General features: G+C 40.7%; 4 protein-coding genes and 1 pseudogene across 13 annotated transcripts; 3 read left to right on the forward strand and 2 right to left on the reverse strand.

Moving 5' to 3' along the window:
• Nucleotides 1–6071: 6071 nt before the first annotated feature.
• SOWAHB (sosondowah ankyrin repeat domain family member B) lies at nt 6072–9847 on the reverse strand. The gene has a single exon (XM_037529416.2). It carries the CDS (start codon nt 9725–9727, stop codon nt 7355–7357), a length of 2373 nt encoding a protein of 790 aa, XP_037385313.1. The 5' UTR covers nt 9728–9847; the 3' UTR covers nt 6072–7354.
• A 624-nt stretch (nt 9848–10471) lies between these two features.
• On the forward strand, nt 10472–147277 carry SEPTIN11 (septin 11). Of its 5 annotated transcripts, XM_037529188.2 has the most exons (12): nt 10472–10647; nt 38196–38327; nt 41391–41461; nt 100144–100258; nt 109503–109698; nt 117929–118115; nt 121392–121553; nt 125384–125480; nt 126530–126698; nt 136113–136245; nt 138174–138361; nt 142175–142571. In XM_037529188.2, the coding sequence occupies exons 3-12, from the start codon at nt 41438–41440 to the stop codon at nt 142188–142190; spliced, it is 1287 nt and encodes a 428-aa protein (XP_037385085.1). In that variant the 5' UTR covers nt 10472–10647; nt 38196–38327; nt 41391–41437; the 3' UTR covers nt 142191–142571. The 5 variants fall into 5 exon arrangements, with proteins under 5 accessions (XP_037385085.1, XP_037385083.1, XP_037385086.1 ...); XM_037529186.1 differs by lacking the exons at nt 10472–10647; nt 38196–38327; nt 41391–41461 and adding an exon at nt 52263–52461; XM_037529189.2 differs by lacking the exons at nt 10472–10647; nt 38196–38327; nt 41391–41461; nt 142175–142571 and adding exons at nt 52384–52461; nt 147145–147277.
• Nucleotides 41424–49028, forward strand: LOC119260244 (RNA polymerase I-specific transcription initiation factor RRN3-like; annotated as a pseudogene).
• A 5198-nt stretch (nt 147278–152475) lies between the features above and the next one.
• CCNI (cyclin I) lies at nt 152476–175685 on the reverse strand. 4 transcript variants are annotated; one of them, XM_037529191.2, is made up of 7 exons: nt 175135–175684; nt 168127–168284; nt 163306–163434; nt 160769–160843; nt 160479–160619; nt 159969–160199; nt 152477–154176 (listed from the first exon to the last, which is right to left on the reverse strand). In XM_037529191.2, the coding sequence occupies exons 2-7, from the start codon at nt 168238–168240 to the stop codon at nt 153733–153735; spliced, it is 1134 nt and encodes a 377-aa protein (XP_037385088.1). In that variant the 5' UTR covers nt 168241–168284; nt 175135–175684; the 3' UTR covers nt 152477–153732. The 4 variants fall into 4 exon arrangements, with proteins under 4 accessions (XP_037385090.1, XP_037385088.1, XP_054544071.1 ...); XM_054688096.1 differs by lacking the exon at nt 175135–175684 and adding an exon at nt 173873–174571; XM_037529193.2 differs by lacking the exon at nt 168127–168284 and having other exon boundaries at nt 152476–154176; nt 175135–175685.
• A 61616-nt stretch (nt 175686–237301) lies between these two features.
• Nucleotides 237302–247262, forward strand: CCNG2 (cyclin G2). Of its 3 annotated transcripts, none has more exons than XM_054688105.1 (8): nt 237302–237322; nt 238652–238789; nt 239386–239523; nt 240573–240823; nt 241016–241094; nt 241179–241277; nt 243588–243793; nt 245279–247262. In XM_054688105.1, exons 2-8 carry the CDS (start codon nt 238652–238654, stop codon nt 245397–245399), a joined length of 1032 nt encoding a protein of 343 aa, XP_054544080.1. In that variant the 5' UTR covers nt 237302–237322; the 3' UTR covers nt 245400–247262. The 3 variants fall into 3 exon arrangements, with proteins under 3 accessions (XP_054544080.1, XP_037385929.1, XP_037385928.1); XM_037530032.2 differs by lacking the exon at nt 237302–237322 and adding an exon at nt 237704–237737; XM_037530031.2 differs by lacking the exon at nt 237302–237322 and adding an exon at nt 238446–238556.
• The last annotated feature ends 41096 nt before the right edge of the window (nt 247263–288358 follow it).

The following is a 288358-nucleotide window of genomic DNA, read 5'->3' on the forward strand; positions in this document are numbered from 1 at the left end:
GGGTGAGAGAATTCACCAGAGCCAGAGTGGAGAGTAGAACAGGCAGAGTGACGAAGTACACTGCTGAGGGGAGCAGCGGGCGGCAGGAGAGGTCTGCGCGCCATGTGGGACCCTCCTCCGGTGGCCGGGGAGCAGCCGGGGATCGAACTGGCGCCGCAGAGGCCGCGGGCAGCTTCGCAACCCAGCGCTCAACCGCTGCGCCACCGGGGAGGCCCTGAAGCTATAACTATAATAACAAAAACTTCAGTTCCTGTAAGATTAAAAAGTGTGATTTCAGAAAGAATGATTGCTCAAAAATATCTGTTAATAAGTGCCACATTTGGGAGTGTTTCCACACTTGTTAAAAAAAAGGAAGCAGAAATTATGGTGTGGGCTCCAACAGGTAATTTGAAAACTATCTTTTGTTTGTCTTATTTTCTTATTAATTGAGGCATCATTTTTGTACAGTAATGCCCTATTTTTTAACCCAATCTTACAAATAGAAGTCAAATTTGAGAACTAGGAATCAAAAATATTCTTTTCATACCAAAGAGAAATTGATCAATAAATCAATAAATTTTAGTTAATTTCAGTTGAGGATTTGCAAGAGTGCTATATCCTCCAAAGGACAGTGCCAAGGTAGAGCACAGGTTACTGTCTGTGGGCTCTTCAACTGCATGCACAGTTGTAAGACCACTCAGACTTAGGGAACAACAACTATGGGGTTTATTAAACCAACAGGGGAAACAAAGAGTTTCTAAGGCCACAGGTGCCTGGCTATCTCACCCCACATAGTATCTACAGTGTCCGAAAGTCCTAAACAAAAAGCTGCCTGTCCAAGATGGTGCTGTCCTATTTATGTGGGCCTAGAACTTGGGGCAGCTGGCAAGCACAGGACAGGGTCTAACTTACCACAACTGGAGGTTCTCACAGGTGGGGCTGCTGAAATGAAACCGCAGCAGCCCACATCCGCAGTCTGAAGGACAGGGTGGACATCACCGGATGCTGGACCAGGCAGCAATGGAGGCAGCAGTACTGGGAGGTGGTGCCGGACAATCAACAGCTCTCAAAAGGTGACCCAAACACAGAGTGCTGGCCACTGGTCAACAGTGCTGGGTAGCACTGGCCAGTAGTACCTGTCAGTGCCAGTCACTAGCGTTTTCACCCTGTAGGGTCAGGAAGGACCGCTGAGCAGGTTTTCTATGATCCAGCAGACCGGGTAAAGGAGGAATCAGAGTCCTCAGTGGTTTTGCAGGTTTTTATTGGGATTACCAGGTACATGGCAAGCAGGGGCGCTGGGGGGGCTGGTAGGCTGGCTGGCCTCCCAAACCCCAGCAGTTCTTCACTCTGGGCTCTCCAGCCTTCTGTTTCTCTGCTCTTGCTTCTCTCTCGGCTTCTCCTGGCGTCCCTGTGACGCTGCCCTTAAAAGCCCAGTCGAATCCCATCTACCTAGGCCCACACCCTACTCCAGGTGCCCGCCATCAGCCATGCATTCAGGACCGCAGGGTTCCGTCATCTATCCTAATGCAGGAGGGCAGAAAAGCTTCACACTTTTTACCTTACCCTAGATACCCCTTTGTAAGTTATTGGTCCAAATCAATGACAAACAGCCCTTTGAGACACCAGGCCCAGGACCTAGTGCTCACTCCTCTCAGGCGGTGTCAGGGGCAGGCCAGGAGAAGGCAGCGGCCCCCGGTCTAGGCAAAGCTCTCTGGTTCCTCTTCTTTCTTCAGAGATCAGCTGCTGGATGTTTCTTCTTTCTTTGGAGGCCAGGAACAAAATCCGTCTCGGGAAGAGTGTGTCAGTCTGACTCAGAGAGTCCAGTGAACCCCATGCTGGCTCCTGCTCTGCCTTATCTTTTTCAGGGTCTCCCACTACCAGGTCTGACTGGATTGTTTTCAATCCTATAAGCTGTTTGGACTGTAACACCGACCAGCAAATGTCTTATACCTGATGGGTCCATTCTACGATCCAGGTGCCAAATTCACGGGCCTCTCTACTGCCTACAGCTGAAGAAGGCACAGGGCTGAAGCTGAGCCTGTAGGGCCTCATGCTCCTCCTTCCAGCCCTGACCTAGGGCCTGCAGGCCCTGGGCTTCTGTGTTAGGGAAACCACTGCTGTCAACAATCACTGCTGCCTCTGCCAGTATCCAGAGCCCCAGTGAGGTGACTGATGGCAGGCAGTAAAATGACCCACCTGCTGCCACTAGAACTGCCCACAACAGTGCTCTGGGGCCTGGAGCCTGAACCCCCGAGATGGGGGAGTCTCTGACTTCAGATCCATTCTAACCAAGTTAACCTCTCTCTCTCTCTAAATGTATATATATAAACTTTTCTCCTCACCCCTTCAGAGCTCTCCCTGGGTTTCAGTTCCAGGCCACACCAGAGTCCCTAATTTGACTGATACTAGTTTATGTGACTTCAATTAGACCTAATTCCATTTAATCACAAATCATAATAGCTAATGATTACTAGGCATAAGAAATTATCAGGTTTTGTTTTGCTTTTCTTTGAAATGAGGAACATAAGTATCTTTTTATGTGGAAGCAAGAGGAAAATGTTTGACTTTATCAGTAAATCTTGCTCTTGCAACACCTTTTTAATGAACTGGAGGATTTCTTTATCTTGTGCATAGATAGAAATTTAAAGTAAATTGTAATATTTTGAATGGTGTTAAAAATAATAAGAGTTAACATCTATTGAGGATTTGCTATGTGCAGACATTTGCTAAAGACTTTGTGTTAATTCATTTAATCTTTTCAAAAAATTATCTTCAACAAGAGAAAACTGAGAAGTTGAAGGTTTGGTTCAAGCCATGACAGAGACCCAGACATCCCAGCTTCATTGCCTTGAGCTTAAATATTATGCTCTCCTGCCGTTTCAGATACATTTCAAGCATTTCTTTGTCGTCAGTAGTCATGGGTGCATACGCTAACACTGGTGCTAAACAGCCTATACAGAGATGGAATTTATACTCTTAAGACCAGTGCCATCTTGAAACTAGAACATCATCACAGAAATGAAATCATCTTTAATCACTGAACCAAGGCATTTTAGATTTGGAGAGAGAGAGAGAGAGAGAGAGAGAGAGAGAGAAAGGAAATGGAAATGTCCTTTTGGATCTTTCCTAATGCTTATTGACCAAATCAGCCCTCTAACTAAAATGTTCTTTCCTCATCTGGACATCCAGTCTTATCCAACTTACCCAGCTGATTGAGTTAACATTCCTAATACTTCCAATATGGAACTAGGACACTGTAGTGTGTGTGTGTTTGTGTGTGTGTATAAAATTCTGCCCTAGTTTGCAAGAGGGATCTTTATTTCACCTGAACCTGTACACAGCACTCTCTGTATTAAGCTGTCAATAGCTCTCCACTGCCTGAACCATTGGTCAGGGTTTTCCAGTGTACACAGGACTTTATTGTTGTAATATTTGCCTGTGAATATACTGAAAACCATTAAACAGAGCACTTTGAAGAGGTGAATTGTATATGTGAACTGTAGCTCAGTGACGTTGTCATTTAAAAAATGTACAGAGAAATGAAGGCATCTGAATGTCATGGCATTCTGTGCATAACATCCTGTCTGAAATGTTCAGCCATAAGCAATTTTACTAGAAGAAAGTAAGTTTATGGTATATACTTAGAAGATAATAATTCACTACTTCACAACTACAGATACCAAAAAAAGTGGTTGAGTTAAAAGTATCAAGTTTCTAATGTTTGCCTTTCTTATTAAATTACCATTTATTAAATTATTTTATTGTCTACTGATATTTGCTAGCAAGTAAGCATTAGCTACATCAAAGACAAAGAAAAACATTAAAAGGAAGCACATCCTATCTAATATTTTGATATTTCTGGTCTTCAAATTGAGACTTCAGGAAAACAACTATATTTGAAATAACACAAAGATGTTCTAGAGGAGCTTTGACAATTCCTAACTTTCTGGAAAATGCCTGTGTCTCTTGACATATTATAAAAGACTTTTTCCAATCTGGTCTTAAGCTATCTTTCATCTTCATCTCTTCCTACACCACCTGATTGCTACCACACAGAGGTAGTTGTCTTTTCCCTAAGCACACCCTATAGCTTTGTTCAGCCTTCCTTCTGGAATATTCTTTTCTGTTTTCACCATTTGACTCTTCAAAGACCATCTAACTTCTATTTTACCTTCCTGACTTCTCCAATCCAGTAAAGTCCCATGAGAACAGGAACATGTATATCTTACTAAACATTGTATTTCCCTCATAAACATAAAGCCTTATAGGAAATGCCCCATAAATATCCTCTTCTCTATCCTCTCAAAATCTCAATGCAGGGCCTCCCTGGTGGCTCAGCAGTTGAGCTCTGGGTTGGAAGCTGCCCGCAGCCTCTGCTGCTCCCTGGCCACCAGAGGAGGGTCCCACATGGCGCACAGACCTCTCCTGCTGCCCGCTGCTCCCCTCAGCAGTGTACTTCGGTCTTTCTGCCTGCTCTGCTCCCTGCTCTGACTCTAGTGAATTCTCTCACCCTCCCGGGCTTCTGACTGTACCCACTGCTTGTATGTATAAATAAATAAATAAATCTTTAAAAAAAAAGTCTCAATGCACATGTCTATCTACTTACCTTACTGTGCTGGAATTATTTTTCAGTAACCCACCTTCACACTCTCCTTCCCTTGTAGAGTAGTTCTTGAAGGCAAGATTATGACTTTATCACATAGTGGATGTTCCAGGAATCGCTGTACAATTTAGAAGAATTGAAAACACATTCTCTAAACTTCTGACATTCAAAATCTTAAGGAAAAATGAAACAATTTACTAAAATACTGTGTGACAAAAGCTAAAAGTGGGGTGTGTATACAGTATTATGAGAATTCTGATGAAGGTGTTTACCCTGGAACATTTGAGCTGGCTCTTGAAAAATAAAATTAAGTTCACCATGAAAAGAACAAGAGGGATTCAAGGTTGAAGGAAATCAGCAACAAGACAAACAGAGGAGCGGGGGTGACTATTAGCTCCCACAGTGGGTAGGTGTGGCTTCCATGTAGTGTCCATGGGAGCAAGTGGTTGTGAGAAAACTGGAAAAATGTTCCAGGCCTGGCACACCTCTTCATCTGGACTTTCCAACATGAGCAAGAGGTTGACTGTGTCTTACTTGCAACATCCTCTTCTCCCCTGCATCCTCCCAACATACATGTTGACCATGTAAGAGAGTTGTTCAGAGTTGTACGTATGACATGTGAAGAAAGGTCCTCATGAGAACCAACTTGAGACTCTGATCTGTGTTCTTAGGTCAACACTAGTACTATGCAAATTACATACTGAAGCCGAAGTCAAGAATGTGGTAGAACCAACAAAGCTGGTTTCTTTGGAAAGTCAGCATCATTGACTTAAAGATTCCTGGCTTTCATAAAGTTCTCTCTGGTTGTCCCGGTCCAAAGAAATGTCTCCTCTGAAATCCTCTGTAACATTAGGGTTGTTTTGTCCTCATTCCTTGTATCACCCTTTTTTTCTTTCCCTCTCTTTCAAAGCCTATATCTAATATAATGCAGCTTTAAAAGACAGCTGTGGAGCGAGGTAGGGTATAAATCAATCACCAAAAAACTTGTTGGATTTTAAGTTTTAAGAGGGGAGGATGCAATAGTAAATTCCCAGTCACCTCTATAAATCCCACAGCACTCAGCAAAACACATGTGTTGAATAAATTTATGTACTGATGGTAATATGGTAAAGTAAGAATACTCTTTTGGCTTTCAAAAGAAGTTGAAATAATGATGTAAAAAATAAATTAAAAAAAGAAGTTGATATTTTATGATTTTTTTTCTTGAAAATCACCTCTTCAGGAGAGCATTCACATAGATGTTTATCTTTTATTCTTTTAAATTTTCATCTCTTCTAAACATGCCCCCACTAAGTGTGGTTGCTGCTCATTATCTTAACTTGATTTGCCAAAGTTTTATCCCTTCTATAGGTCTTTTTGGAAAAACAATCCTTAGATCTATTTATTATGCCTACTTTTTTTGTTTTCTAATAGAACAATGATATATTTATTTCAGCAAAATGATAAAGTGAAACTACAAATAAACAAAAATATTAGACACTCATGGTGACACAATTTTGTATTAAAAATAATAGCACAATAAATTATAAAGATGTGTTGGTATTTTAATGGAAAGGGAATAACAAAAATACTTTTAAAATACAACATCATTGCCACAGCACATGGAAACATTTCCATAGAAAAATGAACAAATCTTCACATGGACATTGAATCTTTTAGGCTACTTTCAATTTATATTCTGAAATCTTGATGTTCTATAGATATTTATAGACTAGCCATTCTTTTTTTTCCATGGACCCACAAAGATTAGTCCCACCACAAGCAATTATAAGGAACACTTCCTGTAGATAAACAGCACTTTAAGACTAATATTTAATCTTAATTGGCAACAAGTTTAGTGCAAATAAAATTATATTTAGCAGCTTAGAAAATTCCTGGTGGGGAGGCATTGACCTCTTAACCCTTATTACTTCCCCAGAGTCAAATCACTTCTCTATTTTTAAGAGTATGAATCTTGGTCATACACTTATTGAAAACTGCTGTTTAATACGCAGGGTGTTTCCATGAAAGATGGACTCAGACATCGTACAAATGAGCCACACAGTTTTTACATTTGGAAGATTCCCCTTAGGTTGACTTAAAAAATAAGCAGGACCTGAATTTTAGTCATCTTACCCAACTGTTTTTCTGAGAGTAGAAGGGACTAAAATAGGGTACTGATCATTTTACGAATTAGCCACCATTGGTTTGCATTCAAAGAAGCCCTGAGGACAGGGCTGGGGAATCTCTTAAATCAAATTCTACTCTCCAGTTATAATCTGATTTCACTGATTTGAATGCCAAAGGGGGAAAAAAAAAAGAAAGAACAGCAGCCATCTGACTTTAAACCTGGTGCTTTCCACTCTTAGCCAAGATTCACTCTCCAAATGAATAGAAGCCAAAGAGCTACCAGCCAGCAAGGATTTTGTCTGAGCTTCATCAATTCCTAGAATTGCCTCTCTTTTTATTAGACATCTGTTCCCTCTTCTAGCCAAGACTGCTTCAAGAAACAATGTGGTTTACTGTGCCCAGACCCATGGTGGCAAGGAAAAAGGAAGAACACCTCCTGGGTTTTAAGCACCCAATTTTACCCTTGTCTTGAGCCATCAGCAAGCTTAGATGACTCCGGAGGTCCAGGATGCACTGATATAAAATCCAGGGAGGTAAATACCCAGTAGACCATCTCACTTGAGCTTTAACAACTGCTTGACGATTTTTCTGTTCCCCATGAATTCCCTCACCAAAGAGTTCAAAGATACAGTGGTGGCTGCATGTTGGACAGAGAAACCCAACTCAGTCACTATACTCTTCTCTTTCCCGTGGAATGGGGTATTTGTCATACTGGTTGGCCAATTTCCATTTGTTCTGCTGATTTTTGAGGAGCGCAGCCAAAGAAGTCTTTCGAGTCACATTTCTAGGTATATCCCGGCTCTTTGCCTTCCTGGTGGGGGAAGAACTTTGGACTAAGGGATAAACCGGGAAAATGGGCTTACCCAGAGGGGCTCCCAGTAGCTGCCATATTTCCCCAGAGGTTTTACTGGTCAGGTACTGCCATGGCTTCTTCCCACTGTGGTCCCGGACATTCACCCGAGAAGCCAACCTTTGTACTAGCAATTTCATGACCCCCTGGTGGCCGTGAATGGCTGCAAGATGCAGAGGGGTATATCCACAACTGGACTTCACATTTACATCAAGAGCAATCCCTGCTTTCTGTGCCCCTGAGACAAATTTCTGAAGGGCCTTGAGGTCACCATGTTTGGCTATCCAGTGCAAAGCAGTAAACCCAGTCAAGAAGTCTTTGTGCAAAGCCAGCTGAGGGTCCTGCCAGAACAAAGCCAAGGCCTGAATCCAAGAGCCACTGGCAAGCTTCACAATCCACTCATGCTCCCTGACATCTAAGGGAACCAGGGATGACTTGTGCTCAGAAACCCTGTGGGGGACCAAGGCTGACGATTCCTCCCCAACCCGAGGCCATGAGTTGTGTGGGTGACCCCCACCAGCAACAGCAGACTTCATGTCCGAAGTTTTTGGTGTCAAAGGAGCATCCACCCTAGGGCTGGACACTGCTGCTGCCTTGGAGAGCTTCCTGAACCGTAGTGGGCGCCGACTCCTTTTCAAGTCCTCCTCAAGGTGCTCCTCATCGGAGGAGGACAATTTGGCTCTCCCTGCCTGAAAGCTCCTCCTGAGAGATCTCCTTAACTTGGGGCCTGGCGAGGGCAGAGGCTCCTGGGGATGGTCTGCAAGGCCATTACCTCCTGTTAGGACCTGCTGAGAGGTGTGGCCTTCACGTCTGTTGCTGACGTTCTGCTGTGGGCTCTTGCAGGAACTGCCCTCCTTTGGAGCAAGGCCCCCATCTGGATTCCTCAGCTTTCTCCAATCTGGGGTTCCCAGGGCAACCTGCAGCCCTTCTTCAGAAGCCCCCGGGGACTCGTCAGGCCCACTGCTGCTCTCCTCGCTGCTGTGGCTCTCCTGGTCCACAAAGTCATCCAAATCTTGGAGGGCCAGCTGAGAGCGAATGCTACGAAAGACTGTCACTGGAGAGTTCCCGGGCAAGGAGTCAGGAGTAAGGGGAAAGAGGGAGTGCGAAGGAAGCGTGGAGTCCTGCAGCGCTGGGTTCGGTTCGGAGATGCAAAAGCCCAACTCAGAGGGCAGCCGGGGAAAGTCATTTGGCAGCACTGACCATACTCGGCTGGGACCCCGTTCTCGGGCTTCGGATATCTGGGGGTGTCTGGCCACCCATTCTCGTGTGCGCTGCTGCTGCTGCTGCAGGGTCGAGTAAGGCTGAGAGCCCGGAGTCAGCATTTCCAACAGTTCTCCTGGGGAAGCGGGGCAGGACGCGAGAGCAGGAGGGGAAGCTCGACTCCCAGCAGCTTCGACCGTTGTAGGGGGCGAGCGGGACTCTGAGGGCACCCGCGCGGGCTCAGCGGGTGCCTGTTCCCGCTGCTGCCTGGGGGTCCCTCGTTTCTCCTGGGCCGGCGGACCCCGCGCTCGCTTCTTCCCGGCAGTGGCGGGGTCAGGGACTGCGCGGAGCAGCGGCGCGCCCGGAGGTGCCCCCTGGCCGTTCTGGAGGCATTCCCAGCAGGGGCGGCCCTGCGTCTCCTCCGCCGCGCACCTCGCTCCGGTCTGGGCAACCGCTCGCGCAGCCTCGGGCTCCGGCGCCCTGTAGCCAGCGCTGCCCCGGCGCTCGCCGCCTCTCCGGGCCGCCTCCCGGGCGCCGCCGGCCGGGAGTCCATTGCAACCTGCGCCGGCGACTGCAGCTGCGGCACCTGCTGGCTCCTCCTCTGGCTCCTTTTCGCGTCGCCGCCGCCGGTGCTGCGGCGGCCGCTCCCCACTGCGCGCGCCTCGCGGGGAACCCGGCGCAGCTCCCCCTGCAGGGGCGGCGGCCGCGGGCGGGTCGCGGGGTCGTTGCAGCCCCTCCTCCCCCAAAAGGTCCCTGAACCTCCTCTTCAGCACCACGTACCTGGTGCCGTCGGGGTCCTGGCGCACTGCGGCGACTGAGTTGACGAAGCCCTTGAAAAGCTCGCGGCGGCGCTGGTGCTCGCCGGGGGACGTGTTGGGGTCTCGGAGAAAGCTCTTGAAGTGGCTCAGCAAGGCGGCGTTGGCCACTCGGCCCCCGGCCTGGCACAGAAAGTCCAGCAGTGCCTCCTGGCTCAACTCCCGGGCCATCGCTGCCTCGTCGTCTCCTGGCTCGCTGGGGTTTGCGCTTCGTCCTCCCGACCCTGTCCGCCGCCAGCAGAAACCCTGGCCCGGCCGGTGGCACCTGCGCCCGGGGCGGTGTCACTCGCCTCCATCAGCCGCGGAGGCCGGAGCTCCTCGGCGCCTCCCAGCGCGCCAAGAGGGCCGCGGGTCCCCGGGGTGAAGGTCCCCGGGAAAAGCCCCCGCGCGCAGCTTGGGTGGGAGAGGGCGGCTCCCGGGCCGCCCCTGTGCGACGCTAGCCTCTCGCTGCGAGTCCTGGCGGCGAAAGTTCCCGGGATAGGTCGGAGTCGGTTTCACCTGCGCCCTGGCGACGCCTCCTCCCCGGCTCGGGGGGAAGGGCCCGACCCGCCTTCTCCTGTCCCTCCGCCCTCTGATGGCTTCCCCCACCCCTGCCACCCATCCCAGATGAGTCAGGCTGGCCCCAGCCAGAGAGCGGCCCTAGGGGAGGTCGGAAGCTGGCCGCCGCCGGGAGCAGGCGGAGCCCGCGGCGAGCCGCCCTGCAGGACGCACGGCCGCTCCGGCCCGGGAAAAGCAGGCAGGTAGGCGCGGGCTGCTGCTTTGGGGCTCCGCCACACGGGAAACGAAAGTAGTGGGTCTGTTCCTGCCCTCTCCTCGCGCTGCCGAACTTATGACTAAAATCAATGGCTGGGGAAGAAGGTGCAAATTAACCGGCACTCTGCGGTCTCTCCAAAGGTGCCTTTATTGCCGCTGTGGGGTAATAATTTCAGATTCCCGGAGGCAGTATCGGGGACGGGGAAACTCACTTTCCATCCAAAACAAGCTTCGCCTGATCTGGAGATGCTGTGCTGCAGCTCCTCGGGGCCCCTGGGCGAAGGGTCCAAATACACCTATGTCTGTGCTGAAAAGCGCAATCATCCCGATGGCTACAGGTTAGTTCTTTTTCCTTCATAACTGGCTCATGTTAAGATGCAGGGGAAATCACTGTTTGATCATTGATTGCCTCAGCGGCTCCAATGAAGAAGAATTATGTCCTGCCATTTGATGCCTAGTGTTGCTTTGATGTAATTTAATCTAAAATTTGTGAGAAGATTTGTACAGTTCTGGGGTGTGTGTGTGTGTGTGTGTGTGTGTGTGTGTTGGCGTCCGAGGTGAAATCGTCTTTTTTCTCCGAATATGAAATTTCCTCAACACCTTCAAAGCGTTAAGCTTATTACAGGCTCACCTGGTTTGATGGCACTGCTCCTAACACTGGGGTGGCCCCTCGACTCTATATCTCCCTTGAGGGAACGAACTTCTAATTCCCGGTCCCTTTGTAGACCTGAACTGCCTTTTTCATTGGTCTCTTCAAGACATGGAATTACAGCACTTTTCCAAACAGCTGCTTTCCGTCTCATTTTATCTGTCTACATGTTGACACTGCCTTATTATAATAATCCCTGTGTTTGAGATTCCATTTCTCTTTTTTCTTTGTAAAGCATATTTCTTTGTAAAAAAAAAAATACACGTCATGCTTTTTTACATCAATATGACCATAATGAAATAGTAACAAAATAAAAAATTAACTCTTCTAGTCACTGTCTTATTAATTTTTGTAAAATACTCACATAAGCAAGTCTTCTACTTTAAAAGTTTTCCCACAATATCTTTTTTAAAATAAATACACTTGACATATAACAGCATGACATCCTGTTTCTTTATGGGTCCAGTTTACATGCTTAAGATCACGTCATTGTTTTATCTATTTACTTATCAGACTCAATACCCAACCCATTCTTTTCCTTTGCTTTGTCTTCCCATTTCTTTCAGTTATGACGTCCTTGTTTACCCTCAGCCCCAATTGTGATAGCAAATAGGGAATCCTCTGTCTTCTGTTTCTATTACCAAGTCTCCATTTTTCTCCTACTTTGTCATTTGACACTCTTTTTCTCTAAACTCTCCTCATCTTTCCATATTTTCTTCTTTTGCTCTACTACTTTTGATGGTTTCATGAGTCCCTGACCTTTTTGGCAAGGCCAGGCATTAAAAGTATGTTGCCCCCACAATTGACAACGTGTTTTAGCCTGAACCAATCACAGTGCCTGCCACATTGGCCACACTAGCTGAGCTTTGAGTCCCCTGATAGCTCCCGGGTACTTTTCCAGGAGTGAATTGGACACCTTGGCTTTATTATCTAGGTCAGAAAGAACTGGAAACACTTCTGTCCATTTTGGGCATTTATAAAATCCAAACCTGTAGTAGGTTATGGGGGAGGGGAAATAATGGTTTTTCACTAAGGTGAAGCATTAACTCCAAACTTTAGGATAGTTATTAAAATAAAGGTTTTGTGTTACACTTCGGCTTATTTTTAGGTTTTTTCCTAGTGTTACGTATTGGTGGAACTTAGAAGAGTGTCCATACCTGGGACAGGTGGGAGCCCAAATGGAAAACACAGGTGGGCATTTTAGAGTGGCAAGGGGGGAGGTGGAACACTTCATGGTACTTTTCAAATTTTCTGGCATAAAATAGAGGGCAGTGTCAAGCAGGGTGACCATATAGACAGAGATTTGAACTTCATGTACTAAAAGGACAAGGCTGAAAGGAAGTGTTCTCTAGGGCACGCTGTTGAAATCAGATTATCTCTAGGTGAAGGTGGAATCAATAGGTCTGAAGAGTAGAAAACCAGGCAAGAAAAGAAAAATCCAAATCCTTTTGAGTTTGGGGGACCCAGGTAGTTGAGCTTCTAGATTGTCTCCTTTTTGTCTCTCTTGTCTCAGGTTAAGGGGATGGTTAGTTAGAATGTTCCTCATCTTATCTCAGAGAGCATTTTAAAAAATACTTACTTACTTTTTTAAATGAAGTACCATTGTCTTACGTCCCTGTTAATATTTTGATGGTATAGGATTTCTCCCCTCAGGCATAGCTCTCCCACCTCCAAAGCACCCACAGTCTCCACCATAATCCATTGTGCTCACCCCTTCCTGCCCCTCCCCCTCTCAGGGAGCATTTTTATGTCTTCCGAATGTACAGATGAGTATTTCCAAAGCACGTTTATGGAGTACCTATGCAACTTGTACTACCTTAAATGGGAGTAAAGAAAAAACAGGCTCAAGAATTTATGGGGAAGAACAAACAAGAGAAATTGTAGGAACCTGTGTGTGAAGAGATTTGACAAGGACTTGTACCAGCTGCTGGAGAAGCTGAAGACTGAAAAAAGAAGAACCCAGGTTTAGCTTGGGGGGGTCAGGGCAATTTTCCAATGAGAGGCAATTTTGAATAGCAGAGGTAAGGAAGAACCTCCAAGGTAGCAGAAACATTGGTGCAAAAGCACAAATATCTGGCTCAGAGTAGTGCATTTGGGGAACTGACTGTAAAAGTCTACTTGGCTTTAAGGAAGAGTATGTGTAAAGATATGTATGGATGTGCCAGAAATGAGACTGTGAGAGTCAGAGGAGGTCAGAAGATGAAGTACCTGGGGGAGGAAACAGGGAGAGGATCCTTTGAAGAAATTTGTGAGGGTAGTGATCTGACCAGGTTGGTCTTTAGAAAGATTATCCTGGAGTTAAGTGCTGGTTTGGAAGTATGAACCATATTAATGAGTAAAAATCACACATTTCAGAACAAGAGTGTATTTAACCAAATCTAACACATCATTGATTGTATGATACAGTTGGTTTCAGAGATGTTAAATTGTGTGTGTGGGGGGAGGAGTACTTGTTAAAGAAAAAGAAATACAGTATGTTTAATAAGATCCTGTTTTCAGGGAAAAAAAGGTGAGTTTGTAGTCCAGAGTAAGATTTAAAGTCAGAGTGACTTTAAATTTTTCTTTATAGCATTGTAGTGGCAGGAAGGCCACTGGACAGGTTCTGTATGATCCGAGCAGACAGGGTAAGGAGAGTCCTGGAGCCCTCAGTGGCTTTTCAAGCTTTTATTGGGGTTTACCAGGTACATGGCAGGCGGGGCGGGGGGGGGGGGGGCTGGGAGGCTGGGAAGCCTCCCGGTGCTCTCTTGTGGCATCTGCTTCTCGGCTCCTTTCTACTGTTCCCTTCTTTTCACTCTACTTTGTTCTGCTTCTCTGCTGGCATCCCCGTGATGCTGCCCTTATAAGCTCAGTCTCAGCCCAGGTGTACCCACCTACACATGCCCACTCCCTACTCCAGGTGCCTGTCATCAGGCATGCATTCAGGACCGCAGGGATCAATCATCAATCCTAATGGCAGGAGGGCAGAAAAGCCTGATACCTTTTATTTACTCTACAAGCATTATAAATTATTTGGCTATTTTATAAAGAGGATTTACTACATTTTAGTTTGAAAAAGATACTAAAGGGGGAAAGCATGAATAACTAACAATGGCAAAGAAAAAAAATACCAAGTTTGAGGCTGGAGTTGGAAGTGAAAATGCCAGCAGGGAGAACAGTCCAGGAGTTATCGAGATGATGCAGAAAAGGGACACAAAAGATTTGAGTTCAGCAGTATCACAGAAAAAGAGATGAACAGATGGATTGAAGAGATGTATGTGAGCAATTTCAACAGGATTTTAAGCCAGAGGAATCTAGGGGATGACAAACAATCTTGTCTTATTCACATGTGTAGAGTGAGTTCCTGGGTGGATGGTGTTACCATCTACATGGATAGAAAATATAGAAGAAAAAGTCAGTTTTGGAAAAGGGAAAGATGATAAATTCAGTCTGGGGCATATTAAGTTTGAGGTGCCTATATCTCATAAAAACAGGGTTATCTCAAAGGCAGTTTGCAATATAGGTTTGAGACTCCAAGAATGTATGGCATTAGCATATATAAATGTTTATTGAAACCACAGGTAAAGATAAAATTGCTTAGATAGAGATAGAGACAGTGGAAAGGAAAATGGAGGGTGAATGCATGTCTATCAAAGAGAAAGAGGAAAAAAACTGGTTTGGGAGTCAGAAACACCAGGTAGATTGGGGGAGGGGTACAGGAGTGGGGGAAGAGGAATCCCACACTGTTGGTATGGTAGCATCAAAGCAGAAGAACAGCTTTCTAGAGGGAATGCCAAGTTAGATAAGAAGTGAAATATAACCATAGCCTGTTAGGTCACTGGGGCCTGGTCTGGAGCAGTTTCAAAAGAATGGTGAGGACAGAAGTCAGATTACAGAGGGGTGAGTTGGTTTAGAGGGAGTGAGAAAAACTTTGGCTATGAAAAGGAGACAAGAGAACTCTAGGTAAAGAGAAGATCGGATCATGTAACCTAAAGATATTGAGGGGGCAGTTGTGAGAAGAGATGAAGTCATGTCTATCACTAAGGGAAAGAAGTCAGGAAAGAATAAGCTGAAGACTTAGAGGAGAGAGTAAATAATTGATGAAACAGGACTTGGGGGTGGAGCTAGAGTCCAGAGTTCAGGCGGAGAGATCCCCTGGGACAGGACAGAGTAGAACTTTTGTGGTGATTGCATTAACTAGAAGATTCAAGAAATTGAGAGAAAAATATTTGAGGAAATCTTGGTGGGATTGAAAAGCAGGTATAATTGAAATAAATGAATTTGAGTGCTAGATTAGGATGTTGTGAGCAAAACAACAAATATTCTTAAATCTGGAGCTTAAGGATTTCAAAGTAAATTAGTTTGGAGGGCATGACAAGATTTATAGAGTGTGAATGACTATGTGCATGAAATCTAGTAGAAGTGAGATGTTTGGGGGTGATGACATGGAGCTGTGAGAAGGGATGTTGAAAGAGTCTTACACAGGATACTGAAGTCATTTAGGATGGAGAAGATACCAAGAGTCATCTACAGAAGTCCTGAGCATTATAACATGAATAACACAGGTGGTATTTTGCCAGAAGTATTTGCTTTGTCCCTTGTCAACAGATACACCCAGCAAACATTGTAATAGAGTGACTTACACATGGGTGTCACATTTCAGACCACTCTCCTTTATCTGATCTTCAGGACAAATGTGGGAAGTGTGTAGAACAGGGATGATTACCTTGTAGAAAATAGCTCTCTTTGCTATTAACACGTGTGTATTTCCTATAGGATATATCCTGATGTGCTTTTTCCTTGCCCCTGGTGCAGATTTCTGTGCATATAGATTGGCATCTCTAGCCAAAAAAGTGGAACTGCTCAATGTCAATCATCTAGGTAGGTAGATGGATTCTCAAGTGAAACCACTGCTAAGATGCTAAGAAAGGCAGGTGAGAAAACAGGGAACTTGCCCACCCCCCCATAACCCCCCACATCCCTTCATGTTTGGATTTTCAAAAGTCTGGGTACTGCCCAGGGCACTCTGGCATCTTAGCAGGGAGGTGTTTTCATGCTGGACTGCAAGCTGACCTTGAGGGCTCTAGTTTACAAGTCATATAATCTAATGATAGAGGGCTCTCTGTTTTCATTTCCCTCCTCCTGTCCTGAGCCTTTGTTCTTTATTTATTTGTCAGTATTTATTGAGGGCCTACCATCTGGATGCTGATAAATGAAACAGACAAAATCTTTGCTTTCAAAAAACTTACATTCCAATGGGGAAGAGACAGACAGTAAACGTGAAAATAAACAAGGAGGTATCACTGGTGATAAGTGATCAAAAGCAAAAGCAGACCATTATGATAGAGACTGACTAGAGAGCTGCTCAGCAAGAATGGACAGAGAAGGCCCCCCCAGAAGACCGTAGGAAGCAGAAATCTCAGGGATAAGGAGGAGCCAGCCTTGCGAAAATGGAAGAGAGGGAAGCAGGATGGGAAAAGCATTCCAGAGAGAGTGACTAGTTCATATTACCTGGGTTTGGTGTGTCTGAGGAACAGAAAGAATATCAAGGGCTAAGCTGGAGTATAGTAAGAGGTGGAAATGTGTAGTGAGAGGACATCAAACAGTGAACAGGAGCTAAATTTTTAAGGTTTAATGGGACTGGATTTTAGCCAAATTGATGAGAAGCCATTGGAGGGCTATACTCAACAGAGTAGCATGTGATTTATGCATTAAACAGCTGCTGTGTAAAGAATAAATTATAAAGGATGCTGACAGAGAAGCAGAATATCCAATTGGGAGATTACTGTAGAGGGCCAGGCAAGAGATGGTGGTCACTTGGAATGGCAAGCGATTAGATGTAGAGAAGGATTGAGATTTGGGAAGCATTCTGGAGCCAGAGCCTAGAGAGTTGCTGGTGGACTGGATATAAATTTGTCATTGAGAAAATTACCGTAAGACCTGGTATGTAAATGGGAAATATAGCACTCCCTTTTGGAGAGGTGAAGTTTGAGATGATCATCAGATATCCACGTACTGATCTAGAGGAAGTGATTGGAGATACCAGTCTAGAGCTCAGAGATGATCATCAGATATCCATGTACTGATCTAGAGGAAGCGATTGGAGATACCAGTCTGGAGCACAGAACTGGAGATAAAAATTTGAGAATCTTGGGCATTAAGATGTTATTTTAAAGCTATGGTATTAGATGAGTTCATCTATGAAAGGAATCTCAAAAAAGAAGAAAAGAGGGGCCTCCCTAGTGGTGCAAGGGGTTAAGACGCAACCTATGAAGCTAACCACAGTCACCATAGCACGAGTTCGATCCCCAGCCATCCAGGGAGCAACCCACATGGCATAGCAGACCTCTCCTGACTTGCCCACTGCTCCCCTCAGCAGTGTATTTCAGTCAACCTGCCTGTTCTGTTCCCCACTCTGTCTCTGGTGGATCCTCTCACTGCCTGCACCTCTGGCCTGTATCCCTGTTCTTGTATGCATAAATAAATAAATCTTTAAAAAAAGAAGAAGAAAAGGATTCCATGACCAATTGGTCCAACCATAGGTAGCATTTTGCTTAAATTTTATAACCTGTCTCAGCCATTCCATGGCAGTGAGGGGAACTACAAAATCCATATTTTGCCTCCCAAAGGCCAGTATCTGGATATAGCCACAGCAATTAGTATGAGAGACAGCTCGAGAATAATGTTAATTTCAGGGTTAATGTCCAACTACTCCACCTTAAGTGGAAAGTCTCCCTCCATCATCAACTTCAAGAAGCCCTGGGGTTACATCTGTTAAAGCAGTCAGCAGATTTACCATGTATATCCAGGAGTTTACAGCTGGGAAAACCAAGTTTCAGAGTATAGTGTCTTGTAGAACTTATGCTTGAATCAATTTGACCTCATACATAGCATTTTGTGCCAGAGTCTTAGCTTTTCCTCACCTCTTTGGAGTATTTCACCCAGGTGACCCTTTCTCTGTTTGAAATTTCTCTCTTGGCTTCTACAATCATTACTCTTCTCTGGTTCTTCTTCAAGTCTCCCTTTCTAGCTCTTCTTTCTATTTCTTTTTTTCCACATTCTCTACTCATTTTCTGGGTTCTGCCTGAGCAACTTAATTTTCCTAGATTCAATTACCACTTGTATTCTTTTTTTTCCCAAAGATTTTATTTTATTTATACAAGAGCTGGGGGTACAGGGCAGAGGTGCAGGAGGGTGAGAGGATTCACCAGAGACAGAGTGGGGAGCAGAACAGGCAGACAAACTGAAAGCACTGCTGAGGGGAGCAGTGGGCAAGACAGGTCTGTCGCGCCATGTGGATATCTCCCTGGCCTACCGGGACTCAACTGGTGCTGCAGAGGCTGTGGACAGCCCACAGCGCTGTGCTCAACCCTCTGTGCCACCGGGGAGGCCCCACTTGTATTCTTGACTCCCAACTCTACATGTGCAATCCACCTCGTAAAAGCAGACTTTCAAGCAATTAGTCTAGTGTACACTCTGCCACCATCTCCATAAATTTGGCCAATTTACAAACTCTCTGGCCCTTCATTTGTACAATGAAGGAATTAGACTACATGATTCTGATGTCCCTTCAAGTTAACATCCTGATTTTAAACTTTATCCTACTTCTAACAATCAATTTATTAACAATAATGACATTATTGCACACTATGTGCCAGACACCGAGCCAAGTAATTTATTTTAATTCCCCTAACAAATTCCCATGAGGTAGGAGTTATTATCTGTATCTTATAGTTAAGAAAATCAAGATCTAGTAATGTAATTTCCTATTATTTTACAACCAGTAAGTGGCAGAGCTAGGATTCGAACCCAGACAGTTTTTAGTCTGGAGTCAGCATCTTTAATCCCTGCCCTGTACTTCAAATACCTTCCTTGTCTGTTCTGCTTTGAAACCTTATCCCCTTTTCAGTTCTTCTACCTCTGTGCCTTAACTCTTCTGTTACCCCTTTTCCTTATATCTTTATCCTTTATCTTTTTCCTCTCTTCATTCCTATGGCTATTTTCTTTCCTAAAACCAAACATAATGAGGGCCTCCCCAGTGGCACAGCGGTTGAGCGTTGGGTGGCAAAGCTGCCCTCAGCACCGGTTCGATCCTGGCCCCTGGACGAGGGTCCCACATGGCGCGCAGACCTCTCCTGCCACCCGCTGCTCCCCTCAGCAGTGTACTTAATCAGTCTGCCTGCTCTGCTCCCCGCTCTGGCTCTGGTGAATTCTCTCACCCTCCCACGCTTCTTACTGTACCCAGTGCTTGTATAAATAAATAAATAAATCTTTAAAAAAAAAAAAAAACACATAATGAAAACAAAACCAAAAAAAGGGCCTCCCCGGAGGCGCAGCAGTTGAGCGCTGGGTGGCGAAGCTGCCCACAGCCTCTGCAGTGCTGATTCGATCCCCGGCTGCTCCCCGGCCACTGCAGGAGGGTCCCGCATAGCACGTAGACCTCTCCTGCCGCCCGCTGCTCCCCTCAGCAGTGTACTTTGGTCCTTCTGCCTGCTCTGCTCCCCGCTCTGGCTCTGGTGAATTCTCTCCCACGCTTCTGACTGTACCCAGTGCTTGCATAAATAAATAAACAATAAATCTGTTTAAAAAATTTTAAAAAAAAGCACCTGGCTTTGAACTCCTTTATCTCTGCCTTCGCTCATCCTCATCATTCCTGATATGTCATCTCCTGACCATCTTGGCTAAATCAACTTCTCACCTCCAGCTACCTCCAAGCACTTCTATTTGGGACAAGTTAAGTATGAGATGCCTATCAGGTATTTAAGTATAGAAGGCAAGTGGACAATGGGATATATAATGCTGAAGCTTAACTTTCACAGCCTCTAATAATAAATTATTAAAAATAACTGTTTTATGTGTGTGTCCCCCACAACCAGAACACAGGCTCCAGCAGGGCCAGTACAGCATCCTCGTCACCACTAATGAAATGTTAGTTATGGGGAGGACTCAGAAAAACAAGGCATATTAGTTTCCTGAGGTTGCTACAATGCATTTTCATAAACAGGGTGGGTTTCAAATAACAGAAATCAGAAACTTACTCTCTCAGTTCTGGAGACTAGACACTGGACATTAAGGAGTTGGCAGAGCCGTGTTCCCTCTGGAGACTCTAGGAGAGATTCTTCTTTTCCTCCTCCAGCTCCTGTTCTCTGCATTCTTGTGCACCTCTCTTCTCTTACAAGGACATTTGTTATTAAATTTCGTCCACTTGGATAATTCAGTATGAAACTGATCCTAAGATGTTTGATTTAATTATACCTGCAAATATTTGCCTTTTTACAAATAAGGTAACATGCAGAGATTCCAGGAATTTGGACATGGACATGTCTTTTGGGGTCCCACTCTTCAACCCATAACACAAGGGAACAGGAACAAGTTCAGAAATACCTTTCTCCTACCTTACCTTTCTCTCTTTATTCTGGCTAACTTCAGTTTTCTGTAATAGCCAGCTTGTTGTTGCCCAATCAAGAGAGCCACACCCCCACTCCCAGGATCCCCTAATAAAACCTATCTTATATTTAGCACTGTTTGAAGGTCTTTATATGTATGAATTCACTTAATCCTTGCTACAAACATATGAGGTTGTATCTATTACTATCCTTATTTTAAAGAATCCTAGGAGTCTGTTTTGCTGTCTTTCTTCCCCAGTAGACCACATTCAGGACAGTGACCAAGACTTATTCATCTCTCTGTCCCCAACACGCATGATGGCACATCCAGGCTCTCTGTAAAGACTGGTGGGTTGAATCAATGACTGAGCAAGAGATAGGTTGGTCATAGATTGGAGAGGGTTTTAAGTATCAAATCAAGACCTTTGGATTTTATCTTTTATTTATTTATTTTTATTTTATTTTTTTTATTTTCTTTTAGATCAAGGTGGGCAACAGAGTTTTAAAGCTGAGAAGTAAAAAGATAAACTCCCCTTTTAAATATATCCTCTTGTTTTCTTGAGAGAAGTCTCATCAAATGTTATTTTAATTATCACCTACACATGTGTAGCTCCACCTAGACCTTCCTCCTGAACTCTTGTCCTACATTGCCAACTTCTTGTTCTCTAAACCCAAACTCAGCCTGTCCAGATGAGCCTTCATTATCCCTCCCTTCACCCCAAATCCCTGTCCATGTATAATTGAGTTCACAGGCATCCAAAATAGGCAACTTGAATTAATCCCAAACACTCCCTTTACCTTCACTGCCAATTCGTCATCAAGTCCTGTCAATTTCATGTCCTCCTGAACGTTATCGCAAATCCATTCCCTTGACTATAGGCCTTTGCATCTTCCACCTGGACTGTTAGCTGGCTTCCTTCCCAGTCTCCTGTCTCTAGTCTTTCCTCTTCAACTTCAGTCCATCCTCCATCCTGCTGCTCACTGTATAAGACTGAAAACCAGATATGATCATGTCATGCTCATGTTAAAACAACAAAGCTTCAAAAACAAGTTTGCAGTGGCTCTTCATATTACAAGATCAAAAGATTATCCAAATCTAGCTAGAGAAATCTCTCTCTCTTCCCCCTTCATTTACTTAGCACATGTTTATTGAATGTCTATATGTCTGGTGCCACACTCATATTTCATACACTAGAAAGGGAGGTTCCTCGCATACACACATGTCCGGAGCTGTCCGGAGCATGCGCCGTGTTGCGTATGCGTGCCATGAGTTAAGTTTTGCTTTACCGTTTTGCTTTACCGATTCGCTTTCGGAGAACCACAGGTTTTTCCTGTAAATCACATGAGACTGGGAGGTATGGGAGGAGTAGCTACCAGGATATAAGAGGAGAACGCGGGAGAGAGAGGAGAGAAGAAAAGAGATTTAAGAGGAGAACCACGAGAGAGGAGAGTGCTGCGAGAGGAGCAGAGAGAAGGCCAGGGAAGTAAGAAAGACAGGGAAAAGAAAGACATGGAAAAGTAAGAGAAGGAAAAGGAAAAATAAAGAAGCATGCGCTAGTGTCAAGTTGTCTCAAGCCCCTCATTTCATCCCCAGCCCTTCTCTTTTCGTGCCTACGAATCCCACGGGTCGGGACACATACAGATGGACATGAGTGTTCTCACTTGGACCAGCACATTACAGGCAATAAGGGAAGTGCCCTCAGCGAGGATGCTACAACTGGAAGTGTCTTTAGTGGCATCCTTACCAGTTTGCTTTCAGTATATACTAAACCTTTAGTGCTATTTGTATGCCTATGGAGTAGATTTATGGATTATATTTATGTATTTCAAATTCATCTTCATCCAGAAGGCAAATGATTAAAAATCATTCTCACAAAGAAACTGAATTTAAATTAATGCTAAACTTTAAGCCAAGGTAAGAATACTGTAAGCCCAAGAGGAAAGGACAACACCTAGAATGAAAATTCAGCAATATCAGCCTTAAAACAGCATCATCCTACTGCTTCTGACAAGTACTGGCCTTCATATTTGAAGTAATGGAAGACATTTGAAATAGAGATTTTCATTCTCTCTCTGTAGTGATCAAGATGAGCTTCTTCTAAAGTATATATTGGGATTTTTGGTATTAGTTGATTGTAGTGTAAAAAACCATCATGAGGGGCCTCCCCTGCTGGCGCAGCGATTGAGTGCTGGGCTGGGAAGATGCCCGCAGCCTCTGCAGTGCCAGTTCGATCCCCGGCCACCTGCGAGGGTCCCATATGACGTGACAGACCTCTCCTGCTGCGCCTGCTGCTCCCCTCAGCAGTGTGCTTCGGTCCTTCTGCCTGTTCTGCTCCCCGCTCTGGCTCTGGTGAATTCTCTCACCCTCCCGCGCTTCTGACTGTACCCAGTGCTTGTATAAATAAATAAATAAATCTTTAAAAAAAAAAAGCCATCATGATTAATAATACCTTTTGGGTGTGTGTGTGCTACATACAAGTGTGACTATAATTTTTATATTTATAGATGGCTAGTTCAAAAATATTCCCAAGTAGGATATCATGATTTATCCGCCCTCATTTTTCGTATTATCTCTCTCCTGGAAAAAGTAAAGAACCCAGACAAGCCTAAGTAAATTGTTCCGTTTTGTTTTGTTAGACATTAGAAAGCTAGGAAACTGGTCAGCTTTAGTTCTTAACTGTTCTTAACCTATTTAATGTTTCCCAAACTTATTATTAATAGTACCTTTACAATTTCTTTTTTCCCACATAATTTCTATGTGTTTTTTATAGTGTCCATTAGTTTAGCAGTATATGCACATAATTTCAAATAATTATATTGCTCTGGGAAAACTATTGCTCCCTAAGCCTGCATCATTTCCCCCACAGCTTTGTGTTTTTGTTATTCTTCCTCAGTCTGGTTATTTCTCTCGTCTCCTTTTGGTAGAATCCTAAAGATTATTCAAGATTCCTTCAATATCCAGAGGTACAAATAATCACTTTTCTCTCCCTTTCCTTAGAAAAAGAAATCTGCCATCTACCGCCACTGTGCACGCCTCACCTGTGTTTTTCTTTTTTTTTTTAAATAAATTTTATTTTTATATTCCCCATACAATTGCAACCCCCTTATTTTGACCCCAACCCCTCCCCTCCCCGCTCCCCACCCCCCATAGAGTGTCTCTGGTTCATAGTTTTTTGTTGATTTTGATTTTCACTTTCTTATAGTTATTCATTTTCCTGGCCCCTTATTTAAGTTTTCTAGATTCCTGCTATGAGTGAGACCATCTGGTATTTTTCCTTTTCTTTCTGACTTATTTTGCTGAGCGTGATCCCTTCCAGCGCCATCCATGTTGCTGCAGATTGCATGTGTTTATCTTTTTTGAATGCTGAGTAATATTCCATGGTGTATATGTACCACATCTTCTTGATCCAGTCATCTATTTTTGGGCATTTGGGTTGTTTCCAAAGCTTAGCTATTATAAACAGGGCTGCTATAAACATAGGGGTGCAGGTGCTCTTTGGAATTGATGTTTCTGTGTCCTTTGGGTAAATACCTAGGAGTGGAATTGCTGGATCATATGGAAGCTCTATGTTTAGTAGGTCCCGAAATCTCCACACAGCTCTCCATAGTGGTTGGACCAGTTTGCACTCCCACCAACAGTGCAGGAGAGTTCCTTTTTCTCCACAAACTCGCCAACATTTGTTGTTGCTAGTTTTTTTAATATGTGCCATTCTCACTGGTGTGAGATGGTATCTCATGGTAGTTTTGATTTGCATTTCAGAGGGCTATTGATTTAAAGCAACAGCCTTTTTTAATTTTACATAGTTCTTCACAAGAATGATTGTCATGGTATCGTCTGTTCTCATGTTATCAACTGTAGGTTCTCATGACTATAAATTTAACAAATGAAGATCCTTGCTTGTTACGTCTGAAGGCTGTGTAATATCACATATTGTAATTTATACCTGAAGCTAAAGTCTACTTAGTAGCCCTTATTAAAATCTAATATCAGTGAACTGTAATTGGTACGTATCTACAGAATATTAAGGAATCTAATTTAGCACTCTACTAAAAGTCTGGCAGTCACAAGAATTCTTGGCAAATACATATATGCAGAGAGTTGGATTTCCCTCAAATTTCAGCAGGCTACTTTCCTATGCATCATCACTATAATACTGAGGTAGCTAAGGTTGTGATTGTAGTTCTTGCTTATTAATTACATATTATTGTAAGTTTGGTTTAACATTATTATTTTATTCTGAGTTCATTAATTAGCTGATGTCTCTGCAGGCCAGTTTTATGTATGGGTTCTGGAGGCAGAGTGTCCTGTGTGTAATTTGTGTGAACTTGCCAAGCTGGTTAATTTTTCTGAGCTACTGTTTTCCATCTCAAAATGGGGGAAGGAGAATTAGCATGAATCTCATTGATTTGATGTTGGGAGACATTGATTTAATGCATATAGAACATTTTCACAGGATGGTGTCTGTCACATAGTACAGCTATTCTCTCCTTATCCATGGTTCTAGATGCCTGTGGCCAGCCATGGTCCAAACATATTATGTACAAATATATTTTGAACAGAGAAAAAGACTATATTTATATAACTGTTATTACAGCATATTATTATAATTGTTATATTCTACTCTTAGTTATTATTGTTCATCTTTTATTGTGCCTATTTAAATATTATCATAGGTATGTATAGGAAAAAACAGTGTGTATGTATGTGTATGAGTGTGTGTGTGTGTGTGTGTGTCTGTGCGTGTGTGCAGGGTTCAGTATAATCCAAGATTTCAGGTATCAACCTAGGGTCTTAGAATCCATCTCCCTCAGATAAAGGGGACTACACACTTATAGTAGGTAGGATTTGGCTCAGCTAGGACAGCCCAAAAGCCAAATAACAATGACTTATTGAGATAGAAGGTTATTTCTTCACACACGTCCATAGGTGCTCTAGAGTATGTTTACAGTCACTATATTCCTGGGTTCCCATCTTATTGTGGCCATTGTTTTGCAAAATGGGATTTCCATTCCATAGTCTAGATGACTGTCCCAGCACCAATCATATCTGCATTCTGGCTGTCAGGAAGGGAGACAGACACAACCTGTTTGCCAAAGACACCTCTGAGGAGTTATACACAACACTTCTGCTTACATTCCACTGGCTAGAATATGGTAACATGGCCACACCAAGCTGCAAAAAAAGCTGACAATAAAATCTTTATTTTTAATAGGCTTGTCCCCAACTAACACAGGGAAGCTTATTATGACAGAACTGGGTTTATCAACTGGAGCACTGGCTGGTCTTTGGGTGAGCCAAATCTTTATTGAATGGAACTGTCTTGTACATTTCAGGACATTACACCTCCAGATCCCAGACCCTACAAAATGCCAGCAGCACCCTCCCAGCTCCTACACATTTACAGTTGCCCATAGAGATGAACACTATCCTTACATTTTAGATTTCCGTGGCAGCATTTTATCTGCTCAGTGTATGCCTTTCTAGGAAACACTGTTCCCCATAGTCATGTGTTGGGTAGCCGTCTTCATGTGTGGCCCTTCTTCTTCTTCTTCTTCTTCTTCTTCTTCTTTTTTTTTTTTGTGGGACCCTTGCCAGTGGCCGGGGATCGAACCAGCACTGCAGAGGCTGTGGGCAGCCTTACAACCCAGCGCTCAACCGCTGCGCCACCAGGGGAGGCCCCATGTGTGGCCCTTCTTCTAACAGCAAAGATGAGAAAACAGGTCAGCAGCTGACCCAGCCCAGGCTAAAAACAAAAAGTCTTTTCTAAGTTTTAAAAAATTGGACCAAGGAAAAGATTTTTATTTCTTCATCTATGGAGATATACATCTCAATGTTCTTCATACACTTCTGGTGGGAATGAAAAATAGTGCTTCTGCTTTGTAAAACAGTCTGGCAACTCTTCAGAAGGTTAAATATAGAGATACCATATGAGAGAGCAACTTTACTCCTACTCAGATATCCAAGAGAAATGAAAACATGTTCACATAAAAACTTGCACATGAGGGTTTGTAGCAGCATATTCATAAAAGCCAAAAAAGCAGAAGTAATCCAGTATCCAACAACTGATAAACAGATGAAGAAAATGTGGTCTATCCTACAATGAAATGTCATTGGACAATGAAAAGAAATGAAGTACTGACACACACTAAAACACAGATGAACCTTAAAAATATGTGAGGTTGAAAGAAACCAATCACAGACTACCACTGATTTCATGAGTCCAGTTGCATGAAATGTGTGGGAAAGGCAGATCCACAGAGATGGAAAATAGATTGTTGGTGACTGGGGCAGGAATGGAAGGAGGTGGGAATGGGGAGTGATTACTAATAATATGGGGAGATTGAGTCCAGCCACATGGTCGGTGACTTAATAATCCTGTTTATGTAAGGAAACCCTAATAAAAACTATAACCAAGATGAAAATGCATACAGTGTGCAAAAATGAAAAATTATGTAAAAAATATATAAAATTTAAAAAAAAAACAAACTTTAGGGAGGTTCAGAGACCTTCCTGGTTGGTGACTCTATCAATGTACAGGGAGGGTGGCCCACGCCCCACTTCAGATCTCACCGTATATGTTCTCTTGCATTTGGCTGAGTGCTATCCTGTATAATAAAAGAGTAGTTATTAGCAATCAAAAAACATAAACTCATGCAATTTGCAGCAACATGGATGGAGCTGGAAGGGATCATGCTTGGCAAAATAAGCCAGAAAGAAAAAGAGAAATACTGGATGGTCTCACTCTAGCAGGAATTTAGAAAACCTAAATAAGGGACCAGGAAAAAGACTAATTATAATAAAGTAAAAATCAAAATCAACAAGCAACTATAAACCAGAGACGCACTATGTGGGGTGGGGAGAAGGGAGGAGGATCAAAACAAAGGGGGTGGGAATTGTATGGGGACTACAACCAAGATGAAAATGCATACATTGTGCAAAAATGAAAAATGATGTAAAAAATATATAAAATAAAATAAAAGAGTCCTGTGAATTATTTTAGCAAATTATCAAACCTGAAGAGGAGAGTCATAGGAGCCTCTAAATTTGTAGTCAAACTGATGCATTAGAATTGCTGATGGCTCCCTAGACTTGTGGCTGACATCTGTAGTGGGGCCAGTCTTGAAGGATTGAGCCATTAGCTCGTGAGGTCTGCATAGTTAGCGTCAGATTTGGATGGAACTGTTGGACGCCCATTTAGTGCAGAAGAATTGTTGCTGGAGAAGGAGCATTTACTAAATGAGCTGCTGTCTAAAAAGTTTGAGAATATTATAGGAAAGTACTAGTACAAAAGTACCAAACTTTGAATATAGCTAGAAGATAGTGTTGGGGGGGAAAGGATGTCCTGAACAAACTCCCCAAACACAAATTTTATGGACCCCACCCTCACCCCATACCAAAGAGATCCAAGGCACCAAGAACCACAAATCCCATAATGCCATCACCACCGAAGGGAGGCTTGCTGGGAACTAAGTTTAATTTCAACTGTACCACTTTTATGTATGAAAGTTTGCAGTCAGTTAAGCAGTCAGGCTTGGTATATAACCAGAGACATGTGGGCCTTGGGGGGTAGTTGGTTTTTCACTGGCCTTCAACATGCTTTTGGGGGGTCCCAGCTCAGTGGAACTGGTAGGACCCGTTCACCAATTTATCTCTCTCTCTTTTCCCCGGGTTATTCATTTCTTCATTTCCCCTTTTTGTAAATAAACCCTTTATTAACCTTTTTATGTGTGCCTACAGTTGAGTCTCAATTTAAGTCCCTTTAAGTATGCAGGTGAGGACCCACAGTCAGGCAACCCATTTCACATTGAGGTTGCCCTGTAACAATAGCAATTATGCTACTTTGTGGTATTTCTTAATGCGAGAGATAAAAGTATTGACATTTTCAGAGTTCAATTGTTCTTCACATATGAATGTTTACTAGGTATACTTGTGAAAAGGCACTGCTATTCTTATCAACATTTTCAAGGATAATGAGGCCTGTTTACATGAAATGTGTGGGAAAGGCAGATCCATGGAGATGGAAAATAGATTACCCCAAAATTATTTAGGGGTAGGTATGTCTGAAGGATTTAAAAAAAAAATAAAAAAAAAAACAAAAACAAACAAACAAACAAAAAAAAATTACATAAAAGAAAAAAAATGGAGCTAAGTAGATGGCTGCTTCTTCTGTGCAGCCTGTTTTAACTTTCCAGGGATAAACCTGTAACCTCTTACTCTTAACATTTTCTCCAAGCTCTTTTCTGGAATAAATAATGTTAACTTATAAAAAAAAAAAATAAAAAAAAGAGGCTCTCATTCAGCTATCACATTATGTATAAAAATTTTCTTCAAGAGAAAATCTCCATGGATCTTGACACAAAACAGCTACTGCTATCCAAATAAGTATGAGTGGTGATACAAATGTAATACTTTCTATTTCTTTCATTTTGATATTTGTATTACATTGATGCTTTTAGAAAAGTTTATTTCCATCTTGCTCTCCATTCTCCTCTCATCTTTTGTCTCTTCCTTTTATGCTTTCCACACCCAGGTAGGAAGGGGGACATTCTTGGAAATTCACAAAGACATTGACAGAAATATTTTAGACTTTAAAGGGATTGAAAAATAGTAGATTATGAAAAAAAATTACATCACCTCAAGAAGATGGGAATAAAAAGTGATGGATCCTTACCCTTATGACAGTGAGTGCAGAAAAGAAGAATTGTACTTTCAGATTTGGACAAGAACAAAACTTTAAGTAATTTATGGGGCACAAGATAAACTAAATATTTGTAAAATGAATACACATAATGAGAAAATTGTTTAAAAAGCAACTGCAAAAAATAATACATAAAATAACTCACCAATGTGGTCAATATAGGGTCTGCCTGCTGAGAAACATATCATGTGTGTGATTTTGATCTTACTAAATCAGATCTCAACATATGGCATTAATTTACAAGTTAAAAATTTAATAAAAGATTTGTTGCTCCCTTGACAGAAGCAAGAGTCTCAAATGAGAACATTTTCTGGGATTTATTAAATTAGCTCATGAAATGATGATAAAAATGATATAAAGACAGTTTTTCTCATTTTAAAAGTTTGCAGTTACAATCTTATAATGGATCATAATATATTGCCTTTTGCACTAGAGAAAACATCTTATTATTTTCCTAGTATTTTAAAAATGACAGGAATCTCTGTTCATAGCCCCTTGAGGAAATGGTAAACATGAATAAAATTCAATTTTTAGTGTGCTAATTGAATTGCACTTTAGTTAATCCAAAGAGTTTCTTAGAGACCATAGCAAGAAGTTCATTTATTCTTAATTGCTAGTTTAATTTCAACTGTACCACTTTTATGTATGAAATGACTTCATGGAAAATATTAGCCAATAAGAACAGAAATAATCAAATATCTAATAATTTTTAAGATTCCATCAGACATAGGACCCATGATACTATTCAGAAGAAATGAGGCCATTCTGTAATTTTAACTTTCAAATGGAAAGTATATTACATTTGTAATAAAAATTAATATGTATCTTTTTATTTTCTTAGTAAGTAAATAGATAAACACACAGAGCTGGTCATGACAGGAGAAAGAGCACTGTATGACAGTCTGCAGTATTGTTTAAATGCCCTGCTCTGAAACCATCCAGCCCTGTGATTTCAGATTTACAAGCAGTATTTCTTCCTTATGCTAGGGAAAGATTCAAGAATCCCCACTGGACTTCCTAACTCTAGATTTCTGAGATTAACTCTACTCTTGAGGCTGTGCCTATATTAACATGTTTTAGTAGCAAATAAGGAGTACAAGATTATAGTCACACTAAATGGATCCCCTATTTCTGTCACTTGCTTGAATGCAAGCTTGGGCAGGTAAACTTTAAGAATTTCAGTTTTCTCAATTTAATATTTTTTAATTATTTATTTTTTACATCATTGTTCATTTTTAAACAATATTTGCTCCCCTCCCTCTGCCCCAGTGTAGTCCCCATAGAATTTTCTTCACCACTGCACCCGTGCACCATCACCACAGTGCCCTGTGCTCCTCCCTCCTTTCCTCTGATCCCTCTCCCTCCTCCTCCCCTGCAGGATGTCTGGTTTATGATTGAGTTTTCTCAACTTTAAAACCAGGTTCATAATGGAGACTGTTGAAGCCTTGTCCTACAGCCCCTTAGCACAGTATAGCTGCAGAGGATAGTTTTCATGTCCTGTTAGCTGCCCACCTTGAGCCTGCCTCTGTCTCCTTCACTGCTCCTGGGCTTTCCTTTGGTGTATAGAGACTTGAACAGCCTGAAAGTACCAGGGATTTAATGTCCCCAAGTACAGCCCTCCAACAAAGAAAAGCCAATCTTTTGGACTCAGTGGAACAATTCAGAAGCACATTAGCATAGTTCCTAAGTGGGTTCCCAGCTAGATTGGACCCCTGTTCTATATAGAGGTACCCTGTTCATTAATAACACTGTATAGGCTTTTGTCTCCTGTCTCACTTTGTCCACTATTTCATTTGTGTTTCCTGGGATCACCTTTCAAAGAAATACTTGCACAGAATGTCTTACTTCAGGTTTTGCTTTTGGGAAAACCCCCATAACACAAATGCTGTGACAATTACCACCTAACAGATCCTATAATAGGACCCCACCAAACGTAACTATTATATCTGACAAAACAGATGTTCATGGTTCTAGCCAATGTTTAGATGTTTATACCCTGCAAAGCTTATTTAAATAATTTTATGAGGCATCTAAAATATATAGAAAATTTTGTCAGTGGGAAATCTTTAGGTAATACTAAAATTTCATATAGAAAAATAATATTTGCTAAGGAAGTTTTGCTTTTTTTCTTACTTTCTTATATCTCCTTTTTATAGTTTCTATACTGAAGACACATTTCTATTTCCATGTGAATTGAGTACTCATAAATTGAGTACCATTTTCTTGAAGAAATAAGCAGAAGAGCCTATATGTAACTTGTGTATAAATATAAAAATTTTGACGATCATTCAATGATTTCATAATTGTTTAATCATGAGAAGTTCATCTATTTAACTTTATCTAACATGAAAATCCTACAGAAGAATGCTAGATATTTTGTATCCTTTAGTGCTTGGATTGAATTCCTTTAAGCATTTCTGAGTGTGTCTTTTCTAAGTAAGTATATCTGACAAGAATGTTGTTGTTTGTTGTTAATATGTCCCTATTTAATTTAAAATGTATTATTAGTTTGTAAGGTATTGCATGAACAAGCACAGTTTACATAGAAGTTCTAAAAAATAATGAAATAGAATAGAATGAATATTGGAGAAAGTTGTAGGTATGACAATAACCAATTCTTTTTTTTTTAAAAGATTTATTTATTTATTTATTTATACAAGCACTGGGTACAGTCAGAGGTAGGGGAGGGTGAGAGAATTCACCAGAGCCAGAGCGGAGAGCAGAGCAGGCAGACTGACGAAGTACACTGCTGAGCAGGCAGACTGACGAAGTACACCTGCAGGAGAGGTCTGCGAGCCATGTGGGACCCTTGCCCTGCAGCCGGGGATCAAATTGGCGCTGCAGAGGCTGCCGGCAGCTTCACAACCCAGCGTTCAACTGCTGCGCCACCAGGAGGCCCAAAAACCAATTCTTAATTGCACATGATAACAGAGAAAAACCACACTAGATCTTTTGTACATATATGCACAGATTTAAGCCCTTGGTCCTTGCCCCAGGACCAGAAAGACATTTGCTGGACAATGCCAGGTACATGCAAAGGGAATCATTTTTCTTTTCTTTAAAAACAATATTTTGTTGAAATATAATTGACATATAACATTGTATAAGGTTAAGGTGTACAACTTGTTGATTTTATACATTTATATGTTGCAATATGATTACAACAATCACAGCATTAGCTAACACCTCTACAGGTCACATAATCTTTTTTTTTGTGGTGGGAACAATTAAGATCCCATCTCGTAGCAACTTTGATGTTTATGATACAGTATTGTTGCCTGTAATCACTATGTTGTGCTTTCGCTTTCCAGGAATTATTTATCTACTGATTGTAAGTTTGTATCATTAAACAACATTGCCCCTTTTTCCCTACTCCCTACTTCTGGTAACCACCATCCTTTCTTTTTTTATTTGTTTGACTTTTTAAGATTCTGCATGTGTAAGTTATAATCATATATTACTTGTTTTCTCTGATTTATGACACTTAACCAAATGTCCTAAGTTCCATTCATGTTGTAAATGGCAGGATTTCCTTCTCTCTCATGGCTGAATAATATTCCATTGTATATAAACATACTACATCTTCCTTATCCATTCATCTGTTGAGGGACACTTAGGTGGTTTCCAAATCTTCCTATTGTGAATAATGTTGCAGTGAACATGGGAGTGCAGATATCTCTTTGAGATCCTGCCTTCATTTCCTTTGGATATATGCCCAGGAGTGGAATTGGTGGATCATATGGTTCTATTTTTAGAGAATCATCTTTCTTTTTTTTTTTTTTTAATTTTTTTTTTCTTTTTTATAGAGACATGTTTTATTTATTTATTTATTTGTTTGTTCGTTTGTTTTGTTTGTACATGCACTGGGTACAGTCAGAAGCGCGGGAGGGTGAGAGAATTCACCAGAGCCAGAGCGGGGAGCAGAGCAGGCAGAAGGACCGACGTACACTGCTGAGGGGAGCAGCGGGCGGCAGGAGAGGTCTGCACGCCATGTGGGACCCTCCTCCGGTGGCCAGGGAGCAGCCGGGGATCGAACCGGCGCCGCAGAGGCAGCGGGCAGCCTCGCAACCCAGCGCTCAACCGCTGCGCCACCGGGGAGGCCCAAGAGAATCATCTTTCTTGACCCAAGGACACAAATATATTGGTAGTGGCAATATAAATTAGATAATTCTTTATGAAAAATAGCTCTGTGTATCAAGAGTTAAAAAATATTCATAACCTAGACCAGTAATTTCACTTTTAGGAACATTTCTTAAAGGAAATAACTAGAAATTTAGACACATGCAAAGATGATTTTGTGTTTTTTGTAATAGTGGCATGGATGAATGGAAGAAAAGGAGGAAAGAAGAAAAAGAAAGAAAACAAGGGAGGAAGGAAAGAGAGAAAATAAAAAAAAATTTAAAACAACCTAATAATATTCTATTATCAGGGGAATGGTTATGTACAATTTTAATTTGATGTGTTTTGCAGATAGAAAGCTAATTTTATTTATCTCTAACCACACTTGATATTTTTCATGCATGAAAACCTTTATAGGTTAAGAAAGTTAAACATTCCTTATGGAAATAATAAGCAAATAATTTAAACAGGGAATTTACAATGAACATATGACTAATAAACATATTTTTAAAAATTGAAACACTAATTGTCATATAAATTTAAATTAAAAAAACTGGAAGCTCTCATTCTTTGCTGCAAAGAATGGCAATGATTTTTAAATTAGTTTTTGATGCTGCCAAGAAAGCAGAGGGTCTTTCTGTATAAAAAGCTTCTAAATATGCCAAAATATTCAGAGCCTAATTAAGATTTCTTAAAATTTTCTTTGTAGGAACTTGCTTCTCCCCCAAATTAGTTAGATACTGAATGAAAGGTAAAAAAGAACTATGATGATTATTGCTATCTGGAAGAAGCTACTCTAAAAAGGCTACATAGTGTGTAATTCTATTTTTATGACATTCTAGAAAAGGCAAAGCTACAGAACCTGTAAACAAGTCGGTGGTTGCCAGGAATTCAGGAAAGGCTGAATATGTGTAATACAGAGGGAGATTTAGGGTGGTGAAACTGTAATGGATCACATGTATAGTGGACACATACCACTATACATTTGTCAAAATCCATAGAATTTTACAGCACAAAGAGTATAAACTTTAACATATGTAAATTAGGGAGATAGATGGGATATTGGCATGGGTGTTTGGTGGAGGGAGAGTAGAACATGTATGTGCACATTTGGAAATGCAAAAATGTAGCCCCAAACATTAAACAGTTTTTTATTTGATTTTTGTTTAATTTTTTAAAATTTTTATTAATTTTTAAATTTTTTTTTTTTTTAAAGATTTATTTATTTATACAAGCACTGGGTACAGTCAGAAGTGCGGGAGGGTGAGAGAATTCACCAGAGCCAGAGCAAGGAGCAGAGCAGGCAGAAGGACCAAAGTACACTGGGGGAGCAGCGGGCGGCAGGAGAGGTCCGCGCGCCATGTGGGACCCTCCTCCAGTGGCCGGGGAGCAGCCGGGGATTGAACCGGCGCTGCAGAGCCTGCGGGCAGCTTCGCAACCCAGCGCCCAACCGCTGCGCCACCAGGGAGGCCCAATTTTTAAATTTTTTACATCATTGTTCATTTTTATTTTTTTGAAGATATTTATTTTATTTTATTTTTTTATAATAAATTTTATTTTTATATTCCCCATACAATTGCAACCCCCCCATTCTGACCCTCCCCTGGTGGCGCAGGTGGTTGAGCGCAGTGCTGTGAAGCTGTCCATTGTTCATTTTTAAACAATATTTGCTTCCCCCATGCCCTCAGGTGTAGTCCCCATAGAGTTTCCTTCACCAGTGCACCTGTGCACCATCACCTCAGTCCCCTATGCTCCTCCCTCCCCCCCCTGATCCCTCTCCCTCCTCCTCCCCTGCAGGATGTCTCTGGTTTATGTTTGTGTTTTTGCTTTGTTGTGTTTTGTACTGTTATTATTTTTTTTACACTGATGTCTTATTTGGTTCCCCTATATTCTTGCTATAAGTGAAACCATCCAATATTTTTCTTTTTCCTTCTGGCTTTTTCACTGAGCATAATTCCTTCTAGTTACATCCACATTGCTGTGCGAATGTCATGAGTTTATCTTTTTTGATTGCTGAATAATATTCCAGTGTGTCTATATGCCACATCTTCTTGATCCAGTCATCTATTTTTGGGCATTTGGGTTGTTTCCAGGTTTTACCTATTGTAAATAGTGCTGCAATAAACATAGGGGTACAGGTATTCTTTTGAATCAATGTTTTTGTGTCCTTTGGTAGATCCCTAGTGGTGGAATTGCCGGGTCATATGGTAGCTCCATTTAGTAAGTAGACTGAGGAACCTCCAGACAGCTTTCCATAGTGGTTGGACCAGTTTGCACCCCCACCAGCAATGTAGGAGAGTTCCTTTTTCACCACATCCTCACCAACATTTGTTGTTGCTTGTTTTTTTGATATGTGCCATTCTTACTGGTGTAAGGTGGTATCTCAATGTGGTTAAACAGTTTTTTAGATTAAAAAAATGCAAATTTTAAAAAAATCAGGAGAATGGAATACAAAGTGTGACAAAGGCATGTAACTATGTACTAACTGTATGAAATCAAATCACTGAAAGGCAGGAAAGGAAGGAAGTGCTGACCTAAGTAACTCTGGAAATGAGAAGAGTCTGTAGATCAAAGACAAAAGAAAAGTGTAAATAATGTAGAACACATAAACACTGTGCTCTAGTTTCTCATGGGCAACGTTAAAAATTCTGAAGCTACTATACATGTGCACTGAAATGGAACAATTAAGTAAATGGTTGGCAGATGGTGAGAGCCACATTTCCACTGTTAGAGTGGGAGGCTACAAACAAGGAAGGCTAGAATGATGAAATTGATAATGGATTTGAGTTGCTGGACATCAGTATGAATCTACCTTCATGTTTATCTTAGTACAGATACAAATGGCTACATTTAGCACCATTTATACACATGTGCATATACTCAGGTTACTGTACACACTTTTTTTTTTTTTAACAGTTGAACAGCATCACTCCAGTTAGTAGTGAGCCCACCTAGTGCCCAGATCTTGGTCTTAAATACCATTCATCAGTAAAAGGAACAGTTAGAAAAATGGCAGATTCTAGGACTGGGACAGGGAATACAAAAGATGAGCCTGGAGCATTTTGCAGTGCCAGAGAGCAAGGAAGTGCTCAAAGACAAATAACCCACAGTGATAGGAGCATATTAAGGGACACAGCACCTGAAGGAGCATCCAATGCCACTCCCATCCCATCAGATGCAGGATATGGTACTATTGACATGACTCATCATTGCTGATACTAACCTTAATCATCTGGCTGAGGCAGAATTTGTCAAGGTTTGCCACTGTGATATAATAAGAATGGCACTTTATCTCTGTGATCTTCCTACCACAGGAGCATAACCTCAATCTATTCATAAGGAAAACATCAGGCATATCCAAATTGAAAGGCATTCTATGAAATAGCTGATCAATCCACCTCCAAATGGTCAAGGTCATTAAAACAAGGAAAATGTGAGAAACTGTCATAGGTAAGAGGCGTCCAGGGAGACATGTTAACAAAACGTAGTGGTGTCCTGCATGCAATCCTGGAAGAGGAAAGGGCATTAGGTAAACAAACTAGAAAATATTTATAGAGATTTTAGTTAATAATAATGGATCAATATATTGAGTCATTAATTGTGACAAAGGTACCATACTAATAGATGATGTTAAAAACCAGGATAGACTGGGTATAAGTTATAGGAGGACTGTCTTTACAACTTTCCTGTAAATGTGAAAAACATTTAAAAATAGAAAATTCACCTTAAAATGACAGCCAAGGGCCTCCCTGATGGCGTAAAGGGTTAAGCACCGCCCTATGAAGCAACCCGCAGCCTCTGCAGCACGAGTTTGATCCCCCGCCTGCCAGGGAGCAACCCACATGGCACAGCAGACCTCTCCTGACTTGCCCCTGCTCCCCTCAGCAGTGTAGTTCAGTCAATCTGCCTGTTCTGTTCCCCGCTCTCGTGAATCCTCTTACCTCCTGCATCTCTGGCCTGTACCCCAGCTCTTGTATGCATAAATAAATCTTTAAAAAAATAAAATGGGGCCTCCCCTGGTGGCACAGCAGTTGAGCGCTGGGTTGTGAGGCTGCCCGCAGGCTCTGCAGCGCCGGTTCGATCCCCAGCCACTGGCGAGGGTCCCACAAAATAAATAAATAAATAATAAATAAATAAATAAATAAATAAAATAAAATAAAAAATAAAAACAGCTTCTTGAGCATCTGCTTTCTGTACTGAAATGCCCCTCAGAAGGTCACAGTCTCCAGAAGCAGCCCAGCCAGTGACTGAGCAAGCTGGGCTCAAAGGCTCAGCCATCTTTGCCAGTAGAGGGACAACTCAGATGAGAAATAGTTTCTCCAGAACTCCCCATGGGGTGAGCAGAGAACTCCCTCAGTCCAGTCCTGCTTCATTCCACTTCTCACTCTCTACTCAACATTTTGCACCCCAAGCTCCACTTTAACATCTGCTCCCAGTAATCCTAGAAAAGCCTCCTTAGGGAGCTCTCTCCAGCTATCCCTTTTGGAGCCTAAGAAGGAAAAGATAGAGGGAGAAATGGAAGGGGAGAATACTGGCCCCTGGGTGGTGGTGAGAGGAGGAATCCTTATGATGGCAAGAAGGTTCTGGCAGATGGTGGGGGGTGGGGTGGGGTGGAGAGGTAGGTGAATGGGAAAGGGACACTGTGCTAGAATAGCGAAGTGTTTCCCTGAGCTCCACCTCAGACTGGTATGCTGAAGATTTTGGCTCACTTGTTTGAGAAAAGCTTGATGTAGGACTCCAGCAGCTATAAAGTTACACTCTGGTCTTCTATGGCACCTGGTCGTCTATGTAGGTGGGGGTTTTGTCCTCCCCCATCTGCTCCATGCAGCCATACTATCTGTGGATTCTGGGCCTCTTGTCTTAACAGAAGCATTTTGCTTAGTATTAAAGATAACTCCCCTGGACTCCCAACTTCTGTTTAAATATAAAAACACATTTACTTAATGCCTTCTTTGTTATCATCTAGAGTTTATAATCATAAATTTATATCCTTATTTCAGACATATTCTAATACAAACAGCATCCTCATCATACTGTGACTTTTGCTTGCCCCGCAGCCCTTATCTCTTCTTTTGGAAAGAGTAGTTCCAAATATACCTGTGGCTCGGAATTTTGGTAGGCTCTACCAACAGGTATATCCATACTCATTGGCCAAGGAGAGAAGACTGACAGAAATTTGGAGAATGAAGGTGAGTCCTATCATTTTTTTTTAAGATTTATTTATAGGGCCTCCCCCGTGGCACAGCGGTTGAGTGCTGGGTTGTGAAGCTGCCCACAGCCTCTGCAGTGCCGGTTGGATCCCTGGCGGCTGGCGAGAGGGTCCCGCATGGCGCGCAGACCTCTCCTGCCGCCCGCTGCTCCCCTCAGCAGTGTACTTCGGTCCTTCTGCCTGCTCTGCTCCCCGCTCTGGCTCTGGTGAATTCTCTCACCCTCCCGCGCTTCTGACTATACCCAGTGCTTGTATAAATAAATAAATAAATCTTTTTTTTAAAAGATTTATTTATATATGCGTACAAGAGCTGGGGTACAGGCCAGAGGTGCGGGGGCTGAGAGGATTCACCAGAGACAGGGTGGGGAACAGAACAGGCAGATCTACTGAAATATACTGCCGAAGGGAGCATTGGGCGAAACAAGAGAGGTCTGCTGCGCCATGTGGATCAGCTCCGTGGCTGGCTGGGAATAGAACTTGGCTGGGTATCAGACTCCTGCTGCAGTGGCAGGCGATAGCTTGATAGCATTGTTTTTAACCCCTGCACCACCAGGGAGGCTTTAAGTCCTACCATTTTAGTGCTCAACGGGCAACTCCATGGATGTGCTGGTGAATGTTGATGGTATGGTCTCTGGTGACTACCTCATTGATGGAGGAATGGACCTTTTTCTTCTCACTGCCCTTCTTTGTGGGAGTCATTCTGCTGAGCCCAAACGTGAACAGATGTCCTTAACTATTTTATTTCTTTATATATTATAGAATTTTACATTTAGTTATTTCATTATAATGACATGATCTCATAGATAATATAAAATTTTCATTTATGAGGTAAATGTGAACTTCACGTTATAGGTAAAGATAGTGTGACTCAGATCAAATGATTGACTTGATATTATATGATTGGCTAATTCCAGTTCTAGAAATGTATTTTAAAGATGTATCCTTCACGTGTTCAAAATGACAAGCACAAGATTACTATTGCAGCTTCATTTGTAATAGCCAAAGATTAGAAACAATTCTGAATTTATCAAAGGGACTATTAAATAAGTGAAGATGATACATCTTTAAAAATATGAGGCAGCTGTATAAAAGAATGCAAAATACATTGTTAAATTTTAAAAACGTATAAAATGATATACATATTATGTTTTTCTTCTATAAAACATGGGATGGGAAGGAAATAAGAATATATATTTTTATTTGCATAAAATTGCTTAAGAAAACTCTGGAAAGATACACAAGAGACTAATGAAGTATTTACCACTGGGGGAGAGGAGTAGGGATTAGACAGATGGTAGAGAGTAGGAGACTTCATTCTATAACATCTTATGTTACTATTTTAAACATGTAAATCTATTACCTCTGAGACTGGTGATTTTGCCCCCAGTTTCCATTTATTATTTCTTCTTTTTTACAAATAGGGCCCCCCACTTAGTTTTAGGCAGACATATTGATGCTATATAACAGATTACATATCCTAACTTCTACGCGGCTGAGTATGTTTATTTAAGTGAGTTTTTGCAGTTGATTATGAGCACTGGTGATGTGTCCTATGCCTGTGCCACTTTATTTAAAGGAAATTGCTTTTCTTCCACCTCTTCTTTTCCTGCCCTGTGGCTCATTTGCAATATGGTTTGAGTAGAAGAGATAACATCACAAATTAGTGAAGCAACAAGATAGCAACAGGGAACATGGACTCTTGAATGACCTCTGAACTGCTCAACACCTCCTCAACTAGTTCACGAGAAAGAAATAAACACCAGTCTTTTTTTGGCTGAGTTTTGGGGTATCTCTATTACAGCAACATAGCCTACAACCAAACTAATGTGTCAATTTTAAAAATTGCCTACCTTATTATTTTTATTATTATATTTAGCAGTGCAGGGATATGAGCCCAATTGTTCTGACTTCCAAGTCTATGTGCTCCACTGCTGATGAATAGAAGCAGCCTTGCAGGGCTCTATTCTGTTCTCTTCTGAAGAAAGTATAGAACAATGAGGCATGAAGCATAATCTGCCAAAACTTTATAAACCAACAGATATTCACTTCTGTTGATCCAGGAGGGGCTAACTAAAGTAGATAAAAGAAACTTGAAATATAGTGCTGGTGGGCCTCCCCTGGTGGTGCAGCGATTGAGCACTGGGCTGTGAAGCTGCCTGCAGCCTCTACAGAACTGGTTCGATTCCCAGCCACCGGCGAGGGTTCCACATGGTGTGACAGACCTCTCCTGCCTTGCCCCCTGCTCCCCTCAGCAGTGTATTTTGTCAGTCTGCCTGTTCTGTTCCCCCGCTCTGGCTCTGGTGGATTCTCTCACCCTCCCGCGCTTCTGACTGTACCCAGTGCTTGTATAAATAAATAAATAAATCTTTAAAAAAATAATATATTAAAATATATATAGTGCTGGTGACTTTTGAAATCTAAGGTTGGAAAGGGAGAATTGGTGGCAAAGCAAATTGAACTTGGAGAAATTAACAAAAACAGATAAACACAATCTACTAGATGTTGGTAGATGAGGTATTAAGGAACTTATGACTGAAATAAGTAAAGGAAGTTTTACCTCATTTAAAAGGAACAAATTTACAAGAAGAGAGTTGAGGATGTAGAGTAAGTCGGTGTAGTAGAGAATATTAAGCTGGTGGAAATTGACGAAGATGGAATGGTAGGTTGCAATAGGTTGTGACAAAAGGTGAGGGATTAGACAGATGGTAGAGAGTATAGTATAGTAAAGTGTTGCTCTCAGAATAGACAGATATGTGTAATTCTCTTCTAAGTCAGTGGCTATATCTACTAGTAAGTGGCACTGGGGAAAAATGAGTGATACCAGGGCTAAAGGACCTGACCTGATTGCCAAAGAGAGTGGTCAGGAGGCCAAGTTAGCACACTCCTGGGAGCACCTTACTTCACAGCATACTCAATGTCACCAGATTTTAAAAGGGCATGTATTAAAGATAGTACAAGTCCATAAGGGTTAATACTTCCTTTGTGCACATAAATAAATTTTAAAATGAATACTAATAATTTTTACTAATTTTTTGTTTTTTAGCAAGAGGGTGAACAAGAGGAAAGACACTGCTTAGTGCTGATAATATAATGCGGTCAGATGATAAAGACAAGGTAAATCTCTTTAACTTTTGTCTTCTTTCTCAAAGAGAAAAATTCTATTTATGAAAAAAGCAGAATAAAGATAATGGAAAGTATAGTGAAATCCAATGTGGTAGATGAGCATCCAGTTGTTTTAAATTAAACTCTCTAAGTTTAAATGTTTTACCCATGAAAGACTACATAAGTGATTACAGACTCAGTATTAGTCCGTTCTGGGGAAGCCAGAGAAAAGAGAAATGCCTAAAGATTGAATGGGGCAAATATAGTGCTGATTTTCAAGGAGAATAAAAAGCAGCAGGGGTAGGAGAAATTTTGAGAATTATTCATAAATCTAACAATGTCTGGAATGAATTTTTGAACAAATATTTAACAGGGAAAGAAAGAGACTGAATTTCTGAAGGATTCAGTTTTTAAAATTTCCATCAGCATCTATCAATGTCTTTATGAAAAAAATTTTTTTTCTGCAGACATTCCAAATGAAGAAACTTAAATAAAGGGATCACAGTGGAACTATAAGCCCTTGCTAGTCTCATATGATCACTAAACCAATATTATCAACAACATGGGGCGTATGATGGAAATAGAGACTCTCAGACCCTACCCCAGACCTATTGAATCAGAACTTGCATTTTTAACCAGTGATTTCCCAAGTGATTCATATGTACAAAAATTTGAGGAACCCAGAGGCAGAGTTATAGAACAGTAAGGTAATAGCAAAGCACCCAAAGGAGAGTAACATTAAGAGGCCATTATCACTCCTAGTGTTGAAGGAACAAAGGAGAAAATTGTGAGACTGGGACTAGTGACAACATTAAAAACTACTGGATTGTATACTTTACATGGATGAATTGTGTGATATGTGAATTATATCTCAATAAAGCCACCAAAAAAAGATGAAAACAAATGCAAAACTTGCATGATGAAATCTCCAAAATAGTGAAAAAAGCAGTGGAAGTAAATGGGGCAATATATTCTGTTCATGAATTCAAAGATGTTAATCTTCTCTGATTATTCTATATATTTAATGCAGTCTAATTTAAACCACACTGTGATATTTTGTGGAAATTTATAAACTTGTTATAAAATTTAAGTAGAAAGTCAAAGTAACTAGTTTAGCTAAAATGATACCAAAAGAACAAAGTTGGAAAATTCATTTTTTCCTTATTTTTAAAGACTTATTATAGAGTTATAGTACCCAAGGCAGTGTGATATTGGCAAAAGGATGTACACACTGACCAATATACAGAGGAGAGAGTCTAGAAATAGGTAAAACTCATATATGCTCATTTGATTTTTGATTAAGTTACAAAGGCAATTCAGTGGAGAAAGGATAGTCTTTATAATGTGATACTGGAAAAAGTGTATAGAGGAAAAATGAAGTCTGATGCTTACCTCATACCATATACAAAATTAACTCAAAATATATTGTAGACTTAAATGTAAAAACTAAAGCCATAAATATCTAGAAGAAAAACAAAGGGCTGGCGTAAGTTTATTTGGTAGACACCAAAAGTACAACCTATTAAAAAAAATCAATAAATGACAGCCTATCAAATAAAAATCTCTCTTCTTTTTAAAAGATTCTTTAAGAAAATGAAATGACTAGACTAGCGATAAAATACTTATAAAGTACTATATCCAGCTTCTCTAAGAATATGGAAACAACCAATTGAAAAACAGGCAAAGACAGATAATCAAATGAGAAGGTGATAAGCAAAGGAGAAGATGATCAACATTATTAATCTTTGGAGAAATACCTTAAAACCACATTGAGATATCCCCGGCCACCGGAGGAGGGTCCCGCGCACAGACCTCTCCTGCAGCCCGCTGCTCCCCTCAGCAGTGTACTTCAGTCCTTCTACCTGCTCTGCTGCCCCCTCTGGCTCTGGTGAATTCTCTCACCCTCCCGCACTTCTGACTGTACCCAGTGCTTGTATAAATAAATAAATAAATAATATATATATATTAAAAAAAAAACACATTGAGATACCACTGCTACTAGAACCACTGGAACCCCCTACACCACCACAATAAATGTTCCATTTTATCATCTCAAAAAGAAATGCCATACCTCTTACGTCTCTAGTCTCTATTACCTCATCCCCCTTAGAACTGAGAAACTGCTAATCTACTTTGTCTCTATAGATTTGCCTAACCTAGACATTTATAAATGGAATGATATAAGAATTAGTCTTTCATGATTGACTTATTTCACATAGAATAATACTTAAAAGATTCATGTATGTTGTATCAGTTATCACTACTTAGTTCATTGTTGTGGTCAATTAGTGCTCCATTGAATGGATGTACCATTTTCTTACTCATCAGTTGGTTAACATTGGGATTGTTTTGACCTTTTAATTATTATGAATACTGCTGTAAACATTCCTGTTTAAGTTTTTGGAGGGCATATTTTTAAATTTAATTAATTTCTATGTATTTTACATCACTGTTCAATGTACAATTTTTGTACAATGTTTGCTTTCTCCTCTCAGGTGAGTCCCCATAAAATTCCCACCATCAATTCACTCATGAACCATCACCATAATCCCTCCCCTATTTTTCTCCCTCCCCCTCCCCCTGTGGAATGCTAGAGAATATACATTTAAATTTCTTTGGTGTACATACCTAAGAGTGGTATTTTGAAGTCATATGGTAACTCTATGTTTTACCATTTGAGGAACTGCCAAACTGGTTTCCAAAGTGGAGGTACCATTTGACATCGCCACCAAAAATGTATGATCTGCCTTCTCTACATTCTTAATAACACTTGTTAGGTGATTTTTTTCTGTAGCCATCCTACTTAATATGAAGTGGAATCTCCTTCTAAAGATGTCAAGAATCTTTTTGTGTTCTTATTGGGGAATGAGATGGTAAATGCCTATTGGATAATTTGAGTAGAGTTTAGTAAAAAGCCTATTTACAAAGTATAAAGAGATCACAAGGGTTGCTTGAGGGGAGTAACTGTGACTTTTGGTTAAAGAATGCAGCTACCCTGCACTGTGCTTGTGCCAAGGCAAGGGAGCCTGGGGAAATAGAGAGTGACCCTCCTCTCATTGTTAAATTGCTCTTGCTCAGCACTGCCTGACTCAACTGGAAACTAAGGGAAAGAAACCCTTTTTAGTTCAGGCTCTTGAAGATAGAAAGAAGGATGGAGAGTGGCTCTGACAAACAGATGTCCTTCTTCACATTCATTGTTTTTTTTTTTTTAATAGAGGTATGTTTTATTTATTTGTTTGTTTGTTTGTTTATACAAGCACTGGGTACAGTCAGAAGCGCGGGAGGGTGAGAGAATTCACCAGAGCCAGAGTGGGGAGCAGAGCAGGCAGAAGGACCGAAGTACACTGCTGAGGGGAGCAGCGGGTGGCAGGAGAGGTCTGCGGCCATGTGGGACCCTCCTCCGGTGGCCGGGGAGCAGCCAGGGATTGAACGGGCACTGCAGAGGCTGCGGGCAGCTTCGCAACCCAGCGCTCAACCACTGCGCCACCAGGGAGGCCCTTCACATTCATTGTTACTACTCTATTTTACAATAAGAAAAAATGAGATGAAGAAAGGCTAATTTGCTTGATGTCACAAAGCTACTAAGTGATAATGTAGAGTTGAAGTGTTGTGTTCTCCCCATTCTACCACGCTCCCTTTAGGGCACTGACACTGAGCAATGCCTGAGTACCTACCCTTCCCATAGTATCCTTATCTTTGCAAGTCTTTTTTTCATTTTGTTCCCTTGGAATCTCCTCCTTGCTTCTTCCCTGTTCCACCTCCAGCATGCTCCTTCTACAGTGCTTTAAAATCCCACAATTCATATATTTTCTAGCATTTGGCTCATTTTCAGAGTTATTCAAATATATTTCTCTTGCACCTGGTTAAGAGTTGGAAAGACTAGTCGTCCCCGGTGGTGCAGCAGGTTGAGCCCTGCTCTTTGAAGCTGTCTGGCAGCCTCTGCTGCGCGGGTTCAATCCCAGCCAGCTGGAAAGATATCACATGGCGCGGTAGACCTCTCCTGTCTCGCCCACTGCTCCCCTCAGCAGTGTCTTTGGTCTGTCTGCTTGTTCTGCTCCCCGCTCTGTCTCTGGTGAATTCTCTCACTCTCCTGCATCTCTGGCCTGTACCCCAGTTATTGTATAAATAAATAAATCTTAAAAAAAAGGAGAGTTGGAAAGACAGCAATGGTGCAGTGGTAGTGCCTGCTGGTCCTGCCCACTGGGCTTCCTGCTGCTTCTTACTCAGTTGACTGATATACAGTTGCTTCAGCTTCCAGTCAAAATGCTGGGCACTTGGAAGGCTCCAGTTTCAGATATGCTTACATTAGAGAATGATTTGTTTAATTCTCCCCCCAAAAAAACTGTTCAGTTTGGTGGAACTGTGGTAGAAGCCTTACTGAAGAACAAAAAGGATAAAACAAATGACTTCTAGATGTGGAAGAAGCAGCTGTCAGATACAGACATAAATGATGAGCAGATCATTGACTGGCTACTAGAATTCCATTCTTCCTTCATGGCCTTTACCAAAGATTGAACAACTTACCAATAGTCCATTGATACTGCAGTGGTTGAACAGAAATCCTACAGTGGTGGGGGGCTATTGGGCTTTTCTTGGTGGTTTTGGAACAGCACATATTGCCTTCTTTAGACCATGTCTCAGCATGATTCTCATTTTGTTCCTTCCCAAGTGGTCTTTATGTAAGGTGATACAAATGTTTTGGATTCTGATGACAAAGATAATCATCTTCCTGTAAAACTTGACCCACCATGGAGCTTTGCATATATTAGCAAGAGATATCCATTAACACCATGGTTTCTTTGGGCTTTTATACATACAAGATTTGGGTTTTTATACATACAAGAGCTGGGGTACAGGCCAGAGATGCGGGGGATGAGAGGATTCACCAGAGACAGAGTGGGGAGCAGAACAGACGAGACAGGAGAGGTCTGCTGTGCCATGTGGGTCACTTCCCTGGCAGGGGATTGAACTCGTGCTGCAGTGGCTGCCAATAGGTTCATAGTGCTGCAACTTAACCCCTTGCGCCACCAGGGAGGGCCCTAACACCATGGTTTCTTATATCAATACTGGTTGAAAAATTTCCATTTATTCAAAAATCAGCAAGAACCCTGGCATGTTATGTTCATAAGTTACTAAGGATTAGTGTGTATTTTCCAAACTTAAGGCAACAAATTTTGGAGCTTATTATTGAAAAGCTACTTGAGTTGGATGTGAATGCATCCCAGCAAGATATTGAAGATGAAGAAATAACACTTCACACTGCCGGTGGGATGGATGTCACAGAAAGACTGTATAATGTGGATAAAGGTGAAGAAACTGAGTGTGAAATAAGGTGGATCCTGAAAAACTTGGTCAGATGCACATCCTGTAACTGAATGCCTAGATATCCTGCTGTCTTTACTTTGCCCCTACATTAAGGACGTCCACTATGCAGATGGTAAGAGTAATAACAACAGAAAAAGAGTTTATATCAAGATCTCATAACCATCTTTCACAAGCTATTGTTGCCCACCCACACCTCCCGTCACATACAGTTTTTCATGTTTTACCTCTGTAGTTTTAAATTGGGACTGGAAGCATTTTTGGAACATCTCCAAAGAAAATTGCAGGATCAGAATAATTCTGCCATCATTAGGCAAGCTGCTGGAAATTATAAAGGGAACTTTTTGGCAAGAGGTCCTTTTATTATTGTAACACCAGGCCTAGATCTTTTAGTTAACTGGCTGCACACATACCATATAACCAGGATTTAGGAACAAAGGCAATTTATGATGTTGTTCTCCATGGACCATTTTATTCAGGCTGCCAACCACTTTTTTTTTTTTTTTTTTTGCACCTTTGTTTTTAGACATAAGCAACTTTTAAGTTGAAAGCTGAAGGAAGGTTCAAAGTCTAAATGTTGAATGTATAGTGACAAGTCAGCTAAATCCTCTGAAAATCTGCCTACCCTCTGTAGTTAAAACTTTCTTGCCACTATCACAAATAAGCACCAGTTTGTCTTCGACTACACTGCCGTTGAGAAGAGCAATTGCCAGGTGCTACCAGTTACTAGAAATACAGCTGGTGGGGAGGCGTGCAAACCTGCACAAAACTATTTGATAACTTCTTCCCCCCCAATCCTTCTATTAAAGAAATTCATTAATTCTGTCTACCAGGTATGGGAAGACATGAATGCAGATGGGTTTTAGGAGTTTAAGAATCCCATTACAAAGGAGATGGAAGATGAAGGTTATTTATGATTTTTGAAAAGTGTCGTGGGGATGATACAAAGCTCTTTTCACATGCATTTCTGAAGTTTTTCAAGTAGTGTGGGCTCCCCATCCATGTTAAATTTGCCACAAAATACTGTCTAATTACAAGGCTTTGTGATTGAGATGCAACATTGCTCTCCCTTGCATCCTGTGTCCCTCAGTTACAGGGCACATAAGGAGCATCACATTGCACTAGATTTCATGCCCCAGACATCTGATTTTCAAGTTAGACTTACTCTAGTGTTTGAACAGACATGTTCTTTGCTTCCAGACAGATAAGAGACTGAATATCATGTGCAATGTTTTATAGTGGGTTGATGATAAATGCTGAGGACTTGGCTAGTTAAATGTATACCTTTTTTGGTTATACCTTTTTGATATTACTGTGAGAGAGATGTCTAAGATTGGCCACAGACTATTTTTAACAGATAACATTTTTAACAGGTTTCTGTTGGACCCACAATCACAGAGCTTTGTTGATCTGATTTCTTTTCAGAGAAAATCCTCTAGGATAGTATTTAAAGTGTTTAGAAGAATTTATGTTGTATACATTATTTACACACTGCTATAATTTTCTTTGTGTGTTAGGATATTAGTGGGGTGCAGAGAAGATAGAAGAGTGGGGAGATGGCCCGAGATGGTCCTGGGTGCTAGAAGGTGGAGGTAGAACTGAAGGAGCTTTCCAGGATGTGCAGAGAAATAAAAGACCGAAGGAAAGAGATAGCAGATTTGGGGAAACTGAATCAGACAAATCATATACTTGGGAGTGCAAATACATATTTAAAAGAAAAATGGAGTCAATGTAATTCACATTGACAGAAAGTGGGGTTTGATGTTTATAAAACACAGTAGATGATATTTTACATTTAGGTTCCCAAGAGTGCTGTCAGAACTGGAACTGCCCCCAAGTTTGTAGCAGAATGCTACCTTGAGGGATTATAGTTTGGTTGATTTGCCTTTTATAGAATCTTTGATTTTAGAGAACTTTTTGTCCAAATGGTAAAATTTTAGGTTATTTGGTGGACTATTTTTGCTAGCAACAATGATTTGAAGTTACAGCTACAGCCTGGTCTTCTGGCTGTTCTTATCTTGGATTCAGTTCAGTGAAACTCTCATTTGGTCAGGTTTTTGTTGTATTTTTATAACTAGACACCGAGAGAGGGGAGCTTAAATAACCGTGCTTTAAATCAAATTTATGCAAGCTCTTTTAGTCATTTTGATACTGATATGCATTTTAGCTCCATTTCTTATATGTGTACTTTTCTAGTACAAATGGGCATCTTAAACAATTATTTTTCTGTGACTTTTCCTAGTCTTTCTTTAAAGGTGAGCAGTATTTTCTTGATTACAAATATTTTGTAATGAAATACACTATTTCCTAGGGCTTTGTATGCTCTTGTATAATTATATTGCTAGAGTTTGAATTTCAGTATATAAATACATTTCTGGAAAACAGAAAGTGGATATTGGTGATTGTGTTTTGGTGACTTGGTAGAAAGTCATATGAGGATCTTAAGGTTTTCTGCTAACTGCTGACAAAAAGGTAGGGTTTTAGTACACTGGATAGCAATGAGTAAATGTGTCTAAGAAGTTAAAGGTAAGTAGGATCTTTGTCAGTTGGGGAGTATTTTCAATGTAGGTGATATTTACAAATAAGTGTTTAATTTTAAAGGAGAATGAAAAAAATAACCATTGTGAAAATAAAACAATGTTATGGTTAATCTGTAGTTATTATTCTTAAGTCACCCAATAGTAGAGACTTTACACACAGACACACAGAGTAATCATCATTTAAAAAAATTTGGTTCCTAGCACAGTGCTAGGCTACAAAACCTGAAGAGGTTACAAAAACCTTTATCAACTCTATTACAGAGATCACCATTAAACAGATTTTAAAGATGAGGAAATTGAGTCACTACAAGGTGAAGTAATGTATTCAAGGTTACTCAGTTATGTAGTGCTATAGCGAGGATTCTGAACCTATATAGTCTAGATAGAGAATATTTATATAGCTTCATAATGAGAACTAACATTCTACAATAGTCTTCCTGACCAAAAGCCACCAAATTGTATTTTTATTAAAAATATATGTGCCCATCTGTCAAAAAATAATCAGGAAGGGCTTGTCATTACTCCTAATCAGTGAAAAAACCCAGGCAGAAGATGGCATACTGTGATTTTGCCCTAAAGGGGCTTCCTCAAACAGATGAAATATTAGAATAAGTGACTTTAAGTTATTGTTATTAGAATAAAGTAAGCTATCTACAAAGGTGGGGAGTTTGCATTTTTATAGTCTAATCAGTTCTTTACATCAAAAAGCACTTAAAAATAAATAAAATGATAATTAAATTCTACAGCCCAGTCTGTTTAACATTAAATTAAATTGATACTTTGTTTGCAGTTGCATTCAGTGGCAGTTGTGGATCTGTCTTTTCATCAGATTTACCTGAAACCTCTTCTCCAAGGGCAGTGCTGCTGTCTAAATTTCCCTATGGCAGAGGAACAAAAAGTCCATACAAAGAGCTGCAGTTGAAAGTATTTCTCTATTCCCCATCTCTTAGCATAGCATCTATCCACGTGGTAATCTTAATTCAACAGTTATGGAGCACCAACTATATACTTCACATAAAATGGTGGCCCTTGTCTTTTAAAGATTTGATTTCTGTAGATTTGAGGCTTCCAAGCAGAAGGGGAAGTGGGAGGACAGAGAACAGTGTGGAGGGGGCCCAATGGACTATGGGTGCCTTGGTGGTGGGTGTGCTGTGGCAACATACATCTGAAGAGGTGTGGTTCTTTAGCTCTGAATCATACACAGTGTTGCAAATCAATGTTACCTCAATAAAAGTACAAGAAGAAAAATAAAAGATTTGACTCCTAGAAGGGAGAAATTGGCCCAAACTGAAGAGTTCAGCGCTCTGCAAATCTGGGCCCGCCCATAGACTGAATGAGGTTCTGATTCGGAGTCCCTTGTCTTTTTGCCTACTCTGAGCTGGACGCCGCTGGTGTCCTGCAGGTTTAATTTAGCCTGGGTGGCCTCGAGCCTCTGGATCCCACCCAGACGTACCCAATTTGTGCCCTGGTAGCTGTCGGACCTGCGCCAGCCTGGAGGTCACCCTCCCTCAGCCAAAGTTGGCACAGGGCGTTCTAACCCCGCAGCCCACCTGAGACAGAGACAGCGGAATGGACAGACACAGGCCCCGGGAAACCGCAGTGTTTGAAGTCTCAGGTCAGACTGGGGAGGCGCCCCAGTCTAAAGAGGCGGTTTGTGTTTCACCTATTTCAGTAACTCGAGTTTTCCCCGAGGAAATTCCCCCAAGCGCAATTCAGTGGGCCGACCACAGCCCCTCATTGTGCCTGCATACACTTCCCACGCGCTTCAACCCAACTGGTAACCCCGCCTCCCGACCTGGTCGCTATTTTCAATCACGAATTCGTGAGGCCCTCCCTCCTGTCCCTTCAAGGCCCAGGGGAATCTGCAGTAGCTCTGACCTCTGACACCCCTCGCCGCCCGGCCTCTGCCCCCGCCCCGCGCCGCACCACCCAGCATTCACCAAGCTCTGCCTTTCTGCCCACCACGCGCACACCCAGCAACGCCCCAACATCTGCTGGAGGCGGGCAGGAGATCCTTCCCCACAGGGGAGGAGTTTCCCAGCCAGCCCCACGACGTGAAGTCGCACCGACTCTACAGACACCACCTGGCGCGACGGTGGCACCCCCTCAGCTGCAACCCCACGTGCGCGCCTCGGGGTCGTCCGGCCACTTTCCAGGCCACTTGCCAGCGATCCAATAAAGTCTGCGCCCCCACGAGAGACCAGTGAGTTTTCCTTTTGCCAGGGAGAGGCTTCGGCCCCCGCGCCCTGGGGCCGGGCACAGCTGCAGCGGGGGCGTGCTGCTTCTCTTCCTCTCGAGCAGGCGGTGGTAGGTTGTCCGCTGCAGCTGCTACGGCCTCTCCTCTCCAACGTGGTCGCCCACTCGGCCGCACGCCACAGAGACAGCTTCCAAGCGCCGGCCTGTCAGGCTCCCCTCAGCAGAGAAGACCCGTAGCCCGCACGCTTCCCTTGCGGAGGTCTGCCCAGCCCCACCTCGGTCGCCACCACTCTCCGGGTGGCCCTCACCCTTCCCAGCCGGTTCCTGCAGGCGGGGCGTGCTCGCTGGGGTTACCTTCCCTCGAGATGCTGTCACAGCCGACCGGCTCGCCCCAGGTGCTCCTTTTCCTCTCTGCAGCCGCCCCGGCCGCCGGCTCCGCAAAGCGCGTGGCGCGACCCGGGGCAGGGACCTCAGCGCCGGAGCTTTCGCTCGGACACCAGCACCTAGAGGCGCGGGGGGCGGCGGCCAGCGCGCAGGGCCGGGGAATCTCGGGGGCACCCGAGGGGGCCATTTCGCAGCCCACCGCTACCTTCGCCGGGGCGTGCCCCGCGGCCGAGGTCTGCTGACCCCGGCGGAAGGCCCGCCCGGCCGGCGCCCCCCCGCCCCCTCGGCCCCGCGGCGCCGCTCACACCCCTTCCCGGGGAAGCAAATGGTCCCTTCCAGGCGGGTGGCCATGTTGCTCTAATAAAGCAGGAGGGGCGGCGGCGTGGGGGGAGCAGATGCTGCTGGCTGCGCGCGGGAGCCGGGCGCGAGCAGAGCGCAGCCGCTAGGGAGGCGCGGGGGAGGCGAGCGGGAGCCGCGGCCCCAGCTGCAGCCGGCGTCGGCGGAGAGCACCCGGGCGCGTTCCGAGCCGCAGCCGCTGCCGCGATGGCCGTGGCCGTGGGGAGACCGTCTGTGAGTGCCGGGGCCTCGCTTCCCTTGCGCGCTGCTCCTCCGGGGCTGGGTGGTCCCTGCATTCGCGGGGTGCCGGCGGGGAATATCGGGGACTCGGGCGGGGGCTCCCGACCGTGGCGGCTGTGGGTGTGTGCGGAGATCTGGGCGCGCGCCTGGGGCGGGGTGGGCGAGGAACTGGGGGCTCGGTTACTACGTGGTGCAACAGTGTATCGCCGCTTCGCGCCCCGATGCCGGGTGGGGGGAGAGAAAGAACCCCCTTCCCATTCTCTCTTAAAAGGGATTCTTAGAGCCACGGCGATTCTCCGCTGCCCCCCTCTCTCCGCGCACACTGAGCCCCTCGTGACAGTCGGGAGAGGCTCGGGGTGGGGGGCTTTCCTCCCTGCTCCCTCGCGCCCCGGGGCGCCCGGGGATGGGAATGGTTAGCCGGCGCGCTCAGGGTGTCACACGGCGGTAGAAGCGGGTCAAAAACGAAGGGGTGGGATTTCCGTGGTGGCTTCCCCAGTGCATTGTGAAACCCCGGACACCCTCAGGCACCCACCCGGGTGACCGGGCCCTGCCCAGGATGTGGACAAAAGCCCCAGGCGCACACAAAGTTTTCAAAAGGCCGCCTCGTCGGGGTGGGTGGAAGTATTAAAATACTCAGAGACTGAAAGGCCGGGGGCGGCGGGCAGAGGAGGCGGGAAAGCGGGGAACAGAAAGGGAGGGCGGATGCATGGAGAATCGGGGACCCCACGGCTCGGAGCCAGGGGAGGGGGGGTGAGAGACGGGGGATGCCCCAGCCCCGAGTCTGCCCGCCGGCCAGGGGCCGCCCCTTCTCGGCTACCAGTCCGGGATTCCAGATCTGGCCGGAGACGAGTAGGGCTTTGAGGCGTGGGTTTCAGTCCGCGCTTCGCATCCCCGCGCTCAAGGCCTCTGGGAGGGGCGGCGGCAGCTGCCTTTCCTTTCTACTGAAAAGCGCGGAGCCGGGTGAGAAAGGCGGTGTCCTCTTTCTCTCTCCTTCCTTATTTCTTTGTGGCGTTCAAAGTCCACTTTCGCTCCACTGGCTTTGGGGGCGCCTGGAGCGAGGCTCTTCTCGCACAATACCATTTCCTTTTCATTTTCCTTTCTTCCTCTTCCCACGACCCTGTAGCTGCAGGTGGTGGCTTGAGAAATTTTGTAGTTACAGACACAAGTCTCACGGAGGAAGCTCTAGAAATACCAGACGGTGGCTCTCGGGCTCGCGGCTCTTCCTCCAGCTCCTCCCTAGACACACATGCCTTTTGCCCTCGCGCCCCCAGCGCCCCACCCGGCCCCAACCGGCGAAGTTCTCCACGGTCCCTTCTGCCCTTCCTGACTGCGCGTAGTTGTTCGGCTGCCAGTGTTTTCCAAAGCCTTGTCCACAGAAAATGTGCAGTGGTTATATTGAAGGGTAACCTATGGGTCTTTTAGGCATTTAAAACGCTAATAAATAATGACATACTTTTAAGAATATGGGTTGACTCTTGCATACAAATTATGCTCTTCGTAATTAGTGGTCAGAGATTGTTGTTACTAAGAAAATCTGGCATAGTCTCTGGACTCCCCTTTAGTTTTCTGGGGAGGAAATTGAGGTCCAAAGAGGTCAGGTTTATCTGGCTCAATTACTCCCGCCCTTCCCATTCCTCACCCCCCTATATTTATTTCAAGGGCACAAATTCAGGTAACTAAAAACAAAAATATCTGCTTTAGATCATTGGAGAGCGTCCTAGAAGTGCAAATGTTCTGTGGGGGTTGTGTTTTTCACCCTATTGCTGGTGCATTCTTAAGGCATGGGGGTGGAAGATATAATTTGCTGCACATTTTCTATAAATTAGTTAGTTCATATATGTCAGATAAATAGGAACAACATGTGGATTTAAGGTTTAGTTGTGTGGCCATAATCAAATCCAACACCAGGTCTGTTAACCAGATGTGTACATAATCCCACAGAATCCTTCTGTAAGAGCTCTCTCATTCAAATAATAGAAAATTTGAAAAGTGTATGTGTACAGAGGCGGTAACTGCTTTCTCTGCATATTCCCTGTTGTCGCTGGAATTAAGGTTAAATTATGGTTTAAAAATAAGACTTTTTGGACTGACTTGTGGTCTGAGTGATCAGGAGTTTACTACAAAGTTGAAAAGGCTCTTCATACAGTTCCAAGGAAATGTTGAACTGTTTCATTTTGTTCATTTCTTTACAGTCTTAAGTGTTCTCTCTGCAATGTCTTCAAAACAGCTCCAGTGCAAGGGGGAAGATTCTCAAAACGCAGCAATAATATATTGCAACTCTCACTTGAGAATTCTCTGCCTCTCCTGTCTCTTAATCTCCTATAATTTGAACAAAACAAAGGAAGGGTGTGTTGGGGGAAAACAAATCCTTCCAAAGTTCATTCATGTGTGAATGATGTTTCCCTAGTTACTCCTTGAGAATTAGATTGTTTTAAAACTTCTTTAGGAAAATAGACATATATCTCCTTTCCCTGAAAACTGTCTCTCCCATTCAGGTTGAAGAAAAGTTCATGAACAACTTACCTTCAATTTTAGATATTCTTGAATTTGACATCCTAGATAAATATGATTTCTTAATGGTCAAGAATCCTTATATATCAAATCCTTTATATATCAAATGCAAGATTATCTACTTTAGCGTGTTTTTATATTCAGTTAACCTCCAGGCTAAATTCAGATGTTTCTTAAGTGGATTTGTTGACTGGAAGACAAAAGCTTCAGTTTAGTGTGATACTGTTGACTCATTTCTATTTTAATCTTGACCCCCTAGCTTCTCCGTTTTCCCTACTGATGGTTTTGGGACTTGGCTCCCAGAAGATCCTGAAGCACATGTGCTGTTTTCCAGCTTTTAACTGATTTCTCTCCTAGGAAAGCATCCACATCTTGGATGAGTTAGTATTTTTGTATCCACGTCCCAGGGCAGCTATTATCTTTATTTTAAACATTGTGGTAACTTCTCTACCTCTGAAACAGGTTTTGTGTTGCCAATCCAAAGATTTTATGTAGTTGATACACTTTCTCTTATGGTGTAGTGTCTGAGTTGAAAGGAACTAAAGAGGTCATTTGGTTCAGTCTCTCCCCAATGCAGAAATACTTTTTTATTCTTAATAGAAGGCATGTGTTTAAACTTTTCCAGGGATGGAGATTCCCCTGATCAAGAAACACATTGAATTGTCTTAATGTGTTGTGCCAAAATGCATAAAAAAAACCAAATTCATCTATTTTCACTTAAAATTATTTATCAGGCATCTCCTATTTGCCAAGTACTGTTCTAAGTGCTGGGAATACAGCAGTAGGCCAGAGAGAGAATCCTTTCTTACCTAGAGATTTTATTTTTTGACAGATTTAGTATATGTATATTAAAGTGACAAATTTTAATGGAGTTGTCAGCTTCTTAGGGAGAAAGGGAATTATCTGCCTATTGCTGTGTCAGTAGTTAGGATACAGGTAAAGGATCTTATCTGAGGATCCCTATAGACAGTTCCTGAAGATATGTTCTGTCTTCAGCAAGAGCAAGTTGCCACTGACAATGAAATGTTATTTTCCTTTGTTATAAAATTGCTATGGGGCCTCCCTTGTGGAGCAAGGGGTTAAGTCTCAGCACTATTTGAAGCTATCCGAAGCCACTGCAGCATGAGTTCGATCCTGGCCAGGGAGCTACCCACATGGCACAGCAGACCTCTCCTGTCTCACCCGCTGCTCCCCTCAGCAGTGTATTTCAGTAGATCTGCCTGTTCTGCTCCCCTCTGTCTCTGGTGAATTCTCTCACCCCCTGCACTACTGGCCTATACTCCAGTTCTTCTACATAAATATAAATAAAATCTTTTTTAAAAATTGCCATTTCCATTACTCGAGGATGTGGTAATCAGATGGAAGACTCTGGCTGTTGTACCTGGAGAAAGATTAATGGAAATCTAAATGACATAGAGGGGCTGTCATGGGGAAAGAATAGTTAAAATTTAAAACTCTTCAAAGTCAGTGATATAAATTATATACAATGAGGCTCTATAAGCAGTTGTTAAGGTATGCAAGAAATATTTGAGTTGTAGCAATCCTTTTTAAATCTTTCTTTTAAAGTGTCTTTTAAAAAAATCGTATTTATCTATATCACAATGGAAAATAGATGTGATGAATTGATTAAAAAACAAAACTACCCATAACCCATTATCCTGACTATCCTTAGATTGTTAGTGTATTTTCATCAACTTTTTGAGATTTATACCAGCAGTCATAGCCTATCTTATATAAATTGCCTCTTAGAAGCCAGGCTGTATGTCTGAATAGCCTGTCTGACTATTTTGGACACTCATATAATGGAGGAAACAGATGCTTGGTACTTTTGAAGAAGCCACCCTGTATCTGGAACCAGACAAAGGAATGCATGATTTGGATGGCCTACTTTGATTGATTGCCAAAATACTCTTTGTTTGTACCCACTGATGATGCCATAGCTGATAATGACCTTTGAGTTTAGGCTCCCTGTGGAACAGGCTACTATCAATTTTCTGTGCCTGTTTCTCTTCAGGGGACATTAACTTTGTTGGGAGGTAGGGGCTGCTCTTGAATCTTATCATTTGTTGGAAACTGTCTTTCACAGTCTTAGCTGGACTTGGCTAAACTGGGGTCAGTAAAGCTGAGCCATTTTTTAAACAAATAACCAGCAGATGTAAAGCTTCTGTCTTTATTCCTGAGGTCCACTTTATAATATAATTGATAGCCCCTCAAATCCAGGTTGACAATAAATTCCTTTCCAACTAAACAGTATCTCTTCTGACCCTTTCAGACTTGTAGCACATCAGTGTTGCCTATGTTGAGCATTAAAACAATGCTTGGGCTAAGGTAATATAGCCAGGCTTCTAAAAAGAATTTGCCGAGTGATCTACCTCAAATTTGCATTGTGTCAGACCTGGCCTGAGGTAGAATTCAGGAGTGTTTTTCCATGATAAGACTATTCTTTTTTAGGGTCTATTTTGATGAGTGTGAGTACATTGCTTGAATCAAAGGACAGAGGAAATTCAGTTGTGTGAACACATTCTGTCCACCTGCTGAATTGTGACTATGTGGGACATGGGGAAGGGGCAGGCTACATGTCCCAAATATGTCTTTGGTACCCAACAAGTGGGGGCTTCCCCCCCACATTTTCAAAACTGTGGCGCGTGCTCTCTCTCTCTATATATGTATATATATAAAACATAACATAATTGTGGCTTTCTCTCTATATGTACAAAACATAAAATGTACCTGCTTGTTTTAGATAATTAAGTAACATTCCTTTGGGAAGAATTTATGATATTCTACTTCCTAATTTTCTTAATAGTAGACTCCTAATAAATAGATAGGCAAGAAATCGAAAAACAAAGCATCTTTAACACCCTAACATGTTGATAATCATTCTTGGCTTCCTAATTCATCTGTTTTATCAAATATTTCATTCTTACTTTCTATGTGCAGGACTGAAGTCATGATGTTGAGTATTTGAGATTCCACCCCTGCTATTCTCATCACATTTACTCATCTGATGGATGAGTAAGCAATAGGACTTAGTAAGAAAAGCAAGGTGGGAAAGTGTAATTCAAGGGGACAACATATCCACAGCTCTGGAAGTGAAACAGTCTCTTAAGGAAGTCCGGCATTCTTGATCAATAGAGAGTGGACAGATTGAGAAGATGGGACAAGACCAGGACAGGTACTACATTCTTCAAGACAAAAGCATATTTACTATATAGCTCTTTAAATGTCTTATATCTTGTCTGCTCCGCTCTCCTAGTTCAAGATATCTCAGATTCTTGGAATTGGTTGATGGAAAATCCTAAAAATCTGCAGAGTGCTGATTCTTCATGAGTCAGTAGAGTAGAGAAGAGATGATGAGGGATCAGGGGATTTGATCACTTTCATGACCAAATTGGTTCCTTAAGTAACAGAGGAAGTGAAAACTGAGGAAGGACACAAAGAGAAAGAGCAAGGGTCCATCTAGTGACAAACCCCAGCATAGGTCTTCCCCCGCTAGAGCCCTTTCTCAAGATTTAGAACTAGAACTTCTTCTTTTCTTTTCTTTTTTCTTTCTTTCTTTTTTTTTTTTTTTAAGATTTATCCATTCATTTATGCATACAAGAGCTGGGGCACAGGCCAAGATATGGGGGGGAGGGGGGGGACAGGATTCACCAGAGACAGAGCTGAGAACAGAACAGGCAGACTGACAGAAATACACTGCTGAGGGGAGCAGCAGGTGAGACAGGAGAGGTCTGCCTTGCCATGTGGGTTTCTCCCTGGCCGGCCGGGGATCGAACTTGTGCTGCAGAGGCTGCGGATTGCTCCATAGTACTGTGCTTAACCCCTTGCGCCACCAGGGAGGTCCCCTAGAACTTCTTATTTTCTAAAGCAGCTGAGTCTTGGAGGGTGAGGATGGAATGGACTGTAAGTGGTTATCAGTGTTGTCCATAAAGAAAATTAAAAACGCATTGGATCCTAGAAAATGGGAGAAATCTGTTCAAAGCCAGAGTTCTTTTAAGACTTAAAGCCTTTTTGATTCATCTCATCCCTTTGCTGTTTTCATGCCAATATAGAGTTTGTGAATCTCATTTAAGGGTGCCCGTTAAACTTGCTCAGACCTGCTGGTGGAAGGGAAATACTTGCCTAAAACCTCTTTGCATAGGAAGCTTATTCAGCATCTTGGTTTTTAATTTTTCTGTTTAAATTACTGTCAAGACCGTTATTTTACTTTATCATCACAAAATTCCAGAGAAGTAATGTAGCCAAGGAAATGGAGGCACAAAGAAGTTGTCATTTACAGCCAGTTGAGGGGAGTGCTGGGCTTTAGAACCAATGGCTCATAGATCAACATACATACAATCTTAGTGCTGTACCTGTCAGGTAGGCTACATTAGGTTGATTTAACAAATCAGCCCCAAGTGTTGGTGGTTTACATTGCACAGGTTTATTTCTCAGTGGGGTCTTTGTTTCTGTCATCCTCTGAGAGTGATTCTGCAGGCCCCAAATTGAGGGAGTGTTCTCTATCTGGACAATGCCAGTCTGGTGGTAGAAGGAAAAGAGAGCTGCTGAACCCTGAGCTCATAGATGGGTCACTTCATTGATCAGAGTAATTGGTCATTCCTAAATTCAACAGGGTGGAGATGGACCACCTTTTCTGCCACATGGCCAAGCTGGAGGGCCATGGGATGTTAAGAGGTAAAGCCCCCTGGTGGGGCAGGGAAAATTTTGAATAGTAAGCATTCACGTTATCTTCACAGTCAGGGAATCTATTATAGAGCCAGGGGTCTTTATTTCTTTTTTAAAATGGTCGTACTGTCTGTACTGTCGTAATGTAATACGTCTGTACTGTCGTAATGTAATACGTCTGTACTGTTGTAATGTAATGTCGTACTGTCTCACTCTGTCCTGCTCTGATTCCAGCTGTACATGGTGGAATGATAAGGAAGAGAGTGTGTGTATTAAACAGTCAGATTGAATTGAAGACAGAGTGTGATTATTTCTATTGTTCACTCATGATGAGCTTCCAGTAGCATCATCACCAAGTCAGCAGTGGGTGGTGACCTTCTGAGAGACCTTCTGTCCTGCTCTCTAGCTGCCCCAGCCCTGGGAGTGTGCTCTCTGAGAAATAGTTTGGAGGCCGTTAGGACTTCCAGCTGCTTGACAGAATTGTTTCCCTTGGGATGCTTCCAAATCAGTCCTTTCCCAGCCTGTCTGTTCCTAAATGCAGATGCATCAGATGGCGTGCTTCCTTTTCTTGCTCTGTTTTCTCTCACTGAGAGGCAGCAGATTATGGCGTTTTGGTCAAGAATGTGAGTTCTGGAGCCACCGCTGGGGCTTTAGGGCCTCAATTTTGCTAGTTGGCCACTCTTTTGACCTTACGTTTATTTCTCACTGGACTTACTCAGTACTTCACTTTCCTCATTTATAAAACAATAGCAGGACCTTCCTCAAGGATTTTTGGATTGAATGAATTAGTACACACAAAGGTCTAGCAATGATGTGTGAAACATTTGTCCTCAATAAAGGGGGTGTGAATCCAGAAATAATAATGACTTTATATTCAAGACTGGGCTCTAACCAGAACTGCTAACCCACCTCAACCCACGCCAGCAGGCAGTGAGCATTTGCCCCTCCTAAACCCCTGAAATGGGCAGGTTCCCCTTTATTGAATCAGAGCAGACTTTTGAGGCACAGGTTGAACACATCCAGTCTTCAAAGCCTGCACTCATTAGTCCAGGTTTTGGTGACTTCCGTCCTTGAATGCCTGCAGTAGTGATGGCCTGTCACAGTTAGGTGACAGACACATAGTGTTCTGGATGCCCAGAGCCCCACCTTTCTTTAAATTCCTTTTTTTAAATAAAGAGGAATTATCAACTATAGTTATGAATGTTAAAAGAAAAAACTCATTACTATAAGCAACATGTTCTGCTAGCCTGCATTCTTAGCCTTTATTTCCAGACTTAAGGGACTATGTTCTTCACACCATCTCGTAAAGTTGACTGACTGAGTGAAAATAGATCCTTTGGATCAGTTGGATAAAACTTGTGCTGGCCCTTTTCCTCTCAGTCCCCCTTTTTATTTCAGCTGCTGCTGCATAAACTCAGACAGCTTGTAGACTTCCTATCTGCAGCTTTCTGCTCCAAGCATATCTGCTGTAGCTACTAGGATTCTGCTTTGCTTTTCTTACCTTTGTATATATGTGGTTAATGAAGGGACTTACTATCCCCATAGATCATCCCTTGATTGATGGGTGATAGATGCATAAATGGTGATGGTGCATAAATATTTGTCTTTTATCACTCCATTGGATAATAATATATGTCTCTAGAGCCCCAACCTCAGCCCGCAGGAGTTTATTAGCTCCATATGTATACCCTTAGGATTACTTTCCCTCCTTCCCCATTTTACTGTTTCCAGTCCCTACTGCCTTGCCTCTGAATGAATCACTTCCAAAAATAGCTGCAAGCATGCAAGCCCTTGTCTCAGCCCCTGCATTTTTGGGAAATAGGTAAAACCATTTTGTTTCCTGAGCTGGGACTCTTTTTTCCCTTGTGGAGATAAGGGAACGTGAAGGTCACATCTGTAACATACTAAGTGACTCTGGACATTATAAAAACGTATTTGGAGCAAACTGATCTTTTGTTAAGTTTTCACATCTATGTATTGGAAAGAAATCTTCAAACTTTTGTTAAAACAAGACTCAGAAAAGAAAAAAATTGGATATATTACTATAACTTTTCTAAATTTTCATTTCTAGAGCTCGGGATAGAAGAATTCTTATACTCTGTCGGTATGGAAGTACTTGTTTCTGACCATTTAGTCCTATAACTTACCCATTTCAAGTCAGTTACATATTTTCCATTCTAGAAACTAGGTAATGTATAGATAATGTATGGGGAAAGGGAGAGGGATATGGTTTTGATACAAGAACTGTGAACTTGGGTCAGAGCTTAAAACTGTTTTTGATAAAATCAGAAAAATTTAGGACTACAACTATCTGCATGTTGGAAAAATTTCTAATAATCTTCAAGTCTAATAATTCTTGAAACAAGTTTTAATTAAGTAATACTGAGCAATTGTAAGGGCCCAGGTTAGTAAGTATCGGCCTGAGAGTTCGGCCTGATATTCAAATCATCCCTTTACTTATGTGCACCTAACCTAGAGGCAGTTTCTGATAATGTAGAGATCCTTAGAAACTGCATGAACCAAATGGATTCATTCTCCTACTCTCTCCAAATTTTGTCACCTTTGCTCCATTCCTTGAGGTTTGGCTTTAATTTTTGTGTGGGTGGGAAATCTAAGATTACCTCCCCCTGATGGAATGATTTGATTGTTTATCTGGTACATACCTCTTTGTTTTCGAAGACTTTTCCAACTCTTAGTCAACCTCTGTTATCACTTCTCCCCTGGGGGATGTTGAATGGTTTGCAGTGGAAGCACATCTGAGCCCTCAGCACATTTATGTCCCATTGAGAAAACAAAATTCCAAGGTGTTTTATGAACTTAAAGCAGTAAATTAAATTTTTAGCTATTGAAATGACTAATAATTTGTTGCTACAAATCTAGCTTTTGGAAGAGAACCTGGAATTGGATCCCAGAGAATTGGATTTACAATGCAATCAAAGCTGAGGGTGATGAGTACTCCAGGGATTTTATGGAATAGACACTAACATAGGCATGTTGGGGAGTCAGGGGTGCTGCTAAATATCCTTTCATAAAGAATTTGTATTCTTATTCTCAAAGGCTTTCTGTTTTCCATTCATTAAATCAACAAACACTGAGCCCAGCCATGCACCATGCACAAGTGAATATATCAAAACCATATTCTCATTTTCCATGAAACCAAACCAGAAACAAAAATCTGTTTTTGGCAAATGGACCTCCCTGTCACTAATGTTCAAAATCTGAATAAGGCTTGAATTCTGGGATGAGTTACCAAGTGTTTTTTGTCATGCCTGTGGAATATCTCAATCACTAGTGCATTATCAACAAAGGAGTTATTGAGACTCTCAGAGTTGCTAGTCCTATGGTCCATGCTGTTAAAAAATACTAAGTAAAAGATCTAACTCATGTTGCGCAGTACTGTTAAGCACAGTACTGTGAAGCTATCCACAGCCTCCCTGGACAGGGAGCTACACACATGGCGCAACAGACCTCTCCTGTTTCGCCCACTGCTCCCCTCAGCAGTGTATTTCAGTCAGTCTGCCTATTCTATTCCCCACTCTGTCTCTGGTGAATCCTTACCCACTGTACCACTGGCCTATACCCCAGCTCTTATATGCATAAATAAAATAAATCTTAAAAAAAAAAAAAAAAGATCTAGCTCATGCTCTTGACAGCCTTCTCCTTCTCTTAGATAGCCAACATTGGGAACTTGGTTTGGCATTCAGAAAGAGTAGGGCCCATTTATTACTCTCCTTCCCCTTTTTATAATATACTTTGAGGAGTGCTTGAAAGAAAACCTCCAACTTTCTTCCCAACCTGTTATTAGAAATTTATTTTGGTTTCCCATTCTAAGGGGGAATTGGAAAATCATATCTGAATCTCGAGGAAATATTTTCAAAGTCTCTGCCAGATTAATATATGCACTCCACTCCCCCTTTAAAAAGACGGAGCACAGCATGCCCAATGCTTTTGACCAAGAGGACAGTGTTCTGTGCTAGGGCTCGCCAGCATTTCTGCAGAAACCAGGCCTTCTTGATCTATCAGTAAGCATCTATGCTTAATCAGTTTGTTCCCAAATCCTCTTAGGCCAGTTGTAGTGGTCATAATTGTATAACTTAATTTACTGTTATATGAAGTTCTGAATTATAAGTGCACAAATAACTATTTAATTAGATTAAGTGCACAAATAACTTCTAAATTAGATTCTTTGGAAAGGGTAAAGGTGAGAATTTTGCTAAAATAAAACTGTGAATTTAATGTGATAATTATAAAAAGTTGGAGAAAAATTGTAGACTCTAAAAAGAATCTGCACTCAGATTAAAGAATACTTTAAAATGCTTGCGCCAATTTGAAAGACACAAACTGGAACTCACAGATGATGCCTAATGGTGTGTGCTGGAAAGACAACTTTGATCGGGATAACTCACATTCACTATCATGAAAAACTCCTTGGCCCTTTGTAATAAAAAAATGGATGCATGTTTACATATGCATCAGTACATAATATGTATTTATTAAGGTGAAATAAAATGTTTAGGTTTTAACTATTGCTTTTAAAAATCCTAGTCTTTTCATGCCTTTTGAGATAACTAATCCAAACTGGGCCTGCAGATCTCTGTTCTGCAGGATGCGGTTTATTAAAGTCTTTAAGAATAAGGCTACTTCAAGAGATAGTAAGTGAAATTTAGAAGAAGATGAGAACGTAAAACTGATTATTGTGCTCAGAAATGCTTGGTAATCCAGGATAAAAATAAGTATGTGCTAACCAAATACAGGTAGACAGTTTCTGTAGCCCCAGAGATTGCTTAGGCTCATATATAAAGAGATAGATTGTCCAGCTTATGCTTTTGAACTCCCAAAGTATGTGTGAAAGTTAGTCTGACATATTCTGCAGTACCCTGTACTGGCCTGCTGCTAGCCCACTTACTTTTTTTCCCATATATTTTGCCTGGGCAAAATATATGAAGACCAAGAGGAGGTGACCATAGATGGAATACAATTTGGAAAACATTGATGGTCCACTTAGTGCCTCACCTGCTATTTTGATGTATGTTTCCCAGAACTATAACTTGAAATTAAGTTTTTGAAGCCCTGAAGGGAGGTGTGGATGGAGATTTCTGTATTCCTCACAATACCTAATGATTCCCCAGTTGTGATTCAGAAAGCAAGGAATTCAATATGCGAGTAGTTTGGAAGCACAGCATGTATCAGAATGTTGTAGATTATGTTACCAGTGGAAAGAGATGAAGAAGCAATTCTTGTATAAAAAGTTCATGCTGCTCTATAAGAGAATTCAGTCTATAAGAAGTCTAAAAAGGCGGTAAAAAGAAGAGGTGGAAATATCTCAAAATGTCACTTGCCCAAAAGAAAGGCGGAGTAGTCTAAGGCAATCTTCTTTAGAGCTCAGGTATGGGCCACCGAAAGCTAATAAACCAAATCATAATTTTCTATGAAGACTTTTTGAGATAAACACAGTAATAAACTTATTGATCAAACATTGGTGAAAAAGATAAATTATCCAGCCCCTGCACCTAGGAGCCTTGGATAAAGGGACTTGTATGTAACAGAACAACCATTTCTCCCAACTTCTCTGCTCCCTCACCTCCATTTTCAAACACATGTGCCCTCTGGTTGGGAATTACTGTGTGCAAGGCTCTATCTCCATGTGGGTAAACGAAGAAAGAAATGTTGAGAATTACTGGCTCATCGTACATTGAGATTCAGAGACTCTGGGAGGGTTAACTAATTTGTCATAATGTTGCTTCTTTTACACCCCAATATAAATGGTTGTCAGTTTTTGTGTTGTTTTTGCTAGTTTCTCTTGGTTTAGTCCAGAATAAAGGGAAATACAGCTTTGGAAACAAAATACTCATTTGGTAAGGAAGGTTATTTTAGTAATCTTTTAAATTCTCTTTGAGAGACACGTGTAGACACACAGGTTACACATATACACACATGGGTTACACACATGAAGATGTAGTCAATCTGTCTGAGAAAGAGAAACTATTTTATTATATATAGATGAAATCTCGGAGCAAAGTTGACCTTCCTGCACTTTTGCATTTACTAAAAAGTACCTTGACTTTTTAACCCAAACGGTTCATTCCACCTATCCTTGGATAATCTCCTATCATCAATTCGGTTTAATTTTTAATTCTAACCATGAGAAAATTAAGTGTTAAAAAAGCAAGTAGAACGTTGTCTTTCTATTCCAAAATAAAGGGAGTGGAAGGACAAAACTGAAAGTAGAAGCTGAAATGTGTGATTTCTCCATTTCTCAAACTAAAACTGGAATAATTTTTCAGTTTTTTTTCTAATACACTTGGAATGTTATTGCTAATTTACACATTGCCACAAACTCATTTCATACACTGCTCTAATTTCCTAATTGAGGTTGTGCAATTCACACATTTTCCGTACGATTAGACCTCAGTGGTTAAAAGATGATCGCAATAACTGCAAGATAGTTTGGTTAGATATTATTCATGACCTTACCCTTTCAGTTCCTATTGGATGGGTCAAGAATCTTTAGTTTGAATTTAAATGTAAGTAACTACATGTACTAGTGGTCACCATATTGGATAGCACAGTTTTAGGAGTATAGTCTAGAAGTATATATAATCTGATCTCTCTCTTTTTCTAATTTTTTCAGAGAACTTTCTTATGAAGGGAAATTGCAAACATACACAAGAATAGAGTGTTATAATGAGCCCTTTGCCCCTTCATCTAGGCCATTCTTATACCATCTGTTTCCCCTACTCTCTAACCTCCTTTCTCCTTTTCCTATGCCCCCTGAATTCCAGGCTTGGTCAGATCTCATTTTAAGAGCTAAATTTGTGACTTGAGGGAAAGAAGTGCATGACATCAGAGAAAGTTACTAGGGGATCTTCAAAAGCAATTGTGATTTTTTTTTTTAAAAAAGCACAGTTTGTACCTGACTTACAATGGTTCAATTTATAATTTTTCAGCTTGACAATGGCAATGCAGGTTCAGTAGAATTTTGATCATTTTCCAGGCTAGCACTATATGATACAGTTGATACTTTACAATGTGGTGTGTTGCCAACTTTTTTTTTTTTTGGATAGGTATTTTGTATTTTCACATCTAATTAGTTTTTCATTTTAAGTATGTTACTCAATAAATTACAGGAGACATGTAACACTTTACTATAAAACAGGCTTTACATTAAATGATTTTGCTTAACTGTAGTGGTTTGGTTGATTAGGTATATTTAAATGCATTTTCAGTTTAAGGATGGCTTTATTGAGATGCAATCCCATCTTAAGTTGAGTGAGATCCATAAATGAATGGTGAAAATTACAGTTTGACAAATATAGGTAGTGAGTATACAGTTGACCCTTGCACAACATGAGTTTGAATTATATGGGTCCCATTAGATATGATCTACTTTGATATCCATGAATACAGTACAATAGTCTATATGTTTCATCTTGATTATTTTGTTAATAATGTTTTCTCTTATAAGCTCAATAAAGCTTGCTTTATTGTCAAAATGTAGTATGTAATATAAAAATATGTGTTAGTCAGCTCTGTGTTATTGATGAGTTTTCTGGTTAATAGCAACCTATTAGTTAAATTTGGGGGGAGTCATAGTTATATGGGACTTTTGACTGCATGGGGATCAGTCCCTCTAGCCTCCACATTGTTCAAGGATCAGCGCATAGTTAGGTGGTAGTCTATATGCTTGAAATTTGTCATTATGAGCATCATCTTAATAAAAAACCAAACTTGAATCAGAGATGGAAGAGTCAGTGTGCATGGCATCTCCTATCTGTGTTTTATTACATTGAACTTTGGGTTTATGGATAATTTAAACAGTTAAACATTATTCATATATAATATTTATCATTGAGTTTTATTGAATGCCAACGGTGTTATAGAATCATAGGACCCTTGAAGGATGGAAAATAAGCTGAGGATCATTTTTAGCCCAATCTCTTTGGAATACTTAGTTTCAGATAGTGACTTGATTTGCACTCACATTGAGAGTCCCGGTGTTCTCTGTCATACCACACTGGCCAGGTCTACTCATTTGCTTAGTTACAACTTGTAGCATTAAGTTACTTATGAGTTTTTAAAACAGCTGATTCTTAGACCTCTTTTAGAACAGAGATGTTATTTCTAAGTTTACTGGTGGTATTGTAGCTATACTTATTGCAGAGGGATGTTTTTGTCATTAACCAGTATGAGGAAGTCATTTATGAAATTTTATCTTTTGGGCTTAGAATTTATGCCAGTTACTGCTGGAGCTTATTATAGGAAATGCCTGTTTGTTTTCTGTGCTTCTGTTTATAAAAGAAACTCTCATAGCAAGCACATTGTGGTTATGTGATCATGGAAGAATATGCTGGCATCGATGGTATTTAAAAATGCACTTTTACTTTGCAACATAAAGCAAGCATTGTTGCTCTGCTTTTATAGTTGAATTTAGGAGCCTAATAATGATTTTCTTCCTTATGATAGAGTGCAGACTCTGTGTGTTCTAAATTTGGAGTCCTTAGGATCACAGGATTTAAGGGGAATGAGTTTGTGATGGTGAAAGGATCTTGTGTCATCAGAAATGCCTTCAGGCCTTGACTCAGCTGTCCTATTGATGGAAAAAGATAATATAATTTAGAAGATGAACTATTAAAAATTTCAGCAACATTCTGAACAAATGTAAGCCCAAACTGGACACCAGTCCTTTTCTGTAGTCAAGTCTCCAGCGGAGTCTGCCCTTTGTGTTCTCTTTGTCTTTGTTAAACTACATTCCTGGAGAGAAGGAAGAGCTATGTCTCATCTTATCTACATTGCAGTTTAGTTCAATTTGATTTTATTTCTTGGTTCACGGAAATAGTGACTAGTTGCTTAATACCCTATACATAAATGTTACCACCACTCAAGATTTATGCCATTTTTTGCAGATAATACTCCTGTGAGATGAATTGCTTTATCTGTACTTGACAAAAAATATTACAGCTAAGAATAAGATTTAGGAAGATGTCTTGTCAAATCACTTGCTCTGTTCTTTTCATGCAGGGTAGAAACAAGAAACTATTAAGGCTTTTACAATGTGACCTAATTAAGGAAATACAGCAACTATTTTCAGCAAAGAGGGCACAAGATGAGTATAAGTAGCACTTTTTTTATTTTGATTTATTAAGTTTATAGATTTTGAAAAGCTTTTAAAATATACCAAATAAACTTATAAACCAAATAAACCTAGCAGTAACACATCTTGAAAAAGAAAATTAAGGGGCCTCCTTGGTGGCACAAGGGGTTAAGCATCAGACTATGAAGCTATGACTACAGCACGAGTTTGATCCTCAGCTAGGGAGGTGACCCACATGGCATAGCAGACCTCTCCTGTCTCACCAGCTGCTCCCCTCAGCAGTGTATTTCAGTAGATCTGCCTGTTCTGTTCCCCACTCTATCTCTGGTGAATCCTCTCACCCCCATACCTCTGGCCTGTACTCCAGTTCTTGTTTGCATAAATAAATGAATCCTTAAAGAAAAAGAAAGAAAAGGAAAATTAAAAATTCATGTAATGTAGATATCAATTAATGCTTATAATTTAGTATAGTCAGAAAAATGGTTAACTCACTGTAGCAGTGATAAGAAATACAAGTTTACTTTATGTTTTCTTTTTAAAATAGTTAATGATTTATGGTTGATCACACAATTTTGGTAGACATCAGTTTGGTTCTGGATTGAATTATTTGTGGTATTATAAGATAGAGAAATATACAAACCATCTTTGAATTGGGTGAGCCTCATTATTTGGCTCATTTATTTGACAGAGAAAAAGTACCAAAAGGGACAACTCTCAGATTCTTCAGTTAAACAGCTATAAATAGGCAAGAAGATGCCTCTTCTTGACTCTGACTGGTGAAATGAGGGCCTTTCTGTTGTCATAGTTCTTCATTTTTCAAGAAAATATGAACAGAGTTGGAGGTGAAATCTCCCCATCTGAAAAAGTCAGCAACTAGATCAAATATTTTTGAAATACTCTGTGGGCCAAATAAACATGGGCTGAGACTGCCAATTTGCAATCTGATTTCCATTAGAAAGAATTCATTTGTTTTTCTTGTATTTGAATAAAGAATTCATTATAGTAGTTCCTCCCCCTACCCCCCTTTTGAGGTACCTTTTACAATTTGAATGATTTTTGTGGAAAATGTGCTTCTTTTAAAGTAAAGGTGAAGCAGTTGCTTAAAATCAGATATGAAAATTTATAGATGGCGGCCCTCCCCGGTGGTGCAGTGGTTGAGCGCTGGGTTGCGAAGCTGCCCGCAGCCTCTGCAGCGCCTGTTCAATCCCCGGCCGCCAGCGAGGGTCCCATATGGCACACAGACCTGTCCTGCCGCCCGCTGCTCCCCTCAGCAGTGTATTTCTTCATCAGTCTGCCTGTTCTGTTCCCTGCTCTGGCTCTGGTGAATTCTCTCACCCTCCAGCGATTTTGACTGTACCCAGTGCTTGTATAAATAAATAAATAAATAAATAAATAAATAAATAAATAAATAAATAAATAAATAAATAAATCTTTAAAAAATTTATAGATGGCTTATTGAGGATACTATCAAATTTTTTAAATTGTTCCCTAATAGGGTATCTCCAAACAGGTTTGAAACATAGTAGGTTAAATAAGTAGAACCAAAATTGATGTTATATGGTATCACCAGGACCCCCAAAGAAGGGAGTGGGAGGAATTCTTGAGTGTGTGGTGTGCAATACAATTGTCCTGCTGCAAAAACCTGTCCTTTATGTAGTGAAGGGGTCGGATTTTTTTTTCTTTTTGGTTCAAGTCCAGTGACAGTTAATGGCTGTTTTTTTTTAATAGGCTGTGAAATTATTTATGAGTTTGGCAGTGGGATGATATAAAATGCAAGTAGAATATCGTCTATTACCAAATCCCAATAAATTATTAGTGTTAAAGCCAGGAGGAACTTTAAAGGTCATCTAATCCAGTGTCTTCCATTATGATGAGGAAACTGAGGCCTGGGGAGTTCACCTGAGGTTCATATTTCTCATTAGCCTTTCCATGTCCACATGAAACCCAGAATTCTCCCTTCTTTTTCCTCTCTTTTCCTGCCTGGAGAAAAATGTGTCTTCTAGGAAATGTTTAGGACAATTAGATTCTTAGAGGAAAAAAAGGCAGATGTTTAGTAAACAGAATCTTTAGAAAACGTCTTCCTAGGAAGTTGATTTATTAATAGCTTAATAGCTTGTCTTTCTAATCGTGAGAACATTTTTATTAGTGGCATGATTGTTTTGTGTGAGTTTCGATATCCTTTCCAAAAGCCCGCTCATTCTATAATGATTTTAGGAAGGAAAAAACCAGGTCATCAACAGGAAGATGTGGCAAAATTACCTTTAATTCTGTGGAATTTCCTAGTGGAATTTTAAATCACATGAATAGTTGCTTTCAATTGTTTTTAAACTATAAAAATTGTCGTTTTGCATGATTCAAGATAGTAGCATGAGCAAAAGCTTAATAAGGATTATTGGTGTATTTTCCTAATCTTCTAAAGACATCCATGGTCATTGACCATTCCATTCTTTGCAGTTTATTCTGCTCAAACACAGAGAAATGTGGGCTAAGAAACTCTATGTGCACATGTGGAACAGTCTTCCCTTCATGTGTTATATTTGGCTTAGAAAGTCTCCCTTGCCTTGAAGAAAAGGCTTCTCAGCTAAAGTCAGATCTGGATTGGTTTCTAATTTTTCAGGCCAACAGAAGCAAGTTGGAATGGAAGTCTTGGTCAATGGCACAATAGTTTGATGTCTGGTTAGTTATATTAATATCATACTTTGTGTTGATGATCTGATACTTTTGAAAACATTGTCCTGTTACTGTAATCTAATCATGATCCCGATTTGGCATTGGGGGGATGGGCCACAGAAAGCAAGGATAAACTTTAGACCTTTTCTTCTGCTAGCTTTCTAAGTCAAATCCATTGAATTACTAGCTTTGTCAAACCAACTTTTGTAAACCAAAGTGGCATTTTAGCATTTTGTAAATTACAAAAGTAAGTATGAAGTAAGAAATATTTGAGTTTAACTCTGATAGTTAGGGAAAAGTTTATATATATGTTTCAGATCCTTCGCCAGATAGAATAACTCTCTTGACTTTAGATATCAAGGAAATTAATAATAATTGCATGCATGCTTATTTCCCTTACAAAATTAGGGTGAAAAGAAATCCACTCAAAATCCAGTCACTAGGAGAAATTCAAACTCTACCAACTTTATGGTTCATCAAGATCAACATGCACCACAGATGAAAAAATGCAATCCAAAAGCCATCACAAACAACTTGGAAATGGGGTTTTCTGGCACTACTTTGAGCCAGGGGCTTAGTTGAAAATTTACTTCTGATTTGTCAGGCCTCTTTTGACAGCTAGTTAAAACTTTGAGTGCTTCAGGGGACTGTGGTGATGGTACATGGGTGCATTGGGGAGGAAATTCTATGGGGACTAAACCTAAGCTGGTGGGGGGAAGCAAATATTGTTTAAAAATGATCAATGAGGCCTCCCCTGGTGGGTCAGGCTGTTGAGTGCTGTGTTGTGAAGCTGTGCGCAGCCTCTGCAGCGCAGGTTCAATCCCCGCCGGTTGGTGAGGGTCCACATGGCGGGTCCCACATGGCATGGCGACCTCTCCTGTCTGACCCGTTGCTCCCCTCAGCAGTGTATTTCGTCAGTCTGCCTGCACTGTTCCCCGCTCTGTCTCTGGTGAATCTCTCACCCTCCCACGCATCTGGCCTGTACCCTGGTTCTTGTATGCATGAATAAATAAATCTTTAAAAAAAATTAAAAAATAAAAATGATCAATAATGTAAAAAGAAAATAGTATTTTAAAAAAGAAAAAAACAAAAAAAAAACTTTGAGTGCTTTATTCCAGTTCTTAAAAATCATTTCGTAATACTGTATGTGACTATAGAAGGTAAAACTGAAGGGGACTTTTAATTTGATAAAAGACTTTCCAAAGGAAAAATGTATTAGAGAGCCTCAGTGTGTTTTTCCTCCTCAATTTATTTCTGCAAAAATGCCCTTCCATTCTCTGCTCTCCTCAGGATGAAGGCTGACCTCCTAGCATGGTGGGCAGGCCCATCCACTTAGGCATCTTGCCAGGCGCTGTGCACATCACTTTCTTTCACACTCTGTCTTTATGTGTGAGGTAAATACCTTTCTCCTGGCCACTTGTTCTCACCCTCTTACCTACTCATCCTTCAAGACTCTCCAGGTCTTTTAGCTTTCCTTTCACCCAGGAAGAGGTAGAAGAGCTGCTTCTCTGAATTCTCGTCTACCTTATGCTCCTATAATAAGCAGATATCTTGTGTCATAGTACTTTCCATACCATGTTCACTGTTGCACCTTAAAGACAGCATAGGGTAATGACTGGAACAAAGGAGCCCCTTCATAAATGCTTCAAAAATAATGGCATAACCAGCTTTCTACCTATGCAGGGAGATTATGGGGGGAAAAAAGAAGTTAATGATTAGCTCAGTTTTCCCTAGGAACTCTCGCATTTATCATGATTTAATGGTTGAGTGCCTGGAAGAAGGAGCTTTGGAAAGCTGAGAAGTGAGCACAGATGCAGTGGGCTTTAAGATTTTAATTTCCATTTCCCCTATTTCTTGTCTCAACCCAATCTTTCTCCTCCCTGCATTGCTCAGGCCATACCAATTGGAGTTGAAAGAGTTTAATATAATTTACTTCTGTCTACAAGAAAATACTCAGAGTGGCTGGGTAAAGCAGCCTGAGTAAGTAGTATAGTAGTTCTCTTTGATGTTGTATTCAGGGCCTTCCCCAGGATTTGCTTTTCTTAATTATTAAAATTACATGTATAGCAATGATCCCTGAAGCTATTCTGTGTGTAAATTAGTGGGGTCCTTTAACATTTTCATTTTCATTACTTACTACCTTCCAGAGAACTGCCAATATGCTTGGCGAAAGTTCTAGAAATAATAGATGTCTCTGTCCTGTGGAAATGAGGGTATAGGATTTACAGAAAGAATAATATAGTCATTTTAAAAAGTTTACATATGACATGTTTATCTTATATAAACATACTTAAATGACTAGCAGAATAGACATTGATTTGATAAAGCACTTCAATATTGTTGACTGTGAAATTGCTTAATGTAGGCTAGACTTTACCAGGTGCTTTTCATTATCTCAACTGAAACAATAACAAACCTATGATACAGCTATTATCCTCCCTTTACAATTAAAGATAAAGGGACTTGGAAGTAACCTGCTCATAATCATGTGGACCAAAAATGGCAGAGCTGGGATTTTTGTTCCCTACTGACCTACAGCCAGTGCTTATAATACTATTCCATGCTGCTGTCTTTTTGTATTTAATTACAGAGAGATTTTTGAAGTCTATCACTTAAGATAGTGATACTTAAATATTAAATTTAAAAATGGCTCCACAGTTTCTACAGACCTGCTTGAGATGAATGTTGGTAAAAGGTAACACTAATTATTTTTAAAATTTAAATCATTTTCTGCATGGTTCTGGAACAACATATTGAAGTAGTTGTTTTAGCTAAATATTTCTTAATTATCTTTGGATCTTGTCTGGGGATAGCATACTTATGAATATGCCAAGGTATGTGAACTGCAGACGGATGTAGTAGTTGCTTGGGAAAACAAGTAAAAGAAAACCACCTTAAAATGAACATAACTATGGGATTACTCAGTCTTACGCTGTTTATCTTAAAATGAGCCAAGGGGGTTTGAGAGTATGAAATGCCAAATGGTTGTCACAGTGCCTTTTTTTCCTCCAGCTCTACATGCCCTTTAAAAATAGGCCTTTAAAAATGTTGGAACGTAAGTTACTTTCTAAAGTAATTCTGAAGTAGATGGCCAATGACTCCATGTGATACAGCCTCCAGGTGGTCATGATATCCGGCCTCTGTGATGACAGTGAGGCTAGGCATCTTTTCATGTGGTTATTTTAAGCCATTTATATTTATTTCTCTATGAACAACCTATACATAAACTTGCCCCCCTCAAAAAAAATTGAGGTCTTTTTCACTGTCTTGTTGACATTCATCCTTTTTTTGATGTGCAAGTAATTTTCTCCCATTCTGCCATGTATCTGTGCTTTTGTTTTTGGTATCTTGTTATATCAAAGCTTTAAATGTACCATCTTCTTTTTAGTTTATGTTTTGGTGTCTTGTTTTAAAATATAGTTCACTCTTCACTGAAGTTCATTATGTTTAACGACTGTTTTGTCCTTTGTGTTTGGTTTAGAGGGACAAGAATATAGCCACTGTTTTTGTTTTTTTTTTTTTTTTAAAAAGACCTCAACAGATTCCTTTTTTTTTTTTTTTTTAAGATTCATTAATTTATTTATAGAAGCACTGGGTACAGTCAGAAGCACTGGAGGGTGAGAGAATTCACCAGAGCCAGAGCGGGGAGCAGAGCAGGCAGAAGGACTGAAGTACACTGCTGAGAGGAGCCGTGGGCAGCAGGAGAGGTCTGCGCGCCATGTGGGACCCTCCTCCGGTGGCCGGGGAGCAGCCTGGGATTGAACCGGCGCTGCAGAGGCTGCGGGCAGCTTCGCAACCCAGCGCTCAACTGCTGCGCCACCAGGGGAGGCCCAAGATAGCCACTGTTAAGAAACAGAATCCTTTCATCCAGTGAGAGGTGTCTTAAGTGAATAAATTAGAAATAAGTCAAAGAAGACAGGGAAGAGCTTGAAGCCCAAGACATGAAAAGGAAGGGGAGTGCAAGAATCCAGCTCTTTTGGGGTGAGGGGGAAGTGTGGGTGTTTAATACTCTGTAATTTGAAAAACTTTTATGAGATAATTAGTACCTGACTTGTAATTAGCGGTTGAGTACATGCTGAGCTTAATGGAAGATGGGCAAGGAAGCCCTTGAGTTAATGACAGGAATCTGTTGTTTGGGGGGTAAATGTGCCATTTTAACACTCCTTCCAATTGGGTTTATAGATCAAGGGTAATGGATAATAATATTGAACACTGACTGTCTGACAGGCACTGTGCCTAAGTATTTAATATGCATAAGCTCAGTCAATAGGCAGATCTATGGGGGGGTGGGGCCATTATTATGCCATTTTACATATGAGAAAATAGGCTCTGGAAGGTTACTTCACTGCCCCAAAGTGACAAGGCTTGTAAGTAAATGATACCAGAATTTGAATTCAATTCTTTCTGATCCCAGAGCCATCCAAGTGTGATTGTTACACATTTTTCAAAATGAAAAGGATTGTGAAGATAAGGAGTAATGAGTCCTTGAAGTCAGTGATCACATCTGTTCTGCTTCAAAATCAGAGTCTATTGAGTTCCTGTCCTGCCCTGAGTTCATTGCTGTTCAGGGAAGTGAGAAGCGTTTGCGGGACCTTACAACTTAAACCCCTTTAAGAAAATTGAAGCCGGGCCTCCCCAGTGGCACAGCGGTTGAGCGCTGGGTTGCAAAGCTGCCCGCGGCCTCTGCGGCGCTGGTTCGATCCCCGGCTGCTCCCCGGCCACCAGAGGAGGGTCCCACATGGTGCGCAGACCTCTCCTGCCGCCCGCTGCTCCCCTCAGCAGTGTACTTCGGTCCTTCTGCCTGCTCTGCTCCCCGCTCTGGCTCTGGTGAATTCTCTCACCCTCCCGTGCTTCTGACTATACCCAGTGCATGTACAAACAAACAAATAAATAAATAAAACATGCCTCTATTAAAAAAAAAAAAAAAGAAAATTGAAGCCCCAGCAGGGGCCTCTGCTTTTCTACACTGGTTTTGCTGCCATCTGCCAGGGTGGCTAGTGGGTCAGTCTTGCCTTCCAAGCTCTGGCCTGGTTCTCCAAAAGCCCTTCACTCTGTGAGATGACAAGTAAATCAACAGGATGCTGTGGTACAAAGGAAGTGAAATGAGCTTGTCAGCCTGTGTATGTGAAACGTGTGTGTGAGAGGCAAGGTTCATATAAGCCCCACAAATACTGCTTTCTAGGTTTGGGTCTTTTTCACCATGTCCACCTTCTTTTGATCTGTCAGATATAGTCCTCTCATTTAAGCCTAAGGAATTGGGTTCTCTTTCCTACTATTACTATTGGTGTTATTCATAAGTTCTACCCCTGGCAGCTAAACTCTGGATGTCCTGTGTTGACTCTTCTACTTCTAGTTGCCCTCTTCCTCCTTAATAGCACCTGAGGCACGGTCCTTGTTGACTGGCGGCGCAGTAGCCCATGTTGAGCACTGACCCTTTTCTGGGCCTGTACTAGATGCTGTGGAGGCAAAGTGAATACCACTTCAGGTTTCTATTGCTTGGGGTTTCATAGAACTTTTTAAAAGAAATCACCTCATCCAGCTCTTTTATTTCTCAGAGAAGGAAGACAAGACCCAGGAGAATAAGTGACCTGCTTAAGACTGACAGACTTAGAACTGGAGCCAAATCCCCTGACTTTTGGTTATACTACAAATCCAAGGACAATAGAACTGAGGCATTCTAGACAGGTCATTTGTAGGCAAATTCTTCGGTGGTTTTGCTTTGCCCAGTGGAGAAAACCCAAACTTCCCTTCTAGTTACTTACCTCATTTTTAGGACAATGGTCACTAATTTATGGTTTTGAAAAATCAGTTTTGTGAAAAGCTTCTGCACAGCAAAAGAGACATTAGCCAAAACAGAGTGACACCCCAATGATTGGGAAAAAAATCTTTGCACTCCAGTCAGTTGATAAGGAACTGATCACAAATATGTACAAAGAACTCACACAACTCAACAAAAATCCTGTCAATAAATGGGCAGAAGAACTTAAAAGACATATCTCAAAGAGGAAATGCAAATGGCCAACAGGCATATGAAAAAATGTTCAACATTCCTTATAATCAGGGAAATGCAAATCAGAGCCACATTGAGATACCACCTTACACCAGTGAGAATGGCACATATCAAAAAAACAAGCATCAACAAATGTTGGCGAGGATGTGGTGAAAAAGGAACTCTCCTACATTGCTGGTGAGGGTGCAGACTTGTCGAGCCACTATGGAAAGCTGTCTGGAGGTGCCTCAGTCTACTAAAAATGGAGCTACCATATGACCCGACAATTCCACTACTAGGGATCAACCCAAAGGACACAAAAACATTGATTCAAAAGAACGCCTGTACACCTATGTTTACTGCAGCACTATTTACAATAGGTAAAACCTGGAAACAACCCAAATGCCCCAAAATAGATGACTGGATCAAGACGATGTGGCAGGGCCTCCCCTGGTGGCGCAGTAGTTGAGCCCTGGGCTGCGAAGCTGCCCGCAACCTCTGCAGTGCCCGTTCCATCCCCGGCCACCGGGCAAGGGTCTCACCGGGTGCGCAGACCTCTTCTGCTGCCCGCTGCTCCCCTCAGCAGTGTATTTCGTTGGTCTGCCTGTTCTGTGCCCCGCTCTGGCTCTGGTGAATTTTCTCACCCTCCCACACTTCTGACTGTACGCAGTGCTTGTAGAAATAAATAAATAAATCTTTAAAAAAAAAAAAAAGATGTGGCAATGTGGCATATATACACAATAGAATATTATTCAGCAATCAAAAAAGATAAACTCATGCCATTCGCAGCAATGTGGATGGAACTAGAAGGAATTATGCTCAGTGAAATAAGTCAGAAGGAAAAAGAAAAATATTGGATGGTTTCACTTGTAGCAGGAACATAGGGGAACCAAATAAGACATTATTGTAAAAAAAATAGTAACAGTACAAAACTCAACAAAGCAAAAACAGACAATTATAAATCAGAGACATCCTGCCGGGGAGGAGGAGGGAAAGGGATCAGAGGGAGGGAGGGAGGAGCACAGGGGACTGAGGTGATGGTGCACGGGTGCCTTGGGGAAGGAAACTCTATGGGGACTACACCTGAGGGGGTGGGAGAAGCAAATATTGTTTAAAAATGAACAATGATGTAAAAAAAAATAAAAAAATCTCTAAAAAAATCAGTTTTGGTGCTAGGCTGCAGATGGAATGAATCAAGAAGGTCTAGGTCTTCAGTGCAGTTGGATATTTATGGTGAGCCACTCTTTGTAAAAAATGTGAGCTCTTGTAAAAGACTTACGTAACGCAGCTTGGGTTACTGTTGGTACCACGGCTTGTGGCCTTCAGTCTGTGGACTGAAGAGTGACTAATGCCTCACAGGCAACACAGAACACCATTTGAAAGCTCTACCATCCCAGAGTACTTACTGTGACAGTATTAGTTTGAGACGTCTTTGGTAAGCAGGCATATTTTACACCAAAACAAAATATTTCCCATAACTATTCCCATGAGTTTTTATTACATTTTTAATCCACTTCTTTTGTTTTCAGCTTTAATGAATTAATAAGTAAATATTTTTGAAATGGCACTAATCTTATTACATTTAACATAAATAACCAATTTTGGAAATGTAACATTTTTCAAACCAAAAATTGGTAAGATTAGAGGCATCATCTTACATTTTTGCAAATCCCTTTTGATCTCTGACATTATAAAAGACAGCCAGGTCTTCAGGTCTGATGTTCATTCACTCTGATGCAATATGCTGTTTTGGTTGAAGAACACAAAGGAAAGTCAGCCTCACAGATATGTGACTAGAAAAGGAGGAACTTGTACATCCTTAAAAGGCCTTGGGGAGGCACAGGGAACCTCTGACCACACCGCACGTTGAGAACTACTCTTTTGAAGTATTTCTAGCCTCTACATCTCCACTCATTGCCCTCTAGGGAGGAGTGTTGGATTGCCTGATAGGTGGCATGGAGAAGGAAGTGGGCACTGCTATTATTTTGAAGTTAGGACTCTTAGTGCCTGTGCTGATAGTGGTATATAAGGTAACACAACCAAGAAAATGATTTACTGAAATTCAGAATAGTGTTTGAGGGAAAGGGAGGGGACGAGGCGGGGAAGGGCACAAGGGAGAGGGATCCTATCAGGAGTTTTGATTTCTAGTACTTGGGGAACAATAGATCTGTTTGTTTCCTCACTCAGTCTTTTCTGCTTTTTGAGTGGGGCATATGAGGTCTTGCATTTCCTCAATTCTGAAAACACCTGCTTGGAAACATGCGTTTTGAGTGTATCCATCACAGCCATTTTTCACTTTCTGTATCTGTATTAACATTACAACTAAGGCCTTTGATTCCTTCATTGTTGTAAGAATAAACAAGCTCAACTGGAGGTTTGAATTATGAGATTCCTGGTGTGGGATGGTCTGGTGACAGGGCTTTTCTGAGCCTTCTGTGTTTTATTGATTCTTATCCACAAGTGCTGGTTAGTTGTTTTGCTTTCTACCAGATGATAGGCTGGTTTTGTGCTCCCAAGCCTATACACTATAGTTACACTTCTCGGATGGGGTAACCCACTATTTGACTTGCATTTAATCCATCCCTGTCTGTCTGTTGTGTCTTCTTACTTGGTTTCAGCATTTCATACTTCTGTTTTGAAGACCGAATGCTTCTAGTAAGTTTTTTTTTTTTTTAAAGATTTATATATACATACAAGAACTGGGGTACAGACCAGAGGTGTAGGGGGCTGAGAGGATTCACCAGAGACAGAGTGGGGAACAGAACAGGCAGATTGACTGAAATACACTGCTGAGGGGAGCAGTGGGTGAGTCAGGAGAGGTCTGCTGTGCCATGTGGGTAGCTCCCTGGCTGGCCAGGAATCGAACCCAGGCTGCAGAGGCTGCAGATAGCTTCACAGCACTGTGCTTAATCCCTTGCGCCACCAGGGAGGCCTGTAAGTTTTTATTTGAAGCCCAATAGTCATTCTTATGTAGGCTCTGGCAGCTTTTTTTCCCTTTCCCCATTTGTAAGTGATAGAATCCCATAACTTATGAGCTAGAGATTAAGTAGCCTCCCTGGTAAACACCTCTCTCTTCAATCTGTGTTACAGATGATGAAACTGAAATGGTAGTACAGCTCATTTAAAGCAGACCTTAGCTAGAATCAGGTTGGGAACTCTGGAAAATTTTTAGCAATGGAATGTAATGGCTAAACTAGTTGTGTGTGTGTGTGTGTGTGTGTGTGTGTGTGTGTGTGTTTTAAGGAAGTTACATCCAGCTATACAATATAGTATGGAGTAAGATGGAGAGAAGAGAATATAGAAATCAAAAGAAAGCATATTTGATGGGAAAGAAATTTACACTATGGTGATCAGCTCAAGAGGCAGCTACTAATTTTTATTGAAGATGAAGAAAATGGAATTAAATAATATGTAACTTAAACTTATAAAAATTTGATTTGAGAATGCTTTTCCATTTGGTGCATTTGTAGAAATATTGCCCCTATAGGTGAGATCTGAATATTGTTACCCTGGATCTGAGTAAAATAGTTGTAATAACCTCATGGGTTGTAAGGAAATTTAAAAAAAAAACCAGGTATTTAGCGTTGATGCCACAGTGACTGGTGGTTTGAATATTTACTCAAAATTTCAGGCTGCAGAGAAGTGTATGTAAAGGAATGTGAATGCAATTAAAATGCTCTCAGAGATGGGAGTCTAAATAAATAATACAGGAAGTAAAACAACATAGGTGAAATTGCTAACAACTGCCTAGGCTCAGGGTAGGCCTTAAAATTATGAATGTTGGATTCCCTGAGGGTAAAAATGTATCTAGTTTTGAAAAGACTTATTTCTTAAGATAATCTCAGAAGAAGTGGATAATAGTATATAAATCACTAGATATTTATTTTTTTCTTTAGTCTGATTTTATTTTATTTTATTTTTTTTAGTCTGATTTTTAAATACCTGGGGATAAGCCTTTTTAGCTTCCCAGGATAGACAGGATGAGGGAATAAGTCTGGAGATGTTATCTCATCCCAAAGAGTGCATCTTTGTTTTAGGGTAATTATTTTTTTTTTAAAGATTTATTTATTTATGCATACAAGAGCTGGGGTACAGGCCAGAGGTGTGGGGGGTGAGAGGACTCACCAGAGACAGAGTGGGGAACAGAACAGGCAGATTGACCGAAGTACACTGCTGAGGGGAGCTGCAGGCGAGTCAGAAGAGGTCTGCTGCGCCATGTGGTTTGCTCCCTGGCCAGGAATCGAACTAGTGCTGCAGTGGGTATGGATTGCTTCATAGGTTGCGTCTTAACCCTTGCGCCACCAGGGAGGCTCCTAGGGTAATTATGTTAATAAAATGGCTTGCCAGTTCCTTGCACACAGTAGGTAGGGGTACAGAGAATATTTCTTCTTCTCTAACCCTTACTACCAAAATTCTTTGGACAATACATCCAGATGTGTATTTTGTTCTTCGGTAGTCTATGAGAAGCTAAGGAGGAAGTGATAGGAAATTCTTATGTGTGAATCCTGTGGTTTTAATCAGCAGCACTAACTGCATCCTGTCTTCTGTGTATGTGAGCATTTTCTCTTTGTCTTCTATGTGAGCTTTTAGTTGACTTTGTTCCCTGCAACTGATGTTTCAGCATTACTGGAGAAAAACAGGGAAGGAGGATTGGTAATATTTGCTTTTTAGATGAATTAGAGAGTAAATGATTGCTGTAGGCTGCTCTGCTTTAATCTATACTCTCTAAGTTAGACCTTTTCTTTCCTTCTGTGGAGATACTCAAAAATTCATTCCAGCAATTGGTGGTGGAAATGCATCTCCTTGCAGATTCTAACTTTTCTCACTTCTAGCTTTCCCCACCCCCTTTAGCTCCCACCTGGTGGCTCTGGGCCTGTGGGCCCTCCTCCTATTTCTTAACTTGGGGGGTGTGACTTCTCTAGTGTCATATACTCGAGTGAGGTTGTGGTGTCCTCTGATGACTGTTTTATAAAAGGCTGACCAGAGGCAGCTTTTTCTAGGTTCTCAGGCTTTACTAATGTAGTGGTCAGGGCTTTGGAGGCAGCCTGCCTGGCTTTGAACCGCCTCTTAATTGCTATATAACTTGTAGCAGTTCAACTTCTGAGCTCCAGTTGCCACAACTATAAAATGGGAGTAATGACAGCACATACCTCAAAGGTGATTATGAGAGATAAGTGAGCTCAATGTAAAATACAGGATGGTGCCTGCACAGGTATATATGTGTGCTTGTATATGTGTACATATATATATATTTATAAAGCATTTGTATAATTTATAAATACTACCTTAGTGGAATAATGATTTTCCAAGAACAAGCTCCCCTCCAACGTTTGACCTCTAACTAGGCACAGTTAATTGCCACTAAGTGTTGGGAAGGGCCCATATGGAAGCACGTGGCCAGAGCATTAATGTCTCTATGTTCTCCGTTCCCAAGAGCCCTCTTAAACCGCGCCTCCTCCATCAAACACACTGTAGACATCTTAGCCAGTGATGAATGCCCCCTCCTGTGTGGCAGTCCCTTTGGGTTGGGGAAGGCAGGAGAAGACTGGTAACTCTGTGCAGGATGTGGAGAATGGTTAAAATACAGTGAACCTTTGTAGAGAGGCATGATGTCCAATTTAAGGGGGCAGGGAAGGCTTAATGGAGAAGGTGGCATTTTGCCTGACATTATAAGGATGAGTAGGTGGAGCTGAGGATGGCGGCACTCTGCACAGAGGTGGGTGGCTTTGAAAAGAGGCAATTGTCCAGCCTGAGGTAGGGGTGGGGGTAGGTTTGGAATCTGGCAAAACTGGTTTGAATGCTGCCTCTGCTATTTTGATTAGCCTTAGTTTCCTCATCTATAAAATGGAGCCAATAATATTGACTTCACAGGGTTATAAAGATTAAATGTGAAGTTGTTTGAAAGGTTCAGATATGGTGCTCGGCATTGAAGTGCCCAGGAAACCATTATTTAGGTGATGATTATGATTAAGTATTGAGAAGTTGAAGTCCGTGGCGGTCTTGGAGTATCTAGCTAAGCATTGTGATCTTCCATAAATGTTCAGTGATTGCATTTTGGTCTACTGATGAAAGGAAATATGGACCCTCTCTTTTTAGTTCTCTGACTTACAAAGTGAGAGCCTATTACGTCTCTCCCCTTCTCTGAGTATTTCAACTTCATTATTTAGGTGTTCCAGGCAACCTTGATGCTTTTAAAAGCTATCAATCTACTTTTCCACCTTGATCTGAGGAGCTGAGGTGAAGTATGAGGTGCATTTATTAGTACTCTTCCCTCCGTGAAGGCTGAAGAAGCTTTTCTGGCTTCTCTGCCCCAAGAGATCTGGTTTTACAGTGATTGTCCTTGAATGTCCATGTGAGCCAGCCAGATGACTTGTGTCTGTCACTCTGTCTTCCAGATTATTAATATGTGGGCTAAAGAGTGGGTAGGAAGTTGAACTGAGAAGGAATCCTGGGGGATAGCCGCCAAGCCCTATTTCCTTACGTTGGTGGTTACAGCTGCCACATTGCACTAACCCCACTCCTGGTAATAACCAATCTAAGTATGTACAGTTGTTGCAATTGTGGTGAAAGGGGTTTAACTCTGTGTAGCCACGATTATAGTGAGATCCAAGGGCTGACCCTCTCTCTCTATGTGGGAGGGATTGAGGCTTGGATTTTTCTGCAATCCAATTGGCCAAAGTTGTTCTTGTTTTTGCCAGTGTAATTATCACCTATTTCTCCTTGGTTGCCTTTCATTTTCACTATGTAGATAATAATTATTCTAATAAACCATTAGCCTTTGGAAGAGTTTAATGGCAGCTGCTTGGATTCCTGGCCAACACTTTTGCTAATTCTGTTCCTTCTTTCACCTCAGGTCTCATTTAACTTTCTCAGTTTCTCCTTCCTACAGAATGTTTGAATTACAGCAAGGATCACTTGCCAAGCTATAATCTTTCAAGTTTCGATTTCAGCTTAATGCTTCCCTGTAATCACGCTATCAAAGACAGTCAGAAACATATTCCCACTCACATATCCCATAACTCTTAATCTGTTAATCTAGGAGAACGGAGATGGAACCGGACCCCATCTCTCTGCAACGTCTGAGCTGCTGACCCAACTTTTGTGCTTTGTGTGAACATGTGCAAAAATGTAACCTCTGTTGTTGCATGTATTTCGTTATCTGTTTTTGAGAGCTGCTAGGATTTTACAACAGGTTGTTGTATGTAGTAGAGGTTTCCCAGTGCCCTAGTTGGGTCCTACTTGATTATTTAGAAATAAGATGAAAATAATGATAATGAAAATGCCTCTTTAAAAAGGACAATGGAGGTGGAGGAGGGGACTGTGGGAAAATTTTTTCTGTGGCAGCATGTGAAAAGAAGGTTTGTTTTGCATTAGTTGATCAAGACAAGAGAGCCAGCCTCTAAAACATCCATCAATGGGAAACATTTGAGAGTAGAGGAAAATTGAAATATAGCCTCTTGGGTCTGCTTTCCTAATAAGCACACAAATATGTGTGAGAAAACTCCTAAATGAACTTTCTTTTACAGTTAGAGGGATGCTTCAGTGATACGTAGTTAACCTCTGTAAGGCAGAAAGTTGTCTGCTCAGCTTGTGGGAGTATTTATTTTTTCAGGGGTTAATTGGCTCTGCTGTGTTTTTTTTTTTTTTTTTTTTCTTTTTTGAGAAGGAAAAAAGACTAAGGAAGAAATAAGAAAGGTTTGGCTTGATTTGAATGGCAGAAATTGTAGCCACAACTAATAAAGTCAATCTATTAGGCTCCTTTAAAAATATGATTTGAAAATAATGCTCTGAAGGAAATTTTAATCAAATAGCTTACCGTTTGGATGGTTGCCCAGACTGGTAGTCTCTGCCTAGTAAACGGCTCTATACTCAGATTCCTTGGTCAGCTGGGAAGATGTGTTCATAAGTGCACTGGGTGGTGGAAAGTGGAAAACTCTTTCATGATGTGACTGCTCAGTGCCAGGCCCTGGGCAACTAAGTGCTTAGTTATATGTTTAGTTATTTGTGTTGATCTTCATAATCACTCACTTTAACAAATATTTCTGGTGGGCCTCCTTGGTGGTGCAGGGGTTAAAGTCTCAGCTCTATCAAGCTATCTCCAGCCACTGTAGCATGAGTTCCATCCCCTGCCAGGGTGCTAACCCACATGGGGCAGCAGACCTCTCCTGTCTCACCCTGCTGCTCCCCTCAGCAGTGTATTTCAGTAGATCCGCCTGTTCTGCTCCCCAGTCTGTCTGGTGAATCCTCTCACCCCCTGCACCTCTGGCCTACACCCCAGTTCTTATATGCATAGATAAATAAAAATTAAAAAAAATATTTCTGGTATTTGAAATGTAAACCAGTTTTCAAGTCTTATATACTCTATTCTTACTTACTCTTTGATTTATCTGGTTCATTGTTTTCTGTGTCTTTAGACTTCTTTCTTTTTCTACTTCTTCCTTTAACAGACTATTGCTTTCTCTCCTCCCATCACCATTCCTCCCTCCCTCTGCAGCTATCCAAATCTTCTTTTCTCTGATCACTGTCTAGGTCAGATCTAACCTTCTCTAGGAAAGCCTCACTTTTTTGCTCTGGTCCTTGTTCCCCTCTCACCCTATCTCACCTGTGTGCTGTATTTCCTCATCAGACATTTTGCAGTAGTCCTGTTTTCACTTAGTGACTCTTCCCCCTAAAAAGATTAAAGTTCCTAAGGAAGCTTTTGCATTTCCTAGAATTCTTGTTGAGTAGTAGGCACTTAAATATTTGTAAAGTTACTTTCGTTATTTAACGTCTTCCTCTCAAGGCAAAGTGACCGTCGCGTTGCTTAGTGGTTAGCACTGCATCACATTCGGTGGAAATTCTTTGGTAACTTGTAGAGATCTATGCTTTTACTAATTTCTGTCTTTTCTTCCCAGTGACTTAGTTGTGGTTTGAGTTAGGGAAATATTAGCAATTCATATCCTCATTATTATGTCCTATCCTAAAGTTACACAGGGGAATAAAGGAATATTATAACTCACACTATTGTAGGCAAAATCCTATGATGGCCCCTAGATTCAGCCCCCTGGTGCACACATAAGCCTCAGCTCTTGTAGATCAGATGCAGTAATTCACTCAATGGTCAGGTCATATTATGGCACAGCCGATTGTAGATATGGAGGTTATCTTCAGCAGACAGACCTGACTAAATCAGTCCTCTAAAAGTGACTAGCCCTTCCTGAAGAAGATTTGAAAGTGAGAGGTACACGAGGGATTCTGTTGCTAGCTCTGATGTTGGGGTGACCATGTGACTAGTAAATGTGGATATCATTTTGAAAATGCAGCCGCTGGCTAACAGCAAGCAAAGAGAGCAGGCCTCAGCTCCACAGCTGCAAGGAATTGAATTCTGCCAGTATCCTGAATGAACTTGAAGTGGAATTTCACTCTAGAGCTTCCAGATGAGAACTCAGCGTGACATCTTGTTTTCATCCTTGTGACATCGTACCCAGACTTCTGATCTAAAGAATCAAGAGCTAATAAATAGATGTTGTTTCAAGCCACCAGTGTGTGGTCATTTCTTCCATAGCAACAGGAAACTAATTCATGCCCCCCAATTTATGTAAACAGCCTCTGTTCCATCCTGAGTGTTTTATCCAGGACTAAGATTAAAATGCAATAGGATTCTGGCCTTCCTGGTGGTGCAAGGGGTTAAGATGCAACCTATGAGGCTATCTGCAGCCACTGCAGCATGAGTTTGAGCCCCGACCAGGGAGCTACCCACATGGCGCAGCAGACCTCTCCTGTCTTGCCCGCTGCTCCCCTCAGCAGTGTATTTCAGTCAATCTGCCTGTTCTGCTGCCCACTCTGTCTCTGATGAATGCTCTCACCCCCTCCCGCCTCTGGCCTGTGCCCCAGTTCTTGTATACATAAATAAATAAATCTTAAAAAATAATGCAATAGGATTCTTAGGAAGGCTTCGGAATTTTTATCAGCATTGTTTAGTACTGTAAAATCAGGAATGACCACAGAGCAGGTTTTCTGATCCAGCAGACCTGGTAAAGGAGGAGTCAGAGTCCTCAGTGGCTTTGCAGGTTTTTATTGGGATTACCAGGTACACAGCAGGCAGGGGCGCAGGGGGTCCGGTAGGCTGGCAGGCCTCCCAGCCCCCAGCAAGTTTTCACTCTATCTGGGCTCTCCAGCCTTCTCTCGGCTTCTGCTTCTCTTGCTTCTCTCTTGGCTTCTCTTTCGGCTTCTGCTCCTTCTTGGCTGCTTCTTTCTCAGCTTCTGCTGGCATCCCCGTGACGCCACCCTTAAAAAGCACAGTTTTAGCCCAGGTGAATCCCATCAACATAGGCCCACACCCTACTCCAGGTGCCCGCCATCAGGCATGCATTCAGGACAAGGATCCATCATCTATCCTGATGGCGGGAGGGCAGAAAAGCCTGACATTTTCTTTACCCTACAAGTACTATTTGTGAATTGATATTAAGTGTTAATTTGTATGTTTATTTCCTAAAAAATGTATTTATCATGACTTTGGTCATTTTTGGTACTCTGAATTTTCAGGGGTGTAGGGTAAATGGATTCCTCAGTCTTTTTACACCATTGGCCTCTCTGACTATCACCTGTGTCCTTGATGATGTTAATATAGGAGGCGCTTGAGAGCGTGGGTGTGGGGCATGCATGCCTGATTGTGTTTGTGTGTGCGCATGCAAGTGTGCACACCTGAGCCTAGAGGCTGGGATAAAAGCTGCGGCAGCAGCGGACCTCTCCTGACTTGCCTGCTGCTCCCTCAGCAGTGTATTTCAGCCAGTCCTCCTGTTCTGTTCCCCACTGTCTCTGGTGAATTCTCACCCCCCACAACTCTGGCCTGTACCCCAATTCTTGTATGTATAAACAAATAAATCTAAAAAAAAAAAAAAAACACCTGCGGGGCCTCCCCGGTGGCGCAGCAGTTGAGCACTGGGTTGCGAAGCTGCCCGCAGCCTCTGCAGCGCCTGTTCGATCCCCATCTGCTCCGCGGCCACCTGAGGAGGGTCCCACAGGGCACACAGACCTCTCCTGACACCTGCTGCTCCCCTCAGCAGTGTACTTCGGTCCTTCTGCCTGCTCTGCTCCCCGCTCTGGCTCTGGTGAATTCTCTCACCCTCCCGCGCTTCTGACTGTACCCAGTGCTTGTATAAACAAACAAACAAACAAATAAATAAATAAATAAATCTTTTAAAAAAAAAAGGACTTTAAAAAAAAAACAAACCTGCGGCAGCAGGAGCAGTGAGGAGGCCAAGTGGCTGACTACAGAAGAGGTGTGGGGCTGTGAGACGTCAGAGAGAGAACACCAGAGAGAGCCCAGAGAAACAGTATAGAGATTCTTGAGGGAGGCGGGGCTGGGAAGCTCCCTTGCCTTCCTGCCACCCAGCACCCCAGTTCCCTGCCTGGCTGGTGCCTGCCTCCTTGCATGTAGCCTCCCTGCCTGGTGTGCCTGTGTACCTAGTTCTCTGAAAGAGCATTAAAGCCTGAAAAAATCCACCAAGGGCTCTGGACTCCCCTTTATCCATTTGCCTGAATTGATAGTGAACCTGCCCTGTGCATGCTGGCAAGCAAAGGGTTAGAAATGTATCTGCACCCAGACATGTTCTAGATCAGTCTGACTTGGGACCTGAATGTGCACTGGGAAGAGAGTAGCCAGGTTGTGACTTTAAAAAACAGTCCTGAAGTGTTCATTTGTGACTGCTTAGAGCTGGCTTTGATTTTTTTTTCCTTTCTTGGAGACTACCATTATTACATGATTGTTCCCATAGCTGATTGTTCCCCTTCCATTTTCCAAAAGGGACAGAAATAAGTATCTTCCCAGAAGGAAGTGGCTGATTTACTTCTGGCCATAGAGATGGTGGCGCAGAGAAGGAAGTATCCCATCCGTATTTCTTTATTTGCTGATGAATGCATCCAGTGAATAGAAATACACCAACAGGGTCCCAAGTGCTTCTCAGCTAGGAAGCCCAGCGGAATTGAGGTGTGAATTACACACAGGAGTAGAACTGCATATCAAAAGTGGGGAAAGATACCTGACTGACTTGGGGCTGTTAATTAACTTTGACTTCCTGTTCATCACTGTTTGAAAAAGCTTGTCTGAAAAACATACCGCACTATAAAGGCAGCACAGGAGGCTAAAAATGAAGCAAAGGAGTAACTGAGAGATATTTGTAGGTGATGTGTTTGAAATGGAATCAGGTTATTTGGGATTGCTCTGGGAAACCGCAAGGTTTTGAAGTGATTAGTGAACCTCCCCGTTTTCTCATTAGTGTTCCTCGCTGGCTGGCTGGCTGGCTGTGGGAAGGCCTGGTCTCTGTGGTGTGGAGTGGTATAAGAGAACAGCTGGAGCATGTGTTTCTAATCTGATCATGCCTTTATAAATAATTCTTGCCTATTTGTCAAATTGCTTCCCTCCCACCCTGTCCTCTTCTGCATACTGTAAAATTTGTCAGAGTCCCTGGAATGCACATGTGGGCCTTGTCATTCCCAAACATGAGACTTTCTGCTGATCAGCACTTTGTAACCTTACACTGCTACAGGCATTAGTCACTGCGACTCAAATAGAAAGACTGGTCTTTGGCTACTTAAGAAAATGTCTTTTTTGTTGTTATATCTTGGCATACAGATAGATTCAACTTCTCAGGGTTTATGTGGACTTGTAGAAAAATATTCTGTCTGTAAGAAAATAGTGCTCCTACTTTTTACAAGTTTTGGAGTGTCACATCTGGCTGTTATTTGCTAAAACTGTTTGACTAATAACACAGCCCCATCCCCCAGCCCCACCTCACCTCAGTCTCCAGGAGCAGCTGGGGCTGTCTTCACTGCAGATAGCCATTTCTGGGCTGTGCTTTTAGACAATGTTTGCCTTAGTTGTTATGTGAGAACACTGATTCCTGATGAGAAGAAAATGAGACTCTAATCATAGACAAACCAGCCAAATTTTGGAAGAAAGTGTGGGCACTACTGATTTATGCGAAGGTAGGAAGTAGAAAAGATAGATTGTGGAGGCGCTGCTGAAAGAACTGAAGCAGCACTGCATCTTTGGGCCTTTGGTCTTAGGCTTCACTCAGTTACCTGTGGGAATTATCACCTTTGAAGCTGATCCAGGTGTGAGGAGAAAGGGGTGGGGCAGCCCCAGGACACGGAGTTCTGTCTCTCTCCCCTGTGCCCTGTGCAGAGGGAAAGCCCATTAGCCACTGTGCCTGCCTGCTGACCTGAGAGCGAGGAGTTTCGAGAATGATTTCTGTGAAACATCACTCTGGGTACAAATTTTGGTGATGTCTAATAGGGAAGGAGTAGGAGGAATACCCAAATCATAGGTTTCTAGACTCAGAAATAGTATCAGTTGGTAGACAGGATGCCAAAATGTCAGATAAGAGCATTAGGTGAAAAAGGTTCCACCAAAAAAGGTGTGAAGGATGGTTATTACATCTGGATCCAAAGGGGAAAAGCTAACTTGGTACCCATGGCTCAGAACGTCTTCACTGCCCAATTTAGAGGCGAGGGAAGGGTTTAAGGTGATTTAACTGTGGATTTTTTTCTCTGCAACAGGGTGGAAGCCTATAAATAAATGTATGTAGATTTTTTTTTATCAGGGTTAGTAATATGCATGCTCATAAATGTTATCCTGGGAGCCTCTTTGATACCTTGAAGTATGGCATCAGAAAATGGTAGGGAGATCAGATCTGAATTGAGAATGAGAGCGAGAGTGAATTCCACTTAGGGGGTGTTGACTTAGTGATAGATGCCTCAGCTGTGTATGCACAGGAGGGAGGGGGTACTGCCGAGTAGGACTAGAACATTGTTAGCCTAGGGTTGGTTCCAAAGCTGGTAGCAAGAATAAGGTCATCCAAGAAAAGCGTGTAAAATGAGTGGAGTCTAGAGAACGGTTAATTCTTGCAATAGCCTTAGTTTATCTTAAAGTTGACAGAACTGAGTCTGAGAAGTTAAATGACTTCTCTAAGTCCACAGCTAAACATGGTAGTTGCCCCGAGTCCTCTGACTTCAAGTGTAGAACTCTTCCCATTGTACTGTTAGCCCTTGACTGAGAGCTCCCCAGGTACCCCCAAAGCTTGCATGCTCTAAAAGGATGCAGCCATCCATGTGCACAAAGGCAAAGCATACTTAGTGTGAAAGAATTTTAATAGAGTTCATGTACATAGAAAGAGAAGAAAGGATATTCCTAACAAGTTTCCCAATAAAACCCCCAACTTACCCATCCTCTGTGAGTATATGCCCAGCCAAACAGGGTCATCCCAAAAGCTTGCCACAAGTCTAAGGCACTTTCTAGTGGGGAACCATGGGAAAGGAGTTCTGAAGCACAGGTACCTGAAAGCTGGGGCAAAAGGGGATACCACATCAAGATAAGGCTGCATTGGCAGCCTCCCTACGTTCCTCTCAGCCACGTACCTTTTCCAAGTGTCTGTAGATACTGTATTCCCTCCCCACATCTGCTCCCATCAGTTCTTCCCAGTAGTATCAGGGTGTCAGGCCCAGGAACAAGAACTCTTCCACATTCTTTCCCAAAGCCCACCCGCCTTCCACGTTATATAGCTTCACTGGCCACTCAGCTTTGTCCTTAGTTAAGTAGAAGTGGGAAAAATGGTGCCTCCCCTAGCAGTACTCATATGCTTACTCTTCTCAATTTCGGTGTAACTTGGTTCTGTTATTAGAAAAAGTATTCATATATTTTATCCTACTACCCACTGATTAACAGCCATAAAAATGGTCAGTATACCTTCTTTAAAAAGATTTTAATTGTTTATTGTTGTTAGTAGTATTCCTGAATTTTAAAATTTTAAAACCTTTTTTTATTATAAAAATGTGAAATGGGAACAATAATGTGATGTGGGTTTTTCATTTTTTTTTTTTTACCAAAAGGCCGAGAAGTGATGAAGTGGAGTTTTTTGGTAATAATGCAAATATTACAGAAACATTACTAGGAAGTAAAATTCCCTTATAGTTGTACCTTCCCTAAAGACAGCCTATTCCACATTATTTTTGCAAGGATGTGGAAAAACAAAATTTGTTTCTCCTCTGAGAGACTTTTGGAGAGAGTTATTTAGAGATCGTCCTTGAAACTGGGATATTCATTCAATATTAATCAACATCTTTTCTGGTTTCTTGGTGGTGTTTGCAAGGGAGGCTTCCTGAGTTTGGCAGTCAGAGCTCACCAACCTGGCTTTGTGACTCCAGGACTGCCCTCCTGGAGGCTCCTTTTCAGCCCCAGCTTCCAGCTGGGCTGCACTCAAGTTCTTTCCTCATATGGTTTCCCTCCAAACACTTCCTCTCTTCCTGGCTCTCTCTATTCTGCTGCTCAGGGGTTTTCCTGGCTCCAGCTTTGGCATTTCATGGTAGAGATGACAAGCAGAGTAGCAAATGTTGTCCAAGTCATCCTTAAAGAACGTGATCTTCATTGGTAATAAGATGCTTCAGACATTCTGAAATATGAAAGTAACCCCAGCAATGCCTAACTTTGAAAAAACCCCAGTGCAGGCTTCATAGTTGTGGTTTGCACTGGTATTTTGCATTCCAGTGTGTTCCCTTTTGCATGGGAACTAAGGGTGTTTCCATCTCCCGCCAACTCTCCTTTCTTTAAAAGAGAATATGAAACCAGTTCAATACTCTTTAGAATATAGTTAGTTAGAATATAGTTAGATGAGAGTATCAACAGATAGGATCAATTAGGCATTTAGGTAAAAGTTCTTGGAATATTTTTGAAGCTAAGATTTCTCCAAATATTGGGTATAGATCATTGGTTAGTAAAAGACTTCACTTGAGAAATATAATAGCTTGTTCTTCTCTGTGCCTTTCTTCTGCATCTATGCTATCGAAACAGGGCTTCAATAAAAGACACAACCTAAGATGAAGAGGAGCTATGTACCTCTTTTCTCCCCCAAGTGGGCATCTCTATGGAAAAAAAGAGCATACGAACATGCCCCATGGTTCCATCTCAGCCCCATTTAAAATTGGACATTCATTTTCTTAAAATTTGAGTCTTACTAATTTCTATTCCCACCCATTAGGTAATTCTGAAAGACTCTTTGTTTTCACCTGAATACATAAAGCCTGCACAAACTGCTTATAGGAGCTATCTACTAAATAACTATCTGAAAGTGCTGCAGTCTGATACTTGTTATTACATACAAATAACAAGGCTGGTGGGTTCATTGGAAGGATGACTAATCACATTTTTTATGAGGTTGCATAGCATCTGCCCTTTGGATAACTTATGATTATACATTTGTGGCTATTTGATTAGCATCTGTGTGTCCCACTAGAGACTCTGCTTCATGAGTTTGGGATACTTTGTTTTCTCGTCAAAACTTCCTTAGCATTTAGTACAGTATCTTAGACACAGGACTGAATAAATGATTGTTAAGTGAATAAAAGCATGGATAAAGATCTGCTTTTCTTCTTGAAGACAGATGGTTAACTACACAGAAGGGTTATTTCTTATATTTTGTTTTGAATCTATGAATTTGACTTTCAAAAATCTCTGGAAGACTTCAGATATAGCAGAAGGGAAAAACTGCTTTTAAGCAGGAACTAGGCTTGGAGTTTCTCAGGATAACTGATAGAAATTCTCTTTCATGGGCCATTTTATGAATTGAGCTGCCTTACTCTGGCAAGAGAAAATATACTACCAAGAATTTTCACTGTGCATTGACTTTCTTTAAGCAAAATGACAATTGGATTTATGCATATCTGATTTCTAGACTCAACAGACTGTAGATTGTTAGCATTAGAACCAAAGACTGCTTAGCAGTCATTTGGTTAAATCTTCTTACTTTACCGATGAGAAAATATAACCCCAGAGATTAAGTGATGAGCATCAATATAATTTATTATCTATAAACTGAGGCTTTGAGAAGAAGGTGATCACCATTTCTTGTGAGTGACTCTCTTACTTTCTAAATGAATGCATAGAAGAAATTCTTGTACATTAAAAAATAATCCAAACCTTAAACTGGAAAAATCTTTCTAAACTTAGAGTATCAGTTTTTTAAAGTGAAAAATTAAGTCTGATTGTTTTCAACACACATCACCTGCTAACCTCCTTTCTTGCTTCCATTGGCTAACAAGGATCAATGGTTATTTCCTAACCACATCTATTGAAACACTTCAGTTTTACTTTTTAAAAATAATTTATTTTTTAAAATTTATGTCTTTTACATCATTGTGTAGTCCCCGTAAATGTCCTACCACCAGTTCACCTGTGAACCATCACCATAGTCCCTTGTGCTCCTCTCTCCCCTGTTTTGATCACTTGCCCTCCCCCTTCTTCGCAGAATGTCTCTTATTTATGGTGCCTGCTAGTTTTGTTTTATTACTATTATTATTGTTGTTGTTTTTCCCTGTACTTTGGTTTTAAAAGCAAAGAAATGGGATATCATTTCATTTTGAGCATGGTAAATAGAATCTATCTGGGCACATCCATTTTGTTAATTTCAAGAGAGTCTGAGCTGGATTAAAATAGAAAAGTTAAGATGGAGAATTCAAAATGGTTTCCAGCCATGGAGGATGTCGATGCCTATACACTGTAATGTGATTCTGTGGCTTTCCCCCAGCTTTGAAGTTTCCTATTTAGGGTGGATTTTCTTTGTGCTAGACCCCTCACCCTCTCTTCCACTTCCTTTTGGTCACTCTGCTTTGCTCTTCGTGATGTTTCTTTCTTGGTTACTCGACTTAGCCATTTCAGTAGCTTCTCCTCGTGATAAGAGAGCTTCTAATTCATTTTAGATTTTAAAATTTAGATTTTAGATTTTAAAATTGTGCCATCTCTTCCTCTTACCTAATTTAGGGAAAGGAAACCCAGGGCTCCTGAGAGTCCAGGTACTCGCAGACATAGAATTTCCTTAACTCGTCCAAAGCACCCTGCGAAGTACTCCATTTTTACAAATGGAGGAAAAGGGACTAAAGTCAGTAGGAAACAAAGCTGGAGTCCATGGCTATCCGGTTCTGAACCTTTTGTTGGTCTGCTTCTGCTTATGTAGGATTTGGTATTGTGGAACATTTTGAAGCAGAACTCAGAATGCAGATGTTGCCACACATTCTTATAATTTGTTTTATAAATATCTCAATAATAAAGTCAGATGGACATCTAAAAAAACTTGTTGATTATAAACTTCAAAGTATATATTCATAGTAAAGTCACCCTTTGGGTGTAGATAGCATGTATTTAGAAGGCAAGCTAGATTTTCATTTCCCTGGTAGAATTGGAGGCACTTCAGCCTTCCTAAAATGATACCCTCTAAATTTCCTTTGCCAAAAGGAAATTTTTTTGTATCATTCCATAGTTAAAGTCACGGTTTTTATCACTTTTCTTTATAGTAGTAGTATCACATTTGCTTACAATCTATCTATTGCTACATTGTAAAGCCCTTAAAGGCAAGGAATGATGTTTATCAATGAGTAACAAAAATAGCCTGTTTTTGTTTCCTTAGGCTTTGAGCAATTAGTATTTTTGAATGAACCAATAAATAATTGTATCCATGTGGAGATGTTCTGAAAAGAGAAAAATGAGGTTGCCTGGTTATTTTATTTTATACCATAGAATTTAGTTATAACCCATTTTATTAGGCACAGAGATCATTAAGTCTAACCCCTTCCTAAATGGATAAGCAAGTAGAGGACTAGATCGGTTAAGGTCATATATTTACTTACTTAGTGGCTCTGTGTTGGCATTATTAGTTCAAACAAACAAACAAACAAACAAACAAACAAAAAACAAGTCAAAACTAAGCCTTATATTAATGGCTTCCTGTGCCATAGCCACAGAAATTGAGGTCTGATCTTGGCATTGCCATGGCCAGAAAAATATATTTAGAGCTACTTTGCCAGTTCTTATCTCTGACTTCTACTTCTATGGTTGTTACAGAATTATGATTTTAGAGAATAGTTTTTCTTTATGTATTAGATTTCATTGCAGTTGAAATTACTGTATTGTTTTGACCTAAGGAGCTTAGATCCTCTTGAGATAACTGTGACTAAGTGTGAGGACTCAGAATTCTGGATCCTGACTTCCTCAGTTCATGTTTCAGCTCTTCAACTTACTAGCCGAATGACCCTTGGGCAAGTTACTAAATTTCTGTGCCTCCATTTTCTTATCTGTAAGTTTTAGTTGGTTGGTAATAGTAACTGTCTGTTGAAATTAATTAACTACTTCATTCATGTTTAGGACTTCTCTAGAACATTGGAAATGGTTGACAAATGTTGGCTATTATGATAGTGATCATAGAATACTAAATAACTTAAACCATGTTGATCCAATCATTGTTTTCCTTTAACAGGTAAGGGGAAAGAAATTTTACTGCAATTCTCCCTGAGAGTATATAAATGACAAAGATGGAGATAAAATTTCATTGAGATTTGGAAGGTTTGGCTATATAAACATTGGTTGTAAGGCTCTTCCTGATAGAGGAAATCATGTGAGCAAAAGGTGATGGGGAGAAGTTTGGTGTTGTCTCAGGAATACAGTAAGTCTTCACTAATTGCCATAATAGGTTCTTGGAAACTATGACTTTAAGCGAATTGACATTTAATGAAACTAGGTCCTGGAATAATGGCCTTTTGATTGGTGTTGGCTGGGATTTCTTTTTTCTTATCAATGTCAAAAAAAAAACAATATTCAAAGACCTGCTATAATTCAGTTTAACTACAGTATAAGGTGCTTCATGGGGAGATGTGAGTCAGTGGAAATGGAGATTTGCGTTTACCCCCAAACCTGCCATGAGATAGCAGACCCAGGGGTTTGGATTAAGAATCTTTGAGTATTGAGATCCCTTTGGTATCAAGGCAGAGAGGGGAAAGGATTAGAGAGAATGGTATCAAGGCAAGGAGTTAGGAGGGTGTTGAATTAGAAATAGAGAGGAAGTGGATGTGGCACTGAGGACACTTTGGAATTAATGAAGGGGTGGGCAGCTCTCATGCATAGGCAGTACCTTTAACAAAAACAGGAAACTCTGGAGCAGAGGCAGGTTTGGAGTAGAGGGAGATGATTTTAGTTTCATGAACATCAGTTTGCGGTACAGATAGGAAAACCCAAGAAAATTGCCCCTTTAATAGAAATTCAAAGCTGGAACTCGGCAAAGAGTTTAGTATTAGAGGTAAAATTCTGAGAGTCATTTCCAGATGTGTGATAGTAGTAAAGATTTAAGAATAGGGCCTCCCTGTTGGCCTAGGGGTTAAGTGTCAGCACTGTCACCACTAAGGCCTGAGTTTGATCCCCAGCCAGGGAACTAACCACACAGGGTGCAGCAGACCCCTCCTGTCTCACCCTCTGTTCCCATCAGCAGTGTATTTCAGTAAATCTGCATGTTCTGCTCCCTACGCTGTCTCTGGTGAATCCTCTCACCCCCCTTCCCCTCACCTCTGGCCTACATCCCAGTTCTTCTATGCAAAAAACAAACAAACAAACAAATAAATAAATAAAAGAATATGTGAGAATTCAAAAGAGACCCACATTCTTTGGATTGAGACAGCTAAGGCAAGAAATAATTAATGTGGTACCACAAACTGTTGGAGTGTATAGATTCAGTTCAGTTACTGTGTGACTTAGAGCCTATACTTGCATTTCCTACAGTGCTTCCCAGTTTTTAAACGTGTTCATGAGCTTTTCCCATCACACACTGATGGGCAGGAACTCAGGATTCCCTTAATAGTATATAGAAGATTAGGCTGAAATTATGAAATTTAAAAATTACAGAATAAAATTTATCAAATTTATGCCGCAAAGTTAGAGAACAGAAACTCCGAAGACATAACTTTAAATTTAAAATATTTCATAACCCTTCATTCTCTGTGTGGTTTTCAGTGGGTATAAAAATACTCAGTGGGTGTGTGGGTGGTTTCTCATGTTTTGGAAATGGTGAGAATATGAGATGCTGAGCATTGGATTCTGGGATGAGAGCTATAATTACTAACTGATTCTACCCCAGGATTGGCTCTTGGGTGGATATCTGAATCTAAAAACCCAACAATCCAGAATCCAGAGCAATAAACCACTTGCCCTTCTCCCTCTGGGAATTAAAACAATTATTGTGGTAGAGAGGAGAGGGGCTATAGGAGGATGATTCTTCTTGCTTTGACTCCTTTCGTGCCCTGGACTCAGTCAGTGATGCAGAGAAAAGGAGCCTGGCGTAGTGGCTTCTCCTTGCCCGATATACAACAGCCACTGCACAGCTGTGATGGAAAGAGTTCTAAATATAACCCAGACTCATTTCAAATCCTCCTCTTGGCGGATGTGGTAAATACCCTAAAAATACCTGCTGTCTGAACCTTTGAGGTATCCGAAGAGCCAGGGGCAGGTACTAGAATCTGGGCTGTGTGGTGGTGGTGGGAGGCCTGGGCAGCCACCCGGACTGGTGCCCACTGGGGCGGGTCCCAAAGCTGTTTGGTGAGCTGTCTGCCATGCCATCCTGTTCAAGGATAAGTGCCTACTCTTGAGTCTCATCTTCACTGTTGGCAGGTTTGAAGGAAACTATTCATAGACTAGGCATCTGTTCTCTGTCCCATTGATCCCAAACCTGCAGCTGCCGCCATAGTATTCAGTTAGTGTAGTGGTTTTTAGTCTTATTTCACAGAATCAGATTTTACAGCTGGCAAGGACCTTAGACATTATATTGTCCATGAAACACTCCATTAAAGCCACTACACCTAGTGATTTTAATGCCTATATAGGACATTTCTTTGCCTATAGAGTGACATAGCAATTTTTAAAATAGTCTTAGTCTGATTATTAAAGGAAGTCATTCTCATCATTATATAACATAAATAGAAGGAAAATGAAAACCGGCCTTAAAGGTCTTAAGTGATCCTGTGAGAAACTCTTCAATTTTTTAAATTAAGTGGCAACTTTGAGGCTCACTTTCTCACCCCAATTTAAGTATTTTGAATATAAAGTTCATTGGCAGGCTAGCCAGACCATCAGGACTCTTGTCAAGACTTCAAGAAGGCTTTCAATATCTAGTTTCTGGAATCCCAAACAATAACAATGGTTGTAATTGAAGGACCATAGCTGGTCTTTGTTTTTCTGGGAAAGAGTTTCCAAAGATTATCTCCAGCACCCATGGAATGCATTCAAAGTCATGGAGGCAGTCAGAGCCATCTAATAAGGCAGCATAAATCACCCAAGTTTTAAAATGTGTGATAACTACCTTACCCCATTCCCTCAATAAACTTTAAGAAGGCCCAGTGGGTACAGAACCTGTGCTAGGAGCTGGGGTGGCGGTATAGAGAGCTAGGAAGTCCCAAGATGCTTGTTCCAATTAATAGTTTTAAATATGTTGCGTTGTGGTGAATTTAGAATTTCTGTGATTGTGACAAGTACATATTCTCTGCTGGGAGCTTCTTAAAGCTCTTTCAGGAATCTGGAAGTGTTACTCTGAGTTGAAAGTTAATCAAAAATTTCTCTTGAGTGTTGGAAGCTTTCAAAATGGTTGGAGTGTTTTATGTCACTTAATGCATATTTGAAATTGCCATCTGTGGGACCTCAAATATCCCTGGACCATAACACTTGTAATTGGAAATAAGATACAGTGGATGGCAGTCAACTTTGGGAATTAGTATAATTTGTGGAAAGAACTTGGTTTTGGAGTCATTCATATCTTCAGTCGTATAGAAGTCGAAGAGGGTAAGATATAGGACAAATCTTTTTCCATGCACGTCAAGAAGAGAGAAAGGTAGAGGTAATGTCTGTAATGTGTGATACTGAGTTGGCATAGTTCCTGGGTTCTCAAATATTTCCCCTCTGAAATTGCAGAATGAAGAGCTTCGAAACTTGTCACTTTCTGGCCATGTTGGATTTGACAGTCTCCCTGACCAGCTGGTCAACAAGTCTACTTCACAAGGATTCTGTTTCAACATCCTGTGTGTTGGTAAGTGACTCAGCATTTGCTAACAAGCCAGGGGTCTGGTCCATAGTGGTGGTGTGACTATCAAGAAGCATATTTTAGGGTAATAAGCATACTTTAGGGTAATAAGATGTTTTTACTCTCTTTTTCATCAGTCAAGTCTCCGTTTCATCAGAACAATAATACCCATTCTGTATATGTCACAAGATTGAGAATTGTATTTGCGTAATGCTTTGTAAGCTTTGGGGTGTTACTCAAATTATTTTTATTGATGTCATAGAGTTAAGCAAATGCTTAGTTTAATGTTGTTATCAAAACACTTTTTAGTGGGGTGGAGGGACTTAGATCCTAACTAGATTATAGGAAGTTGAAAGAAAGACCTGAGTGTGTGTGTGTGTGGTATGATTGTTCAAAAACATCTTAAGAATTTATTTTAAGGTCTCTGACTACAGTACAATAGTAATCTCCACTGAAATCTTTTTAAAGATATGCTACCTATAATAAGTAAAATATGAAACAACTGGATTATAATAAACTAATGTTTAAAATTTGTGCTTTCAGAGCAAAAGACAATTTAAATTTGTATTTTTTAGTTAAAATACATGCTCTGCCTGAATTATTAAACTAACCTTTGTCCTTAAATTTGACTCTAAAACTGACCTTAGTTTATTCCTGGTAGCTAAATCAAAAAGGTCAAAGATATCAGATGTCTTTGCATTCTCAGTATGTTTTACTCATATCCTTTAAATATTAATACACTAGTCAAGACCTCTGGCCTTCAGACTCCTTTTCTTCTCTAGCTATGTCGTTTTTAAACTAAGAGGAGGAAGGTAGAAAAAGAGGTGGAAAAGAGGGATGTAAATCTTTTGGTTTGAAGCAGAAAAACACAGGACGGTTTTTCCTTCACCTTCCTGTCACTCCTGATTAATGTCTGGGCTAGACATCAGAGAAGTGGCTGAGGTGTGCTGTTCTGTTGTCCTTGTCCTCCAGGCATGTCCTTCTGAGACAGACCAAAAGGAAAGGAATAATGTATTTCTGTTTGTAGACAAAAGGACCATCCTTCCACTAAGTCTGGACCATCCTTCCACTTACTTTTCTTGTACGAGTAAAATGAAGTCAATTTAGAAAAGGTGTGCATTTCTAAGAGCCACTCTTTTAGTTAGTTATTGGGCGGGAAGGTGGCAATTTTCCTTTTTAAAAAAATTCTGGAAGAAAATATTAATGTAGCCACTGCACTGGACGCCTGTTAGTGGGAACCACAGCTGTCCTGCACGCCACAATGGCTCCCTCTCTGTCTTAAGCACTGAATAGAGAATGACTGGAAGAAACGTGCCCTGGGCAGCCAGCTCTCATGCTTCTCCCCTTTCCCTACATGAGACCTTTTAAAATTCAGCAGGGGACCTCCTGAATGCCAGTGGGTTCCACAGAGTGGCATAAATGAGTTGTCTTTTCTCTTATGCTTATTGCAGAAAGGGGCAATTCTTCATTAGCATAGCAATTTGTTGATTTTTCTATTGAAAAGTGTGCTAAATTGTAGGCCAATTACTATTCTGGCTTCTCTTCCCAGCCTCCCCCAGCCTTGTCTCCAAAATCAGCTGCAAGAAAACACATGAGAATTGTGTCTGCAAGTAGGGTAAAGCCTTCCAGTGAGGTTGGGCTTGCTGGGAGTGCCTGGTTTGATAGGTGTGTGGTGTGCATGGAGTGGGGGAGGGGTGGTGTAGGGGTGGGGGTGGTGGGTAGGCTCACTGGCTCACTCCTCTTGTTCAATAGCAAGTGATGCTGCTAGTTGGAGTTCACAAGCTACATCCGGGTTGCTCTTTTGGATTTGTAAAGTAGCCGCTGTTCTTCTCTGTCTGGATGGTGATAATTAATGCCTGATTCTTGGCTTTTTACTCTGGTTCCATTAAACTGTTTAAAACTAGTTCCATTAAACTGTTTAAAACTAGTTTTAATAACAATACATATTTATTGTTAAAAAATATTGTGACTGCATCTTCCTCCCTCCCCATTTCCACTCCATAGAGATAACACCATGGAATTCTAGAAACCTCCTACATCTTTTTGTACTTGAATATTATTTTGTGTGGCTTAAAACAACACTGATTATCTTACAGTTCTGTAGAAGTCCCACATGTCTCACTGAGCTACAATCAAGGTATCCACAGGGCTGTATTCCTTTCTGGAACTTCTAGGGGAGAATACATTTTCTTACTTTTCCCAGCTTTTAAGTCTACCTACCTGTATGCCTTGATCCTGGGACGCTTTATCCTCCATCTTCAAAGCCTGCATCATCACATCTCTCTCTTCCCATTCTTGTATTAGAAAAATTCCTAAAAGAATTACAGGATTTTTAGTTTTAAATTCAGTGAAGACCCTTCCTAAACCCCAAAACATGTGGAAAATGTAATAGTATTGAATTTTATCATTAAGAACAGCTGGTGCTCAGAGTGAACTGTTTTCAGGACTGTCTCTGGCTCTCTAGCCTGCTTGCTTCTGTTGGCCTCATGATCGGCCTTTTCTTCAGGGAGGAAGTATGACCTCCAGCAATGTTGCCCACTTAGCAACCCCTGAGCAAAGAATGACCACTTGTGCCAGTTCTCACCGAATGGTCACAGGATGTCGCTGACGGGCCAGGCCTCAGCCACATGCCCACGCAGGGTAGGCGATGAACTAGTCCACCACAAGTCACAAGAGACTCCCTATGGGGAGGAAGCGATTATCAGAGAGGAGGTAGGGCATGAGGAGACATACACTGGCCAGGGACCAACAGCTCTCTCACAGTTACACAAGCACTGTTTTGTTTTTATACAAATGAGGTCATAATGCTCATATTCTTCTGATTTTTCCTCTTTTTCATTCACAGTATATGCTGGCTGTCCTTCCATGCCAGTATGTGTAGTTTTCCAGGTTCTTTTTCATACCTGTCTAGAGTCAGCATTAGCTCTTCAGGAGAATAAGGGCCTCAGCTTAAGCATTGAGCTTATTTATCCTCAATTCCTTTATCACAAGTATTTTACAGCAAATTTCTATATCTCACCATCAGTTATTGGGCCATCTATTTTTAAAGTAAGAATCTATGCAAAAGTGTTCTAGCCAGTCAAAATATTTTGACAGTTACTTAGAGGAGTAGGTGACATATTTTACTTAAGAGTATTCAAGGTGCTTTTTTTCTTGTCATCTTACTGTCCGTTGGTATGTTTTTCATACAGTATGTAGATGTCATGGTCTTTTTAGCATCATTACTTAATTTTCAAGTGATAAATGCAAAAAGGCATTGGAAACTTGATAAAAAAGAGCTGTGATCCTAATAAAGGAAACTGATGATGTTTATCAGGAAGGTATTAGAATCATAATTTGCTCTAGTGGCAAGAGCCTCTAAGTTGCAAATAGAGGAAATAAACCAGGACAGAAACTAATCCTGAGGTTGGTCTAGTTTTAGAGGCACTGAATTAAATGTCTGTTATTAGAACCCATATCTGTTGAGTACTAGAAAAAAATGTAATAGAGAGGAAAGAAGTGTTCACTTAACCTGAAAAAGGACTCTTGATGCTAAATTGGGCTATAGGACATCCAGAAGTTCATAGCTGCCTCACTCTCCATCTTGATTCTAACACATTAAATCATCCCCAAAGCTGCTGTTAGTTTAAATAAAACCTTTTCTTTCCATGCTGTAATTCTCCAAATAATCTGAATTATTGTTCGGTCTTTCTTTACAGTTTTTAATGTATCTATTTTTCTCCTTCATCTTCCAAAATGGCACTAGCTCCATGAGAAACTTTAACATTGATCCTGCTGTATTTTTTTGGTTCTTTGTGCACCTACAAAGATAAAAAAAGCACAGTGACATACTTGCTTTTGAAGAGGAAACAATTCAATAGTAGGATCAAAATAAAAGAAAAATACCTTTTGATAATAGAAAATTTTAAAATAGTTCAGCCATAACACTTTTTAAGGGGGTAAAAGAAGAGAAATAGAAAACAGATGAGTTTAAGATTTCTTTTTGTCAAAGCTGAAATAAGCTGTGGAATTTTATAATCCAGTCTTAAACATTTTTATCCTATCTTGTTTTTCCAGGTCATTAAGTAGTTTACAGGGTGAAATGGATGAGCAAGCAAATAAAGAGAAATTTAACCCCAGAAAACAAAGCAAAACCAAAGTGCAGGGCCTCCCCGGTGGCGCAGCGGTTGAGCGCTGGGTTGCGAAGCTGCCCGCAGCCTCTGTGGCGCCGGTTCGATCCCCGGCTGCTCCCCGGCCACTGGAGGAGGGTCCCTCATGGCGCGCAGACCTCTCCTGCCGCCCGCTGCTCCCCTCAGCAGTGTACTTCGGTCCTTCTGCCTGCTCTGCTCCCCGCTCTGGCTCTGGTGAATTCTCTCACCCTCCTGCACTTCTGACTGTACCCAGTGCTTGTATAAACAAACAAACAAACAAATAAATAAATAAATCTTTAAAAAAAAAAACAAAAAAAAAACCAAAGTGCAAAGCCTACCATCAGGTCTGCATAGAGCCATGAACTCTATCAGGGATAGAGTTGTCTCTCAGCGTGTTGAGAGGACAGAGGAATCCATTTATTCACCAGATATTTATTGAACACATATTATGTACCAAACAAAAATTAAAAGTTTAGCAATGACAGATTTAAAGTTTCTGTAGAGTTAGAGCAAAATATTCCAGATGAAACAGTTTTACCTGAAAAAATTTCTCCCGTGGATTTTCAGAAAAGAGATATGGCGGATGCCACCACATCCCTCCACCAAATCAGTGTGGTCGATCCAGGCCATGCCAAGTGTCCAGTGCTGTCCTTTCAAGTCTGTCATGCAGGCTGGGTGGAATTATGGAAAATGTTTCATCAAAAACAATTATTTGAAGAGTCAAAACAACACAGTTTAGATACACAGCTCTGGCTCTGTCCAAGAATTAAATCTAGAGTATTTAGAGAAGGCGGCAGCAATTACTTGGATAATTATCCAAGTAGCCAGTCTTGGTCAGAGTAAAAGATGCTGAATTGTAGTCAACTATTTGATCAGTCTATAGCTACCTTCTAATTAATAATATTATCCTTCTTTTCCCTCAGTGTTTATTTTAGAGCTGGTGGTTTAAATAAGCCTGAGACTAGGGGCCTCCCTGGTGGCGAAAGGGGTTAAGACGCCACCTATGAAGCTATCTGCAGCCACTCAGCACGAGTTCGATCCCCAGCCAGGGAGCTACCCACATGGAGCAGCAGACATCTCTTGTCTCGTCCTCTGCTGCTCCCCTCAGCAGGGTATTTCAGTAGATCTGCATATTCTGTTACCCACTCTGTCTCTGGTGAATCCTGTAACCCCCCACACCTCTGACCTAAACCCTAGCTCTTATATGCATAAATAAATAAAACTTAAAAAAAAAATAAGACTGAGACTAGAATGGAAGAGGTAGAACTGCTTTCTACTAGGATATGGGGTCATGTTCACCAGCATTGGCAGGAGCAGGATAAAAGAAGCCACCAATAGTACTTCAGAGTAAATCTCTAATTATCCTGACAACTGAGTATTTAGGCAGATGAATTTATAATAGAACAAACAACAAATTCTGAAAGATCTACCAAGGTGGCAAATTTCAGTATAAATGTTCACCGTGGTCATTTTTATTCTTAATTAATTTAATAAATGTATACACTGTTCCAGGTAATTTGCTAGGGAGTTTTGTAATATTTCAAAGATGGTGTTAGTAATTAATTTTCTCAAAATATTGTCAAGGCATTTGATTTGAATATATGCCTAGTAGGCTTTAAGTTACTCTATTGGAAAGTCTTTTTGCTCTTGTGGATCCTTAAAGCTATGGAAAATGTCCTGTTTTCTGAGACTAGAGAGAAACCTCCCCAACTAATGCATTGAAGAATCCCCCCAACCCCAGTTCTGTAAATCCTTTTATTCCCCAAACTGTCATTTCTTACTGAACTGCTTTTGGACAATCCACACAGCTACTAGAGTAGCTGTGTGTAATTGTGGCTTTTGAAAACACAGGCCATAGAAATCGAAAGCAGAGCACTCTGAGATTTAGAGGAATAGTGGTTTTTCCAACCCTTTGATTAACCCTGTTCTGTAAGTAGGACCTGGAATGCTAATTGTGCATAATTTCCACTTTAATGTAAATGATGATTAAAATTATGTTTGCTTTTAAAAAAAAATCAACCATGGTGTTCCTAATCACTTGTTCTTAAATAATTTCAACCTACTAAGGTAAGGTGGTGATTTCAGTCCTGTCCTAGAGTCTTTGCCATGTTAAATTGTGCTTCTTAGGGGGAAAGATGGAAGTTAGATGGGTCACTCTATTCCAAGAACTTTCAGGGCCCTTATGGAGAGGGTTGTAAACGGTAGTGCTGCTGTTGTCACTTTGTCCATATTCCCCAAATAGGTGAATCCTGAAAAGAAATTTGCTGTGGGGGCCTCCCTGGTGGCGCAAGGGGTTGAGACACAACCTATGAAGCTATCAGTAGCCACTGCAGCACAAGTTTGATCCCCAGCCAGGGAGGGGACCCACATAGTGCAGCAGACCTCTCCTGACTTGCCCGCTGCTCCTCTGAGCAGTGTATTTCAGTCAATCTGCCTGTTCTTTTCCCCACTCTGTCTCTGGTGAATCCTCTCACCGCCCCCACACCTCTGGCCTGTACCCCAGTTCCTGTGTGCATAAATAAATAAAATCTTTTTTTAAAAAAAGAAATTTGCTGTGTTTGAGAAAGTTACGCTTGTATCAGGTATTTCAAATAACTTCAGCAGTTGTCCAGCCCACCTGTGACTATGCAAGTGCCTTTCTTTTTCTCCTTTTCCTAATAAACCTATCCTTTTAAAGTGTAAAAAAAAAAAAAAAAAGAATACAAATAACTTCAGTACCTTCAGGATTGAATTATTTACCTGATTCCAAGTATCATTTTTTTTTAAAGATTTATTTTATTTATGCATACAAGAGCTGGGGTGCAGGCCAGAGGTGTGGGGGTGAAAGAATTCACCAGAGAGAGGGGGGAGCAGAACAGGCGGATCTACTGAAATACACTTAAGTTTCTTAGTGATGAATGAATCTCCAATACTAAGCTCTGCTGTATTTGTTTGCTTGCTTTCTCCTATGTTCCCAGCTAATGGCTTATCAACAACATGTCTTCTGTTTACTTAGACAGCTCCTGCTGCCTGGCTTCTGCTTATTCACAGTTTTGTTCATCTTTCCTTTTCCATGCCATCACATTGTGTGTATTGTATATCTCATTCAAACTCCCAAAGAGAGAAGTTTTGCTGGGATAGACAGATCGCTGTCTCCTATGGAGCCACTCCCTGACTCAGAGCACAATCATTGAACATGCATGGGTGCCTTTGTTCAGGGGCCTGGCCTGCTCCAGATACTTGTGGTCACTAGCATGGTCACGGCATATAAAGCATGGTCTTGCTCATAAGAGGATTGTGGTTGTGGCAGACACCTGGAATACTGGTCCCAAAATAATAAATTGAATTTGGTTGGTATTTGGTCATGTTCCAGTTGGATTCTAGCTATGGAAGACCACCCTATCAGGCTAGTGTGTTGTTCTGTTCCCAGAGGTTGGCACAGAACTTTGTACAGAGTGGCTCTAGTAAAATTACTGGTTGAATGATAAAGAAGAAAATTCTGTGATCTTAGGTGTATCATGGTGAGAAAGGTTAAAGAGTAAGGCAAATGTACTTGTATTACTTCTATCATATAAGTGAATCACTCTAGTCAGTGGCAAACCACGTAAGATTTCTAACTAGAGGAAGCTCATATACAGAGAGACTCCATCCTACTTCACTTCTACATTATGCTGGAAAGCAGTAAGTAATTTGAATTTCTAATTAGTAAGTAAATTTATTCATGAAAGTGGGAGAGTTCTCCTAAAACTGCAAATCCCAGAGCTTGTTTTCCTGTGGTATTGTCACCATCCCATTTCATTGTGACAATTGTGTAGAAGAAAGAATGTTCCTAGAAGCACCATGGAATTGGGATTTGTTGAAAGAGATGCACTATTTTCGTATGTTTAAAGTGAGCTGGAAATCCAATTTGGAATTTTTTCAGATTGAAAAACTAAGGCATCCCTGTGGATAATGGTCTTTGATCTCTACTTTCCTCTTTCCATCATCACACATCAAACCACCATCATACCACCACCATAGACAAGGGTGGGAACTTCCTAGTTGCAAACTAGTTTTCAGTCAAAATAAGAATTAGAATTAAGGGAGAATTTTTTGACCATATTTTGAAGGTCAAGCTGAACTTCTTGATGACTGCATATGTGGGTCTCACCGTTTGATCGGTGGTGTTACCAGGTCCTGCCATCTGTGCATATTAGAGCCTCAGTAAAAGCTTATTGACTTGAATTATTAATATGATTTAATAAGACTATTGTTGCAGGTTATTTAGCACTATTTGGTTTCATTGTCATAGATACTGCCCTGAAACTGGGAAAACTAGCAAATGTTTGCAACTCCAGCTAAACAGAGAATGAAAATGGAGATAATATAAAGGATTTATTCAGATTTGTGACTATACCTGGAAAATATGAGGCAGTAGTTTCTTCTGTAATAGTAGTCAGGATGCTGTGTGGTTTAGCGTAGGTGTTAAAACCACACGAACTTGAGTTAGAGCCTTGTATCTGCCACTCAGTGCAACTTTAAGCAAGTTTCTTAAACTTTATCTAAGCCTAGTGCCCCATCTGTAAAATGGAGGGAACAGTAGCTCCCGTTTCATGAGGTGGTACCAGGGTTTACCCGAGTTGATGTGTGGGAACTCTTTGCCACAGAACTTGACACAAAGTAAGCGCTCATTAACTTCAGCTGGGTTTGTTGCTGTTATTGTTGAGTGTTAAAATTTAGATGGTGTTAGATAATTTAATTCCAACGGAATCAGTCATTTTTCTTCTAGTAACAACAATTCATCAATGTAGTATTTTAAAAGTAATATAGTTTTATACACCAACATTTAGGAGAGGAATGTACAAATTGACCATGGCAAGCCTGCATGTTTTGATCTTTATCCAGAAGTGAGAAGGAACATCTTGAAGTTGTTGATCTTTTGCTAAAAATAGTTTCTGAAGTTCATGAACTCATCTTTAGGGAGGTATTTCTCAGATCACACATAGAAAGAACTAATGAATTATCTTTTTGTGGTGGGATTTTGGGTGATACTAACAAAAAAATTTTACAATATGATTATTATAATTGCTGCTGCAGTGAGCTTCATCACTTGTTTGAGAGGCATTGACACTTTCTCTGATTTTTCCTTTGTGGTCACCTAGGTGAGACGGGCATTGGTAAATCTACGTTAATGGACACTTTATTCAACACCAAATTTGAAAGTGACCCAGCTACTCACAATGAACCAGGTGTCCGGTTAAAAGCCAGAAGTTATGAGCTTCAGGAAAGTAATGTACGGCTGAAGTTAACCATCGTCGACACCGTGGGATTTGGAGACCAGATAAATAAAGATGACAGGTACATCTTGGACTTTTGTGGTGACAGAAATAGATGAGGAGACAGCAAGACCCATCCTGGGTAAATGAAGAGGCTAAATGTTGAATATTTATGGTGCTTGGTCTTCGACCACCTAAAAGATGACCTTTTTGTCCTTTGAACATTTTCTCAGAATGTTCTTCTTTGAGGTCAGAATCAGCTCATGTGATTGATTCTAGGCAGTGTAAGCAGCAAAGGGATTTGTTAGAAGGAATTAGTTAGTTTATGGCATTTTCCAGGAGACTCATGGAACCAAATTTGGGGCTTTTCCACAGGAAAAGCAATCTAGAGAAATACCCACGTACTCCACAAGACAGTAGAATCCCTTGCCACCAGCCACCTTACATAGGTTGGTATTCCTGATGTGGTGGGGGGAAGAGGGAGAAAAGATGACAGTGGAGTGGAGTCTCTAGAACCTCCACAAAATCTGTCCATAAAACCAAATGCCTTCACCATCACTTGCAAAAAGAGCTGTGTGTATGACATCTGTCTGTGTGCTTACTCCCTGCTTCAAGGTCTTCAGTGCCACTTTTCAGAAAGTTGACCACTACTAGAATACTAGCTGTAAGAGAGCCTAGGTTTCTGGTTTTTTCAACTATGCAAAATAAGAAGGCATTAAAATTTAGTGGAGTTTGTTGTGAACATCTACCATTCATTGCTTATCCAAGGCAGATTGGGATATCTGACTTAATCCCCAGGTTCTCACAGATTTGGATGAGATTTCAGCCAAAAAGCCACAGTCCAGGATTTAAGGGACCTGGGTTGTATTTTGGATTCTGCCTGTGACAAGCTAAGGAAACTTGGCAGTTTATCTCAGTTTAAAGGAAGAATGTTCTCTACCTCTCCCAGTGTGATACTGCATATAGTCCTGGTCTTAGGTGAGGCGGAGGAAAGACATTATGAATGGCGAGGCCTAGAAGAGGGAAGTGGTCATAATAGGGAGATGTGTTTTGGTGGCTTTGGAAAGTGATATTAGCTCTTAAAACACCAAAGTGAAGAAAGTATTTTTATGAAAGATCTGTTGAAAAAAATCATAGCTAATTTCATGTTGCCACAAGATGATAATATTGATGGTAGTGCTCTGGGTTGAGCTTCCTGTGAGCTTTTCAGAGCTGGGTGCAGAATGTGCAAGTTGAGTCTGAATAACAATCATGGTTTCTGTCAAGCCTAATGAGGAATTCAGGTTGATTGGATTACCTTTTAGCTGTATCCAGGGGTGTTTGTGAAGCTAATTAAATAACACATATAACAAACTTTGTGTATATGTGGAAGAAAGGACATGTTAAGCCTGCTCAAAAAATAAAGATTTTTAAGAATTTTGGTCCAATACTTTGTTTGTAGGTAGGAGCTTACATAAACTGGATTTCATAAACTTGATAATCTAATTATTAAATGATATAGTAAGATGTTACCTTTTTAAAAACACACATTCTTTCTTAGTTCATAAAGTCAAGTAGGTTTGACTCTTCCCTGTAAATTGCTGTGTGCCTTTATTTGAGGGAAGCTATTAATCTTTAAAGCTTCCTGATGTACATCCCATGTGTTACTCTAAGTCCCAAAATATTCATATTCCTTCTCAAACTACCCATCCTATTCATCAGTAGATTTCAAGTGCCTTAGAGCTATTTAAATATTACACTCATTCCCAAAAAATGTTTGAGAAAGTTAAAGTAAAACTGTCCCAGGCCAAAAGATGATTCCAGAGGGGCTTCCAGAGACATTTTTGAGCTATGACAGCTTTATTATGGGGATAAAACACCAAAATCAATAAATTATGGTATGTTTGCTTAGGGGTCAGAAATGTCGTTAGTACTGCATTTGTTTATTTTTTCATTTTCTTTTTCCTGTGTGTATTATGTGCATGTGTTTTAAAAAGAGGAACTTGAACTATTTTTGTCTAGAAATATGATTGCCTAGATACATTTTAACTATCCCTGATATATATATTTCCATGAGTGCCATAGAAATGATAAATATTTAATTCATACTCTGTTTTGTGCTGAGCTCTTATCTATAGAGCAATTTAAATGCTCTTCAATAAACATTGTCCTGTAATGACAGGAGCAATTGTTAGATATAGTGAGAGATTTTATTTTTATTTTGCATCTGGTCAAATGGACTATCTGTACATTGTATTGGTGTGGGGAACAGCCAAGCTCTGACCCTGCAGCTCAATGCCAAGGAATGATGGAGAGGTCACTGCCTGCAGGCTGCTTTAATGTCAAGTGAAATAGATGAAGAGAAAAAGCTGGCAACAAGAAAATGAGCACAGGTGCATTGTTAGAGCCTCAGAGAAAGTGAAGGCTCTGGACTTTGCTTGGTCACCGTGTAAACTCAGAGCAAGACCATCTCCATTTCTCGACCTAGGGTTTCTCCCTGGGTCCAGGCTTCTCCCTGGGATAGAGAATGTCGTGCTCGTGTACTGCCTGATTGGAAGGCAGCAATTGGATCTTTCTGGATCTCTTCCTGCATTATGAGATCCTTATTACTGCATTTTGCTGCTAAGATTGCATGTGCGCTCCAGCTCAGAGGCTTTACCTTAGCACTGCCACTACATTTTGGCCTCTCCCTTCAACAGGGGACTTTCCCTTGGGCTGGAGAGTTTTCTCTTGTCAGCCCTGAAAGTCAAGTGGCCAGTATAACACTGAGACTCATATTTGCAGCTGGAGGCCATTTTAAGAAATTATCTGACTCATTTGGGTCAAATAATAGTTTCCAAAGGAGATTTTGAAGAGAGAAGTGTGATATTAACCTAACCTAGATACCAAATATTTTTTTTTTCTTCTGAGATTTCTTGACAACTGTTGCATAACCTCTTTAAGTGGCATTTCAAACTTTATGCCCCAGAAGGCATTGTTGACACTACTGAGGATAAACCCAAATGACTGTTATTTAAAATAGTTATTCAGAGATAACCTGCTTCCATCAAAAAATTGGAAGTAGATATGCATTTTATGCATTTTTGCAACGATATGTAACCATATAGGAAGGGATGTGCTGTTTGCCTAAACCTATGATTATTTCTCCTACTTTGGGGATTAGGCAAGCTTTTCTGCAATTGATGCAAGACTTTAAGAATGTCGCAGTTTGTTTATGTAGGCTTGGGATATGTCAGCATTCCTGCATCTTTATCTGCCTGGGACCAAGTTAGTTAGAAGGAGACAGGAAGAGAGATCTGCTAAGGTTTCCTGTTATGTTTAAAAGCACGATTAACTCATGGTTTCAGGGCTTCCTTGTTTTTCTATCTGTATTCCTTGGTGAAGAACGGATCTGGAGATGAAGGGAAACCAAGTTTTGCTTTAGAACAAGAAATAGAATAATTCATTTGCCCCACCCTTGGGAGATGGGAGGTAGACATCAATGGCCTATCATGAACTAAAGTGACAATTAGTCCTGTTGAAATCTACTGAGAAGGAATCCTCAAACTCAGCAAATCTTTATCAGTTATAAAAATGGTAGTGAAGGGGACTGTTTAGTCTTTAAATTTTGTTTTTATCACATTTTTTTGGTGGAGGTTGTTGAGAGAAAACAAATACTAACAGATGGCAAGATAAAGAATAATATGTGATAAGTGTCTGGTCACATATTTAATGGAGAATCAGTCACTGAACAATGGCATTGGCTATTTTGCAAGAATGATCAGTGGGTAATGTGTATTGATTAAAAAAATTGTATAAAATGTTTTTTTCTATCACACTAACCTCTGTCATCTTATAGTATTAATGGCTGGAGGTATATTAAAAAAAAAATGAGTGGTGGGTAAAAAGAAATGCCCCATGGGGCCTCCCTGGTGGTGCCAGGGTTTAAGCACTGCACTATGAAGCAATCCATAGCCTCTGCAGCACAAGTTTGATCCCCCCGCCGGCCAGAGAGAAACCCACATGGCGCAACAGACCTCTCCTGTCTCACCCACTACTCCCCTCAGTAGTGTTGTTACAGGGCAGGGAGAGGGGCAGCCCAAACCTGGCAAACCTGCCTATTCTAAATGGGTTCTGCCATCTGCCACATCAACACAAAACATATGAGACTTTAATGGAAAGGAACTTTAATACAATTAGGAAACAATACAGGAAAGGCAAAGAATCTAGTTTCTAAATCAAGCTCCCAAAGTTACCCGTCTCCTCGTGGGTAAAACTCTATCCAAATGGGATTGGCCCAGAGCAAGGCCCCAAAGCCTGCCACAAGTCTAAAGCATCTTCGAGTGGGGACCCACAGAAAAGGGTCAGAAACAACCAGACAAGCCCGGAAGGAAAAGAGCAAAATCAAAATCAAGATAAAAGCTGTCATTGTCCCCTCCCCACGGGTCTCACCCACATCTGTGTCACCCAGTCCACAACCAAAAGACAAGCGCAGTTTCTTCACTTGTCTCTCGGCTCCATGCGCCCCCTCCAGGTCTCCTTCTGGCTCCATCCTGCTTCCTTCCTTCCTCAGTCTCCTCTGCAGCTTCTTCTCTCCCTGCTTACCTCCACCCTCCCTTGGGTGGGGCAGGGAACCTGGAACCTCCCCCTTTCCTGGGGACCACCCTGTTACAATCCCCCCTTTTAATTTTTATTCCACCATATCTATGGTGGCACAGATCTCAGGGTAGAATCTTAGGAAACAGTCTTTTTTCAGGGTTACAATGTGTGTAAGAGAAGCAACAATTAGTCAGTAGCATTGTGCATGAATGTCCAGTATGACAGTTTTCCATTACTGGAAAATAGTCCATTATCCAAACCAAAAGACAAAAAAATCTGGAGCATTAGCTAAAACAAGACAGCAAATATATCGAAACCACAGGGGAAAAAATCTTAAAATGGTTCAACTTATGTAAAACACAAATTTTCTCAACCTTGATCCCAAACTTTTTAACAGCATAGCAAAAGTTTGCAAACTAAATCTACTTTTAAATCATTTTACCTATTTTTGCATAAAATCACAGGGCAGAATAACTAAACAGCAATTTTAGATGGCTTTGTTGGAATACTCCATATAGGATCAGTGCGAACCGTTGGCATCCGGTCCATGCAGGCTTCAGGAACAAAGTTCATCTCATCAGACTCCACCTGGGCTTTCCTCTTCTTGAGGGTACCAGGACTTTTTCGTTGGCCGGGTTGTTCAGTCCTGCCAATGGAGGCAAGCTTCCTCACCTTCTTTGGAGGTCTCTGGAACCCTACGAACATACCCTGTTACAGTGTGTTTTGGTCAGTCTGCCTGTTTTGTTCCCCGCTCTGTCTCTGGTGAATCCTCTCACCCCCCCACATCTCTGACCTGTACCCCAGCTCTTGTATGATAAATAAATCTTTAAAAAAAAAAGAAAAAAGAAATGCCCCATGCCTGAATGAAAATCAGGTGAAAAATGTAAGGACTACATTTTATTTGATTTCCACCACCAGTGCCATCCCTCCTGTGATATGCACTGCCTGCCCGCCCCATCCTCTGATTGTGTTTGAATTGACCAAACAGAACATAATTGGTATCCTTTCTGTGAGAATGGAAACTACCAAAACAGGCAAAATTGAGATTTAGCTTCCTTATCTTTATGACTATGAATGTAGGTAACAAGAGGTGGAAAGGAGTAGGAGAAAAAGGCAGAGCATTTGCTTAAAGAATTGTGAAAGAATACAAGCCACTTGACTGACGCGTTATGCATCAGGAGGAAACTATTGTTTCAGTAGCATAATTAGATCTCCAACGTAAGTAATGATTTTGAGAAATCATTCTTGGTATACATGTCTTGCATTTTTTTTTAATGATACAGAAGGTAAAAATTGGTGGGACTTTGAACTTGATTGTGTGGGGAGGTAGAAGAGGCGGTTTCTCAGTTGAAACCCAGGATTCTGACTTGGGCAGTGATATAGATTCACTGTGCTAAAGAATATAGAAGTGTGGGTTTAGAAGCAAGAGACAGAATTTGATTTTGACTGTCTCTTAGAAGATTAAATAGAAATATCTGGTAAGCAGTTGGATGGTTGGGTCTGAAGCTTGGGTGAAAGATCTGCACTGTAAGTAGAGACTTATGAATCATCATCAGGTAGGTAGTGAGTAAAACATGGGAATAAATCTAATTTTTCAGAAAGAACATATAGATGGAAAAGGAGGAGATTGAAAGACTGGCTCGAACTCCTTAATGGGCAGGCTGAAGGAAGCCCAGGACAGAAGAGAGAACAAGAGATATCTTGGACACGTTGAATCCAGGGCAGAAAGCAGCCCTCAGTGGAAAAGAAGAGATATTATGCCTCCATAAGCTTTGGAGGATCAGAATCAAAACCAGAGACAGAAAGGGAAATTAATAGCAAAAACATACGCGTGCCATTAGGGAGGAGGTTGAGACACTAAAACCAGGACCTGGGGAGGCAGGAAGGAGCAACTGCTTGTGAACTGCTTTTCTTCTCCTTGGGGCTAAGAGAGTCTAGGGAAGGATCCTAACTCCTCAGGTACACACCTCAGTGCCTTGACTGGCAGGTGAGACTGGGTGCGCTTCCCTGCAGGACTTGAGCTCAGTTATCAAGGAACCAGGCAAGTGTAAAGTACCTCTCCCCCACCACCCCCCCTTGTCTTTTTTCAGTCAGGCTTGCATTTCTCTTATTTGTTCTTTCTTTCTCTTCCTTTTATGTGCCGGCTAATACAAATAAATGTATTAGCTCACTTATTTGTCACAGTAGCTCTCTGATTTTGTCCTTGATTTACAAATGAGAAAATTGAGATGCAGACAGTTTTAGTCACTTGCTTGAAGTCAAACAGCTATTAAATTCTGTAGCTAGATTTTAAAGCTCTTTCCACTTCTAACCACCATCCTATGATAATAATAATGATTATGGCTATTACTATGTAATATCTGCCAATATTTAAAAATTGGAGAACAGAAGAATATTATCACTTGTTCATCCTTCTTATTGGAGTTTTGTCATAATTTATTATTACTAGAGTACTTTCTACTTTTTCTTTAAATCTTTGGAGATTTTGTCTGCTTGAATTGAACCAATGGATTATGATAAGCCAGCAGGGAAAAATATTATCAAAGAGTTTTTTTCTGATTGCTTCAGTCTTAGTCATAAATTTATTTTTCAATTTTTTTTTTATTTGGGTTTTTTGTTTGTTTTTTTTTTTTCTCTAAGAAAGTCTGTTCTCATCTTCATTGTAAAAGATTTGTAGTTCCTGTCAAGAATTTCAGTTTAATTTATGGGCCTGGGACGTGAGTGTTGAAAGGTTTTATTTTTCTTAAAGCTTACATCATTCTTCAGCAAGGTAGTAAATTTGGGGAGAATTAACCCCTTTTTTTCCTAATAGATCATTCTCACTTCTACTGACACTGATTTCTGAACAGTGTACTTGAAGACCTGAAAGAGTCTTTGGCTTTTCCACAGTGACCTAATGTACTACTACTTAATCCCTGGAGAACATAATGTTTTTTTGAGTGTGTATTCCCAGTATGCTATTAATGATTGTGTTTATGGTTAGTTAATTGAATCATACATAATTATTCAAAGCAGATTTGATGAGAAGAGAGGGTTGCAGAGTTTACCTTAAGTCATAAAATCTTGGAGTTGGAAGGAATTTTGAAGATAATAGTCCAGGCAATTCAGTTTACCGTACTGTGCACAGGGTTCTAGGATAGAACGGAACCCCTGGTCTCTGGAGGAATGGGGCAGGGATCAGCTCCTAAAAGGAGGTGCTACTAGGTCCTGAAATCACAAACCAGCTTTCATTTTGTCCCCCACTGGTCAGTCAGTTGATGGAGGCTGTCAAAATCACTTTATTGGGACAAATTTGAGGCTCTGATCTGGCCCACTAGGAAAGAATGTCAGTCTTTTCGTGAGAGTTCCATGTGAGAGTTCCACTTTCGTGGGAAAAGTGATAGCACACTGCACCTATTTGTAATCTCTGAACGGATTAGCCAGGAGAGTTCATAGGAAGAACATTGTTCCAGGAAGAATGGCTTGAGGAGCAGCAGCATGGAGGTCGGTGGGGACTTCGTGTGTGACCTGCTGTCAGGTTGAATGTTGCTGGGACAGAAAGGGTAAGCCAGGGAGGGAGTGAAGAGAAGAGCCTGGAGAGACATTCAGGGAGTAGGTGAGGGAAGGCCTGGGATGTTGGGGCTTTAGTTATTAGCGGAGAGGGAGCCATTGAAGACTTCCTGGAGGACGGTGCCATACTGAACTGCAGAAGAGGTTTGAGACCAGAAACAGTGATTTGAACATGTGTTTTTAAAAAGCATTCTTCTATATTCTAGCTACAAGCCAATAGTGGAATATATTGATGCCCAGTTTGAGGCTTACTTGCAAGAAGAATTAAAGATCAAACGTTCTCTCTTCAACTACCACGACACCAGGATCCACGCATGCCTCTACTTCATTGCCCCAACCGGACATTCCCTGAAGTCCCTGGATCTGGTCACCATGAAAAAACTGGATAGCAAGGTACTCACTGCCATTCCGATTAACTTCCACTCTCCTTTTAGACCACCTTCATCTGAAGGCCTAACTTACTATGCTTTTAGTATAATTTTGGATTTGTTAAAAAAAACTTTTTTAGAGCAGTTCAAGGCTCATAGAAAAATTAAGAGGAAGGTACAGAGATTTACCATCTCTTCCCTGCCCTGCACAGTCATAGCTTTCCCCATTACTAAATCCCCCACCAGAGTGGTGTCTGTTAAAGTTGTTGAACCTACACTGATATGTCTTAATCACTAATGTCCATGTTTTACATAAAAATTCATTCCTGGTATTGTACATTCTATAGACTTGAACAAATTTATGACATACATCCATCATACTATCACACAACGTATCCTCATGACCTGAAAATCCTTGCTGCTCTGCCTGTTCATTCTTCCTCCATGCCCCAACCCTGGCTTACAGAACCGTAGGGTTTAGCAGCATGAAAAGAATACTTCAAAACTTTTCTGGATATTAGGCAAAAACAAAATAAAAATAATGAAAACATGTAGATTGTTACAATGTATTTTTAATTCTTGAGTTAGCACCAGTGTCTGCCCTAATGAGGCTTGGGGAATTATATAGTGGAGATGTCTATGTGGTCTTAGGAAGGGTTAAATTTAGGAAGAATGAAATATAATTTCACAATTTATTTTCTTAAAACATTTTTCTACATCTCTTTAAAATGTTTTAAACCATTTAAAATGTTTGGCCTTAATTTGAAGCTCAGAACTTAAGTTAATTTTTATCAATGATAAAAGATGTTAAATTCTTTTAGCTTCTTAGATCTTCTTCTCTATTAAAACTGAACTCCATCCATTTGTTCAAAAGAAGTACTCTTCATTTCTATTTGATCCCTGATTCTCCTTTATAACCTCTTTCTTTCACAGTGCTTGAAGGAAGGGACTGATAAGTTTGTTAACATTTGGCATTCTACTTTACGTTAATTTGATTTTTCCATTTTGAAGACACTACCCATGGTAACAAGAAGTTGCCCATGGTAACAAGAGCAACCACAAAACTAAGCTATGGTATTTTCTCTTAGATGTCACCATCCTTCTGAGCTCAATAAAAAGTCTTATCATCTTTGCTGGCTGTTATTTTTTGTCTGCTCAACATTTTAAAAGACAGTTTTTCCTCCAGAAGACATAATAGCAAGAAAAAACTGAGAAGATCAGCCTGTCCCCAGACCTCTGTCTAAACTGGCACCTGTGACTGAGGCAGAGTCTGTAGGTTCCTAGGACTTCCAGCAGACACACACCATTCATTTACAGAAAAATATCCTAACAGCTGAGAAGATTATTGCAGCCAGAGTACTTGGGGGGAATAAATCAAAGCCCTTCCTCTCATTTGGTTCAGCTGCAATTAGCCTTGGGTAGTTGATGTCCTGGTGCTGAGACGGCTCACTCCCTGCCCTGCTTCAGCCTTGAGAACTGGGCCAGGAAGCATGAGACAGAGGTGGGTTCCTGACTGAGCGGAAGTTGTGGACCAACCAGGCTGATATGCCTCAATAAGATAGTGCCTATTAGAGTTGATTCAAAGGGGAAAGAAAATAAAGTAAACACACCTAAAAAAAGACAGCAATGGGGGATTTCCCTGGTGGTACAAGGGGTTAAGCACAACACTGTGAAGCTGTCCACAGCCACTGCAGCACAAGTTCCATCCCTGGCCAGGGAACTACCCACATGACACGGCAGACCACTCCTGATTCGCCTGCTGCTCCCCTCAACAGTGTATTTCAGTCAATCCACCTGTTCTGTTCCCCACTCTGTCTCTGGTGAATCCTCTCACCCCTGGCTTGTACCCCAGTTTTTGTATGCATAAATAAATAAATCTTTAAAAAAAATAGACAGCAATGACCACAAAACAGGTTAAACTTCCTTCAAAGAATTGATAATTGTTGTAGAGTAGTTTGCTGTAGAGATTTTAAATCCAGATGGCTTGGTTTGTCTGTCTATTCTGAGCGGATCAGTGAGGAAGCTATGAACCTCTGCCCTTGTGCCTCAGTTGAATTAAATGGCTGCTCACTGTGCACAAAAATGCCCTTAAGGACAACTGGGAAGTGTTTTTGTTCCTCGCGCCCTGACCTACACGTGGATACCTAGCATCAGTGTTGTTTTTCTCCATCTGTAACTTGCTGGAGGAAGCCTATGTAAAAGATTAGGGGTTGCTCAAAGATTGTGTTAAAGAATTGGGTTTTTCTATCAGCATGTCCTCTCATTCTGATTTGTCATGGACTTTTTATTTGACTCTTGGAATGAAAAGAAAAGCAAAGGAATGCAGACATGACCTGGAAACTCCCCCTGAAGACTCTTCTCTGACTTAGGATTGCTTTCTTACCAAGTCTATTCCCTTTGCATCTGAGCTGGGTGGAGAACAGGGGCTCGGGTATTGGCTATCAGTGGCATCTTTTGGAGACCCTTGCATCTCAGGAGTGAAAGAGCTTTTATCTTAAAAAATGAATTAAAAAAATGTCCTGATATCAGTGCTGGGGGTTTTGGGAGAAGAATGTTTTAACTTGTGTCTTGGGGCTGCATTCAAGGGTATCCTTGGCTCTCCTGGGCTTTCTGCCATTATTGTCAAGCTAAGTTCTCTCTGGTCTTTGTAATTGATGCTCTGAAAGTGAGCCTGGCCTTTGGCACTGGGTCTCATTGTGGCACGAAGGAGTAATATGATAGAAGCTGAAATTCAAAAGAATTAGTTGGTGTGATTTTGAAAAATTTAAAAGTAGGTGACACCACTTTTGTTTTGGTTAATATTTGGTTCTTTGTCTCTAATGGTTTTCAGGTCATCAGAAGAAAGAAAGGATGGTTATTCTGCATGGAGCTGAGTGTTCCCCATTCTAACTAATGCAGGCTTTGTCATTACACTGTTAGCAACTTGCAAAATTCAAGTTCCTAAAGTAGCTGGGAGGGGTCTAAAAGGAGTGGTTGAGTATTCAAAGAATAGGCTTCTTTGTTATTGCTATTTGTCATAGAATAACATTTCCTTTTTCACTCTATAAAGAAGAATAAGGTAGCACAAAAGAGGAAATTACAAGTATGCTTTCAGTGCAGGGTGGGAGGAAGTATACGTTTAGAAGATGAAACTAAAAGATTATTCTATAACTTAATTCTGCATTTAGGTAGAAAGTCTGACTTTCAATATCTTCTCTATTTTTTTAAGTTAAGTTTTACAATTTGTTTGCTATGTTTTATTCATTTGTCTAATCATTTTTCTTATGTTGGAATTGTATAAAAATGGATTTTTGTGTTGCAGGTGAACATCATTCCAATAATTGCAAAAGCTGACACCATCGCTAAGAATGAATTGCACAAATTCAAGAGTAAGATCATGAGTGAACTGGTCAGCAATGGAGTCCAGATATATCAGTTCCCCACAGATGAAGAAACGGTAGCAGAGATCAATGCAACAATGAGTGTAAGTCCTTAACTGAAAGCAGACCACCCTATCATTTTCCCACAAGTGTTTCTTAGTAGCAGCATTGCAGAGGGTCTAGAACACTGACTAGAAATCTAATATCTTCACCACCACTAATTTAAGTCATTTCACTATCTCACTCCTCAGTGTCTCCATCTACCAAATGGGACCATTAGATGATAGCAAATTTCCTTCCTGCTCTAACAGTTAAGATATCTGCAGCAGATCTTGGGGGAGGCAACACTACTCCAGCACCACTACATGCAAAGCAGATGAAAGGAAATCGACCTCTGCCTGCTTCTGTCACTGTTGGCAGAAATATGTCCACCTGTCTCACTTTCGCTCCTGTAGTTACTCCTGTCTTTGCTATTTTCTTTACCTTCTCCCTTTTCTTACCTGTTTTCCCTATACTGTTCCGGATTCATTAGGTGAATTGGCCATTGAGGGTGTAATTTCCACAGACCACAGGGAGGAATTGGTCAGGCGATAAATGATTCAACTTCTAAGTGTGCCTGTGATGTAATCTTCCTGTTTAGCCTCCACCCTGCCAGCTGAACCTTTGCCTCTGATCCTGTGTGTCTTCTAACCAGAGTCAGCTCCGAGTCACATGGTTATACTTATCTTTGTCCATTTAGGGACACATAACTCTGTGAAGGTAGCGTTCTTTATCCACATAGTAGCGATCTGTGATGGTTTTTGGAATTCTTAAGTTTGTAGAATAGTTTAGTGAAATGTAATTAGAAGCTGCTGAGTAACTTGGCTTTCCCTGAACACATGCTAAAAATTGATTCAGAAGTGTACTGGTGGCCGGGAAAGTCAGTCTAGGTTTTTTAATTTGTGGTAGGATGAGGCATGTTCTACATTCCTTACATAGATCTGATTATGAAAAGTGTCTAGTCAAATCATTATTAAATGCAATAAAGCACTCTTTATTATTAATAGCTTTATTGAGATTAATTGCTATACTATGCAATGCATCCATTTAAAGTATACCGTAATGTTTCAACGTTCACAGAATTTTTAAGCCTTTGCCACCGACAATTTTAGAACATTCTCATCACCACCACCACCCTCCCCCAAAAAAACAATGCTCCTTTCAGCTATGAATCTTCCATTCCAGACATAGGCAGCCACTAAGCTTTCATATCTCTACATAGATTTGCAGGTTCTGGACATTGCATAGAAAGGAAATCATTCTGAGGCTCATCGAGAGAATTAAATGACTTGCTTAAAGCCGTCCAGTTAGTGGCAGCTCTGAGATTTCAACACAACCCACTTGGTCCCCAGTCCTGTGTTGTTTGCCATCGTCATCAAAGAGGTTCATGTTGTCCTCAAACTGCTTCTTTTCTCTTCAGTTCAGCATATGGATTTTTCTGTGGAGGGCTGTTGTCATTTAAGGAGGAGCTACTTTCTTATAAATTCCCAACATGACTAGGGCTTTGATGGTAAATGTTACATCCCCCCTCTCTGGGGCTATTACTTTATAACTTTAAAATGTAGGGATCTCATTTTAAAGAGATGATCTCGCTCCACCCTCCCCTATCTGGTCACATTCTGAGCTGTGTGACCCTCTCTGGCTGCCTCTCTTTGCCAAGGAAGCAAAGGTTCTGGAATAAAAACTGAAGAGCAGTTTCTTCCTGGGAAACAGCATGAGGGGTTGTGTAAGGAATGTTGTCAAAGGAGAGGGGAGTGACTAGATTTACACAAAAAACAGAGCCAAAGTTAGTATATACAAGAGCAGTGAGGGATTTGTGTTGGTGCCATTGCAGTATAACCAACACCTGAGGGCAGTGTGAGTTTCAACAGGGCCTGGTGGACCTGTTTCAACGCACTTAGTAGAGATGCTATTGAGGCAATTTGCATACAGCATCGAACCAGATATGTAAGATCTCTTTTGCCTGCAAAATTCTTTGGTTGTAGGAATTGTGAGCTTCAACTAATAGTGGCACCTGACATTTTTGACATGTATGGAGCATTTGCAATGCCAGGCACTGTTGGAGGCTTTGCATTTAATGTTCATGACAGTCTCATGGGAAGGTGCTAGTCCTCCTTCCTCCATTGTGAGTAAACCACAGCAGTAGAAGTGAGGCTCTTGTGCTGACACCTCACCCTTTACGCTGACTGCCACCCAACCAAAAATGCTGTGCTTGTTTATAGCTTTGTCATAGTTTCGGGCTCAGGTAGTACTTGTTTGTTCTGCTGTAGAAATCCAATTTGGGGCATCAGTGTGGGATTCAAGAAGTAACATGTATGAATGACACCTCATTTTCTCTATGTCCCTCCTCATCCTTTTAGATTATTTGCATGAAACTATATTAAACTTTTTGGAAAGAAAATACCCATGAACCTTTGCTCTCTTTATCAGATTAATAAAACTGAAGATCTTTGATATTCCCAAATTAATCATGACCTTTATCAAGAAAATTTCTTTTGCATTTTTCATTGCAGATAGTTCCTGATGATGATGGTTCCATATGATTTGGGGAAAACAGATTTGCTTTTGTCACTCAGTTTAAGTGGAGAAAATTATTTTCTTGGTCCTCACACCAAAATGTTGGTGTAAAGAGAAATTTAATTTGTTAAAGAAATTTAACAAGTTGTAGAAAGAGAATGGCCTTTCTTTCCTTCCTACAGAGTGAGATGAACTAGAAAATACAAATATCTTGATCATCAGACAAAATAATACCACTTGGGCAACTTGTGCTGAGGGTTATGCCAGTTCTCTGTGGAAGAGGATTTGTTTAAACTATTTCTACCTTTCTCAATGTGTCTATAGTACATCAGATCAAGGAATCCTAAATAATCATACTAAGAATAGCCATTCCAAATCTGATTATATTCATATAAAAAAATAGAGTGACTATTTTTTCCCCAAAATGTAGCAATAGTTACCAAATAAATTAATGTAGAGGAGTCATTTGTCTTGAACACCATCTCTGCTTGAGATAAGTCTGGGTGCAGGCCTTGGGCCAGTAATTTGAGCTAACGTGCACTTCTGACTTTAATTTTGTGAAATGATCAAAGTTTAAAGCAATGTGTTCAATAGAAATATATATGTGAACCACACAAATAATTTAAAACTGGTCACCACTTTAAAAAAAGGTAAAAAGAAACAAAATTAATTTCAAGAATTTATTTCAGTTAACCCAACATGTCCAAAGTATTAATAATTTCAACATTTAATTTATATAAAAATTTTTGAGATATTTTAATAGTTAACTTTGAAATACATATTTTATTATTACAACCCACCCCAATGTTATTTCTAATACTCTTGAACATTTTCCAATATGAAATAAACACCAAAAAGATAATTTTCCTTTAATATTTCTACCATGTTGACAAAACTACTTTTATTTTTTAGGAGATTGCTCTTTGAAGCAAAGTAAAATGTAGTCCTACCAAAACAATGATGTTATATTTAATGGAATAATATTTTACACTGGTTCCACTTTTTAAACTTAAGCATAAATTGAAAGGAAATGAAATTCACCTTCTTTATCCCTCAAGACCCATTTCAGGTGCTCCATAGCCACATAGTTAATGGCTGCCAGGTTGGCAGTACCTAACACTTCCTGTGTTGTTACAGACACTCATGCAGTTTCCCCTTGAATGTAGCTCCCATCAAATATTCATCCCTTGGTTGTGGAAGGGCCCAGATAGACCAGGCCCACCCCCATGGAACTGCAGGGCCTCCTACCTTTTCTTTTCTCTCTCCCCCTTTCTCATGCCACTAAATAAAGCCCTGCAGGGGGAGTGTAGAGACAGGTGGAAAACTGGTCTTGGAGCTGCGGAAGGTAACTCCCCTCTACCCCTTGTCTGCTTGGCAGGTTCATCTCCCATTTGCAGTGGTTGGCAGCACCGAAGAAGTAAAGATCGGCAACAAGATGGCAAAGGCCAGGCAGTACCCTTGGGGGGTGGTGCAGGGTATGTATGCTTCACAGGGCCGGGATTCTTCACTTTCAACCCTTGAGGTGATTCTTCACTTTCTTTCCTCCTCTTCATATTGGGAAGGTCCTCCACCATGGGCAGGTGGAAGGGAGTGGCAGGATTATATACCTGCCAATGGTGGAAGTAAGAGAAACGTTGATCAGGTAGGCAGACAATGGAGAGAAGTGACTGGAAAGTCCTAGTACCTCTGAGGCAGCCCCTCAGAATGTTGACTTGTAGGGAAATTCATTGTGAATCCCTGAGAGAAAAGAGTTCTTTCCTAGGAGTTTGAACCAGTTTCATAGGCAAAGGATAAGAAAGCTGCAAAAAGTTTCTGGCAAAGAAGAGGGTACTTGTTTTTCTGTTCTTTCCAGAAAAGTCATCTTCCAATTAAATGTTATCTCAGAAAATATCTGAACAGTAGGAGAATATCTGACCCGTATTTGGCACTGTGGGCCAGGCCGCACGCAGCCTCTAACCTGAAACAGTTACCCTTATAGCGTTTTGAAAGGCAAGTGCTCCATTACCTGCCCTTGCAGGTTTTGAAAGCAGGATGGCAGCAGATGCTTCCTTCATTAGTTTAAGACATATCAGTCCTCCTTTTCCTTTGTTCTGAATAAAGGCAGTAAATCTATGAGGAGTGAAAAGAAACAGTACCTTTGATGTCCCTTTGAATTTTATGAGTCTTATCATTTTCCCTTTTTAATAAGAAAACTGCTTCTGCAAAGCAAGAGTTGCAGTGTCTGCTTGGCAGAATTATTGTGACGGTCAATGACTGTATTTGTAAACACAGAGTAAAGAGCTACTTCTACCCCCCACTTCCACAGTGCCCTGCACTGAGTAGATGCTGCTGTCATCAGCATTATGGTCAATTGTCAGACATCTCATCTTCATTAGGAATGCAAGGTAAATCCACTAAAGGATCTTAAGTGGTCTTGAGACCACAGAGATTTTAGGAGCAGTGGTAGCAGCCTCCTGGAAGCAACCCTTCAAATTCAGGGACCTCACTGCTGACGGCCCCTCCTATTCTTCCCAATCTTTTATAGTTGAGAATGAAAACCATTGTGATTTTGTGAAACTTCGAGAGATGCTGATCCGTGTGAATATGGAAGATTTGCGAGAACAGACGCACACCCGCCATTATGAATTGTATCGACGCTGTAAGCTTGAGGAGATGGGGTTCAAGGACACAGACCCTGACAGCAAACCCTTCAGGTATGAAGTCACCCTGAAGTCAGGTGTTCCCCAGACAGCGGCAAGGGTGGTGTGCTGGTGCATCACAGAAGTGCTTGTTGGATTGAGATTGGAGATGAAGGAACCTGGTGGGGAAGAGTCAAAGTGTGTTGCCAGGCATCGCCTTGGCCACGTTATTTGCATTATTGTAACTAACTGATGTCACTGTTGCCAACCTCATTTTATAGATGAGGAAACTAAGGCACTAAAGTGTAAACAACTGACCCAGGGCCTAGAAGTAGGAAGTGATGGGGGTGAGTTTTTAACCCCTGCCTGCTCTTCTTACAATCATGGAGCCACAGAATTGATTCAGGCCTTTACAAAGATGAGGTCGCGCATTACAGTTGGCCTCATTCATTTTGACCAAATAGTCCCGTTTTTTTCTTTTCAGATGAAGTAATACTGCATTACAAGATTATATAAATTTCAGATGTGTATAAACAGGCTCTTACTTTTTGAAGTGCTCTAACTAGCTTTCAGTGTTTTAGCGCAGCTCTAACAACAATAGAGTAAGAAAGGGGATAACTTATAGAAAATCTCTTTTTGTCCCACATCATTGGGTAAATGGATATAAAGAGTCAAAATGTGGGCCTCCCCGGTGGCGCAGCAGTTAAGTGCTGGGTTGCGAAGCTGCCCGCAGCCTCTGCAGCGCCAGTTCGATCCCCAGCCGCCGGGCGAGGGTCCCACATGGCATGCAGTCCTCTCCTGCCGCCTGCTGCTCCCCTCAGCAGTGTATTTCGGTCCTTCTGCCTGTTCTGCTCCCTGCTCTGGCTCTGGTGAATTCTCTCACCTTCCTGCGCTTCTGACTGTGCCCGGTGCTTGTATAAATGAATTATAAAAAAAAAGTCAAAATGTGATAGGGAGACTATCGAAATTAATGTAGAATTAGTAGCCTGGCAAAGGCCCAAGCCCTGTCAGAGCTCATAAGTCGGCAGTGTTGACAGGGCCAGGGTACTGGGGGGAGGCGGGGCTGCCAGGACAGGTGCATCACTTCTGGGTCCGGGAGAGAATCGCTTTGGCCAGACTGAGGCCATGCAACTTCTGAATCAGAGTTTAGGATGTGCCATATGTCTGGACTTGTTGCGTCTACCTGTGGGGGACCACAGTTCCTTGGAAAAGATGGTCTCCTCCCCCTTTTGTGGCCAGCCCTAGAGCTCACTTGCTAGTGGGTAGGAGCCAGCTAGCTGCAGTGCTTGAGGCAACCTCTGCATGGTGGGGGTGAGTCCTTCCAGGGGATCTGAGCTGCCAGTGAGGTGGGAGGCCGCTTTGTTTTCTTGAAATTGTTTTAGAGATGTTTGGTACTTCTGGGCTGGTTTTCTGCTGCAGTACCCCTTGAGGGCACTGAGGGGAATTGGAAACGCCAGACAAAGGAACTCTAATAAAAGAAGTTAACTTCTGGCCAAGTTTGCATCATTTAGTCCTGCCCTGGGGGCTTATAAAAGTGACCCTCTTTAACCATTTACAGTGTCACTTCTGGAATGCCTTTTTGCGTGCACAAATTTAACTAATTGAACCTTGAAATGCATTGACCGAAAAATAAACCCTACAAGATCAAGCCTACTCTGGTTATTAAACCTGATGGGAGAGGTTATCTTTATTTTTTGATGGAGTAGTTTTTTGTTTTTTGGGGTTTTTTTGCATAGAAATGGAGCTAAGGATGGGCCTCCCCGGTGGCGCAGCGGTTGAGCGCTGGGTTGTGAAGCTGCCCGCAGCCTCTGCAGCGCCGGTTCAATTCCCAGCTGCTCCCCGGCCACCAGAGGAGGGTCCCACATGGCACGCAGACCTCTCCTGCCGCCCGCTGCTCTCCTCAGCAGTGTACTTCGGTCCTTCTGCCTGCTCTGCTCCCTGCTCTGGCTCTGGTGAATTCTCTCACCCTCCCTTGCTTCTGACTGTACCCAGTGCTTGTATAAATAAATAAATAAATCTTTAAAAAAAAAAAAGAAATGGAGCTAAGGAACTTGCAATAAAATCAAACCCATTTGTCCCTCACCTTCGTTCAAATTCAGACAGTGTTTAAGAGCGGTAGGTGCAGTCAGATCTTGGTTCTCCTTAACCTGTCTGGGCCTCAGTTTCCTCATTATAAAGTGAGGGAACTAGGGCTAGTTCAGGGCACAGCAGATCTAGTAAAAGGACTTTTTCTGTAATGGGCCAAATAGTAAATATTTTAAGCTCTGCAGGCCATGTGGTCTCTGTCATAAATACTTGGTTTGCCTCCTATTATGAAAGCAGCCTGAGACCTTAAATGAATGGGCGTGGCTGTGCACCAATAAAACTTACAAAAATGGGTGAGTCAGATTTAGCTCTGTGGGTGTAATTTGCCAATCTCTGGACCAGATCAGACTGCCTACAAAGTTAGAATGCAGGTGACTGTTAAAGTTTGTTAAATGTAATTTTACTCCTCAAATGTTAAAAACCATTTGACACAACTGTGTCCTTCTCAACCTGAATTTGAAGAGTGTGGTGCAGTCCCCTTCACCCTCTATCACCATCTTCACTGGTTCCCTGGGCATTGTGAGGGTGAGAGGTTTTCTGCTGCTGTAAGCATACAACCTCCTCTGCTGTCTGTTTCTGGCATTTTAATTATAGTATCTCCTGTAGCCTAGGGCAGTGACCCACCAGGAGATGTCTAAGGGTAGGTCCAGCAGCCCATGTCTCTGGCCTCCCTGAAGAAAGGGGCTTTGCAACCAGTGGCAGATGTTATTGAGTCTGCCTGCCCTGAGAATTCTTATGCTTTATCCATATGTTTACCCTCCCCAGTTGTTCTGTTTCTACTGGCCTGAGTTTTTCTTCTTGATGATAAAGAGGGAAAATACCTAACACGTAAATAACCAAGACCTTTATTCTTTTTCTTATATAAACAGAGGATAGTGAACCCTCTAAAATAAGTACCTTTGTCATCTCAGTAACTAGGAACACTGGAAACAGTTTCTCCACTCAGAAATCCACACATTCAAACTCAGGTATCCACCTCTGGATGCAGGGCAAGACCATTCGGAGTAGAAAAGTTGACTTTGACTCATGTATGTCTTAGCAAATTACAAGTTGAAATGAATTTGGTTTCCTTTTCTTGGAAATCACTATCTTACAAAGGGCTCAGCCTTCCCTTTGAGGCGTATCCGGTGTCCTCAGCACTTCCTGTGACCCTGTGCAACGAGGTGACCCAGCGTGAGGTGTACACAGTTAAAGAAAAGCAAAGCTCCACAATATGAGTGATTTCTCAGAATTTCAGCTTCAAAGTCATCATTCTTGGACACATTTAGATTTTTTCCATATGAGCTTAAAAGAGTATAAATGAAGGGCTTGATTTTTTATATTCTCAAAGTAGAAGACTCCTGCCCGCATGTAAGTGAAGTCCAGCCTTCCCTTTCCGCCCCCAGGTCTACCATTTGCCCTCTAGCACCATTTGTGTTTTCAAAGTAGAGTGACACCTCTTGCCATTGTTAGTGGCAGCCATTGCCTGAGTACATTACACAGTTTGAAGCAAAACCAGGAGGAAGGTGAGCTCAAAAACAGGCTGTATTAAAGCCTCGGAAGGTCACCATAGTTGTGAAGTGAACCGCCGTTGCTGTCCTCAAACCCCAAAACTCAGAGTTGTGTCTTTGTCCTATACCTATATCTGTGCTAAAGTCTTTGTCTGTGTTTCTATGTAGTCTCTATCTCTGTAGACACATATTTATCTCTAGGTGTCAACCTGTTTTTTCCCTGCAGTCTCAGAGTTCACACTTCAACCCATCCAGCACACCCAGTTCCCCATCCTGCCAGACCTTGGGCCCCTTCCACCTGGCATTTGGGGAGGAAGAGGAGAGGGGATGAGGCATGAGTTAGGGCTGGTTTGTCCCTGATTCCTTTCTCCTGCGACACCATCGCGCTTTTCCCAAGCACCCTTGTCCAGACTGATCCTTCCTTATCTCGGAATGCCACTTCCTTGGCTCTGCCTGACAGGTCACACAAAGGGCTCGGTTATCACCACTCTCAAAAGATCACAAAGTTTTCAGATCCACGCAGCCTATTCACTTCAGATGCATGAGGCCTCCATTCACCAGCCTTGTGGAGAGGTGTGTCGAGCTCCATCTGAACAAGGCGACCTGGGCACAGATCCCTGCTCTGTCACTTCTTTGTGTGACCTGGACAGATTATAAACACCACTGAGTGCATTCTCCATCTAATAGAAAGGGAGGTGATAATAATCTTTGTTTGTTGGGTTTTTGGAAGATTAATGAATTCACTTGTGTAAATTGCTTCATACATACTGGTGATGTCTTCTATCAGCCAAGCCCTTTACTAGGTGGTTCCAGGTGATTCTAACAGGGAGAAATTGTGCTGTGTGAATTATCAGAATGAAGGCTGAACTTGAGTGTCTGTACTCTGTTTCCCTCTCTTGACTTTGGGAAGCAAACCCTGCTTCTACCAAGGGCTGTTACGAGAACCTGAGAAGATAAAATCCTCAGTTTCAACCACCCTAAAACCTATGGAAAATTTGTTCATTTCTCACTTAGAAAAAGTTGTTAATAACTACAATTAAATATTAAGTTAGAAGAGCTAAAAATTGCAAAAGATATAATCACTTTAGTATAATATCATAATAATATAATTTAGGTAAACATAGACCCAGTTCTTTTTGGATTGGTTTCACTGACTGGAAGTATGGAGTGAAGGTTTCTGGTGTCTCATTCATACTTGGGATGCCAGAGATGCAATCCAAGAGGGAAGAGGATCTGTATTTCCTGGCATTGTTCTAGGTTATTTCTAAATAATTTACTATAGTTGTGACCTTTGGAGCAAGGTGTTATTGTCTCTTTCATACGTTGTGTATCATTTGCACTGTCAGAGTTCAAATCCTGGTTCATGCCCTGGGATACAGAGACCTAGTAAGAGGTATTTGTTGAGTCCATTTTCTTGTTCTGGCCCAGAATATCAAGGGAAGGCCATCTGGCCAGTGGCCAGGTTGCGCCTTCATCTTTCTCTAGGACCAGGCTTTCCAACTTTAACTGCACTTCACTGTAAAACTTCTTCATCATGAGCCAGTGTACACATTTCATAAAATAATACCTACTCTTACTGTTTGCACGGCACTCTGGTATTTGCCTTCCTATTCTCTTGAACTTTTAACATCCTGGTTAAGACACTTGATTGGTTTGGGCCCCATAGTTTGAAAATACATCTTCAGAAACTGGAGTATATGCGTGGTTGTGATTAGAACTGGATTAGGCAGAGTCCTCAAGAGAGCTCAGAATTCTGGGCAGCATTACCCAGTCATCCTGTCCATGAGTTACTTAGAAAAAGTTTCTGTGGTTAAGTAAATTTGGGGGAAATCTGAGTCAGTCAAGTTAAACATTCTTTTACTGAAGGATTTCTCAGAGCATTTAACAGAACTTAATTTAGGGTACTGAACACTTCTCTGTCTCCTTTCTAACAAGCAGTGGAACTAATTACATCAAATTACCTGGGAAACATTTAAAAAATGCAGATTACTTGCTTTAGCCTAATATCCTGGTCAGCATCTAGGAGTGGGGTTAGGAAACTGTATTTTGGGAAAAAACAATAAAATATGTCCAGGTCATCAGATGTGCTGCTGGTGTCGGGGCCACCGTGCTCTGTGACTCTGCTTAAGAGACATCACATCCAGTGTGTTCCTTCTTACTCTTGACTTGGAGACAGCCCCTCTGTAGAAGATCTCTTAAAACTGGTGATCTCTGGAACATGCTGTGAATAGGGTTTCTTGGTAGTGTTTCTGTAGAAAGGCGTTCCACTGTTTGTCAGAGGAAGAGGGAGATGCCATTATCCTAAAATAAAGAAAATATGTTTCCACAAAATGTCATAGCAGGGGCAAGTCATCCTCCGTCTTTGGTGATTCTGACCCAAATAATGCTGGTTAAGAGTTTATTAGAAGCTAAGAAGCAAAATCAAATTCTTTTTTTTTTTTCTTAAAAATTTATTTATTTATGCATACAAGAACTGGGGTACAGGCCAGAGATGTGGAGCGTGAGAGGATTCACCAAGACAGAGTGGGGAACAGAACAGCCAGATTGACTGAAATACACTGCTGAGGGAAGCAGCAGGTGAGTCAGGAGAGGTCTGCTGCGCCATATGGGTTGCGCCCTGGCCAGGGATCAAACTCGTGCTATAGCAGCTGCGGGTATATTCATAGGTTGCGTCTTAACCCGTTGCACCACTAGGGAGTCCCCAAAATCAGATTCTTGAATTATTTTATAGTTCTCTTATCAATGTACTTTTATGTCACCATGGTTGTATACCTTACATTTCCAGTCCAAATGTTGCTATCAATGTTAGACACCAACATTAACTTTGACCAAAACCTGTCTTTGTCTCATAAGATAAAGTAAAATCTAAATAAAATCCTGGAACTTGGGCCTCCCTGGTGGCACAAGGGGTTTAGCACCACACTATGAAGCAATCCACAGCCTCTGCAGCACAAGTTCAATCCCCGGCCGGCCAGGGAGAAACCCACATGGCGAAGCAGACCTCTCCTGTCTCACCCGCTGCTCCCCTCAGCAATGTGCTCCAGTCCATCTGCCTGTTCTGTTCCCCACTCTGTCTCTGGTGAATCCTCTCACTCCCCGCATCTCTGGCCTGTACCCCAGTTCTTGTATGCATAAATAAATCTTTTTTAAAAAAATATCCTGGAACTCAAAACACATGGTTATTCATACACAGGTAGGATTGACACCCCTGAGGGTGTTTTTAATTCACCAATAACACATTGATTATAGAAGTTTAAACAATCCAAATTAATAAGTTTTCTAATTGTTTAGTTCTGTTTTTATTTGCAACTATATATTTTTTTTTATCATTTTTACTATTTACATCTATAATTTGTTGCCTTTGTGGCTGATATTAGCAACAATAACATTTATTAAATTCTAATCATACTCTAAGAATGCTATAGAGATGATTTCATTCACTTTTTTTCATTAAATAGCTACTGTGTGATTCCCATTTTATAGATAAAGAAAATTGCATTTTATTGCTTCTAATGACTATATTGTAGTTCTAGGTCCAGTTATCTGTCAATGGACAGTCAGGCTGCTTCCTAGTCAGAGCTGTTATAAAGAGTGCTGATATAAAAATTGTGGAATATACGGGGTTTTTGTGTTGATGGTTTGCATTCTTTGGACATATGCCTAAGAATAGGGTTGGCTGGTAATAAGGTACGTCCATTTTTAGTTTTTTAAGGTAAATCCAGATTGCTTTCCATAGTGGTTACACCAGTTTACTGCCCCACTAGTAGTGTCATAGGGTTCCTCTTTGTCTCCATCTCTCCCGCACTTCTTGGAGATCTTTCTTTTTAATATGTGCTTTCTTACGGACATGAGATGTATCTTATTGTGGTTTTAACCTCTATCTCTTACTGGAAGCAATAGTGGACATTTTTTTCATATGCCATTTGGCCTTCTGGAATCCACTTGGGTGCATTGTTTATATCTGCTGCCCATTTATTTATTGGGTTGCTTGTTTTTTTTTTAATTGTTGAATTCTATGAGTTCTTTCTATCTTGGACAGTAGCCCTTTATCAGTTATATGTTGTGTGAATATTACCTACCATTCAATACAGTATCTTTTTAATCTCTTGCATTTTCTTTGGTTGTATGACAACTTTTCAAAAATAATAAACTTGAGGTAGTCCCATTTGTTTATTTTCCTTGCCATCAATGTTGAGTCACCAAAAACATCTTTATCATGGATGTCATGGAATGTGTCACCAGTGTTTTTTTTCTATATATTGCCACAGATCTTATATCTAGATCTGTATTTTATTTGGAATTTATTTTTGTGTATGGAGTTAGCGAGTGATCCAACTGCATTCTTAGAGGTGTGATTCTCCGGTTTTCCCAGCACCATTTTTTAGAGACTGTCCTTTCCCCACATCGTCATAGCTGCTTTACTGTACATTAGGTCCTTACATGTTTGTGGATTTACTTGTGGGCTTTTAATTCTGTTCCACTTGTCCAGGTACCTCTTTCTGTGCCAGTGCCATGTGGTTTTAGTACTGTTGTTTAATTGTTTAGTTCTTTACAGATGTCTGTATGCTTACAGGTATACTCCTCTACTTGAATATACTTTTTCTCCTAAATTGCTAAGTCTGTATCTGCCATAGCTCTGCATGGTGCCTGGGGTCATCTTTGTGCTGTCCAGTTTGGAGTCAGCACATTGCATGCAGTTGGTCCATGGTAAATGTGAACAATCCTGCAGACTTGTGTTATTATATCTCTTGTTCTTAGAAACTGCAAGGGAGAAATTGAAATCACACTTTATTAACAAGTGTTTCTCTGTATGGGTGTGGGTAAGTGACTTGTTAAGAAAGGTGATTTTTCTAGAAATAGGTATATTCCAAGTTAGAGATAAAGCTAAGCTGTGGTGCTGTATTTAAAATATTGGGCTCCAAGTCAGGAAGAAGACAGGGTTTAATGTAAAAGTACAACTCCCTGCTCTGTTTACTGTTAGTAATATAATACTTGAAAAGTAGCAGTTTTCAGTACTATCTTTCAATACGCAATTGCCTCTTTTGATAGGTCACTAAGTCTGTTTTCTAAACTAGGGTACAGGAGGGAGATGAGTTGAGGGGAGAGTAACATTTGTGAAGCACTGGTGGTTTGTCAATTGCTTTACTCACTTGGCCCCAACTGACTTCCCACACTCATATCTATAGACGGTACTGTCTTCCCACCTTAGACAGAGAACTGAGGCTCACAATTTGCTGTAACCAGAATCTCTTCCTCTTTCTGACTCAGGCCTATGCATACCTTTCCCAATACTAAGTCACCTCCACTTTGTAAAATGCTGTCATACGTTTGGTGTCCCCCTGGCATGCTAATCCAGAAGCTACTAGCCAGTCCAGGCTTTTCTGTATGAATGTCATTAAGATAAATCTTGGCTAGGGGTTAAGCACTGCACTATGAAGCAATCCACAGCCTCTGCAGCACGAGTTCCATCCCGGCCAGCCAGAGAGCAACCCACATGGTGCAGCAGACCTCTCCTGTCTCACCCACTGCTCCCCTCAGAATTGTGTTTCGGTCAGTTTGCCTGTTCTGTTCCCCACTCTGTTTCGGTGAATCCTCTCAACCCCCCCCCAATCTCTGCCCTATACCCCAGTTCTTGTACGCATAAATAAATAAATCTTAAAAAAAAAAAGATAAATCTTGGCTACTTAAGAGATATAATCACATTATCACTAGTGCTGCACTGTGCTTATTGACTTGTGCAGTTGTTGATGAGCATGTGTTTCTGATTGGTACACAACTAAAAAGGAGCTACACGTCCCATATTCTGGTAAGTGTCAGCCACATCAGCTTTTAGGAAAAGAATGGGTTGAGAGTCTATAAACTTCTTTTTATGCAACTTCATGACAATGTCCTTGGTTTGTAATTTTTTGACTAGTCTTCAGGAGACATATGAAGCAAAAAGGAATGAATTTCTGGGAGAACTTCAGAAAAAGGAAGAAGAAATGAGACAAATGTTTGTGATGAGAGTGAAGGAGAAAGAAGCAGAACTTAAAGAGGCAGAGAAAGAGGTAAGTCCCTCTCTTCAAAGGGAAGAAATATAAGCAAGATGTTTTATTCATACTTCACTTTTATAGGACTTCATGCTATCCTAAGCAATTCCTACATACTAACATGCAAGAAAGGTAGATCAGACATTTTTCTCCATTTTACAGATGATAACACTGAGTCATGAAAGGGTAAGCAATTTATGCAGCAACATACCTAGCAGCAATGCAGAGACCAAAACTAAATCTAAGGTCTCCAGACCTAGTCCCATATATTTGTTAACTCTATGTGTCCTTAGTGTACAAGTGATGAAATGTAAGATTTGGTATTCTGGGACTATTACTATTGTTTTGGTCCATCAGCCAACTCGGTGACCTAAACAATGGAGTGGCCTCAGACCCTCTGAGAGTGACACGTCTCCGTCTATGGTAAGGCTTCCCCTGTGTTGGCCAGGCGCTCACGCTCCAGGTGCCTCTGACCTCACCTCATTCCCCATGCCTAGGCCAAATCAACTGCTTTCTACAAGTTCACATGAATTTCTGTCATAACATTCATCGCATTGCAGGACAGATGAGAAAGAGAAATCTGTTTGCCTCTGATGGTAAAAAATAAGCATCTCAGACGCTTGACCTGCAGCTCAATATCATTTCCTAATGATATTGCCTAAATAATTTCCTTGTCTTCCCCTTATTTAATAAAGCTTACTGAAACTTAGAGCTTATTTAAATAGCTAATTAGCCACATAGTTTTGCTACAGAGAAATAAAAGTTAAGCCTTATTACTGTTGAGTTTAAATACCAAGTGGATACTGGGGTAAAAATCTGGAGTGACTTACTGAGAATTTTTCCTTCTTCCCTTCCTTCCTTCTTCCTTGTAATACTTTTCTTAATTCAACTTTTTTTTAAAAAATTGATTTATTTATGCATATAAGAACTGGGGTATAGGCCAGAGGTGAGGGGATGAGAGGAGTCACCAGAGACAAGGTGGGGCACGGAACAGGAAGAATGACTGAAATACACTGCTGAGGGGAGCAGCGGGCGAGTCAGGAGAGGTCTGCTGCACCATGTGGGTAGCTCCCTGATCGGCTGGGGATCGAACTCATGCTGCAGTGGCTGTGATAGCTTCATAGGTTGCATTTTAACCCCTAGTGTCACCAGGGAGACCCTTCTTAATTCAACTTTTTAAGAGCCAAAAACTTCTCAACATATTATTATTTAAATAACTTATTGTTTAGATAGTGAGCGAGAGATATAGTAACTGTGTATATATATATACGTCTCTAAGTAAATATGTATTGTACATTTTGAATAGGACCAGAAGTAAAGGACAACTTTTGCCACTAATAAATGACAATTTTTATCTAAAAATTTCTTTTTAGGATCATGGGTAATTGTAACATATTTTTTATGCTTTTCCCAATGAATACGTATTTTATTATCAGAGAAGGTGTACAAGATTGCTATTAGTGCCCGGTGGTCAAAATCTCAACAGTGTAGAGCCTCCCTGGTGGCACAAGGAGTTAAGATGCAGCACTATGAAGCTATCCGCAGCCTCTGCAGCACGAGTTCAATCCCCAGCCAGGGAGCTACCCACATGGTGCAGCAGACCTCTCCTGATTTGCCTGCTGCTCCCCTCAGCAGTATTTCAATCTGCTGAGTAGTCAATCTGCCTGTTCTGTTCCCCACTCTGTCTCTAGTGACTCCTCTCACCCCACCACATCTCTGGCCTGTACCCCAGTTCTTGTATGCATAAATAAATCTTTAAAAAAAAAAACTCAACAGTGTATAGGGCTGCCAGGGCCTCCTCCACCATATTCCAGATTGTGCTTCCCTCCTGTAATCAAAGTTCAGGCAGCAACATGATGCGTGTCTGCTCTTGGACGCATCCAGATAATCTTCCATCAGTAGACTTTTCCTTCCCTTCACAAGTCTGTTCGAATTTTTCTCTCCAGCTCCATGAGAAATTTGACCTCCTAAAGCGGACACACCAAGAAGAGAAGAAGAAAGTGGAAGACAAGAAGAAGGAACTGGAGGAGGAGGTGAACAATTTCCAGAAGAAGAAAGCAGCAGCACAGCTACTACAGTCCCAGGCCCAGCAGTCTGGGGCCCAGCAAACCAAGAAAGACAAGGATAAGAAAAAGTAAGCAGGTGTCACCCCCCACACTGGGGCCTCTAACAACTTATTCCTCTTGCATGTCTCTACTTGTCCAATGTGCAGACTGGAAACTGTTGATTTACCACAACGATAAAAGCAAGTATTTTCTCTACAGTGCAGGGAAGACGATAAAGGTTTTTAAGTATTTCTAAAGGGTACACAAACATTAATTTATAAACTTGACATACAATCAAGCAAACAGGACTGGAGAAACCTGTCTCCAGTAGCATCATCTGCACCAACACTAGGACTCCTGAAAGTGTATTTCTCATCACTATCCTTGGAGACAATCCTCACAGCTCCTAAGAAATAGCATTCTAAAGTTATAATTGTTAAAAATTATTTTTCTACTCTGTGTTGTAAGGCTCAATAAGCCAGTCATTGAAAGTCTTGTTCTAAAATGAAAGATTTGGAAGCGCTACTACTAGTGGCCATAGTTTTCCTCTAAATTCAACATGATGATTTTACTGTGAAATAGCTTCAAATGCCATCCGGCTAAGTTATCCCCACCAACCCTCAAGCCAAACTTATAAGCATACATAAAACATTTTAAAATATGGCCTTGTCTTAATGTGCCAAAGGGTCAGATTCTGCTCTTGAGTCAGTCACTTCCTATGATAACTCCAATAGCTGCCCAACTCCCGGAGATTCTTCTGGGATCTGAAGCTCTATGTTGAATAACATTCAAGACTAGGGTGCAGTTTTATGACAGTCGCTATTATTGACTTGACAGTGGTCAGTAGGATATCCTTTCAGGGAAGCTTTGTGGTGGCCAGTGGAGAGCCCATGGGGAGTGCCCTCCTTTGTCCATTTGGCATGCAATTCTCTCACTGCAACTGTAAGGCAGAATGTGTTGTCAGAATGTGTTGTCGGCTTTTTGCTCTTCATCCCTAGATGTTAGGTTCTAGGGGAGAAGTGGACATCTAAGTAACAACAAAAATGTTGGTAGGTGAGCTGGCAAAATTCCATTCTTAAAAAATAGGGTAGATAAGGGCCTCCCCGGTGGCACAAGGGGTTAAGCACAGTATGATGAAGCAATCAGCAACCTCTGCAGCAAGAATTCAATCCCCGGCTGGCCAGGGAGCAACCCACGTGGCGCAGCAGACCTCTCCTGACTCGCCCGCTGCTCCCCTCAGCAGTGTATTTCAGTTATTCTTCCTGTTCTGCTCCCTGCTCTGTCTCTGGTGAGTCCTCTCACCCTCCACACCTCTGGCCTGTACCCCAGTTCTTGTATGCATAAATAAATAAATCTTTTTAAAAAATAAATTTAAAAAAATAGAGTAGATAGGATTGATTCTGCACAATAGTTAAGGTCTGTCACAGGGATGTGAACACAGAGCTGATGTCGCACAGTCTCGGGGATCGGGCCGACTGCCTGAGGGCTCTTACTACACTGACCTTGGGAGAGATCAAAATGCACTGCTACGGTCATGCCTGGACAGAGTTTGAAACCATATTTTACAAACTTGGAGGTTTTCAAGCTCTGAGACTGCAGAACATGATGTGTCAAGAGAGTGTGAGAGCAGACAAGTCTCCCCAGCATGACGAAGGACGTGACGATGTAGGCAAGGTGTGATTTAAATAGAGCTGGTATAGACCCAAGTGACCAAGGGCCTCCAAGGGCCCACAGTTTAGTTCTGCTGGATTATTTCTGAGAGTAACAGTTTCCTAGATTATAATCTAGATTAAGTAAATGCCTGATAACCGTGTGTGTTGGGTGAACGCTGGTAGCTACTGGTGACATTCCCCGTGCGGAGGCGCAGAGATTGCAGTGACTTCAGTGACAACAAAATGAAAGCCATTTAGCATCATACCCTTGTTCATCCACACTACCCCAAGACAAAAATAGTGTGTGTTTCTTCATCTATCAGCATGAGTGAAACAGAAAAAATTGCTGACTCATAGCTTAGGAAACCCAAAGTCAAGTTTTTCTTACCCTGAAGCACTAACGTACATAAAGGTACATGTTTTAAAACTGAAAATGTTTTTAAAGACCAGCAATGTTCCAAGGTTATTACATGTACACTGGATGTGCCTTTAAGCAATAAGGATTCCAAGAGCTGATCATATTGTGCCTCCATTTTAAAAAGTTCATCTAATACCAATCTTCTCAGTGTAGGGAGGTTGTCCTGTCCTTTTTGTCCTTTTGAACATTTTAGATTATTTTCTTCCCAACCTTGGGCCTTAGCAATGCATAATGCTTTTCAGGTTTATAGGAAGTGTGTGTATATATATATATATATATATATATATATATATATATATGAATTTAATTTTTGCCTTATTTAAGCATTTTCATGTATTAATGGAATTGGACTTAATGTGGTGGCCAGCAATCACCAGGTTTTGTGCCTGACCCTGGCATCTGTTTCTGTAACTTCTAGGTTCTTACCCTTTTCCACATTCTCCCATTTGAACAGTGAAAGCAGCTGCCATTTGAAGTCCTGAAGTATGAAAACCAAAAAAAAAAAAAAAAAAAAAAAAAAATCACTCCTCTTGCCAGCACCAGTGGAGAGTTTTGGTTAGCGAGGACCACAGAAAGACAGTAACCAGGGTAACCGAGCAGCACTTTGAAAATAAATGGTACAATTTCCTCCTCCTGGAGCTGCAGGAGATGCTGGAGTGGCGGTACGTGCCACTTAAAGCTGGCTTTGTTCTAGAGAGAAAGTAAAAGGAGAGATGCTTATTTACTTACCAGCTATCAGTCCATCTAAGAGCTTCATTTAGTTTTTCTAATAGTTTTAAATTCTCTTTTTTCTATTCTAATGACACGCTCCCTTTTTAACATAGGTAAGGCTTTATACGTCTCCTTGACTTAATAGTAGCATGAGAGCATCTAACATTTCCTAAGATTACAGACAAAGTAGCACTAACCCTGGCACTGCCATTAGCTGAACCCCACCTCCTGCCAGCCCTGGCCACCAAGTCACTTCCCTTGTTTGCGGCTGCACCACAGTGGTGGGACTGCCCGTGGGTAAGTTGTTCAGTGTACTGTGTTCATCTTTTTTGAAAACTTCACACAGTTGCCAGCAGACATTTGCTGGTTAGGATGCATCCATTCCAAAAGAAAGTTTTAAAATCTATTATTTTAAAACTCTACCTGGCATCTGATAACTACAGTTTACACAATCATCCACTCATCTTCAAAAAAAATTATTTTTATTCTTGCTAAGGAATGATGTTGCATGTTTTGGACTTGCCTAAAATTAGCCATGTGATCTGGAAGTTGGTGTTGCTTTGTACCGAAAAGAGGGGGAAGCTCCTGGCATTGCTGTAGCTGTAACTATATAATGACTGTCTTTTTTTTTTTTCTTCCCAACTAGATTAATAGCATGTCCTCCATCCATGATATTCTAGTCCCCACATCAGTTGTACAGTGACATTTATTGTATATTTATTCTCTGACTCCAGCAGCTCAGAAATGGAAGATGAAGCTCCTATCCAGTGCTGATTTGATACCCAAATCTGCTAGCTAATGGTTTTATATTATTTGAGAAAACAAAAATTAAACAGTATCTCCTTCCGTAGAACTTGTAGTGGTTTCAAGAAGTCACTTGTGAATTCTAAATTACATGCAAATGGAAACTAACCATGTGTTCTTTAATTCAGTATTAAAATTTTGCTTTTGCTTGTCATGTAGAATAGCTTACCCAAATTTTTGGTTTTAATTTCTGTCTGTTCCATAATCATTGCATGAGCATTCACCATCACCAAATGCTGGTGCTGGCGCTCCTAATTTTCCTTTCTTTTTTATTTATTATTATTTCTAACTTTTTTGTTTTGTTTTTTAACTTGCAGTGCAAGCTTCACATAAAGCCTGGCAAGCCAAGGATGGTCCCGCATTCACCTGCTTTTGCAGTAATATGTATCTCTGCCATTTGTGTCCTTTTGTTTTATTTTATTTTTTTACCCTCCCCCAAACACCAATAACTATTAACTCATTTCGCTGGATGTCGTTGGGTTGCGGAAAATGATAGAACAAGGGAGTAACAGCAAAAGCTATGTGCAGCTGGACTCTGTTTCTGGAAAGTAAATGATTTGCCTTTTATGCCTGTTCACTGTGGCGGTGGGGAAGCATGCCTGTGACTTGTATGTTGCTTTGAACCAAGGGAAGGAGGGGAAATTGCTACATGTGTGTCTGACAGGAAACTTCTCACCACCCCAGCAGCTGAACTATAAACCTGAGTAGCCATGACAACAACTTGCTTTTCTTGATTACTCATTTCCAAGATGGCATAAGCCTTGAACTCACTCTGTCTCTGCTCCGCACCTACGCAAACCGAGGTAGCTGTGTATGTAGGTAGAACAGTGGGTAGCATCATGGGACTTTTATACTCAAGTGGATTTTTCGTTTTAGTTAGTAACACTTGGCCTAGGCTATGTGTCAGTTCAGATTGACCAGCCTCTCTTAGAGCTTTAAAAATGTGTCTGAACTCCTGTCTTTCAAGTCCTGGCCAAGTGGAACTCTCATGAAAAAACTATGATTATGTTCACTTTGGTCAGTGTAGTCTTGATCCTCACAGACAGAGATCGCGAAGTTTGGGTCACATAACGTTGTTTGGTAGAAGAATCTTCCACCAACGTTGAGAGGCTTTCTACAATCCACTTACTACTCATAAACATCAATCTTTCATTATTGCAATCATTTTGCTCACAGTGACCTGAGAGGAGGGTCTCATGACCAACTCCAGGAAATCAGTGATTCTAATCACATTTTTCCATAATAACAAGAAAATATCCAAAAATACTTAAACAGAAAATATGTATATCACCTGTCACACACATTTGAGGGGACCTTGTCAATTTCAGAGAGAAATGGAAAGGATTGTAGCATAAACCCCACGAGTCAGGAAAGTAGGACTTCAACTTCACATCCAACTTCCTTGCATCATCTCTATTTGCTATTTGGCAATAAAGGGAAGAAGAAAATAGAAGAGCTGGCCTTTCAGATGCAGTTGTCTCGCAGGATTGATCCTCACCTTTCCTCGCGCCATGACTAGCTCTACCTGTTCTTGATGTCCGAGGCCCGCTGCTCTGACAGGGAGGATCAGGACGAACCTCGGGGCCGGGACACAGTCTCCAGGCCAAGTTGGTGTGGGAAAAGGCCGAGCGAGGCTCCTTTCTGTGCTGTCCTTTCTGGTGCTTACTCTTTCATCTGCCTGACTTCCCCACCCCTACTAACAAAATCCTTCCGGCCTTCTCTATGGTCTTTTTCTTACTTGAAAGAAAACATTTCTCACGTAGCCAGTATTTCCCCTCTGCATTTTCCTCCTGGCCTTTACGAGTCATCCATGAAGTGAAAGGATAGAAGACACTGCCCACTCCTGACACACACACCCCTGTTTTCAATCAATAACCTCTAGTTTACACAAAGATTTTTTTTTGTCCCTTCTCCTCATCCTCAACCACACTCTTCGGGGAATTGTAGAAGGGAGAGTCTTTCATGAACTGATTAAGGCTTAATTAGACAAGGTAAGGAAATCAGTTTCATTGAAGCCCAAACTAAGCGGGGATAGAAACTGCAAACTAGAAGCAGCAATGGTGGCATAGAGACAGTTTAGGAGCTGCTGGTCCAATGTTTCTGTTTTTGCTTTTTTTTTTAATGATTTTAGCCTGAAGCTCACTGTGGAGCGGCCAGGTGGCGGCGGCATGCTGCGCTCAGCATGGCTGGGTTTGCTCACACCCTGTGCAGCAGGCGAGAGCTTGAGTGCTTGTGTGATGTGCTTGTTCCAACCACTGCTTACGTGAGCATTTTTTGTGCCTTATAACAGAACATACACTTTTAATTTCTAAAAATGCATTCCTAAAATTAACATTTTAGATGCATCACTAAAACCTTTTGAAAGCGAATGGAGTGGTGAAAGACATCCAACTGACTTTTTGATTCCAAGATTATTGATTGGGTTCATTTTTCCCATTCCATTTTTCATAGGAAAATACATGATACGGAGAGTCAGGGAATAAAAAGTCAAAGAAACATATGAAAGGTTTTTTTTCCTTAATGTGTGCTTCTGAACTTTTTTCTACCACTGCTCCCTAGCCCTGTTTTGTTTGTTATTGCTGCTTTTCTCTTTTCTTTCTGTATCTATGCCTTTTTTCACAGTAGTCCTTGGCTCTGCACGGAATAAGTGATATCCTCAAATCTAATTGGATGTGCTTTCGCCTTTGCATGTAAGTATGAGAGTAAAAGACCTTTGAGAACTTCCTGACTTTTTAAAATTAGAGAAACAAATGAGATAATATTTGTTTAAAAAATATATTTAAAATGGCCACATTAATACCTTTTTCTTTGTTACAAGAAACACATTCAGGTTTTCCCTGATATCAATTTAGGAAATCAGAAATTGCTAATCCTGATCTGTGTTCTACATAGCATCATGGATATATTAGGGGACCCCTTAGTTCTGATGATGTGAATAAAACTAGAATAAGACATACCTCCCAATGCAGAAATCAAGAGGAAAAAGTTTCATGGCAGTCTGTCTTTATGACTGCTTACATTTTTGGTGATCTTGGTTTTAACAGTGTTGGTCTCTCCCTCCTGCTAACTGCTGCTTGCAGTGAGCACCCTTTTTTTTTTCTTTCTTTTTTTTTTTTTTTGGTTAAATAGCCTAGCTAGCCTCTCCCCACATCTTTTATTCAACCATATAACCACCTTTTGCTTCTTCTGAAATTTAGATACATGTAACCAGTTGTATGTTTGGTAGGATGTGATGAAAAAAGCACTTACGAGAATTTATTGATAGTTCAGAGACTTTGCCCGGCTTACTCTCTTTATTTGCCAAGGTTTTGACCAGAAAGGGCATCTCAACCAGGGGGGACATTTAACAGAGCTCTGGGCACAGGTTTCTTACTTATCTTCCTTTTCTACTTTGTAATCTCACCAGCAATAACACTTATTCTTCGTATCTTGTGCAACTCAAATGAACAGAATTGGTTTCTTCACTTTCTTGATATATCCATGTATTTCGCATACAAAAATGGTTGAATCAAGTGTTTCATCTGTTACCAGCCCGTCATACTGTCTCTGTGTGGTCCCACCAAAACCATCCATTCAGATCTCTTTGCTTTGCCATTTGCCAGTGTCTGAAATTGTCAAGTCTCAGCTTCCGGAATTCTTGGTTCCATTGACAGGACACATATGTGATGACTCTTCGGTAGAAATTTTGACCTACAAAGTTTAGATTGTATGTAGGTATGAAGGAAGTTTTTGAAATAAATTGAAATTAAGCTGTGAACAGCATTAGAACTTTGTCTATTTCTTAATTTTAAAATATGCTGATATGCCTTAAACTGTAGTTATATAGTTCATTGTCATTTTGCTGTTTGAAAATAACCAATGTGTTTCTAAAACTGTTGTGTAATCTACTTTCAGTGTTAAAGCAGAATTGTCATATATGTAAGCTGCATGTTAGACACTTGTCTTTAAAAACTAAAATAATTGTATTGATGTGAAGCGTAACATTTTCTCAAGTATGAAAGTAATCATGTAGCAAACATGCTCGGATATTTGGTGTCTGTTAAGGTAGGAGAGTGGTGAACAGGTAATCTATGCATATATCACTAGTGCCAAAACATAAAGTGGGGGAAAATATATTTTTACCCAAACATTGTGTGCCCTTTTGTGAATTCTTTTTAGTCACTGCTTGATATGCCTATGTACACATGCTTAATATATTGGATAAAAGAAATAGGGATAAAAGAGCCTCGTGCTTTTCCGGCATTGTCTGGTGAACTTCGAACGCTGCCATCACCGCAGCACCAGCTTCTCCAAGATACATGCCATGTGGCACCCTGTATTTTGTATACCTTCTCTGCCACCCGTTCTTCCCCCAACTCCCCTGCCCTTTTACCTGATAAGCATTCCCTGGCACCCCCTGCTTGGACCAGCTGAGGCATCCTCTTCTTGGCTTCTGGTGCCAAAGCTGCTGCTGCTGCTGCTGCTGCTGCTGCCTCTGCTCCCCTGGGCGCCTCCGGGAAGCCATCTTTTAACTGACATGCTACTGTTCTTTCACAGTGGGTTGTAGAGGAGTCCTTGCCCCCCTTTAAGCCTTTAAGAATCAAGTTTGAATCTGAACCTTTCTTTTTTCTCTTCTGTAGCTTCTTCTTTATGTAACCATCCTGTTGACAAGCCCTACTCTCTCCTAATGGACATAGCGCATTAGAAGAGCAGGAGCTGTCTGTTCACACGTGTTGGGGAAGAGTTACCTCATTTCCACCATCGCCTCCTTTTCTTTTAAAGTCTGGGCCAAATACTGCACTGCTGTTTGTATTTGTCGATGTCTGTTTACAAACCACTGCCCACAGTGGTTACTAAAGTGACTATCACTACCCAAAAGAGTAATACTTAATATACCAAGGAAATTGAGTGAAACAGAACCTGGGCCAAGACCCAAGGTAGCCATGCGTTGGGATCTTCTTGCATAGCTGTCAGTGTTCTTGAAGCTGCTGATCCAAGTGTTCACGGACTGAAGACAGTGTGTACCCTAATCTGAGGTGGCCATCACCTCCACGGTCCACAAACTTGACCTCATGTTAACTCCAGACTTCTCTGTCCCATGAGTGACATTCTGAACAGCCCTATTGGAAACCCTCAACCATCAATCAGGTCATAAGATGTGGGCAACATCTTATCCCTTTTGTTAGTTTTTTGGGTTGCTTTGGAGTTTTTTGCATTTTTTCCCTTAGTATTTGATATTGCATGAAGAGATGGCTACAATTTTTTTTTATTTGGAGTGTTCTATTGATACAATGTTTTTATTTTTCAGCTGACCATCTGCCTCTTGAGAGAGAGAAGTGGGCATCCTTCCTTTAAATTCAGGAACCATTGTTGTTTTATTTGACGCTTTTTCTGTTACCTGCATTCCTCTATATAAGTTGTTTTGGAAAAAAAAAAATTCCAGTTAGCCAGTTGTTTATGTATTGGTTATTCAAATTTAGTTTTGGCATCAAAATTATGCCAGTTGTAAGTTCAAGAAGAAATTTAAGCAAGGCTTATGTCACAGAAATCTGTTTAAGATGCTCTCCTCATCTCAGATACAACAGAAAACCCCTTTGCTATCACTGTGGGTTGACATACAAATTTTAGTTATGTTTAAAATATGCCAGTGTTGCGTAGATGACTTTTCTGCCTTTGGAACTCAATTTATATTTAAAGGTATCTTAAAATAACTTTTGGGCCCATCCCTAATTTTTTATTCTTGTAAAACTCTGCTTCTTACCTTGTGTTCAGAGTTTTCCTGTGTCCTGGACCACAGGAAACCCCAAACAAGTATGTATCTTTTCCCAGACAACAATGTTTCTGATTCACATTGTCTTCCAAGTTATCAGATGGCTTTCTCCACTGTCCACAAAAAACCTGTCATTCATGCAAATCACTTAAAATACACCCATGTACACACACACACACACACACACACATCCCTACCTGCCAGGGAAGTCAGTGATTTCTAATGTTGACCCATTTGGGTTGGGCTAGAATCAGGGCTAAGCACCTCTGGGTGACTTGTAGAGTATGAACATGCATACTTGTAATTCCATACTTTTAAGTTAACTTATAATTTCATTACTTTTCACAAGTCTTTGATTATTTCCATCTTCATGTCCCCACAGTAAGCAGATTATAAGAATACTGTTGATGGCATGAGTCACATTTGTCAAGAGCCTTGGGAATGTTCCCCCTCCAAGAATGGTAGCTTGTGCCTCTATTGGAAGGTGAAATGATGAAGCAAAGGTCTCTGCTGGTTGATTCACCTGAGCAATTCAGTGAGCAGGCTGGCAAGCAGCTTTGTTTAGACACTACTAGTAAATTAATAAAGCCAGATTCATTTTAGCCATTAAACAATTCAAATATGCCCAAATATGCCCTTCCCCTCCATGCTACACCAATCCATGGGTAGAAAGCTGCTAGTGGCAAGTGAGTACCGACTGACGCCAGAGCGTGGCATATCAGTTCTGTAAGTTAAATGCAAACATCCTACCTGTGTGACACCACTGTAATCACTAAGTAAATAATGGGCTTAGTTTATTCTTAGACTCCTTATTTTTCATATCAACTTTAAAATATGGTCACCACCTTCACGGGGGTGGTCTATATCAACCTTAAATACCTTGTTACTCATTTTAAAAGCAAATTCTGCTTAAGGTTGTAAAGCTATTTGGGGTACAATATTTGAAAATCAAATTAGGTAGTTTTGTGGGTTTTTTTTTTTTTTTTAGAGAAATGTGTAGTCTATTATTGCTATTCCCTTATTATCCTTCTTAGTCCCCAAGTTAGAGGAAGTATTATAGTAATCATCTTAACGGGAGGGCATGGGAAGGAAGTTTGTCCCCCATCAGGTATGAGGGAAGCAGGTCATGGACACCACTGGTCAAGTGATTGGCTTTTTATTTCAGGTGGTTCTTCTCAAGTGTTGAAAAAACTGGTAGGTTCTCAAGTTCTGACTGACCAACTAAGAGATAGAAACAAGGGATAATTATCCATAATTATAATTACTTACTTGCCCAAGCTACACTGGGAAAAAAAAAAAAAGGCAAGAATTGAACCATCTCAACCTATTTCTACTCGGTAACGAGGCTTTTTATTTTTCATTATTCTTCAAAAAATTACTTGACTTCAAATACAGCTCAGCCTTATTGCTACAAGCATGTAGACATAACACATCACAGGAGGGAACTGATCTTCTTACCCAGTATGCACTGAGCGGGCCAGATAAAATTAGGTCATCTTCCAAATATACGTAGCCCAATTTTTCTACCCCTTAACCGTACCTAGCAAATGAAATTTCCTTATTTGTTTTTGCCTGTATTTGGCCCAGATTAGGGTAAACAGTTTTGGTTCTCTGAAACTAACCAGAGTTTTCATTGTATTTACACGACACATTTCTACACAGAACCTTTTGGTTTGCAGAAGACTCTCATCTTCCCGCCCTGGAGACTGACAGTAATGGCAGTGTGGTTCACTTTGAAGATCCTTGTACTGGAATTCTTAAGACCATGGTATTTAGTCCTGTGACTGATACCATCTGGTTTGCATCAGTCTCTAGTAAACAGCTGGCATCTCCTGCTGGTAAAGAGATTGACTGTTACTTTGAAAAGACTTCATTGTAAGCCAGGTATACACTCCCTCCCTTTCCCGCCTTCCGGTTTTACTCCTAACTTGTAGTTGTATATAAATGAGACCTTTTGTCAGCGGCGTAACATGTGAGGTGCAAATGAAATTTCGCATCTACTTCAGTTACCTGCCACGCCGCCAGCTGACCGGCCCTTCAATCCACTGTGGAAACTTTCAATGTTACGGCACCTAGATCAGAGGTGGCAGAGCCTCTAACAAAATTGGTCCCTTGCCCCTTTTTTCACACCCCACACACTATGATTTGCACTTGTCACTGTATAACTTATAAGCATAGCAGATTTTTGGAGTCAAAGGTAAGTCCTTCCTATGCTAAGTTGCTAAAGATTGATTGTACTCTGAGAAGCAAAGGGGTACCCCACCCTGCCTGGACCAACCTCCTTTCAGTGATTGGTGGCTTAAGGCTGCCCATCATTCTGAAGTGACCTAACAAAATTAGGTGTTTCTGAGAAATTACTGAGCCTCAGGAAAAAAAAAAAAATCTAAAAATTTTTTTATTTCCCAAATTTTCTAACAGTAACGTCAACAATTCTGGCTTTCTGTCCTTTGATCTGAACGAAGGATCAAAGGGAATAGTTCTCATTTCATTCTTAACCTAGAATTCCTAGAACTAAATTAGTTGTGAGTTTCCCTCAAATTTACCTGGTAAGACATGCTTGTTAAGACATACTTCTTAGTTTACCTTTGCAGTAATGAAGAAATGGCACAGGGAGTGACCTCTCTGCCCTAAACATGAGTTTTACATATCAGTACATCACAAAAATCACTGAGCACATCAACAGTTGAAAGCTTTCAATTTCAATTTCTTGATGCCAGCTTTTCTACATGAGCCTGCACTTCATTTTTTGTTGACTCCAACTCAAAGGAACAAGGCTTTGGGACTTAGCTATTTTCAAGTCTTACTGTGTTTATATTATTTTGCAGAACCAGACAACTCACAAAATTAGCATTTTTAATTTGTGTAACTGGTTCTAGATTCAGTTTTTGGTCTGCAACATATCCAGGCACACCTGCCTCTTACCCTGGCAGAGCCAGTGCCTTTTCCCTGTCCCGCCTGCACAGGTCTGCTGTGCCTTAAGTGATGTGAACTTGTAACTGCAAATGATGTTTAAGTGTTCAGCAACAACAGAGGAGTGTTCGACTGTTCGTTTCCGTACGGTAAGCCCAAACAATTCAGCTTCTCCCACAAACTCAAAAAAAGAGGCTTTACTCTTCCTACATGCACCATCTAGTGGCCAAAGCTCAAATCATTTAACAAAGGGCAGAAGACACATTTCTGTTAAGTTTAGAGGATAATTTGAAGGATTGGGGCAGCTTTAGAAATAGCCATTATATGTTAGACAAAACTTCATAAAGGGTAAAGGTTTGAGTCCAAGCTAAACCCTGTTAAAAATTCTTAGCTCTCGAGCACTAGGCAACTCTAATCTTCAGTTTGCTAATATAGAGATGCTTATCTCCCAGGATGGTTTTGAGAACAAATTAGTACATCTTCATTTACCAATTAAAAATGTACTTAAAGGAAATAACAAGCTCTCTACCATGCTGGCTGGGCATCAGTGGCTGAATCTCTTTCTAAAATGAAAGGCCACTGTGCTGCTTTGGGCAGTATTGCTCAAACAGAACTTTGTTTCAGTAATTTCAGGATGAGTTAAGTGACACTTGTATATAGAGTTCAGAGAGTACATGCTAAGTGATTGGTTCTAACACAGGAGACAAACACTTCATGGGGAGTAAGCGCCAATTAATGCAACAGTGCAGGAATACGGACTAATTCTCATCAGTTTCAGTGAAGAGCCATCTAGCTTCAAGAATGTCAGGAAAAGTTCTGACAAATCAGTTTTATCTTCTTATTGGCATTTGGGAGCACTTCCTTCTCACTAATATGACATCTGCAAAAAAAAAAAAAAAATCGCTTTTCAAAGTTAACCAACTTCATGCCAGTCTTGCAGTGATTTTTCCATCTTCTACTCCTAGCCTGATGGCTAAGAACTAGAGCACGCACTTTCACTTTTTCTGCTGAATGGAAGATTAGAAGGTTTTATCCCAGCTTGTTCCCTTGCCTTTGCAAAGGCACTTCACTTGGGGGCACCAGAAGAGATCCATAAACGTCAAGTATGCAAATCTTGGAAGAAAGCAGTTTGTGGTGTCAAGATTTGAGACAAGTAACAAGGCTAATGGGATAGTGTCAATAAAACAGGATCTATCTTAACAAAAATGTTAATGAAGTGTTATGCTGTTCAAGAATATTGTGCTTTTTCTTAATCCATGAGTTCAGGTCCACAGAAACAAGGTTCTCCAGGAGAGTACGGTAGCTCAGCTTGCTGGGACAGGTGCAGGGAGGTGTAAATGAACGGGTGCTCAGGAGCGTTTAGTCTCTATGGGTTAAAATAAGCTTTGAAGCATGAGAGCTAGTAGCCAAACTATCCCAATTCAGTTTCCCATGAAAATAAAACTGTTCCAAACAAACTGACCAATTTTTGCTAAAGATTACAAAATCTGAAGATCACCTAATTTTGCTGTCCTTTAACTTTGACCATGCTGTAACTACTGAACTACAAATGAAATACTCTGATCAATTTTATCACTGCTTTTTTCATAAAAATGTTCATCTGTTGGGGGGGTGGTCATTTATTTTATAGAAATCACAAATATATGTAAAAACAGAATAGATGAAGATTAGGATGTGTGTGGTTTTGTGTCTACAAAGCCAATCTCTATCGTCACCCCCAAAACAGTTCATCTTTTTTTCTTCCCTCCTACTCCCTTGTATTTGCATGTGGGTAAAAGGTTCCCCTCTGACTGGATTGTAAGGTCATAAAAAAGTGGGTAGCCAACCCCAAAAGATCCAAGCCTGCCCTCACAAACAATTCCATTAAAATAAGAAATGTTTGGAAGGTACAGAATCCACCGGTGAAAAAATAATGTAAAGGATAAATTCTACATTTCCTTAGTCACATTTAAATTCCTTTATCTTCATGTTCCTTTTCTGTAAGCATATTCTTGGTATTTTTATTGTTTCTGTAGTGAAATGGCACCTAAGCAATGAGGAACTTGAACATCTTAACAAGCAGAAAAATTAGACAAATTATCAAGGACAACTTTTTATTGCTACCAGAGGCTTTTTTATCATCAGTACATGGTTCTGACTGCAATGCCTTCCTCAGACTGTACAGGGAGCTCAGGGTCCAGAAGTCATTGAGAGAAATACAGGTAGGCTGGGGAGGCAGGGGAAGTAATTTTTACCAAGGAAATTCTAATAGCTTAACATAAAACTAGGGTACTGAATTCAGTTATTACATGTTATAGATCCAAATCATGGAGCTGCCCCACCTTCTGGACAGTTTCTCCTAATGATTATGAATGAGTGAAAACTGACCAGTCACCAAATATAAAACAGAAACTAATTTTAGTTGTTACTTATTTCTTTGGTGAGCACCTGGATATATTAACTTTATCACAAATTCTTTTATACAAATGTCATAAAATGCTTTCAACAAATCTAAGAGTGTCCTAATTACATGCCACTTTTAAGCTTTAAGATAAACAAAAACACAATTTTATTCCCAAACTCTAGAAACTGAAATGAGACAAGACATAAAAATCAACGTGGTAGTGAGTTCTTTTTCTATTTACCACCTCTGATTTATATGGGGCAATTTCAAAATACCTTTTCAAGGTAAATTTGAATTTGAATCATGGATGTCACACTGAAATAATTTGCTCACTAAATTGCTAAAAAATTTTGAGGGTTTCCTAATCAGTGGAAGTCAGGCTATTATATATATTATAGATCAACATGCATAAAAATTCATTAAGTTTTCAATGAAGCAAGCAAAAGCAAGAGGAAAATAAAATCAGGATGCTGAGGAACAGGGTTTGCTAGCTATGAATTTTGGAAACTTTTTAAAAAACATTGAATTTTTGACACGGGCAATCTACATTATGTTTTAGCAGAGAAAAGGGTGGAACTGACAAATACTACGAAGAAATTTACTTCTTAAACAATTTTTAGATCTTTTAAATTTTACACTCTTTTTGGTCTTTTAAGTGTTTAAATAATGTTGAATTATAATTAGTCACACAAATAAATGTTTTTGTTTTTTTTTTCTGGCTCACTTCACATTGGCCTGATAGGGTATATATACCTATTATACAGCCTTTGCTGGTCCTCCACATTCCCATTTCCAGAGTAGTCTACCTTTGTACGTGAAGCTAACACTTAAAGCTACATGACAGAAACAGGCTGCAAAGGTGGACAAGGGGAAGCATGTCCCTCTTGCCTTGATAAATCAGTGCCACACACAGATCCCACACTTTCTGAAGCATTATCTTCATTATAGAGCCGTTTGATTCCATCATAGAAGTCATCCACTTCCATTTCCTCTACTTTACGTTTAGCAGAGGTATGCTTGTACCCACTGGTAGCTGGGAGATGATGGTAGAAGGCTGCTGTACCTCTGACTGGCACTTCTGGCTTGCTGTTGTCCTTGGAGAAATCTGGGCCTGAGACAGAGGAGTGATGTAATCTGAACACTCCTTTGTCACAGGTCACCAGGGTGTGCTTGAGGGGACGGTAGACATAAACGGAATTTAGAGGCAGGGAAGACTGCAGAGTAGAAAGATGATGTGCCACAAGCTCCCGACAGTGGATCAACTGGGAGCTTTCCATCTGGGGGGGAGGGAAGAGGGGAGACACAAAGTTGATTAATTAACACAGGCTGCTTTACCATCTTTGCCAGTCACTTTTCTTCCCTGTGGGTCCCCCCTCCCCACCCTGCTGCCCCATCCCTCCCAGCTTCCTTTTCTCTCCTCACATATTCTACCTAAAACTCTATCCAGCCTACTCTCCTTATCTTAGGAATAACGTCCTCCACATCAGTATTTCTAATTTAAGTCTTTTTGGAACTTGAATTCTACATTTGCAATTAAATGCTGGCTATCTTCATGAAAGCAGACTCTTTGTTCACTGCTCTATATTGAGCATTTGCTTTGTTTAGTCTACTCTCCCTATTTAGAAGGCCACTTCACTCTCTGCCTCTTCTAACCTCTTAAGTGAAGACAGAAAAATTCATTAAGAATTTAAGGAATGGGCCTCCCCTGGTGGCGCAGGTGGTTGAGCACCACACTATGAGGCTGTCCACAGCCTTTGCAGTGTTAGTTTGATCCCGGCCGGCAGGCGAGAGTCCCACATGGTGCGGCAGACCTCTCCTGTCACGCCCGCTGCTCCCCTCAGCAGTGTATTTCATCAGTCTGCCTGTTCTGTTCCCCTCTCTGTCTCTGGTGAATCCTCTCACCCTCCTAAGCATCTGGCCTGTACCCTGGTTCTTGTATAAACAAACAAACAAACAAATAAATAAAAAGAATTTAAGGAAGAAGCCAAGGCAAGGAAAAATTTAAATGAGACTTAGGGAGGGCTATCTGGCTAGAAATTTTAAAAATAAAATATTTGAATTGTTGTAACAGTAAATGAGCACTTTTGACAAGTTGTTTTTATAGAAAATGCAGGTCTGACAACACTAGGAAGAAATGTTTAACTTAGAGGCTTTTCTAATTTCTTCATACTCTACAAGACATCCAGATATCAATCTTTCTGAAGTCACCCTGCCTCCTACATACCCAAATTCCAGGGTCATCTATATCCACCTTATAGTATTGTGTAAGAATAATCCATTTAACCACTTAACCTTTCCTTTACGGACTACACGATACCACTGTATTGTTCATTTTTATTCCCTATGTTTGTAGTACAATGCCTAAAGGCTTTCAAAAATCTTACCTATACTACAGGTAAGAATCTATTTAGTCCCTCTGCCCTACTCTCCTGGTAATTAGCTCTAATCAAAAATAATCTTCCTCCAGCAATATGTATTTTTCCTTTATTTAGATTCCTTTAGTTGCACCCCAGTGCCTACCAGAAATAAGCTAATCCCTTAGTTTTCTATCAATAAAGCTCGCCACAATCTACCCCAACCTTCCTTTCCAGCCTTATTTCCTAGCTTATCCCAATTTGCACTCTACCTTCCTGCTAAACAGGCCTGCTCTCTATTGTGCAAATATCTTGCCCTAACTTTGCCCTTGCTCATCCTGTTTTCACCTAATAAAATGGTAGTCTGTGCACCAGCTACCACCTCCAGGAAGTCTACCTTGACTATTTAACTATCAAGGATTATGGTAGTCTGGGTACCAGCTACCACCTCCAGAAAGTCTACCTTGACTATTTAACTATCAAGGATCACTTTCCAGCCTTGTGTATTTTATAAACCAAATCTTATTCACCCCTATATAACCTATAATATACAGCAATGACTATTTGCAATACTAGAGGGAAAAAATGGAAAATAACTGTTCCTCAAGAATATATTTGATCACAAAATTTTAGCTCTAAATATGTTACCAGTTACCCAGCAAAAGTATCAGTAAAGACAAACATGAAAAGCTGCTACTTACCATGTACTATAAACATAACAATGCCTCAAATAGAAGCAATATATGAAAATGATATTTTTTAATATCTACTATTTTGTTCACTGATTTTTTTTCTAGTTTGAAAGATACTAGATAACATTCCATGGGTAAGATACTATTAATATTAGAATTTCTTTTCCTTCCTTAAAAGAAAAAAGTCACATAATATTTAAGACAGTCCCCAACGATCAGGCTCACAGCTGTAGGTTAGGCTTTAGCATATGCCCTAGGATAAGCCAAGCTGAAAACAGTGGAACAAAGCACAGAGAGGTTGTTTAAAGCAACTGCTATCCTAGCCAATTCTTCAAGAAATCTACAAAAGAGGTAACAGAAGTCAAAGACAAATTGGGAAGTGAAAAAAGCCACAGTGTAAAAATTATTTCTGAAAAGTACCTAGTTTAAGGAACTATTCTTCAGCTAAGTAAATGATACTCAGTGGCCCAGAAAAGTAAGAGTATTGAAATATATTCTAATGCCTTCATCACTGGGAATAAACACCACAGCAGAATCTTGGGGGGAAAAGAAAACGAACAGGTTATTTCAGGTTGTTAATGTAATCTTTTCTATGTGAGCAAACCAAGTTAAAAGGAAGTTGTATTTTGGAGGTAAAAGACTGTCAAAAAATGACAGAGCTACAAAGAATACTGGAGATTATTCAGATCAATACCGTCTATTCAAACTGTATTTCCACCCAAGTCCTTTGTCCAAAATAAATTCCTTCTAATCTACTACAACATTAATTTGTTCTAAGAAAACGAAGTAACTTGACCTTTGTTGAAATTCAATGCAGGAAACAAAGCCAGTACATACATTGGAATTACCACAACTTTAGACATAAGTCCTTCAATGGAAACTCTTAAAATATAAACAAACAAACAAACAAACAAACAAATGGGCGTAATATGAATTCATTGTAACTGCAGGGTGTCAAGAGAACATTTGTTATGTTCTGTGACGATATTCCCAAATTTCAATATGGTAACCATTTCTAGGTATGTCTTACTAGAAAAACAACTATAATTAAGCTCACCAAGAAAGGTGGGGCAAATAGCATTAAGTTTGTAAGGCAGACATTCAAAAAGATTACTAGTGGGAAAGAAGGGCAGAATAATATGAAATAATATTATAAAGGTGGGTAACATTACCAGGGAAGAAGACTTGAGTACAGCTATAGAAGTAGTGATGAGAGAAGGGGGTAAGAAAAAAAAAAATGGTTTAGCCATCCCAGAACAGTGACCAACAACAGCACAAGAGCTAAGGGGGTTAGGGGAGTAAAGAGGGACTAGGCAGGTGAGACAGAAGCTTGCCTTCAAACCATGGAACACTTGTTATACTTTGTCTCAAATCCAGGGAGAACATAGGCAGATCTAGTGACAATGGCCCACTACAGCACCAGATTATGACAGACCTCTCTGGCAGTCATTTCTTGCCAGGACCCTAGGACACATGTCAGAAAGTAATTCTGGTTTGATCTCACCAATTTTATGCAAGAATTTTCTAAACTAAAACCAGAAATCCAGGCGGAATATCTGTTATTACTATAGCCTTGTCACGCTTGTAATTACAAATATATCAGACCTCATATTCCTACCTCAACACAAGTGAAGTTTGCAATGACAGAACAGTCTTGAACAATCAGGACCCACTCAGGTCTGGATCATAAGGATTGGTCACCAGTGCAAATTGATTTTTGGAAACTACTAAGACCACGTTCCAAAGTCTCTTAACATTTTGGGACCTTGTTTCCAACTCTCTTTCCCCTAACAATTCAAATAATATACACTGGGTAAAGACATATTTAAAACAAAACAAAACAAAAAAATAACCCACTATGTCCCCAGTGCCTAGCTCACAGATTTCTCAATAAATGTGGAATGCACCTATATACATAAAGAGAATGGAGTAATGCTTTTAAAACTATGTACAAACAGCTTGTGGAAGATCACTTTGAGTAGGACTCTGAACCCAACATATTACATAGTATTTTGGGAGTGTGTGTGTACAAAATTTTGTTTCAGGAGAGGAAAGGATTCCAGTTCTTTAAAAAAAAAAATAATCTGAAAACCACTGGACTAGAACCTTTATGGTCTGTGTGGTTTGGGAAAGTTACTGGCTTAGTCTTCTTTGTGGCTAAGTTGTCTTATGTGGCTCTGAGAAAGCCCCAAGTTCCCCACATCACAGCTATAAAATGTGGATTAGAGCTATAAAATAAAGGAGTTAAACAAAATGATTTCTAAGAGTTATTCAAATTCACTGAACACCGTAGCAACAGAAGACTTACGAAAAAGAATAAGCAAATTCTCCAGTATTCATAAAAAAGAGCTTCAAAGTTACAGAATACACATGCTATTTACAACACTCTGGTTATTTATGCTTCAAAATCTGTCCTTCTCTATGACAGTAACACTTTATAGGGAAAATATCCTCTGTGTCAACTTGGGAATACGCAGAGCAGGAGGAATCAAGAGATATGTCATTTGTTCTAATTAAAAAAAAAATGGTAGTAATAGCTTTCCTATTAGTGTTCCATTTCCATAGTCTAATGTTAATGAGCAATACTCAACTTCACTTTCCAATACTCTGGGTAGGCAAAATGAATTTTCTGTGCTGCACTTTTCACTTACATGATGGTTTATGACAGCTTCTAAAAATTCTCACAAAATATCTCCTAGGATTTATTTTCATTATAGTATGTATTACAATGGAAAGAAATACTTCTCTATTACTTCAATCTAAGATATACTATTAAAAGAAAATACCTCCCTCGTAAAGGAGAAATAGTCTGTGCTATACTAACATATTATGTTCCAGGGATATAGAACACACTGAGTCACACCAAAAAGAGGAAGAAAGAGCAAAGACAGATGGTTAATATACTGCTAATATACTGCTCTGCTCATCACTGTTTTAATGAAGACTCAGCCCTTCTTTACTCACAAACTAGGGCCTGAAATTCTCAAAAGCTGAGAAGCAGTACTGAGATACTTCTTATATGTCCGCTTACTTTAACAACTCACATAGATAGATAAGATCATCAGTTAAAATTATCGTAACAAAACACCAAATTCAAGTTTTATTCTTGTTTTCTTTTACAGTATTTTATATGTTTTATTCAATAATAGTAGCTATTAAAATTATTTCATTTTATGTTTTTAAGCTCAGAATTTAAGTCTTCTCTAAATAAAATACATTGAAACAAGTCAGAATAACTAGTGCTAAATAATAATAGGGATTTATAAAGGGTAAGTAGGTCCTTAAGTCTTTCATCAACTCAATTGGCAGAGTAATAGTTTACAGCAGATCTAAACCTTTAAGATGTCTGATGACATGAATAGAACCAATAAGGATACTCCCAGTGACTGCTGACATACAGTACCATTATTACTTTTCCATTTGAATGGGAATTTTCTCCATAAAACCCTCACACTTTATATAGTTGGTTGATAAAACTTAATATATTTTATAGGAATTTGCAGTTGTGAGTTACAGACTAATCTTAGGCAATAACAGGAATTAGCAGGACAAAACCTCTTTCGAAAAGATAGCTTCTATTTGCTGAAGTTTGGCACAAATACTTCACTTTCCAGCCAACAATAAATTATATGCTTTTCTCAAAAGCAATTTTTCCATCTAAATGTCATAGCCATCTGGTAACTGTATGTATCCCAATAAAAGACAAAACTTAAAATGAATACTATTGGGGCCTCCTTGGTGGCAAAGGGGTTAAAGTCTCAGCAACATCAAGCTATCACCAGCTACTGCAACACCAGTTCAATCCCCAGCCAGGGAGCTAACCCACATGGCACAGCAGACCTCTCCTGTCTTGCCCGCTGCTCCTCACAGCAATGTATTTCGATGGATCCACCTGTTCTGCTCCCCATTCTGTCTCTGGTGAATCATCTCACCACCACCACCCTACCCTGGGACCTCTGGCCTCTATGCATAGATAAATAAAAATAAATAAAATGAACACTATTTAATTAGACTGACACTTACCTGTGCTTTCTGAAGCAATTCAATTGTAAGAGGAAGCCAATCAGGAATAAGTTTCTCCATTTCCAAACTAACCATGGCCAGAGCGAGCATGGATCCTTTGAACTGCAGAAGTTGGTTACAGGCCATACAGTGAAGGAGTTGCTTGGTAAGGACTGCCAAATGCTGAGATGGGCTCAGTTTGGGCAAACTAAAAAGTAACTGAGGTCTAGTTGAAACTGCAATGGCATGGAACTGAAAAATAACAAGAATATTACTCTAGTTTTCTTAAATGTTAAAGTAAATTATGTACAGAAACTGATATAATCTTAGGTATTACTCAATTTCTAAGTCTGAAAGTTTAGCTTTAGTGATTTTTACATATATTCTAATTTCTGATCTTTGGCTAAATTTCAACAATTTTACATTTCCTAAAAATCATAACGAAACTAATGAATGGGCAATCTACTTTTCAAGTTACTGAAAAAGAACTACATATTCAAGTGAGAAACTAGAAGACTTAGATATATTTACAATGTGGAGAAAATCCAATGGTGTGGCTGTATGAAGATCCCAATTCAATTTATCCAGGATAATTCTCTCCATCCTCAGAATTTCAGATGAAGAACATCCACAGAAACTGTCTCTTGCCAACACCTTCAGTACTGGAATTCTCTATTCAAAGTGAAGGGGAACAGGGCAGGGAGGAAAAGACAGAAAAAAATTAACTCATTTTCAATTTTTGGGAAACAGAAAGCAAGTTAATAAATGGAGAGAAAATTTCAAAAAAGAGATATAACTAGTCTTTAAAGGAAAATATTTACCTCATCCTCCTCAACAGTCTTGGCAGCTAAGAAAAAACAGCTGATTGCAATACAACTCAAGTATTTTGGGTGGGCCTAAAATTTTGAAGAGGGAAAAAGCAACTTCAGTGATTCTTCAAAAAGAGAGTTTATTTTTAAAAGCTAGATATGCAGAAGAGACAAGTATGCACACCATTCTATGGAATTAATGACACCCACCAATTGCATTCTAAAATCAAAGCTTCTAACATTACAACTCTGACCGTATGGAAATACTAAGATCATTCCATTGCCAGAAATTCAACCAAAGCCAGCCCAAACTATTTCTATCTAGCAGAGAAAAGATTTTAGAAGACAACTTATTGAATAAAATTCCCCAAATTAAAAATATATTTGTATGTGTTTGTATTTTTAAAACTAGGTGTAGTAGTTGAGAATATAAAAAAGAAGACTCTTAATATATTTTAAATGCTTCAAAAAAGTATAGGATGCTAGTTCATGTGTAGAAACTTTCTAATTATTGTGTTCACATACACAAAAATTAAATATTCAAATTCTATGAAAAGAACAAAAAGTTCCTAAATACCATAAAGTCAATTAGTGGGAGGAAAAATACCTTTCTTGTATTTGACAACATAGGCAGGGGCTTGAATTTGTCTGTTTTCCTTACCTTTATAAGAAGGGAGGCCCACTTTCTACTTTAATGGCACAATTTGCCAATCTAGCATCAAAATCCAGTTTTAAATAATAGAATAATTTAGCTCAATTATACTGAAAGACACAGAAGTTAACTAAATAACACAAATAAAACAATAAACCCTAGTTCAACATATATCTTAAATATTGCATTCCCACGTAAATGTGGGAGCTTCGATGACCAGAGTATGGGATTAATTAACTTATCAGTTAATAAACATGTTAATAATCTTTGTCCTAGTATAAGTGGCACACTGCCTAGAAATCTTCTAATTGTCTGCCTAAATGAGAAATAAAAGTTGATTCAATACCATTAATTTTAAGATAATCATTTATTTTAATCAGGACATTATGGGCTAGAAAGAACTTCAATATTATTCCTGTCTGTAATGTATTCATTTTACAGATAAAAAAGCTTCAGAGGTTAAGGGACACAACACAAGAATCTAGAAAGTGAAGTCCAATCTTGTGGCTAAGACAGTTTTGTAGAATACTTTATTTCCCTCCCCCATGTATACAACATATCAAACTCATATCCCTGAGATAATCAGAGTTTATGACAAGAAAAAAGCCCAGTAGTTAACAACCTTGAGTAAGCAATGCAACCCCGAAAATTAAGGATACCAATAATAAATTGAGTAGTTAAAAAGAATCCCAACAGTAAATGTGTGATTTTATATCAGAATCATCTGTATTTGCTTCTTTAAATAGACATCCAGATCTCATCTAAGTGAGATTTAGATTCAGTAAGTCAGGGATATAACTCAGAATCCATACTGTAAAGAAATTCATAGCAATTTTTTCTGCACAGCTAGGATTGAGCCTCCATTCACTGATATAGCCCTTTTATAGTCTGCTGTAAGTGCTTTTATTTAAACTATGAATACATTTTAGATTATTTCAATAAAGCTTAACCAAGTCTTAGTGAGAGTAATTGACATTAACAGGAAGAGGGGGAACTGATGTTAAGATAAAAGTAGATATATAACTCAGATTTCAGGCAATTAATATCATTAAAAGTTAGTTCTTTAAGTCTCTGTAAGAGTACAAGTTTGAAATACAAAACTTAACTGGGTGGTTATCCAAATCTTCTATTCTGTAATGCTCTGACTTATTTTTTACAACTAATAATAAAGAGCCCTCAGCACTGAATTAATAGTTCCTCCAGCTTACATATTTCTTAGGCATACAAATAACAAATGAATTGTTTTTCTACTTTTTCATGCCTTGTGGTTAAATGCATTCTGACTTGCTGTTTTTAAATCTGTAGTAGACCTACTATGACTGATTCCACAGAAAATAAACAACAATTTATATTGTCCCTAATAGGGACAATATAAAACCTATTCATGTATTAGTATGCTGTCATTCAACAAAAATATACCACAATTATTTTATGACAGTTTAGTTCATCTTGTAATACTCCGAACAGAAGTTATATATTGTTCAGAAAACCACACAACATGAATATTCAATAGTGCCAGAGAAAATGTGCATGCAACAGGTTTATACTTTTCTAGTCTGATTTACTGTCCATGACTAGTACACCCATGTATTAAAAGATCTAGTACTAAACATTTTGTCAAAGTTATATGGTTTGTACTGAAACCATGAGATCAAATTTCACAGGCTAGGTTACAAATACCAGTGGTAAAGAGAAAATTACAGAAGTCAATTAGAAATGTATCTGAAAACTTAAAGCAAAAGCAGAACACAGTATGTCTTCTTATAGGTACATGTGTCTCCTCCAGGAAGATTTTTCACTCCTTTCCACTTTATAGAATATGCCAGTAGAGCCCCTAGTTTAGCACATAGACCCTCAAATAAGTGGCTGTATGTTAAGTATATCCTAAAATATTTACCTTTACAGTTGCTAAAAACCTGTCCAAAAGACTGCTGGCCAGAGCAAATGTTTCTGGGTAAAGGTTGAATTGGTACTTGAGTTTGGCCAGCCACTGAATCACTTCATCTCTCTGGGATGGAGAAACAGTCTATAAGGGAGTGATTAAAAAATAAAACAAATATAAAGGAGAACAAGTAAAGTTTCAAGTCATCATTAAGAGTGTTTAGAAATTTATAAGAAAAAAAAGAAATTAATAAGGTTAGCAAATGGTACAGAATGTATTTATATGCTAAAAAATATTTGTTTATTCTAAAATCTATCAAAGGAAATGAAGACAAAACTTTTATGTACTAGTTACAGCATTTAAAATCAATACTCTTTTAAAAGATCTTTACTAAATCTACTCCCCTAAATCACACACAGCATTGTAAAACAATGTTACCACAATTTAAAAAATTTTTTTTAATAAGTAAAATTTTAAAATCTTCACTATGTCAGCTCACCATATATCCACCATTAAGATGAGGTATTCATGGAATTTAACATTTTAAAATTTAGGAAACATAATCAACTGAAAGAAATTTTGGAATGAAATTTTCTAATTCTTGAAATTAAGAAAACATGATAAATTTCTTCAAAGGCAGCAAACATCCATTAAACCACCTTAGGGAACGTAATTAAACTATGATAAAAGAATGAGAATCCATTAAAAAACAAAACTAAAATCAACAGAAATGAAAGACACCAGGGACAACAGGCAAATCACACATTTAAAGATGATGAACACTGAAAGGGAGATTAACCTGAACTAATTTGCCATTTGGAGAGATTACAAAAATATAAAACATTACTGTTTTAACCTTCTGAAATATTTTTTAACAGTTGCATATAGGCTTAATTTTTAGACGTGCACACTTTAAAGCAGTAATTTAGATACTTTCATTTTTGAGTTTGAAAGCACCATTTTAAAAAAAGGTAGTAACAATCTACCAGTAATAAATGAAACAGATCCTTATGAATACTAGTTCTGCTATGGAATTACAAAGAAATGAATTTGTGATTAGTAGAAAAAAGTATTTTCAGTAAGTGAAGGTTCCAGATAAGTGAAAGTTTAATACAAACTCTATACAGTCTTTATCATCATAACCGTTTTTTTCATCCTAACCATTTTTTGATGTAAATCTCTTTAAAAATGTGTTAATTAACTCACTTCTTCAAAAGCATAGACACCATAGCTTAACCTTTTTTTCCTGATTACTCAATCCCGTATTACTGAGAGATGCATTAACAGTTATTAAAGCATGAGGGGCTAGATCTTAATGAAACTCTTCAAATAAATATGTCATTAGAATTTCTTTCTCTTTGGTTTTCTTGAGTGTTATAAGAAATACATGACTTGGTATTCATTAAAATATCTGCTACTGCATTTGTTAATTTCTCTTATTTTATTACAAATCCTCTTTCTGTCACTTTTCAGCTTTGGCACAACAAAGAGTTTCTTTGTGCAGGCTAAACCAACTAATCACACACATAATTCATCTGACTAGATTTTAATTCAGTTCATATTGATAAACAAAAGGTATCTATCAGGATAAATCCTAGGAATACAATGAGTAAAAACTCCCTGTTTAATTTTAAAATGTAGTCTCCTGGTGAGAGGTCATTAAACTGATAAACAGAGGTATGCACAGTGTGCTAAGGAGCACACTGGAAGGGCACTTGATTAGTGGGGGAGTAAAGCGTCTCAGAAGAGACAGTAACTAAACTTTTATCTTTAAAGCTAAAAAGTGAGGAGGGGGGTAGCATTTCCAAAGAAAGTAAAAGACCAAATTTTCCAAACTTGTGAATTTTTACTCAGGTATAGGAATGATGTCAATGTTAATCTATCATTAAGTTCCTCAGACTTCAAATAAAATCAAGGTGGGATAGAAGAGAAATGGATACTCAGACTCAGTGATAAAATTCCATGAAATCAAAAAAGGAACAAATTTAAGGCAATTTATGGGACTGAAACTGTGCACTTTAAAGTTTCTAGGTGCATATAGGAACGGAGGAATTTATGTCCTGCAGAGATTATTATTGTTCAATATGACAAAGTAAACTAGTTAGGCTGGGCCTCCCCGGTGGCGCAGCGGTTGAGCGCTGGGTTGCAAAGCTGCCGGCGACCTCTGCGGCGCAGCGGTTCGATCCCCAGCTGCTCCCCGGCCACCGGAGGAGGGTCCCACATGGCGCGCAGACCTCTCCTGCCGCCCGCTGCTCCCCTCAGCAGTGTACTTCGGTCCTTCTGCCTGCTCTGCTCCCCGCTCTGGCTCTGGTGAATTCTCTCGCCCTCCCGCGCTTCTGACTGTACCCAGTGCATGTATAAACAAAACAAACAAACAAACAAATAAATAAATAAAAACATGCCTCTATAAATAAAAAAAAAAAAAATGTGTTTAAACTAGTTAGGCTGTAAGATCTAGGAGTTGAGGTCTCCCTCTCGCAAAACTATGAAGCTTGTTAAAATACTCGTTTCCACAGTTATCACAAGCCCAGCAGATATAGGTGGGGCTTGGAATCTCTGTAGCAAGCCTCCTGGTGAGTCAAATAGGCCTAGTAGCCCAGTAGTTTAAGAGTCTCTATGTGGGAACCACACAATTAAATGGCCTTGAAGGTCTCCTTACAGTTTCATATAAACCAACATTATATAAATAATTGGAGGCAGGGTTTTATCTTTGTTTATCAAAAGCTCTTTAACAAAATAAATTGAGATTCTCTGAATAGTTTTTAATTTTCCCCCAAATTCATAACAAAATTATCATGTACTTGAAAGTACTATTATTATATAAAAAGAACTTTTCTAACATAAATGAATTACAAAAAGATGATAATCCAAATTCACTTAACAAATGTTTAATGTGAGCCTATTACATGCCATTAGTAAAGAAAAGTAAAAGGAAAGAACCCAAGGGAACTCAGTCAGATCACCAGAAAATAATACTGCCATCATAACGAGATGATAAGAACACAAAAGGAAAGTGATAGGTATATAATATGCCTGTCTCACCATAGTCCTTAACAAGGGAGTAAGAGATGCAAATTAGAAAAGAATGAGAATGATCTTGAAGTAATGTTTAGTTAAAGGAAGAGGAAGGAAAGAGAAGGAAAATGGAGAAAATAAGCATAAAAGGAAGCTTAGAACTATTTGTTCTAGTTTTACTAGCACTTAAAAAAGAACAGAAAAGATGTAGTATAGACACTTGTTTGATTTAGAGGTAAGATTTTCACTTCCGTAAGGAATGAAAGAGGAGAAAATCAGAGTTAATAATGGAAAAGGAAATAAAAAAGCCAGTCCCTGGAACTGGCAAAGGGAAATAAAGGAACTAAAATTAAAATACATTAGTATATTTAAGTGGTTACTATGGCAAGTAGCTCAAACGTTTTAGCTCTTTTCCATCTCTATCTTACATCCTATGCCCAGGAGACCAAGATATTCCTGTGTGTGTGTGTGTGTGTGAGCGCGCGCGCACACGTGCGTGTGTGTACATACATATTAAAATATATAATACATATATAAAATACGACTTCTACTTGATCACTAAGGGTGAATCCTTAAGTAAATTCTTCTTAAAAGTTCTGACACTGTTCTGTACTCTTCTGTTCTATACTCTCTTATTTCCTCAGTAATATTTGTTAAATCACCTAGAGAAAAAGGTCAGATTAAGAGAAAATATAGCAATATACTAGAATCTTGATAGAATATCACCTGAAATTCCATGTTGTAAAAGTGTATTATTGCTGGTTACATGCTGAGTCAAAGAGAGCGCAGGAGAAGGAAGAAAGTAATCATTCTAAAGACAGCTGTAATAAAGCTTTGAGGCTCACTAGAATGCCAGAACATAGGATAGGAATTTCAATTTTCCCATAGTGATATGGCCCATGTGCCTAAAATAATGCTTGGAGTATAGCAGTCACTTAACACTTAATGAATGAGTCCCCAAGTAATCTAATATACATAAATACAAATACACTCACACACAAAAGTTTAATGGGGAGAAAATAATCTCAGGTTCAAATTAAAACTTCTATTACTTACTAGCTAAAATCATGAGCAAATTGAGAATACTACCAATTTCAAAAGATTCAATGTGATAGCACATGTAAATGTTCCCCAGCATAAAAAGTATTCATTCAGGTATACTAACCTTCAATTTGCTAAATAATAACTAACTGTACATAAATTCAAAACATATTTCTTCAGCTCTGGGAAAAAATGTCAGTGGTTTGGAATTAGAAAAAGCATACAGATTTCAATAACCTATGCACAAAGGTTAACTGAAACCACACATGAAAAATTTTAACATTTGCTATTTACCCAAATATATTAAAAATTTCTTGGCTATTATTCTTTATCCCAAGCACAATGCTAAGTAAGTACCAGGGATAAAAAGATGTATAAGACATCTTATACCGTAAGCTTTTGGGTGGATAAACTTCATTTATTTGTTTAAAAAAAGTAAATGATAGAAGAATTTGAGTATGTTCAGCCTCTCTCGGCTAACTACCTATCTAAAAACAAAGAAGGCTTACTAGTGTTAGTTTTGGACTACAAGGACAGAGACTATAATACCTATCCTCCTAAAGCTATAACCAAGGTAACAACAAAGCAAGCAAACAAAAACAATTTTGTTTTGTTTTGTTTCAGAATGAAAGAGGGAGATGTTTTTCAAATAAAAAGAGCATTATCCTTTAATAGTATGCATGTCTCCAACGTAATGTCAAAATTCTGTTCTAAATATATGGCAACATTACATCTACTTCTAATAAAAGTTACCTGTCTAGGGTGAAGAGAAATCATTACCTGATTTGTAGGTGTTTTCGGCACATTCACCTTCCACATCTGGGCTTCCCTAGAGATTGCCTTTTCCAATAGGAAAGACAATCTCTGATTTTCCAAAAGCCCTGGAAACTTCATGATATCCTTTGGATCTGCCTGCCACCCAGCTTGATGTCGCTAACCTATAAAATCAAGTATAACATAATGCCATTTATTTAATTATAGAATACATATAACATTGTATAAATGTTGGTACTCATTATGCAATTAATAAAACAAAGCAAGAATTATGAGGTAGTAACTGAATTTTATAGCTCTTTAAAATATGTATTAAAAATGTTACAATAATTAGTTATCTAAAACATTCTCACTTTAAATTTAAAGCATAAAGTAAATAAAAACAGGGTCACATAATTGATAGCAATAGAATTTTTGGACTCTGATCAAAACATGTTATAGTGTATCAAAAATTTTTAAGTCATGGATTTTTTTTCCTTCTAGGAATTCTCAGAAGCACATGTCCCAAATACTGTTGACAGTTTTAAAAAATCTTGCAAGGGCCACTCATCTTGATCACAAAGTTATAGATCATAGGCCTCCCTTGTGGCACAGGGGCTAAAGACACAGTACTACCAAGCTACCCACAGCTATTGCCAACCACTGCAACAAGAGTTCAATCCCTGGCAAGGGAGATAACTCACATGGTGCAGCAGACCTCTCCTCTTGCCCACTGCTCCCCTCAGCAGTGTATTTCAGTAGATCCGCCTGTTCTGTTCCCCACTCTGTCTCTGGTGAATCCTTTCACCCCCGTCCCTCTGGCCTACACCCAAGTTCTTGTATGCATAAATGAATCTTCAAAAAAAAAACATGGATAATGAGGAAAACGCTGTTTTTTTTCATTATATACCATATACCATTCACTTTTCAACTATGTTATTGTACTATGTATGTATACAGATTCATGGAATTAAAAAAAAATCTAGGCAAACACATGAAAAGTTCAAATTTTTGATAAAAATTTACATTTGAGGGGAAAAAAAACCCTACCTTTCTTCAATTTCCATGCCTCTCAAACTCCAGCTACTACCACCTTCAGATACTTCAATTACTTGCTAATTAACCTACGCAGAGTACCTCAGGTTAACTGGATTGATTTTCTTCTTTTTGCTTATTTAAATTTTCTGAACATGAAGTATTTTTCATACTAAGATGAAAAAAGATAGATAACTCAAAGAATGAAAACCCTATTCAGAGGGGCCTATGCAAAGCAGTTTCTTTCAAGAATCCCTGATTCTCAAATCAGGTATGATTGCTCTCCCTTCTGAAATCAGCCCTTCAGTATCTCCCCACTAAATTATAAATTCCTTTGCATCTACCAATGTCATCCTTTAATCATTCACTGTATCAAATAAAGCAGGGACTCAACCAAGAGTTGGTGTCTAACCTTAAGGCCAAAAACAATACAAACCAACCCAAGTCTGTCTTTTTTTCACACGCCAAGCCTTCACATGGCTTAAGACTATCTAAAGTACACTCTCAGACAAAGGTCCACCTGTCCTCCTTCACTGTGTTTTGATGCATTTGGTGGTGGTGGGGGGGGTGGTTGGGTACATCCTTATTCAAGATTTTAAATGTGTTCTTTCTTGTTAAAAAGTCATCTCTTAAATTCCATCTACTGTTATATTCTACTGAGATGTTCTAAGATTCCAATTTTGTTGCCTTGATATTCTTACAGATTCTCCATAATTAGATGAGCAGACTTACTGTAATTTCAACTAAAGCAGATATTTTTATTTTTTAATTTTCTTACATTGCTTTTCATTTCTGTATTTGATTTCTCCTCTCAGGAGTAATCCCTGTAAATATCCTACCACCACCACATCACCTGTGAACCATCACCATGGTCCCTTGTGCTCTACCCACCCGTTTTGATCCCTTTTCCTCCCTCTCCCCTACTTTAAGCCTCAGATCTATAGTTGACTATTAAGTTTTGTCTTATTTTTTGGAATCTTTGTTCAGTTTCCCGATATTCCTCCTATTAGTGATATCATCCACTATTTTTCTTTTTCCTTCTGACTTATTTCACTAAACATAATCCCTTCCAAGTCCATCCATGTTGCTGCAAATGGCACATTTTATCTTTTTTGACTGCTGAGTAGTATTCCACTGTGTATATACACCACCTTTTCTTGATTCATCTGTTTTTGAGCATTTAGGCTGTTTCCATATCTTAGCTATTGTAATTAGTGCTACAAAAAAACATACAAGTGCAAGTTTCATTTTTTTAAAAAAGATTTATTCATTTATGCATACAAGAGCTGGGGTACAGGTCAGAGATGCGGGGGGCGAGAGGACTCACCAGAGACAGAGTGGGGAACAGAACAGGCAAACTGACTGAAATACACTGCTGAGGGGAACAGCGGTTGAGACAGAAGAGGTCTGCTGCGCCATGTGGGTTTCTCCCTGGCTGGCTGGGGATCGAACTTGTGCTGCAGAGGCTGTTGATTGCTTCATAGTGTGGTGCTTAAGTCCTTGCACCACCAGGGAGGCCCAGTTTCCTTTTAAATTAATGTTTTTGTGACATTTGAGTAGATTCTTAGGAGTAGAATTGCTAGGTCATATGATAGATCCATTTTTCCTAATTTGAGCATCCTCCACACAAGCTTTCCATAGTGATTGGACCAGTGTGCATTCCCACCAATATAAGAGAGTTCCTTTTTCTCCATATCCTCGCCAGCAAGTGCTGTTGTCAGTTTTTTAAACATGAGCCATTCTTGGGCCTCCCTGGTGGCACAAGGGGTTCAGTGCAGCACTGTGAGGCTGTCTGTAGCTTCTGCAGTGCAAGTTCAATCCCCAGCCAGGGAGATACCCACATGGCGTAGCACACCTCTCCTGATTCACCCACTGCTCCCCTCAGCAGTGTACTTCGTTCTCTCTGCCTGTTCTATTCCCTGCTCTGCCTCTGGTGAATCCTCTCACCTCCCACACCTCTAGCCTGTACCCCAGTTCTTATAAATAAATCAATTTTAAAACAAACACACACACACACACACACACACACACACACACACACACGGGCCTTTCTTACTGGTGTGAGGTGATATCTCATTGTGGTTTTGATTTGCATTTCCCTGATTATAAATGTTGAGCATTTTTTCATGTACCTGTTGGCCACCTGCATTTCCTCTCTGAAGAAGTGTCTTTAACTTTTCTAAAGCAGACATAAATATTAACCTTAGAAATGGAGCATTAACTTGATAACCATCTCTCAAGATATTTAGAAGAAACACCTACTGGATGGAGATTGAGCTGCTTCTAAGCCTAATTTTGACCTGTAATTTATAAACTTTTGTAAATTTATCATACTTGCTTATTATTTCCATTAGCTAAACCAAACAGGGTGGTTCACAAGGATGAACCTTTTCAACTCATCCCAATGGCTAGGTGTCTCCAGTCATTACTCTTCCCCTACAATGAATTCTTTGAAAATTACTTTTAGGGGCGACATACAGGATGGTATCAAGCAAAGAATTATTATTTCAGGTTCAAGGGAATCCTATTCTCCAATATCCTATAATTAACACACTTAGTAAGACTTTCAAATAGTTAGGTGCCCTAAGAATTTTCTGAAATAAAGGAATCTGGGTCAAACAAGTAACAAGGGAAATTAGAAAATACTTCGAGATGAATGAAAAAGGAGACAGTGTAACAAACTTACGGGAAATTAGTATGTGAAAATGCCTACATTAAAAAAGATCTCAAATGAGTAACCTATCTTTCTACCTTAAAACACCAGTATTATCTTTGACACACTAGAAACAGACTGGAAAAAAGAGAACTATATACAAAGCAAGCCACAAAAAAAAAAAAAAAAAAAAAAAAAAGGAGTAAAATTCATGGAATAAAATAGAAAAATCAATGAAACCAAAAGTTTGATTTGTTGAAAAGATCCAGAGGCATACCTGGAAGACTAAATGAGGCTACGGAAAAACGAAAGTGGTGTATCTGAATCTAGACAGAATCCTGTATTGCAAAGCATTAAATGCTATAAAGGTCATTACCAGATCAACTGACATAATGGGAATACAGACAGTAAAGTAAATCAAGCAATGTGGAAATGTACTAAAGCTGATGACTTTAAAGATTTTAAGAGACTATCCCTATTCTTAGGAAATACACCCCCAAAGATTTAGGAGTAAAAGGTCATGATGCATCAACTTACATACACGTGGGTGGAGTGAGGGAGGAGAAATAACAAATGGAGTAAAATATTAATAGGTGGGCCTCCTTGATGGCCTAGGGGTTAAGTCTGAGTTCAATCCATGGCCAGGGAGCTAACCCACCTAGGGCGCAGAAGACGGCTCCTGTCTCTCCAGCTGCTGCCCTTAGCACTGTATTTCAGTAAATCTGCCCGTTCTGCTCCCCACTCTGTGTCTGGTGAATCCTCTCATTTCCCTAAACCCCTGTCCTATACCCCAGTTCTCCAAGAAATAAAATATATTTTTTAAAAAATTAATAGGCGAATTCAGGTAAAGGATTTCTGAAATTATTTACAAGTAAAATTAAATGTGTAGAAAAGGCAAAGAAAGACAATTTATGGAAGTGTTTATATGATTGGTAATTTTTAATTCCTTTTTATAAGACTCAAAATATTAGTACAGTAGACAAAGCACGGACTTTAGTTTTATTTCCATTACTGACAGTACACATGCATTTTCTACTGTGTAAAATATTATGAGTCAAGTGAATAATGACTCCTAAGAACTAGATTCCACACACTTACAAGATAGCTTTACTATTTTATGATAGCTTTACTATTTTAAATAACAATTTTATAGTTTTATTTTATGCCCACTGTTGGTCATATCTAGAATTTTGAAGGTTCAGAAAGAAAAATCTCTCAGAAGTAAAACAAAGAATTTTTCATACACTCTCAACTTTTATGACAGTTTCACATTCCTCTTCCCATTTGAAGTAGCTTCTTTCTCTATACCTATCAAACAGCTTTATATCTTAGTGTATAAAATGCTCATTGTACAGCATACATCACAAATCTGCAGAGTCTCATGCTCTTTTGAGAAAAAGTGCTGCACATGTCAGATATACAACAGTAACAATGTCATTAAGAAATTACTCTTCTCATAATCTTAGTACCTATTCTGAAATATGGGACTTATTAATATGACCATGCAAAAGTTCTATTATTACCTCCTTGACTATGCCGCTAGTCTAAAAAGGAACCACAGGTTCCAAAACAGCTTGCTGTTTCCCAATCTCCATGCCTTTCCACATACTTCAACTTAAAATGTCCTCAGTTCATAATCCTCTCTTAGATTTATTTTAGATTTGTCATTTGTCATTTAGTCTGTGAACAGCACTCTGCCTTCCTACATCTTACTTGGACATTATTCTATTGCATTTAATTGCTCTGTGATAATTATGTGTAGACCCGCCTAGTAACCCAAGTTCCCAAGATCAGCACGATGCCTAAATGATAGTAATAGGTTGCCACTGTTAAGTATTTAACAAGTAAAAAAGTGTGTGCTTATTACTTAGCCAGGGATTGCTCATATATAAATTTCATAAACTCACCTAATGCTCACACAATCTTGTAAAATTGATTTAACTAAGCCCATTTTAAAGAAGAAACAAGCACAGAAAAGTGCATAGTTTCCATTTTAAAGTATTGTACAATCAGAATGAAACATGTACACACTCAGCTTGTACTCAATCTATGCTGTCACATAAACTTAATTATCTGTAACCGCACCTCTACTGCACCTCCCCAACACATGCTAAACTGCTACTATCCAGCTCTTCATCAGTATGAAGTGACTTCTAGTAGAATCTCAAATGCATCTGGTCCCAGATTATCCAACCTAAATTCTGTCCAATTTTTCTTATTTGTTCATTCCTTCCTATTTCTTCTGCCACAAACGACCTGGAAAAATGAGAAGCAGGTAAACTATGGTTCCTCTTTTAACAAATTCATTTTTCGAAGAAACTACATAGCATGCACTGTTCTGGTTAGCCTTCTGGACCCCCCCCATTCTAGCTGAGTCATCTAAGGGGAAAATTACTTAATCTGAAGGCGCCTCAGTTTTCCTCACCTGTAAAACGAGGCTCCTACTACCTGCCTCAACGAGTCCTTGCCAGGAATCACTGAGTTGCAAACCAATTAGAACAGTCTGCCAGACGCTAAGCCTCAGTGTTGGCGTTAATATCATAATGTCACACTCTGCAGCTCAAACATTGAGTGGCTCCCCACAGACCGAATAAAAGTTAAATACTTTAGCTTGACATTCAAACAGCTTCAGTCTCATTACAATCCTACCTCCCGAGAGATACCTTCCACTCTTTCGCTAGCCGGTTCCCCAAGCCTGCCAAAATGATCTGCAATGGAACCCCTCGCTCAGTAGAGGTCCTTCTGCTCTTTTCAAATTTTCGGCGCAACTCAAAAAGTGGCCGCCTCGACAATTTCCTGCACCCACACAAACCCTGGTAACGTTCCCTTCCCCCGAATTCCCGCACCACCGTCGGCCCACCCACTCGCTGGCAGTCCCTGCACTTGGCAAAGTAAAACCATCTTCCCTGGGCTCCAGCAAGAGCCCTGAAGTCGAACGGCGGGGGTGTGTCCCCTTCTTTGTGTATTACACAGGCTCACCAGCCTGGAACAACACTCCACCGAGCAGACAATTTGCTGTAGCTACAAAAAAAATAAAAGTTACTGACAAAAGAAAAAAGCGGGCCCTGAAGGGCGCACAGCAGAGTTTTCACACAGGACAGAAGCCGAGGGCGCCGGCGCGCACCGGGCGAGGGGGACGTCCCGAAGGCTTCCTCTGGCCGGGGGAAGCGGGGGGCGGGCCTCTGCGGGGACGCGCGGCCCCCGGAGCCCCCGCTCGCACCCAGCCGGGGTAGGCGGGACGGGAGGGGGTTGGGGGGCTGAGGGGCGACGAATGTGGGGGCTGGAAGCCGGGGCGCGCGAGCGCGGGTAGCCAGGACGCGTCGTGCCCCCCGCCCCCGTCCCCTCACCTTCTCCTCCTCTTCCTCCTCCTCCTCCTCCTCCTCCCCGGCAGAGCAGTAGGCCTCACAGTGGTGACGCGGGGTCATCCGGGGGGCCCGTTACCACCTCATTTTCCTCAGCGCGCGGCGGCGGGGCGCGCGGGACGAGGACCGGGCCGACTGAGGAGGGAGAAGAGGGGGAACCGGGCCAGGGGGCGCGGGAGCTGGGGCTCGAGTGGGACGCACGGCTGCGGCCACTGGGCCGGTCAGCGAATTAGTTCCATGACGCCCCCGGACCTAAGGCCGCCACCGCCGGTCCCGCTCCTCCAACCGCCGCCGCGAGTGCCCGGGTGGGGAGGGGGCTCCCTCTCGCCATAGGGCGGCGGGGGCCGGGGAGAGGCGGGGGGTGAGGCCGGCTCTGCCCCTGCCCGGGGGAAGTGCCTCCGAGGGGAAATGGTGAAAAGGGGGGAAGGGGGAAAAAGGAAAAAAAAAAAGGGGGAAAGGGGGGAAAATAAGAAAAAGCGAGACAGAGGCGCTGCCGCGTCCGCTCGCGGGGAAGGCAGGGGAGGGAGGGGAGGAGAGAAAAAAGTGCCGGCTCCTCGGCTCCGCCCTCGCGGAGCGATTCCGCGATCTGCTCACTGCTTGTAAACAACGCTGCCTGCGCTGCTCACCCTCCCCCTCCTCCCTCAACCGTCTTCCCCGTCCCGCGAAAGTACAGAGTCCGGCCAAAAAAACGAAGGTCGTTGGACACGGACTGAGGAGTTCTTTGTCACTGAGGTGAAAGAAGGGAAGGAAGGCATTTTCTGTGGGTTTAGAAAAGCCATAGGTGCGTGGACTCATTTCTGGGGAGGCGCGGAAGGATTCTTCCACGGACGCTGGTGACGTAAGCGCCCACTTGGCTCGCTGGCAGGGGCGTGCACAGCCCGGAGAGGGAGCTGCGCATGCGCCTGGGGGAAGAAAGAAGCGGCGCTCTCCGCTGAGGGGGTGGCGCTCTGTGGTGATGCTCGTCGGCCGGGGCTGGAGCTCTACTTGCTTTTACCCGACTCGCTCGTTTCTAGAGCTTGTAGAATAATTTATTGGAAAGGGGGTGGTGATCTGTTGTGTGAAGATCTTGCATTCTTTGTTGATCTCCCAAACTGTTTTTACCAAGACGTGTAAATGAAATTTACACACCGTCCCCCGCGCTGCCACGTCGTGGGTGAAAAACTCTAAAGCGCATCTGAAATCGGGAAATTCGGAGCATCATGTCTTTAATCACCTTTGGGGAGGGGGTATTTTGAGGCCTCTTTTAAAACGCTAAATTATTCCAAGCCCAGAATCGGCTTGGTGATGCGCGAAATACACTGAACCGACGTATCTGAGTCTTTCAGAGGAGGGTTTGTTAACAGGTCCTTAAATATGTGCTGAGGTATAAATGAGTTACATTTGGGCTTCTTCTTCCTTTTGTAATTTTTTTGCTTTTAATTGTTTTAATTATAAAAGGAATATGTAGATTTACAGAAAGTGCTGAAAGTGGCAAAAGCTCAATCATTCACCGAAATAGTGTTTTACTTTTCTGTCTTTTATATGCCTGTTTTAATATCCATTAAAAAAATTATGTTGTGTTTACTTAGCCGGCCAGACTCAGTGCTAAACTTGAGGCAAATTGAAATTAACCCAGACAGATAGCTCCTGGCTTTATGGAGTTTACAATCCAAACTCACAGGATAACTACTGAGCTAGTTATCACTATCTAAAATCACCTTGCACATCGATTTGTTGACTTGTACATTGCACTCCCCCCTAGAATACAAATTTCAGGTGGTAGGGATCTTGCATGTTTTGTTTCACTCTGGGTCTGTATAGATAAAGACTCTTGATATTTGATTACTGACTGAATAAATAATTACCAGTATCAAAAGCATTAAGATGGAAAATTGCAGGCTACTGCTTAACCCTAGCCTACTTAGAGATATCAGAGAAGGGTTTCTCTGAGGAAGTGACATTTAAGAAGAAACATGAAACCAAAAAAGCGGGGAGTGATGTAGACAGAGGAAACAACATGAACAAAGACTTTGAAGCTAAGACAGTCTAACTATCTCTGAAGGGCGGCTTGATGGGCCCAGACAGAACTGAAAGTTGGCAACAGAAGGGAAGGCAGGAGGAAGAGCCTCTGAGTAGGGAATGAATGGGAAGCCCTAGAAGATTTTAAGTGGGTTGTATCCTGCTTATTTTCACTTCATGTATCCTTTTTCAGCACTACCATGGGGTCATCATTTTACATAGCTAATGTTTTTATGCATAATACTTTACAGAGTTAGCGTTTCTGCGTGGTCCTCTGGCATATAGCTCAATCACTGTTGGGCTATGAAATTGTTTCTGATTTTCATTGCTGTCACAACAATACAATTCCTCTCCTTGGGAAATAGAAGGAAAAGTCAAAACATAATGCAGCTTGGGCCTCCCTGTTGGCCTAGGGATTAAGTCTGAATGCTGTCAAAACTAAGGTTTTGAGTTTAATCCCTGGCCAGGGAGCTAACTCACATAGGGCACAACAGATCTCTCCTGTTTTGCTGGCTGCTCCTCTTAGCAGTGTATTTCAGTAACTCTGCCTGTTCAGCTCCCCACTCTGTTTCTGGTGAATCCTCTCTCCCCCCAGCTCTGGCCTGCACCCCAGTTCTTCTACATAAGCCACCGGAGGAGGGTCCCACATGGCGCGCAGACTTCTCCTGCTGCCCGCTGCTCCCTTCAGCAGTGTACTTCGGTCCTTCTGCCTGCTCTGTTCCCTGCTCTGGCTCTGGTGAGTTCTCTCACCCTCCTGTGCTTCTGACTGTACCCAGTGCTTGTATAAATAAATAAATAAATAAATAAATAAATAAATAAATAAATAAATGAATCTTAAAACAAAATTTTAAAAAATTCAATAAAAATAACAATGTAACTTGTCCACTCAAAAACTTTACATAAATGTTTATAATAGCATTATTCATAATAACCAAAAGGTAAAACAACAAATGTCTACCTACTGATGAATACATAAATCAAATGTGATGTGGCTATATGATGGAATATTATTTGGCATTAAAAAACCCTACTTATATGTATTATAATATGTGGTCTTTTTGTGACTTCTTTCACTTAGTAAAATGATGAATGTCCAGAGTGGGCAAATCTGTAGAAACAGAAAGTAGATTAGTGGTAGCTCAGGACTATGGGCAGAGATGGATTTTGGAGTGATAGCTAATGGGTGTAGAGCTTTTTTTGAGGTGATGATTGCACAACTCTGTATATACATTAAATTGTATATTTTAAATGGGTGAATTACATAAAATGTGAATTGTGTATGAATATAGCTATTACCAAAAAATGAAGGGGAAAAAAAGAATATAGTTATCTTCATTCATAACTCTATTCTGACTATTCCTGGGTCCATTGGTATTTATATTTGTATGGCTTTTGATGATGACCAATTTGCCAAATTGCTTGGAAGAGTTAAACCAGTTAAACTGTAACTAGAAACATTTAAGAACTCACTTTTCATAATATACTTACCCTTTTTGAAGCTTAGATTTATAAACACTGTCTTACTGTCTGTGAGATTGCCAGTGAAAATTTTATCTACAAATTAAATATAACTACAAGTAATTAATAGATGGGTGACATAGTTACACTTGTCCTAACCCAAAAATATGGATATTCTTTTTCTTCACTTTTCACTCAAGACCTGCTTGTATCATCTCTTTTTACTTAACTGCAATATTGTTTTTACAGTGACTTACTTGTTAAAAATGGAAACCTTTGAAATTCCCTGAGAAAATAGATGAGACATATAAAAAATATTAATATCCATGTATTGTAGGGTATTAATAATTTTTTTCATTTAAAATTGTTTTTAGGAATGTTTTCTTTTTGTCCTAAATAGTAAAAATAGACTGCATGGTTCTTGACAATAATAATAACATATATATAGATAACTTACTATGTATCAAGCATTGCACTAAGCACTTTTATTGCATTCTCTCATTTTTATCCCCACAACACTCTTTTTTATTGTCCCCATTTTACAGAAGATAAAGAAGTAAAGTAAATCCCCAAAAAGAATGGTCACACAACTTGGAGAGGCATATCCAGGATCCCAAACAAGCCTATTTGACCCCAGTGCCTGATGTGCTGTCCATCACTTCCCTTCACTTCCCTTCAATGCCTCACCCTGTCTGTATTTCTGGCTTGCATTAAGTTTTCAAAAATACTCACCCTAGGGTTATTTTTGGCTTCCATTAATCTTAGAACAAAGATTAAAAAAAAATTAGTGAGCTTATTTTTGTGATTCTAGACTTTTGATTTTTTCTTGAAAAGGAGTTATTAGTATTTTCTTAGGCTTTGTTTTATTTCTAACTGGAACATTGAATCTTGACGTATAAACATGCATTGTTTCAAATGCAGAGATGTGAAATGAAGAGGCACCTGAGAAACTGTGCTATCATAATAAAGGTTCTGTCCTGAAATGCTCAGTAGAATAAAGTGAGACCCCTTAAGCATCTAGGACAACTGAAGGGAATCCAGTTGATGAGCACAAAATGGTTTGCTATTCTTCATCTTTCGAGAAAAATAATTAGAAAAGCATACTTTTATTTTTAAGAGTATAGAAGAGAAGGCTGTTTAATCTTTAATGATAAACATTTCTGGATACCTTTATCTTAAATGAAATTTTTAAGATAATGTTCTCAGCAGAAAATTTATGAGGATAGTATCTTGCGGGAGAAATTCTAAGGTCTGCAGGAACAGGTGAGTGATTTAGTGTCATTATAGCCACTTATCTTTAACCTATACTTAAGGATTCTTTTTACAGCTTCCACAATATTTGTTTTCATTAATCTCCAGAGAATGTAAAAGGAGCAAACCTTCCAGATAAACATAAAAAGACAAGGAGTCCTCATTCAAGTTAGTATAAAGAATTCCTACTAATTATTAGTGGGGAGAAAGTATTCAGAAAAAATATGTCCAAAATTCAAAAATCGGAAATCTACAAACTGCTCTCAAGACTTTGCCCAACTCTGAATGAAAACACCTTTAGTTTTAAATACTATTAAAGTATTTATTTAGAAAAAACTCATGTAAACTCATCACTGTTTACATTTATTAGGAGGAGCCCCAGAAGTCAAATCGTACCCACCTATTTGAAACGTATAAATCAAAAAGTCTTCAATAGGGCCTCCCTGATGGCACAAGGGTTAAAGTCTCAGCCCTGTCAAGCCATCAACAGCCACTGCAGCATAAGTTCCATCCCCTGCCAGGAAGCTAACCCATATGGTGCAGCAGACCTCTCCTGTCTTACCAGTTGCTCCCCTCAGCAATGTATTTCAGTAGATTCGCCTGTTCTGTTCCCCACTATGCCTCTGGTGAATCCTCTCACTCCTCCCCACCTCTGGCCTACACCACAGTTCTTATATGCATAAATAAATAAATCTTTAAAAAAAACCAACAAGCTTCAATATAAATAGTCTTGTTATTGTTGGGAGAGAAATGCACCATTAAAATAACACCACTTTACTATTTCACAAACTGTTTTGAATCCCGAATCACCAAATTTAGAAAAAAAATTTTTTAAATATATAGTCAAATACCAACACATTTATTTCTTGTTTTGGGGGGGAAGTGTGGAGAGAAAGGAAAACATCTTTCAAAGTATTTTTGGCCTCATCACTAGATATATTTACTGCAACCTTTTTTTTTTTCTCAGAAAAGAAAAAGAATTATGTTTTGGGAATCAATTTAAACTATCCACAATCAGGGCCTCCCCGGTGGTGCAGCCGGTGAGCGCTGGGTTGCGAAGCTGCCTGCAGCCTCTGCAGCGCTGGTTCTGGTTCGATCCCCGGCTGCTCCCCGGCCACCAGAGGAGGGTCCCACATAGCGCGCTGACTTCTCCTGCTGCCCGCTGCTCCCCTCAGCAGTGTACTTCGTCAGTCTGCCTGCTCTGCTCCCCACTCTGGCTCGGTAAATTCTCTCACCCTCCCGCACTTCTGACTGTATCCAGTGCTTGTATAAATAAATAAATAAATCTTTAAAAATAAATAAATAAATAAATAACTTTAAAAAAATAAATAAACTATCCACAATCAGGGTTTCTATGACTTGTTTCTTATAAAACTAAGCTGTTTTTTTTTTTTTTTTAACCAGTGATTTAGCAAATATTTCCGTTCCATTTTTTTTAGGGTTAGGCACCATACCAGATTCTAAGGTTTCTCAAAAATGGCCCTGTTTAGAAGAAAGCTATTCATTCATCTTTTTCATCATTTAATTCAACAACACTTGATAGCTTCTGTGACTTTGGGCAAGCAAATCAGATTCTTTATAAATGCACCTCAGTTTCCTCATTTGTAAAAAGGTTGTAGTAATAATTTATCTCCTAGGTCTCCAGGAGGATTAATGAAATTATATTTTTACAAGTTTTATTTATTTATTTTTTAAAGATTTATTTATTTATTTATACAAGCACTGGGTATAGTCAGAAGCGTGGGAGGGTGAGAGAATTCACCAGAGTCAGAGCGGGGAGCAGAGCAGGCAGAAGGACCGAAGTACACTGCTGAGGGGAGTAGCGGGCAGCAGGAGAGGTCTGCACGCCTTGTGGGACCCTCCTCCCGTGGCCGGGATCGAACCAGCGCTGCAGAGGCTGTGGGCAGCTTCGCAACCCAGTGCTCAACGGCTGCACCACCGGGGAGGCCCTATTTTTACAAGTTTTAGAATAATGTCTGACGAGTCCTTTATGTAACCAGGTTTAAGTTGGAATTTTCTCAGTAGAATTAGATGGCCCACCTATAAGCAGGGAAACAAACACATAAACATTGTGAATATAACATGGACAGTATTATAATAGTTATATGCAGAATGCTATGGGAAATAGAGAAAGGAGAATTTTCTGTGTGTTGGTCAGGAAAGACAAAATAATATTTATTTTTTTAATTAATTTTTTATTTTATATAATTTACATCATTTTTCATTTTTGCACGATGTATGCATTACCATTTTGGTTATATTCCCCATACAATTGCACCCTTTATTTTGACTCTAGTCCTTCCTCTCACCTTCCCACCCCACCCCACCCCGTGGTGTGTCTCTGGTTTATAGTTGCTTGTTGATTTTGATTTTTACTTTGTATTAATTAGTCTTTTTCCTGGTCCCTTATTTAGGGTTTCTAAATTCCTGCTATGAGTGAGACCATCCGGTGTTTTTCTTTTTCTTTCTGACTTATTTTGCAGAGCATGATCCCTTCTAGCTCCATCGATGTTGCTGCAAACTGCATGTGTTTATCTTTTTTGATTGCTGAGTAATATTTCATTGTGTAAGTGTACCACATCTTCTTGATCCAGTCATCTATTTTTGGGCATTTGGGTTGTTTCCATAGCTTAGCTATTGTAAATAGTGCTGCTATAAACATAGGGATGCAGGTGCCCTTTCTGTGTCCTTTGGGTAAATACCTAGGAGTGGAATTGCTGGATCATATGGACCAGAGTTAAATATGGTATCAATTATTTGCTGTGTAACCTATTACTTCAAAACTTTGCTGTATAAAACAACAAGTATTTATTATCTTACCTGATATCTGAGGCTCAAGTACCATGAGTATACCAAGTGGTGGTTCTGGGCCACGGTTTCTCATGAGGTTACAATGAAATTGTTGGATGAGACTAAAGTCATGAAGGCACTGGAGAATCTACTTCCAAGTTCACTCATGACTTACATAGGAGGCTTCCATTCCTTGCCACTGGACCCCACCTAAGAACCACTCATGACCAGGCAGCCAGTCCCCCATGGTAAGTGATGGAGAGAAAGATACCAAGACCAAGATTAGGTCATTTTGTAACCTAATCTGGGAAGTGATGTACTATCATTCCTGCCATATTCTATCTATTAGAAGCCACTAACCAAGCCCAGCCTATATTGAAGGGAAAGGGAATTAAACTTGAAGGGAGGAGTAGCAAAGAATCTGTCAAAATATTTTTAAAACTATCACAGATGTAGAAGGAAAAGTGAGGTTTAGCTAAGTAGACAGGAACAAATTTATGATAAGGAGTAGCAGACAATGGAGTAGCAGAAATAAAGGTAGTAGATTACATGGTACATAATCTAGGATGCTTAGAAAATTGAGAGGTTTATTGTTATTCCCATTTTAAAGATGACAAGAAGGGAAAGTTACTTTCCTAACACATATCTGTGTATTTTATATGGTTAGTAAGTGGCAGAGCCAGGTGCTAAACTCATGTTTCTGTTTATGAAGTCCATGATATTATTATCTGATTACCTGTATCAGTTAAATGTTCTCCAGAGAAGCAGAACCAACAGAATGGGTCTCTATCTCTGTTGGTTCTGCTTCTCTGGAGAACACTCTTCCTAATGATCAGGGATGAGAGAGAGGGAGAAAAGAGAAAGAGAGAGAAAGTTTTAAAGAATTAGCTCAGATTGTGGAGGCTTGGTAAATCCAAAATCTGCAGAGTCAACTGGCAGATAGGAGATCCAGGGAAGAGTTATAGTTCAAATTAGAAGGCAGTCTGCTGGCAGAATTATCTGTTGTTCAGGGGAGGTCAGTTTTTGTTCTATTAAGGCGTTCTACTGATTGGATGAGACCAACCCACATTTTGGAGGATAATCTGATGTTCTCAAAGTCCACCAATTTAATTGTCATAAAAAAATAATAACAGTAAAGGCAACACCAACACAAAAGATACCATCCCAAAAACATCTAGAATATTTATTGACCAAATATCTGGATACTATGGCCCAGCCAAATTGACACATAAAATTAACCATCATACTACCCTGCACAATAGTGACAATTTGGTGGTCAGATTGCTATGGACCCTAAGCAGTTTCTTAGACTTATGAAAATTAATCAGTGGCTCTCTCTAAGAGACATGATGTTGAACATTTGATGTTGGTGAGGGCTTAGGGAGTAGTGGGTCTGTAGTGATGTTCCCGTAGATTATTGTAGTTTCTTTAGGAATATATCTTGGAATATTTTCCATTGTACGTATTTTCAGTCCAGTTTTGACAAATGACAAGTTTGGTTTTTATTAACATGCTTTTTCATTTTAATACTTTTCATTTCACATTTTTTTTAGTAATTAGGCTTTCTCAAATAATTCACATACAATTTCAAAATGACCTCCATTTTTAAAATATTGTTCTCTATTATTTATTCTATCCTCTTTGGACCTTTTTCTTTTAACTTTTCTTTACGCATGCCTCCTACAAGAGTGATATGTGAAATTAGGAAGACAGAAATATAGGTGGAAACTAAAGAACACAGAGCATAGGCTGGCTGACTAGGTGATTAACAGGTTAAAAATTGTTTAAGCATCATTCTTGCAGACAATACAAAGAAGAGTTCTTTGAACCTTACTACTGGAGATATTTCTCTTTGTAACTATCAGAGGGCAGAAAACTCTTACCATGTTTCTCAGAGCCTCAGAATATAAAGTTCCAGCTGTTTGGCTCCCTCCTTTATGGGTGCCCATTGAGAACAAGATACAGATAGGGACTGGTCTGGAGCGTGTCTGGATGCTACCTGGAAGTGATCTATATTATAAATCTGTAGATATACCTTGCCCGGAGACAGCAGGAAGCAAAATCCAGAAAACAGTGTAGCAGAAATTGCAAAAATCTCAAAAGGAAAGCAGAACTGGACTTGCAGAATAAATGGAGACTGAGATATGTATGGGAAAGCATAAAACAGGTAAGGCAGTTTGGGGACTGGTTTTATGTAGGCAGTTAGTCCATCTTCAGTTCTCATTTTTAAGACAAGCATAAGATAATTTGTGAATTTCAAAGCACCCCTGGGGTGGATAACGCCACTAGATTGTTTGGTAAGTTCTATTAAGTGAGCAGATTTTGTAGGTGAGAGAAGACATCAACACCATTCAAAGGAGAGGGTAGTTTCCTAAAAAAGGAACATTTAATGCTTCAGTGCTTGTCTGTGTTCTTTCCCTCCTCTGTTGCTGTACTGATAATCCTACAAGTTCAATCAAGTGTGATTTCCATGTTTAGTGCTTTAGGAAAAGGGCTTCATTAACAGCATGAAGGAACAAATTAAGGTTTTACCAAATGCAATTTCTTTTATTTTCTAACATATCAGCATAAATGTTATATCATTGCTATAGAGGAGACTTTGAAAGTTTATTTGAAATTTATCTCTATTAAATAAAATTAATCCTAAACCATCTTGGAAAAATAGTTTTCCTGTTTTGTTTTAAAAGATTGCCAGTGGAGGGTTTCCCTGGTGATGCAAGGGGTTAAGCACTGCACTAGGAAGCTGTCCGCAGCCTCTACAGCACGAGTTCCATCCCCGGCTGGCCAGGGAGAAACCCACATGGTGCAGCAGACCTCCCCTGTCTTGCCCACTGCTCCCTTCAGCAGTGTATTTCAGTCAGTCTGCCTGTTCTGCTCCCTACTGTGCCTCTGTCCCTACTGTGTCTCTGGTGAATCCTTTCAACTCCCACATCTCTGGCCTGTACCCCAGCTTTTGCATGCATAAATAAATAAATCTTTAAAAAGAATAAAAAGATTGCCAGTGGAGGTGTTCTATATGTTCTCTGAGTAATTCATTCCAAAAGAATAGTCTCCTTTTAATTGTGTTCCTTTGTATATGTGAAGAAACAGTTCATAAACATTACACATTTGAACTATGTGACAGCAAAGACCCAAAGATTTAACTTTGCAAAATATTCTTGGATCAATCCATGTAGAAAATGTTCAGCTAATTTTTATTTAAATCTCATTTGTACTTATAACCACTTGAATTTTAAAGCTAAAAAAATGCTCCAAAACCACTACTCTAATAATTTCCATCCATGAATCCAACCTTTCTTCAGAATGTTTGACCATAAGGTGGGGTAAGAAGAAAAAAAATTTAGGAGAAACGTGGTGAGAGGAATCAACCTTTATGCTAAAGGAAATGCAGTATTTTATGGGACCTTCCCTTCTCCCCACAATATCAGATATTCTCCATCATGCCTCTCAGAGAGGGCCACTAATCATTTTTGTAGGTCCACTGATATTTGGCTGCCTGAGGACTATCAGGAATTTGCAATATACATATAAATAGGTAATAAATGTTAAAAGACTGATTTGAACGCCAAGTCATTTTGTTTTTTTGTTTAAGATTGATTTATGCATACAAGAACTGTGGTATAGGCCAGAGGTGCGGCAGAGGGAGGGGTGTGTATGAGAGGATTCACCAGAGACAGAGTGGGGAACAGAACAGGCACATTGAAATACACTGCTGAGGGGAGCAGCGGTTGAGACAGGAGAGGTCTGCTGTGCCATGTAGGTCATCCCTGCCCTGGCCAGGGATCGAACTCCTGCTGCAGTGGCTGCCAGTATCTTCATAGTGCTGAGACTTAACCCCTTGCACCAGCAGGGAGGCCCTGATTGTTTTTTTACCGAGTATTGTTAAATAGAACAGACTTCCTTTGACAGCTACTCCCACATACATTTTAATATATGCACCATATTCCTTACTGTAGAAAGTTACAGTTAAGGTCACAGAAACTGGATCTTGCCCATATGAAAAAAAAAAAAAACAACAAGGGTATCTGTGTTACTGCTAATAGTATTGCTTCTCTATTTATACTTCGTGTCTTGCTATTTGCCTTTGCTTCTAAAACACATCACTGCTTTAGTTTCTGAAACTGTTCACAAGCCAAGTAATCACAAAGTTCTCATTTGTCACTACATTCAAGCTGTATTTATAAAAATGATAATGCCAAATCATATATGTTGACTTTTATAACTTTGATATATATTAGTATTTTAAACAAAGGAAACAAGACAAAATGTGCTAACAAAATCAGGATCTTATTATAATACTAAAATTACTCCTAATGTTAGTTAAATTAGAGTAAAGGACAACATTAGGGAAGTCACTCAAAGATTTTTTTAAGTAGAAGTTTTTTGTTAAGAATCAGCCATTTGCTGTGTTCATACATACCCTCATTCTGCACAGTAGCTTGAGAGGCTAAACCCAATTGAGAAGTGTTATGACAAGAGGAATTGCTGGTTCTGAGCCCCACTCTGTGTAAATGCTGACACCCCAGTCTTTGCAGCATGCAGTTTTACTACTTTCCTTTGGCAGTCCTGGAAGAATTAACTTGATCTCTCTGACAGCCGTTAAAAGAATTCTGTCTCTTTGTTATCTGCCTGTTTTGGCACTGCTGCCTTTTTGGCACTCTCCAGATGTGTACTGACCTTGGCATGATACTTGGGGGTCACTGCCTCATGTTTGTACTTATCAATCATCACACAGACCTCCACTGCTGATGTTGAATTAGGTCCCTTGTGTTCAATGTCTATATTGTTCTAGGTAAAGAGAGGCTGGAGAAAAGTGATCTCCCTCTCTCGGCTGTTTTTTTTCTCTCTTTTGCACTGACAAAGTGCAAAAGAAAGCCTCATGTTAAATATAACTTTCACTTTTGAAGAGAAAAATTCATTTTCTGTCAACAAGAAGTAGAGGCATAAAATTTGATGTATTTTTTAAAAGATGTATTTATTTTTGCACAGAAGAACTGGAGTGTAGGCAAGAGGTTGGTGGGGAGGGGTGGTGAGAAGATTCACCGGAAACAGAGCAGGGAGCAGAACAGGCAGATTTACTGAAATACACTAAGGGGAGCAGCGGGTAAGATAGGAAAGGTCTGCTATGCAATTTGTGGGTTCGCTCCCTGACCTGTGCTAACTCAGGCCCTAGCGATGTGCTAACCACTGAGTGAGACTTAACCTTTAGGCCACCAGGGGAGTCCTGGGTCATGTACATTGAATGTGACTACTTAATAAACCCCTGAAATGTCTGGACACTTTAGTAACTATTCAGATTGTGATCCCTGCCCACTCTAGGTCACCCCATAGAAATCAAGGCGCAGCCTCTGTCCCTTCTCTGTGCTCCTCCTATGAAGTTCCAAAGTATTCTCTCTCTACCCACCCCCACATCCTTTAGAACTGACAAAGTGCAAAAGAAAGCTTCATGTTAAATATAACTTTTACTTTTGAAGAGAAAAATTCATTTTCTGTCAACAAAGAAGTAGAAACATAAAATTTTATTTATAATAGATTATAATTCATGAATTATTAATATAAATAATAATATGAATAGCTAATATTATGGTTAGTTAAGAAAGAGATGAGGAAAAAACATTGTACTTGAGGATTATATTTGGAGTCAGTCTTTATTATTCAGTTTTCTTAAGTTTTATTTTTTGTATCAGAAACATTTTTGTATTTAGTTGTATCAGCCAACTCAGTTCTTCAGTTAACTGTGTTTTATAAATTGTTATTCTATCATTCAACAGTCATTTGTTTGTTTGTTTTGTCAAGCCTCTCTTTTGAGTAAGAGCCTCAAAGAAGATGCTGGCATTATTTCCCAGGAGGAAGTATGCGACCAGAGCAACATCATTCCATGTTGTATTTGCCAGTATCTCAATGAAATGATGTCTTTTCGGTAAAATCTCTTGTTTCTTCTTCCTTCAAAAGTAGGTATCTTAAAAAAAATTTTAAGTTACCTTTCCAATTCTTTACAAGTGAGAGTGCACTAAATCCTTCTCCAAGGCACATTTAAATACAATATAGTACATTGCGTGGTACAAACTGAAGCTAATATCAGTTGATTTTACAGAAAACATTGCCTAGAAGAGCAAAAGTTGGTGAGATACTATTTGATTTAATAAATAAATGCCCAAATATTTGTTAAGCATTGACTGTATACAATGCCTTGGGCTGAATTAAAATATCAAGCCAGCCACAGAATCAGGAGATAATGTTGCAAACATTTAAGTATGCCTATTAGAAAATATACAGTGATCATAATTTTAAGGGAAAATTGGGAACAACTATGGAATTATTTTGTGTAATAAAATTAGAAATTTCTGTATACATTTGTTTTTTTTTTTTAATTTATTTATTTATGCATACAAGATCCGAGGTACAGGCCAGATGCGCGGGGAAGGTGAGAGGATTCACCAGAGACAGAGCGAGGAGCAGAACAGGCAGACTGACTGAAATACACTGCTGAGGGGAGCAGTGGGCAAGACAGGAGAGGTCTGCTGTGCCATGTGGGATTCTTGCACTGCAGAGGTGACGGACAGCTTCACAGCGCTGCTCTCAACCACCTGTACCACCAGGGGAGGCCCAGAAATTTCTGTATACATTTGTAATAAAAAAAAAAAAAACAACCTGAAGTTTTAGAGCTCTTAATTCAGAGGAATTTTGGACCTACTCTAATGTTGGTTAGAGCTTGTGCACAATATTCTCCAGATTTAACTAAACCATATGGAAAGGAAGCAAATGCCCCAAAATTCATAGGCTACTCTATATTTTCCAGTGATGTAGTATGAAGTTTTATATGACACAAGTAGAGTAAATACTTCCTATTGCTTTTCTAATAGCTAAGATCTTGACCTTTAGGTTTTACATTTTTGGAGATACCCAAATTATTTCTTCCCCCAAAGAAAAATCAATATACCACCATCATTAAGAAATTCTGTCCTGGGCCTCCCCTGGTGGCGCAGCGGTTGAGCACTGGGTTGCGAAGCTGCCTGCAACCTCTGCAGCGTCGGTTCGATCCCCGGCTGCTCCCCGGCCACCAGAAGAGGGTCCTACATGGCGCGCAGACCTCTCCTGCCGCCTGCTGCTCCCCTCAGCAGTGTACTTCGTTAGTCTACCTGCTCTGCTCCCCGCTCTGGCTCTGGTGAATTCTCTCACCCTCCTGCGCTTCTGACTGCACCCAGTGCTTGTATAAATAAATAAATAAACTAATTAATTAATTAAATATAAATAAATAAATAAATCTTTTAAAAAAAAGAAATTCTGTCCTTTGTCAACTATTTTTGTGTTTTTATTTGAATTTCCCCTTATATGGTACCTATATACAAGTGTGCCTCTTTCCTAAGTATTCCTAGTCAGTACTTCAAGTTCTCACTTCCAAATGATCCCTAAACACTCATTTATTCTAAGATCTTATTGAAATCTCAATGGATCTGTTTCAACTTCCAGGACTCTGTTTGTTACCTGTGATTTTGACTTGCTGTGTAGAGGTATAGTTATCATTTCTCCAAACATATTCTGTGCTCGTCTCCTAGGTTTATGTCAGATTCCAACACATGTGGAGAGAATCATCTAAAAGGTCTGCATTATATGGCCTTTTATAGGGTACTGGCTGTATTGTTGAAAAAGAGACTCAAAAAATAGAGAGATATCAATGTGATGGCTCTCAAGGCTAGAGACTACAGCTCTGTACATCTTATGCTTTTTTTCCTGTCCTTTGGGTATTGACTTCATTTTTGTACCCGAAAATGACTCAACCCCCTCATCCTGATTACAACCTACTAGAAGGGAAAAAAATGAAGGAAGCACCTAACCCAGAAGTTTCACACATCACTTCTCCTTATAACCATTTACTATGCAATATAGCTATATTTGGATCTAGCTTAAACTGTTATTAGCATAGGAGATAAAGGAAATAGACCTTTTGGATCATAAGCAAACTCTCCCACACACAAATATGATTTTTTTAAAAACATTTTTTAGAAAAGCAACAATTAGGATTTGGTGCTTTGACTAATAGCTCCACTCCATCCTACTTCTCTTGATTTTGGAGCAGCAGGGTGGAGGTAGTAAGAAAAAAGTAAAGAAAAATTCCTTTTTAAAAAAAGTTTTTTTTTTTAATTTATGCATACAAGAACTGGGGTATAGGCCAGAGGTACAGAGGTTTGGTGGTGAGAGGATTCACCAGAGACAGAGTGGGGAGCAGAATAGGCAGATTTACTGAATACACTGCTGATGGAAGCAGTGGGCAGACAGGAGAGGTCTTCTGCGCCATGTGGGTTAGCTCCCAGGCTGGGGATTGAACTCATGTCACAGTGGCTGACAATAGCTTGATAGCGCTGAGACTTTAACTCCTGTGCTCCCAAGGAGGCCCAAAGAAAAATGTCTTGATCTGATCTTGGTCCATTCTGCCATGCAGTTCCTATGTTGACTGCCACAACAAAAAGTGTGACCTCTGCACTGACTGTCACAAAAAAAACCCAGATTCTGACTCTTAAATTTCCATACCTTAAATGGACATTAACACTATAACAAATAAAGATATAACTAATATGAATAAAACCATGAAGCTGAATGTAACCCTTTCCTGTTCAGTTTAGTTTTTGTAGGTAGGAAGTCTTCCTATATGGGGTTCTCATCACCCTAGTTGCATGCCTATTGATCCTTAACCTCCTGTTCTTTGATATCTACTAATACCATACTGTATGCCACAGGAAGGCCTACAGTCTTTAGCACAGGATGTGTGTTTCCATCCTTAACTATTGAAAACTGTGCCTGTAAGTATAACATCATCTTGATAGAAGGATCTCTGCTGAGAACAAAACCCCATACAAATCAGCTCTGTGGATATGGGTGGAAACATTAATGACTGAAGAGACTCAAGGGGCAGCAGTGACTAATTTCAGAACATGGAGCCCTGTTTTCATAGAAGTAGAATGTCATCCCTTTCTGGGATCAATGATCTCTCATCTCTGCTTCTCTGGGTATTTCCATTTGTTTCTTCCCTATATCCCATACAGATGATTTTTCTGAAGCTTTTAAGGTTTGATCCCCCACAATTCTCACCTGAGGCTTTGATCTACCGCAGCGTCATGTCTGTCTCATGCATCCACATCTAAGACCACCTCTGCACAATACCAATAGCCTTAATCTCTGTATTTTGGTTCAACTTCTGAACCAAGAACAACTGAATCAAGTGTCTACCCTGGCTTAGACAGCTATATCCAGGAAAATGGGGTCACCTGAGATAAACCTGAAGGCAAAGGGTAGAAGGCAGAAAAACTGAAAATGTGGTGCATCTATACCCACAGATTCCTTCTTATTTTGGACATAGCATATTTACATGCCCTTTTGAAATGTATCTTGTTTGTTTTCCATCATGTTCCTTCAAATCCCATGATCTGTGGATATAATTCAGACACATACACATGTATATAAAACACACACACACACACACCCGTACCTCTCAAATCTATCCACAGCAAGAGTAGATTGAGGGTTTTGTGGGGCTTGAAGCTTAGGCAGTTTGAGACATTTCTTTTATGATCACCATACCTTGCATCCCCTTGAAAGCTTTCTCCCTCCCTGCTCTCTCTTAACCTCAAAAACCTTACTTCAGGGCCTCCCCGGTGGTGCAGCGGTAGAGCGCTGGGTTGCAAAGCTGCCCGCGGCCTCTGCGGCGCCGGTTCAATCCCCGGCTGCTCCCCGGCCACTGGAGGAGGGTCCCACATGGCGTGCAGACCTCTCCTGCCGCCCGCTGCTCCCCTCAGCAGTGTGCTTCGGTCCTTCTGCCTGCTCTGCTCCCCGCTCTGGCTCTGGTGAATTCTCTCACCCTCCCGCACTTCTGACTGTACCCAGTGCATGTATGCATGTATAAACAAAACAAACAAATAAATAAATAAATAAAACATGCCTCTATTTAAAAAAAAAAAAAAAAAACCTTACTTCAGGGCCTTCCTGGTGGCACAAGGGTAGTTAAGCACAGAACTGTGAAGCTATCTGCAGCCTCTGCAGCACAAGTTCTATCTCTGGCCGGCCAGGTAGCTACCCACATGACAGGGCAGACCTCTCCTATCTTGCCAGCTGCTTCCCTCACCAGTGTATTTCAGTAGATCTGTCTGTTCTGCTCCCCACTCTGTCTCTGGTGAATCCTCTCATCCCTGCACCTCTGGCCTATACCCAGATTGTATGCATAAATAAATAAATCTTAAAAAAAAAAAACCTTACTTCATTTATTAATGATTGCTAGTTTTTATAAATATTTTGCTTTGTCAAGGCATATGCTCTGTAAATGCCAGTATTTGTCTTTGTCATTCTGACTTGCTTTACTACATATAATTCTCTTGAATTCCTTCCGCTTGCTATAAATGGTAACATTTTATCTTTCCTTATGTATGAATAGTATTCCATAGTGTGGATATATCGCATCTTCTTGATCCAGTCCTCTATCAGTGGGCATTTAGGTTGTTTTCATATCCTAAATAAACATTATTGACCATGTAGTTTTTAGAGTTGATGGTTACACATACTTTGGATAGATGCCCAGAAGTGGGATTGATGAGTCATATGGGATTCCCATTTAGTTTTTAAGGTAAATCCAGATTGCTTCCCAAAATAGTTGCACAGCTTACATTCCCACCAACATTGTACTAGGTTTCCTCTTTCTCTGCATCCTTTCTACAGTTTGAGACTTTTTTTTTTAAAGGAAAAAGAATATAAAATTGTCAAGGCAAAATCAGGTAGAAATGGATTTTCTATTTCAGATGAGAAAGCAAACACAACAGGTATCTTTTTAAATATATGCTTCTCAAATTTCATTAGGCACAAAAATGGAAAAAGGATAGTCTTTTCAATAAATGGTGGTAGGAAAACTAAATATCCACATCCTGTCTTACATCACACACAAAAAATTAATTTATAATAGATTAAAGTCTTGAAGGTAAGACTTGGAACTGTAAAACTACTAGAAGAAAATAAGTGGAACTACATGAAGCTAAAATACTATGCACAGCAAAATAAACCATCAACAAAATGAAAAGGCAATCTATAAGATGAGAGAAAATATTTATAAAACATGTAAGGGGAATTCAACAACTCAATAGCAAAAGAGGTAATAATCCAATTAAAAAGTGGGTAGAAGAATTGAATAGACATTTTCCTAAAGAAGATCAACAAATAAATGAAAATGTGTTAAACATATTAATCATCAAGGAACTATAAATCAAAACCACAATGAAATGTCATCTTACATCTGTTAAGATATCTATTATCCAAAAGATGAGAGAACAAATGCTGGTGGGATGTGGAGAAAAGGCAACCTGTGTACTTTGCTGGTAGAAAGTAAATTGGTGCAGATATTAATGAAAAAAGTATGGAGGATCCTCAAGAAAAACAGAACTGCCTCATGATCCAGCAATTTCATGTCTGGGTATATGTCCATAGGAAATGAAATCATATCATGAAGAGATATGTTCACTACATGTTATTCATAATAACCAAAGCGTGGAAACAACCTTAAATGTATATCAACAGGTGGACAAAGAAAATATGTTTTATATATAGTCATACATTGCTTAATGAGGGGGATACATTCTGAGGAATGCATTGCTTGGCAATTTGGTCATTATGCAAATGTCATAGAGTATGCTTACATAAACCTAAATGGCCTAGTCTACTACACACCTAGGTGAATATAGGGATATATGCACCATAGTATTTGCAATTCATTGTTGACAGAAATGTTATGTGGTGCATGTGGTCCACTTTTTTAAAGTGGAATATTATTCAGCCTTTAAAAAGAAGACAGTCCAGCCACTTGCAACAACATGGATTAAGCTGGAAGGCGTTATTACATAACTGAAATTTGCACAGAAAGTAGAATTTAAGTGTGCCAAAAAAAAGAAGGTAAATATATGAAGTGATGGATGTGTTAATTAATTCAATTGGGAATTCTTTCATAATATACATTGAATCATTAAATGCTTTAAATAATTCAATTTTGTCTACATAAAACTGGAAAAAAACATGTTTTAAAAGAAGATATTTGTAGGGCCTCCCCTGGTGGCACAGGCAGTTGAGCGCAGCACTGTGAAGCTGTCCCTAGCTGTCTCGATCCCTGCCGGAGAGATACCCACATGGCGCAGCAGACCACTCCTCTCTCACCCACTGCTCCCCTCAGCAGTATATTTCAGTCAGTCTGCCTGTTCTGTTCTCTGCTCTGTCTCTGGTGAATCCTCTCACCCTCCCGCACATCTGGCCTGTACCCTGGTTATTGTATGCATGAATAAATAAATCTTAAAAAAAAAAAGGATATTTGTAAGAGTGCTACTTGCTGTATTGAGGGAAAAAAATCAATGGGTCCCAAAAACCCCCCACAAAATTGAACAGGTTCTTGGGTCTACTCCCCATCTATTGAATCAGAAATTTTTGAAGTGAGAGCTTGAATACGCATTTTAGCACCTGAATCTGAAGACCACATTTTGAGATAAAACTAAGTGACCACTATAGTGAATTAATAAGATTTTAATGATATATATTTTTGTGCATTTATTGGGGCTTCTAATTATTATCACTATATGAAAGAATACAAATTTTGTATACAAGGTTTAAGTGGAATAAGTCATAAACTTTTATTTTTTATTTAGCTGTTCTATAACCAGAAAGAACAAACCAATAACAAGAAGGAAAACAAAAGCCTCAAGAATAATAATGAATATGATATTTCATAAAATATTTACATTATTTGGAGGAGAATATGCTCCTATAGATGTCATTTTTCCATCATAAAATGAGAAAGAAAAACACATCAATACCAAATGTTATTTTTTTAAAAATGAGGTTAAAAAAGTTACTCCAGGGGCCTCCCCGGTGGCGCAGCGGTTGAGCGCTGGGTTGTGAAGCTGCCCACAGCCTCTGCAGCGCAGGCTCGATCCCCGGCTGCTCCCCGGCCACCGGAGGAGGGTCCCGCATGGCGCGCAGACCTCTCCTGCCGCCCGCTGCTCCCCTCAGCAGTGTACTTCGGTCCTTCTATCTGCTCTGCTCCCCGCTCTGGCTCTGGTGAATTCTCTCACCCTCCTGCACTTCTGACTGTACCCAGTGCTTGTATAAATGAATAAATAAATAAGTAAATTTTTAAAAACAACAAAAAAAAAGTTACTCCAGATACTACAATGATTATATTTTATAATGTATTCTATGTTTCACATCGTGCTCATGATATATGTTTAATGCATAGGATTTAATAATTTGTGTATAATTTAATAATTATACAGATTTAATAATAGTATAAATAAACCTTGGCTAATTTATGAGTTAAAATACTTTGTAAAGTGAATCAGTGGTCTTATCACATTAACTGATTGCTAATATGCATAAAGCTCAAAACATACATATCTAAAGAGATTACCTACATATATTTTTGTGATCAAGAAAAAATCAGTTGGGCCTCCCCCGTGGCGCAGCGGTTGAGCGCTGGGTTGTGAAGCTGCCCACAACCTGTGCGCCGCCGGTTCGATCCCCGGCTGCAGCCCGGCTGCTCCCCAGCTGCTCCCCGGCCACCAGAGGAGGGTCCCACATGGCGCGCAGACCTGTCCTGCCGCCCGCTGCTCCCCTCAGCAGTGTACTTCGGGCCTTCTGCCTGCTCTGCTCCCTGCTCTGGTTCTGGTGAATTCTCTCACCCTCCTGCGCTTCTGACTGTACCCAGTGCTTGTATAAATAAATAAATAAACAAACAAATAAATAAATAAATCTTAAAAAAAAAAAGCACAAAGCCAGGAGTACTTCAAAAAAAAAAAAAAAAGAACAAATCAGTTAATGGAGTTTACTGAATTAAATTACTGAATTAGTTTGACAACCTAAACTGTAGTACTCACCAATCCCACTTTGGGGCATCTGTCTGAACAACATGAAACCATTAACTTAAAAAATCATTTGTTCCATATGGATGGAACTGGAAGGATTATGCTAGCCTAAATTAGTCAGAAGGAAAAAGATAAATACTGGATGGTCTCACTTATATGTGGAATATAAAGAAACCAAATAAAAGGTCAAAAAAAGTCAAAACTAGCAAGCTGACGGTAAAACTGAGGCATACAGCAAAGGGTGGAAGGGAGCGCAAAACAGGAGAGGAAGAACACAAGGGAATATGGCAATGGTTCAGAAGTGATATGGTGGTGGCTGAACAATGGAGACTACAATGATGTAAGAAAAAAAATCAATTAATAAAAAATTTTTTAAAAACTAAAGACCCTATTTAAAAAAAAATCATTTGTTCCACAATGTTTATTGTGCACTGTTGACAGTAACTAGAACATGGAAGCAACCCAAGTATCCACTGATAAAAGGATCAGATCAACCATACAATAGACTAATATTCAGCTGTACCGAAAGATGAAATGTTACCTGTTACACCAAAATGGAAGGAGTTCAAAGGAATTATGTAAAACAAGTCAGAAAGATAAAGGCAAACATTGGATGTTTTCACATATGTGAGTATAACAGAATCAGGATGAATCAACAAATTAAACTATGAACTAGGAGACATTTACAAATGAAGTGAGGTTTCAAAGGCTACTTGAAGGGGAAGCAAGAAAGGGGATGCAAGCGATGATAGGGAAAAAGTAAAATAAACATTTTTAAAATTAACCAGATTTCAAGGGGTTGGAGTGGCATAAATCAGCCCAGGATATAGAATTTTTTAGAATGGACCTTTCTTGGGACATGAATTAGGTCTATTTTAGATACAAGACTTCCTAGCTCAAATTGGGGGAAAAAACGTTCTTAGTTTATAAGAATGTCTCTGCCAGAATGTTAATAAACAACTGAGTCATCCAAGTCCCTGAGGCTTGATGGCTTATTTGCAAAGTTCCCCTTCTTCATCTGATAGCAGTCCTCAAAGGCCCTGCGCCAGACCCAGGTTCTCAGTTTACCACTGTGCAGAGGACAAAGGCACTCCTGGAGTATAGGCTGCCTTCTCCAGTGAATTTGTCTATCTGCTCCAGGTCAGTCAGTATGTCCCAAGAGAATTCTTGGGACACAGAATGAGATTGTGCTGGATGAATGCTGCCCTGTTGGAGGCCTGCTTCAGAATCTATCATTAGCCACGGGGTTTACTCTGTTTCCTGGAAATGTTCCTGCATGGGTTATAAAGCTGTACCAGAATTTACAACCTTATTAACTTCAGTTGCAAACTTGAGGGCATAAAGAAGCTCTATTTAAACCACCAGTAGGGCCTCCCCGGTGGCGCAGCAGGTTGAGCGCTGCACTGTGAAGCTGTCCATAGCCTCTGCATGAGGGTTCGATTCCCAGCCAGTCAGGGAGAAACCCACATGGCAAGCAGACCTCTCCTGTCTTGCCTGCTGCTCCCCTCAGCAGTGTCTTTGGTCCATCTGCCTGTTCTGCTCCCCGCTCTGTTTCTGGTGAATTCTCTCACCCTCCCGCACCTCTGACTGTACCCCAGTTCTTGTATAAATAAATAAAAAAAAAATCTTAAAAAAAAATTAAACCACGAGTAGACCTATGCTATACCGAGTGGAGCTATGTCCATCTGTGCATTTGCACTTCGCCATACTATTGTAAAGTTCAATTCTAGGCCCCAAAACAAATACTCCAAATGTGGTGCCTGTTCCTGCAAGGCCTCTTTTGGACAATACCAAAATAATTGCCACAGTTACTTTTTTTTTTTTTAATAGAGGCATGTTTTATTTATTTATTTATTTATTTATTTGTTTGTTTGTTTTTGTTTATACATGCACTGGGTACAGTCAGAAGCGCGGGAGGGTGAGAGAATTCACCAGAGCCAGAGCGGGGAGCAGAGCAGGCAGAAGGACCGAAGTACACTGCTGAGGGGAGCAGCGGGCGGCAGGAGAGGTCTGCGCGCCATGTGGGACCCTCCTCCAGTGGCCGGGGAGCAGCCGGGGATCGAACCTGTGCCACAGAGGCCGCGGGCAGCTTCGCAACCCAGCGCTCAACCGCTGTGCCACCAGGGAGGCCCTGCCACAGTTACTTTTAAAATTGGTTTCCAGTAGAATTTGAGGACCTAGATCAAACTGTAGAGTAATCCCATCTGTTTTCAGAGACATTGAGATGGAAGCACTTGGTGCTTCTCTCGTGCAGAGCAGGGTTTTTCTGACTCGGCACCATTGATATTTTGGGCTGGGTAATTGTTGAAAGAGTTGTCTTGTGCATTGGGTGTTTAGCAGAACCTGATTTCCCCTAGGCCTGAAGCTTCTAAATGCTATAGCCCAGGCAGCAATCAATAAGTTTTGTTCTGTTTTGTTTCCACCTTCAAGCAGTAAGAACTGATCTCTGGCCCCTTCCTTAAGGGAATGATTTGAGTCCATTTTCCCTTTAGGAATCAACCTGATGGACTTTTCCATCTGAACTGTAGTGCTCAGCAGATCAGGAGCTTCGACTCACTCACTCACTTCTTTACATTTCAGTTTTCTAGTCTTTTCAGTGAGCAGCTACCATATCTTTTTTTTTTTTAAGATTGATTTATTTATGCATACAAGAACTGGGGTGTAAGCCAGAGGTACAAGTGTAAACCAAGGGAGTGTAAGCCAGGGAGGGGTGAGAGAATTCACTAGACAGAGTGGGGAGCAGCAGGCGAGTCAGGAGAGGTCTGCTGCGCCATGTGGGTAGCTCCCTGGCCAGTATGGGCTCAGGATAACTGCAGTGGCTGGCGATAGCTTGATAGTGCTGTCTTTAACCGCTGCACCACCAGGGAGACCCTACTCCCATATCATTTTCATGAACTCATTTTGCACATTACTTTTCCCAATTCAGTACATAGCAACTCCTTTCTTCCAGTTGTTCTGACTAGAAACTTTGGAGTCATCATTGACTCCTCTTTTTTCTTACATTCTGTGTCACTCAGGGCACTGGCAGGATATAGATAGTACAGTTAAGGGGTATCAGAGAAAAATTCACAGGATTTTTACAAATGAGTGGTCTGGATGAGGAAAACTAATAGGAAATGGTGACTCACCCAAAAGGTGGTCACATTAGGAGGCCATTACTACTGCTAAACTGGAAGGAGCCAGGAGTGGGGAAGGTTTACCTGAACCAGCAAGAGCTATAAGTATAGTGGACAGTTGCCTGCTGGAACTGTGGCCTTAGGTAGAGAAAGGAAGCCATTGCCAAACTGTAGCCTGCAGGGAAGGAGCCAGGAAAATAAATGTCTTAGTTCCAGACCATAAAGAAGCCTTCACAAATGTTAGAGTACATATGGATCTTTCTAAGAGCTTCTAAGACCACTTAGTGCCTATACCATTCACTTTGACATACAATTACTATTGGGTACTTGAATTTTTATTTGACTATTATATGTACAATGGCATTTACTCATCCCAGGGGGGAAAAAAATAGTGAGCACTTGTTATTTGTTAAGCACTGTGTTAAGTGCTAAGAATACAAAGGTGGGTAAGAGTGAGTCTTACCCATCTGGTGGAGGGGGCAGGCAACAGATAAACTAAAATATTACAATGTGCTATGATAACTAATTATTATTGCATAAGGGTTTAGCATGTGACTTTTATACTTAACCAGATTCAGGCTCACTTTCCCACTCTGTTTCTCAATAGCTAAGTGAGAATTACAGTCTTGCTAAGCTTCTATTTCATTTGCAAAACAATGATTGTAAAAGTACCTACTTTATAGAATAGATGATTATAAAGTACTCAGAACAGAATTGGGAAGTCCATAAATAAGTATCCCTCTCCCCCCAGAAAGAATATATGTATATTCTTTAGTGGAACGATAGAAGGAGTGAAAACAGTCTGGGAAGTCAGGAAAAGCTTAGGAGAATTTGAAGAGGGTCTTGAAGGATGAGAAGAAACTGGTCAGGATTTTTTTATTTGGTTAGTATATAGGAAGAATGAGGAAAAATGCTAAAGAAAGAAACCTGAAAAGGTAATAGGAAAATTATAAAAGGCATGTGGCTATGCCAAGGTATTTTGTACGTCCCCTTCTCAATCAGTAATTCCCAAAGGGCTTTGCGTTCGGCCAGAGAATTCCAACACCATGGACCTACCAAATAATATCTCTACATCAGAAAAGCATATTGACTTGGACATATAATTCTTGTAAATACTATTCTAATTAATAAAATAACTATTTTAAGGTATTTTTGAAGTTTTATTGGCTTTTTGGCCCTCAATTCTCTATCAATCATGAATTTTAAAAAGAATTACTATGTGCTTCTACAGGCTTTCTCAATGCACCATTACTGCTGTCTGTTTCCTGGGGACCTAACAAAAGCCACCCAAAGTCTGTTCTATGAGACTTTGTGACATGTTACAAACCAAGGATGTAGGGGCCTCCCTAGTGGTGCAAGGGGTTAAGCATCAGCACTATGAAGCAATCGCAGCTACTGTAGCATGAGTTCGATCCCTGGCCAGGGAGGTGACCTACATGGCAAAGCAGACCTCTCCTGTCTCTGCTGCTGCTCCCCTCAGCAGTGCTTCAGTCAATCTGCCTGTTCTGTTCCCCACTCTGTCTCTGGTGAATCCTCTCACCCTCCATACCTCTGGCCTGTACCCCAGTTCTTATATGAATAAATATATAAATCTTAAAAAAGAAAGAAACAAGGATGTAGATGACTCTGTTCAATCATTGTATAAAAATGTTTACTTTTCACAAAGCTTTCTATAAAGAATTGCTTTCTAATTTTAAAAGTAGTATAATTTTGTCATTGTTCAATAAGCTTTAATAAAAAATAAAAAGAATTACTATGTGCTTTATGACAGTTATCAACTTACTGCCTCTCAGCTCCAAATTTACCCTTCATAGCCTGCTCCATGAAAATGAATCTGAGTCTTTTAAAAGTTTTCCCTTTGCAGATGGCACAATAGTAAAGTTTGGTAGCGGGCCCTAGGGAGACATTTCAGAAGAAGGAAATTACTAATGGTCTGGGCAGGAGGAAGGAGCCTGTTTGAAGGAAGTCCAGTTTGTTTATTCATTTATCTCTCAATTTAACGAAGAATTATGAGAATTTACTCAGCGTCATGTAATAAAGATTGTCAGATAAAGAAGGCACAGTTCCTGCCTCAAGGAGGTCAGAGGGCAAGAAATTTGAGTACATTCATGATGATAAGAAATATGATCTGTGCTGATCAAGAGGAATCCTGGGGCCTCCCCTGGTGGCACAGCGGTTGACCGCTGGGTTGCGAAGCTGCCCACAGCCTCTGCAGCGCAGGCTTGATCTCCCGCTGCTCCCGGGCCACCGAAGGAGGGTCCCACATGGCGTGCAGACCTCTCCTGCCGCCCGCTGCTCCCCTCAGCAGTGTACTTCAGTCCTTCTGCCTGCTCTGCTTCCCGCTCTGGCTCTGGTGAATTCTCTCACCCTCCCGTGCTTCTGACTGTACCCAGTGTTTGTATAAATAATAAACAAATAAATCTTTAAAAAAAAAAAGAATCTTTTGAATTCAATCTTGAAGGTATATATAAGATATTGAAGTGCATACAGGGGCGGCAGATGAAGTTAGAGAAGTAGGAGCCAGATTATGGAAGACCTTCCAGGCTATTTGATATTTAGATTATTCTATTTAAACACACTTGGAGACAATCTCAAATTTATAGAAAAGTTGAAAGAACAGAACAAAGAACTATTTTCAGCATCATTTGAGAATAAGTTGCTAACGCGATGCTCAATAATCTCCTCTCTTTAGATGCTCTAGTTTGTATTACCCACAAACAAGGACATTTTCCTAAATCATCATAATACAACTACCAAAGTTAGGAAGGTAATGTTGGCCCACTACTACCATCTAATCCCCAGACCTTATTCAAGTTTCACTTGAATAAATTTTAATAACTGAACGTAAACAAGTTTTAATAATAGTTTTTACAGAAAAGGATCCAGTCCATAATAATGTATGATGCTTAGTTACGTCTCATTAGCCTCATTTAATGTGGGACAATTCCTCATACCTTTCTTGACTTTCATTTCCTCTATACTTGTGAAGATTACAAGTTATTAGTTTGTAAAAGTCCCCACAGAACGAGTTTGTTGGTTGTTTCCTCATGATTAGATTCAAGTCATGCCTCTTTGGTGAGTGTATTCCAGAACAATGCTGTACTCTTCTTATTGGATTCAATCAGGTAATACATGATTTCAATTTGTCCCATTACTGGTGATGTTAAATTTCATCACTTTGTTAAAGTGGTATCTGCCATGCTTCTCCACTGCACCATTAATCTTTTCTCTCTCATTAATCTTTGTGTGTTATCACAAAGTAATTTGTGGGGAGATACTTGGAGACTACATAGATAGTTACTCCTTTTCAAATTGCCAAATCATTTTATTTACAGCACATGGATGAGTTTGGACTCATGTTATTTTATTTTAGTCAATGACTTATGTGCCCTCTTCAGATGTCTGCATTATTCTCTATGCCCATTCTCACTTTCTGGCAAAAGATGCTCCAGCCTCATTGTATTTTCTCTGCCCCAATAGTGGAATCAACTATTTTTGCAAAGAACCCTGGTTCCTTTTAGTAGAGAAGGGTATTTAGAAACCAACATCTGGGCACTAGTGAGCTAATTGCTATCTGGGGACCACTACTCCCATACCCTCAGAATTGACATACATATATGCATGTGATCTTTTATATTTATTCCATTTTCTAATTCTATTTCTACATGTAAAGATTTATAAGTTCACATCAATATCCCCAATTCTAAGCTAACACCTCATTCCTGTTATCTCCTTTTTAAAAATTATAACTTGTTTTTCTGGCAGTGAGAACTCTAGCTCCTTTATATTCAATATATTTACTTATTTGATCGATGTCTTGTACGTAACCAGTTTCCATGACTGTCATGTCTCTCTTTTCCTTGCAAATGCCCTCCACACCCTGATTGGGGTGTGAACCCTGCCTTGGGTATGCCACTACACTCCCACAGATGCTCTCCTCTCACTGCTGGGGTTCCTATATGCTGAACAAAGTCATTCTCCTAAAGAGACTCCCTTTTCACTCCATTTGGACTCTGTGATCCCATGTGGGCTACCATGCCTCTCCCCCTAGCTCACTCTTGGGATGCCTGCCTCGCTGAGTTCCAATTTAATGTGTTTGGATTGAATTCCCAAGGAAGTGAACATTTTAATGAAAGGAAGCAAGAGCATGAAAGAAAAAGAGGAGAACAGAATTTCTAATTAAAAAAATAAATATACATTCCTTTTTGTACTTGAATCCTTATTATTTCAGGTTCTGTCTTGGGATAGATTCCTAGAAATGAAATTACTGAGTCAAATGATCTAAACCAAATTAACTTGTCTTGATTTTTACTCCTGTCAGGAGTGTCTGGCAGTGTCTATTTTATCCTAGATAGCTTTGGGTATTATCCTGAATTTTAAATAAACTTTTTTGTTAATTTTATAGATGAAAACAACTTATTATTTTCTATTTCTCTAATTGCCAGTAAGACTTTCCATCTTAAATCACTTTCCATCTTTCAAACTTTAGGAATATCCTCTGTTGAGATGCACTAGTTGTAGCTTTTCCTGTACTTTCTTATTTCTGAAAATCCTTATTTCACTATCATTATTGAATGATATTTTTGCCAGGTGTATAATTTTAGGTTGACATCTTTAACAATTATTATCCTAATATCTAAGAACTTTCATTTATTTGTTGAGATGTTAACCTGATTTGTTTGGAAGAACAAATTTTGAAATGTTTGGTTTTGAATTACTGAAGTTTCTATATATTTCTAGGTGCATCTTTCCTTGTATATATCTTGCTTGATATTCATGGATAATTCTAAAACTGTTGACTGATGTCTTTCACTGATTTTAAAAATGATCAGAGCTTACCACTTCAAATATTATTTCTATCTCATTCTCTCCTCTCCTTTCTGAACTTTGAATAGGTATGTATTTAGAGCTTGTCTTTTATTCTCTATAGCTTAACCTCTCTTTCAGATTCTCAAACACTTTGACTCTGTGCTATAGTCTATATAATTTCTTCAGATCTATTTTCAATTTCATGCCTTCCTTAACTGTGGCTAATCTGTGTCTATCTTGTTCATTGATTTTATTTTATTTATTTATTTGTTTATTTTAAGATCTATTTATTTATTTATTTATTTATTTATTTATTTATTTATTTATTTATTTATTTATTTATTTATTTATACAAGCACTGGGTACAGTCAGAAGCACGGGAGGGTGAGAGAATTCACCAGAGCCAGAGCGGGGAAGGACCGAAGCACACTGCTGAGGGGAGCAGCGGGCGGCAGGGGTCTGCGCGCCATGTGGGACCCTCCTCCAGTGGCCTGGGAGCACCAGGGGATCGAACCGGCGCTGCAGAGGCTTCGGGCAGCTTCGCAACCCAGTGCTCAACTGCTGCGCCACCGGGGAGGCCCTGTTCATTGATTTTAAATGTAAACTTTTATATTTTTCAACTTTCAAAATTCTAGTTAGTTCTTACTTCTTTTTCAAATTTGTTTGGTCATTTTTATACTCTTCCTATATATATATATATATATATATATGTATATTTTTATATATAGTATATATGTTTATACGGAGACCATATATAACTTTCCTTGGTTCCTTTGGCCATACTCAGCATAATTACTTTATTTTTGTGTCTAATAACTCTAATATTGGAAGGAGCATGGATGATTCTTTTGTTGGTTGTTTCTCTAGCTCTTCTACAAAATCCCTTCTTTTCTTATGAATTTTGTGTATTTTACAATTTTTATGCTGCTATTTTTTTAAATGTTATCTGGGGAAATACCTTTTGAGTTGAAAAATTGAAGTTGAAAAAGTTGAAAAATTACCTTTCAGAAAGAATTTGCATGTGCGTCTGGATGGCAGATTATATCCTCCAAACATGGTGATAACCATCTCTCCTATCTTTTATGCTCTTCTTAAAATGTGATTTTGACAACTCCTTCCAATGAGAAGTGGGGTCTGTGTTTCTGCACTTTGAATTTCCGAGGGCTGCTGACTAGAATGAATCCTATGTGACTCCCAAGACTGGGAGATAAAAGGCAATACAGTTTCCCTCTAGTTCTCTTGAGATGCTTTGTACTTGGAACCAGCCATGATGGTAAGAGAAAGCCCACGAAGCCACAGAGAAAGGCCAAGTACAAGTATTCTCACCAACAGCCTCAGCTGAAGTCCTAGTTAATTCCTTTCATCAACAACTAGCCATACAAGCAAGCTAGCTTACAAGTAATGTTACCTTCCAGTTCCTGACTCACCTTCCAGTCTCCAAGTGTTCTCAGCTAGGCTCCAAACACCATGGAGCAAAGACAAGTTGTTGCTGGGTGTATTTTCCAAATTCTTAGCCTACAGAATCCATGAGTATAATTATATACCTGTTGTTTTAGAATACCAAGTTTGGAGGAGTGTGGTATCTTATCTAAATGTAATGAATAACCAGGACCCTGCTACCAGATACCTGGGGCCTAACAGTACTTTAAATTAAATTCTAGGCTTTAGAGCTTTTTGGTCAACAAAAGTAGTATAAATTTAGTCTGAGACTGATTTGTAACTTAATTATTAAGAAGAGATCCAGTTGGGAAAGATCATCGAAAAATGTTACTGCCGGGGCCTCCCTGGTGGTGCAGCCTATGGAACTCTCTGCAGCCACTGCTGTACCAGTTTGATCCCTGGCCAGGGAGCCACCCACATGGGGCAGCAGACCTCTCCTGACTCGCTCGATGCTACCCTCAGCCGTGTGTTTCGGTTGATCTACCTGTCCTGTCCCCACTCTGTCTCTGGTGAAACCTCTCACCACCCCTATACCTCTGGCCTGTACCCCAGTTCTTGTATGCATAAATAAATAAATTTTTTTTTTAAAAAGTTACTGCCTTTTTCACCTGTGAGCTAGACCCAGGCAATGACTCTCCAGATCACCATCCCCCGGGTTTCTTCATTCCCATAAGCTGTTCCAAGGATACAGCCTTGAGAAAGTGTGTATTGGCTTTGTTGGGACTAACTGGACTGCACATGTTTTATAAAACTTTTGAGATTTGGCAGGGAATGGGACAGAAAGCTCTGTCTTATTTCTCTTGTCTTGACAAAGCCTCATAGGTAAGCTCCTGTTTCATTAAAACTGCTATCTACCGGGCCTCCCTGGTGGCGCAGCGGTTGAGCGCTGGGTTGTGAAGCTGCCAGCGGCCTCTGCGGCGCCGGTTCGATCCCCGGCCGCTCCCAGGCCACCAGAGGAGGGTCCTGCATGGTGCACTAGACCTCCTCTGCCGCCTGCTGCTCCCCTCAGCAGTGTACTTCAGTCCTTCTGCCTGCTCTGCTCCCCGCTCTGGCTCTGGTGAATTCCTTCACCCTCCCGCCCTTCTGACTGTACCCAGTGCTTGTATAAATAAATAAATAAATTAAAAAAAAAAAAAAAAACTATTGCTATCTACCAATCTGAAGTGACTTGTCTTTGTTTTTAATCTGTCATTTCCAGATTATAGCTGGATAGCACCCTGTGTGCCCCAACAAATACAATCTTCTGCCACCAGATGCTGTAGTTGAAAGGTGACAGTTTTCTGTGTGGTGCAGTGGTTTGGCATATGAGTCAGGGACAGATTTATGTCTAGTTCACTCTTACAGTGAGTGCTTACCCCTTTCATGTGGGGTGCTTTTATTATATTCCTGACTTTCGTAGGTGTTGGGTTTCATCTTCTGTTCTCTGCTCCCTGCTAATACAAGAAAATAGAAAACAAACAAAAAACCCAAATGCATGACAAGTGTACTCAAAGTGAAATCAGTTTCACTGCTCCCTTTATTATCCAGGTTGCCACTTTTTTTTTTAAGTATTTTTTTAAAGATTTATTTATTTACGCATACAAGATTTATTTATTTATTTATGCACCCCCAGAGACGCAGGGGGTGAGAGGATTCACCAAAGACAGAGTGGGGAGCAGAACAGGCACACTGACTGAAATACATTGCTGAGGGGAGCAGCCAGTGAGATAGGAGAGGTCTGCCTTGCCATGTGGGTTTCTCCCTGGCCGCCCAGGGATCTAACTCTTGCTGCAGAAGCTGTGGTTTGCTTCATAGTGCAGTGCTTAACCCCTTGCACCACCAGGGAGGGCCCTAAATTGACACTTTTAAGTTTGTTTCTAATGGGTATGTGTATCTTTTTTTTCTCTCAGTTCCTTGATGCATTTAAAAAGATGGTTTGCATATTGTAAATGGAACTTTTGGTGGTTTTTAGCAGGTGGCTTGGCCAGGGTAGTTAGTCTACCATTCTGCTGGAAACAGAACATTGTTATGGGCTAATAATATCCCCACTAGAAGTCCTGACCCCCAGTACATCAAAATATGACTGTATTTAAGGTCTTTAAATAGGCAAATAAGTTAAAATGAGGTTGTTGGAGTGGACTCCAATTCCATATGACTAGTGTCCTTTTAAGGAGAATTAGACATGGGGCCTCCCTGTGGCGCAGCAGTTGAGCGCTGCGTTGCGAGGCTGCCCGCAGCATCTGCAGCCCCGGTTTGATCCCCGGCGAGGTCCCACATGGTGCGACAGACCTCTCCTGCCATGCCCGCTGCTCCCCTCAGCAGTGTACTTTGTCAGTCTGCCTATTCTGTTCCCTGCTCTGGCTATAGTGAATTCCCTCACCCTCCCGCAGTTCTGACTGTACCCATTGCTTGTATAAATAAATAAAATAAATATTAAAAAAAGGAAGAATTAGACATGTACAAAGAAAAGGCAGTGTGCAGACACAAGGAAAACACAGCCATCTAAAGTCAAGGAGAAGGATCTCACTTTGGCCAACACTTTGATTTTGGACATCTAGCTTCCAGAACTATGGCATAACTTTGTTATGGCAAGCTTGCAAAACTAAACAGGAACCCCCTCCCCCACTCCTTCATTTGTTTGGTTAATCAATAGTTGAAAGCACCTTTAATACCAGTTTACTATGGGATTGGCTATTCAATATGTGTTTTTTACTATCTGTATTTTTCTGCTGACCTCTCTCATCCTACCTGCCTTTCAGCCATTTCACTGTTCTTTAACATTCACAAACATGAGAGAGGATGACAGAAGCAATAAAACCCCAATTCTTCTATTGTACATCTAGTTGACATCTCTGGTTGTTGGAATAGCTTGGTTCAGAGGGGCCAAGCTCCCAAAGGGGTGGAGCTGTAGGGCCATTTTGTAAGCTTTGAAAAGGGAGGAATAGACTAGGCTTGCTCTCTCTTTCATTGGAGCTGATGCAGATGGCAGCCACCCTGCCAGCTAGGTGAGCAGCAGGCCTTTGCCTCAGCCCCCCACCTCAGCAGCAGCAGGCCTTAGTCTCACCCTGCCAATTCCTCTAGCTGCAACGCCACCTTGTACCATTGATTGGTAGCTAGACCCTCTCCCTCTATCCTGTTGGTTAGAATAACCTTTAATTCTTTGCTGCAGCAAAGGCCCTTTTCTTCGTATTTGTGGTGGTGGGTGGCCCGACCCAAAATCAGTGAGAGAGATTCAGACTCGATAACAGTTTTTTTTTTTTTTTTAAGATTTATTTATTTATGCATACAAGAACCGGGGTACAGGCCAGAGGTGTGGGGGGTGAGGATTCATCAGAGACAGAGTGGGAACAGAACAAGCAGACTAACTAAAATACACTGCTGAGGGGAGCAGTGGGCAAGACAGAAGAGGTCTGCTGTGCCTTGTGGGTAGCTCCTTGGCTGGCAGGGGATCGAACTTGTGCTGCAGAGGGTGCGGATGGCTTCACAGTGTGTGCTTAACCACTTGCACCACTAGGAAGGCCCCCAATGACAGTTTTTAAACTCTTTTCCTAGTAACATGGTTATTGTAATGTTGGGACTTTGGATTAAATCATGTTTTTGCATGATTCTGTGAATTATTCCATTGGAGTCTTGACATTTTAATAATATAGTCTCTTAAGGATTATAAACGACACTATATAGATCATTATGTAATCTACAACATATATCATGTTGCCCAAGATTGATGAAGTTTTTAAGCTACTCAAAAAACATATTACATTAAAGTTGTAACAGGGAAATCATCAAGAAGTTATATTATTTAAGATATCTTAAATTTAAAATCCATCCATTAGTCTAATTTTGGAAATTTTAATTCTATAAATAATACTTTGAAAACTTGAAAGAATCATTTTTACTCAAATTAGTTCAAAATGAACCTATTTTCCTCAATGGGATCTTTTTTTTTTTTTAAGATTTTATTTTATTTATGCATACAAGAGCTGGGGTACAGGCCAGAGGTGCGGCAGGGTGAGAGGATTCACCAGAGGCAGAGCGGGGAACAGAACAGGCAGACTGACCAAAGTACACGGCTGAGGGGAGCAGGGGGCGAGTCAGGAGAGGTCTGCTGTGCCATGTGGGCTGCTCCCTGGCCAGCCGGGGATTGAACTTGTGTTGCAGAGGCCACGGACTGCCCCACAGGTTGTGTCTTAACCCCTTGCACCACCAGGGAGGCCCCTTAAAGGGATCTTGTTAAGGCTTTCCAAAGAATTCTAATTTTTTTTAAGATTTATTTATTTATGCATGCAAGAGCTAGGGTACAAGCCAGTGATGCAGGGGTGTTAGAGGACTCACCGGAGACAAAGTGGGGAACAGAACAGGCAGACTGACTGAAATACACTGCTGAGGGGAGCAGTGGGCAAGTCACGAGAGGTCTCCTTTGCCATGTGGGTTGCACCTTGGCTGGCCAGGGATCAAACTTGCACCGCAGAAGTTATGGTTTGCTTCATAGTGCAGTGCTCAACCCCTTGCACCACCAGGGAGGCCCTTCTAAATATTTTTGAAGATAAGGAGATATAACATAAAAACAGATGGAAAATCAAAAACAAATTCTTGTTTTATCAGAGTAAGTTGGAATTTGGGCTTAAGTACTGAGTTAATCACAGTTTCTGTTCGGTCAGACCAATTTAACTTCAATACAGTTATTCAAGCTTAATAAAAAATTCTTACAACATGAGTAAAAGGTGAGATAACACGTGTATTTTTTTTTCTTGAGGCATTTGGGAATTCTGGGGACATCTAATAATGAATGAATGCTTAACTGAAATTTCAACAGAGAATACCTCATTTTCTTACATTCAGAGTAACCTAGGGTATTTCATTATTAAATTAGAGCATTCTAAAGCTTCAGAAAAGGGGTGGTATGCAAATATATTTCTACAATGAAAATAAATCAAGTCTCCTAGAGGAAGACCTTCTCAGGTCTCAGTTCTTAACCAGACAGGAAGAGGAAATATTCAAAGCTGGATGTAGGGAAGGTGTCCAAGCCCCTCAGCCAGCTAAGAGAGAGGGGTCCCAGAGCTATAAGACAGGATGTTTGGAAAGCAAAACCTGGAGAGACTGGTTTGCTTTCCCGTGGGAACCCTGAGAAAATTTTCATCTGAGACTGTATGCCAGCATCCATACATTTGATCTTCAACACCATGGAAATGATGGCAAAAAGTGAAGCTAATTCCGTACAAGCTTTGTGGCTGCCACCCCATCAAGACACCGGGAAGTACAAATCCCAGGATACCCAAAAGGAAGTGGCGAGGATCTAGGGCCAAGTTAAGCAGCCATTTTCTCTGTTTGTAAATAAAAACCAACCGTGTTAGTGGGGTTGGGCACACTTGGCTCATGCTCTTGGCCAGGCAGGTTTGGTCTCGGCAGGTCATTTGGGATTCCAGGTGGGTGGAATGGGTAGGACACATTTAAGAATTTATCTCCCTCTTTTCTCCCTGAGTTGTACATTTCCTCATTTCCCTTCCCTTGTAAATAAACCTTTAAAAAAATAAAATAAATAAATAAATAAATAAAAAAGACAGGATGTTTGGAGAGGGCTAGGCAGTCAAGGGCAGGGAGAAAATTTGACCACCACTGAAGGCTCCTGGAAACAGGCCCCCCATTAGCCTTCCAGATCTTCCTTGAGGAAAGCAGGGTGCCTTTTGAAGAGGAGAGACTGGTAGAGCTGTGATTTTTTTTTTTTTAACCTTCTCCCCCACAGCATGAAATGATCTTGATTATCTTCCACTTCTGCACCAATTTATTAATAATCCTTGTGTGATTTCTTAGGCCTTTTAGCTCCAAAATGTTCTGAGTGTTGATAGGTTAAATCCCTCTAATGGGTCCAACAGCCCAGGCTTCCCAGCTAGAGACAAAAGGCTTATCGGGAAAATTCCTGGTTGTGGTAATTCACTGAGAAACTTCTTCCTACTTAAGAGTGAATAATCAACTGAGGAGAATAAATTACAGATAAGAGGTTTTCAAAGTTTTAGAAAGTTTAGGCAGCAAATAGAGGAACAGAGCGAGTAAAGAGATGAGAAGGTCAAGGTTCTCTTGCCTGTCTGGCCTCTTTCTTTCCAATGTTTGGTGACACACAGACATTTCTGTGAATGTGTTTTTATGTGGAACAGTTGATGGGAGCTTTGCCTCCAAGGTCCATGGTGCTGCCAGGGTCATAAAGCTGAATTTATGAAGCTGGCATTTGTTATGATCTTAATCAGTTGCTCGTGCACCAAAATATTAACAGAGAACGTCATTTTCATAGTAAAGTGAACTGATGTCTCATGGAATGCATGAAAACTGGCTTCTCAAATTTCTTGTGGTTTATTCATGAGTGTGGTGATTCCACATTTTCCCCAAGTCAGTAGCATTTATTTTTTAGGTACTATCTTATTTTATTTTTTAAAAAGATTTATTAATTTATGCATACAAGAACTAGGGTACAGGACAGAGGTGTGGAGTATGAGAGGATTCACCACAGACAAAGTGGGGAACAGAACAGGCAGATCGACTGAAATACACTGCTGAGGGAAGCAGCAGGTGAGTCAGGAGAGGTCTGCTGCACCATGTGGGTAGCTCCCCAGCTGGGGATCGAACTCATGTTGCTCCCTGGCCAGGGATCAAACTCATGCTGAAATGCTGCAGATAGCTTCATAGGTTGTGTCTTAATCCCTTGCACCACCAGGGAGGTCCTATCTTTTTTTATTTTATATCTTGTCTTCTTCTACAAAATAGTTGAGGCTCTTTGTCGTGAATACACTTTATCAACATAAACCATTGCCTTTTTGCTTAAGGAATTTTAGGTTTTGGAACACTTCACTGTGAAGCAACAAAAAGCCAAGTCTGACTCACTGGAGCATGCTGTGCTCTTCTCCATCAACCTTCAGAATAAAGCTGATTGAGGCTATGTCTTCAGGTAGCAATTCCACAATGCATCTGAATTTGAATTCAATCCAGGATAGTTTACTTTGTTTACTCTGCCTCAGTTGGCCCATGGTAAACCAAATAAATCTTTCTATTATTGGAGGAAACATTTTTGAGTGATGTGGGGGTCTTCCAAATCCCTTTTTATGAAGACTTCTCAACTTTTCTAGAATTTTTAATTTAAAAATTATATTGGAAGTACATTTTTACTGTAAAGGATAATACTGAAGCATAGAGAAAAGAAAATTCACCTTCCCTAAAGGTTTTTAATGTCTCCTTTTTTAGAACAGAAACATTTCTTTGTGGCTCTGGAATATGATGAGGCAAGTAAGACTCCTGGAACCTCCATACACACTCATATTTTATCCTTTCCTGTTTTAGTCAGGAGCGGCTCTGCTGTGTTGCAGCAATAAACAAATCCTAAAATCTTGCTGAATTCACCCATACACATCTACTTCAGGTACAGCAACTTTTCAAGACAGCTTTCTGCCAAGTGGTGACCTAGGAATCCAGGTTGCTTTCATCCTAACACAAGACTTCCAGGGACACTGAAGCAGAAGATGAGAGAGAGCAAGAACTCACAAGTGCTCTCAATTGCCATACACTGGAAATGACAAACATGACTTCCACTGCCAGCTGATTGGCCACAGGTCTTGTGTGACCTCAAATTGACTTGTTTCTGGTGTCCAGAAGTGAGAGGAAAACGAATTATTATGAGCACTACTAGGTTTCTGCCATATTCCCTCTCTTCCCTTCTACCACAACTCACATGCTTAGTGGTGATGATTCCAAGCATCCACAACCTGTTTGTAGGTATCTCTGTACCTACTCCTGAGGATTGTCCCAAGCAGTGAGCTCTCTGAGAAAGGTTAGATGCTAAGAACTGAAAAGATCTGGATGGTTGGTGTGATATATGGAAGGGAACTAATCTCTCAATGGGTAAGATTCCCATGCTTGAGTTCGGAGAAGCCAGCAGGAACCAATTTTCATTTCTCCAAATCTGTTTACCATCTGGCTGTGCCCAATGTCATAGATGGGGAATAGGGCTCTCCATCTGGCCCCGGTGCAATGTGATGATGAGGGCAGTGCTGTTTTCTCCCATCAATTTCAATTTCTAGAGTGGAGAATCTAATTTTTACTGGTCCTTGAGCGGAGAATAGGCAACAACGCAGGAAATTTTTTGAAATACTTAAGATTTGTCCTTAGAGGCCTATGAACTTTCTATTCACTTGTTTCCAAAGTATTCTATGCATTTTTATCCCTGCTGCCTCAACTCCAGCTTTCCCACCTACCATATTTAGTTATTTATGCCCACAGTGAAAACAAATATATATGCAGAGTCAACTTCAGAAATTCTCTCCCTAAATCACTTTCCAAAGCCCCTCTTCCTTCCTCCCCCCACCCCAGACCAACTTTCTTCAACTCTGGTGAAACTGTTATAGGCCAGTCCCGATACAAAACGGGTTTCCTGACTGTGGGTCCTCACCCGCGCGCTTAAAAGGACTTATCAATGCTCTACTGCAGGCACACACGAAAGGTTAATAAAAGGTTTATTTACAAGGGAAGGGGAAATGAGGAAATGTACAGCTCAGGAAGAAAAACGGGAGACAAAGTTTTAAATGCGTCTTACCCGATCTGCTGATCTGGAATCCCAAATGGCGCTCAGAGAGCTGGCCGCGAGCCAGGAGCCGTGAAGCCAGGAGGCGAGCGAGAGAGAGAGCCCTCCAAGGCCCATGTGTTTGGTTTTTATACCAACCCTGGCTGCTTAACTCCTCCCTCGGGTCTCAGCCACCTTCCCTTTGGTGGTGATGGGATTTGTCTTTCCCAATGTCTTGATGGCTTTGGTCTGGAGTGGGGGTGGAGTCCACAAAGCCTGCGAGGGATTAGCTCAGGACATCCTTTACCCCTAACAAAACCAGATGATAATTCATGAGGCAAATAACCTGGTATAATTCATGGTTATAAAAACCTTTATTAATTTTTAATTTAATCTAGAAGTAGTTTATGAGCAAACATTTTAATTAGCCTATAAATTTCTCTTTACTAGAGTGTTTGGGTTTATCCTGAGCAGTAAGATCTTTACATTGTCCTCATTTGTCCTTATTCCCCAATTTTCTATGATTAATGCCTTTACATAGTTAAATAGTTTTTCAGTTACCCAGCTTTAATACCATGATTTTGGGCAACTATTTCCACCCCTTTGAAAACTTAGAGATTTCTTGCATGTGCCCTATCCCCCACTCTGTGGCATGCATGGTCAGATGACTGTAGACAGGGAGAAAATAGTTACCAGACAGTTTCTCTAGGTCTAAGAGGAAGTAGTATGAAACCTAGAGGAGAGTTGAAGAGGTATTTTTTTTTTAAGATTTATTTATTTATACAAGAGCTGGGGTACAGGCCACAGGTGCAGGAGGGTGAGAGAATCCACTAGAGACAGAGTGGGGAACAGAACAGGCAGATGGACCGATAGCACTACTGAGGGGAGCAACGGGCAAGACAGGATAGGTCTGCTGCGCCATGTGGGTTTCTCCCTGGCTGGCAGGGACAGCCTCACAGCGCTGCTGCACTCAAAGGCTGCGCCACCACCACCCCACAGGGGAGGTCCTAAAGAGGTATTTAAAGAGACCCAGGACCCTCTCTGCTGAGGAATTGTTAGGGGGAAATGATGTCCTGAGATAATCCCATACAGGCTTTGTGGACCCCACCCCCACTCTAGACTAAAGCCATCAAGACTCTGGGAAAGACAAATCCCATCACCACCAAGGGAGGGTGGCTGGGACCTGAGGGTGGAGTTGGGCAGCCAGGTTGGATATAAAAAACCAAACACTTGGGCCTTGGGCTCTCTCTCTCTGGCTCGCGATCGCTCGCCTCCTGGCTTCACGGCTCCTGGCTGGTGGCCAACTCTGAGAGCGCCATTTTGGGATTCCTGATCAGCGGATTGGGTAGGACGCATTTAAAACTTTGTCTCCCACTTTTCTCCCTGAGCTGTACATTTCCTCATTTCCCCTTCCCTTGTAAATAAACCTTTTATTAACCTTTCACGTGTGCCTGCAGTAGAGCATTGATAAGTCCTTTTAAGCACGCGGGTGAGGACCCACAGTCAGGCACCCCATTTTGTATCGGGGTTGCTCTACAACAGAAGCATTGTCCCTTGGAAGTAACCCCTTCAGAATCCACCCCTCAAATCTTTCTCTGCATCTTCTGTATATATATATACATACAAAACAATTGCCTTGGGCCTCCCCTGGTGGCACAGGCGGTTGAGCGGTTGAGCAGTTGAGTGGCTGCTGTGAAGCTGTCCGCAACCTCTGCAGTGCTGGTTTAATCCCGGGTCCCACATGGTGCTGCATACCTCTAGCGTCTCGCCCCACTGCTCCCCTCAGCAGTGTATTTCACTCAGTCTGCCTGTTCTGTTCCCGCTCTGTCTCTGGTGAATCCTCTCACCCTCCCACGCATCTGGCCTGTACCCCGGTTCTTGTATAAATAAATCTTTAAAAAAAAATTGCCATCTACTCATGTGCATTAGGTGGATGAGCAAACATAACCCAGTTTAGCTCTTCTTTCTCCACAGTAGTGTAGGCAAGCCCAGCACCCCAGGATTCTAAGATTACAGGAATGTGTTCTCTACATATCATAACTTTAGACTTGTATCTCCAGCGGGAAGGTGATTTAGAAAGTTTTCATTCACGGTATTTAACAACAAAAAAGGTTTACTATAAAAAGGGAAGTGTAAAAGATATAGCTAACCCAATGTAAAACAGACCATTTGAAGGATTTATTACTATCCTTTCTCCAAACTGTAGGCTTTGAGGGGTGCAGTCAGGCACACTAGGACATCCAATGAGAGAGAGGTAAAGCTAGGATCTCTGGGTTGTCAAGCCACTTTCCAACCACAATACCACACTTCCTTCCTCTTCTACTGATGCATGGAGAATGTAAAATGTCAGCAGCATGGGTGATGACAAAGGCGTGAACGAGAACAAGAGTATAAAGTAGCAAGAGTATAAAATAAAATCTGAATTTTGATGGCACTTTTAAGAAATTGCTTGGAGAGGAGTCTCTCAATATGCAATTTAAATGAATGAAACAACTTACCAGAAACCAACCATATGCTAGACACTGGGTGAAGGGGAGGGATACAGAGAATGCACAAATTGAGTTGTTGCTGTCATGTGGTAAAAATCATGACAGAAGAACAATGAAGAGGGGTGCGCAGACCATGTTGCCAAGCCCAGATCCTCTTTATAGGCTGGGGCGGCCATAGCCTTCCTTCCGCTGCTCTGGCATGTTGGCTGACAGCTCAGAGCACTGATTATCTCTAAGCATTTGACCTTGGCTAATTGAAGCCACTTCACTGGCCACTCCTCAGAAGTTATATCTGTGAACAGAGAACTGACACATTCTCACTCTTTCATATTCTCCCTTGGACTTTTACCTGGGACATTGTTCTCACTCAGCTCTTCCCTATCTTACTTCTTCTTTTCCTATGGGTTTTTCCCAAAGAGAAGTATACACAATCCCTTTCTCAGGCTCTACTTCTATAAAACACAACCTGAGAAACAGGCGTTGCCTTAGGTTACTGAGCAGTTTTCTAGATGTGTAACAGGGTGGTCCCCAGGAAAGGGGGAGGTTCCAGGTTCCCTGCCCCACTCAAAAGGAGGGTGGAGCTGAGCAGAGAGAGAAGAAGCTGAAGAGGAGACAGGAAGGAAGGAAGCAGGATGGAGCCAGAAGGAGACCTGGAGGAGGCGCATGGAGCCTAGAGACACGTGAAGAAACTGCGCTTGTCTTTTGGTCGTGGACGGGGTGACACAGATGTGGGTGAGACCCGTGGGGAGGTGACCATGGCAGCTTTTATCTTGATGTTGATTTTGCTCTTTTCCTTCCGGGCTTGTCTGGTTGTTTCTGATCCTTTTCTGTGGGTCCCCACTAAGATGCTTTAGACTTGTGGCAGGCTTTGGGGCCTTGCTCTGGGCCACTCCCATTTGGATGGAGTTTTACCCATGAGGGGACGGGTAACTTTGGGTTCTTGAAATAGAAACTAGATTCTTTGCCTTTCCTGTATTGTTTCCAAATTGTATTAAAGTACTGTACTAAAGCATTGTATTAAAGTAACAGACCACCAAATCTGTTACAGGGCAGAGAGAGGGACAGCCCAAATCCCGCAAACCTGCCTATTCTAAATGGGTTCTGCCATCCGCCGCATCAACACAAAACATATGAGACTTTAATGGAAAGGAACTTTAATACAATTTGGAAACAATACAGGAAAGGCAAAGAATCTAGTTTCTAAATCAAGCACCCGAAGTTACCCGTCCCCTCGTGGGTAAAACTCCATCCAAATGGGAGTGGCCCAGAACAAGGCCTGAAAGCCTGCCACAAGTGTAAAGCATCTTAGAATGGGGACCCACAGAAAAGGATCAGAAATAACCAGACAAATCTGGAGGGAAAAGAGCAAAATCAAAATCAAGACAAAAACTGCCATTGTCCCTTCCCCACGGGTCTCATCCACATCTGTGTCACCCAGTCCACGACCAAAAGGCAAGTGCAGTTTCTTCATGTCTCTCGGCTCCATGTGCCTCCTCCAGGTCTCCTGGCTCCATCCTGCTTCCTTCCTTCCTCAGTCTCCTCTGTAGCTTCTTCTCTCCCTGCTCAGCTCCACTCTCCTTTTTGGGTGGGGCAGGGAACCTGGAACCTCCCCCTTTCCTGGGGACCACCCTGTTACATAACCAGTAAGACACACTGCCTTTTTGTGCACTAGAGGAGAATAAGAGCCTAAAATATGGGTACAGATTTTATATCTGCCAAAGCTGCAAGCTCTGACAAAATAGTTTGTAATCTCATTTTGTTGGTTACTGTACTATAGTTACAGACAGAATTTTAGATTAAGTAGGTCAGTTTCTAGGAGATCTTCAGCCCCTTAAATAAAAAGAGAGATGAGGGCCTCCTCAGTGGCGAGCGGTTGAGTGTTGGGTTGCGAAGCTGCCTGCAGCCTCTGCGGCACCAGTTCGATCCCCAGCGAGGGTCCCACATGGCGTGACAGACCTCTCCTGCCACGCCCGCTGCTCCCCTCAGCAGTGTACTCCGGTCCTTCTGCCTATTCTGTTCCCTGCTCTGGCTCTGGTGAATTCCCTCACCCTCCCGCACTTCTGACTGTACCCAGTGCTTGTATGAATAAATAAATAAATCTTTTAAAAAAAGAGAGAGAGAGATGAAAGTATGGGGAGAGCAGAGCAGGCAGACTGATGAAGTACTCTGCTGAGGAGAGCAGCGGGCATGGCAGGAGGGGTCTGTCACGCCATGTGGGACCCTCACCGGGGATCGAACTGGCGCGGCAGAGGCTGCAGGCAGCTGTGCAACCCAATGCTCAAAGGCTGTGCCACCAGGGAGGCCCAGAATGTTTCCTTTTTAAAAAACGGTTTTTACTGGACATTTGCATATTTGCATTTTAAAGGAACAGAAACAGCAAATTTTAGAAAATTCTCATCTTTGAAAATTCTTTTAAGGCTCATTAAAAGCTGAATTTGTTCATTCCTTGGGTGTTACAAAATGCACAAATGCAGACCTTAGAATTTTGCATTTAGTACCTCTGATTTATAATAATTATTATGCAAAGAACACAGTATGATTGCTAATATATGAAAACATAGAGCAGTTACAAAGTGGACTGGAAAACAAGATTGCCAGTTTGGAATGGAAACAGAAGGAAAGGTCAAATCTCACATGCTAGGAGATGGGTTGCATTGTAAGTAGTATAGTGATGGAACACCTTGTTTCATGTAACTTTAAAAAATTTTTAATCCATTTATTTTTAAATGAGCTGCATTTTTCTTACATTGTTGTTAATTTATACATATATTTTTTTCAAATTGGGCCAAGGTAGTTGCTATCATCAGAGTCACTCCTCTAAAATAAGAAATTATGTCTAAAAAGCATCTCTCTTATTTGGAATGGTTGACAGCATCAGGCCATTAGAGCTTTAACTTAGCTGTTCTCAGCAACAAAAGACAGCAATCTAGAACTAATACTCTCACCCTACTTGAATGAAAGGAAAGGGAGAGAATAGGTCTGGAATGTGGAGTGAGGCTTGGGGGATGGCTGACCCAGGTTGAGTGACAAAAGGGCTGAGAAGCATAATACTCATGGGGGTCTGCAAAGGGAGAGATTTTGCAAAACACAGTTTTTGACATTATTGCTGAGTCAGAAAGTTTTGGTTTTTAGTGTGATGGGTTTGTGTCACCCTTTCCCAAGGCCGCGAGATGAAGTCTCATCCATTTCAAATCCATTTGAAATTACTCAAGAGTTGCTTTGCCTGATGAGGTGTTCAGTGGTTCCTCCTTTGTAGTGGAAATCTTTTGAAACCAGCCAACTAATAATGACCCCAGTGGTGATAAGATCCCTCCCCAACCCCTATATTACTCCATCATTTCTATTTTGTGTAAGAGGGTTCCTTGACTCTGCCCTTATCTGCAGTTCAGTTTCTTAAGGGCAAATACTTGACTCAAGCTGGACCAATCAGAGCACCTTCCCTACATATTTGGAATTGAGATAGCTGAGGCAAAGGAAGAACAGAAGGGAGGAGGGCGATTGATTCAACTAGTCTGTAAGGTACACCAGTGAACTGCAAACTCAGAGTTTGTAGCCTCATTCCAACAGGCAGGCAGAGAAAGAGAGAAAAATAGGCTGCGTGGACAGAAGAATGCAGGGGTTTCAGAGAGAACATAGAATCAGAGGAAACTGAGGTCTGGCTCTCTCTGAAGCCAAGCATCCCTTTATGCTTCTATGGGATATTCCTGTGGTCTTATAATACATTTGCCTAATGTCCTTAATCTAATATAACTGGATTTGTTTTTGTAATAAAAAAAATTGCAGTTGGGCATGGTGTTGTTTTTTTTTTTTTTTTTTTTTTTTTTTTAAAAACCCTCATGCTCTGTAGTCCAATTGTTTTTCTTTTTTGAACCAGGAGGAGAAAAGCATCAAATTCTTCAACCACTCAGTTCCCTCTGTATTGTGGCATCTATGTTTTAGTGTCACTCATGGAGCATGAAAGTTATGTCAACTTTGTTCCTTACCTTCACACCTGATGCGTGGGAACATTGTTGGTACATATACTTCAGTGGAGAAATTCACTTTAAAATTGACATAATGTGATTGCAAATAGGGAAGAGCACAAGAATGACCAAGTACAAAAATTTCCTCACCCAGAAAGATCTTCCAACTAGTTTTGCTACATCTTTCTTCAGATACTTAATTTGTGGTAGAGATTTTAGAAATGTATTTCACCTCTCTGGATTTTTTTCCTCATTAAAATAACTGGGTGACTTCTATAGTTTCTTGAGCTTTGCATTATTTGCCATAGCTAAATTACAGAAACAATCTTAAGTGTCCCAAAACAGATGAGTGGATCAAGAAATGTGGTATATGTAAACAATGGATAAATTCATGTCATTTGTGGCAACATGGATGGAACTGGAAGGGATAATGTTGAATGAAGTAGGTCAGGAGAAAGATAAATCCCAGATGGTGTCACTAATATGTGGACTATAGAGTAACTAAACTAAGACAAGCTTAAAAACTAATCCTTGAAAGCTGACCATAGAACTGAAGCATCTAGAGTGGGGAGAGAGGATGGATAAGAAAAAAGAGGGAAGGAAGCACAATGGACTATAGGTGATTTGGTGGTTTGTGTACCACAGTGGCAATACTAGATGGGGGTTTCCAAATATAAGCTCAATTTAAACTTAAAAAAAAATTAAAAATAAATAAAGGGCCTCTCCGATGGCACAGTGGATTAAGCACAGTGCTGCGGAGCTGTCCACAGCCTCTGCAATGTCGGTTTGATTCCCTGCTGGCCATGTTGATTCCCACATAGCACTGCAGACCTCTCCTGCCTCGCCTGCTGCTCCCCTCAGCAGTGTCTTCTGTCTGTCTGCCTGTTCTGCTCCCTGCTCTCTTTCTGGTGAATTCTCTCACCCTCCCACTCCTCTGGCCTGTACCCCAGTTCTTGTATAAATAAATAAATCTTTAAAATAAATAAATAAATCAGTAAATAAAATTGAGAGAATATGAAAGCATAGAGTATGATTCTTTCCCCAGTTGACAGGAGCTAATTAGACTCCACTGAATGTAAGAAACAGAGACTCATTCAAGTTATTTCTTAAACTTGGTGGGTTTTTGGAAGGATATACATAGACCAAGGGAATTCATCCAAGAGCTGAGGTCTGTCAGTTCTAAGAACTGAACTTTCAAGTTAGCCATTCAGTGGCAGAAGGGTGTTGACCCACTGCCATTATGGTGATTTGGTTCCTCTTTATTTCTGCTTTTACTGTGTCCGCCTCTACTGAGCTACTTGGGAACACTCTCCTCAGTCCCCTCTCTCTGCCTTATTGTTTCTCCTCATTCATTGTGTCCCCTTCCATATAACTTCACCTTATTGTAGCGCTTGAATGCTTGTGACCTATTAGAGCCCCATCTGTTCCCTGTCCTATTTAGATGTTTTTTCCCCCTCCCAGGTTCTATGGCACTTGCACTTGGTTGATTGTTTTTTTAGTTCCTCCTTTAAATTTTGGAGAGAAGTTTGATTTCTCTAGCTGACCTCTTTCAGGAAAGCTCTTACATTAGTCCTCACAATATCCTTGTTTCTATGACATAGATACTGGATATCCTAGGCCCAAAGTCATCGCTGGATGGTAGTAGGGATGATGGGCAATATGAGCCATTTGTTCTCCTAGTAGATTATGACAGCCTAGAGCTGCCTCCCCAAGAGGGATTGCCGACATGATTGACTTGTTTAACAGAGATCTCAATAAATCTCTTCTTCCCACCTTTTCCTTTCGTTTCTTTCCAACATAGTGACCTGGGGAAACCGCTTTCCAGAAATGTTCAGTCTTTTACATTTGTGTGATTTTTATTTACATGCATGCAGACTTCCCTGAAGACCTCTTGTTGCTATGATGGAGTTTTGATGAGTGGGGTACAAATGTTGAGGCTCAGTGACCCGCCTCCAGTGGCCGGGGAGCAGCCTGGGATTGAACCAGTGCTGCAGAGGCTGCGGGCAGCTTCGCAACCCAGTGCTCAACCGCTGCGCCACTGGGAGGCCCAAAGTCCACATTTTAAAAGAGCAGGTTAATTAGACCCAGGGGCGGGCAGTCTGGGGACAAGACCTGCTTTTTGCCAGAGCAAGTGGTGTGTGTGTGTGGACGGTGTCATCCTTGTATGGAATTTTATCTGTTGTAGAATCTATCACTTCTAAGGTCTGGTTCTGTTAATCTGTAAGGACTGGTGTTCCTTTGTAATTACAGACAATTCTCCATATCCCCACTTCTGGTCTGTGTGTAAGGATTTTCAATAGCCAGTTTAACAATTTGCTAATCATTTCTAGCCTCATCTCTTGTTTTTAGCCTTGTGAAGCTTCCATCCTAAATTTTCTACTCTAAGCTTCCATCAGCTAGATATTTTTTCAGTTGTATTGTGCCATATGTTTCTCAAAATGTGGGCAGTAACTCATGGGGAGATCCTTTCTGGAGTCTGTCAGGTCAATATTATTTTTAATGCTGAAATGGTTTAATCTGATAATACTGTTTCTCATGTTTACATTTGCATAATGGTGTAAAACAATGGTGGTTAAAGTTGCTGGCATCTCAGTGTGACTCAAGGTAGTGGCACCAAATTGTACTAGGAGTCACTTTATCTTCTTACCACCATGTACTTACAGTAAAAACCAATCCTCCCCTCTCCCCACAAACCAATTTTCTTTAATAATACCATTGATGGAGAAGAACATTTCTAAAGATTCTATCAAGAAAAAATATGCACAAAGCATTTTTGCATATAGTACAATAGTCTTGAGTAAAAGAACTTGGGTGATTGAAATACAACCTGAACTAGCTGCTTTTCTCATGGAATAGCATTTTTACTTATTTAAATAACTGATAGAAAGCCTATGGTTATTCAGACTTGGGCATTTGACAGATAATTTATAAAAAATACATGAAGTGAACATTCAAGGAAAACAGTTGACCATGATTAAAGTTGCAGTGAAAATTAGAATCTTGGAAAACTTGTATCATCTACAGGGGCTTATTAGTTTCCCAATATCTAAAGACTTGACTTTACTGATGAAACCGATGGTGATATTAATGAATATAATTTTGACATCACATAGTGAAATATGTCAATATTTAGATGATCTTCATAATTCAGCGAAGCAATATTTTTCCAGAGACCACTATTTTATGTTACAAAATCATGCTGAGACAGGCTGATTCACTCAAAATGCAAGACAACCAACAGCACTCAGTACCAGTATCAAGTAGTGAATACGGTATTGGACCAGTGTCAGGTCCATTCAGTATAATGTCATCAATGCAGTGAAGCAGTGTGATTTTATAACTGTCATGATGATCATAATCTCTGCAGACTATATGATGGCAGAGAGCAGGATTATTGACATAATACTGAAGCTACATCGGATAAAAGCAAAGACAGTGGCAAATTGGTATGGAAAAAGACTTTTTCAGATCAATAGCTACATACGAGGTGGAGTCTCTTGACTTGTTCTAGAAAAAAGACTATGTTGAGTACTACCTGTAGTGGAGTCACCAGATTTAAGTTTACCACAGTGCACAGTTACTCTCCAGGATCCACTCAACTTCTCCACAGGCCAAACAGGGAAATTAAATGAGGATGTGATAGGTATCATTGCACCCTGCTTTTAGCCTTTTAAGCAAGTCTTTGATGGTAATATTAATCTCTGAAGTACCATCAGGAAGGCGGTATTGCTTTTGATTTACAATCTTAGTAAAGACAGGAATTTTCTGCTTTTACTCTAGGTCAAATATGGCTTCAACGGTCAGAGCATCAATGGACAATTGCAGAATACATAAAAGAATTACCCTGGGCCGCCCTGGTGGCGCAAGGGGTTAAGACGCAGCCTATGAAGCTATCTGCAGCTACTGCAGCGTGAATTTGATCCCCAGCCAAGGAGCTACCCACGTGGCACAGCAGACCTCTCCTGACTCGCCCACTGCTCACCTCAGCAGTGTATTTCAGTAGATCTGCCTGTTCTGTGCCCCACTCTATCTCTGATGAATCCTCTCACCCCCAAACCTCTGGCCTGTACCCTAAGTCTTGTATGCATAAATAAATAAATCTTTAAAAAAAAAGAATTATCCTACTCTGAATTATCCCATCTGAGTTAGGAGGGAGTTTGGTTATGTACCCAGTCACAGCAAAATATACTCTAATAATGAAGTATATAATAAGGGGAACTCATAATGTCTGCTACAAAGTTTTATGGGGCAGTAGACTGTTGGATTCATGGATTCTGAGATTCAGGAAAGGCGATCTTAGCTTCTGCTCTATATAACCATGGTCTGGTGCTCACTTCTATTGTAGCATTTACTGTGTTTTATTTGAATGATATATTTATGTGCTTGTCTTTTGACCAAATTATAAAAGGTTGTATCTTCTTTTTTGCTTTTTGCCCTTGTGGTTCCTGGCAACAATAGTTACTCCGTAAGTGTTCACTAGCTGAAATGAATGCTTTTCTTCCCATTAATGTTTTTTGCTATTTTAGAAAACTCTTCTGGAAGTGTTAATGATAGCTGACATGTAACCAAGAGAGTATCATCTACATTCCGGATCCTGGCACTGTGCCTAGCAAATCCCAATCAAGCTCTCTTTCAGCAGTGGGGAAATGTTTCTCCCAAGGAAAAATTTGATTGGTCAGAGTCTGAATTAATTTTCATGTATATGTTAAATTTATAATTTCTATATTAGGATATAATGTTATATAAATGAATTTAATTGATAGTCTTACACTCTAAAGGAACATTAAGTCATTTATTGACACCATACACAATTGCTAAAACTTAAACTTTGACTGCTAATATTTATACAAAATTTAGATTGTTTCTTGAGAACAAAAACAATTATCAGTAGTGAGGCAAAGTATATGAATCACACTGGTTTTTCAGGTAGCAAATTAATTATCACAACAACCCCACATATAGTATCACAACCCCACATTAATTATCACAACAACCCCACATTGTTTGATCTGAAGTAGAATACTTGTGTATATTTTAAGGTCATCCAAACCCAATGATTGACTTCCCTCAGTTGCATTAACAAATAAACAAGCCTTTGATTCCCCGCGTTTGTGCACGTGGTTGGGGTAAGATCAGAAGTTACCATGATTCATTGATTTCTGGGAACACACAATATTTTATACTTATGGAGAAATAGAACAATAATAACTATTTGATTTATAGTATTATTGTTCTATATTCCCCAAACTACAAAACACCAAGAATGTTATACTTTTCAATTGTGTCACTTTAAGGTTTTTGGAAAATGGAATCACATAAAAGTTTAGCAACATTGGAAGCCAGAATTTTCCCAGAAAGCTTTTTGGTTTCCCTGGCAAGTTGCAGGTTTGAATTTGGGTCATAAATATCTTGAAGAAGCTGACTTCATGGGTTGTAGGGCAAAGTGAATTAAGCCTGTGAGAGGTAGCACATGGCTTTTCTCCATTGTGACCCACTTTATTCACCCCTCAGGAAAACATGAAATAAGACAGCCGGGTACAGACAGTCAAAGCTAGTTGGTTGTACAAATGGGCGATAAGGAAGTACAGAGAACAGATTTGTAAGGACAGGGTGATATGGAAACAAAAGCAAAGAGAAAGAAATAGGTTGTGTAGGTTGTGATTAAAGTGTCCTGTGTGAGAAATAAACAAGCTATATTCATTCTTACCAAACATTTTAGGAGTGTGATACTCATCAAATTGTATCAATGCTGATTCATGGGCTGTGCAACAACATTCTGAAATTTGTTTTTGTATTATGTGTCCAGGTTGATTCACACAGTTACTAATAAGAACAAGGGTCAGCTTTCATACTGACCAATTAATTCTATTCAGAGAAGAAATCTGTTTCTTTATCCTAGCTTAAGAGCTACCCAATTCAGGTCACTCCCAAGAACAGGCCATTGATCATATGGGTAGTTTGGTATAATCTATTATCATTATTGGAAGAACTACTCAAAGCAATTCCTCTGATATGCACAGTAAGTGACAATTAGAAATCAGTTACCCTTATCAAGCCCTTACCACTTACACTGTACTTAATTCTATATAGGTATTGCCATATTGAATCTCATAAAATTGCCATTTTCTGCTAAGGAAATAGGCTTTAAAATTTAAGTATCTTGCCATATAAGTCATATAGCTATTAAACAATAAAGTTGGATTTTGAACTCAAAATAATAATAGAAATGCTATTTTATATCTGTCCAGTATTTTGGGGTTTTATAGCATTTGTATACATTATTTCACTATCATTTGTATATATTATTTCTCTAAATCTTCCCAGACAATCTTATGAGATAGTCAGGAATTATTATCCTACTTTTACAAATGAGGGAATGGAGATTTTGAGAAGTCACTCTGCTAGTAGGTGTCAGTGACAGTATTTCAAGCTAAGTGTGCTGGTTTCAGTTTTCAGAACTTTTCAACTATTAGACAGCTGATGTCAGATGTACACATATTTATTGTGAAGTTAAATGCTATTCAGTACACAAATAAATTATAGATTTCATAATTGTGCAGATTATTCAGACCCTGCAGGCCCCACAACTTCATTTTTGCTTAATGAAATTAAAATAATAAATGAAGTGTTATCAGTGGAAATAAACATATTAATGCTTTAAATATGAGATCCAAAACCATACCTCAGGTATGATACTAGAAAGCTTATATTCTCTACTACCCATTTCATTTCCTAACCGGTGAAACATAGCTTCTCTGCAATTGGAGTGTCTGAAACACAGCTTCTCTGCAATTGAAGTGTTCATTACTAATAATTATCAAAATTATTAGATAACAAGTGCATTTATTATATTTTTAATTTATTATAATTTGGTAGTCATTTAAATTTTATAGGAAAAGCATATATATGACTAGTAAGAAATTATTTTCATTCTTTTTTTAGAACTGTCATTTTTACATCTTTGTTGATTTTGAAATATATTGAAATTGCACAATATACTACTTTAAAGGTTTCAAAGTTTGTCTTGAAATTGATTGCCTTGACAGATAAACAAAAAGTTTATATTTTAAAGCAAAGTTGGCTTTACAATGATGGGGCTGGAAGGAGGATGAAACTATGGTATAGAGAGAAGCAAATTTAGAGTTTCAATTCACCAAAGTCCTGTTGATGCTTAAATAGGAGCATTTTATTTTTTTTTTAATTTTTAATTTTTTTAATTTTTTAAGATTTATTTATTTATTTGTACAAGCACTGGGTACAGTCAGAAGCACGGGAGGGTGAGAGAATTCACTAGAGCCAGAGCGGGGAACAGAACAGGCAGAAGGACCGAGGTACACTGCTGAGGGGAGCAGTGGGCGGCAGGAGAGGTCTGCGCGCCATGTGGGGCCCTCCTCCAGTGGCTGGGGAGCAGCTGGGGATCGAACCGGTGCTGCAGAGGCCGCGGGCAGCTTCGCAACCCAGCGCTCAACTGCTGTGTCACCGGGGAAGCCCAATAGGAGCATTTTAAAGCTCACTTCAAACTATGTTTAATTTGATTTCCTCATAGGCTTGACAATTGAAAGCCTCCAATCTGTGGTTCAAATGAATAAAAACCCATTTTATTCACAAATGCAAATATCAAAGAGGCATACACACTCATGCACACACACACACACACACACATGCACACATGTGCCCAGTTACTATGTACATCCCTCTTTGTATAAAGTAAAAATTTGCAGAATATTTCTTTTTTTTTTAAATGAGATTTTTAAAAATTAATTTATTTATATATACAAGCACTGGGTACAGTCAGAAGCGCGGGAGGGTGAGAGAATTCACCAGAGCCAGAGCGGGGAGCAGAACAGACAGACTGATGAAATACACTGCTGAGGGGAGCAGCGGGCGCAGCAGGAGAGGTCTGTGTGCCATGTGGGACCCTCGCCGGCCGTCCGGCCGGCCAGCCCGGGGATAGAACCAGCACTGCAGAGGCTGCAGGCACCTTCGCAGCCCAGCGCTCAACCACTGCGCCACGGGGGAGGTCCAAAAGTAAGACATTTTAATTACAATTGACTAAAGCTGACGTCCCTCTCCATGCCAAATTCCACTGTGCCATTTTCTCTTGTTCTCAGAGATGTGATTATTCACCAGTATTTCTGGGTCCGGCTAAGGGGACGTTGACTAATGTAGTTAATTAAAGTTAACTAAACTTCAGGAGCACATTCTGGGATGTTCCAATAAAACAATTTAGAAATTACAAACTCCTACTTTGAATGTAAAAGAAAGATGCTTTCTTTTGACATCTACAAGTGCTTTTATTAAGGAGCTAAGAAATTTTTTAAGATAAGTAAAATATGGAATAAAAGTGATAAAATGTTTGATAAAACCAACTGGATGTGCTTAGACATCAAGAAGCAAATTGTGAAATTCTTTGGAGAATGGAGGTGCAGGCCTGATGGTCCTCAAGCAGAGTGGTCATGTCACACAAACAAATTTACTGTTTGGACAAGTTCAGGTTGCATATCAGGTTGCCCAAAGACATAGCCTTGCTGGTCCATAAAACACATTTGATATCTGAATCTGAATAGAATAATTTTGTTGCTCAGCAGAGTCAGGGATGGGCCCATTATATAATCTATGAATCAAAACCTCACATCTCACTGTTACCCTGACCACTACCCAAAAAGGTATTGAAATGAAACTGGCCTGCCATTTTTTAGCCTCAAGCTTGAAATAGTTGTCCTCACTTGCTAACATCTTTGTGACATTATAATGTTGCTTTCTTACTTTTTGCTTTGTTATTTAAAGGATGTTCAATACACTTCGCGATTGTGCTGGTGACTGTTTTGTTTCTTGAGCAGACCAACAGCACTGTGGCCCAGCCAGATGAGTGCTTTTTGGGCTGCAGCCTCAACTGAATGTGACCCCACAGCCATGTTGAGCTCTGTAAACAGCAGAGCACACTTGGCAGATGGAGGAAGCATCTGAGGCCAAGATTATGAGGTTATGAGGATTGTATAAACTTGCTGTTTTTTTTTCCCTGCCAGGTGTTAGATGTATGATGATTTATATTTCAATGTATTGGAAACTTTCCATTTTATCCAAAAATCTGTTTTATGCCAAAACCCTTGACTAAAGAGGAAGTTTTTAACAAAAAGAAACAAAATACCAGATTTTTATCCAGATCATTCTAAAAGCAGTATTTCCTTAAAAAGGGAGAGGAAAAAAATTCCCTGGTGGCACACTACGACCTATGAGGCTATTTGCAGCCACTGCAGCATGGGTTAAATTCCGGGTCAGAGAGCTACCCACATGGCGCAGCAGACATATCCTGTCTCACCCACTGCTCCCCTCAGCAGTGTATTTCATTTGATCTGCCTGTTCTGTTCCCCACTCTGTCTCTGGTGAATCCTCTCACACACACACACACCCCTCCCCCCACCCCTGGCCTGTATCCTGGTTCTTGTATACATAAATAAATACATCTTTAAAAAAAATTTTTTTTGACAAAAACTAACATTTAGTAGAACTCAAATCCAAGGACAGGGCTATTGGATTGTTTGATACTCTCACCAATAAAGGGAATCATAATATCATTTTGAAAAGATAGAAATGTCTTACTTATTTGATACAAAATATTGACATTGACAAAGGTAACATAAACCTCAAAATATGGCTCTGCAACATGAAAATAGACAAGATAATTAACTAGTATGTTCAACCTTCGCTGATGCTCTGATATTTTCAGTTTATACATGAAAAAAGTTGCACAAAGTTCTCAAATCAGAAGTCAGTTTTAAAATATAACATTAAAATGAAGTGTGAAATGGAAAGTTTTTTTTATATACCAACAATTTAAGAAAATGAACAGCCATGTAAAAGACTAAATTAAAAAAATTCTCCATATAAAATTATATTACAACATTGTATCTTATGTAGAGGTGATCAGAGAGCTTTCAACCAAAAATATTGCCAAAATGTTTTATAGCTATGTGTCAGGCAGTTTATTAGTACAAAATTACAGTGGCATTTCCTAGATTTTTGATGTTAATGAGTGTGAAAGGTTTTACTTTCCAGAGACCACCCCACTCACAGTATCTTCCATTCTGCAGTTCTTCTTACAAGGTGATTCACCCTCCTATTTAAATGTGGAGTCTATGTTCCTCCCCTTCAACCTTCATCCTGAGCCAATTTGTGATTTTAGTTGAAGGAACATGATGAACGTGACAGAATAATAGTCCCACAAAGAGGTCCATGTTGTAATTCCCAGAACCTGTGACTGTCATGTTGCATGGTAAGTGGGAATAAAGGTCGCAGTGAAATTAAGGTTGCTAGTTAACTGGAGATAAATTATCCTGGATTATCCAGTAAGCCCAATATAATCACAAAGATTTTTATAAGTAGAAAAGGAAGGCAGAGGAGTCTGGGTAAATAAAAACTTAAAGATGATACATGCTGGCATTGAAGGAAGAGGCCACAGACCAAAGTGTGTTGTCATCTCTAGAAGCTGGAAAAGGCAAGGAATGTATCCTTCCACAGAACTTCCAAAAGGGAGGCAGCCCTGCACACACCTTGGCTTTATTTAGCTCAGTGACACCCATTTCAAACTTTTGACCTGCAGAACTGTAAGGGAATAATTTTTTTTTAAAAGATTTATTTATTTATGTATACAAGCACTGGGTACAGTCAGAAGCACAGGAGGGTGAGAGAATTCACCAGAGCCAGAGTGAGGAGCAGAACACAGAAGGACCAAAGTACACTGCTGAGGGGAGCAGCAGGCGGCTGGAGAGGTTTATGCGCCATGTGGGACCCTTGCCCGGTGCCCGGGATGGAACCTTCGCTGCAGAGGCTGCAGGCAGCTTTGCAACCCAGCGCTCAACTGCTGCGCCACAGGGGAGGCCAATAAGGGAATAAATTTATGTTGTTTTAAGCCACTAAATTTTTGGTAATTTGTTATAGTATCAGCATGAAACTAGCATAGAAGCAATGTGACTGCCAAAGCATGTTCATAATAGGATAGAGGTGTTCACTTGGATTTTTTCAACTCTAGTCTCAATGCCATCAGGAGGTGGAGACCACATGGAGAGATCATTTGGGGAGCCAGCCTCAGTTGAGGTACCAACCCACAATCAGCACCAGCTGCAGACTCATGAATGAGTGAGCCACAGTATGACTCTAGCACCAGTCACCATCTGAATTCAGCTTCATGAAAGACCCTGAGAACGTTCAGTCTAGCTGAGCTCCACCCCACAACTGGGCGATGATAATAAACTTATCGTTGTTCTCTTAAGCCACTAAGTGTTGGGGATGATTCATTACATAGTAATAGATAATTGGAACAGTGGGTATATGTCAACGTCAAAAAAATTTATAATTTTTCTTAACTTGTTTCATTTAAAATTCTTTTTCCTATCTAATTTTATATTTATAAATTCTTATTTTCTAGAGAGAACCCCTCCAGATTACATATAGAGTTGGTCCCCCTTTAAAAAAAAAAATCTGGGCCTACCCAGTGGCACAGCGGGTTGAGTGCCTGGCTGTGAAGCTGTCCACAACTTCTGCAATGCGGATTCGATCATGGCTGGCAAGGATCCCACCTGGTGCGCAGACCTCTCTTGTCGCGCCCACTGCTCTCTTCAGCAGTGTATTTCTGTCGTCTGCCTGTTCTGCTCCCTGCTCTGCCTCTGGTGGGTCCTCTCACCCTCCGGCACCTCTGGCCTGTACCACAGCTCTTGTATAAAAATAAATAAATCTAAAAAAAAAAATTCTCCTTTCTCTCTTTAAAAAAAAAAAAATCTGGTTCTTCTCCTGTGTAGCCAGAATTTCTTGTTCAGAAAGTGATTTGAAAAGTGTATTAATATACAAGGATCTTTGAAATAAAGCAATCTTATTTTTCAGAAGCTAAAAAGAAAAAAACTTCATTAAAAAACTAACATTTAAAATGTTAACAAAAGCAAACTTTAAACGTATTTATTTATTCAAATCATCTTTCATTTAAGATCAAAAGAAGAGATAATAATTTGCATAGAAAATAAAGAGCTCCTTGAGGAGGAAGAAGATGATATATTCAACAGATGTCTCATAAATGATACTTTGCTGACAATGTTAACTTCCCAAAGTACTGTAATGTCAAGGAAATATCTGATTTAAGTTATGGTTCTTGGAACAAATCATAAAAGAATGTGTTATGTAAATAATAATATACAAATATCCCAGAATGCAGCCTGGTCCACTTAAAATATTATTTGCTTTGGGGCAGAACCAGCATTTTGGGATAATCAGCTTCAATTTCACTGGCTACATTCTCAGTTGCATTCTCTTGTGCCAGTCTTTCTGTTTCATGTCAAAGCTACTCCACTTATTTCAGGTGACTTTTAGCACAACAGAAAAGAGCTCTGGATACTGAAGTGATGAGTCAGGCCATAGAGTCAAATGAGCATTGAATTCTTGGGTTTCAGAAATGGTTTCTACAAGGCCAACTCACTTAAAAGGCTACTAGAATTGGGAGGGACTAACCTGGTTGGCTGGAAAAACTGGCCTGTGTAATCAATCAGATGGTCTCTACATGTGAATAATTTCAAAGCAGCACATCAATTTGTGGGAATTAACTGAGTTATAAATATCACCAACTCTTGATGGATAAACTCTCCCTTGGAAAGATACCACATGCTTTTGTCATTAACAACAACAAGGAAATGTCTGAAAAGAAAACAGACTTTAAAATGTTGGACTTGCCAATTTTAGATTTGTGGTTACGTACTTGAGAAACAGAAAGGATAATATATGGTATCTTATTGATTTATTCTGATTACTTGAAGAAAAGGATTAATTATGCACATTTAAATCATCTCATTGTTTCAAGTTTAGTTTAAAAATAGTGTCTTGGTTGAAAAATCCGAATCACCAAGATGGCACCCTGCTTAGGTCATATCTTCCTTGTTCCTCTTTGGAACGAATAGTCTTGTTTCCTAGCAAGGTTCAGCTAGCAAGGTTAACCTAAGCAGGAAGTTTGGAGCTGCAAATCACCCTTTACCACAAAAAACAGCCTAAGCAGGCAGCCAGAAATCCTGAGTAGAGGGGAAGCAGGGCGTAGCTTGATTCAGTATTACCAGTCCTGACCCTGAGATTCTTTCCCTCCTGGATTGTTTCCTATCAGGTTCCTTTGTGAAGTCAGGAATAATAAATCCCTTCTTTTCCTTTCATGAAGCCACAGCTTTGTGAAAGCCCTAGCAGTCTAGGTTGTATATATCAGTAGAACAAATACCTTTACAAATGTTTGCATATGAAGTAGAAACAACTATTCCCTGTACTCTGTCCCCTCATTTGTTTGTTTATTTATTTCAAATTAGAAAAGCTGAGGTTCAGGACAATTCAAATTAATTAAGGCATTTAAGATACCATCTCAAGTGAATAGGACAGTTGGATCTCAAAGTAAGGCATTCTGATTCATTGGCTAGTGTGTTTGCATTGCATTTTATTTATCTGTTTTTGTATACCCCAGGACTAGTAAGTACTCTGCCTGACACCTACTGTGTATTTATTAACTGTCTGTTGAACAAAGAGTCAGGATTTATGGCCAAAACCCATCAATTACAAGGAGAAAGATATCCTGAAAGTTGTGGGAATTTTGATGCTTTATGAAGCTCAGGAAAATCTGAGCATAAATCATTTAGGGAAGCACTGCAGCAGCCACTTGGGAATGCCCTGTTTTCTTTTCAAGGTAGAAGCTTAAGTCTGAGTGGGTTTGCAGTACAATCCTCAAGAGTCATTCATTGAATGAAGGCATTGTTTCCTTGTGGGTGTGATGCTCCATATTTCCTGCTCTGTACTCACCTTCTGGTTTCACAGTTTCAGATGGCCCTGAGGAGAACAGGTTCGCCATGAGCCTTCATGGGACTAGAGAACAGAGTATTACTCACCCACCCCCCCACCCCTATCACTGTGCAGTAGAACAAATATCTTATAATGAAATAAAAACCTTCTTGGAGACAGCCAGATTTCTGATGCCCTATTTTGTAGCTGTGCATGATACAGGAAAGTCACCCTCAAGAAATTTTAGGAAAGACTGAAAGATAGCTGACAAGCAAGGGCTGATTAGCTGAGGGAAGAATATCTTTTAATAAGTAAGACATACTGCTGTAGCAAAGTAAATCAAAGTGGTAAAGACAGACACATAGAATCTGGAGAAAGGCTATCAATAAAACAAAATTAAAAATAAAGGACATATTAACAACCAACTAAGAAAAACGCCAGCAGAGAAAAGAGAGAAACTTTGTCCTGTTTTCTGCCCTAGAATAATATTGTTGTTAAAAGGAGATCTTTTGATTAGAAGTATGTTGAAACTACTGAGCCAGTATTTTTTAATCATTGCTTTCCTTTATCTTAAAAGATAAGCAAATTAAAATGTTTAAAGGACTTCATATTGAACAACTTGATCAGTCTTTTCTCCTGTACTGAACAGAGAGGGCCTGCCAAGAACAGGAAATTCAACACCAGTAACAAAGCGATCTTGTCTTACTCTTAGAGAACTGTTCACCATTTAAGAGGTTGCCTGTTAAAAGATACTAAGAGACTCACTGTGAAGTATCATATGGTATATACATTTTGTATTACTTTATAACAGCTCAGCAAGGACAATTTATTTTTGTCTTACATTTTCTCTATTCTTTTAAAAATCTACCACATAACTTGACATTTCCTCTTTCACATCACTTATTTTTATATCTGATGTTCCTTTTCTACCTTTGCCCTCTCTTGAAAAAAAAAAAAAAAAAGGCCCCTACTCTTTTCATGTTTTGGTCTCAAACTCTCCTTTCTCCTGTTTTCCACCCAGCTGCTTTCTCTCTCTCTCTGGACTCTGTCCACTGAGCTTCTTTATGCACTGTACAGTGAGCTGTCATCTGTGTAATTCTAACCTCAGCTCTATTTTTTATGTTAGTTGCATGCCCTCCTGTTTTTCAGCAAGAAGTATATACCAAACAAGAGTAACCGTTTTAATAATGCCTAAGAGATCCAACAAGTATTGAGTAAAATCATGCAACCTGTAAATTATTTAAAAGTAGTCTGTTAGCATAATTTTATTCATTTTTCAAAACCCTGAACACGGCTACGCCGAAATAGGATTAGCTCACGGAACTCCCTTCCCCCAGCTCCTCTGCGCTTCAGATGTCTGTGTTCAGTCTCAGCTAATGTGCAAAGGGATCTCTTTCTAAAATTCCGTGGCTGCTCTGGAAAGAAGTGAAAGCTGATGCTAAAGCTGTTATGTGCCTTCCCATATTTTACAAGTAACTAAACAATTCACAGAAGACATAGAAGGACGGAAAAGAGAAATCTGTGCCTAGGAACTGATTAGATTAAAACTCGCAAATGTGCCTTTGAATGATATGTTTGGCCGGCAGCTGGGTAAGATAAAGAACGGAGGAGGGAGAAAACCAAGAAACTACAAATGCCCGAGAGCAGAGACTCATCTCCCCCAAAGATGAGTTTCTCCAGCCCAGGCTCTCTGCTCTGTTTCGCCCAGCCTCATGAGAGGTGTCGCCTGTTACTACATCGCTAATTGCAATGGACAATAAATGATCGTTTATGGGTGACCAAGGATCGAGAAGCTTCTCAGGTCTTCATTAAAACAACAGCACAATTACAACCTTTGGAGGTACGCTAATGGTTATTAGACTTTTATGTGCCCTCACCGTGTGCAGAGGCAGTATTTGCAAGTCCCTCCCTGAACATTTACTTTTATTACGGAATATTTCATGGTACACACATGCACGAGCCCTCGCGTACCCATCACCCAGCGCGGGCAACTCTCACCTGTCCTCTCCATTTTCAATTTTCGTCCTAAAACATTTTAAAGCAAATACCAAAACATGACAGATTTTAATCGTAAATATTCCAGCAAGCATCCCCAAATTATATAATAACTATACTGGTTATTGCTAAATGGACTCGCAGGACAAAATTAAGAATGAACTACTTAAGAATTAAGTAGAAAACTCTCCCGGGCTTGGGAAGCGCGAGCCGAGCGCTGCACCCGCCCGGAACGCGGCGATGATCGACAGCCCCTCGGGCCAGGTCCATCAAGTCCCCCTCAGCGGCCACCCGGGCATGCGCAACGAAGACCCCGGAGTTGCTAAGGCCCCAAGGAAGACAGAAGAGCCGGATACGGAGAGAGCCAATGAGAGGGCGCAGAGACTAATCACGTAGCCAATCCGGATTCGAGAGTCAATCAGAGCCTCCGCATTCGGCGCTCCCCACCGGCGTCCAATCGGAGAGCCGGCTCCTTTGGGCGGACTTTTCAAAACAGCGAAAACAAAACAAATCGGGGACCTTTAAAAGGTGTGATGCGACAAGAAACTATATCCTTCCGCCCACAAATTTTTCTCTCCCTCCAGCTCAATCGCGGCAAAGCCACGACGCCCCAGATTCTACCCTCCGCCCTGAATGGGAAGAGGGAGGGGTGGCTCGGCAAGCAAGAGCGAGCAGGGTAGGTCACGAACTCGCCCGAAGACAGAGGCTTAGGGGAGGGACTCTTTTTCGAAGTCCCATTGGGGAAGCGGATCCCTCCGCGGGATCACGTGCCCCGCCCCCTTGGGGGCGTCGGAAACTCACAACAAAAACAAGGGGCTCGCCGGGGCCTCGGCTGTGGCGGCGGCGGCGACCGTGCCGGTGGGGTCAGGGCTGCGCCCCGGCTGGCGGATGGGCGCTCGGGGCGCGGAATGAGTCTGGGGCTGTGAGGCCGGCGTGGCGGCGGCGGGGGGGAAGGGTCGGAGGCCGGCCCGGGGGCAGCGCTGAGGCGGCGGCCCCGACCCCGGAGACAGGTCCGGACGCCCCTGCCCTGCCCGGCCCGGTGCCCGCCGGGCCGCGACGCCGCGCGCCGGGGGCCGCGCGTCCCGGGCACGGTGAGTGGGCCGCGGGCTCCTTTGTTCGTGCGCGGGACTTGGGGCGGGGGGAGGCTGGCGCCCACCCTCAGAGCGGAGCCGCGCGGGCCGTGCGCTCTGCCGCAGGGGTGGGCGCCCGGGGCGGGGAGCTGGCTGCCGCTGGGGCGCCCGGAAGGTGGAGGACCCCGAGGCTGCTGCGTCGGTGCTCCCCGCCCCCATTTTGTCAGGGGGACTCGTTGGGGTGCTGTTTGGGCGCTGACAGCACCCGAGCTCCCGGCGCCAGAGGGTGGACGGTGCTGCCCGGCGCGGGGCGGCCGGGCGCTGTCCCCCCCAAGCCGCTGTGGGCTGCGCCCCGCGCCGCGCGCTCGGCCCGGGACCTCTGCCTCCGGGCGCGTCGGAGGAGGCGCAGCCGGAGCGCAGGGGGAGGCTCGGGGGCTGGGCTCGGGCGAGAGGGGCTTCGGGAGCGGGGCTCCGGGAGGGGCGGGGCTCGGCGTCTCCTCCCTCCGCTTCTTTGTTCAGTGGCGAGAGCGTCTCTCCCTCCTCCCTGTTGTGCGGAGCCCTCTCCCCAGAGCCTGGTGCCGCGGCCCCGGGTGCGTGCGCCCGGCCGATGTACCTGCCCCCGCGGCTTTGGCCGGGACGCCGCTCGGGGACAGTTTCCTGTTTGTGAAACGACCTCGGGGCTGGCTGGGCCGACCCAGCTCGGGCCGGCGGTCTGACCGCGCGGCCCCTCCTCCTGCCACACCTCCCCGGCGGTGGGGGAGGGTTGCCCCGGAGTTTTGGACGTGACTGATGCCCTCAGCCACTCCTCTCCGGGGTGGGCCGGGGCGCCCCTCGCTGGAGGTAATGGCACCAGGTCTTTTATGCCTTCTCTCCCCCCACCCCATCCCTCCCTCCAGGACACACTTTGATTTAACTGTGTGATGTTTTTGCTGCAGATGAAGGATTTGGGGGCAGAGTATTTGGCAGGTTGTGAAGGTGTCCAGCTCTTTGGAGTGTTGAACCTCTACCTAGAACAGGAGCAGAGATTCCAACCTCGAGAAAAAGGGCTGAGTTTGATCGAGGCCACACCAGAGGTACGTTTCCCTGGGAAGGTAACTTGCTGTGAGGACTTGGAGAGGATCATTGTTTTTTTGAGTTGATATCAAGAAAAGGCTGAAAAGTTTAAGACCCAAATCTGTCTTTCTGGAATACTAAGATAGGTCTTAATATACAGGGTTTTGCTTTTGTTTCTTAACAAGAATGAGAGTGATAACCAAGTCTAGAGAAGTGTTTCTCCAAATGTGGTGTTCTGGGCCTACAGCTTGTGGATGGGAGACTCCCTGAGAATTGTGACGTTCAGTTGTGGAAATACCCTCCACCATGAAATATTTATTTATAGTAAGCACTTAAATGACTTAAAAAAAAAAAAAAGACAAACTAGGGGAACTCTTTGTCCTTTACAAGAGAATTGGGTTATATAAGCCCTCTGAACGTGTGGTTATGGTTAACTTTATATTGAATTGCTAAAACTATTACGTGTATTAAGAGCCATGATATATATGTTTTGTATAATGTATAGACCACTCTTACTCCCATAGTCTTGAAGATTAAGGGGAAAAAATATATTATTTGAATATGTGTATCTAGTGGGAAGAAAGTCATAAACTTTGGCTCTTGATTCTCATTGCAGAATGATAACTCTTTGTGTCCAAGATTGAGAAATGCCAAAGTAGACGATTTAAGGAGTTTAACCAACTTTTTTGGATCTTGCACTGAAACTTTTGTACTGGCTGTGAATATTTTGGACCGTTTCTTGGCTCTTATGAAGGTATTTCTTCATTTTTATAAAAAAAAGAACTTCAGTTTTCTATACCTAATACCTAGCACAATACCTAGTACCCAAGGATTCAGTAACATTATTACATTCACTTGCCAAATATTTACTGAGTAGACGTTCTTAATAATCAGAATTGTGGTCTTTAGTTTCAGATATAGTGACAGATCAAGAGTACAAATTCAAACATATTTTTTCTTAAGGTAGGTTTTGTTGTACCTCTTACATACTTTTTCTTTGTGATTAAAATGAAGATGATTTTTTAGGTATTCTCTATTTAGGTATACAGTCCTCAGATAACCTTTTCATCTTCCATGGCGTTTCTGTTGGAGCCTAGATGTTTGAAATATTAAAACAATACATGTATAGCAGTATGCTAAAGGTGACCTACTATCTTTTTGATGAGAATTCTTTTCAAAGCAGAGAGTCACCCTCTTAATAACAATTACAGGCCACTGTTAGAAAATGTGGTGATTCTTCTGCCAATAGGATTGCTGTCAGCTGCTGGGTCAGTTTTCAGGGCACTGAGAAGAAAAGGGAAGCCATCTGTCCATGGCAGCTTTTACGTATGCTCCACTCTGCACAATTGAGGCACAATTTCTCTTGGGCACATTTCCACTGAGGCATGGAATGTGAAGATAAATAGATAAGATAAAAAGTAGAATGTACTATTTTTATAATCAAATATGTTTCCTTATTTTGAAAGATTTTATTTGGGAGAGATTATACTATTAGAGATTTCCTGTTTGAAATATAAAGTAGTATAACTCATTGTTAGAAACTTATATTTAAATTTTTGACCTGCATTTAAACTAAATAATTTAAATGCACAAAGTGTCTTTTTTTCTTAAAAAAGAAGAAAGATTAGGGCAACTTAAGATGCAAAATTAATGAAATGCAATTGTAGATAAGGGTAAGGACAAGGAATTAGCTTATTGTGTTCTGTTTTAGGACTGGGGACATCATTACAATATTTTTTTAAGTGTCTGCTTTGCTAAATCGAAGTGACAATTGATAGAAGTCTTTTGTTTTTTGTTTTTCAGGTGAAACCTAAACATTTGTCGTGCATTGGAGTCTGTTGCTTTTTGCTGGCTGCTAGAATAGTTGAAGAAGAATGCAATATTCCATCCATTCATGATGTAATCCGGATTAGTCAGTGTAAATGTACTGCTTCTGATATAAAACGGATGGAAAAAATAATTTCAGAAAAATTGCACTATGAATTGGAAGCTACTACTGCCTTAAACTTTTTGCACTTATACCATACTATTGTACTTTGTCATACTTCAGAAAGGTCAGTGGGATTAAAAAATTAAACTTTTGTATTTTTAGCATTACAGTAGTTAAGAGTGAATGATTGGAATGCCAGTGAATTTATATTTACTCTTCCTGCTAAACTTTGTTTGGATTTTTAATGGCAAGCCCTTAAAATCATTAAAGTCTTTGGAAGTTTAATAAATACTTTCTCATTCTTTTCATTGTCTAGGAAAGAAATATTGAGTCTTGATAAACTAGAAGCTCAGCTGAAAGCTTGCAGTTGCCGACTTACCTTTTCAAAAGCAAAAGTAAGTTGATTTCCTGCTTGCATGTTTCATAGTTTCTATTTTGAATTGAAAAAAGATTTACATTTTTACTTTTATTCCTTGCAGCCCTCTGTATTAGCCTTGTGCCTTCTCAATTTGGAAGTAGAAACTTTGAAATCTATTGAATTATTGGAAATTCTACTGCTTGTTAAAAAACATTCCAAGGTAAATGTCATCATTACTTATTCTTTAAAGCAAGTGTCCTTCCTAATGTGTTTTTTTTCCTGTGATGACTTGAACATTAAAGTAATACTGCATTTTTTCCCTGTATTTCAAATGTTGAATTCTCAAAATGTAGGTTCGACCCAAAAGTATTAAAGTGGATGGGAACTCAGTCACGTAGCCTAACTTCTTTCAGCATTCAGACATCCCTTCTGTAGTGTTCTTGATAGTTAATAATACAGTGATCTACTGTGCCACATACACATTGTTCTAAAGTGCATACTAGGGCATCCCCGGTGGCGCAGCGGTTGAGCACTGGGCTGCGAAGCTGCTCACAGGCTCTGCAGTGCCAGTTCGATCCCCGGCCCCAGAGAGGGTCCCACATGGCGCGCAGACCTCTCCTGCCACCCGCTGCTCCCCTCAGCATTGTATTTCGTCAGTCTGCCTGTTCTGGTCCCTGCTCTGGCTCTAGTGAATTCTCTCACTCTTCTGCTCTTCTGACTGTACCCAGTGCTTGTATAAATAAATAAATAAATCTCAAAAAGAAAAATAAAGTGCATACTAGTAAACACACTAATTGCATCCCATTACATTTGTGGGGCTGAATCATCACTAGTAGCATTACCAAAATAACACCCGTTGTGTTTTTCTTAAACCCCTTAGGCAAGCTCAGTCCATTTTTGCAGTCATAAGAGGTATAAAACAATAGCACAGGGTTTTTTTTCCTTAAACTAGTGCTCAAGTTGGAGAAATATGGAACATAACATGAGGTGATGTGTTCTGTTAATTATTATTCTGTTTCAGTGCCAGATAATAATACTGAGCATAAGGAATAATGAAGTTTTGTTAGAGAGGTAAGGCAGACTGAGAGGCACTATGCCTGGGAGTCTGGTTTGACCAAAAGAACCTTAATGAAAGTTTAAGCAGCAAATGCTATGGCCCGGGAGTTGGTGGGCTGGGGGGTATGAGTTTCATTTTAGGACTGACTTGCAGATAGACTGTCTAAGTGGTAGAAACAAATAGAAATAGTTATTTGAGAAATACGGATATTTAACTCAAATATTTAACTCAAGTAGTGATTTTGAAAGCAGAGCATGAAAATGAGGCAAGGGTTCACAAATCAAGATTTAGAATTAAGGATCGAGACACTATTGGTCCCATTGAGAGAATTTTGAGAGAAGTTAATTTATGTTCAAAAAATGTGATTTTAAGTAGTTTTATACATTAAGTGTCTAGTAGCTATTTGGCAGTCTAGGAAAAAACTCAGATGAGAAGTCATAGTTGGAGATTGGCTTTGAAATTTCTCATGAAGAAATAATAATTGCAACTTCTATAAGAAATAAATGGGAGTTTGCTTAGGGGTCCATTGAAAGTGGATTTTCAGCCTTGATGGTTTCCCCATTTGGAACCAAGTGAAGGGGAAGATCTGCTGGACAAGTTAAGACTCTGGTGAGATTTGCAAGAGGTTTTCAAAAAAGAGGTGGTTGAAAGTGTTGCGTTTTGATGAGAAGTCCAGTATAATGAGAATTAAAGGAAGGTCATTGGATAGTTCAGAGGTGGTGATAGTAGAGGTGGAAGGGAGTAGTTGAAAGCAGATTGCAAGAGGCTAGTACATAACTGGATTAAGTGGAAATGGAGGTCAAGATGATAGAAAAATATTCTGTTAGTGGTTAAAAAAAAGCATGAATGTGAAGTATTTTGTTTTTAACAGATAACTCCTAGGTTTTGTTATCACAAATGTCTTAGTTTTAATCTAAACCTTTTATAATATCTTCTGTGAAAATTGATTTTGTGAAATTAATTGACACACTCCCTAGTGGTGGAGGAACTATTCCTTTTTGGGAAATTCCTCTTCTCATAATTGCTATCTTCTCTATTAGCATATATCTGGTAACTGGTGTCTTAGTGTAAATGTATATTGTTAGCAATCTGAATACTGTTGTGTTACAGAATCCTAAATTGTTAAATTCCATTGCATTGAGACTGTTAGTGATTATACTTTGTAATTGATTTGTTAACAGATCTAGTGTTTTTAGGTCACTAGGAAAATAGGCAAAGCTTTTCATATATATTAAATTATTTATCCCTGTGCTGATGTACCTATAAACCAGTTATAAAATTTTGGCTGCACATTAGACTCTACTGAAGAGCTTTAAAAAATCTGATGCTCGGGTAATGTCCCATATCAATTAAATAAGAATATCTAGGGATGAGAGCTAGACATCAGGATGCTTTAATGATGACAAGGTGATTCTAAGATGCAGCAAGGTTTGGGAACCACTGTTGTAACCTTGTCTTTAAAATATTTTTCAGGTTAATGACACTGAATTCATTTACTGGAGGGAATTAGTTTCTAAATGCCTGGCAGAATATTCTTCTCCTGAATGTTGTAAACCTGATCTTAAGAAATTGGTTTGGATTGTTTCGAGGCGCACAGCCCAGAACCTCCACAACAGCTATTATAGTGTTCCTGAGCTGCCAACAATACCAGAGGGAAGTTGTTTTGATGAAAGTGAAAGGTAAGTGGGTCTCTTCATGAATCAGAGTGCCCCAGACTAAATATTACTGATTTCATAATCAAAATGGAACAATAGAATATTATAAGGCTTCAGAGAAAGCTTTGTTTCATTAAAATAATAATTATCTAGAAGTGTACTCTTTTATTAAAAACAAAACAAAATGATATGCTTTACATTACATTACTAGGACTTAAAATTGAAGGTTTATACCTTTTGACCACCATGGCCTACTGTGCTGCCTGCCACTGCCCCCACCCCTAACTCCCAGTGCCCTATAACCTACCTCTGGCAACTGCCACCAACCTGTCTCAGATTCCTTGTACTGTTTTTTTAAAGATCCACATATAAGTGAGATCAGATAGCATTTGATCTTATTTACTTATTTAAAGATTTATTTATTTATGCATACAAGAGCTGGGGTACAGGCCAGAGATGCGGGGTGGGGGGGCGTGGTGAAAGGATTCACCAGAAACAGTGGGGAGCAGAACAGACAGACTGACTGAAATACACTGCTGAGGGGAGCAGCGAGCCAGACAGGAGAGGTCTGTTTCGCCATGTGGGTTGCTCCCTGGCCAGCTGGAGATCAAACTTGTGCTGCAGAGGCTGAGGAGTGATCCTTCATCGTGCGGTGCTTAACCCCTTGCGCCACCAGGGAGGCCCTCATCTTACTTATTATCTGACCTAATATATACAATATATATAAAATATATACATAATATATAGTATAATATATAGTTATATATATTAGTTGGAGATAATCATTATATCTCTGACTTATTTCACTCTCCCCCTTTAAAAAACTGGTTATTTCCCATATCCTTTGACCTTTGAAAGACAATATAGTTAAAACAAACCAAAACAGCATGGTGGAGTTTTTAATATTAGTGTGAATTTAATATTAGTGCCCTTTTATAGAAAGAGACAGGTTAAATGACTAGGAAGTAAAGAAAACCACCACTATCAGTATTTTAATATTTACAGTTTAGATTTATTTAGTTTATCAAGTGCCATTTTCTTATTCCTGCTTGATCTTTGTGAAGTGACTTATTACTTAGTTTAAATTTGATTCTTTTATACTATAGAGATAAAGGACCAGAAGTTCCATTTTCATAGCTCACTGGCTTTTGGTTTGATATTTGTGAGTACTGATGATGCAAGAAAGACACCAAAACCATGCAATAGAATATATTTTGGCCTTACTCTATATTGGATTCAAAATACTTCTATGTTTAGTTAATGATGCTTATTAATTGGTATAATAGTTTGACAAATAGTAGTTTGGAATAAGCTCTTCAGATAATCCGTATTTTCTAATGGGATTATAATAGACTTAAGGAAGTTTTTAGAAGTTTTATTTCTGTAAAACTTAAATTTAATTATAAAAATAAATCCTAATACCAGAGACCTATTTCACAGTTTACTTTGCTTATAAAGCATTTCAGTGTATTTTAAATAATGGAATCTTCTTTGACTTCTTTCTTTCAGTGAGGACTCTTGTGAAGATATGAGCTGTGGAGAAGAGTGTCTCAGCAGCTCTCCCAGTGATCAAGAATGTGCTTTCTTTTTCAACTTCAAAGTGGCACAGACTCTGTGCTTTCCATCTTAGGAATCTAATTATTCTGTGTCAGAATTTAAGGTGTCTGTGTAAGTTTTAAAGCAATAAATGGGGGAGTAGGTAGTTTTCTGGTCTAGTGCCCCCCCACCCCCACCCCCGGCGCCCACTCTAGGCAGGAATTGCATAGACTGGAATACCTATCTTCTATTTATTATTCAGATCAGATCTGGCCTATTTTCATATTTAATCCTAAGCCATCAAATGGGTTAGTGCCTCTAAAACAGTTAACAGTACTTTAGACACTGGCACTTTATTTTTCTCGTTGGTCTTTTAGCTACTTGGGGAAGGAGGAAAGGTGCTGAAACCTTCAATTTATTACTTTTCAACAAGATTTTTAAAGATGAATAGTGTAGCTTATCTTAAACTTTTTATAAAGTCTTCAGGTGTCTATTTAAACAGATTGGGAGTGTGCAAGTGCTTCCTTAGCAGGGACAATGGATAATCTTTTAATGGTTATCTTAGCTCTTTCTCCCCTTCCCATTCTCAGAACAGAATAATGTCAAACACCTTTTTTGTTGATTTTTAAGTGATCAGTGTACTATCTGATGCAGACTATAAAGCTAGGAATTACATATTCACATTTCTGTAAACTTTTAGGTAATGTTTCAAATGAGGTTTTTCCTACAGCAAAAATAATTGACAGACTAGGGTCTTTAGTCACATTCCTAATGCCTAAGTATTGTCAAACTGTAGTATTATTTTAATGTTATTAAAACAATCCATAATCTGCTAGTTTTGCATGCACCTGTATGAAAGCAGTACAGGAAGTTGACCAGAACTTAAGTATGGAATTGATAAATGTCAATTGAGTAGTGCATCTTTTCTTATATTAAAAAAAGTCTGCATGTTTACGTTTTGTTTCCTTTGTAATTCACATTTCAGATGATACTAGTGTATGGGTGCCAAGAATGAATATGAAGTTTAAAAAAAAAAACTGTGTTTGTAGTAGTAGAGTTTGAAGCATTTCTGTGTGTTGGTACAGCCATAAAAATAGAAATTTATAAAACTCTGTACACGTGAGATTTTGTACAGAGAATTTTTTAACTTTATAAGCCGAACATGGAAATGTAAATTTTAAAAAATGTACATAAAATACTGTATTTTTTTACTTTGTGTGTGTGATAGTCTAGTCATTGCATGTAAATATAATTTATTGTGTATTCTGTATTATAAATATACGTTGATGACTTACTTTTTTACTGGTAAGTCAACATCCATTGGATGCTTTCTGAAGTGGATATTTTTCAAGTAATGACCATAATTCCAAATAAAAATAATGAATTGTATTCCTTTTTGTATTACATCTTAATTTTTAATTTTTGGGTAAAAGAAAAAATCCTTGATGTGTTTCAATGAGATGACTTGAAATATGGCTTGGTTTTCCTTCAAAATAAACCATCTATCTTGTTACCAAATGTCCTTCAGGTAATGTTTCCTCAGTAGTTTGGCCCTTAGCTTTAGAGATAATGAAAATGTATCTGTCACTTGAGAATTGACCTCTCTCTGGGGTAAACTCATTAAAAGAGTTAAGTATTAACTTGAATGCCAATCAAATTATAGTGAAAGCAAATAGGTATTGAATAAACTGGAATACTCAGGTCAGTATACTCTTTCTGCAGATCAGCCAAATTCTAATCATAAGGTTCCTTGGTGAGTAAGCATCAGTGTGTGTGTGTAGCACAGGTTCCTCATTTAGATTGATTTTATGGACCTTTATTTTCACTAGGTTAGAAAATCAGATAGCTGAGAGTGATTTTCATGTAGTCTCTCCCAGAGATACAGCATGTTTTCCTACCAGCTTAATGGAGAAGGTGCTTGAGGATGACTCCTCCATTTCTTAATAAACAGTAGACAATATATTCTTTCAGAATTTGATTTGTTGAAATATAAAAGTGATTTGAAACTTCAAATTTGAAATCCTTTTCTGTTCCTCTAAGATTTTACTGCCTTTTTTTTTTTCTTTTACTAGATGCTCATTCTGCTAGAGTCTGTCCACACATGACTTATCAGTCCCCTTTCTGATCTTCATTATGTTTAGTGTAGATCTTTTTACTGAGTTCCCAACCTGTTTATTCACAACTGTCCAACCTTAGAAATTTCTGATCACTCCCAAACCTCTTAAATGTTTATCTTGGTGGCTATGTATTTCATTGTCTCACACTGGAAACTTAGGTGATATCCTCATTTCCTGCCTGTTCACTGGAGGTCCGCATTCATCATTTACATGATTTCTAGTATAGAGCCCGACTGTCTCTGTTGGTCGTGGCTTAGCTGAGACCTGTACTCTATCAGCAGGTTTACAAAAATCTCTTTGTGGTGGTTCAACCTCCCGGCTTACTCTTCCCCTTGCTGCCTGGGTAACCTTGAAAAATGTGCACATTTGATTATGTCGCCAGACAAGTTGTTCAGTAGGTACCACAATCAGGTTAATAGGTCCTTATCATGATGTACAAGTCTCAATTGGAACACCACCTGTCTCTTGACTTTTTTTTTCTTTGCCATTTCCTAAAACTAGAAAATGTAAAGAAAAGTAACTGGCAGGGGCCTCCCTGGTGGTGCAAAGGGTAAAGTATCTGCACTATAACGCTGTCCGCAGCCACCACAGTATTGGGTAGCAGACCTCTCCTGTCTCACCCGCTGCCTCCCCTCAGCAGTGTATTTCAGTAGATCTGCCTGTTCTGCTCCCCACTCTGTCTCTGGTTAATCCTTTCAACACCCACACCTGTGGCCTGTACCCCAGTTCTTATATGCATAAATAAATAAATCTAAAAAAAAATAAGGTAACTGGCAGCTATGTGGAAGGTGGACTTAAGCAGGTAGATCTCACGGAATCTGATCAGAAGTCCTGCCAAAAATCCAAGAGAAGGACTGAATTAAGGAGGGGGAGGAAAACTGGTGGGAATTGAGAGGCACTCTGTTCTCTTGGCATCATTAGGGTCCCATTGGACCATCCAACCAGGTGGTTTTTTCTGTGGTTGTGATGAATAGAATTGAGACGACTCTTGCTTCATTCACAGCAGAGGTGGGAGGAGAAGGCTATCATTATAGTCTTGTATTTGATCCTTGATTTGGCAAGAGATTTGACTTTTCAAGTTTCAAGCCCGTCATTTCCTCGGAATGTATGCACATTTTGTTGCACTTGCAATTGTCCTGCTGAAGTGTTATTCTGCCTGGCCCCTTGGTCTCCATCCTTTTCACTCTTTCGAAGTTATACTAGACAAATAACTTGTTGCGGTCACCTGTCACACTGAGTTCATACTCAACATAACTGTAAAGGCCTTGGTGGCAAAACACTTAATGATAATTCTAACCATTGTTGTTGTCTAGGACCTGAGTTTTTCCTTTAACTCATTTCAAAACTAGACTCTAATATGTTTCTGCTTGCCTCCCACCTTGCACTGCACTCATGCAAATTTTCAACTTACTTAGGCAACCCATTTAACAGATTTTTGTTAGAACCAAGTCCATTTATTTGCATGTGTCACTTTTGAACTGACTTTTTGTAATTATTTGTACCAGAAATGGTGAGCAAGTTACTGACCATTGTGTTAGAAATCAGATTCACAATAGCCAGTGAGTCTTCCCATCCCTGTGCACAGGTTGCTCTTCCCATTAAGAGGTGGAGTCTATTCCCCTCAAATTTCACTTGGTCTTGAGCCTGGCTTTGCCTATTCAAGCATAGTGGGAGAATTTCAGCGCTTGTCCCAGCCTTGGATTTACTGGCAACTTTGCTTTTATTCCTGTTGGAAGCTAGCCACCATGTTGCAAAGAAATTCAGGTTGATTATCAAAAGATGAGAAGGCATGTGGACATGTGGAGGGAGGCTGTAGAGTATGAGAGGCCATTCTGCATATTCACGCCTCACTAAGCTCCCAGTGGAAAGCAGCACACATGAGTATCGTCGACTATAGCGTGCAACAGAGGAGCCACTAAGGTGACCCAATCGACCCACAGACTCATGAACAGCAATACATCAACGTTTTACATTTTAGAATGGTTGATTACATAGCAATAGATAACAGGTTATTATTTATGTACAGATGGTACTTATCTGGATGGTGGGATTACATGTGATTTTTCTATTGATATATCTGTAGTTTCCACTTTTTCTTGAATTATTAGTGTATTAGTGTAATAAATAAGGTGCTTAAAAAAACTTGATAATATCCTTACTTTGATTAAAATCCTTCATGCTTTCATTGCTCCCTAGCATCAAGTTCTAAGACCTCACTATGGCTTACAGGACCCTGCATGATTGGTCCTTGCTCCCTTCTCAGCCTCATTTCTCATGGCATCCACATAGGCATATCTTCTCTCTTTTTTTAAAAGATTTATTTATGCATACAAGAGCTGGTACAGGCCAGAGGTACAGGGGGTGATGGATTCACCAGAGAGAGTGGAGAACAGGACAGACTGAAATAAATACACTGCTGAGGGGAGTAGCAGGCGAGACAGGAGAGGTCTGCTGCGCCATGTGGGTAGCTTCCTGGCCGGCTGTGGATTGAACTTGTGTTATAGAGCAACCCCGATATTAAACGGGTTCCTGGCTGTGGGTCCTCACCCGCGCGCTTTAAAGGGACTTATGAATACTCTACTACAGACACACACAAAAGGGTTAATAAAAGGTTTATTTACAAGAGGAAAGGAAATAAGGAAAATGTACAACTCAGGGAGAAAATAGGGAAATAAAGTCTTTAATGCGTCCTACCCGATCCGACGACCTGGAAACCCAAAGTCACTCCCAGAGCTGGCCGGAGGCTCCGCGCTGGCCGAGCGCCCCAAAATGGAGAGAGCCCCAAAGCCCACGTGTCTGCCTTTTGTATCCACCTGGCTGCTTAACCCCACCCTCAGGTCCCAGCCACCTTCCCTTTGGTGGTGATGGGATTTGGAGTTCCCAGTGTCTTTGGCTTTGACCTGGGGTGGGGGTGGAGTCCACAAAGCCTGTATGGAATTAGCTTTGGGACCGCCTTTTCCCCCTAACACTTGTGCTGCAGAGGTTGCAGATAGTTTCACGATGTTGTGCTTAACCCCTTGCACTACCAGGGAGACCCCAGATACATGTATTTTCCAGCCAAGTTGCAGCCCTCCCACTCACCATGCTTTCACTCACTAAGGAGACTTCATGCATGCTCATCTGCCTGGAATACCTTTCCTGTCATCCTGATCTACCTTTTCACCTGTGATATCACTTGAATTACTCTCTCATTTACCCACCAACCTCTGATTTGCTAACTCCACACTAAGTGCTTGATATATAAAATGAAACTGCATAATATCCCTGCCCTCACGTACTTACGTTCTAGTGGCAGAACCAAATGATTCATAGTAAATATAATTTTTAAAGGCAATGTTTTCTTCCAAGAAATCTTTCTGAAACTCTCTGGCTCTCCTTTCTTTGTCAGTGCTACATGTTTCCATAAAAACTCTTGGCAGTAAATACTTTGTCCCCTGTCTGCTTACCTTACCTAGCTTCTTTGGGAAGGCAGGTGCTATTTATCATGTTCATTGTTGAATCCCCATCATCCATTATTGTATCTCATTTAAACTCCTCCTGCTGTTGCTGCTGTTATTGGCAAGAAGAAATTTTACTGACCATTGAATGGCTCCAGGCACTTTACATGAATTATTTAATACTTCTCACAGTCACCTGGAAAAGAACTGCTATAAGTTCCACTTTACATACAAAGAAACTAAGGATTAAGGAAGTACTTTGACATATATCTGATCAGGGCTACAATTCAAACTAAATCTGTCTTCCAAACCCTGTGTTCTTAACACAATGCTAAACTACTACCCAAATGTTGATGGTACCCTTTAACCAATTGTTGAAATGTAACCAGGGGCTGAAGCCAAACACAATGTTTCAGATGGCACTGCCTGGAGAGGGGTGGTGGTGAGGATGACTAGCCCCAGGGGAAATAGGAACAAAGTGCTGGTGGGAGTGGAGTTTCTGATAAGAAATTTCAGGGACTTGAAGAAGCAGCCCCCAGGATTCAACCGTATTTCAGCGTTTTAGGATCTTCAGTGCTTCCAGGGTCATCCATTTCTGTCCCCATCATGCTGATCTCCCAGAAGGCTGTTGTGGGCCTCTGAAGTATGTGGAGAGGCTCCCAGCTGCCAATTTCAGAGAAAACTCCAGAGGCTTTGCAGGTAGCCATGCGAACGAAATTGTTCCCAGCTTTGCTGCTGTTACAGCTTAGAAGGGAAGGACCTAGAGCTGGGCGCCTCTCTGTGCTGCATGAGTGTGGGCCTGTTCTCAGGTGGCTCAGCTGCTATTTTCAGTGTCAATTGTCTGGCGATGTGCTGGCACATCTCAGCAGCCCCAGTGAGCAGCTCCTGTTGTGTCTTATGTTATCTTTGTAAGTTGGAAACCGGCCTATTGTCTGGTTGCCACATGCTTCAAGCCCTCAATGGCAGGACGACTCTGTCTTAGGAGACTATGCATGTTGGACTTTAAAACACTGGACACTGCTTCGGGTGAGGTAAGTGGCCATTTGTGGCCTCAGTGACTCTTTGTTTTTCCTTGTTTGTTAAATAGATCCCATTATTGTTCTCTGAACCTGAGTAGTTCTTGCAATTGTGCACGTGGGTGAAGAACTCAGGCTGACTGGTAAAATATTTGGATACTGTCCTTGGCCAATTTTAGTGCCCTTTGCTGCCCTGTATCAGAATGACATAAAAGTTTTTTTTATATAAGGAAAATCCTCATAATAAACTATAGTAATAAACTATAGTATTCTTTTGTTTAATTTTTAAAGGTTTTCACCCATATAAAGGAAATATGGCTAAAATTCATAATTAAAATATCTGCAGTCACCCAGGGGCCACAGATGGTAATGTAAAAAATTCAAGGCAGTTTAGTGGTAGAGAAGATGAGGCCTCATCAGAAGCTGGGGATTTTAATTTGCCCTGGGAACTTTTTTGCTCTCAGGCTTTTAGGCCCATCCATGCCTCATTCTTTTCTTTTTTTTTTTTTTTCTTTAAAAGATTTATTTATCTATTTATACAAGCACTGGGTACAGTCAGAAGTGCTGGAGGGTGAGAGAATTCACCAGAGCCAGAGCAGGGAACAGAACAGGCAGACGGACCGAATACACTGCTGAGGGGAGCAGCGGGTGCAGCAGGAGAGGTCTGCATGCCTTGTGGGACCCTCGCCGGTGGCTGGGGATCGAACCAGCACTGCAGAGGCTGCGGGCAGCTTTGCAACCCAGCACTCAACTGCTGTGCCACAAGGGGAGGCCTATCCCCCTCATTCTTTTTGCACTTAGACTATAGTTCAACTTATCTGAGATCCACAGGCTCATCATATTCATTTGGCATTAATGTGGGTGAAACTTTGTAACAACAGAAGACTATTGGTGAAATGCTTTCCCTCTGCCTATTTTACTATTAACATAGCAATAGTCTCCCCCTTACTAAAGCATCTACTGCTTTAGAATTTTTCCGATAAATATTTCATGTGTCTGGGGTTTATCCCCTTGCCTAAACTCAAAGCTTCTTTTGAGATGAGACCATGTATTATGCTTCCCTTCTGTCTTTCAAGGGGCCTAGCATAATGCTGGGATAAACATGTCAACATTATTCTACATATATTACAACTGACCGTCTTTTCCATTCCTGATGATGCTGGAATTGTCAGGCCTAGTCTCCCAGCCAGGATCCGATTTCAGGCTGCAGGGCAGTGCTGAGCCCCAGCCGCTAGACCCCCACGGGTTGGTGTCTCACGAAGCCGCAGCAGGAACTTCGCAGATGCTCAGGCAAGCAAGCGAGAAGCGCAGGTTTGTTTAGAAGAAAAAAGTTTATTGAGGAGAAAAAGAGCAGAAATAAAGTGGGACTCCCAGGCCAGGGAACCAGGCCTGGGAGGGGCAAGGAAGCCAAAGTAGAGTCGTGTCTTAGGAAATATAGACCTTTTTTCCCTCATTATGCTAAAGCTGCCCCAGTCTCTTTGTGATTGGTTAGTTCTCGGCTGTCTCACTTAATTTGCTACTGAGTGGGGATCTTCACATTCCTTATCTAACAGGTTTCTCTTTCCCCATTTGTTGCATTTTTAAATTTATGGCCCAGTCTTCTGGATGGGCATTCCTGCATTGAAGTTAAACAGCTGCCCTTCTAATGTGACCATAAATTAAACCACTCTCCATTTCTCCAATCTCCGCCTCCCTTTACCACCTGAAGGAAACCAGGACCAGCATTAACAATGTTGTCCTTGGTCCTGGCATGTTTGTTTTTCCTAATGGAATGGGTTACTTTCCCTTGCTTGTCCTTATCTCTGAAGCCTCCCTAAATTTTTCAGAGGTCCCCTCCTGCACTATCCCTAAAACTGCTTAATAACCCTAGCTTGCCCTGTCTCACTGATTGCCATGATTCATAGTTTGTAAAGGTGAACTTCCCTGCATACAAGGATGAATTCACTACAAAGTTAGGATTTCAAATCTTTGTAGATTGGGGCATACAGGAGGCCCCTACCCCACTGTTACAATTATGTGAATAGGATGTAATGAACAGAAACACAGACTCTCTAACCAGACTGTCAGGGTTTGAGTACACTTTGGCCACTCACTATCTGCCCTGACTGGCTGTTAACTAAAGTGTGCTTCAGTTTCTTCACCTACATAAAGAGGTCAATAACATCAGCTTCCTGTGAGGGACAGGGAAGTGCACTGCCTAGAGGCCCCAGGTGCTGGGAGTGCTTTTGATACACAGACTTCAGATGACAGCCCCTTTGGCCAGCTTACCAAGAGAGCAGCCTCATTCAAGGACGCGCCCTTCCTGGGAGGGCCAGTATATAATGACTGATTGAGGTGGGAGGACACTAAACTGCGTCTTAGAGTCTGTTACCTGGACACCACCACCTACAATGCTGCCTCATGGGGTTGCTTGTGTGTTGAATGACACGATGATACATGCTAAAGTATGATTCACCAGTAAGTATTGGCTATAATAATTATAAACCTACTTTTGCCCCTACCTTCTTGCTTCCCTGTTTTAACTCAATTATTTATTCCACTACTCAACTTTTGAGCTCCTATGAGATACTAGGTTTTGTTCTTGAATGCACAAAGGATGCATCAAAGAATCAAAGCATAGTTCTGATCATTGAGGATTCCAAAGGCAGAGAAGACATATCAATTACCATGTAGTATAAGAAGTACAGTGACAGAAATATGTACAAGGCCCTGTGTTAGAGTCCTTGTTTTGAGACTGCGTGGATTCTCGAATCTTCTGTTTGGAGCTGAAAGATTATTTGGTATGATATCAGTCATTCCAGGGAGTTCCTGATGGTCTACCCCCTTTCTAGTGCCTCTCATCTCATGTTTCCTTTTAGCTCATTCCCACTTTTAGAAAGTCTTTTCATTAGGTAAAGTTTAGCTAAAGACATTGAGTATGGTGAGAATGCAAATACCTCCAATGAAGTTACACTTTAATGGGATTTATAACCTATTATATGAGTCAAGGTTTGAGCATCTATTCTCTGTGAGTGTAATTTTGGACAAGCCATGTGTGTAGGGTACTTTAGGTAGCAAATAGTATGATGAAGTCAGAAGTGCAATAGGTGTATTTGGAAATGGCACCTGTGAGTGAGAAAGGGGCAGGGAGAACCTGGGACTGTGATGCAGATCTGACATAAATTCAGACAATATGGGACTTGGGAACAAAATTCTGTATTAGATGAATTCCATGGTGGTTGAAGATGGCCAAATCTAGCACCCTGAGTGCTCAGTTGCTGGCTGAGGACTCTTCAGGAAGAGCATGGCTCCAGCTTTAATGTTGAGGTGGCTCCCAAAGTTCAGGGTTGCAGCTGGAGACTGATAGTCCCTGCCCTCCTTGTTATGGAATGGCTGGTTCCTTTTGGAAGGGAGATCTGTTTGGCTCACTTCCAAGATGCCATACCATATAACTTCTCTGAGAACTAATTTTTTAATCTGAAAAGGGGAGATGCTGAGAACTGAAAAAACTCTTGGCAAGGACACTCCATTCAAACTTCTGCACTAAGAGACTTGACCAAACTTTGAAAGACTTCTAGCAGCCTAAGGCTGTGCCCCTGAGGCAATCTTGCCCTATTTTCAGTTCCTATCTGGAAAAACTCAAATGCTAAAGGAATTTAGTTTGTTCTAGACAATACCTGACCTCCCTTTTCTAGAACATTTACCCACTCAGAATTGTGAATCTTTTTCTGTCATTTTGAGATGTGTATGTGCCTTCTGGAACTCAGGGATGTTTTTCAAGTATCTGAAATGTAAGAATCAGGAAGGACAGGGCCTGTTTCTTAGTTTCAGTGGGAGACAGAATCCTAATTTTGACAATTGCCAAATAGCAGACACAACTGGCCAATCATTTACTCTGACCAGCTTGTAATCTCCACTCACTTTACCTCCTTATGCCTTTGCTTTTTCTTTAAAACACCCAGTGACCACTGTACAAATTTAGGAATGGAGCAGTTCTTTCTCCTAGTGTCTGTTATCACAGCTTTAACTAATGTTGGGCTTTGTTCTCTGCCTCAATGCTAGGATCTGCCTTTCCTACCTCCCAGACATATGAGGAATTGTTCGGGGGAAAAGGATGTCCCAAAGCTAATTCCATATAGGCTTTGTGGACTCCACCCCCACCCTAGGTCAAAGTCAAAGACACTGGGAACTCCAAATCCCATCACCACCAAAGGGAAGGTGGCTGGGACCTGAGGGTGGGGTTAAGCAGCCTGGTGGATATAAAAGGCAGACACGTGGGCTTTGGAGATGCCCCATTTTTGGCTCTCAGCCAGCTCGCAGCATCCGGCCAGCTCTGAGAGTGCCTTTGGGTTTCCAGGTCGTCGGATCGGGTAGGACGCATTAAAGACTTTATTTCCCTATTTTCTCCCTGAGTTGTACATTTTCCTTATTTCCTTTTCTCTTGTAAATAAACCTTTTATTAACCTTTTGTGTGTGTCTGTAGTGGAGTATTCATAAGTCCCTTTAAAGCACGCGGGTGAGGACCCACAGCCAGGAACCCGTTTAATATCGGGGCTGCTCTATAACAGATTGAACAAGTTAATGAAGAAAATAAAAGTATCTATAAAGTGCAGAGCTCTTTACAAATACTCAATGTCATCAACCGGTCTTGGAAATCGCAACTTTACATAAACAAATATATAACAAAGGCAGGTCCTCAAATAGGATTGCTTTCTTCAGCCTTGGTTGGCATATATGATGTTCATATAGATGTTTTAATGAAACATGTTAAATGAGGTGACGTTATTTCAGGACCTGCTGTACAAGTTGTTAGTGTGAGGCCATTGCAGGTATTTTCCTGAGAGCAGGTTTTGAAAAATACATCAAAATCTGTTAATATAACTCTTATAAATATGTAAATAATACAAAATGGACAATACCTACAATGCTATCCCGCAGTAAAATCACAGACAACAGAATAATACTTGTCATCATTTCATTGCTTTTATGCGAATATAAAACATAATTGTGGCCCTACTCTATGTGTGATCCTGTAACCCACTTTTCTCATGAACAGTGTATTGGGGCACTAGGCAGTATCAACTGACAATGGATCCATCCTTATTTGTGATAGCTGCAGAGTATTTCATTGTATGCTTATGTGAAAGTTTATTTCAGATTGCCTTCTAATGGGTAATTATATTGTTTCTAATTATTCAGGTTTTTTTTTTGTGTGTGTGTGGGACCCTCGCTGGCGGCTGGGGAACTAACTGGGGAACTAACCGGCACTGCAGAGGCTGCGGGCAGCCGCATAGCCCAGTGCTCAACCGCTGCGCCACCAGGTGAGGCCCTATTCAGTATTTTTAACAAAAGTAGCAATAAACATTTCTGTACATACATTTCCGCTTACCCATGTAATAATTTCTTGAGGCTACATTTCTAGACGTGAAATTCTTGGGTCTGTTCTAAGGACTATTAACGTATGTATGTATCTATAGATGTATAGATGTACTTATTTATGAAGTGCAGTTGGTTTACATCGTGGTTAGTATTTTGTAGGTGTAGGCTCTCCCTCACTCAGCAGTGATCACCCTAGTGTCCCCACCATCAAAACGCTCAAAATCCACCACCACAGTCCATTGTGCTCTCTCCCCATTTTGCTCTCTCCCCTGACCCTCCCTTCCCGCTCTGGATGCTCAGCTCTATGGCCAGCTTTTTTTTTTTAAATTTATTGATTGATTTAGACAAGCACTGGGTACAGTCAGAAGCGCGGGAGGGTGAGAGAATTCACCAGAGCCAGAGCGGGGAGCAGAGCAGGCAGAAGGACCGAAGTACACTGCTGAGGGGAGCAGCGGGCGGCAGGAGAGGTCTGCGCGCCATGTGGACCCTCAGCCGGCGGCCGGGGATCGAGCCGGCGCTGCAGAGGCTGCGGGCAGCTTCGCAACCCAGCGCTCAACCACTGCGCCACCGGGGAGGCCCTATGGCCAGCTTTCAAGGGTTAATATTGAAGTTTGACTTTATCTGATCTTTTGTTTGGTTTCTCTATAGAGAAAACACATTTAAAATGTAGATACTGTCGACCTGCTCTCCTGAAAAATTGTATGGATTTTACATTTCCATCAATACTGCTTGTCAATAAGAGTTTCCTTATTTCTTTTTTTAAAAAAAGATTTATTTATGCATACAAGAGCTGGGGTACAGGCTAGAGGTGTGGGGGGTGAGAGGATTCACCAGAGACAGAATGGGGAACAGAACAGGCAGACTGTCTGAAATACACTGCTGAGGGGAGCAGCAGGCAAGACAGGAGAGGTCTGCCGTGCCATGTGGGTAGCTTCCTGGCTGGGGATCGAACTCCTGCTGCAGTGGCTTTGGACAGCTTCATAGGTTGCGTCTTAACCCCTTGCGCCACCAGGGAGGCCCCGTAGAGTTTCCTTATTTCTGTGCCACAGGATTTTGATGGGAATAGAGGAGGAGGACTCAGAAAAAAAAAAAAAAAATTAATGGGATCATTATTTTCCTAAGGGGTTCAAAGAAGATGTCACTAAGAAATGGGGGGTAGGAACATAGACCCAAAAGCTAAGCTTGGAAAATATCCTGCTGCCTGCCTTCCCTTTGGTTCCAGGCCCTGGCACACATGTGTCCTCAGCCACCAGAAGCCTGGGACTTCCCTTCCTAGGATGTGGCAGGCAAGTAGGCTCAGTGCCTCCTCTTGAACCCGGGCAGGCAGAAACCTTGCTGTGCAGTGCTGGAGAAATCCCTGCCCGCAGCTATACCTGCTGGCCTGAGCTCTTGCCCCATCTTGCACTTTAAAGAGGAGCAAGGTTGACGTGTCCCGTGAAGGAAAGGTGATCAAAGGCTAGACAAGCTGCCAACTCTCAGAAGTGGTGCTGTGCCTGAACTTGGGGCCTGTCTTCAGGAGCAGACATTTATCTTGGTTGCTCCAAGGAAGGCTTTCATGCTATTTTCTGGTGGGGCTTGGGACACGAAAGGAGGCGAGTATGACAGAGCCACATTTTACCTGCCTCCAAGTCTGTGTTAAACCAGCTGCCAGGGTTCTTCCCTTTTCCTCTTTTTCCCCCTATTATTTTTTCTTAAACTGAATACTCTTATGGAAGAAAACCTTAAAAAACTAACTTAAAAGTCATATATTATGTATTTATTCTAAAGCCACGAATGTCTTCATGATATATGTTAACTGCCGTCTGTTGTCACTGGGGGTTGCAGTTTTCACATAGCCTCAGCCAGCCAGTCTCTTTCCCTTTGCATCTTACTCTAAGGAGCTTTAGGGCACAACAGTGCAGCTGCTTAACAGCTGTTGCCTGGACTTAGGGCTGGAGCCCTGTTAGAGGTTCAGTGACATAGCTCCTTCATGTAGTTTCCAGGACTTTGAGTTCCAGGGACAGGGCTGCTCAAGGAAGAAGTGAAATGGTTTTACAAGAGGAACTTCTCCTTTGTCTGGGAGCAGAGAGAACTGTGTGATTGCTTAGCCAGAGCCAGCCCCAGTCGCTTCCTCTTGCTTTCCTTTTTTTTTTTTAATTAATTAATTTATTTTATACAAGCACTGGGTACAGTCAGAAGCGTGGGAGGGTGAGAGAATTCACCAGACCCAGAGGGGAGAGGAGAGCAGGCAGACTGACGAAGTACCCTGCTGAGGGGAGAAGCGTGCACGGCAGGAGAGGTCTGAGTGCCATGTGGGACCCTCGCCCAGCAGCCAGGGATCGAACCAGCACTGCAGAGGCTGTGGGCAGCTTCGCAACCCAGCGCTTAAACACTGCACCACCGGGGAGGCCCCCTCTTGCTTTCTTGATGGCTGTTGGAAGGACATGGGAAAAGATGGCACAGAGGGAAGCAGGCAGAGCTATCCATTTCCTCAAATCATTAATTGCCACTACTCCACTTTTTTAAAATCAATGAGATTGTCCTCTCTTGAAGGGTAAATAACCTACCATAGTCAAAGCCATACAATTATGCTCAAGAGATATTTGTTCTTTTATCAACTTGCAGAAGCTAGATAGGGTCCCACAATACCAAAGAGGGAAGTTGGCTGGACATTCAGGTAGAACTCATGTTGAAAATACTTCATGGAGTCACTGGAGTTCAAGGTCAGACCTCAGCTTACCTGCAGGCAGTTTCTTCCAGTTAATATGAAGGGATTTAGTTCTTCTGTTTTTTTTGTTTGTTTGTTTATTCGTTTGCATCCTTCATTTTTTCTGCAACTACAGAGAGTTAAGATCATCCATTACTTTTTGATTTGATTCTATTACAGAAGATTGCAATTCCCCTATGGGAACTTTACACCTTTTCTTGAAGTTCCTAAGGCCCCTACACAATAATTTAAAAATCTACTCTGCCATCCCTGAAGTGCTTTTGTATTAAGTCTTAGGAATTTGGTAGCAGTATTTTTCCAGTAGATCTTATAGTCTATTCAATGAATTGTAATTTAAAAATAGTTCAGAATACCTAGATATATCAAGCTTTTATAAAGATACTAAATGTAGAAGATACAAAGATAGCTGTGCATACTGACGGCAAAAAACAAAAACAGAGTTCAGGAGGAGGGAATAATACAGAAATAATAGGAATGTAAAAAATCATGTGGAGGCCTCCCTGGTGGTGCAAGGGGTTAAGCATCAGCACTATGAAGCAATCGCAGCTACTGCAGCACAAGTTCTATCCCCAGCTAGGGAGGTGACCTACATGGTGCAGCAGACCTCTCCTGTCTCACCTGCTGCTCCCCTCAGCAGTATATTTTCAGTCAATCCACCTATTCGCCCCACTCTGTCTCTGGTGAATCCTCTCACCCCCTGTACCTCTGGCCTACATCCCAGCTCTTGTTTGCTTAAATAAATAAATCTTTAGGAAAAAAACATGTGGCCAGAAAAAAAATGAGAAGAAAGAACCTGCAGATAAAAGAAGGGGGAGTGTGGGTATTAAAATATGGCAGGAGGATTAACTGTAGAAGCCAATGTGACCAGGCAAATTCAGCGTGGGATAGTTGTTGGAGAGAGTCTGAACTGAGAGTAAAGAATCTTGGGTTTAGCCTCAGGTCTGTAATAGTTGCTTGACCTAAACAAACTACTCTACTGCTAGGGAGCTAATTTTCCTCTTTTAAAGTGAGGGTTTTGTATTAGGTGACTTTCTGAGGTCTATGGTAGCTTTGTCATGCTCACTTCAAAACAGAAGAAAATGCTAAACGATTCAAGACTTGTCTTCTTGGGAAGGGTTTCTTAATTCCTAGACTAGAGAACTGTCATTATTTCTAGTTCTCATGTTTTTAAAGATTACATCCAGTCTATGATTCAATCGGGTCTGTTTTAAGCATTGGATTACACCCAGTCAAGTCTGTCTTGAATTTTGTTAATTTTTACTTAGAAGGATAGAACTGATAAATGATTATATAAATAATTATGGTGGGAAAGTGGAATGAAACACCTTTATAAATGGGAATGAGTACATTCAGTATGAATGCAGCCAGAAACAGAAACAGGATAAAGACCTTAACAGTCATACTTGTGAATGTGCTGCAAGTATTCCTTGGGCAGAAATAGTCACTACTTGGGCAGTGCCATTATATGTCAAGCCATGGCAGAGAGAAGCCATCTCCGGCAGGCAGCTATCAGCAGCAGAGATCTGAAGGTGGCGCCAGATGGTGCAAGCAACTTGAATGGCCAGAGGACAAATCATATCCATGTTCACCACCCAGTGCATGGACAGGATATGCTGGCCTGAAACTCTCTGGAGTTGTGTCTCATGGAGGATGGAGAGCTTAATATGTAGATGGTGGGAAAGTTTTAATAAGGAATTTGCTCTTCACTTCCCTTATATCTCGTCTCTTCTGACCCCCATCCCGTCCCCTCTCCCCTTCCCCCCCCAGCTTTAACTTAAAAACAGCTTCCAGGAGCTTCTTGGAAGATTGCCTGTGTCTTCTTCATTGTCTGTCCAGCATATAGTTGAGTGCGTGTCACATAGTAGCTACCTAACAAATGAAGTTTGAATGAGCAAGTAAACAAGTGGAGTGACTCAAGGTTTCCTCAGAGAAAAGTATGCTCCAGGACAGATGGAATTTAAAGGGCTCTAGAAGAATAGTGTAAGAAGTTATAGGGATTGGTAGAGATGCTGCCTCCGAATCCAGAGAGTTGATATCACATTGACAACACATAATGGAAGAAATATTTGGAGAATTCTCCTAAAGCGAAACAAGACAAGCAAACAAATGAATAATAATGATGAAAGCAGAATATCTTCTGGGCCCCAAGTGGGCAAAACAGACTAGGCTGTAATATTCCATGCTGGACTTAACATGGCTAAGAAAGCATAAGTCAACAGGACAAGGAGACTTGAATGGATATCAGAGAATCAGAGGTCAACTTTGCCCACGTTCACCAGTATAGGCTGGGCGCATGAAAATCCTTTCTGAAAGAAGAGACGAGTTCCCACAGTAGGAATATCCTCCCAGCAGAAAATGGATGTTAGAGTAGCCTGGCTTGACATGATCCTATATTCTCTTAGCATAAATATTATTTGATTATGGTTTAATCCATTGTTTTCTGTTACTTGTTTTTGTTTTGTTACTCGCTACCTTGTTCCCATAATTTACAGCCTATATGCAAGTTGCCATATACCAGATACTTATTATTAAAAAGTAAGTAGGCATTCTAATTTACACATTGATATCTTACTACTTTGATTAGAGTGAGACAGTCCTTGTGAAATTAGTATTCACTGAGTACACTGAAAAAATAGTTGTGAGATCTGAGAAGTTAAGACTAAGCCTGGAAAAGGATGATGATGTGTTTCACTCAAAGCTAGCACTTTTCAATCTTAGCAAGAAGTTTCACATTTATTCAAATCCCAGTGTAAACTAATGTTATATGTCCCAGGCTGCAACAGTTTTTAAAACATTAGAAGCCTGAAACCTATAATTTATTTGATTATTTTTTTCTGTGATGAAGGAATGAAACAGACAGAGCCTGTACTTCTTAGGTGAATCTTCAGGTTTGATTAATTGTAATCTGTGGGATAACAATGGAATATGACAATGAAGCCTAATGGGTACCTTCTAGGAAGTTGACTACTGAATGTGATTATTTTCTTAAATTTTATTTTATATATATTTTACATCATTCTTCATTTTTGTACAATGTATTTTTTCTACTCTCAGGTGTAGTCCCCATGAAATTCCCACCACCAATTCACCCGCGCACCATTGCCATAGTCCCTTGTGTGCTTCCCTCCCCTGTTTTGATCCCTCCCCCTCCTCTTCCCCTGCAGAACATCTCTGATTTATAATTGCCTGTTGATTTTGATTTTTTACTTATTATAATTATTTCTTTTCCTGATCACTTATTTGGTTCCTCTGCATTCCTCCTGGAAGTGAAACATCCGATAATTTTCTTTTACTTTCTGGGTGATTATTTTATAGAAGACTACTCAACACTGTGTCTGCCTTCTTCCATCAATGCATGAGGGCCCATTGTCATGTTGGAAGACAGAGCTGTGGGAAAAGGATACAGGATAGTTAAGTGTTTTTTTTTTTTTTTTAAAGATTTATTTAATTGTGCATACAAGAGCTGAGGTACAGGCCAGAGATGCAGGGGGTAAGAGGATTCACCAGAGACAGAATGGGGAACAGAACAGGCAGATTGACTGAAATACAGTGCTGAGGGGACCAGCAGGTGAGTCAGGAGAGGTCTGCTATGTGTGCCATGTGGGTTTCTCGCTGGTGGCCTGGGAGTTCTCAAACTCATGCTGCAGAGGCTGCAGATTGCTTCATAGTGCAGTGCTTAACCCCTTGCGCCACCAGGGAGGCCTCCAGGATAGTCAAGTTTTAAATATGGTGAAAGAGAAGATGGGGTGAGGTCAGAGATAGTGTGGAGGATACTGTGTTGCTGGACTGAGGTAGAGTGAACTCTGGGTATCTGTTCCTTCAGGGCGAGGGCTCTGACACCTGAGAAATCTGAGGAGCACCATTTGGAAGCACAAATGGACTGTCTTGATTTTCTCATCTGTATTAGTCAGTGTTCTCAGGGAAACAGAGACACACTGAATAGGCTATTTCAAAGAGAGTTTAATAAAAGGACTATTTTTTACAGGTAAAGGTAAACTGTAGGGAATTCTTAAGGGATGGTGCAGTGATCCAGAGCCAGAAACAGCAAAGCTGTAATCAAATTAGGCCCTAAGGGATGAAAGGAAAATCGTCATTGGAACCCAAAAGAAAGAGTTGTTTAGAAAAGGTGACTTGAGAGGGTCTGTGACTTTGGTTAAGGGAACATAGCTCTCCTCAGGGAGGAAGCCAGTGATAAACATCCTGATCTCACACTGCTCCCTCCCTCTCATCTCTGTGAGGATTCCCTTGGCCCAACCAGAAGTCAGAGAACAGGAGAACCCTGTTGATGAATTCTGTTGATTTCTGTTCCCTGGGTAGACAGCACAGTGGAGAGGATTTGAAAGTGATCTGAAGAACTGACAGAGGACACTCTGTTTTCTGCCCTCCTGTGTTTAACCACTTGCAGATAATCGTGCTGAATATCTCTAGGGAAATGACAAGGAGAAGAGAGAGAAGGAAACAGTCTGTGCCATCTGTAACTTGCTCCTCAAGAATGGAGAGATTCTGAAAACACAAATACATAAAAACTTTAGTTTTTCAGGGAAGAGTTGGATTCAGCAGGTCTCCTGGGAGTCGCTGAGATGGGTGATTGGCAATGTAACTTTGGTTGGTATCAAGGGAAGAATAATTTTCCTTCCAACTAGTTAACTAGTTACTGTGGTTTGATTCATGATCCTTCAGCTTTATGGTGGCATGAAAGCAATATGCATTCAGTAGAAACTGAGGTACTCTGTGTAATGCCAGTCAGTGCCAGCCGGCTGCAGCTCCCAGTCAGCATTTTTCACTTATGATGGGCTTATGTGGATGTAATTCTATCATAAATCAAGGAAGACCTGTAACATAATGGAAATACATAGGGAAATGAATATTCAGGTGTTGAGGAGAAAAAAGAAAAGTGGGATTAAGTGGAAAGAAGAGGTGGGGATAGGTGGCCATTTGTTGATGTAATTAAAGCTTTCTAGAAACCCTCAGCTATGACTCATTGCCCAGAACTTTGACACATGTGTAATAGGTACCCCTAGCTATAGAAAGTGTGGAAGCAAATGTTTCTACTTGGGTACACCAATAGTCTAGTTTCTGGTAGAAGAGAGAAAGGGGACTAGACACGGGATAGGTGACTACTAGTGTCCACCATCTTACAGAAAATGAAGACTCAGATATGAAAAGGAATTTGCTCCAAAATTTATAACTAGCAAGTGATGGAGCTAGAATTCAAACTCAGTTCTTTTTGACTGCAATGCAAAAGTTTTTGTTTACTGGGCTATACAGGTATACTAAGAGGTTGGTGCTGGTTTCTTAGCATGAATAAACTAGTACTAGATGCTTATTAGATACTGGAACTGGTTAAAAGACTGGTATTTTTTTTTTCTCTGTTGATAATGGTGACTTTTGGAAAAGGAAAAGCAAGCTATTTTTTAGGAGATAAATTAATCTCATCTGGCACCAGGGACACTGGATATTGGTCCCATTTTGTACTGACATATGACTTAGACAAGTCACTTACCTTCTATGTGACATTTTCTTGTTGTCTATAAAATGCAAATAATTTCACAGATGATATGAAAAGTAATGACAATATTAACAAATTTGATATCTCATGGATAAAGTGTTTCAAAGAAAAGTCTAAGACATTTGTTTTGCAACCATCCCAGACAGGGTAGGTTCATTGTGGGTTCTTGCAGATGAAAAGATAATTTTGGAGTCTTTGGTAGATTTTTATGGGCCTTTAGTACCGAATCAGGGAAAAGGACCAGGTAGGGACAAAGCAACTTGAGCCTCCCTCCTCAGAGAGACTCCACCCTTTTAGCCTTAGGTGCTTCCATTGATTTATGCACACTCCCCCTTCCGCCACCGTGTCTTTTGGGCCCAGGTGTTCACAATCAAGCTGTGCAAGATCATAGGTGGTTGCCATAGAGGCTAATGGCAGGAGAGTGTAAAAAAACAAGCCTGATTTTTAATTCATTTACTCTACAGTGTTAAACCGGTATTTTTGATCGTGTTGCTCATCAAGAACATTCCAGATAAAGGCAGAATTCTGCTCCAAAGATGAAGTAACAGTGGGATTAAATACTATTGGTATCCAAGTATCTGAAGAAATTACCATTAAAAACACAAACCATAGAAGATGACAATGCTGCCTCTTCCTCCTGTCTTGACGGACTTGCTGGGCCATAAGCAGACCTGCAGAGAGGATCAAGTGCAGAGATGATCCACTGCAGAGATCATTGTAGGGAACTTCTTCTAACATATGGGATCCTGAGGAAGCACTGTGGGATTGCAAAGCTGCCCAGTTAGTCTCAGTTCAAAAAGAAAATGTGAAAAAATACAACTGCAGCGGAGAGTGTAGGAAGTGGGGCTAAACCCAGTAGGAAATGGAGCTAAAAACCAAGGGAGACTTGTGATAATAGATCTTCATGCTTGTGATAACAGCTCATAACAAAGCAGTTTTAGAAAATACCTTGAGTTGTAGGTTTCCACTGGAAAAAGTATAATTGTTTCCTTTTAAATACTAAAGATCAGTAAGTGTTTTTAGATAGCGATTGAGATGATCAAGAAATATGGATTGCCTGAGTATGAATTCTGAATACTAATTCTGCACTTTGGGAAAGTTGCTTGGTCTTTTAATCCATTTCTTCATCTGTAAAATAGAAGCTTTCTTGGGTTACTTTGCAAGATAATCCCTGGGGCATACAGTGTGCACTCAATAAATTCTAGCCCCTATGTTAGAATGCACCTTTAGATTATAAGAATTATATAATCATTTTCCGTTTTAGGGAAGCATTGGTCTGCTCATGAGCTCCTCTCTTCTTCCCTATCAGAGACAAAATGGAAAGAGATATCCACAGAGGGAAACACCTAAAGCCTGGGTCTGGAATCAGAGAGACCAGTTTTTGAGTCCTACTGTCCCTTCTAACATGTCGCCCTCACTGAGTCACTTGACATCCCAGAATCCCAGTGTCTTCTCTGTGTAATGAAGCAATATGTCTTTTTCCTTGCTCCCTAGTCTTTGGTAGCCTGGTACCAATCTTGATGTAAATGAACTCAACCCCTTCATTAACTTCCATAAGAAATTCATTCATACTGGGCATACAATGACTTTTCCCCGTTCTGACTGTGATTCATAATGGTATATAAATACATCATCACCCAGAGTACCCACAATTTCACTTTAAAAAAAAATCTCCAGTAGATTTTTCTTTTCTCCTAGTGCCCTTTCCTGGTCCTCAGTCATTGTCCTCCTTTTCCTCTTAAACTTTCCCCCAAGGTGGCTTTTAACCCCATTCTCTCCCCCCTTTCCTCTTACGTAGAGAAATATGCCGCTTCTGCAGCAAGTCTAGGTGCTGGCCTATTGCTTTCTTCTTAATCACAACTGGCTTATCCAAGTATTTTTCCTGAAAACCATTCTCTTACCACCTTCAAAGAAGATAAATGTCCCCCTGATCACTATTCTTGAACTTCTGAACTTTTAGAATGCAGTGATTATTTTCTTGGAGAGAAAATGTGTTAGATTTTTCCATTTGCTCTTCCAGATCTGCTTCCCTAGCCTTCCCCGCACTGCTCTGTGTCCTGGGGGGTTGGCTCTTGTTGCTTGCCTCCTGGCTTCTCTTACCTCCGCTTTCTGCTAGGTCTGGCTAGTGAGAAGCAGGATTTGGAGACCAGAAGTCCCAAGGAGAGTGAATTCAGGACATTTATTCCCTCCCATTATGTCAGGCCACTACAGTTTGGATGCGTCCTCTGCCGAAGGCTCTACCCTCCTGTTAGTTGGTCCTTCCCCACACTGACTCTCTCTGGGTTCTGGAGCTATTCTCTCCCTGTGCCTTCAGGCCTGTGGGTGGTACTAGTTCCTACAACCCCCAGGAATGCTTCATTTTTTTCTTAATGGTTGCTATTACAGAGGCTCCCCGGTGGCGCAAGGGGTTAAGATGCAGCACTATGAAGCTATCCGCAGCCACTGCAGCGCGAGTTCGATCCCCGGCTAGGGAGGTGACCCACATGGCGCATGAGACCTCTCCTGTCTCTCCTGCTGCTCCCCTCAGCAGTGTATTTCAGTCAGTCTGCCTGTTCTGCTCCCTACTCTGTCTCTGGTGAATCCTCTCACCACCACACCTCTGGCCTGTACTCCAATTCTTGTACCCCAATTATGCATAAATAAATAATCTTTAAAAAAAGGGTTGCTATTATTTTGTCTACATCTCTATATTTAATCCCTTTATTAAACTCTTCTCAATTATACCTTCTGAGTGAGTACATCACTTGTTTCCAGATCCAGCAACCTAGCCATATAGTCATCTGCCCCATTCCCTCAAAAAACATGATTAAGTAACCATTTCTGGCCAGGACTGGGGAACAAAGGTAAAGAAGACATTGAGTCATTTTCTATGACTCAGTTCTGATGAGGGAAATAGCCTAGTGAACAGATGGTGACAATGGGCTGTGATAAGAGGTGTGTTTGCATTTTTGCTCTGAGCCAGCGTTTCTTAACTCATTTGGGGAGTCTACCCGAGAAATATTTTCTGAAGAGACAAAATTTGTGTTGATCATTGGCTGATGAGATGGAATCAGTGAGGTAGGTGGGGGAAGTTGAACAGGAGAGGAAGATTACTGGGAGCGGGAACAGCATTGAAAAAAATGCTAGAAGGAGGATCAAGCAAAGGGGACCAGAGTACAGATGGCCCTTGAATGACTGATGGGAGGCTGGGCCTGTTGGTAAAGGGATCTCTCACTCTCTTTGCCATGGAAGAAAATTTGTTTTTGTTTTTTTTTAAGATTTATTCATTTATGCATAAAAGAACTGGGGTACAGGCCAGAAGTGTGGGGGGTGAGAGGATTCACCAGAGACAGTGTGGGGAGCAGAACAGGCAGACTGACTGAAATACACTGCTGAGGGGAGCAGCGGGAGAGACAGGAGAGGTCTGCTGGGCCATGTGGGTAGCTCCCTAGCTGGGGATCGAACTCGTGATGCAGAGGCTGCGGATAGTTTCATAGTGCTACATCCTAACCCCTTGTGCCACCAGGGAGACCCAACATTGTCTTTATTGTGAACAAACTGGGGACCCAGAGAATGGTTTTATGTTTTAGGAAGTTCTCTCTGGATGCAATGTGGAGAATGGCCTAGAAAGCGGGCTCCTGAAGGTAGTGAGACATTTGGGAGGCTAGAGCAAAGGAAGAATAGGTGAGAAATAAGGATTTGGGCTAGGGTAGTAGCAGAGTTGAGTGGATGCCAATGTAGGACTCAAGACAAAGTCTACAGGGATGGGCTTTTTACTATAGCACTTGTAGCCACTTTCTCACTTTTTAAAAAAAAAATTATTTTATATAATTCTTACATCATTTTTCATCTTTGCACAATGTATGAATTTTCATTTTGGTTATATTCCCCATACAATTGCACCCCTTCCCTCCTTATTTTAACAGGGGATAGAGAAAGATAGGTATGACAGGGAATCGGGAAGTTCTAGCTCTGTTTATATTCTAAACTAGTTTTGTACATTCTGAAGTTCAACAGTATATTAATGTTGTAAAAGATCAAAAACATACTCTGTCAGATCTGGATATGTAACACCCCCTGCTCTCCACTCAAATGAGTTAGAGAATCCAGGCTCCAAAGGCAAACTACCAACACAAGGAGTTCTTCCTGCTGCTGGAGTGGATAATGGCTGCCTTTGCTCATCAAAAACCAGGCCTAGGATTCAGGGTGGCATCAGAGTGTGGTGAGATCAACAGTTAGTTCTGGTGAATAGCACACTGAATTAGTCTAAATCAAAATAGGAGTTAAGGAAATGGAAACTGGAGTTGTATTTACCCTTCCTGTTTCTCCTATGCCACCAAATCAGGTTTTGGTAGTGGTTGTGGTGAGGAATGAGAAAGAGAAGAAAAATGATGGTAAGACTAGGATTCTGAAGCAGTTTGCCTTAGTTCCAAGGCCACAGAGCTGAAATAAAGCTGTTGAAATAAAAATCAGAGTGCTATCCTCACAACCCTTCTCTGTGTCACCATTCCTAAGGATAACTCCTGTCTCAGGAAGAGCATTTTATCATCTTTTGTGAATTTTAGGGATCTCTCATTGAAAATAGTATAGTAGGCCACAAATTGTTACGAGGCTCATATTGTTATGGGCTCTGCCAACCCGATACAGTCCGTCAAGCTCACTTTCTTGACAACCCCAACTATAGTGCTTAGTTTTTAAAAGCAAGAATTTATGTTTGGAATTAGAACAATCTGGGTTTAAATACTGCTTCTGCCTCTTGCTACACACTTGTGACCCTCTTGGGGAAAGTTGCTGATTCCTTCTGAATCTAAATTTTCTAAGTCATAAATGTGAATATTTACATGAATCTTATGAGAGTAAAAGGGGGTTAAGCTACTTGAAGTGTGTGTGTATATAAAAAACTTGGCTCAGAGTAGGGGCTTAAAAGATGGTAACTTTTAATAGCTGAACAGTCAACTCGAGAGGGAATGGTCACATTAGGTATTATACTTTATTTTAGTCAAAAGGCCTGGAAGCGATTGAAATTAGGAAGCCAATCTGGGTCATCCACTTAGGCTGGAGAGCAGGGGCAGCCTTCAAGAACATTGCTGTAGGCTTGGGGTGGCTTTTGTCTTGAAGAATGATGATTAACTGTGGAATGTTGACTGGTTCCTCTACAGTGAGGATTGTTACGTGTCTAGTTTTGAACTGGACTGTCTGGTATTTAGACTTTCTGTCCAGGAAATCAACTGGGAAATCACTGTGATAAGCATATGGGAAGGAAGTGTCTCTAATTTGGTGAGCTTTACTTTTACAGTGTTATCCCATGACTTTATTAACTTTTGGACCTGCAGAAGCAAATGCTATCATTCCATTTGGCTCTTAAACATGAATCTGATCCCAACTAATCTCTGAATTATTTATACATTTGCAAAGTCACAGAAATGTTGATTATTTCCTTTTTATAAAAGCACCTCTTTTATTGGACTTTCCAACATGCCATGTGCCCTTTCTTGTTCCTTACTTTCTGATAACAGAAGAAGCAAGGGCAGTGTATCAGTCAAAAGCAAGGATTCTAGAAGCAGACTGCTTGGTTTTGGTCGAGCTCCACTATTACAGACTGTGTTACCTTGGGCAAATTACTCATCCTCCTGTGGCAGAGATTTCTCATGTGGACCATAAAGACTAATCATAGGATTGTTGTGAGCATTAAATGAGTCAATATGTATTGCACATAGAGCATATTTGGGTAATAGTGCTGTATGTATTTGTGTCAGGAACTATTTTAGATATTTTCAATCAATCCTCATGACACGCTTCTGTGTAATAACTATTTTTATCCACATTACATAGATGAGGAACCTGAGGCTTAGGGCGGGTAACTGGTGTGAGGTCACATAACTAGTGAGTAGTAGAGAATTAAACCCAGGTTTGTCTACTTCCAAAGTCCATGATTTAAATCACTACTTACCCTGATTCTCAGATGAGGTATTTTGGTTTTGTTTTTTCAGATGTTGTTTTTAAAAAATATATTCTTCTCAAACATAATTGGCAATTTTGTTGATGCTATCTGGCTATCTTAAAATAGGACCTCCTTTGTGTCCATGTGGACATTCAAGATGAAAGTGATGGGTGGAATGAATGAATTCCCAGAAAGTACATTGGTAGCAATCTCAGGAATAAACAGGTTAATTTCTTCCTACTTGTCTTTTGACTTATTGCCTCAGTCTTGGTTATATCCTAACTTGATTCCAGCTGGCCTCAAAGCCTACAGTCTTATCCCCTTCCTCTAAGTAGAAAAGGGAGTTATCTGGCTAAATAAGCTGCTTCTCAATTTTTTGCCCTAATCTACCCCCTAAAAATGGAAACCACCTCCCAGAAATCTAGGAGTGGGGGCATTGTTTAAGGCAGTGTGTTGTAAGCATAAGATTTCTTTGAAGGCTCAGATTTTATCATAAAAAGTTACCAAATTTCACTCTGTATTGTCTTTCCTTATTTTTTTTTCTTTTAGATAAATGTTTTACTTAGGAATAATTTGAGACTTACAGAGAAGAAGCAGGTACATTAAAGACAGCTGCAAATGCCTTTCACCCAATTTCCCCTAATGTTATCATTTCATATGACCACACTATTACATGTTAAAACCAAAAAGGTCAACATTTATACATTACTATGAACTAAACACAAACTTATTTGGATTTCACCAGTTTCTTCACTAATATCTTTTCTGGCCCAAGTTTCCCACCCAGGGCATCACAGGACATTTAGTTGTCATATCTCCTTAGTCTCTTCTGGTCTCACACCAGGGGGGTGGAACCCCACCTCTTGGATGGAGGAATATGGATATAGTATTATTACTTGAAATTCTTATATAAGGAAGATTTGTCTCCTTCCTTTTATGTAGGGATTAAATCATTTATGTTTGTCTTGCTATTGTTTTAAGGTAGAACAACACTTTTTACCACCAATCTACAAGTGGAGTTGATTTCCCAGAACATATGTATCCTGAAGATGCTTCTGCTTCTTTGCAGATGGGTTTTGAAGCGTAAACAAAACCCAGGCCTGACTAGGTCACTTCCTTTGAATCACAGGTAGACCTCAATAGGTGAGAATGAAAGAATAAATTTATGACACACACTGATGATCCATAAACATCATCAGCTTTGTGGGAGAGTAAAGATGTTTGACTCTAATACCAGTCAAATAACTATTCCCATTTCTCCTTTTGAAATTCCTTAATGCACATTAAATTTTTCCATATTAAAACTGAATGCTAGAGGGGAAGGTGATTCACCTACTTTTCAAGGTGAAGCTAACTATCCTCTCAAAATATGTTTTTAACAACTCAGCAGCCTTTACAATGTAATAAAACAGGAGAGGGGGAGCAGTGCCTCTTTAAAATACTAAGCCCACAGGGAAGGCCTCCAGGCATCCTGGCATCCTTAGACTTGTTTCACCTGCCAGAAGTCACCATTCCTTGTAGAGCTAAAGTAGCTTCTAGGCATTCTCATTGGGTCTGCACCCAGGAAGTAGGAGGGCCTTTGAATATAAAAAGAAGGAAGTCAAAGGCGGCTGTTGACTGCTCTGCTTTTGGGTGTGGTCTAGGGCTGGTCTGGGGGAACTTATTTCAAAGTTTTGCAGATTTAGCGCCTTACCAGGTTTTCTGACGGTTGGGCGGTTTGGGTGGAAAGAACCAAACTTCTCATAGCTTTTGAGGGGAATTTTGGTTAGCTCAGTAAAAGTGAAAGGTGAAGGAAGGAAAGGCGAGAGAATCTAAACAGATTGAGGAACTTGAAAGAAGGCAAATGAATATTTGTGTGCAAACCGAAAATACCTCATAGGTCATGACAACTTCCTGAAATTAGCAGACATGTCTTCTCTTCTTCGAAATAGAGACAGGAGAAATTTTTCTATTTGGAGATTCTAAAGAGAGTTAGTTCTTGGAGAAGCTTAAGAATTGAATTTTGAAGTTTGAGATTTGTTCTCTCATGCTCAAATCTTTCTGAACTCACCTCTTCAATGAATTCTACGTAGCATAAAAACTCTCAGCAAAATCACTTCTAGCTAATGCTACAGTTGTAGGAAACTTTTAAAAGAAATACATGGGTTTAAAGCATCTATGCTTAAAGCAAACTCAGTAATCTTGCTTTCATCATGAGAACTCTCTAAATACCTTCCTTCTAGCTTTTTGTTGGATTCCCAAAGTTTCTAGTGGAGAGAAACTTCTAATAGCAGAAAGTGAGGGGAAAAAAAGCACCTCTCTTCCCTGCTTCAGAGACTATAAGTTGGATCAGCTTAGGTGAAAGATACAGGAGGAAAATGTAATTCTTTCAATCAGCCTACTTGAGGGAATAGTCCATCAAAAACTTGAGGGAAGAAAATGTTCTCTGGGGTTTGAGTGAAGGATAGAACTGAAGTGAACTTGAAGCGTCATGTAGCTTCTGAGCTCTGACTGGGCGGTTAAGGTCTTAGTAACATTCATTTTGAAAGCAGCTGTCTCATCTGAAGATTATATAAGACCTGTAGAAATGAAACTCACCTTTTCACCTGGATGTGCGGGTTGGGGAAATGTATTACCTCACTTTGGGCTCCTCATTCAGGGAGAGATTTGCTCACCCAAAAGCACTCTTCTGCCAGGTGACTGGTCAGGAGAAGCTTTGCAGTTGGGATGAGGAGGAAACATCTCGTTAGAGGGCAGTAACCAAGAGATCTGAGGATGTTTGCTTGAGCTTGTGGGACAAAGCATCCCTTATAGGGAAAGGGAAGGGTATGGGAAGATGGACTCCACAGGGTGAATGAAGCTCAGGGAGAGCAGTGGGTGACTGCCTCATGGAGTGCCTGCGAGCAATGTTCTGATGACTAAGTTTTCGCCTTAATTCTGTCATTTCCATTGGTGGTAAAATTGTTCTGCTTTCAGAAATTCCTCAAACTGATGCACTAGTAACTTAACTCTCTTAACCAAGAATTTGGTTAAATTTTCAAGTGCGAATTCTACAGCATAAAGTGTATGATCTGGGTACTTCTAGTACTCTTTATGTAAACTTCTATCAACTGCTATGACACAAGGGAAAGGCAATTTCTATATATAACTTCACTTCATCTAAAAAAATACTCCAGTGGATTACTGGGCAGAGAAAACTGATCTCCACAGCAAACTAAGAGTGGAGATACTGAAAAGCTTATCTTTCCTATTGAGAGATACAGGGCAAAATCACTTTTTCCCTATTAATCAATTAAGGCACTCAACCACAGGTCAGTCCTCAGAGACTCGCTGTACTTGGGGTTATTGCATAGACTTCTGGATGGGCACATTGCTCTAGGTATCAACCTATGTTATGATGATGGGTTAGAAGACACCACTATAAACCACAATTGGAAAGTTGGGAGGAAGGGTTGAATAAAATCAAGCTTCTCAAATGTCATCTTGCTCCTAGAACAGACATTAGTGCAAAATCCCTGCTAATGATTGCCTAAAGCCATTTCATCTGTGGAATTGGCCTTGATGCGATGTGCATTCAGCCTGATTTCTAGCCACTGGGTTCATTTCAGCCCTAACTTGTGCTTACATTGTCCCTTAAGCCTTGTTGGGGTTCATTATTTAGAAGCTCAAACTGACTATCCCTTAGGGGATGGCCTTAAGTAAGTTGCTCAGTTGTGTCAAGTCGCTTAGGTTCAACTCACTTTTTTTGGGGTTTCTGCTTCGCTTAGGATTCAGTATTTACCTAGAGCTTCTAAACGTCAGGGTGCTTACTTTCCCAGGAAACTGACTGTAATCATATATTCTTAGTACCAAATCTACCTAAAACTGTCCTTAGTTGAAGACCACCTTCTAATAAGCCACACAGGCAAATAGTAAGCAATGAAAGCGGGGAGGTGACAGGAAAATGGTGAAAGGTGAGAACGTAAGGATAGAAGTGAGAACCTCGTAAACTAACAACTGTGCCTCAGGGCGAAGCTTCTTGTCTTTGGAGGGATTTGTTAAAGATAAGCTGATCTATGGTTATCAACACCCCCAATCCCCGTGAATCTACATGTAGGTGAGCAATATTAGATGTATTTCAAGCAAGTGGTATTTGAATCTCTTTGTAAATGAATTAACTGGGCTTTTTATTAACTGGCCACTGGCCTCTGTGGCTATCACCTGAGGCCTTGATCGTGTTGCTGCAGAAGCAGCTTGGGAAAGCGGTCGGGGTCACACGTGCCTGATTGTGGACACCCTGAGGATGGGTATGCACATCTGAGCCTGGCGGCCAGGATAAAAGCTGCGGCAGCTGTGGCAGTGAGAGGATAAGCAGTGTTTCTACAGAAGGGAGAGATCATGGACCTCCCCTGGTAGCACAGGCGGTTGAGCGCAATGCTGTGAAGCTCTCTGTAGCGGGGGTTCAATCCTGGCCAGACTGCGATGGTCCCACATGGCTGGGCAGACCTCTCTTGTCTCGCCTGCTGATCCCCTCAGCAGTGTTTCGTCGGTCTGCCTGTTTTTTTCCCCCGCTCTGTCTCTGGTGAATCCTCTCACCCTCCCATGCATCTGGCCTGTACCCCGGTTCTCGTATGCATGAATAAATAAATCTTTTTAAAAAAAAAACGCTTTAAGAAAAGGCGAGATCATGAGATGGCTGGTCAGAGAATGCCAGAGAGCCCAGAGAAAAAGCGTGAAGATTCACTGGGGGCTGGGAGGCTTGGTTGCTACGGGCCTCCTTGCCTTGCCAGCCTTCAGGCTTGCCACTACAGTTGCATATAAAGATTTCACAAAAGTGGAAGAGAAGCCTGCTCTCAGAGCAGCAGGGGAGCATTATGCAGAAAACCTTCAGTAGCCTGCTGGCCAAAGAATATCCAGGGAACTAGAACAGTATTGAGTGGCGTCTAAATATTGAATACTTCTCCTTATTGAAAGATGGTCACTCAACTTTTCCTTTAAAAATAGTGTCTATTGAGGAAGCCACCTCAAGTTTATGGGTGTGGTTAGAGTTAACTTTTCTGATTCTCAGACTGCCCCTGGAAAACTCCTTCTCTAGACCTAATCTTGATTAGTGTATGGGAGATCTAAAATCAAATTCAGCTGACCACATGCTGAATCATCTTACTGTCAAAAGTCTGAGGTCTTAAATGGGATGGTGTTGGACTTGGAGAAAATGTTCTTATAGGGAACAGGGAGCTTGGGCCTTCACTATGGTTCAGAACTGTTTTGATGCATAGAGCAAAGCAGTTGCTTAAGAGCCCTCCTGGGGTCCTCCCTGGTGGTGCAAGGGGTTAAGGCACAGCACTATGAAGCAATCCGCAGCCTCTGCAGTACATGTTCCGTCTCTGGTCAGGGAGCTATCCACATGGCACAGCAGACCTCTCCTGTCTCGTCTGCTGCTCCCCTCAGCAGTGGATTTCAGTCAGTCTGTTCCCCACTGTCTCCGGTGAATCCTCTCACTCCCCACCCCGCCCCCAGCAGCTCTGGCCTGTACCCCACTTCTTTAAAAAAAAAGGAAAAAAGAACCCTCCTGGGCATCTAACTCATCTGACTCTCATGGCTGGTGTCTCTTCCTCCAGAGAACCACTCCTTTAAAAGCCTGTGGGTGAGTGCTGTGGTGGCCAGAGGTTGTCCAGGTCAAGCAATTTCCTTTTTTCAACTCTGAAAATAGAACTATGGTCATGAGACCAGGGATTGTGGTTGCAAACAAAACTCCTTCCTGAAGCTGCTTATGTGGGACTGGTCTGAAGACAGCTATAGTCAACACTCAGAACAAGCAAGCTGGCAAAAACAAACAAACAAGCAAGCTGACCCTAGATTTGAGTCACACAGCAGGGAAAGGAGAGGGAGGGGGATCAAAAGGGGAGGAAAGTACAGGGGAAGGTGGTGATGGGACATGGGTGATATGGTGGTGGGAGAGCTATGGGGACTACACCTGAGACGAGAAACTAATTATTGTACAGAAATGAACAATGATAGAAAAAACCTAGTCAACAACCCGGTGCGGAACACGCTGGGAACTGACAGCCACCTGTGCCTAATCAATGGCAACTTTCCACAGAAAAGGGTGAGGGCATTCTTGACTGGTAATTAGAACACTTTCAAGTTGGTTTTTTCTTTGAAATAACTTTGGGGAAAAAATGAAGTAGTCTTCAGTTTGGTGTTAATTTCTCATTACAACGTCCTTTCTGTCTAACCTGGGCTAAATCTTACTGAAATACACGATAAATCAAATTTGAATAACCTATTCCAAAGTATGAAGTGTGAGGGGAAGGAAGATTCCCTTCAGTATCAGGAAAACCCTGTAGATGACAACAAAATGAAGGTTGCTTCATTGATATGAAAGCTTGGTGGAAGGAAGAACAAGTTTCACCATGATGGGGATACTTGGGAAATTCCAGGATGGCTTTTGTCTTGCTAAGAGAATTGCTTGTGCTGTTGGAAAGTGTCTGCTTTAGCTCTGCCAGGGCTGCCTCAAGAGTTTGGAACTATTGGTTCCAATCATTAGAACCAGTAACTCTTTTCCTGGGGTGGAAACGCTTCCAAAAAGCCCCTCAGACTGAGCCACTGTCCTGTTTGCAAGTTGGAGGAAGAAGCATGAGATAATAACCTGACTGCACTCTGATATCTAGAGGGGTGCTTTTAGGATGAGAGTCACATAACTTTTTGTCCTTATGTAGGGGGATCCTTTCCACTTTGCGACTAGAAATTAGGAATGTGGATTTAATCTCTAATCACCCTTTGTTCCTTCTTCCTGTTACATCCTCCTCATGGTTAACCATTGCCAGGAATACAGTAGAAGCCAGTTAACTTGGAAAATTGTTACATCCCTAATAAAACTCTGTGCCCCTTTTGAGGTTGACAGTGACATCAGAAACATCTATCGATTTCTGAGAAAGAGTCCTCCCGGGAAAGTTGAACACTTTGTCTCATGTTGTCTACACCGCCGTGCACCTCCGTGCAAAGACATTCTCATGGTTCAGAGTTTGACTTTCTAGGTGAAGCAAAAGACCCAGTTTGGTTTCATCTTCCAAACTGATAGCTCTGGCTAAATTAGCGCTGTAAGGTCAAGGGATGGTTTTAAGGTCATGTATACTGTTTATCAATGAACAGATCGTTTGAATGAAACCAACTTCATTTAGTTGAAAGTGTTGGCAATCATACTAGATGACTTTTTTCTTAAAATACTGCATTCTGTGATTGTAACTGTGTGATTGTAACATACCTATATAAATTAAAGGTGGAGATTATCAGATAAATAGGTCTGGTCTCCCAGGTGTGGATCCTCAGTTTAGTTCTTTCATCTTTTACTAAACCCTGAGTTTGTTTCACAGTGGTCAACAGCTGCCACTGAGGTTCCTGAAGCTGCTTGGTGAATTTCTGGAGGGATCTTTAGATAATTCTTTCAGTTGACCATGCCAACAGATACCTGATAATACCCTTTTTTTCTCTGCCTGGGTTTTAGGAACTGCCAGGGATATGAGATATGGTGTAAACCAATCTTGCAAACTCTCCTGGCTCTAAAATCAAGTTTTCACATTTCCAAGAAGCCTCAACTAGTGAAAGAATTTGTGGAAAGCTTCTAGATCAGTTTGCTTCATTCTTTAGAGAACTGTCTAGATTCTAATGCTATCCAAGAGACATCATGTAAAACGCAAATAAAAGCCATGCGTCATTTTAAGAGTTAAGCAGCCCTGTTAATCAAAGCTTGTTTTAACCCAATATATAAAAACATTTCAACATGTCTTGTAAAAACAATATATAACTAATGAACATATATTTATATCAAATCTTTGACATTTTTTCTGCATTCAGTTGAAGTGCTTTGTTGTAGACAAACCCCATCTGATACTTAAGGGCTAGTGGCTGTCCTGTTACATTAGAAAAGGTTACTTGAGGCCTACTACTCCTCTTGAATTTTATTAGCCATCTAATTAGATATGTTCTAATTGACTGGAGTGTTGCTTCGTTGTCAGTTGAGTGCACATATTAAGGGAAATTTCCAAGAACCAGAACATAGTCACTTAAACTATTTGCGCTTTGTGTTTATTGCTGTCCTGTCCCAGCAATATGATCACCATGCACTCTCCTAGCAACCACTTTGATTATTGCTGGCAAACTCTGAATTCGCCATTCCATGTGTACCCAAAGCATACTTTAGTATAGTCTGACTATACCAAGCACAAGACACTGGAAAATACAAGCAGGTCTTTCAATATTTTCCAAGTTGAGTTACTGGTATCAAGTATTGAACATCTCCCAGGATGTCCCCGCCCTCCAACTCTCATGGTGGGAGGAAACATACCTCTGTTACCCTCAAATTAAGCTTGGAGTGTGCTTTTCAGAGATGTGCTCTGTTAAGGAAATGCCTCATAAGTGAACAGTATAGACCTTTTTAATTTTCTTGGCCTGGGATGATATTGAGCCTGTATCAAAGGACTTAATGTAAGTAGATAACAAAATGAGTAGTTCTCTTAGAGAGTAGTGAGGACTCTTGACAACACTTCCTTACTCAGTGTTTTCTAGGTTAACAGGTTGAGCCTGGATTGGAATTTATAACAGCTGGGCTGACTTTTCCCAGGAGTATTCACTGAAGACCTCTAACTAGCAGGATGAAGCTTTCAGTTTGGGGAGCAGGAATGTGAAGAAATGGGTCTTTCTCCTGAGTTGTCAGAATTGAGTCTGAGAAGCATGAGACGGAGTCCCAAGCTCAAGCTAGGCTGCTTTGGGACTATCAACAGCTCTTGAGGCAGCCCAGGGTGCCAATCCCTGGTCAACCATGATGGGTAGCACCGGCCAGCAATGCCTGTCACTACCAGTCACTAGTGTTAACATCTCTCCATGAGTTGTTGGCCCACACCAACAAGCGGCTCTTTCAGGCATCAGGCTCAAGACCTGGTGCTCCCTTCAGGTGATGTTCTGGGCAGGCCAGAGGCAGGTACAGCCAGCCCAGCCTCTGCCAAGCTCTTTATCTCCTCTGTAAACCTTTTCAGCTTTTCTTTGAGGGTCAACTGTTGGACAGTTGAAAGCGTCCAGTCTAAGCAAGTGAGTCCAGTGAGTTTGAGTAAGCAAGCCAGAGCAAGTCTGTGTAGGAGAGCAGCAGCCCAGTCCCAGCAAGTCCAGCGAGTCCTGTCTGAGCAAGTCGGAGTGCGGGAGGGCAGCTGTCTGAGAAACAGTCCAGTGAACCAGCGGGCATGGTCCCAAGCTGGCTTCTGTCCTGTCTTCTAGTTTCATCCCCCACCTGCCAGTCTGACTGGACCATTTACTAATCAAAACGCACATCTGATCGATCCATTACATGATCCAGGCACCAGATCCACTGGGTCTCTCCACTGTTGCACCTGGAGGGAGCCATAGCTCGGGATCTTGTCCCTCGAGGCTCCCGGGGAATGCATGCCATGGGGCGGTGTGGTAGGGCACGGCTTCCTGTCTTCACTGCAGGCCCCTGCCTCAGCCTGAGGCCAGTGGGGTCACTGGTGGTGGCCAGTAAAATACCCACCTCTTGCTGCCACTTGCACTGCCCAAAAACTGGGCTCAGGAGCCAAGCGCCTGAGCCCAAAAAGGGGGTGAGGTGGTTCCAGTTTCAATACTAACTCTTGCTGGGGAAAGTGACTAAAAGTTACTAATTCCAGCTTCACTGAGGGGGATGGACCTTGTGTAACAAGGACTAGGACAGGTGAAGCTGCTTAGTCTATCAATCTGGCCAGCCCGGGAATGAACTTGTAGGTTGTCTGGTGTGTGTGCCTTGGGTAGCTGAGGTTTCAATGCTCATATTTGTCATTCCTTCTCAGCAGCAGTGAAAGCAAGTCAGCTGGAAGTACCAAAGGGTAGACACCCAAATTCCTACCCATCTGCCACTTCAAAGTAGCCTCTAGTGAGAAGAGGGGCTCCAGGGGAACTTGCTAGTATAGAAGCCCACCAAGGTCTGTGGGCATCTCAAGGTCGATCCATAAATAGGATGAGAGAAGCAGAGTTCACCTGACCCTCATCCTGCAGGTGGATCTGCAGGAAGACCACCGGGGCACAGCCCCTCACCTGGAAGGCTCCTGCCTTCTGGCTTCAGGACTGCAAAACAAAACTTGCCACAAATGGACACTTTTCTTTGGCTCATTCCAAACTTGGGCCAAGGATTCAGACTTCGAAGATGCCTGTGGGTAGTGGCTCCCAGATCTTGGCATCCTCATTTGGCCACAACCTAGAGACCACCCTGCCTGGGATAGGGCTCCTGAATGCAATTCTTACTCTTCGGACCTCTACTCTGTGGTCTCCTGTCATCCCTGGCACCACTCTATTAAACCTGGTGGGCAGGTAGGTGAGGCTCACCTAATTTCTAAAACTGACTTCCTGTTTGATAGGAAGCTTCAGGTGTACAATATAATTCAATATTTGTATATACTTTAAAATGATAACCATAACTGGTCTAGTTAACATCTAGTTACAACCTGTTTTTTCTTGTGAAATAATCAAGATCTACTGTTAACAACTTCTCAAATATGCAATATAGTATTGCCTATATTGCCATATTCATTAATCCCATGGCCTATTTTATAACTGCAAGTCTATCTTTAGACAGCCTTCAGTTTTGATCCCTACCCTCACCTCTGGCAACCACCAATCTGTCACCAGATCTATTAACTTGATTCCACATGAGATTGTGCTGTATTTGTCTTTGGCTTATTTCAACTTGTATAATGCCTTCAAGGGTCATTCATGTTATACAAGGCAGGATTTCCTTTCTTATGGATGAATATCATATGTATATACACTGTTTTTCAGTTAGTGTTTTGTTCGTATTAAATACCCAGATTGGGATTGCTGCATTTTGTATTTAACTTCTTGCACTTCATACTGTTTTTCCATAGTGGCTGCAATTTATATCCCAGCAGCAGTGTATGAGCTTTCTCCTTTCTCTAAGTCATTGTCAATACTTTTGACAGTTAATCTAAGCAGATATGAGATGAAAATCTTGTTTTTTGACTTGTAAGTCCCTAACTGATGTTGAACATCTCATGTATTTGTTGCTATATCTTTAGGAAAAATGTGTATTCAGATCCTCTACCCTTGTTTCTACTGAGTTGTGAGCTCTTTATATATTGAACTTTAACCCTCCATCAGATAGTTTGCAAACATTTTCTCATTTAGTAGCTTGACTTTTCATTTTGTTGATGGCTTCCTTTGCTGGACAGAAGATTGTTAGTTTATAGTTCATACTTTTGGAAGTGAGAACCAAAAACAAAACCAAAACTTTGCTAAGATCAGTGTCAAGAAACTTGTTGCCAGGCCTCCCGTGGTGGTGCAGGTGGTTTAGCGCAGCACTGTGAAGCTGTCAGCAGCCTCTGCAGTGCCAGTTGGATCCGGCTGGCCGGCGAGGGTCCCACATGGCTCGGCAGACCTCTCCTGTTCCACCCACTGCTCCCCTCAGCAGTATTTCATCAATCTGCCTGTTCTGTTCCCCCTCTGTCTCTGGTGAATCCTCTCACCCTCCCGCACATCTGGCCTGTACCCCAGTTCTTGTATAAATAAATCTTAAAAAAAAAACAAAACAAAAAAACTTACCTATTCCTTTAGGAACCTTACAGCTTCAGGTCTTAGTCACATCTTTAACCATTTTTAGTTTTTGTGTATGGTATAGGTAGAGGTCAAGTTTCATTATTTTGTTAGTGGCTTTCCAGTTTTCCCAGCACCATTCATTGCGCAGATTCTTTCCCTCACTGTATATTCCTGTTTCCTCTGTTATGGACCATGTGCACATAGGTTTATTTCTGGACACTCAATCCTGTTTCACTGACCTATGCCTATTTTGTAGCCATACTGTTTTGATTCTTTAATTGGAAACCAGGGTCTGTGATGCCTCCAAAGCTTGAAGATTGCCTTCACTCTTCAGGGCACACATTACTAAGTTACCTTAACCTCTGAGAAGTTATTCTTACAGGTAACACTTAATTTGTGTGTTCTTCCAAAGATAGTTTACTCTGATTTGAAGTTCTTTAAACAAACGATGGCTCCTTTTACTTAGTTTTAGGGCAGATACCCTATGTTTTTCCCAAGCTAAGCATTGGCCACTGCCCCAGCCATAAAAGTCTTGTTTTTGCAAGCCAATTATGGTCTTGCGCTAATGTAATGTGATTAAAAGATGAAATCCAAAGACTGGCCAGATATGAGTGCAAAGGCAATTCTTACCATATTAATAGCTCTTACTTACTGAAACAAGATACCTACAAAGGTGGTTCTATCTCAGCAATGGCAAAAGACCTAAATAAGATTGGTATCTCTTTGGCCTGACTTAACACTTAGCAGGCTGAAAGAAACTTAAGCTGCTGTTTTCCAAGATGTCAAATAATTCAGTTTGTCACCTCAGCCAAGTAATGCTAACAGATTCTGTGACAACTGGAAACTTACAGATGTGGGCAAATGGGTAGTGACCTTATTCAGTAATGAAGTGTCCTCTAATAGCTACTTAAATCATTGCCATGAGTTATGGGGGTTTTTCTTGCACTTTACAAACCTGGAAACTTGGAATTGGGTTTTACCAGCTTGTCTTCACTTATTAGGTACACATGAAGTGCCAGAAACTTCACAACTTGGTTGTAGTTGCCGTGTCTCTTCAGTTCTCTGGGGATACCTAAAACTTGAACTCATACATCTTTTAATTCATCAGAGTTCCAAAGCTTTATGAAGCATTAGATTTGCATCTTTTCTCTATCCATCCCTATTGTTGAAATTGTTGAATTTTTTCTTTAAGGTTCTACACCTCATAAGGGTGAGGAAGATTTACAGATCAACAGCTAATACCAGTTTCCATAAAATTTCAGGACTACTGAAACAACGCCATGTCACCCCAAATAATCCATGCAATGCAAGTGTTTCGAAAATGTGAGAATCTCTAAGGTTGAAGCCAGGTTTACTCAGTGTACTTCATAGTAAATTTCCCATTACATGCTGCTGTTCAAGTTCTCATATTCTAGATAACATTGCTCGTAAGGTCAATTCAAAGCAAATTTTTTTTTTCTATACTAGATCATGTAACAGGCCCCTTGGTGTTCCTCGAGTATTCTCATATTTTCATGCTCACAACATCTACTCTCCAACCCAACTTTATACCATTTATCCCATCTCCTCACCTATTGTTTGAGTACAAATTCCTATCTTTAATCCAGTTTTACCACTGCACTTCAAACTCGAGTTGGGTATCAGTCGTTCTAGTTCTCCCTTATGACTAACTCTAATACATAGATATGGACAAGGAATCATGGCAACAGTAGCTAAGCCTGTACACCATTATTCCGAATGCTTCCTGTATACTGCTTCACTTAGTCCTTACTAGTCGATTACCTGATAGGATATTTTCATTTCATAGAGAAATGATGCCCAGAGGTAGTCACTTCTCAATCTCTCAACCTAAGAAATCGTTCACTTTAGGTTGTCCTCAAGTACCTTTATGTATACTATACACTTGTCTTCCCTTCATCCCATTTGTTTCACGGGGTTTGTTATCCATGGCTGACATAGTCCAAAACTATTATATCCGCAACTTTCATTGCAGTATATTCTTGCAATTGTATTTCATTTTCTTATTGTACCTAATGTACAAATTAAACTTTATCATAGAAAGAATAGGTACTGAGCCCTTTCTGTACTACAAGAGGTGTGAGGCAATCACTGGGGGGCTTGTAACATATCCCTCAGGGACTGATTACCATATAGTCACCTTTAACATGCCTATAAAACAACTTCACACAGTAAGGCTTGATATTTAAAGGATAACAATAACTACAATATTAACTTGAATCTCTAAAATAAACCAAACTAGTCAGGTAGATGTCATTCTTGACTTGCTCAACAGGAAGCTACATATCTTAGGGGAAAAACAATCACTTTCTGTATCACAAAGTCCTATCTGCTTACACTGCTCTTGTGTACATTGACTCAAATGTCAATTATGAGTGACAAGGAACTTCTACCATTATGGAACAGAAGCTCATGGTGTGGCAAGGTGACTGGTTAAATAGCATGAGCTTAGTCATGGGCCATTTGCATCAGACCAAATGACCAAAAAGAGAAAAAGGCAGAGTAAATCTATCATAACTTGGAACATAATCTTGCTGTGTCTCCTTGTGTCTTTACTCCATCTAATGGATATCTAGACTGTTCTAATAAAGTCAAACCAGTAAATGGCTGCTGCTTGTCACACGATTAACTCATGTATGTACTTAATTCCCTTAGTAACATCTGGATTGACTTAATAGAACACATGTGACTTAGTGAAGCAATTCATACCTGTCACCTGATAAACTCAAGCGCATATAGAAATCTTACCTTGTGATATGACATCAGTTTTCTGCTTCAGAATTATTTGAGAAAGCTTTTAAGCACTGGCCCACTGCCAGATAAATAACTCAGCTATTCAGTTCAACCAACTTTTATAGATTATGCTCAGAGGCATAAAGTCCAAAGTCTAAGACACTAGGATTTGAACCCCAGGCCTAGTTCCAAATCTAGATACTGGGAATCCCTGGTGGCCTAGGGGATAAGTTTCATTGATGTCATATCAGTGTTATCATCGCTAAGGCCTGAGTTCAATCTCTGGCAAGGGAGCTAACCCACATATGGTATGGCAGAGCTAGGTCTCACCTGCTGCTCCCCTCAGCAGTGTATTTCAGTAGATCTTCCTGTTTTGCTCACCACTTTTCTCTGGTGAATCCTCTTACCTCCTCCCACCTCTGGCCTGCACCCTAGATCTTCTATGCAAAATTAAAAAAAACCAGACACTGCCTCCCTTGCATGAAGAGATGATGGGGTGATAGATGAACCCTCATTCCTGGTTCCCTGTGAATTGCTTCTCCTACTTTTGGATAAATGGTTAGCACCATACACTATTACAGATAACTAACCCAGTTGTATCATCGACCTTGTCCTCCAACTTGTTTGTTCAACATTTTCCACTTCAGCTTAAGATTATTCTGTTGTCGTATGGACAGCTAATCTGTTTTCACCTTTATTTTTTCACTTTTTCTTTTGCTTTGAGTTTTCTAACTTCTGCCTTTGTTAACTTGTCTTTTTTCCCCTAAGTAATCTTGTAGTAGCTGACTTAAGCCTTTCTGATAAACCTGGACCCTGTGTGAATCAATGTATCTGCTTGGCCCTTATATTGGAAAGGCAGAGCTTGGATGAAATAAGCATGAAGGTAGATTCATGACTTCTAAACTTCACTGTCCTCTGGGAATAGTGTGAAACTGAGGAGTAGCTTCTAAAGTTTCTCTGTCTATGCCACTATGGTAAGTTACCCCTCTAAAGTGGGACTATCTAAACTTTCAGCTCCAATTTTCCAGGCAAGTCAGCAAGAAGTCATGATTTCACAACTAAGTTGAGCTTTTTTTCTACAGTCACTAAGCACCCCCTGTTGGAAGATGCGTTTAAAGCACTGATTGGAGATATGCCCTATTTTAATGCTTAAGTTGCAGCACCTTGTGTTTAATCCTAGACACACCTGTCTAGCCCTTGACCAAAGGCCAAGGTTCTGCAAACACTAGGCCATGAAGTTAGACCCCACTATGTCCTCTCCCTGGCTTGACCTTTGCTTTGATACATATTCTCCAATCTCATTGTTGGGGTGTTTACTAGCCTGAGTCTCTTCCCAAGGTGATGCTTTTAGGGTTGGTATTTATCAACACCCCTCCTTCCCACCTGAGACTAGCTATTCTCTTGAACAACTATTTGCTCAAGATATTTGAGAGGTACTCCTCTGGTGGTGCAGGCAGTTGAACGCAGCACTGTGAGACTCTTGGCAGCCAGTTTGATGCCGGCTGACGAGGATCCTACATGGTGTGGCAGACCTCTCCTGTTGTGCCCGCTACTCCCCTCAGCAGTATATTTCGTCAGTCTGCCTGTTCTGCTCCCCACTCTGTCTCTGGTAAATCCTCTCACCATCCCGCGAATCTGGCCTGTACTCTGGTTCTTGTATGAATAAATAAATATTTAAAAAAAAGATTTGAGATAGGATAGAGCTGAAAATTTTGGACTTATGGAAGCCCAATATACTGGCTTGATTGGTCTTCAAAAAGCAATCAATTTTTGCTCTGCAGTACCTTACTTTTAGTTGGAAGTTTTCGAGTGAAACTAATGGGACACAGGAGTAAAATGGTTAGCTTTCTAGGCAGTAGTAATCTTTCTAAAAATGTTAAGAATGGTGTAGCACATCAGGAAAACCATTATGTAGAATGAAAATTGTATATCAGTACTTCAATCACTCAGTTTCTAATGTCACAAATTAATTTGCTTAATTTTATTCAGTTTAGGTTGGATTGACAGCCAAGCTACTTACAAAGAATAGCAGTAACTAAACCACTCTTTTAATAACTCCCAGTGGAGACTAGTAATGCTGATCAGGATGGAGAAGTCTTTCATCATAGCTTCTGACAGCTTTTCTTCATTTACTTTGTGTATCTTTAAAAGTCATCTTCAATACTCATCACTTCATTCTGTAAAGTTATGGTTCTTTCTGCTATTTTAAATGTACTGCAGGTCTGAGTTTCCTATTCATGGATCTTTTGATGAAAGCAAAATTGAGAAAGTTTTGTAATTCAAAAAGCTATTTGGTCTCACAGATGCACAGTATCAAGAATTCAAATTTCACTGATAATTTTTCCAATTATGTAACATAACTTCAAGAATGGTTTGTGCTATTATAACTGCATACCTATTTTGATATATGAGCACACTTGAAGTCTGCTGTGATTTGAAGACAGGGAGAATATTGATGACCCCTTATCTGCTCATGCAATTAGATTATGTTATCTAAGTCCCCTTGGAGGAAGTTGGGTTATGAACAAATGGCATCAGCTATTGGGCTTGTGGATTTTGTCTCATTTGGTTAAGGGCTAACATTTGAGACAGACCAAATATTGTTAAACTGAAGTTGTCAGGATGACTTCAAAGAGAAAGATTTAAAAACTTACTAAATCTTAGTGATAACCACCCTTGGAATGCATTACT

This window comes from Talpa occidentalis, unplaced genomic scaffold (genome assembly GCF_014898055.3).
Source record: "Talpa occidentalis isolate TD23 unplaced genomic scaffold, MPIMG_talOcc4v2.1 talOcc4.6, whole genome shotgun sequence".
In the NCBI taxonomy this organism is placed as follows: Eukaryota; Metazoa; Chordata; class Mammalia; order Eulipotyphla; family Talpidae; genus Talpa; species Talpa occidentalis.

Bases quoted from the DNA above. Each gene is read 5' to 3' on its own strand.
- SOWAHB (XM_037529416.2), bottom strand. From the start codon at position 9,727: ATGGCCCGGGAGTTGAGCCAGGAGGCACTGCTGGACTTTCTGTGCCAG.
- CCNG2 (XM_037530031.2), top strand. From the start codon at position 238,506: ATGCCCTCAGCCACTCCTCTCCGGGGTGGGCCGGGGCGCCCCTCGCTG. The intron at 239,524-240,572 runs GTATTTCTTCAT...TTTGTTTTTCAG, and splicing joins GTTTCTTGGCTCTTATGAAG to GTGAAACCTAAACATTTGTC. The intron at 241,278-243,587 runs GTAAATGTCATC...AATATTTTTCAG, and splicing joins TTGTTAAAAAACATTCCAAG to GTTAATGACACTGAATTCAT.
- CCNI (XM_037529191.2), bottom strand. From the start codon at position 168,240: ATGAAGTTTCCAGGGCTTTTGGAAAATCAGAGATTGTCTTTCCTATTG. The intron at 163,435-168,126 runs GTAATGATTTCT...ACTCCCTTATAG, and splicing joins CGAAAACACCTACAAATCAG to ACTGTTTCTCCATCCCAGAG. The intron at 160,200-160,478 runs GTAAATATATCT...GTTATTTTTCAG, and splicing joins CATTGGATTTTCTCCACATT to TTCCATGCCATTGCAGTTTC.
- SEPTIN11 (XM_037529186.1), top strand. From the start codon at position 52,435: ATGGCCGTGGCCGTGGGGAGACCGTCT. The intron at 100,259-109,502 runs GTAAGTGACTCA...GTGGTCACCTAG, and splicing joins TTTCAACATCCTGTGTGTTG to GTGAGACGGGCATTGGTAAA. The intron at 109,699-117,928 runs GTACATCTTGGA...TCTATATTCTAG, and splicing joins CAGATAAATAAAGATGACAG to CTACAAGCCAATAGTGGAAT.